We start from the raw sequence: 247,300 nt of genomic DNA on the forward strand, positions 1-247,300 counted from the left end.
AAGCAAATGTTAGCTTGGAGCCCATGCAGGTACTCTTCCAAAGTGTCATGGGACTGCCTCAGTCTGTGCAAGTCTGTCTTTTTCCAAGCCTCCCAGTGAGGCCTTATTACTGCAGTGCAGCACTGTCACATTGCACATCCCCGGCCCTATGTCCATCTGCTTTGATCTTACTAAGCTGAACATGCCCATGGGCCAAAAGCAACCTCTTTTTTGCCTTGGTGCACTTTTCAAATCCTCCAAAAGAACACTTATAGCTTGATAAACTGAATCAAAGTGTTCAGAAAAATATCAGTAATTCCTGTGTGGTCTGCTTTCCTTTTGCATAAGAGCAATGACTTAGGAGTCTGTGCTCTTTTCTCTCATAGTGTGGAGTACCATGGGGCGCATCTTACTGGTCTGTGATGAGTGAGGCAGGTCTGGAGAGGGGGAGCTTTTTGGGCAATGGAGGCTAGCACCAGTGTGCAGACCTGTGTGCATTTCTATTCCCATGTTGTTGTGTCTCTTGGCAGCAGTGCTGCCAGGTGGCTGCTCTGGTGCATCATTAGATGTTGTTCCAAATAGCATAGGCAGGAATGGTTCAGCACTCAGAGGAAAACAAGCTGGTGATGGATAGCTCTGGTGATGCCAAAGCTATTAAAGTATGAACCTCTGAAGTGCAGCCAGGGTACCAGCACAGCAAGGGACAGTGACTTTCTTCCTCTCTATGCTCAGCTGCTAGAGATGGCGAGTGGGGTCAGTGCTGGTCTATGTCCCTTCCCTATTCTGGTTTGGTCTGACACAGGGTGTTTACTCTGAATAATGTCAAGTCCCTAACTCATGGCAGCCCAGAATCCCTGCCTGGAGAATGGAAAATGAATGATGATCAAAGGCTAGACAGACACTCCCCCATGAACACACACATTGCTGTCTGAGGCTTTGTTATTCCTGATACTGCCAGCACTGTAAAGGGACTAAGGATCCATGGCATTCTTGGAGCTGTTCGACATCTATGCTCTCCCCAGCAAGGACTGTTGCAAATAGTTTGTTTCCTTGTTTGTTGTCTCTCTTCATACTCTGTTCGCTCTGGAGTCTTGGATGTAGCCAATAATAATGTTGCTTTCTTCATCCCCTCTGCCAAGGACTGCAGAGTGGGGATGGGAGAGTTATTCACAAGTCAATTTTGTGAGTCGGTCTTCTTTATCTGTAATTTCTATGGCCAGATAACAATGTGGGTCAGAAAGAACGCCTGTTCTAATGGCCTGTTCTTGCCCTGCATTGCCTCCTGCCAAACATGGAGGAAGACTGAAAGACCTGCTGCCTGCTAAGGTCCTGATACTTGCATATGGAGCTGCAGCCAGGGACTGTTCTGAGCCCCAGTAGCTGGCTCACCGTGCCCCTGGTGCTGAGAAGCTTGGGGCAGGGCAGAGTGCTCCTCTGTGACCTGAGGGGCAGGAATGGAAGTAGAGTGAAAAAGATATTCCCATGTACTCAATAGGCTTTGGAGAGTTACCTAGTGGTATCCTATATGGTCTCTGGGTGGGAGGAAGAGGATGCTTCCATGTGGCCCCATGAAGGGTGTGGGGCTGGAGAAGAGGATGACATGGGCAGAGTGGCCCCATGAGGAATGGCTGCTGCAGGCCACACGCCGTTTTCCCATTAGCGAGTGTTTAGTTCAGCGTTTTAAATAATTGTGTCCTCGGAATGATATTTAAAATCCATTTGGGAGGCAATGAGGCGGGAAAGTGCCTATGCCATTGTGATGACGCTGCGCAGGCCGTGCCACACATGCATATTACAAACTCGTTACAGGCTCGTTTACACGCACGCTGCTCGCTCCCCACACAACCTCTTTCTGATGCTCCTAATGTTTCTTCCCCACCATGGCTGCTTCTGCTTGGCACTAGGGAGAAATTTACTTGATAAGGCAGGCCTGGTGTCATCTGCAGCAAGAGTAGCAAGGGACATGGCCAGCACAGTGGAGTACTGGCCTTTGGAATGGGGATGTGTGCGGCCTGCCTGGTGATGGGACTGTCTCCCAGGTGTCCTTCACCTGTGCTCCATGATCAATACAGAGCTGTGCCTGCTCTCCAGCAAGCTCTTGCGCTTGTGTTTTTGCAGGCTTCAGACCCTGCAACCCCAAGGCTTTCAGCTGCTCTGCTGTGGGTGCAGCTGGGGAAAGAGTTGCAGCACCTGCACTGGGCTGACTATGAAGCTGAGTACCAGCATGTGCTATTGAATGTCCATGGGAAGCTGCATGAGTTGGACACACTAGGCATGAGGGAGCAGACGGAGCAGCAGCTCCAGCAGTGGTTCCCTGAGTGCTGAGTGAGTGGCTGAATGGGAGGGTGGCATCACCAATATCCTTCTGTTGCCGTTCCTCTCTGCTGGATGGGTGCCCTCCAGCTATCCTCCTGACCTGTGCAAAACAGAAATCCTGTGTTGGACTACAAGGTTCCTGGTACCACTTTGTCCTCCTCCCGTACACAAAGTATCCAAGTAAGGGAGCTCAACTCAACTTTATTCTCCTTGCTTTGTCCTTAATTACTGCCTCTTGTGGGGAAGTTGTGACAGCTGGAGATGTACCAAGAGCAAGTGGTCCCTGCTTCTGGCAGGGGTTGGGTTCTCGTGCGCTCTTTAGGGAGTGCCTTCCCAGTGATGGTTGGCTGCTGACCCCCTGCAAACCTGCAGCCAGAACTTGATCCTCTGAACTCCTACAGTGTCTGAGCACCTGATATTTCAAAATGTCTCACATGCTCTGTTATACCATACAAGAAATATGCTGTAAAGTTTCTGATTTCAATCTGTTCATCTTGGCCCAAACACAAGGCGTGCTTAATGATGAAACAAATAAATGATTTAGTAAGAGCTAAAACAAATCTCTTGTGATAACAGCAACAATGTTTAGAAGATAACTGAACACAACTGCAATATGTAGTTTTCAAGCATGTACATCCTCTTTCCTTGGATGTATGAGGAAACATCCTTGTACATGTCTGTGATCAGCTGTGAGTCATCGGATTGCACGTGATCCCATTTACTCTGATCCTTTGAGGACCCTTTTCTTCCTCACAGACAGATACAAAGCATCTGAGGAAGGACTTGCTAAAGGCCCTGAATTAACTGGAAATGGAGGACTGGGTGCTGCTGATCTCTACATCAGACAGCTCCTGTGGAGCTGATATGAAAGTAATATACAAAACCAGTGAGGAGGAGATTACTTTTTTTCCCCACACAGGCTATGCAACCCGCTCTGATGCATGCAGTGGGCTCAGTGAACTGGATTTGAAGCTAAAGCCTGGTGCCAGTAGCTGGACAACTCCTGCCAGATGACAGTGCTGAGGGAACATATGGTCCTGACTTCCCTCCTGTCGCATGTCAGGCAGAGTGAGCAAGGGGCCTCTTCTGCTGTGGGACCAGGGCAGGTATCAGAGTCCTGCTAAACATGAAGAACATGCTCTGCTGGGAGGAAGTCAGTGGGTTTTTTGGGGAGGGGGAGGGTGTGTGTGGTTGTGTTTTGTGGGACTATTTTTTTTGTTGTTGTTAGTCATGGGGGTGAGAAGAAATTCCGTAGCAGTAGCTATTGCAAAGAAACATGCACCTTCTCATCTCAAGGTCTGTGAAACTTCCTGAGTAGAAAAGCACTGCCTGCCTTCTCCCAGTGTGCTCAATGTGATGGTTAGGGACCTGGCCTCAACCCAGCAGCCAGTGTTCCTCAGGACCCCTTTCCTGGATGGCTGCAGACAGCATGAATGGGTGAAAGACTAGGTTTGGATTTTGTGCCCAGGGCCATGCTAAGCATGACCCCATTGCTTCCAGTTGCAGGAGCAGCAGGAGTTGGAAAGACAGGCTGGAAAGGAACTAAGACTTCTCCTTAGTTTGTCCTTTTCCTCATCTCTATAGGAATTCAGCCTTTTCTGTAATCTAAGTGCCCTGAGGCTGGAGTACATCTCCTCAGGGGCTCCTGTGAGTTAGGGCTGTTGCACTGAGTCCCTCATCTTGACAGAGGAGCCTCTCTGTTCTCTGTCATGCTTTCTCTACCCATTCTTGCCATGCTGTCCTCTCACAGGCTGTCTCCTTTGTTCAGAGACCTGGCAGTGGCTGATCCAAATGCAAGAGATGGTTTGGAAGGTCAAACCCATTCAGTGCATAAGGAATTGGCTTGAAGGTCGAACTCAGAGAGTGGTGGTCAATGGCTCTATGTCCAGATGGAGGCTGGTGGTGAGTGGTGTCCCTCAGTGGGCTGTCTTGGGAACAGTACTTTTTAATATCTTTATCAACCACATGGGCAGTGGGATGGAGTGCACCCTCAGCAAGTTTGCAGATGACACCAAGCTGAGTGGTGCAGTCTGCACAACAGAAGGAAGGGATGCCATCTGAAGAGACCTGCACAAGCTTGAGAATGGGCCCATGTGAACCTAATGAGGTTCAACAAGTCCAAGGGCAGGGTGCTGCACCTGGTTTGGGGCAATCCCAGACATGAGTACAGACTGGCAGAAGAACTCATTGAGAGCAGCCCTGCAGAGAAGGACTTGGGCGGTTCTGGTGGACAAAAAGCTTGACATGAGCCAGCAGTGCATGCCTGCAGCCCATAAGGCCAACTGCATCCTGAGCTGCATCAACAGAGGAGTGGCCAGGAGTGGGGGGGAGGTGATTGTCCCCCTCTGCTCTGCCCTTGTGAGGTCCCACTTGGAGTGCTGTGTTCTCGTCTGGGGCCCCCAGCTGAAGAATGTGGATCTGTTAGAAAGGGTCCAGAGGAGGGCCATGAAGATGATCGGAGGGCTGGAGCACTTCTCCTATGAAGAAAAGCTGAGAGAGCTGGGGATGTTCAGCCTAAAGAAGAGAAGACTGTGGGGTGACCTCATTGTGGCTTTTCAATACTTAAAGGACGCTTATAAAAAAGATGGAGAGTAACTTTTTCCTTGGGCAGATAGTGATAGGACAAGAGGGAATGGTTTTTAACTAAAAAAGGGGAGATTTAGATTAGAGGTTAGAAGGAAATTCTTCACTCAGGGGGTGGTGAGGCACTGGAACAGGTTGCCCAGAGAGGTTGTGGATGCCCCATCCCTGGAGGTGTTCAAGGCCAGGTTGGATGAGGCCCTGGGCAACCTGATCTAGTGGGAGGTGTTCTTGCCCTTGGCAGGGGTTTTGGAACTGTATGTCTGCTGCCTCTGACCTGTGCCTCGTCTGTGCTGGTGATTGCATCCAGCAGCTGAAAATAAACTGCTGGAAGGCAGGGAGGTGCTGTAGGGGAGCTGCCAAGCAAGACTATTTATACTGGGTGAGTCAGGCCTGCGCCTGAATCCAGCCAGGCGCTGGGGATCTGGAACCTGGGAGCAACCCATAAAGGACACAGCCTTGGACAAGAAGCTCTTGGCTGCAGCTTATTTATTGTAGGGTTTGGGCTTGTCCTGTGCATTCCATGTGATGGACTGCACCTTTCCCTTCACCTCTGCCGCACAACGCTCAGTGCAAATGGATGAGGAGCAATTGGATCAGTGGAAGTACTCTCGACAAGTAAGACCCCGGTACCACCACCATGAGTGCAGCCGGAGCCCAGCTGGCCAGGGTTATCTGAGAAGCCGCACGGAGCCACTGGAGTGCCGGGACCTCCTCATCCAGAACGCGCTCTTCACTGGGGACCTGGAGAGGGTGCAGAAGTACTTCAGCAGGAACGCAGCCGTTAATCTCATCATTGAGATCAAGGGTGATGAGCTGCGCTGGACTAGTAGGAAATTTGGTGGGTGTGTGGAACTGGGATGTGTCAGCAGTGGTGGGAAATGCTGTGAACGGGGACCAGAGAAAGAGCACAGACACCTGAGAAAACTGTTGAGGGGAACACATGGTGGTGGAAATGGTCGTGGAAGAGGGACTTGGGGGAAAAAAAATGCTTCTGGATGAGGAAGGGGGATTCTAGGGCTATGCAACAATGTGTAGCTAGCTTTCCAAAGGAGGTCAGAGGTATGTCTGCTGGGAAGTGGTGAGAATATGGTGCTTGAAAAGGCTTCAGGAGCAGAAAAACATCAGGACTGTCCTGCTAGAGGTTGCTGGGATAGAAGTGAAATGTGTGTTATGTGATGAGTGTGCTTGGGTGAGAACACATCAGGTGGCATAAGGACTCTTTCTCTGTCTTGTGTCTTAAGTTGGGTCTGTTACTCTTGTTCATTAGGAACTAGAGCCTGTGACATGCTTTGGGAACAGGTTGTAGCAGTGTCCTTCATGCACAGCTCAGCCTGTATCCTGACTAATGAGTATAGCTGCGCTTTAGCCTTGTGGGCATCTGCTTGGGCACCACGTCACAATTCTGCTGTGGTGACTTCAAGGTGTGAAGCAGAGCCATTGCGATTCCTACTTCAAACACTGACTTTAGGAAGCTGCAGGGGGGCTTGATGTAGGAGGGTTAACACCACTTTTGCTCCAGAACAGAAGCATTCACACCAAGCTTAGTTTTGCTTTTTTCCACATGTAGAATTTGCACCCCTCAAGCTGTCAAGCTGTTCTATTCTGTGAGATGGACTGGAGAAGGTGAGCAGAAATCTCATCTATCTCAGAGATGGTAGAAGCAAGTCTGTCCTGAGTGACAGGAGGTAGAAGCTGGTCATCCTTGGTGTTTCCTCCTATCTATGCACCTCATTGTACCTTGCCCATATGCATCTTGCAGCTACCACACATGCTTCTACGCTCTTTGATACCTTTTGCTTACATGCTCATCGGTGTCATCTACGAAATTTTCAATAAGCAACATAACTTACAACAGTTATGTCAAACAGGCTCTGTCAAAGTTAGCAGTTTGGAAGTGTGCATGTCCTTGCTGCTGCGTGATAGTAGCGTGTTGCAGGCAGACACACAGAATTTAAGACAGTGTCAAGTGTTGAGGGGCCATAATTGCATCGCTGTTTTCTACAGAGGGCTGATGGTGAAAGCCCCAGTGTGCCAGAACGGAAGAGCTGTTGATGAAGGTCACTTGCCAGAGGTGTGGGCTCTTTTCAAGTGTCCTGACACAAGGCTATTGAGCACATTGATAAAGCTTGATCATGACTAAGTTTTGTGGGAATTCATCCTAGCAAGAGACAAAGAGATAGGGTGGGCTTGCAGATGCAAATGCTGATACTTCTTAGGTGGTGAAGATTATTTGCTGAGTTCCAAGATTTTTACGTGTCTTTTGAATTGTTACAGTCTACTTAGGAAGAAAATACAAAAGTTATTACCCTTGGTGTAACTGAGACCACTTGTCAGAAAACTATTAATTACACATCTTAACACATACCTGGTGTTGGGCTGACAAACACTTTAACAGCAAGTCAATATGCTTGTAAAAATTTGTGCCCCAAAGAAAACTGGACAGTTTATGTAAAATAACTTCACCCAGAAATTGCTTTTATCACCAAATATTCAAGGTGTGAAAAACCCAAGCAAGCAAGTTTGTTCATCAAGCACAGACCAAAAACGTAGTGCAAAATGTATCAGACAAGATACCTAAGACTTTGGTTACACTTTACTCTGACCTGTAGGGACAATTTCCTAAAACATACCAAGACAGTGACTTTAAAAATGGATTCTAGTGACCTGGTATTTCTTGAGTCATCCCTAATGATATTTTAAGGAGCCCAGAGGAGCTGTAAATTGTACAGTGTTACTGACATTAACTCATACAGTCTTTTGACTCCCTGGCTATACTTTTATGATTGGGAAACCCAGTCTCTTGTTGTATACCTGTTTATATCTTCGGGGAAATTGAGGATCCCATGAGGTGAGGAAATCTGCCAAGGGCTTCCCTCTTTTTACTCTCTCATGCACTACATTATACCTAGACTACTAGTACTGAAGTCTGCACAGACAAAGGATGCTGGAGAATGTCAGTACAGAGTGTGGTCATTTATTTTTAAGGAAGTTTACTGCATGTGGAAAAAGGGACAGGCCACTTTGGAGGCATATAGGGACACTGTCAGAGTATGCAGGGATGTGACAAGGAAGGCAGGGGCCCATTTGGAATTAGATCTGGCAAGGAATGTCAAGGACAACAAGAAGGATTTCTTCATATACATCAGTAGAAAAAGGAAGACTGGGAAAAATGTTGGCCCGCTGCTGAATGGGGTGGATGCCCTGGTGACAAAGGATATGGAGAAGGCAGAGTTGCTGAATGCCTTTTTTGCTTCAGTCTTTACTGCTAAGACCAGCCCTCAGGAATCTCAGACCCTGGAGACAAGAGAGGAAGTCCAGAGAAAGGTGGACTTTCCCTTGGTCAAAGAGGATTGGGTCAGAGAGCATCTAAGCAAACTTGACACCCACAGATCCATGGGCCCCGATGGAATGTACCCACGGGTGCTGAATGAGCTGGCCAATGTTATTGCTAGGCCACTCTCCATCATCTTTGAAAGGTTGTGGAGAACAGGAGAGGTGCCTGAGGACTGGAATAAAGCCAATGTCACGCCATCTTCAAAAAGGCAAGAAGGAGGACCCAGGCAACTACAGTCCAGTCCCTCTCTACTCAGCCCTGGTGAGGCCCTACCTGGAGCATCATGTCCAGTTCTGGGCTCCCCAGTACAAGAGAGACACAGAGCTACCAGAGTGGGTGCAGAGGAGGGCTATGGAGATGATTAGAGGACTGGAGCACCTGTCATAAAAGGACAGGCAGAGAGAGCTGGGCCTGGTTAGCCTGGAAAAGAAAAGACTCAGGGGAGACCTCATCAATGTGTATAAATATCTGAGGGGAGGGTGTTGAGAGGATGGAGCCAGTCTCTTTTCAGTTGTGCCCAGCAAAAGGACGAGAGGCAACGGGTACAAACTGAAGCACAGGAGGTTCCAGCTCAATATGAGGGGGCACTTCTTTACTGTGAGGGTGACAGAGCACTGCAACAGGTTGCCCAGTGAGGTTGTGCAGTCTCCTTCTCTGGAGATATTCAAAACCCGCCTGGATGCCATCCTGTGCAAGGTGCTCTAGGTGATTCTGCCCGGCAGGAGGGTTGGACTAGATGATCTTCAGAGGTCCCTTCCAACCTCAGCCATTCTGTGATTCTGTGATTCTCATTACTGAGAAGGGTAAAGTTCCCAATTTTATACTCTTCTCTGGTCTCCAATGTAATTGTGATTCTGTGATTCTCATTACTGAGAAGGGTAAAGTTCCCAATTTTATACTCTTCTCTGGTCTCCAATGTAATTGTTGCTTGGTGGTTTGCTGGGGCCAGTTAACGTGTTTTAGCTGCAAGATCTGAATAATTCTATGACAAAAATTTAAACACAACTGGTCTTCTAAGCAGTTTGGTGTGTTTGTTAGAACATGTGGTCTGAAACAAATATGGTGACAAGAACTGTGAGCAAAGTGTGCTGTTCTGTAACCAAAGTAGGGGCAGGATGGGTTTCTACCACTAAGTGGGGACAGGAACAATGCTGCTTAGGCTGAAAGGAAAACAGTGAAGGAAGTGTCAGAGGATGGAAAAAAAAAACAGTACTAGAACTGTGCAGGAGCTCTCTGCAAGGCTGAATTTCAAAGAAAAGTAGGTAGAAGTCTAAAGGGTAATTACCTTCTGTTTTCACTTCTCTTGTAATGACCTTCCCACCCTTGTATTATTTCTAACAGTCATTTGGCTTTAAGCTTTGATCAAAAAGAACTCTCCTGTGACTTGTTTAAAAACCTGTCTAGTGCCATGGGCTTGGGTGGAACTAGCAAATGAGGGCGCAGTGCTGGAGGGAGATGAGGGCTGGGTGGATGGATGCTGCAGGTGCATGGAAGCAGCTGAGTTGTGCTGTTGTGGTCTGTGCAGCAACCAGGTGACGATGCAGACTACTCCCTTTCTGTCCTTTTAGTGGTGTTCTGTATCATCCTCTACCCTACAAGCTACACTGCTGCCCTGCCCTGCCCTGTATGGGGGCTTCTCCTGCACAGCCAGCGGCTGCAGAGGCACTGCTGCCTGTTAGGAGTGTCCTGCCCTGCTTCTTGGCCCAGCCACTTGGTCACAAGTTTTCCCAGAATAGAGTGGCTGAGACCCGAGCTGTTTCCAGCCTGGGCCAAGCAGCGATGTGACACATCCTCACTCCCAGGCAGGCAGCCCTTCGGCACGGAGCACAGGGCACTGGTGTGGCTGTGCCCACAGGCTCAGAGCCTGGCTGTGGAGGTAGCAACAAGGCCAGCCCTGGCTTCTGCTGAGGGGCTAGGTGCTGCATCATGGGTAGCCTCACAGGCAGAAGGGATGAGCATCAGGAGCCCATCTGCACGCGGAAAGCAACGGGTCCTGCACAGGCTTATTGGCACGCCCTGCTGGCTGGGGACCAGGGGACTGTGGCTGAGGTCCTCAACAGCCCTCAGCACCAGCTGAGTCCCAGTGTGGTGTTTGACACCAGCAACCTGGAAGAGTGGAAGAACTACCGCTTCAACTTCCGCCGGCTGAGTATGCAGGGGCAGCGGGGCCTACTGAGCAGGGGCTCAGAGCCATTTGCTTATGCTACAGGGCATTACTGCTGCTGGGATTGTGTGTTATGGATGTTGTTTTGGCTGTGAAGGAGTGGGAATGGGAGTTGGAGTACTGGGATGTAGCTGGGTCCTCCTGTGTGCATGTGTTTGGGAGTGTGAGGTGTGCCCTGCATACCCACCCCTTCTAACAGGGGCTTATGCAAGTTTTGGAGAAACTCAGGGTTTCCTCACCAAATGCAGGACATTCAGGCTCCAGGTTGTGCTCCTTCTGTGACCAGACCTGTAGCCTGGCACTAAGTGCCTGGTCTGTGTGCAGCCTGTGCTGGCTACAGGGGCTTCTGATTCTCACTGTGGGTTGTGCTGAGCAAGGAATTGTCAAAGCTTTGTGTTGCGTCCTTGAGATGGTTCAGTCTGAACCTAGCTCTACAAAAACCACTGGGTGCATACTGCTTCTGCAAAAAAGAGATGAGAGCAAAGCAGTGTCAAATGATCCTGCAGTCTAGGTCCTCCAGCCCAGCCTGGAGAGGCAGCAAGAAGCATGATTTAAGGAGCCCTTTTTCTGTAGCAGCTGAAGACCATTGCCAGCAAACTGCACCAGCGCAGCAGTGGTTCCAGCTGGGTCAGCATCTTTGAGAGTTGGCAGGTTTCAGACCCTTGTTCTGTTGTAGGCCCTAGATGACCATCTCTGCTGAGGCTTGCGTGCCTGTGTCACACTCAGGGCTTGTCTTTGCCTCCTGGGTATGTGGCAGCCTGCTCTGGAATCCTTTTGTTTTACTGCTTGTTTCTTCTATTTGTGGTGCTTCGTGCATGCTGCTTTCAGCCCTGCCTTGCTGCTTTCAGCCCTGCTTGTGACCCTGGGCCCTTCATCCACTGCTCTCCTGCCAACAGAAGCCCTTTGCTGCCTAAATGAGCTGCAGGTGAAAAGTCCAACCCCTGAGAAGGGCCTTGTCTCTGAGGCTCTTGCTCCTGAAAGGCCACGCAGCGTCAGGGCCAGACACCAGCAGTCCCGTGCCTTTGACATGCTGGTCCCAAGGCAGGGACCTTGGTGACTAGCAGGAAGAGGCAGGCAGTCCCTTGAGGGGAAACCCCAGATTCTCAAGAGAGGATGTACATTGGGTACCCTGGGCAAAAGGACAGCTCTGGGCCTAGTGCTGGATGTGACTCCCTGACCTCTCTTTCTCTGCAGGACTGTGGTCTCTGAGCTATGAGCAGGAGCTCACCACGCCACTGCACATCACAGCCAGCCGGGGCTACACAGATTGCCTGCGGCTCCTACTGCTCAGGGGCGCTGCCGTCAACTTTGCACCAGGGGGTAAGACTGCCCTGCATGAGGCTTGCGCAGCAGCCAGTACTGACTGCGTGAGCCTGCTGCTCAGCTTTGGTGCTGACCCTGAGGCTGTCTCTGAGGATGGCTACAAGCCCATGCATCTCTGCAAGAGCCCAGAATCCATCGAGTGAGTTCTGCTCAGGGGGTGCAGGGGGCCTCCCCTCCTTGAGCCTCATCCTGTGTAGAAAGGGTCACTACTCATCCCTGCAGGTGTGCTGGTGGTTGCAGCGATGGCTGCTGCATGGGGTGGCCTCACTGCATGCTCCTGGACCAGGACCACCTCTGATGTCCGACAGATGATGTCAAGCTCCAATCCTCAGAGCTGATGCAGCTGAACTTGGTGCTGCCTCCTTGCTACCCATCAGCAGTGCAGAGCTGATGGTTCACACTGCAAAACTTTGGGAATGCATGTGCAGATGGATGTGGGTGCAGACTCTGGGTGTGCTGGCACTTACTAAACACCTGTGGAAAGTTAGGTAGAATTAGGGTGACAGTGTCTCTGCTAACCAGTCATACTGGCTTAAAACCACTGCTCCAGGGCATGAGGAGCAGGGATTTGGGGACTCTTGGGAAATGTGAAAGCCATGGGATGGTACAGAGAAGGGGAAATGGGGAGGTGGCAGGTAGGATAGAAGAGGTAGGATAGGAGTCTGTCACTGAGTCCTCTTGGCCCACACAGGTGCGTCCAGCAGCTGCTGCAGCATGGTGCCAGTGTGAACAGTCGGACAGAAGAGGAATGTGATACAGCACTGCATGTGGCAGCACGGCATGGCCTAACAGACCACGTCCGTCTGCTGCTGTGCCATGGGGCAGAGCTGGAGGCAAAGAATGAGGAGGGGCAGACGCCACTGAATGCTGCCTGTGCTCAGCCCCATCAGCCCCAGGACATGGAGCGCTACTACAAGGTCTGCCAGCTGCTGGTGGAAAGTGGTGCTAGCATCAACGCTGCAGACAGGGACCGTCAGCACCCACTTCACTTGGCCTGCAAGAATGCCAATGCTCAAGTAGCAGAGTTACTGCTGGCCCGGGGTGCAAACGTCAACATCATGAACTACAGTGGGAACACGGCACTGCACAATATCCTGCAAGCAACTGCCTACAAGCTAGATCACCATCCAGAGCTTGTGGTGCAAGCCCTGCTCAACTATGGTGCCATCCGCATCTGGCCTGGCTCCCTGCTCAAGGTGCAGGGCTCACAGCTGTACTGGGCATGTGGTGGGAAGGGAAAGCTATGAACGTTGGGGCCTCAGTGAGAAGAAGGATGTGCCTGTCACAGCAGTGCTTGTTCTGCACCAGTTTGCTTGCTGTCCTTCCTGACTCTTCCAAGGACTGGGGGAGAGGGAATGGGTGTTACTGGTAAAGGATTCCCTGAAGTTTTCTCCAAGAGTGTGTTCTCCTGTAGGGCACTCCTGCACCTGTCTGCCAAGCTCTATGGGCAGTCCCTATACAGTTTCCATAATCACTTGCCCCAGAAAGTGCTAGCCCCCTTACTCTCAGGTGGTGTTTCTCCTCTCTGGGGCATACCCTCCAGCTCATGCTGCCTCTGCAAGACATAGCAAACAAAGGGTTAATTTCTTGTCTTAATTCCTGAGCAGTGCAATAATTACCCAGCCCGGAGATCAGCAGATTGCTCTCCCCTTTGGGAAAATACAGGAAAATCAACAATTAACACTAATTAATCTCCTATTAACGCCAGATAATGAGGATCACTCGTACAGCTGGAATAGACTCTGACAGCTACTGCTGGCCTGGGCCGTAGGGAGTGGGAACCAAGACCCATGGGGACTCTGCTGGGTGCAGCTATGCATGGGTGGGGTGTGCTCCCAAGACTGTGCTGGTGGCATAAGAGACACCAACACAGTGTGTTCCTTGCACCTATGTCTGTTGTGAAAACGTGGACATGGTACGCAACAGAGATTTGTATCGCATGAAATATTTATGGTTTCTTTCTGGGGCTCAGTGTAGTAGGTGATGAGCACAGTACTGGGACCACCATTGTGCACAGCACAGGCACAGGATGTCTGTAGCCTCACGCAGAACAGGCACAACACAGCCCTGAGACCCTTGTGTAGCCCTCATGAGAGGCGTGGTATGTTGTAGCAGGAGCTGCACACAAAATGGAGGGTCTGTCCTTGCCCCAAACAGCTCTTGTTCTGACCAAATGCGAGGAAAGGAGCTTGGCATAGAGCAGAGGGGTGGTTGCTTGTGAGCTGCTTTTAGTGGTAGGGCAGGTGAAGGGCTCTGCATCCCAGCCCCATGCGTCAGCCCCTGCAGCCAAGCAGAGGCTGCAGGGCCCAGCCGTGCTGCGTGTGCGGGCAGTTGGATGGTCGCCCTGTCTGCAGGAGCAGTGCTCTGGTGCTTCCCACCATCAGTGGCTTTGATCTCCCAGGGCAGTGTAAAGGAAGGATGTTCATTCTCCAGATTTACCAAGGTTGTTTTTGAGTATGTGCAGCTTTTTCGAAGGCAAAAGTGTGTCCTGCAGGACTGGGTTCATCCGCTGTCTCCCTGGCGCAGGTGCTGCGGTACTGCCACGCCTGCCCGCGTGTCATCGAGGTCCTGATGAACAGCTATGACCATGTGCGTGTCTCCGCAGACTGGGTGGAGGCGGTTCCAGTGGAGGTTGTGCAGGTGAGAGAAGGCACGCTGCTGGCTGGAGGCCATCGTGGGATGTGCTGGGGGAATTAGGACAGGGCCAGGCTAGGCCAAGTGCCTTGCAGGGCAGAGGGCAGTGCTGTTGGGGGTAGGAAGGGTGCACCTGGGTAGCTGAGGCAATGGGCTGCCCGGCTCTGCCTCTGCTCCCAGAGTAGGATCTTCAGCTTTGTCTGCATCTCATCCTCTCTTCTCTCCCTGTAGAAATACCCAAGTTTCTACCAGTCGCTTTTCTCGCTGGAGCAAAGACCTCGCTCCTTGCAGCACCTGGCTCGCTGTGCACTCAGGACCTTCCTGGAGGGCCGTTTGCTTCCAGTCCTGTCCCAGCTGCACCTGCCAAGCACCTTGCACCGGTTCCTGCTGCTCAGCTTTGAGGATGTTCTCTACTAAGGGCTGGGTCTTGAGTCCCACTGTCTTTCTGTGCAGACGTTCCACCCCTACCAGCACAGCCTGTGCCTTTCCAAATAACCCCTTCCCTCCTGCCATATCATGTCAGCCCCCCTCTGCCAAACCTGCTGCTGTCCCTGCCAGCCTTCTGCTCTGCCTCCTGCACCCATTTTGGAGCATTCTATTCACCCAGCCTAATGAAGACAAGCTCCGGACTCACTGAGAAAAGCAAGAGATGAGGATTAGGGCATTTTGTGGGACCAGGAGCAAATGTGCTGGATTGATCTCAGTTTTTCTCAGATCTCCAAATTCTAACTGAACCAGGAGGCTCTGCTGCCCTGGGCATTTGTTGGGATCTTGTCTTTTGTCAAGTAGTTTACAGTTTGTACGCAAGGGAGTTTGGAATAAACCCTAGTCTTTATGCCTACCAGAGTACAACTTCTGCCTTGCCTTGAAGACTGCCTGATAGGGCTTATCCACGTGACTAGCCATGCGTAGCAGCAGGTGCACTCAGACCTATGCATTCACCTGCTCCTCAAAGGACCAGAAACAAGGTATGATGGGTGTAGGACCGAGGCCTCCAAAACAAACACTTCCCATGCAGTTGCAATGTCTGAGGTTGTCCTGCTTAGGGCGGGACAACAGTGCTCATGACAGTACCGGGGACTTGGGTGTGGGGCGAGGAGGACGTGCACCTTGAGAGCACCAGTCCCCTGGGCACAGAGCAGATGGCCCCTGTGACAGCCCAGCCAGCATCTGCCAGAGCCTGATGCAAGGCCACATGCTGGTGCCTGGGCTGTGCTGCACTGTGAACAACGTAAAGGGTAACATTTGCTTCTGCAATTTAAATTCGAGTTTATAAAGAGAGCAGAGCACTAACCAGCCTTTAACAATTTCCTGGAAGCTAATCCTGTTTCTGCTTCTGCCTCGGGGAATGCCTGAACTGCTGCTGGCTGGCAGAAGATGCACTAGGACAGCACTACAATGTGTTCCTCTTTGTGCAGTGGTCTTCTGAGGCCTCTTAATGTCTACATCAACACCAGGGCACTGGAACACACATATCTGAAGGCTAAGCAGTTTGACATACCCAGAGCTTCTGTCTTTTTCTGCTTCTGTGTGGATACAGGGCGTAGTTCTACTCCCCTAATTATCACCACCTTACACAGCTAGTCCATGCTGCTCTGAACTAGCAAGCTTGAAATAACTATGTGAGTTTCCTTGTGCCATTCCTAGTGCATGCACACCAGCGATGCACCACAGCATGAATGCTAATGGGATACAATAGGAATGTGTGGTCCTATGCTCACAAAGTGTCAAGAAGCTAGTGTTGACAGTCTGTGTGTCCTGGTAATACACTCACACTGTAAGGATGGTATAACTCAGAAAGGATTAACAACCTGCTTTATGACATCTATGGGCAGGGATGTGAGATATTGGCTTGAAGTGATGTACTAAGACTGTCTGCAAAACAGGGATGAGGGGAGCAGGGAGTGAAAGCTTTTGAATACCCTGGATAACAACCATTACTCATACAATGCATCAGGAACGCATTTGCCTTGAACCAGAGCAGGAATCCAGCCTGAAGTCACCACCTCCCAGCTGTCCATAATCACATGGCTGCTCAGGGTGATCTGTTTATGGGAGCAGGTCCCATAGCCTTGGTATGAAAGCAGCCTGCAGACCAGTGCACGGGGGGGCTGGTTTACTGTCCTTTCCAGCACTGTTCTGCAGTAGTGTTTGTTCAATAATGTGTACTCAGCCACTAAGATAGTATCATCTTCGTAAGGACGGGATAGGACTGAATGTAAGGGTCACTGGGAATGTCTCTTGGGTATGTGCTGTTGTTTCTGCTTCAGCATTCACCTGGGGTTTTGGGCAGAGCAGTCAGCAAGAGACACCCTCGTGACTGGCTGAAGTAACATGAGCCCACAGCCATGAGCCATGTCCTCTGTGCAAGCTATGCCCAGGAGAAAAAAAAAAAAAAAGAAAAGCATCCAGTTTCTAGACAGAAGTTTCCATCCTAGCTGAAGCCACTGGGTCTCATGCTGCCCCTCTCTGTTGCAGTCAAAGCATTGCACATTCCTACTATTCCCTTCATACAATCATAGAGTCATTAAGGTTGGAAAAGACCGCCAAGATCATCTGGCCCAACCATCCCCCTACCACCAATGTCACCACTAAACCACGTCCCTAAGCACCATGTCCAACCTTTCCTTAAACACCCCAGGAACGATGAGGCCACCACCTCCCTGGGCAACCTGTCCCAATGCCTGACTGCTCTTTCTGAGAAGAAATGGCTCCTCATTTCCACCCTGAACCTCCCCTGGTGCAACTTGAGACCATTCCCTCTAGTCCTATCGCTAGTTATCTGTAAGAAGGGGCCGACCCCCCAGCTCTCCACAACTTCCTTTCAGGTAGTTGTAGAGAGCAATGAGGTCTCCCCTGAGCCTCCTCTTCTCCAGACTAAACAACCCCAGTGCCTTCAGCCACTCCTCACAGGACTTGTGTTTCAGGCCCTTCACCAGCTTCGTGGCCCTTCTCTGAACATGTTCCAGGGCCTCGGTGTCCTTCTTGTACTGAGGGCCCAAAGCTGAACACAGCACTCCAGGTGCAGCCTCACCAGAATAGAGTACAGGGGGACGATCACCTCCCTGGCCCTGCTGGCTGCACTATTCCTGACACAAGCCAGGATGCTGTTGGCCTTCTTGGCCACCTGGGCACACTGCTGGCTCATGATCAGGTGAGCATCAGTCAGCACCCCCAGATCTGAAAGATCAGTCTCCACCAAATATCTCCCTATAGGCTTCCTGGCCTCAAATATCTGTTTGACTCTAACCTCATTTTTCCTGTTCCTCAGTAAAAAGCATGACACGACACACCGGATGGACTAAATAACCCATTCTGGTATTTATATAAGGGTACGAGGACAAAGCAAGCATGGAAAAGCCCTTTCCTAGGATGCTGACCCTCAAGTCACATGCTTCATAATTTGCATTCCAGGTACTTTTGAGTCAGGAAGGACATATTTAGTAGCCCTAGATTTTTTTTTTATTTTTTTCCCCTTCCATAAATTTAACCAGTAGCTTTTTGGACCCATGTAAGTTTGAGAATTATGATATCCTTGTAGCAAAAAGTTCATATCTTATTTGCACATTGTGTTGATCCCCTCCTTTAATTTGTCTTCATGCTGTCACTTTGTTTCATTGGATGCTTTTTAACTTACATTCAAAGAACGTAAGTTAAATATCACAAAGTCACAATAGTCTATGACCTTCTTCGTACTAGTCAAGACTTTACAGATCACTGTCATGTCTCTCCTTACTCAGGCTGGAATTCTGTTTGACTGTAGAAGCTGTCACCCACCCCTTAACCACAAGCACAGAACTTCCCTGTCCCTTCACTGACCTTAGTGCATCATCACTTTGAGATGAGGGGACTAGAACTGTGCCCAACATTCAAAATGGGATTGCACTATGGTTTTGTGAGAGTTATTCTTAGCAGTGCGGATACAATATCTACACAATAGCCTCAGGAACCTTAGATTCGTATTTGACATTTCTTGATTTATAAGGGCCACAAAGATGATCAAGGGGCTGGAGCACCTCTCCTATGAAGATAGGCTGAGAGAGCTGGGGATGTTCAGCCTAAAGAAGAGAAGGCTTCAGGGTGACCTCATTGTGGCTTTTCAATACTTAAAGGAGGCTTATAAAAAGGATGAAGAACTCTTTACTCAGGTAGATAATGATAGGACAAGAGGGAATGGTTTTAAACTAAAAAAGGGGAGATTTAGATTAGAGGTTAGAAGGAAATTCTTCACTCAGGGGGTGATGAGGCACTGGAACAGGTTGCCCAGAGAGGTTGTGGATGCCCCATCCCTGGAGGTGTTCAAGGCCAGGTTGGATGAGGCCTTGGGCAACCTGATCTAGTGGGTGGCGTCCCTGCCTATGTCAGGGGGGTTGGAACTAGATGATCCTTGAGGTCCCTTCCAACCCAGTCCATTTTATGATTCTATGATACGTAGTACAGGAGGGGGTGCTTTGGCAGTGAAGCTCTCCCATTCAGCACCTCATGTGTTCAGATGACATGTGTCACAACCTCTAAATGTTTCTCAGACTTATTGCTGTCCAGGATGCGGTCTCTTGTTTTAAATGAAGCCTACATTCTTCTTGCTTATATGGTACACCTATTACTTAGATACAATGAAGAAGTTTTTTTGTGACCCTGATGTTTCAACTAATGCAGTTAAGTTGTCTTGGGCAAGTGCCACCTAATACTTTTGCCATCCCAACATTTCATTTTTACCACTTCAATAATTCTACCTGAAACTGTTTTTTATTTTCTCCCTGATTGCTAATACTGTATAGCATTGATGTGAATAGAATGCAACTAGGAATATACCTGTCAAAGAATTATATAGAATAACTCTTCTCAGTTACTCAGTTCTTTCAAGTCCATTAATACTGATCACATGGACTGTAGCAGACAGATAATTTTTCTTAGTAGAATATCATGCAGAGCTAAGTCAAATGACTTGCAGGAGTCCAAGCATGTCATATCTATGTAGTTAGCTCTATCAAACTTGTAGATTTATCAAAAACAAATAAACAAACAAAAAAACAGCACCAAAAAACTACCACCACCAAAACAACAACAAAACATCAACAACAAGAAACATTTGTAAATACCTCTTTTACTTAAAAATGATAAATAATATTCATTGGGGCTCTAGCTTTTACTACTTTAACCAGAACATCCCTTGGCTGTTTATGTATGATTGCTTGGAATCTATGTTGAACTAACTGCTCTACAGTTTCTTGGATATCCATGTGATAACATTTAAATACTGGTAAGACATTGGGTTTTCTTTTTCACGGTTATCTTAAGTTCCTCAGTGTGCCATAATTTGTCATAAAGAAAAAAAAACAACAATGGATCAGTGAACTGATTAGCCAATTAAAACTCTTGGATGCAGGTTATCCTCCCGCAGATTATAAAAATTGTTACTTAGTTTCATCTTCCTTAATTACTGATGGAACAGACAGTGTATCATTACCACTGTAAAATATGAATATTAGCTATCGTTTTTATTTCAAATACAGAACAGAAATATATATTGGATTCTTGTTTTTATACACAGGAACCTGGGGCAGGTGCTCAGACACTGTGATTCTTTGGAATCTCTGCCGCAGGTGAATCCTGCTCTGGGGTCCACATTTAAACAAACAAACAAACAACAACAACAACAACAAAAACCAACTGGGGAGGGTTCAAGGAAGAGCCATGAGTGAGAGAATGATGGATTGTCAGTGATGCATGGCAGTAGAAAGCTGGGCGATGTGGTGGGCGGACACACTGTGGCTGATCCTTGGAGTCCGGCATGCAGTTCTAGGTGCTTGTTCTGTGGTCCCCGGCAGGAACGGCTGACAACACTCTGCCAGGAAATCCTCATGGTCCTCAGCTGTGCATTACCAAACTTTCTGATGAGAGGGGTAAGGTGTGCAGCAGGTGCAGAATTTATTCATCATTGCCAGTTCTTCTGACTGGCACTCAGATTTAAAACTAGGTCCAGTGGCTGGAAATTGAAGCTGGGAAAACACAGATTAGAAATACATTTTTAATAGCAAAGGTAATTAATCTACTAGTTAATTGCCTCTTAGGATAGCTTATCATGTTGGATTTAGATTTCTCATCTTTGTCTTTTTTAAAAATCATCCTCAATCCTGCCCTAGTCCAGACCAGAATTCATCCTGCATGGTGCTTAGCCCAATCCCAGGGAGATCAGACTACTTAATTACAGCTCTGTAATCCATAGCCACTCTCCCACACTGGTCTACCACTGGCCTCTGTCACTGCTGGGACTGTGTTTGGCCCCAGGGTAATTAAACAGTTTCACATTTCTCTTAACAGCTTTGTTCACAGATACTTCATTGATGTCTCTGAAATCCCCTTAGTTTCCTGCATTTTCTAACTTCTTTTTTGTGCTGGCTTTATCCGCTTCCTTGCTCTGAATTTGCTGCCTATGCTGGTTTCTGAAAAAATATATTCTGGAAAAAAAAGGGTGATGGTAGCTTATAATTTTATTTAAATATTTGCTGTTATTCAATTTCACTCACAAGCTTTGTGTTTGAGACATCAGCCATTTTGAAGCACTGTGCATGCGTCACCCTGTGGGATTGGGCACTGTTTGTGGAGTGCCAAAGGACCTCAGGACTGGATGTGACACACAGTCAGTTTTCTCACCAGACTGCTGAGGTGAGGTCCTTATGGGGACCCCACCTGAGGAGGTTATCCGTGACATTCATATACTGCCAGGGTCTTTGCCTCATGACAGTAGAAGCCTCAGCATTTGCACCAAGCTGCAGCCCCACACAGCAATGCAGCCCATGCAGAGCTCTTTGCTGGACTCACTCTGGTGATTGGTTTGGCGCTACAGCTGCTCTCCTGGTGCCGAGTGCTTGCGGTATTTCACCATTAGCAGTGCGGCTCTGAATGCTTCCCAGAGTTCTGCTCCCACACAGCTGCTGATGCTCCTGAGGTATCACAGGTACCTCACAGGTGCTCTTCAGGACCTGGCAGCCCATGCTACATGCCTCTGGCTCATCACCAGCCACCAGCAATGCTGCTCACATCTGTGCCTTCCCACCTACCTCCAAGAACTGAGCTCCCGGCTGCAGGGCTGCTGCTCAGGCTCCTTGGCTGCATGGGCTTGGACCAAATGCAAGCATGTTTCTGGTAGTAGCCTGTGATTTCCTAAATTTTGTCCTATGCCTGGTCAGCCTCACTTTTATTCCTGGAAAATATTACAACAAGAAACTAAACAATTTGGAAGTGCCTGGAAAATAACAGGGAGATCAGCTAATATGCAGAGTTGGTCAGACCAACCTGGTTTCCTTCTGCATCAGGCTAGAGAGCATGTGGGAAAGGGACAGAGGGAGCAAATGTCATGTGCCTTGATTTCTTTAATTCCTCACTTTTTCACATAAAGATCTCATAACAGAATTAAGAAAAAAATAGTGTAGAATGAAGTACTGCTAGGGGAAAGCATAACTTGTCAGAAAACCCTATTCAGAGTCAGATATCTGTACTGAAACTGCAGTGATACTTAGGGGGTTTATCTGGAGGGCCATCCTGCATCTGGCACTATTCCAGAGTTGTTAAAGACTCACAGCAATAGCCATCATGCTTTTTTAATCTGCAGAAGACACTGTGCTGGTTGGGGCTGCAGCCCCAGCTGCAGCTCCAGCAAAACAAAAAACAAGTTCTCCCCTAGAGGCAGCAAAGCCCAGCTCTAAAAGCCATAGCAAGGCCCGACCTGCCAGAGATGGTGCAGGCTGAGATCTGAGGGAACGCCTGTACCACATGCTGTGCAGAAAAGGTGCAGCTGTCATGGCATGCACAGATCAGGGTCTGGTATGGAGCAAACTACTGCTTTTTCTTCTTTTCTTTTGGAAGTGTGGTGACCACAGCGTAGTGGGCAGGCTGTGGAGGGAGCAGAGGACATCAAGAATGATGAGAAGTCTAGGAAATGGCCAACAAAAAGAGCCTCAAGGACAGGAGCTTTATATTCTGAAGAAGGAATAAAAAAACGTGACAAAATAACAATATCTAAACATGGAAAAATAGTGTGAGCATCTCTGCTATGAGGAGAGGATGGGAGAGCTGGGACTGCTCAGCCTGGAGAAGAGGAGGCTCAGGGGGATCCCATTCATGTCCATCAATACCTGTAGGGAGAGCGAAAAGAGGACAGAATGAAGCCCTTTTCAATAGTGCCCAGTGCCAGGACAAGAGTCAACGGGAATAAACTGGGACACAGGAGGTTCTCCCTGAAGTTCAGGAAGCACTTCTTTATTGTGAGGGTGAGAGAACACTGGACCAGGTTTCTCATAGAGCTTGTGGAGTCTCCCTCCTTGTTGATCCTCAGAAGCCACCTGGATGTGATGCTGGGCAACCTGCTCTGGGTGGTTCTGCTGGAGGGGGGGGAGGGAGGGGGTTGGACAAGATGACCTCCAGAGGTCCTTTCCAACCTCAACCGTTCTGTGGTTCAGTGATACTGTGACTGAATGAAGAGAGCCCTACACTTGATCATGCAGAGCCCGTGACTAGCAGGACTGTTCTTGTACACTAAGCATCCACACAAGATGCTGGTGGTATAGAATTTAGGGCCACTGCATATTGTGATAAGCCAGTGCCATATTCTGATCTGAAGAGAGTGATATCAGTGTTATTCAGGTAGCAGCCTGGATTGTGTTGCATAACAAATTTTACTCTGAATCCTGCATCCTGCACCCCAAGAATATGATCTTTTATAGTCTCTTTGCTACTGAGGGATAGCTGTGAAACATATGTTCATATAGTGACTTGTAGTTCATGGATGTCATGCAGCCAGCTAAAATAAAAGCATCCAGAGCCATGCTCATGTCTGCTAGAGCAGAGCAATGCACTTAGCTTCTTTTAGGCTAAAAGTACAAGAGGTATCAGGCTTAGCTCCTAGGAGAGACCATCTGTTCATGAGCTAGACACATGCATGTTGCCTTACGGCAACATGCACCACCCTAGTACTTGGGAGTGCATGCCCTCTGGCATTTTGGACTCGATGATCCTTATGGGTACCTTCCCACTTGGGATATTCTATGGTTCTATTCTATGGTTCTATGATTTGCAAAAGTCTCCTTGGTAACCTCTAAAGGGCACCTTATGCAGTGATATCCCTGCCCCCTGCTCCCCTCCTTGAAGTCAGGAGTGGACAATGTGTCAGGTATGCCATCTTAAAAACTGGGCCCCATCTCACCTGTTGAGAACCCTGGACTGCTGTGAGCAATTTTCTTTTCATGAACCTGGTGATTTTCAGGTGACGGTTTTCCTCTGGAGATCTCATCCTTGCTTTGCTCATTCTTTCTGTCTTCCTCTTCTCTCCTTTCTGTCTGATGCCAGTTATACTGCCTGAACAATGTCTCTGATCTCCACGGGGAACAGTCATGATGCAACTGAGGAGCTGTCCTAGATGGAGCGGGTGTGTCGATGCCCCTAGGAGAGCTTATCCAGGTAGTAAATGAAGGCAACTTTGCAGCCCAGGTGTGGGCATTGCTTTGGGAATGTTGCCAGGAATGCCCAGTCTTGGTCTGCTGTACAAACACAAGCCGTAAGAAAGTAATAACTTTCAGCTGCACCTGGTGTCAGAATAACAATAAGGCAGTATCACAGCAGTGCCAATATAAGCCAGCCCTGTGCCTTAGGATCCTGAGAAATTATCTGAAGTGTCTGGCTAGCATTGCTCTCTCAGAGCAGGAGGAGTCAAAACCCAGGATGAGGGAAGTGTTATCTCTCCCGAACAGAACAATCATCAAAGAGATGTGTGAAGGCTCTTACCTTATCCAGGAGTGAAGAAATCAAAATAAGAGACCATTTGCAGGTGCAGACAAGTCAGGCAACAGTGCTGTCTTCCAATTTGAATTCATGTGTGTTGTGAGTGGTTTGAAGTGCTAACCCCAGTTTCCTGCTGAAGTGGCCAGTCCCGGCAGGCTGTCCCCCTGTTCTTACTGTTTTGTGCATTGCTGCCCCTCAGTCAGGCTGGAGAAGGAGAAGCGCAACTTGCTACCTGGGATCTGTAATCACCATAGTCTCTGCTAGCTGCTTGCCTGCAGACCCCACTACTGTGGCAATTGGCCAATATCCCCATGCTCATAGGTCTGTGTCCACTGAGCAGCCTATTCCTGTAGGGCACAGGCAGCCAGGTGGGGAAGGAGGCACACAAAGGATCCCAGGGAACTCACAGTCACAAAGCCATGGAGGCTGAGTTAGCTCTGTCAAGTCAGAGCAGTTGCTAATGAACTCTAAGACCATTTTAAAGTGCTCTGCACAGGAAATCTGCCCACAGTGTGGGTCCAGTGCTGGGTGCAGGAGTCAGGAGGGGTGCCAAGAAAGATTGAAGTCCCACAGACAGGAATGTGCTCCACTCAGTGGCATAGGGCATGGTTTGATTCTTGCTTGGTAGACCTGACGCCTGGTGAGGATGAGGGTGCTTCACATGTACATTGCCTGTGTTTTTTTGCTTCACCTGTGGACCCTCGGGCAGAAGGGCAAGGAGAGGTCATGCAGATGTGCCTGGCTTGACTGATGTCACCCTGGCTGCTGAAACAGGTGGTTGGCACCTTAGGTGGCCTGTGTGCTCCTAGTAAACCCGGCAGCCTTCACTCACCATCTCTTAGAAAGTATTCCTTTGTGAAAACCTCGCAAGAGTTGTTCTTCTTTGCCATGTGTTGGGCCACTGCAGGTCCTGGTGGGAGGTCTTCCTGCCTGGGAAAATGAGAAGTCAAATCAGGAAAACCCAGCTTAAGGGCTGCTTCTAGGCACTCTGCTGAACCACAGAGGTCACAGAGGTTGGTGCACAAGACTGGCCTTCTGCCCTTATATCATAGAATATCATATCATAGAACAGCTCAGGTTGGAAGGGATCAGAAAGATCATCTAGTTCCAAAACCCCTGACATAGGCAGGGATGCCACCCACTAGATCAGGTTGCCCAGGGCCTCATCCAACCTGGCCTTGAACACCTCCAGGGATGGGGCATCCACAACCTCTCTGGGCAACCTGTTCCAGTGCCTCACCACCCCCTGAGTGAAGAATTTCCTTCTAACCTCTAATCTAAATCTCCCCTTTTTTAGTTAAAAACCATTCCCTCTTGTCCTATCACTATCTGCCCAAGGAAAAAGTTACTCTCCATCTTTTTTTATAAGCTTCTTTTAAGTATTAAAAAGCTGCAATGAGGTCACCCTGAAGTCTTCTCTTCTTTAGGCTGAACATCCCCAGCTCTCTCAGCCTGTCTTCATAGGAGAGGAGCTCCAGCCCTCTGGTCATCTTTGTGGCCCTCCTCTGGACCCATTCTAACAGATCCACATCCTTCTTGGGCTGGGGGCCTCTGCCATCAACTAAGATGGCTAACAAAGCACAAGACAAAATACTCTTAAATGAATGCTCAGGAAGCGATGCACTAGACAATCTAATCTCATAATCTAAAGAGAAGTAACACCTCCATACCATCAAATGCCTTTTATACACTTTAAGAAAAAAAGAACATGTATGCTAGGATTGGATCAGTCTATACTGGGAGGTTTTCACTCAAAAAGACTCTATGTAAAACATGAGCAACCGAGGCAGAAGTCATCCTATTATTCTGCACTGTATTACCATTAGTGAAAAAGTAGTAGTTTCCATGTAAGCTACTACCTGGGAACATAAAAAATGAGAGCAACCAGGACAACCAAATAACTTCAGACCTTGCATTCCACCTACTATGACACTTGGAAGTGTGGAGATGCTTTTGCTCATGTGTAAGCTCATCACCAGCCTCCACCTGGACATAGAGCCATTGACCACCACTCTCTGGGTTCGACCTTCAAGCCAATTCCTTATGCACTGAATGGTCCACCTTTCCAATCCATCTTTCTCCAATTTGGAGATCAGGATGTCATGTGGGACTGTGTCACAGGCCTTACAGAAATCCAGGTAGATGACATCGGTCGGTCTTTCCTTGTCAACTGATGCAGTCACTCTATGGTAGAAGACCACCAGATTGGTCAGGCATGACTTGCCCTTGGTGAAGCCATGCTGGCTGTCTCAGATCACCTCTTTGTCTTGCATGTGCCTTGACATTGCTTCCAGAAGGATCTGTTCCATGATCTTCCCAGGCACAGAAGTGAGGCTCACTGGTCTGTAGTTCCCTGGATCTTCCTTTCTGCCCTTTTTAAAAATGGGAGAGATGTTTCCCTTTTTACTGTCACCGGGGACTTCACTTGACTGCCAGGACTTTTCAAATATGGTGGAGAGAGACTTGGCATCTACATCAGCCAGTTCCCTCAGGACCCTGGGATGCATGTCATCAGGACCTCTTGTGCAGAAAGGTATGTTATGGCATGCTAGTTCTGGCCCCAAATCCTAAAACGGACCACTCTGAGTTTTCTTCTCTTTAAGTTATACTCTCTCCCTATTTCAGAAACTCTGGCTTGGGCCAAGACCTTAGAAGTAGTCTTTTAATGCCCTTAAGGTCTCTTCAGCAACAAAATTATGCACCTAGAAATGCTTCTACTATTAATGAGGATCCTGGGTTCTTATTCCAGCTATGGCGCTGCCAGACCAAGATCCCAAGGCATAAGAGGGTGGCTCCACAGCTGCTACAGACAGGTTTTATGGCACGAAGCTGAAGACAGAATCACATGGGGCAACTCGGCAATGAGGTGGAAGCCTGTAAGACTGCACTTGCAGAAGCCACCTGCGTGCTCCTTGCATCCAGACTGCACACTAGGGCAGGACTGTCATGTTGGCTATTACCCACCAGACTGAGTGTGCTGACAGAGCCTGCTCAAGGGTTGTTTTGTATTGGGCCACTTCATGGATACAGTCGAACAGCAGAGTCCGTGCCTAAAACGAGCCTAGCTTCTGTTAACACAACAGCACAGCCACAGCTAGCCCATTCTCTAGATTTTTCCAAACTCTGAGTGACTCATTTTGCAACATTACCTTTGCTTTTAATATGTTTACTAGCTATACTGCAGGAATGCCTAGAGGCCATGACCAGATTCAGTCCTGTTGTGCTAGATTCTGTGTACAGATTGTAAGTGGAGCAGGTAGAGGCATAAAGTTAAGGTTGCATAGCAGTTTCCATTAGAAAGACCTGTTTTCATTTGAGAGTCAGTTATTAAACTTTAACTGTTGCAGTCGTGGTTTGCCATGCTGTGTGTCTGTCTGACTGAATTTTTCCCTTCACAGTTACAGCAAAAAATAATTCAAATAATCCCCAGGGTGAGATTAAGGCACGTAGGGACCCTTGGCCTCTATTTAGCGAACAGCCTATGTTCCAGGAGGACACTCTCGACACCACACCCCGGAGCAGCAGTTAGCAGTACAGGAAGGAGGGCTGACCTGGATGATTCTGCCCAGTAGCATGTGACCAACTTTTCCTAAACTGCAAGGCTTTGAGGATCCCATTTTGCATGTGCCCAGCAAGGACATATTCAAGGCTGATAGTTTTCTCCCAGGAAGCCTGTGCTTGAGCAGTTGAAGCCATGCCAGATCCCCTGTGCTGACCAGACAGGTCATGTACCGTCCTCAGCATAGACACTGTGTCCAAATCGTCAAGGGCTCAGCAGCAGGACACTGTCCAGTCTTGCTTACTGACTCCAGAAATGCAGGTATACTGACTTGTCTATTCTCATGTGCCTGCAGCAAGGAACAGAGAAGAGAAGGAAGGCGCCTCAGAGGTTCTAATGCTGAAAGCAGACAGGAAGAGGGATGGAAGCAAAGGCAGACTGAGGAAAGAGGGCCAACTCAGGCAGTGACAAGCTGTAGGGGATGGGGCAGGCAGGTCTGCAATTGCTAAAGGGCATTGCCTGCAGAGACTGGACTTGAATTCAGTACTCACGGCCCAGCATAGTGAGACCAAGAGCCAAGTGCTGAGGCAGATAAACACAGAGGTGTGACCCAATGATTTCCAGACATAAGGGAGAGATCAGGCTTCCTCCTGAAACTCTGTTTCAGTGCCTGATAACGTAACCAGCAAGGTCCTAAGAGCTGTCAATTGCTGAGGGTGCAGTGAAACCAGGGGCTTTACAAAGTGCACTTGCAATTAATATTTCTCATGTACCTGGTGTGTTGGGCAGTGTATCTCGAGGGATGTTAAAGGAACATACCAGATACCTGCAAAGTGGGGGATGGAGCCCGATAAAATGGAATAGAGTGGCTCCCTGCAGAGAAAGCATGTTGGGAGGGAGAAACGTGCAGGGAGAGTACTGAACAGTGGAGGTCTGAGCCTCAAGTGGAAGCCATGGAAACTGCATCTGCACTAGACTGAAAAACTGTGGAAGGTTATACATAGGATGCAGAAAGAGGGGAAGCCCCTGGAGGTCTAAGGGGCAGTAGAATTATCACATGCAGCTTGGACCCTTACCCTTCCAGTCTGGCTCACCCTGCAAGGGTGGCAGCTGTGAGAACTCTCAAACTGTATCTTGTTCAATGTGTGCAGTAGCATAAAATATTTGCTTTATTTTGCTTGCAAACCTTGTTTCCAGTCTTTCAGCCTTCTCTGTTTCTTTGCTTTATGATTTGGTAAATGAACTTCTACCTTACTTTACTGCAAATCTCGTGAGACAAAGTAAACCTGAGTGGAGTAAGCTGTCAGAGCCATGTGAAGTTGCCATTTCTCTCCTCCTGGTGGTTTGGCCCTCTGGAGTCAGAGCCAACTTAGGCAATGCAGCTGTCTGTCCTTAGGGGACCTCAGCAAGGGCCTACCCCTCTTTGGCTAAGGATCTGCTTCTAAGCACGAGCTCTCACCTTTAGCCTCTGCCTAGCCCAAGCTGGAGGTACAGCTTGTGTCTGACCCTGTACCTCCCTGATGCTGACATCAATCCTGACCCACTGACTTGACTTTCTGGCTTGATCTGGGACTTCCTTGCCACTTGGAAGCTGGGACTGGCTGGGGGATCATTTGACTATTGGTGACTCTGGTTACTGTCAGCAGATTTGCTCTGATCACCTTCTTTGAGTTTTGTGGGACTTCGTCCTTCTCAGTGAGACCACTGCCCCACCTGCCTTACTGCAATTCTTGCTTCCTGGCTTCCCTTCCCTATCAGATCATCCTTTCCTTGCTGTTCCTGGCATTGGCAAACTGAGAGTCAGTGTCTGGAGAGGGACAAGTGCTGCAGGTAACACAAGTGTGTGATCAGGTAAGCAGAATCTTCTACTTGGGGACATATTTAGGGACTTGCAGCATGCACGCTACTGATTTGCAGAGGTCAGTGTGGCAACTTGTGTTACTGGCTTCAGGAAGGACCTGCCATTTTGGGCATAGGCAGTCATTCTTCTGAGAGCTGTAGTTCATTCCCCAGCTCTCCGGGTTTCCCCAGCAAGGTCACATAAGATAGCAGTTCCCTATTGCTCTCAAATACCTTGCTAACTTACATGGTAGTGTGAGGTGTGAGTTGAAGGTCACACATAAAAGGTTAATAGACCAAGTGGTCAAATTGCAGTTGCTAAGGAGTTAAGAAGTTGCTTGCATAGCCTTGATGCACAGCCTGTGCACTTCTGAGCACAGGTCTTCAGATCCAGTGACTTACACATGGCTATGCTTTCATTTCCTCTATGGTCTAATGTGCCTTGTTAGCAGTAGAATGAACCCAAATTCTGCACATGAAGATGACTTCAATGTGGAGGTTCCTTTCCCACAGAGACATACGGTGGATGAGACAGGAGAGTTGGGCCAAGGACAGATAAAGCGTGGATGCTGACTTGCAGATTTTGAGTGTATTCCTTTTGGTGCCACAGCTGTTCTCTAAGGTGGGATTCATCCAAATGCCCTTCACTGGCAGCCTCCTTCTCAGCCTGAAACCTGGGCCCTTGTCCTAGAGAAGGGGCTAGGTGGCCTGTGCCCTACAAGCACTTACTTCTCTTTCTCGGTGATCCAAGGGCCATCAGTCACTGGGAGGTGTCTGCATGGGAGTGGCAAGAGGGATCCTTCTTGCCAGGCCTCATCTTTATGACTCATTCTTTGAGCCTGTATGATTATTTTAGCGTTGGTTTTTCCACACCTCTGTCTCTGGGGACAGTGCAGCTCTTGCCACAGAGGGGTGTTTCCTTGAGACTAGAAGGATGTACCACAGAGAAAGGTATAAAAACATGCAGAAAGGAAAGGCTCTGTGCAGGAATATAGATTGTGCCTGTTTAGTGGAGGAAAGTTGAGGACCATGCTGTCAGCCTGATGGGCCTATTTGCCTTCATTTACATGCTCCACATAGGATTCAAGTGTCCACGTACATGGTTGGACCATCATATCCCACACAGAAACACATAATTGAAGGCTGCAGCAAAGTGGTGCCCCAGACCCCCTTGGAAACAGAGTAGGAGAGGTTATATGAAGCTGGAAATCTGTGCATTTACACAGATGTAACCAGGGATCCCGGGGAGCCAAGCAGCCAGTACTGCACCCCCAGTCAGAGGGTAAGTGCAAGCAGACACAGCAGTCCTGAGAGAAGGACTACCTTGGGTGATTGCTGGAGGTCTGGTACGTACCTGTGCCACTGCAGATACCGTCAGAGTGAGTTTAGACTTGACTTCAGCTCCAGCATTCCCCGGCTTCTAAGTGCTTAAGGTGGCAATACTGATGCTGACGTTCTTTTGAAGCAGGGCTGTGGTTTGCTCGATGTTTGGTGGGTTACATGCCCAGCGACTAACCTCTTCTGACAGTGTTGGTGACTGGTCTGAAGGTGCTTCATCTGACCAGTAGACAAAAGCACAGTGAAAGTGCCAAGTGGGGTCAAAAATACTCCACTTTAGCATGAGGACTCCCTGCAGGAGCCAGGCCATGCTCCCCACGACACACAGCGAGGCAGAGAAGAGCTGTGGAGCTCTCACAGCAGTCCAGGAGCTTGTGCTGGTCTCACTTGCTCTGTAGATTGCGCACAGAAGGGCCCATCAGCAGCCAGTCCATAGGTGCACCTGCATCACACTCCGTGAGCTGCCAGGAGAGGCAGACCCCAGGGGCTTTGTGCAGTTACAGGGCAGCGCGGGCAGGCTGGCAGACCCCAGCCACGGCTGGCCTCGGGAAGTCCGTGCGCTCGCTGCCGCCCGCCCGGTTCTGCCCCAACGGAGCCGGGTACCGGGAACTCTCCCCCGGGGCAGGACGCCCCGTCCGGGGCTGGAGCGCGGCCGAGCTCGCAGAGCGCGTCCTCGGGCCGCCCTCCGGCCCCGCGGCGCCCTCGCCCGCGGCTGCTCGCCCCGCGGAGCCCCGCTCCGAGCCCGCCGCGGGGGCTCGGGGGCCGGCAGCGGGCAGGCCGAGCCCCACCGCGCCCGGGGCGGAGGCGGGCGCTGCTCCCAGCGCTGCGCGGCGGGAGCCCGCGGATCGGCGGGGCCCGGCCGGTGCCTGGCGAGGACTTGGTCCTTCGGGGCTCTCCATCCCGCCCGCCCGGAGCCAGCGGCCGGGAGCCGTCGGGAGCGTCGGCCTGGGCCGGCTTCGGGGGACGGCAGGGCCGGAGCGGGGCGGGGCGGGGCGGAGCAGGGCTGGCTCGCCCCGTCCGTTGTCCCGGGCCCGGGGGCGGCCCGAGGAAAGATGTGCCGCGCAGCGCAGCCCCGTCCCGTCCCCCACAAAAGCGCCCTTGTGCTGGCCCCGTAATTGCTAATCATCAATCACCATTAATAACAGCTGATGAGGCGGGAGGGGGAGGCGCCTTCCCAGGGGCCGGCTGCGCCGGGGGGAGCGGGGAGCCCTGCCCCGGCGGAGCGGGCGCTGAAGGAGGAACTCGACCGTGATGTGCGGAAGATGGATGAGAGCAGAGGGCGACACCCCCGCCCGCCTCCCCTCCCCACCCCTCCCCTCCGCGGCCCGGCCCGGCCCCCCCGCGGCGGGGCGGGCGGGCGGGCGGCTCCGAGCGCGCCTCCACTCCGCCGCGCCGAGCCAGCGAGCGGGCGGGCGGGCGACAGCTCTCGCCGGCCGCCGGAGCCCACGGGAGGCGGCGGGCGCGGGCCGGGGCCGCGGCGGGGCCCGGCGGCGGCGGCGGCAGCGGCAGCGCGGCGAGTTGGCGGCGGCCCGAGCTCGCCGGAAAGTTGGTGCCGGCTGAGCCGGCGGCGCCCGCTCGCCATGCAGAGACCCAGCGGCCAGGGGACCGCCTTCTCCATCGACTCGCTCATCGGGACGCCGCCGCCGCGCTCCGGGCACCTGCTCTACACCGGCTACCCCATGTTCATGCCGTACCGGCCGCTGGTGCTGCCGCAGGCGCTGTCCCACGCGCCCCTGCAGTCGGGGCTGCCGCCGCTGGCGCCGCTGGCCTCCTTCGCCGGCCGCCTCACCAACACCTTCTGCGCCAGTCTGGGCCAGGCCGTGCCCTCCATGGTGGCGCTCACCACGGCCCTACCCAGCTTCTCTGAGCCCCCCGACGGCTTCTACCCGCCGCAGGAGCTGCCCCCGCCGCGCGCCAACCCCGACGCCGGCTGCCGGCGGGGCGCCGAGGGCCTGGAGGCGGAGGAGCTGCCCCCGGGGCGCGATAAGGGGCCGCCCGAGCCGCCGCTGCACTTCCCGGACCCCTTCCCCGGCCTGGCAGGTAAGAGCGGCGCGGGCCGGGCCCGGCCGGGGGTTGCAAGTCGCCTGCTGCGATCGCCGTCCGGTCTCGCCCGGGAGTTCCGCAGCCCCGAGGGGCCCCCGCGGGGGGCAGCACCGCCCGCCCGGCCCATCTTCGGGCTCTGCCCGCTTCCCCAGCGATGGTTGCGGGCGGGCGGTACTGCCGGCCTCCGAGCTCCCCGGGGTAGGGTCCCCGGAGCCGAGTTCGCTGGGACCGGGGTGCGGCGGACGGGACGCCGGGTTCGATGGGCCGTGACGGCGGGCAGGAGGGACCTGCCCCCGGTCTGTCCCGTCGGGCCGAGCCGGGAGGACCGTGTCCGTTCCGCTCCGAACCGCCTCCGCCGCTCTGCAGAGAGCGCAACTTTCGCGGGTCGGAGGCAAACTCCACCCGCCGCGTCCGGCCCGCAGGGAGGGCGAGACGCGAAAGCCGCACTCGGGGCTCTGGCGCAGGGCGGCCCGGCGGGACGGGGCGGAGCGGGCTCCCGGAGCCGATCCCGGCCCGGCGGCGCGGAGCTCTCCGAGGTGCTGGCACCCGGCCCGGGGCGAGCGAGGCGGAGGGGCCGCCGGGCGGCCGCGGCGGGTCCTGGTCCCGCTCAGTGTCAGCCGCGGGGCTGCGCGGTGTCCCCGGCACGGCGCCGCGTCCCGGGCGGACCGCGGGGCAAGGATCTCCGGGCACGGGCGGCACCGTGTGCGGGCGAGCCCGCAAGCCCACCCCGGGCCGGGTCCCGCTGCGGCCGCGGAGTCCCGGCGCTCCCAGCCCCTCCCGAGCCCGCGACGAGCGGGGCAGCTCCCGTGGCCCGGCGGCGGCGCCGCCCGGAGCCCCTCTGCCCTTCCTGCCGGCCTGCCGCCCCGCGCCGCTGTGCCCGCAGCCTCGGTACCGGCTTTGCCCGACGGCGCGGGCAGGCGGCGGCTTCGCTCCTGGGATCGCGCTCGGCGCCGGCCGCGGGCTGCTCCCGCTGCCGTGGGGTAGCCGCGGGGCTCTCTCCTTTGTGAGCTGTGCCGCTCCCGAACGTGCGGACACCAGCCTCGGTGACTTGTTGCTCCGTATTTCTCAGCCAGCTCCAACTCTTGCTCTCTTCCACCTCTGCTCCTTCGGCACAGGGATTGAGGCTTCTCTTCTGCGGGAAGATTGAGACAAACCAACCCCTGGCTTTCTCTGGCATGGCCTGTCTGTCCTGAGAGCTGCCTCCTCTGGTCAGCCCCGAGATCCACCTTTGTCTCACAGGCTTCCCGGTATGGATGCGTGCTGAGCAGTCTTTGGTGCTTTTTGCAGTGCTCGGCTACTTGTTCTTCATCCTCCCTTTAGCCTCTCCTGGGTAAGCCAGTGTCTTGCCCTGCCTTCTTCTTCGGTCAGAATACCCCATTCGGGTACCCCTGGAACCTAGTCCCCAGTTTAGGACAACTGGAGCATTTTGCCTCCCTGCTGCCTTTATGGGTTACAGAGGCTTTGGTGCTCCCAGGCCTCTGTGCTGAGTTGAAAACCCAGTGCAGACTCACATCTGTTTGGAAATGCTCCTCAGGGGGCAGAACTGCCCAGGCCACCCGCTGTCTGTATGACCACAACCTCTTGGTCTGTAGGGAAATGAACTGTACTGTGCTTGATCTCCCTCCATGGCTCCTCTGTACAAAAGCCCAACATGTTCTCTCCTCCTGAGGGACTCAGATGAGCTGTTCTGAAAATTGGACATTTCTGAAATTGAGAAATTGTATCTCTAAGGCTCACCCTGTTGTGACTGCTTCATGTGACGGGAGGAAATATGTCTTGTTACTGCTGTTTGCTCACTGCTGCAGATTGGCTGTCTCTCAGCACTGTGCTTGCTCTGGAGCCATGAAGGATGCTTGTCCTTCTACCCATGTGGAGCTGTGTGGGCTCCTCTGCCCAGGCCCAAGAGGATGTGTTGGATCAAATGTGCCTTTTTCTTTACCTAATGTTTCTCCTGACTCTACCTGTCCCTTGCAGATGGACAATAGGGTTTGTTTTATCAACCAGGTCAGATGTAAACCAGGACAGTAGCTGTGTTTTTTTTTTTCACTGTCAAGAAAGTCAGAGAAAGATGATTCATATAGGTGGTTTTAGGAATCTCCTGATAATGCAGTTTGCTCTAGCATCTTGTCCATGACCCTGATGAAGAGCAATTGTCCAGAGAAAAGTAAGAGAGCACGAGCCCATGCAATACTTTCAAAAAATGACACTTCCCCAGCATCCAGCCACCTGCACTTCAGTGGCTTCCTAAGCCAGCTTTTGTTTCTCTGTATTGAGTAACCTTTGACCAATTCTTCTTCTTTGACCTTGTCTAGTCTCCCTTGGAGTACACCAGAAAGGAGAGACAAACTTGGAATCATCCACTTCCTGGGGCAAGGTGTTCCACAGATCTCTCATCTGTAGAAGAACCATGTGAAGTAGCTCCTTTTGTCTGTCTTGCTGACATCAATTATACCCTCTTTAGGGTATAATTCTGTCCCTGGACTCCATTGGCACCTCCACCACACACATGCCTGCAGAGGCAAAGTCAGTTGCTTGCCAGATCAGTCAAATGAGTCAATGCTCTATTTTAGGACCTCTCTTTGCATCTACTGTGTTTCAAACTTGCTACCAGTTCTTGTCCTGCTTCTTGGGAGGGGAGTGGCATGTAGGGGAAACTGATAGTAAGAAGCAGAAAAGCCTAGAGGCTGCTTTGTAACTACAGCTGCAACAGAGTGTGACCCCCAGGTAGTCAATGGTAGTCAATGCCCTCAGTCCTCCACGCCACCTCTGAGAGCACATTTGTGCCTGAGCTGCAGAGGTCTCCACCAACATCCAAACTCTCCTCAGTTGATGTAGTAAATCCATGTTCAGTTAGGATCAGAAGCTTTAAGTTTTCCTATGAGCATGACAAAGAGCTCTTCAGTGTTTATCAACACAGTGCTCGTCTGGCTGTCACAACACCCATTCTTGATCTGGGTTCCCCTGATCCTGCTTGAATAACGTTGCCACCTGTAATACTCACCAGTTTCTCAACACTGTGCTTATCAAGTCCATAATAAGATCAATGAACAGCTGGGACTTTGTGAAGAGCAAAGAGATGGATCAATCTTATTCTTGGTCTACTGCTTTCTTGTCGATTTTTCAAAGGCACAATACTTTGCTTCATGACAGCTTCTCAACCTGCTCAAAGGCCTTTGAAAATCTCAGTATACCTTCCCACTTAATGGGTGGGTTCTGCTGCCTCCACTACTTCCCTGATGAGGACATGCCAGGTGATTAGCAGACCAACATACCAATTTTCTTTGTAAAAATCCTGGTTTAGACTTCATCATGTGGTTCTTAGTTCCTTACTGCAAACTCAACCCTTCTATAAGATACAAACTAGTCAGAGACTTTAAAATCTGGGGTCTGGCTAAGACAAGTGTATCCAGAGATAGTACGTGTTTTACAAGGTGACACATTACAGTTGCTAGCTCAGACTTTCTCCAGTCCCTTGGTGCAGTCTGGACCTACAGGAGCAAACTCCCAGATCAGTACTGTCTGATAGTGTCGCTGCTGATCCCATCCTCCATCAGCAGGGAACAGCAGAGTCAGGGCAGGACTTATGAATACTCTTGGTGAAGACAATGATGTCCTCAGAAGAGCTTTCTTATCTTGTCAGTCCTTGTGCTCCAGTGGGTAGAAGGGGTACACAGAAATGAAAGCTCTCCTTTTCTTGGGCAGAGTTAGTGCTTGCATGAGACCATGCACTGGCAGCCAAAGTGCTTCATGCCACCTGCTGCTGCTCCTCAGTCCCCCAAGCACAAATTTTCTAGGTCTTTACTACACCCCCGTGCATATGGAAGATCTCTCCCTACCCTTAGGCCCTCATGAAGAAAGGTCTGTCTATTCTTCTGCGGCAAAATAGAGAGGAAGGTGTTTCTTTCCTTCTGTGTAATACAGGAGGAGCAGAGACAAAATTCTAGACCTCCAAAGTCACTCACCCACTCTCAGGAAAGCACAGACTTGCTGCAGGACTGACAAGGGCTGTAGGTGCTCCTCAACATCTAGGCTCACAAGAAGGTCTCCTGGGCTCAGGCAGTTTCTTACAGCTGCTGCTGGTGTGCTCGCAGCCCTGCACCTTCAGGCATCTGAGGGCTGTCCTATCTTCCCCACTGAGAATGAAGTGAGCTTTCTGGAGCTCCAGTAGCCCAGGGTGCATGTGCCAGTCCCTGGAGACTGCTTAGAGGTTTGGAGAGCTGCTGCTGCTCCTTCTGTGTGTAGGATTATATTGACTGGTAGTGCTTCAGGACTAGCTCCTTCCAGCAGCAGCTCCTGCCTTTGGGTTTGGCTTGGAGAGTTTGCTGGTCTCTTCTACTCTCAGCATGATGGCAAAACTTTTTCATCTCCTTGTGGGTGACCATGGATCCTCTCCCTTCATGACCCCTGGCTATGGACAGGACCATCTTCTCTCTGTCTTCTGTCAGGTCCTTGCTGGAGCCTTTCTATCAAGGAAGTGACTGGCTTCCAGGCTTCTTTCTTCCCCATTGTTCCCACCAACGTTCTCCTTTGCTCCATGGAGCAGTTTAACCATTCAGGAGGCACCGGCTTGGATCACAAGAAAGCAGCAAGAAGGTGGCTCATCCCCCCCCTATACTCTACTAGTATTTTTGCAGGCAACATAACACAGGTGTCTCCTGTGGTCCCAATTCTTCCTCCTGTGTGGGTGGCCCGGGATGAGGTCCTGTCTGTTGGGAGATGCTAGCACCTCCCAACCTCCTCCCCTGCACAGAATGGCAGGGGAAGCTAAGCCTTGATCATCAGCTGCCTAAGCCTGCTGTTCCTTGGCTGCACACCTCTGCTGTGGTGCAGGGCTAGGAGGGGGGAGATGGCAGCAGGATGCTCCATGTGCTATAGAGCCCTGCAGAAAGGTTTGCTGCCTGGAACCGGCTCAGGCTGCTGTCTCCAGGAAGGTTCGTCTCCTCCTGGCTGGCCCTGTTCTGGATGAACAAGAATAGATGCAGTGGGATGGGGCAGAGGGAGGGCTGAGCTCAGGGACCAAGTACAGATTTTGTCCGGATGCAGAGCTCTGGCAGGCCTGTGTTGTGCTCTGCTGGGATGAGGCATTGGTGCTGCTCCAGCTGGGTTGCGGGTGGCGGCAGGTGCCGGTGGTGCCTCGCTCCCTGCGACGCCTGCACACGCGACGGGTCTGGGCTGCGGGCGGCGCGGGGCTGACCGTGCGGGGCTCTGGGGCAGCAGCACCCCGCGACGCCGCCTGCTGCTGGGGAAGCCGCGTCTCGGCGGGAGGCAGCGCGGGCGGCCCCGGGGCTGCGGGGACGGCGCGGGGCTCGCGGGGTGCGGCTGCCGGGGGGGCGGAGGGGCCGGGAGCCCCCGCACCGGGGCCGCGGCTCCGGGGAGCGCGGGGGCGGGCGCTGACGCTGTGTGCCCCGCAGACGGGAAGGCGTACAGCTCGGACGAGGAGAAGCTGGAGGTGAAGTCGGCGGCCACGCCGTGCAGCGAGCGGGAGGAGGAGAGCTCGGCGGGCGACAGCGAGGAGGAGCCCTTCCTGGACGGGTCGGCCGCCGCCGCGCTGGGCGGCAAGGGCAAGGGCAAGGGCGGCCCCGCGGCGGAGCAGACCCCGCCGGGCTCCGGGGCCGGCAAGAGCCGCCGGCGGCGCACGGCCTTCACGAGCGAGCAGCTGCTGGAGCTGGAGAAGGAGTTTCACTGCAAGAAGTACCTGAGCCTGACGGAGCGCTCGCAGATCGCGCACGCCCTGAAGCTCAGCGAGGTGCAGGTGAAGATCTGGTTCCAGAACCGCCGCGCCAAGTGGAAACGCATCAAGGCGGGCAACGTGAGCAACCGCTCGGGCGAGCCCGTCCGCAACCCCAAGATCGTGGTGCCCATCCCGGTGCACGTCAACCGCTTCGCCGTGCGCAGCCAGCACCAGCAGATCGAGCAGGGCGCCCGGCCCTGAGCACCGTCGGGGCTCTCGGACCCTGGGGCGAGCGGGCCGCCGGCAGCGGGGGGGGCCGGGGCAGCGGGGGCGCGGCCCGGCCGTCCGCTCGCATTCCTCTGTACATGTCCCTTATTTATTCCGTGTAAACTCTGTACATACGGCAGCGAGTCCGTCTGTCCGAGCCGCGGGGAGCGCGGGCCCCCGCGGGTCCTGGCCCTGCCTCCGGCCGCGCCGCGCCGGGCCGGGGCCGCGCTGTGCAGGAGCGCCCGCCCATGTATAGCTGTGATTTCAATAAATTATTTTCTATGGAGCCACGCGAGGGTCTTCCGCGGCGCTGCCCTCCCGGCCGCGCTGCGGGGACGGGGCGGCCGCTGGCAGCAGCGGACGGCGGCGCCGAGCCCGAGGTGCGGCCGGGGCCGGGGCCCGTGGGCACGGCGGGGAGCAGCGGCGGAGTCGCGGGCGCCGTCGGGCCCGGTCCGACGCCGGTGCAGAGGCACGGGAGGGGGCCGGGGCCGGGGCCGTCCGTCGCCCCCCCGGAGGCCCCGCTGGCTACAGCCTGCCCGAGCCGAGCCTGCCCCCGGACTCCCGAGGCAGCCGGTGTCTTGTGTCTCCCGGGCCCCTGCGCAGGAGCAACCCCCCAGGTCAGAACGGCACGAAGTCAGATCGCCACCCTCCAGCAGGCAAAGCCCTCTCCTGCAGGCCTGGTGCCAGTCCCTGGCCCTGGTCTGAGCAGAGGTCCATGCTTGCATCCCCATGCAGCCCCTGTCCCTGCCTGCTCTCCCCAGGACTGCCGCGGAGCCCTGCACCGGCTCTTGTGCACGTTTCTGCTGCCGGCACCTCCAAGGCGCAATGATGCAATGCCCTCCTGCTCTTTGGAGCCACACTGCCTGCTGCAAGAGACGTGCCCTGGAGCCTTTCCTCCTCCCTCAACCCTAAGGAGCCCCTCCCCGCCCCCCACCCTCCCCCCCGCCCCCCACCCTCCCCCCCGCCCCAGCCGACTGCAGCATGGGGAATAAATGGAGAAATCCTCTTGCAGCTCAGATGCCTTATTGTCACTGATCCCTGGGGCACTGCTGGGTGCCAGGGCTGCCTGCCCCACAGCTGCGTGGAGGGGAAGGTAAGGGTCTTGCCTTTCCTTGAAAATCTCAGGCTGTCTCACCACTGTCAGCTGCTGCTTCTCTTGACATGCAGCAGCAAGCACAGAGCCAGGGTGGACCAGCGAGTGCTGGCACTGGCACTGTGTCTTCTGCTCCAACCTGCAGCAGGCGCTGGGTTTCACAGTGCCGATGCAGGAGAGGCGTTTCAGACTGCCTGAGCTCTTACATCTAGGCTAGCTAGACTAGAGTAGTTCTGTTCATGAGAGCCGCTGCATGAGATACTGCTTCTGAAGCCAGGAGGTGTCTCATATCTGAACCCAACCCCAATGCCTGATGAAGAGCCAGTTTTGTGCAGGGTACAGCTGCACACTGACTGCAGAGCAGGCAGCCATGTGTGTCCACTGCCAGCTGGGTGTCCAGCCATAAAGGCCTTTGTTGCTGGTTTGAAGAACATCAGCCAGGGAGCTTGTGTAGTAGCAACACCCATTGCAATCCCATCAGAGGTTCCTGGACAGGGAGAAGGCTCTCTCCAAGTGTGTAGGATGTTGCTGCTGGGATGCCAATTTCTCTGAGTTTTGACGTGGAGTTTGGGTTACATGGGATCCAGTCGGTCATTGGCACCTCTTCCTTGGAGACACAGTTTTAAGAGTGGGAGACACCCCTGACAGCCAGAAGCTGACTTCACAGAATTACAGAATCACAGAATTACAGAATGGCTGACGTTGGAGACACCTCTAGGTCCATCTGGCCCAACCCTTGGTCTAGCAGGGCCACCCAGAGCATGGTACCCAGCATCATGTCGAGGTGGCTTTTGGACATCTCTAAGGAGGAAGACTCCCCAGCTTCTGTGAGAAACCTGTGCCAGTGCTCTGTCATGTGCACAGCACAGAAGTGCTTCCTGATGTTTAGATTCACCCTCCTAGGTGCCTGCCTCTTCCCTAGCCTTTTCCTCTTTAGCAGGAGTCTTCTCTTAATTGGTGGCACGGCTCCATGCTCAGCCTGCACAGCTGAGTTCTCCTGTAGCTGCAGAGAACTGCTGAGTGGCTCTGCCTGTCCTGTGGCTCCTGGCTCTGGCTAGCCTGTGTGGGGACAGCCGCAGCTCAGAGCAGAGCAACTGCTACAACAAAGCTGTGCTCCTGGATGTCCCAGGTGGGTGCCTGTTTCCAGGGAGATGTCTGTGGCAGGTCCTGAGACAGTTCTGCAGGATCCTTTCATGACATGAATTTCTCAGCACCTGCTGGGGCAGCAGAGCACAGCTGGCTTCTTGCAGCCATGGCTGGACAAATTCTGCCTCAGTCCCCTGTGCCACTGAGCTGCAGAGGAGAAGCAGTGTTCCCACGGTGGGCTTGGCCTGCTCAGGTAGCACATCTGTTGGCATTCGCTCTGGATCAGGGGAGGTGGATGTCCTCTGGAAGCTGCTCCCAGCTGCGCTGCCCCAGAGGGAGCTGGCAGTGGCCCCCGAACACACTGCGGCAGAGCTGCCTGCACCCGAGGACCACGGTTCAGGTATTCCTTGCTTCTCCCTTCCCGGGTCTGGGTTGGGCTGAGCTAGAGAGCATTAACTTACCTACCCTACATGGCTACCAAATGGGACAAAATGTCATTTGCAGCAATTGCATCAGCTCCTGCACATGAACTGATACATGTACAACTGGGCCAGACTGGAGAAGGGGGGAGAATGAAGAATAAAACAATTATGCAGCAATAAGCAGTGCTCTGTTACTGTAAATGGGTCCACATGAGGGGGTCTGTGCCACTGCAACCTAGCATGGCACAGCAGTACAATATTAAATACAGTGCTCTGAAAATTTCCCACAGCTCCAGGGCTGGGGACAGTGTCATTGAAAGGACTTAAAGCTTATTTTAAGGTCCAAGAACTCCCTTTTCTCACTTTGTATTTCTAGCTGATGCTGTGGTTTGATATGTCCTGCCCCAATGACAGTGTCAGTTTGTTGTGTTCTTAGCCCATCTCCCCCACTCTGCACCACACCATCACCATCATGAACTCTGAGTGCAAAGCCCCCTGCTGTGGCTGCACACTTCACACTTGTTCATGGACTGCCTGTAGACTAGATCGGCAAAACAGAGCTTTCAGCTGCTTAGAATTTTATTTTATTTTTTTTTTGTTCTTGACAGTCCAAGAGCCACTACACAATGCAACCCTACAAACACTGGTGTTAATATAACTGAAAGTGCTGCGGAGAGCTGAAGCTCAGTCTGGTGCTGCTGGAAGTGACAGATTCACTGCTGTCACCAGGAGTGCTGGAGAGAGCTGCAGAACAGCACAGTGCTCCTTGCACTGTGCAGAACGGAGCTCGCCGTGAACCTTGTGCATTGCAGTGAGTCTGCTGCCTCTTGCAGAGCCCAGAGCACAGCACTGTAACACTCCAGTGAATGGTGCTGCATGAGATGGCTCCAGCACCTCCCCAACAGAAGAGATGCTGGGGTAGAGGGTGTTCCCCAAGCTGGAGCTATAGGTGCTGCACCATTTAGACAAGGGGGAAGTGGGGGTGAGAGGTGGGGGGGGGAGGGGCTGGTGCTGCACCATTTAGACAAGGGGGAAGTGGGGGGTGAGAGGTGAGGGGGGGGCTGGAGGAGAGCAACAAAGAAAACCTGGGCAGTAAAGACAGACCCTTGAGTGACAGGGCCATGCAGATAGGAAGGGAGCTGTGGAGGTCTCTGTTCCAACACCTGCTCAAAGCTAGCCTGGTTGGCTAAGTATGCTGGGGAACTTGTCCAGCTGACTTCAAGGACCTCCAAGGATGGCAATCCCACAACATCTTAGGGCCCCTGTTCCGGTGTCTGACCACCTTCCTGGTACTGTTTTTCCTTGTACCTAGTTGGAATTTCCCACGTATCAGCTTGTGTCTGCTGACGTGTGTCCTGGAGTAAAATCTCTTATGTGGTACCCAAATGTGGATGTAAGTACACACACACGCACACATGCACACACATTAAAAGGAAGATACAGATGTAACTATACAGAGGTTGTATATATATGGACATACATTTATTTCTACATATATGTTTCTACATATATACATATATATACAAGACTTTTTTTTTTCCTCATGAGGACAATTTCATCCTTTACAAGAGAATAATTTTGACACAGACCTGCTCACTCACCTGCCTAGAAAATGGTTCTTAAAGAACTAGGAAAGACGTAGCGATTGTGTCCCATGAGATATCTATCGACTCAGTGGTCCCCTCTCAGGACAAGGTTTACCATACAACAAAGACGGTTCACAGCATTTGCTAACAGTGAGACTGTATGAAGATTTGATAGGCCACAACACAGTGCTGGTGATGCTGTTTGTTAATTTGCCTGTCCAGGACTTGCTCAGATGCTTAGCGGAGCTGCCAGTGGCTCACAGAGAAGTTTCCCAGGAGGTCATGCCATGCTTTTATTTTCAGAGCTGGTGTGCAGCAGCGGCTGTTGTGGGCCCTGTGACCCCAGAACAAGCAGACAGGGGCAGGGCAGAGGAATGCTGCGCTGTGCTCTTTTCTGCTGCCCTGCAAGGGAGTCTGTGCCATGGGGATGTGGGGTAGTGCCCCTAGGGAGCTGCTCACCACGTTCCTGGACTCTCAGGAGTGCCTGGCCAAGGTCTGGGGAAATGGCTGGCACTGCACGTGCCCACCCTGCAGCAAGGGTGCACAGCCTGTGGGAGGTGGGAGGGTCGATGCACCCAGCTGCTTGGGACACACCCTTTGAGGCAAATTACACCATGCGATATGGGTGTCATCACTGCAAGACTCCTGCAATGCAGAGAACCTGTACTCCCATGGGGAGAAATTCTCTCTGACTGCACACGGGCAGGAGAGGAACAACCTCCCTTCCCACTGGCCTGGCACCAAGGAAGGGTCAGGAGCTCTCTGACCGTCTGCAATGCCTCTACAGCCAGCCCTGCAGCACCTGCAGAGCTCAGGGTGCAGCTACAGAGGGGATTCAGTAGCAAACTCCTGGTGGGTGTGCCTTCAGCACCAAAGGGAAATAACCCAAGACCTGCAAGAAGTTGTGAAGGGCATGCTGGAACTGGGGCTTGGGAGGTGAGAGGGACTAGAGCCACACTCTGCTTTGCTGTGGCGCATTCAGGCGCTGGGTGAGGTACGAAGCACTTCACGTGACTGCAGTGCCCAGCCAGGACTGCCAAATCCACCTGGGGTGGGGGGGGTGGAGGGGAGGGGGGGGTTATGGCAGGGGTTGCAGGTGTGGTAGTGGGGCATATTGGTGGCAGACCTTGGTAAGCACAGACCAAGGGAGCTAGGACACTGTGTCATACCTCAGCTCTCGGAGGCAGGGCTGACTGGAAACACAGAAGTGCAGAGCAGCAGTAAGATCTCTGCTCTGGCCATCTGTTGTAAAATCACCTCTGCACACAGCCAGTGCTGCCCACAGTCCCCGCACCCACCTACAGGGAGCTGCCCAGAGCTCCCCCATCCGCCAGCTCCCAGCGCTGTCCCTCTGCACCCACAAACACATGGCTGCTCCCCTGCAGCTCTGTGCAGACCCTATGCTGCACGGCTGAGCTGGGCTTTCACACATGCTGGGATGTTTGCTTCAACCACTCTGTCTTCCCTCTGCCAACTTGCACATCCTCTGTTCTCCAGTTCTTTCAGGTGCTGCTGAGAGAAGGAGGGTGCAGTGCCCTGAAGGAGCTGCTCAGGCCCCCCAAGCCCCATGTCTGAGCAAGCACTGGTACACGCTGGGCTGTGCTGAGTGCTGCTCAGTCCTTCCAAACCTCTTGCACACTGGGCCTGTCCCTGCAGTCTGCACCTGCACAAGGCAGCTCACCAACATCTTCTGCAGAAGAGCCCTTTGGGACAAGCATCTTTCTGGAAAAGGGCTGGGATGGGTTTGCCCTGGCACTGCAAATGTCCATCTTCTGCACAGCTCCTGCGCCTTGCACAGGACAGACCAGTGGGGCGCTCCGCAACCCAGACTGCCCATGTCTGCCTGCCTGGCCTCAGAGCTGCCTTGGCAGGGAGCACCCTGCTGCCATAGCTAACCATGGCCATGCTGGGGAGGCTGGGAAATGCCCAGCGGTGGGCCTGGAAATGTGCCTCTAGGTAGTCAGTGCAGCGCAGGTGCTCCGTAGGTATCCAGTGTTAATACGTGGCACATAAGGCTGGGGTAAAAAGCCTGGTTTGTAGTTCCCGTTGCAATTAACAAGCAACTGGCCCAGCCGTTGATCCCTCACCCCTGCTATCCTGTTTCTCACATGCTTTCAGCCCTGGCCTCTGTGCTGCTTCCCATCTCCAGCCCCTATGCACCCTGAAATACCTACAAGCTGCTGGGCTGTATCCTGCTGGGTGCCTGCTGCAGCCATGGAGCAGAGCCTCTGCTGGCACAACCTTACCCCCGTGACTTCTCAAGGTACCACGTCGGCAGCTTCGATAACGCTGCTGCACTGTAGGGAGCCATACTGAGCAGCTGGGCACACAGGGTGCTGGGGAGCTCTGTGGTGCTGGGTGCACAGGGACAGCCCAGCAAGGACCCTGCTGAGGGTGGGGATAGCACTACTGGGGCAATATCAGGCAGATGGCCTGGGGGACATCTGCATTGTGGAGGGGCTGTGCCATGCAGCACCAAACCACTGCTGCCCCAGTCGATGTCTAAGTCCAATGGTGTCTGGTGCACAGAATCACAGAACGGCCGAGGTTGGAAGGGACCTCTGAAGATCATCTAGTCCAACCCTCCTGCCGGGCAGAATCACCTAGAGCACCTTGCACAGGATGGCATCCAGGCGGGTTTTGAATATCTCCAGAGAAGGAGACTGCACAACCTCACTGGGCAACCTGTCCCAGTGCTCTGTCACAGTAAAGTACCCTGTACCCTCTCACGGTGCAGCTTCTTCAGCTCTGCCCTGCAGAAGCACACGAGGTCCCACCTTTGTTCATGGCAAAGAGGGTGATGCATCGGCAGCCCTGGGCAAGGCTCAGTAGCAGCCGTCCCCTTGTCCTGTGGTGGTGCATGGCCGCAGCTGCCCTGAGGCTGAACAGCGCTGCCCCACGCCACAGCTGCTCCTGGCCCACATTCACCAGGGAATGCCCCAGCTCAGATGGGGCTGGGACAGGGCCTGTGGGGCTTTGCAGGGCAGCCATGCCCCATGGGGCCGGTCCTGGCAGTGCCTGCTGCGCCATCGCAGAAGCATGGCGGGACTCCAGCCTGGGGCTGCACGCCATGGACATGTTGATGGCATGAACTGCATCCCCTGCTCCTGCCCTGCAGCACCTGCACCCCTCCGCAGCCACTGCTGCAGCTCCACGGTGCAGGCCGGCTGTGGCAGTGTCTGTATGCGGCTGCCAAGGAGCTGCTGTGGTCCCTGCAGGCAAGAAAAGCCCTTAGCCGTGCAGGGCTGTACCAGGCAGAGCAGAGGGTGGCCTGTGCCCTGCCTGGCACCCGCCCGAGCTGCTCCTGTCTCAGCCCAGCCCGGGACCACATGAACCCATACTGGGGCTGAGATGTGCTCGCGCAGTGGGATAATACTGCGCTGGGGCCCAGTGCCGCTGCCATGCATGGGGGAGCTGCTGGCACAAGCAGAGGGGTAGCCCCTGGTTCTCCAGGGATCATTTGTAGGATGCGGGCAGCAGCAGGGCACTGGGTTGGTGGTGCCATCATCAGCAGAACCTGAACGGGGCTGCGGGGGCCCCTGGGGGTGGCTGCACACCTTCATGGAAACTGTGTGGACAGGGGGTGGGGGGCTGCTCATGTCCATGTGGCCCCAGGATCGTCTTTGCATGGCCCCCATCAGCACAGCCGCAGTGCCCAGAACTGACCTCAGGGCAGACCCTGACGGCGAAGTGTGAGGACAGGTGAGGGGCTGGGCTGAGGACCTCAGCCCGGGGACAAAGCTGGGTGCAGGACGTGCCCGGGCCGGGGGCACCCCCGCAGCTGGGGCAGGGCTGGGATGGGAAGGGAGGTGCCGGGGCTGGGCCGGGCGGGATCCCGCGCGGGAGATGATGTATGGGCAGATGTATCAGATCGCACAAGATAAACAAGCAGTGAATTTCATCAGGGCCCATCATGGCTTTAATTTGGCTGCCTAATGAGTCAGATCCAGCCGCGCAGATAAAAGTTGTCAGAGCCGCAGCCCTAATGAATTTCTTGCCACTTGTAATCAAGGCAGCTTGTCTGAGGGGGATGATTAATGGGCCCCAGAGGAGCTGCCGTCCCTCGGCTTCCATTCCCGCTAATGCAGTCGCCAGGAAATTAACCAAACCCAGCACCGGGCTGGGGCCGGGGCCAGGGCATGCGTGCGCCTGTGTGGAGGCACCGGTGTGCACCAGGCAGCGGGGGGCCGGGGATGAGGGGCAGACGTGGGCTTGGGGTCAACCCGGCCTGGCTCTGCACGCTGCTGAGAAAGGTTGGTACCTGCGCCAGGACTGGGATGGGGACTGGCACCAGGACGCTGGCACACATGGAGATGAGTTATGGGCCCGGTGGAAGGGCCAGGGCCATCACCAGCAGGTACCAGTGGGGCAGCCCCTGCCATGGAGGAGAAGCAGGGCTGGAAATGGATTGCAGTGGAGCACTTGTGGCAGGGGGGTCTGGGGGGGGGGGGGGGGGGGGTGTCCTGATGTGTCCTTTCCTCCCAGCACCACCAGCCCTAGCCCAGTGCCCAGTCCACAGCCCACAGCATGGCACAGTGCATAGCCTGGATGCAGGTATGGCAAGGGGGGGTCAATGGATCCCCGTGGAGCCCCACACCACCTGTTTAAACTCACCGTACCGCGTTGAGGGACCAACTGGTCCCAGCGCTTTTGATCTGGAGTGTCCCCAGCCCAGCGCACGCCCCTGATGTGCCCATCCCCAATCCCACTGCACATCCCTCTGGGAACACATCCCTGTGGTATCCCACAGCACCAGGGGATGCCATGACACGGCCACCGGGGGGGCCCAGCTCAGCCCAGTGTGGTTACCAGCTCTGGAGCTGGAGAAGGAAGGGCTGATCATTTGCCAGTCTGGGCTGAAAAAACACCAGACCTCTTCAAAGCAGGAAAGAAACATGCTGGAGGCTGCACTGTAGGCCCAAAAAGTAGCACACAGAAAAGGCAGGCTGGCAGGAGGTGGGTTGCTTTATTGGCCTTTATCTCCTTTGCTGCAGGTAACACACACAGGGCAATTCATGGCAAAGAAACAGTATATACAGAGTGTCCATATAAATATTTCCAATGTACATTTTATACACAAGTGATGGAGACGTTCCACAGCAGCGTCCAAAGCCTTGGAAATTCCAGCACTCAGCTGCAGGCTTGGCCCAAAAACAAGGGAGATGCTCATCTCCTCTCTCCTCTTGCTCAGCCGGAGTCCAGCCCCGCCTGGGCAGCAGCGGGAGCCAGTGGGGATGTGCTGTTGGAGACACTGTGTATGGCTTTGGGGCTTGAACCTGGAAGGACAGTGACTCATAGACAGACAGACACTGCTGGGGAGCCCAGGGTGACAATCCTCTTGCCCTTCCGGGTCACCAGGGAGGCTGGAAAGGTCTATGTCCATGGGATTGCATGAGAGAGACGCTCCCTGTACATCTGCACACAGGGGAGCGGTACCAGCGAGGGGATCCCTCCTCTACTGGCCAGAAGCATAGAGGAACAAATGGGTGTGGTGGAAAAACGTGCACCTACCACTGCCCCACACCTGCCCCACTGCACTGGGGTGCACAGCAAGGCCAACACAGGAGGGCAGGAGGGACATGTCCGAGCCGCCCTACTGCCCAGGAGAGCAGGTGCAGCGATCGCCACCCCCAGTACCGGCTGTGCAGGAGAGGGCAACATACCTGAACCGCCTGCAGCCCCTGCACTATCTACAAGTGAGTGTGGTGGTGGGGAGGCACACAGAAACCGCCTCTCCTCCCCCTGTACCGGTCATGAGAACAGGGTGTACTGAAACCCCCATCCTGGTGACTCTGTGGGGGCGCCTCCGCAGGCATACAGCTCTGGGTCTGCACAGCTCCCCCTTTCCAGCTGCGCAGGCAGAATACACAGGACCCAGGCAAAGAGCAGTGTGCTGCTGGCTGCCCTAGCCAGAACAGGGGGCCTGGTGTAGGATGAGCACGGCGGGTGCGGTGAGTGGCCCCTCAGACGTGCTCTGGTGGCCTTGGACGCCAGCAGGGCTGGAAGGAGCCGCACGGTGAGTGGAGGGCCTGTGGGGAGCTAGACGGCGCTGGGGCTGGAGCCGAGCTCAGCCAGCAACGTGGTGCAGGCGTTGTTGTTGGCGTTGGTGTTGCGGCGGGGCAGGCTGGGGGTCAGCGTGGTGACGGCGCTGTCGCTGGGACATCCGTGCTGCAGCAGGATGTCGATGCACTCCTGGCTGCCAGCTCGCCGGGCATAGGCCAGTGGGGTCAGGCCCCGAGCGTCCCGGCTCTTCACGTCCACCCCGTACTGTGCAGGAGAGAAAGCAGCTGTCAGCAGTACCATGAGGCCCGTGGGCACGGGCTGGTGCAGCAAGAGCACTGGCACCGGCAGAGGGGCTCCATGGCACTAGGGTGGGCAGATAGGGAAAGATGAAGGGTGGCCAGGGCAGCGCCCTGCAGGAACACACAGGAAGAGGATGACAAGGGGTATCCCCAAGACCTTGGGGCAGGGAGGTGCTGCAGCAGGGAAGCACCGGGGCAGGGCCAGAAGGGCTGCGGTGGAGGCTGCGGGGCCCTGCCTTACCCAGATGAGCAGCTGTGTGAAGACTACGTTGGCCATGGCGCAGGAGAGATGCAGTGCTGTGCGCCCATCTCCATCCCCGTAGGTCTCATTCACCTCCTCCTTGGTGCCATGTGCCAGCAGCGTCACCACGAGGCGCAGGTCATCCTCCACTACTGCCCGCAGCAGCTGCTGCCCCAGCGGGATGTCCGACTGGGGCAGTGGAGCCAGGAAGAGCTTCTGCTCATACTTGGCCCGGATCCAGCGCTCCTTCTCCTCCCTGCCAGATGGGACACCGTCACTGTCACCAGTGGGTGCTGTGTGCACAGGGGAACGTGCACCAGCACCACTACCCCAAACACACCGTGTGTTAGCAGCGTGCATGTGTCACACGCAGGCATCCTTGCACGGTCCCTGCTGTGTCCCATCATACCCATGTCTGTCACTGGGGCTCTGTGCATGTCACGCTCCTCCAGGCACAGGCCTGACACACGCAGGTCCCACTGCACCTTCTTAGGGCTCCTTGTGCACTTACGGCCCTGCACACACAGCGGCCACATCCCACACTCCGACCCCACCACTGTCATTCCACAAAGGGACACCCGCACCTCCATGCCGGTGCCCCGCACGCTTTCCTGCCTGTCCATTAGGTGCCAGCCTGGGGACTCCGTCCTGTGCCTGTGTGCGGGCCTTGGCCAGCGGCAAGAAAAGGTTAGCTGCTGCACACAGCAGCCCAGTGCCACGGGAGGCGCGTTATCGCTGCTGCCGTCTCGCCTGCTGCAAACAAAGGCTGCAGCAGCGTCCATCCCGCCTGGGGCTGCGGGGCCGGGCGGATCGATGTGTGCCGTGCCGCCGCTATCTGCTGCCATTCTATCCATCTGCATCTGGCGGGCGGCCATCAATGCCCCGCGCGGAGCATGCTCACTCCCGCCGCCCCCTGACCCGCTCTTATCCGTTGATAAGCCTCAGAATGGGCTCTTGTTGGGATGAGTGACAGGAGAGTCGCTCCGATAGGGACAGACAAGGGCTGAAAGGGACGCACCCTTGGGACCCACACAACTCTGCCAAGCCGTCTCTGTTAACCCTTTCTGCTTTGCAGCCAGCCGTGGCTCCAGCAGCCATCGCGTGGCAATGGCTGGCCATGGAGCCCTGCTGGCCCACTGGGGAAGCAGGAGAGGGCTTCTGGTGTCGCGAGAGCAGGCAGGACCCTACTCACTGGAGCACCTTGTGGGTTCCTGCCCACCTCTGCTGGGCTGGCTGGCTGCTCCCAACCTCCTTGGTGTCCTCAAGCCTCCCGGTGTGGTTGCCTGAGAAGCATCTCTGCAGTCCCCCATCTCCCTTACCGGCTGCTCTCAGGGGTGGGTTTGGGGTAGCCTTCCACAGCTCCTTCCCAGACAGCGTTGGCCAGGGCATTGCCGATGGCTGTCATGACCATGAGAAGCTCGCTGGGCCAGTCGTCCAGGTCCAAGGAGCGCACACGGGACAGGTGGGTGCCCAGGTTGCGATGGATCCCAGAGCACTCGATGCACATGAGGGAGCCCAGGTTCAGACTCGCCCAGTCTGGATCTGCAGGTGGCAAGATCGGGATCAGTGGGGCAGAGTTAACGTCAGCATGGACTCACTGGCCTGTCTCCTCCTATGACCCTGGGGACCCGTTATGTGCTGGGACCTGCCCACCAACTCCCTTCCAGACACAGTACCCCCCAGCAGCACACGGAGCAAGGACCCCAGGCTGGTCAGAAAGGAGCCACAGACCAGCATGGCAGGTGGATGAGTGCTACAGGGGACCTTGCAAGAGAGGACAGAACAGCTCCACAGAGCAAGGGACCCTCAGGTCCCTCTGGGGTAAGGGAGGTGGTGGTGGAGTTGACTCTCCCTTCCCTTCCCTTCCCTTCCCTTCCCTTCCCTTCCCTTCCCTTCCCTTCCCTTCCCTTCCCTTCCCTTCCCTTCCCTTCCCTTCCCTTCCCTTCCCTTCCCTTCCCTTCCCTTCCCTTCCCTTCCCTTCCCTTCCCTTCCCTTCCCTTCCCTTCCCTTCCCTTCCCCTCCCTTCCCCTCCCTTCCCCTCCCTTCCCCTCCCTTCCCTTCCCTTCCCTTCCCTTCCCTTCCCTTCCCTTCCCTTCCCTTCCCTTCCCCTCCCTTCCCCTCCCTTCCCCTCCCTTCCCTTCCCTTCCCTTCCCTTCCCTTCCCTTCCCTTCCCTTCCCTTCCCTTCCCTTCCCTTCCCTTCCCTTCCCTTCCCTTCCCTTCCCCTCCCTTCCCCTCCCTTCCCCTCCCTTCCCCTCCCTTCCCCTCCCTTCCCCTCCCTTCCCTCCCTTCCCTTCCCTTCCCTTCCCTTCCCTTCCCTTCCCTTCCCTTCCCTTCCCTTCCCTTCCCTTCCCTTCCCCTCCCTTCCCCTCCCTTCCCTTCCCCTCCCTTCCCCTCCCTTCCCCTCCCTTCCCTTCCCTTCCCTTCCCTTCCCTTCCCTTCCCTTCCCTTCCCTTCCCTTCCCTTCCCTTCCCTTCCCTTCCCTTCCCTTCCCTTCCCTTCCCTTCCCTTCCCTTCCCTTCCCCTCCCTTCCCCTCCCTTCCCCTCCCTTCCCCTCCCTTCCCTTCCCTTCCCTTCCCTTCCCTTCCCTTCCCTTCCCTTCCCTTCCCTTCCCTTCCCTTCCCTTCCCTTCCCTTCCCTTCCCTTCCCTTCCCTTCCCTTCCCTTCCCTTCCCTTCCCTTCCCCTCCCTTCCCCTCCCTTCCCCTCCCTTCCCCTCCCTTCCCTTCCCTCCAGCAGTCCACCTCCCCTGCAGCATCTCTTACTGGGTGCATCGCAGTCCACGCAGAAGCTGTTTCCACGCGCGGTGCGGACGGCCTGCATGGCCTGTGCGTCACCCTGGCTGCCCAGCCGAGCCTGCAAGGAGACCCCCGGGAAGCCCTTCAGGCCAGGCTGCCCCCGCCCTGTGCGCTCTCATCGCCACCCCGGAGGCTGTCAGGAAGCACCAGCGCCGTGCTCCGACAGGCACCCAGCAGCACGGCTGCGGGGGGGTCACCAGGGCGGGTGCTCACGGACAGCCTGGAGGGATCCCCACGTGCGGCTGGGGGGAGCCGGAGGAGCAAGGGCTGGCGGGCCAGGACAGGGAGCGAGCACCAGAGCTGTCGAGGCGGGAGCAATGCAGGACACAAGGAGCTCCGCGGGGCCACAGCCAGGATGGGGAGGGGAGAGGGAAGTCGGAGAAGTGACAGAAACCCAAAGAGGGAGCAGCACAGTCCCAGGGGTGGGATCCAACTCTGACTGGGAGCAGAGGGATCAGGACAGGATCCAGCTTGGACAGGCAAGCCTGGAACAGGCATGGATCCAGCAAAGTGGATGACAGAGATGTGGAACCCAAGAAGAACTTGGCCGAGGCCTCTTACCTTGTTTTTGCTGCTCTCGCAGCCCTGCAGGCTGGCCAGGATCTGGCTCTCAATGGCCTGGACCCAAAGCTCTCGCTCCTCAGATGTTGAGGCCTCAAAGAGCCACGTCTGGCCCGTCAGGGACACGATAATGAACTCAAATGGCTCATCTGGTTCTGGAAGAGAAAGGCATGCCGTGGCACAGGTCAGGGAAGGAGGGGGCTGCAGCGTTTGTGGGGTGCCAGCACATGGGCAGTCCCTGGGGGCACAGCAGTGACCACAGGCAGGCAGGTCATGGCCAGCAGTGTCCCCAGGGGTGGGACAAGCAGAGCCTGCAGGGAGGACCCAGAGTTCTGCCCAGCCCAGCCCAGCTGCTGCTTGCACAGCTCTGCCAGTGCGGGCTCGCTCCTCTGCACATGAGCAGCCGTGGCCCCATTCCCCACCATCCTGGACTGGGAAACATGGGAACGCTGTGGGTCTGGACTCCTGGGAGCTGCTTGTGCCCTGCTCTCCATGCCCTGCACGTCCCACCCTCCGGAGAAAGCTGCTGGCCTCCTGGGCAGTGGGACCAGCCCCTCTGCCGAGTTGCTGCCCCCAACAGCCCCGTTGCTCCCGAGGGCAACCTGCTCTGATGACTCCTCAGCCACTGCTCTGCACAGCACCAGGCTCTGTGCCCCACCAGCAGCCCCAGAAGATGCAGTCCCAGAAGATGTGCAGTCCCCTAGCTGTGAAACACGTGGAACCAAACTTCTGACTTCTCATCTTCGGGGAGAACATTATTGCTGAGCCCCACAGGTTGCTTGGACTGCCAGGCACTCAGAGGTCAGGTATGAGCACCCCTGCAGACGCAGGCTGCCTGCTGGGTGCTCAGGGTGGGGTCAGAGCGCAGGCACCGGGTGGCAGAGCTGGCAGCACGGGCAGCAGACAGTGAGTTCCTGGTTAAGTACCTTAGGCCCCCTGGAGCTAAGGAAATAGCCCCAAAACAACCAAGAAGGATGAAGAGCCAGGCTTAAAATATGGTCTTCTCTGGCTACTGCTCTGACTGCTGTAACTACTTCCCAGCCTGGGCTGCCAGAGCTGGGCTCAGCCCTGGCCATCCCACCCCACAGGCGGTGTGGAGCAGGTAACAACGCCATACTCAGGGCGCGCTGTCTCCTCCTTACACCCAGGCACCAGCATTTACCTTTTATTGCCAACTTCAGTAGTTAGTGCAGTAAATGACTTAACTAAGCGGGGCCTGAATGGAATGACTAATAAACGTTATGTCACAGCACACGCTTCAGCTCATAGCAAAATGATTTGTAATTACCTAATTAGCGTTATGCAAATAACACCCTCATCTCCATAATGTGCCTTCCCAGCTCTCTATTAAAAGCAGGGAGTCAACTGCACGGCTCCAGAGGCAGCGCAGAGGCCGAGGGGCGCAGCCCGGTCCGCGGCAAGGCAGGGCGGTGCGGGTCCCGCGGGGCAGCCCTGGGGGGTGCGGAGGGGCCTCCCCCGGCCCCCTGTGGCCAGGAGGGGCTCCAGCTGCGAGGGGGAGCAGCAAAAGGGCAGCGAGGAGGAACCTGCAGTGCCCAGGCAGGAGGCGGCTGCCAGCCGGGTCCCGTCTGCCCCACCACAGGCATGGCACGCCTCAGCCGCCGCTGGGCAGCCTGGCAGGGGCTGGACCCGGCTGTGTCCACAAACACCCCCTCAGAAAATACATGCAGCCCCGGAAAGGCTCCTTGAGGAAGGACAGCTTTGGCAGGGGTGGGAGGAGGGCACAGCCCTTCCTCCCTTGCTAGGCTCTTGCTTCCTTTGGAGGCACCACCACCGGCATTAGCAAGTAGCAGGCACAGCACCCACCTCTCTTTCTCTTTCCACCCATGTATAACTGCTCACTCCAGAACAACCTGAAGGTAGAACACTGCTCCTGCTGCTGTGCCATGGTGGAGAGTGCCATGCTCCTCACAGCAGGCGCAGGATCTTGCATTTCTTGGGGGTTTAAAACTTGAGCGAAACCTTGCTGGGAAGATGCCTGCCCCATGCCACTGCTGAGAGCACTCCGTGCTGTGTCCTGCACAGAGCCCAGCAGCACCTGTGGGGGCCTGGAGACCATCAGTGCTGATGGAATCGACTGGTGCAGGAATGCAAGGCCTGGTCTCCAAGCCCTCAGGAGGACCAAATGACTCCAGGTGAAGTGCCAACTGGCTTGCCTTTACCAGACAGGAAGGGGAAGCTGTTTCATGCACGTCATCCTGGACTCAGCTTGGGACTTCTGGGGAAACGTGGCTACAATTGCCTTTCTCCTGCTGGGAGAGATCTGGGTCAGCAGGAGGGGATAAGACAGGAGGGTGCTGGCCGTCACACGGCCGGACTTGTTCCCCCTCCGCGATGCAGTTGCCTAACTGGGAAATGAAGCTTGCCCAGCAATTTGCCCCTCCCTCCAGCTCCCACCACTGAACAGACACCACAAAATCACTGCTCTGGGGAGCTCCCTGCAGGCAATACGCCTCCTACCCTAAGGATGTTTGCTGTGCAGGCTCCAAGGACAGCAAATGCCAGCTCAAAAACAAGATTCTAGGAAAATATACATCCAGTAACTTCTAAACAGAGGGAGAAGAAATAAGCGGTGACAGCCAAGTCACTGCCCCTGCCTCCTTGGCCAGACAGCGCTGTCCTGTCTGTGAGCATTGCCACACCCTGGGCAAGGGCCGGGAGCACCCGACCGCTGATGGCAGCGGCAGTCCGGCGACTCAGGATCCTGCCGCCGCTGCACTCAGCTGGGTCTCCAGGCCCCTGCTTGGCTCCAGCCCACTCACAAGCCAGCAGCTGCACCCACCTCTTGCACTGTCACAACCTGTCACCAGGACCTGCAGACCAGGGGCGCGAGCGCTCCAGCTCCCTTAGAGGCAGTGCCATCTGCCCCTGTGCCCACCTGGGCGGCTACAAGAGCACAGATCCCGGCCCCGAAAGCTGCAGGATCAATTGCTGCAATCACATGCTGCCTGGGGCTAGGCATGAATAGCCAAGGAGGAAAGGGTGGCACCTCTCCCTGGGGGGCAGCGGTTGCCCAGGTGCCTAAGAGAGCATTTGCAGTTCCAAAATCTTGGATTGGGCCACCCTGTTGGAGCAGTGATCAGCAAAGCCGCTAGCAGGGCACCCGGATTTATTGGGCCTTATTCTCATTACACCTCTCCCATTACCGTCTGAGCTATCTGTGGCTGGTGTCAGTGTGTTGCAGAGCCCAGGCCAGCAGGGACCCGGACCTAGGAGGTGCTGTCTGGTGCTCTTCAGGTGCTGCTGGGCTGCTTCTGCTGCCAACGGGATCGCAGCAAGCAGGCTGGCAGGCTCCAGGACATGCTCATGGTTCCTGCCATGAGCTCATGCGACTCCATCAGCCTTGTTCCTCTCTCTCGCTTGCTCAGTAGCTCTCCACTGAGCACAAACCTCAGCCCAAGCCTTCCTGCACCAGCAGGCTCCCTGGTAGAGCTGAGGCAAATGAATGCTCGCTCTGCAGTGCCCGCCCTGCAGTGCCCGCCTGCCCAGGCAGAGGCTGCTCTGCTGGGATGCTGCACCGGGCTGGGGCACCACGTGTCTCGTGGTCCTATGTCTGGGATGTTCATGAGGTGGGGCAGGCGCTGCCCTCCTGCTGGGCTGCCCGTGCCTGACAGTGGGATAACAGTGACATTTTGGGGGCTTTGGCCCCACTTGGAAAGACATTCCCACCGCTGCAGCTGGGGGAATCGTGAAGCTCTGGAGTTCCCTGGTCCTAGCCCCCGGCAGTGGTCCAAGCCCAAAGCCCCAGTGCTGGCATCACAAACTGCAAGACCTCTGTTCCCCCTCCTCCTTTGTGCCTCGTGGATTCCAGCTTTCCTCTGAACAAAGGGCCTGTTGCTCTCAGCAGAGCCCTGGAAGAACTAACAAAGGACAACAGCTTTTCTTCCATACCAAGGGTCCTTTTCACAAGAGAAAACATTCCTTTTCTTTCCTTGCAGCAAGTCAGGACAGCACTGCAGGACCAGAGCTCTCTGGAGGCTTGGGAGCGGCTCGGCTCCAGGAGGAGAGCAGGGAGCTGTGGGATGACAGTGGCAGAGCCACAGACAGGGTTCGGCAGAGCTGGAAAGTGCAGTGAGGACTCAGCGGCTCCAGTGGTGTGCGGACCCGGCTTCTCAGGTGGTCTGGGACAGGTTCCCGAGCAACCTGGAGGGGCTGCGCAAGTTGGATCAGGTGAGACATCAGCTTTTGGGAAAGCATGGGGCTTCTTCAGGTTCTTCTGGGGAGCGGCACAGATCTCTGATGCGGCAGGGGCATTTTTGGCCAGGTGAAAGGGTAGCACAAAGCAGATGAGGCAGACAGGAGGAGTTGCGCTACCTCTGTTGGTACAGATCTGGCAGCGAGCCCTGTGCCACGTGCAGGGCACAGGGCGGACAGCAGCGCCGCAGCACTTGCCAGCGCCAGCAGCAGGGTAAGGTCCCGGGGCGGCCGGTCCTGCTGGCACGGGGAGCCCTTCCCCGCTGCCCTGGGGCAGAGGCAGGGCTGTCCCTGGGCTGAAGGCAGAGCCCCTCTCCCTGGCCGGAGGCTGCCTGCAGGCGTGCTGGTGGGAGTCCATTATGCCAGCTCCATTAGAATTAGTGGGCAGTGGAAATGAACGAGCTTGTCTCTCTCCCTCTTGATGATTTTTTGATGATGTTTTAAAGACTGAGCTCCGTGAAGAGTTGCTGAGCAGAGTATGGTGCGAGCCGGCTCTGCTAATGGGTGTTAACCCCCTGACCCAGCTCCAACGCTGCCCTGCAATGAGTGCTCCAAATGAGAGCAAAATTAACGAGGGCACTTCACAGCAGCCAGGACGGGCCAGGGCCCAGCAGCATGCAGACACAACCAGTAACCGAGTCACCAAGCTGAGAGGGCTGGAGGACTTCTGCAGCAACCTTGAGGACTGCTGTGGCAGAGCAGGGAAGCCAGCAGCCCCCGCCGCCACTAAGCCAGCCTTGGGAGGAAGCATCCCCTCCTGGCCAGCAGAAGAGCACCGTGGGCTGGGGAAGAAACAGGAGAACCAAGATATCCTGCGCGCACCGCCAGGCACCAGCACAAGGTGAAAGGAAGAGGGTAAGGGAAAAGCCACGCCGAGGAGCCAGGTCAGGACAGAGCTCAGCTGCCCAAAGGTGCCTTAGAGCTGAGATGACCAGCAGACTGGTGGACCTGTCACCGCCATCTGCCGAAGCAGCACAGGATGCTGGAGAGTGGAAGCAGCATGGGCAGAAGGAGACGCAGTGGCATCCCAGGAGTGTTGTGCTTACAGCTCGTGCCAAGATCCTTTGCTCTACGCTCAGCGGGAGGAAGCACAGCTTTGAGCAGAAATGGTACTTCAGGGTGGCTGAAAACACTCTAGCTTTGGTACTCAGCTGAGTGCAGGGATCTGTCCTGCTCTGCAAAGGGCTTGCACCGCACGCCGCGGGGATGCGGAACGGCCCAGCCCGGCCATCCCCCTGCAGGGACCTCGACATGGTGTCGAGCGCTTCCCATCTCCTTCCCCACGGACACGCTGCTTCTCCTGGGGTGCTGGGTGGCACCTCAGGCCAGTGTGCCTCCCCGGCCACCGCACCGGGACCGTCTGGCCACATCCCTTACAGGTACCCAAGGTCCCCAGCTCTGCACCCAGGGCTGGGGCAGCACCCTCAGAGCAGAAGCAACCATCTGGAGCATGCTGCTTCCTCTCCCTCAGCAGCAGGACACAAAGCAGCTGCCTGGGGAGGACAGAGGAGATGGAGCGATGTTGCTCCAGTCGCTGTGGGAGATGCAGGGACGTACCTCACACAGCGCAGCAGGACCGTGCTTCCCCAGGCACTCCAGACACAGGGTTGCACTGCGCTCCCCACACAAGGCCCCGGTCAGGGCTTCCCCCCCCAGCCCACACGACATAGGGCAGCACTTCCCACGCCAGCAGGCTGGCAGCAGGGAGCTCTTGCCAGCCAGCACTCCAGGCACGGACAGCCTGCCCTGGCAGCCAGCTCCCCTGCTGGTTCCTGCCCCCCTCAGAGGAGACGCAGCCCTGTCCATGCTAGATGGTGCAGGATGGTGTGGGACAGTGCGAGACGGCACAGGACACCTCCCCGTGCACCCCAGCCAGAGCAGGTCCAGGAAGGAGGTGGAGGATCCCCCTCACCATCAGCGAAACAAGGCATGGCCGTACTGAGCCATGCCCTGCTTCCAGGGCAGCAATCTCCTCTTCCTCCTCCGCTCTCCCCTTGTGCCGGCCACTTCCAGTCTCTCCTCCACGCCGCCCTCTCCTCACCCCATCCATTCTCCCTTTGAGCTGGTGCAGCAGAGGCGCTTCCAGATGCCCTGGGGAGTGGGGTGGTCACCCAGGGAGGAGGCAGGGGACACTTTCAGAGTGTGGGGCAAGTGGCAAGGAACCAAGGGCTGCTCCTGCCGTCAGTGGCCCGGCTTTGCTCTCTTGCTGCTAAGTCCGTGAGGTGTCCAGAAGGCCCCCCAGCCTCGGGATGCTTGTTTGCAAGCTGCCACTGTACCACATCATTATGAGGTGTTTGGGATATCAACAAATTAGCAGGCGTCTGGGAAGAGAAGGATGCAGCACCATTCGTAAATGTCAGCTCGCTGCCTCCTCATTTTGCAGATCATTAAACCCAATATTCCTAACCTGTATTAGTGCAACGGGGACAGGCCCCCTCCACAGCGACAAGCCGCCAGGAGAGCCGCAGCAAGAACATTGCTATGGAGACCCCACAGCGCTTCTGTCCCAGTGCCCCGAGACCCAAGCTGAGCTGGCGCCTTCCCACCGCCCCCGGGCTGCCTGCCCTGCCCACGGGGCTCAGCGCGCTGGGGGCAGCAGGGCTGGGAGGGCTCTGTGCAGTGACACCCGCGCAGACGCACCAACTCAGCCGGGCAACACAGAACGCCTTCTTGGGCACCAGACGTGTGTGTGCACGTGTGCATGTGTGCAGAGCGGGGAAGGACAGCGAAGGCAGTCAAGCCAACGTAGCCAGGAAGGGACGACGCTCCTGAGGGATGCAGGGTACATTGAGGGGTCACCCCAGGGACCAGGAGCGTCATTTCTGGGTACATGCTGCAGGGTGTGCAGGCAGCACCGTGGGGCTGAGGCACCAGCAGGGCGACGCAGCATGCGTGCGTGCTGGGGACGCCAGGAGGGAGGGCACTGACGGCATGGCTTCATGGCGCGTGTGGAGGCTTACAGCAACAGACACTGGAGTGTTACGGGTGTGCGTACAAGGGTCTCCTGGAGGGCAACACGGAGCCGTACAGGGCCCCAGGGTGCCCAGAAGGAGAGGGGCAATGGAGGCAGGGGATCGGCCATGGCCTGGCGATGCCCAGGCACAGGCTGTCTTCCTCCTGCCAGGCTGGAGCAGGGGCTGTAACGAGCAGGAGTGACTTGTTAGCACTGAATTAAGAGGCTTGGCGGAAGGGAGCGCGCGGGTGACACAAGCTGTGTGGGGCAGGCGGGAGCTGAGCAATAGCAGCTGGAATCCCCAGCAATCTGCTAAGCGCAGCTCAGCCCCGCACTCCCAGCTCGCTGAGATCGGCCTCCGACAGCCCCTGACAGTTGGTATTAATCACGCACATCGCCCCAACACAACTCTTTACTGGCCATCAATTTCCCGTGGGTTTTAAAACTAAAAAACAAAGACAAAACCGCGTCGTTTGGCCGCCACTGAGAAGCACATTAAGGGGCTGTCAGCTTCTCGCCATGCACCCTGCATCACTCTTTAAGCACATGAGAAGTTCATTATCCCCGGAGCTCTGGCAGCCATGGGGATGCTGGCGTAGGGAGCGTCGCGAAGGTGCTCCTGCCGTCAGACATGCTCGGTGGCTCCTGGGCCCCCCGCCCACAAAAAGGGGCCAAAGGTGCGGGGCACAGAGGGGGCACAGCTGCAGCAGGGACCCTGGGCTTGGCTGAGCCGGGATGGGGCTCTGCTGGGGCAGCGCTGGGCTGGGCTGTGACTGCGAGCGGACCTTCCCAATGGTCCCTGCAGCCCGACGCTGCAACCCCACCGCCGGTGACGGTGACGAGCTCTTCCCTGGGGCTGCAACGTTCCCGACAGCCTGACACCACATTTGCCAGCCTGTGGGTGCTTCCTGACAGCCTGAGCCGCACTCTCGGGTTTGGTGACATCCCCGGCAGCCCAATACCACGCTTGCCATAGTTTGCTGATGCTCCCTAGCAACCTGACACTGCGCTCTCTTTAACATGCGACCATGTAAAAAAGCAACAGCTCGTTTGATTTATGATACTTCAGAACAACTAAGATTCAATTGCTCCGCACGTCCCTGGCTCTGATTACCTCCTAAATGAGATAAACTGATGGCAATTTATCCCCAGACCTCACCAAGTTTCCCAGGATGCTAACCTGAGTTGCTCATGCCCTGCACACGCAGGTTTGGGCTGGGCCCACCTGAAGGCAGCCTGGCTGCAGCCCGAGCCGCCTGCTCCTCAGCTCTTGTGCCTGGTACAGCACCACCAACCGGGCTGCGACGGCGAGCTGAGCCTGGCACCTGCGTGGCCGCGAGGTCTCCTGGCAGGAGTTTTGGTCAGCTCCTGGAGGCAGTGATCCCTGCACTGGCACGGTGCTGGGGCAGGCTCCTGGGGAGTCCAGCCGTCCCCCGGGCTGTTCCCCATGTCCCCCCCAGGGTGGCGTGCCTACCAGCACCGTCCCTGCCACAGCGTGATGAGCACCGGAGGGATGCCCGCTTGTGCCAGCCTGACCAGAGAGCACGGCAGCCCTGCTCTTTGCACAGCAGTTCTTACACCTTCACCGTGTTGACAATGTGAAAGCAAAAAGCTCAGATGATCCTGCTGTGAAAAAACTGCTGGTAAATGTTCAAAAGCAGCTAAAAAAGATCCAGTGAAGAATCTGACGTACTTATGGACACCAGCCCATGATGTAAGCCATCGGTCATGCTCGTGATGTGGGCATGCCTCTGCCGTGCCCTGGTGATTCCTCACAGCCACGTCCTCACCGCTCCCTTCCCATCGCCATGCTGGAGCAGGCTCAGCAGCCCCTGCCACGTGTCCCAGCTCAGAGGCGCTGCAGGTCACTGGGCAGGTCTCCTTCCTGCTCCCCATTCTGGTGCCAGAGGCTTCTGGCAGGAGCAGTGGTTGTGTGCAAGGCCTGTGCAGTGACAAATGAGGCTAGGTAGCTGACACTTCACTGGCAAATGACGTTCCGTGTTGATAAATGTGAAGTAGTGCACATTGTAGGAAAAAAGTACATTACTCCAACACATGGCAGGGTTCTAAATTATCAACCCAGGACAGGGCCTGGGTATCACTGCCCAGCATGACACTGTGGTCAAGGACCGGGACAGGGAGTAACAGAAGATATTCCGATGCCCTCAGACACATTATGTGGCATGGCATCGTCACTACGTGCAGTCTCAGTCACTCCACGACCCAAGGATACTGCCAAACAGGGAAGGAAAGCACAAGTGAGCATGTGTCTGAAGTAAAACTTCCGGTGGAATGACAGAAAAATGGGGAAGGCTGGACTGGGCAGCCAAGGCAGAGGGCAACAATCAGCTGTCCTGATTACAGGGTCTGCATCACCGCCTTATAAAAGTGTACCCGTTTGTAATTACTTTCTCCACTAAGAAACTGTATTTAATTTTGTGTAACTTCAGATCTCAGTCTCTGCACCTTCTTATGCCACCATCAGCTGCGCCAAATGGACCCTCAGTACCAGACTTCTCTCTGGTAACACCAGTCCTTCACTTCTCAATCTTCTTCCCAGTAAGCTGAATACTTTAATGTCCATATCGTAAATACATCGATCACCCCCAACTCCATTTTGGGACTTTTTTTACAACTCTTTCCAGTATTTCCAAGCTCTCTTGTAGTACAAATTACGGGGTGAATCACAGCACTTTGGCACACTTCCTTAGTCTCATGTGCAGGTATAAAATCATTGCACACTCTGATATCCCACTTTTCAGATATATAAAGAATATATGTCTCTCTTTTGGTCAAAGTACTGGACTGAGAACTGCTAACTGAGGACAGACTTGGGGAAGGGCAGTGAAACATTTCAAGAGTCAACATCTATCCACACTTTAAAAAGTATCAGTTTAACAACATGTAAGTACAAATCCTACTTGCTCTCCATGAGATGCTCAAGATGTCTGAATCAACCACCACGAAGGGAAAGTCTTTTCTAAAATCAGCGGTTTTCAGGTGAAGCTCAACTACAACAGAAAATACTGAACAACAGAACTGCTGAACTCCCCTGCAGATCAACACCACGATATTTCTAGGAGGGAGAACTGATGGAGAGTTGTTCTAGCACAGGAAACCTGGGCCACTGTTTACAGGCTGACCTGTGATTTGGAGCAAGATGCCAGGACAGCTGCAGCATGCTTTGTTAGATATAGGCTAGCCTCCGCTTTCTGTTTTGTTTTACAGTGGCCATTTGTTTCAAAAGCTTGTACTTAATCCCTCTCCCCATCTTTAGCCATCCCAATTAAATCCTTATTTTGGTTTACTACAAAAGCATATTGACTGCTGTGGGACACAGTGACTGAGGGTAAAATCAAATCTTAAAGCCTGAGGACCGCATTTTCCACAGAGGCTAACCATAGATGTAGGCTTTGGAGAACGTAGTTGCCAAGTTCTTCTCTACCTGGACAAATATGGATGACTTTCACAAAGCTCCCTGCCAAGCTTCAAGTCCCTCTTCAGAAACCACAGAGATACCAACATTTCTCATCAAAAAAAAAGCATCGGTAATTCTAGCATAGGCAAAGCAACATATACTTCTTCAGCTGGTTTCCTGAAGCAGATGAACTTTTCCAAAAAAACCTCAGCTTGGGGCAGGTGGGCAGCATAGGCCTTTTAAATGATGCAAGCGTGGCAAATTTACAGGCAAACAGTAACAGGCTTTTATAGCAGAAACTGTCTGTACACCTTCAGCATAGTTAAGCACACTTGAACTATGTGGTGTGCTCCCAGCTCTCCTAATACAGTTAGTAATTACTGCTACCACTAATAGTCTGTGCAGTCACAGGCACAATGGCAGTCCTGCAGGCACTGCAGGTGAGCAGCCATAGGCAGATCAAGCAGGGCTGCTTGCTTCTTCCTGCCAAAGCACGAGCCAGCTCGGACTCGGAGTGCCCCGAGCCCCACGCCCGGCAGGAGGTCTTGGTGCCCAACGCACTGAGCCGCAGAGCTGCCCGTGGGGAGCAGAGACTGCCTACCTTCTGCTGCTGTGCTGGGGCCATCGGGCCGAGTCGTCCCTGTGCTCTTTTTCCTGCGATGCTTCTTCCTGTTCGCATGCGGTGATGGAGGCGGCTCCAGCTTCGGGCTGGCAGCGTTGGAAATGTTCGGGCTGGAGCTGAGAGAATCGGCGGTGCCGTTAGCTGGGGACAAAGACAAAGAAAGTCATGTACAGCAAGACAGGGGCAGCCCGCTCCTTCCAGAGACAATCAAGTGTCCTGGAGACAGTGCCAGTGCTCTGCTGGGCTCAAAACCACACAGCCCCATGAGGCAGGGCAGGAGCCACACACAGCCCTACTGCAGGAGCAGCTCCAGCAGCCGGCCCAGCTCGGGGCCAGCAGGGTCCCTGTGCAGGGTCGGCCTGGAGATGCTCTGCACAGGGACTCATCTGGGATGGTCAAGACGGGGACAGCGCTGGCACCTATGTGGCCGGGGCAGGCCCCACAGGGGCAGCCTGACAGGGCATGCCAGCCAGCGCATCCCCCCGCGTGCACGGCGCAGCGGCAGCATCCTCGCTGGGCGATGCCTGCGTTCTGGGAAGGGACAGTCCGGGAGGTGCTCTCGGCCCTTCCAGGTGCAGACCGCAGTCCCGGGACCCACGCCACCGCTGTGGGAGCACCGGTCCCCCCAGCACCGCTCCGCCAGACGGGGTGACTGGGGTTGCCACACTCAGGAACCTAAGCATGATGGTCTCAATAGGCTTCCGATACGGAGCTGAAGAAGCTGCATCCCCAGCAGCAACGCACCAAATTTATCCTCAATCATACTGTTCCTTACAATTAATAGCAGAATTAGAAACAATCAGGGAGCTGCCTAATTACTGTCAATTAGAGCGCGCTAATCAAGCTCCGATCACACACACACACGCTGCCGCTGCACTCACCATTAAATGTCAAATTTCATTAGAGACCAGCAACAAAATCAAAAGCCTGACATTCAATTTCAGCAGCACACACAGCGCAGGCTTCCAATCAGCATAAAAATGCAGACTCCGGGGAAGGCAACGAGGCGCAGGAGCCCTTGCTGCACTGTTAACCCTCTCCGAAATACACTCCTGTCTCTCCAGCATCCACCCACCCCCAGGGCATGTCTGGACACCCTGCTCCCATCCCGCCTCTGTCCTGGGCAGCTCTCTACAATAACCTGGCATCTCCCATCAAGTCCCAACCTCCCATCTCCACTTTTGATGGCACCTGAAAGGAAGAAAGCAATCACGGTGGCTAACAAGGGCAGCACCCTCCAGCAGCGGGGACTGCCTGTGACTTGGCAAGCCCTTTTGCCACTCCAGCCTTGCCTCCGTTCTCTGTTTTGAGCCCAGTTCAGCCAGGCTGGCTCCCAGGGACTTGGTTCATCTCGCTACAGTGAGATGAAAGCCCAGCAGTGGGGCAGAGAGGGCTACAGACAGCAGCCAGGAGCTGCCCCATGCACAGGTCTGGTGTGCAGCCGCTGTCCCCCTCACATGGCTGGGAGAGGATGTGGTATCAGAGCTTTTCCATCTCTGGTTTGTACTGGATTTGACACACACTATCAGGGTGCTTCTGTTATTTATCCACAGGGAAATAGCTCACCCTTGACAATTAAGAGAGAGAAATCTAATAAAATCAGACTTCATTTTATAAATATGTATTACTGATGCTGTTCAGCAGGACTATGTGTAGAGCAGGTGTGAGGCACCTTCATCTCCCAGCCTGGATGTCAAAGGGGACCTGATCTTTCTTGTCTGAGGCTACCCGTGGTGCATCCAGCCTGACTCTGCTGCCCACCTGCTCATAACACCCCTGGGCCAAATTGTACACCACTGGCACCCTGCCCCCCCTCCAGGCTTCACATGAAGGTCCTTCTGCAGCTTCCACTAATGCGCCTGCAGGCTGCAACGAGCCTGACATCTCCCACGTCCCTGCTCTTCTTACAGCCCAGCAGCTGAAGCCAAAATGCTGGGGGCTGGGGGTTTCTGGGGCCCGCTGCAGAGGAAGGGGCAGAAGGTGAAACATGCACCCTCCAGATCAGAAATGGATCTCTCCCCAGCAGGACGGCAGTGAGCTCCGCCAACCCACCCAAGGGTTTCCAGGCACCCATCTCACCATGGGAACCCCTCTGTGTGCACAAGCGGCACCCTTCTGGTTCCTCTCTCCGAACCAACTGGCCTTATGGGCAGCCCTGGGTCCCCCCAGGTGGGCTGCAGAGGCTGCCCGATAAAGGACAAACAAGGACTGCGCCAGGGCACGTCTGCGCTGACCTGTACAGCCATCTTCCATCAGCTTGCCAAGGTGCGAGAGGAGGAGGCAGCACATCTCTAGGAGCAGGCAGCCCTCACCCTCTGCATGCACCCAAGGGTCTCAGAAACCTCTTTGACTCTGAGCAGAAAAGCGTTCCACAGCCTGCCCTGCTGCTGGGAGCTGGAAATCCAGTGGAGAGGTTGGGCTTGGGCTGTGCAGACCCTGCGACACATGGGTGCAAGGGGCACGAGGTGGCTCAGCGGCGTGTGCCAGGCACGCTGCTCAGCTCGGCCCAACGCTGCACACAGGACACGCCACCTGCCCCCCAAAATGCTCCACCCCTCACAGCCAGCAGAGCCAGCAGCCTGCTGGGCGCGCAGCCCAGGGCAGGGCAAGAGCCCAGGGACCACTCACTGCTCTCCGTGCCCTGGGGTCGGGGCTCGCTGCAGGGCTCTGCCGGGCCCCAGCCGCTCCTTGACGCCCCCCGAGTTCTGCAGAGAGGAGGCTGGCGCTGAGATGGAGGCTTTCCCTGCCGGTGTGCCAGAGACAGAGTCACGAGCTGTGAGCAGATGCCAACGCTGCCCCAGGAGGTTCCCAGGACAGCTGGGCACGTCGCTCCTCATACCTGTGGCCCCTTCAGCACAGCTCACCCAGTGACATCCCCGGATGGCTAACACAGAGCAGGGCAGGGCGAGACTGGCTCTGGGGCGCAGCGGGACCCAAGGAGAGCGGTCAAGCGGCCACCAGAGCTCAAGACACAATTAGCACGAGTTGACATTTCACCCCTCTGCATCATGGGAAGAGGTGGCAGCATCTCAGCTCCGTGTGTGCCCGTCAGTGGCTGCTTTGCATGAAATAGGCAGGTTGCTCTGGGGACGGGGAGCAGAGGCTGGCTCGCTATTCTCTGACACCCCAGAGGGAGCCAGGGCGAGCAGAACGCAGAGCGCAGCCCTGCCGGGGCCCTGCCGCGGGGCTGCGGGGGGGAGCACAAGGGCTGCCAGGAGGAGCAGCCCTGCAGCCCTGGCCTGGGGCCATCCGGGCGGAGGCTTGGCTGTCCGGAAGGGCCGCGCCACAGAATTCACCTGTGCAAAGGCAGCGTGTGCGCCGACAGCAGCACTGCCCGTCCGCTCCTGTGCAGCACGGCTGACCTGCGGCGGCGGCTCAGGGGCACTCCCGGCAGCCCTCACGAGAGGCGGCTGCCGCCTGCGTGCACGGCTCCCGCAGCGGGGCGTGGGGCTCAGGCCGTGGGGTGCCCCGTGCCCCTCGCCCGGGGGGGACCGCCCGGGGGGGATGTACCCGTTCCCAGAGCAGCGCACGGAGCAGCACCTCCCGTGCCCCACTCCTCTGGCGCGGGAGGAGCGGCGGCTGCCCGGCTGCGCCCTGTGTCCGAGGCGAGGGGCGGGGGGGCTGCCGGCACATTAATGCTCAGAGCTGCGCCCTTCCGCTCCCGTCGCCTGCGCTGCCCCATCAGCAGTAACAGTCTGATTAATTCGCTTCCAGCAGGGAGCTGATGGGGCCAATGATGGAGCCGCTGCATCAGGCGCGCTGAAATTGATAGTTTTTCACAGTTACAAATGAGGAGCCTCCTCAGCTGCAAATGGCGCCCGCACAGTCGGACTCCGGTAATGATCATAAAGAGGCTCTCTTTAAACTGCGAAAGCCCCTGGGACCGAGCGGGGGGGCGGCTGCCGCGCTAATGAGAACTACAAGGGGCGAGCAGGCATGGAAATGGCTCCTCCACTCTTGATGTGCATTTAACTGCTTTTTTAGTGCGGCGGCAGAGCCAGGAACGAAGGAGTGATGAATGCAGCACAAAAGCATTTATTTTCCAATTCGGCAAAGTGGCTACGTTGGGAAATGTATGAATTATTTTAATTCACTCAACTGTCCTGAAACATCACAGAGAGCGAGTGAGCGTGGGGGGAGGGGGCGGGACGCGCTCAGTGTGTGCACAAGAGACAGGAATTACTCCTATTCGTTCAACTGCCCCAAAACCTGGCAGAGGGGGATGCTGACGAGGAGCAGAGATAGGGGAAAGCAATGGTTTCTCCTTGCACTGTGAGTCAAGAGGGGGGCAGGCAAAGGAAAGTAGTCAGAGCAGTCCTGCCATGAAGGAGAGGTCCTTGCTTCACCATGCCCTGCAGGAGAGCTTCTCCTTCCAGCCTGGACACTGCCAGCTGACCCTCATGATGGTGGGACCGTCCCAGCAAGCACCCAAAGGCTGCATCTGACACCCCTGCACAACTCCTGGGCTCAGGACTGCCCCCTGTCACCAAAACAACCCTCCCCACCTGCTGCAGCTGAGGGGAACGGGGCCAGAAGTGCTACTTACAGGGGTTGGGGCAGCTGCCGGGGATAGCCACGGCCTCGTTCCACTGGTCCGCGCTGGAGACGGAGTACGAGCGCTGGTGCATGCCGTCAGGCTTTGAGCTGAAGCCCACCAGGTTGATGCCGCTGATGGAGCGCTCCGAGTGCAGGGAGGTGCTGCTGGTGGAGTGGGGAGCACCTGCAAGAGAGCCACGAGGTTAGCACAGACCAGCTGCTGTTCTGAAGCACGATGGAAGAAGGCATAGCTGTCCTGTACCTGATGTGACACGACCCCAGGTGGCCCTGCGTGACGATAGGCTCTGTCTGGCTCATCTCCACCAAGTGGTGCCAGTGCATCACCCCCAGAGGCGACAAGGGCACTGCCCAGCACACAGCACTCCTCAGAGGGACACCCAAACCAGCGGTTCCCACCTCAGCACGCTGGGACGCGCAGCCAGGCATCCTGGCGCGTAGCATCCCCCTCCAGCCAGGTTTTGCAGTTGGAGTTCACGGTGTGCTTGCAATCTCCACCATAGCCTCAGGCACCTGGACAAACACAAGCCCACCCCACAGCCCACGTGCCCATCCTCTCTCAACTTCACTGCCTGCATGTCCCTAGAAAAAACACTGCCTTGCTGGAGGCATCAGGAGTGAATGGAAAATCTCACGGAGGACATCAAAGGGACAAGCAGGGGAGCAGACATCTGTAGGGATCGTACATGGGAGCACCTCTTCCCACTGGCTAGAAACCCCGTGAGCTGCAGCTCAGGAGCTTGAACCCCCAGGAAAGGAATGTTTTGGGGACTACAGGCAGCCACGGAAGACAAGATCACTCATAGATTCAAAATGGGTCAAATGTTTCAGGACTACAACATCCACAATTTCCAAGGTATTATACAGTTACTCCTGCTGTTGAGGCTGCAGGCAATCTGTCTGGGAGGAAGACTCTGCCCCAGGGGGATTAATCCAAACCTGCCAACTGCAAGCACTTTCCTACACCTTCACCCCCCCTTCCACATTCAGCTCCAGCCACTGCCAGAACAAGCGCTCTGGGAGCTTGGGGCAAGCAAACCATCCCTTTCCCTGTGCTGACGCTACCTGTCCTCCTCCCACACCTCCCACCCCAGCCCTTGTGGCTACGGGTGAGGCCAGGAGCCCAGCGGGTGAGGAGAGCCCGCAGCCCGCCTGCTGCCACCAGACCGGTATTTAAATGGGGAGGAGCCATGGGGAGTCACAGGAGCAGGCTGGAGAGCAGCAGATGAGTCCTTGCGTGAGCAGATCCCTAGCTGGATCTGCTACAGCCAGGGTAGCTCATTCTACCAAGCCTTTGTCATGTAAAGTCAGCTTCGTTTTGTCCTCCAGCACCTCAGGGCAGGACCTTCCAAAAAGAGCAGAGCACTGTAAATTCCCCATGTGCTGCCCTAGGTTTTGTACAAGAAGTTATGTTTCTGTTATGTTACGCTATTGTACAAGAAGTTATGTTTTCTGCCAATTCCACGAAAACCTAAAAAACGTGACAGTCATCAGTGCTAGAGCGCTGCCTGAGGCTGCAGAGCACCTGGAACTTCAGCTCGAGAGGCCCAGATCTCCCTTCACGGCGGGCACTGGCTGCGCTGGGTGGCCAGGGCACAGGCTGAAGGCGGGGTGACCCGGGACCGCAGCGCTGCTGCCACGCGCGCCCTTCGGTCACCGCACGCAGGGCAGGGCAGGTGCTCCTGCCCTCCTCTCCAGCACTCCCCGCTGCACGGCGCGGGGGCTGCCCGCCCGCCGGGGCTCCCACTGCCCTGCCGGGGGTCCCACCGCCCCGCCAGGGGTCCCACAGCCCTGTCGGGGGTCCCACTGCCCCGCCAGGGGTCCCACCGCCCCGTGGCGCTGGCGCGAGGCCGTGGGGCTGGGTGCCCGCAGCCCCGAGCCACCCAAGTGCGGTGCTGCCGGCCTGCCCGCCTCCAGCCCCGCTGCTGCACGCTCCCCCTCCCTCCCTTGTTCAGCGCCACAGAAACACGTGTAAAACCATGACACTGACTTTGCCTCTAATTAGCCCTTAATTTACAAGACACACTCGGAAGGGTAATTAGCTGGCGCTCTGCTCCTGACTGCCGCATCCATCTCCTCTTGCCTCCTCGTGGGAGGGAGCCTGCTGCCACTGGAGCAGGGACAAGGCTGCTCTCCTGGGACCAGGAGGAGCTGGGTCCTGGGAACCAGGCTGCTGGGACGGGCTGGGCTGGGCTGGGACAGGAAGAGGAAGAAGGGAGGGGAGGGGAGGGGAGGGGAGGGGAGGGGAGGGGAGGGACAGGCTGCCCCATATTTCAGACAGTGCTGGCCACCCCTGTGCCAGGCTGCACGCAGCACAATGTGTGCATTGCACAACCAGGGAGGGGAGGGAGGCAAGCATCAGGGATGCAGCAGAGGGAAGAACCCTGCAGAGCCCTGGTGTGCCCAGATTTGCTCCTTGAGCACCGGGAGCGCTCCCCACCTGCAGGCACATGCCCTTCCACGCAGCACTGGGCTCACAGTGCCCCTGTCCTGACCACAGCCAGGGACATGTCACCCACTGCCATGGCCAAGCCACCCTCCAAACACATCCCATGGTGGGTGAGGACAGGCATAGAAAAGAGCGCTGACAGTGGGGAGTGCGCAGCTTGCCAGCGGCCACCCCTGAGCAAACCATGTTGCTGGGGCAAGCAGCCACAGCTGCGGTGCCAAGCCCGCAGGACACAAAGCGCGTGCAGATGAAGACACGTGGGAAACCCAACGATGCGCCCAGAGCCTGCACCGCGCAGGCACCCAGCGTCAGACTCCCAGATCCGCTGCCTGCCTTGCCAGCAGCATGTGTCACGAAGGCGCAAAGCTAATTTGAAAATTTAATTTTGTGATGACACGGTGCTGCTATGACTTCCAGGTACAGCATCCATCAAGCTCTGCAGTCTCTGCAGGAGATTCCTGAGCTTTTCACCAGGTGCCTGGACTCACCCAGCTGCAGAGGGCTGTCCTCACAGCTCGGCTGCTCGCTCAGTTTGCTGACCACTCAGCTGCCAAACTCCAGCTTGTCTCAAGGATCTGCAAGTAGGTCCCAGCAAGCCTAGAGCTCTCCAAAATCACACTCTTTGAAAGTGACACCACCAGCAGTTGCATGACAAGCTCCTTTTAAATCAGTCAAGCAAAGTGAAAGGTAAATAAAAGGGCTACATGTAAAATACTAACCACCTCTCTGAGCCAAAGTCCCGGGAACTGAACTCTCCATGACCCTGCCTACAGTTCCTCAAGCAAAGCTCTTCCAATCGCTGTTTCCTCAAAATTCAAAAAAAAAAAAAAAAAAAAAAGCCTAATTGATGACATAGCAGTAAATGGAAAATGACCTAAAAACTGAACATCATTTTTCACAGTGTGGAGCATGGCAGATGGGCAGCCTCAGTAAAACATTAATTCAGTACAAACTGGAAATTCTTCATTAAGGTGCAGATGCACGGAGAACTGAGGGAAGGTGAGTTAGCACAAATGGGTGCTGTCAGTTGCGAAGGAGATATTTGCAGAGTCACTCGAGGACCTTTGGACAAATCTCATTTCATTTTTTCAACAGTGATTTGGCAAAATAATACACAAGTTCTGGTGAAATTTGCTGGTGACATTATGTTGGAAGCACTCCCAGGACCAAGGAGATGAGGATATAATGCAGGATTTTGAAAAGCGAGCTAACAAAAACACAACAAAATTTATTTAGTACAAAGTGCAGAGATATGCACCCCAGAACTAACGGGCCTGATTCATAAAAGCCTAGGGAAATATGTACTGGTTTCCATGGGATTTGTATCACAACTCGGTGGCAAGAACATCTGCGCTGGTCTGTGGCTCCTGACTGACACCACTAGAGCAGGAAGAATTCTGCGAGCACCACCTACACCTCACCTAGACCCTCATGTACAACCTACCACCTTGGGAAAAAAATAATTCAAGCTGCAACAGGTACAAACAGCAAATGTGACTTCCCATTCCTTCTAACTCTTGTAGCCTACCTGCCCACATCCTACATCCTGCTGTCCTGAACTGCTACAGACCTCCAGCAGTAACAGCACAAAATGGACGGACACGCTAAGTCACTTATTTTTTAATAGGAGTAACACTGAAATACCTACAATCTTGATAGCCTCATTCAGGAAAGGACGACGTACTTATCTTCCTTGAAATACAACATGAGCAGCACTCAAGAAACCAAGCCGTGACATACCAGCTCCACCTCCACCACTGTCCAACACCTACTTCTGAGCAAGCTCACAGCGAGGCCAGATCACAGCATCACAGAACTGTTGAGGTTGTCAGGGCCCTCTGGGTCCCTCTGGTCCCAGCCGTGCTCCAGCAGCCCCCAGAGCTGGTGCCCAGCCCCACGGGCAGGCGCTGCTGGAGCTGTGCAGGGAGCAGCCCCCAGCCCCTCTCGGGGCAGCCCGGGCCAGGGCTCCGGCACCCGCCCAGCACGGACGTGCTGCTGGGGGGCAGGGGGAGCCTCCCGGGCTCCAGGCTGGGCCCGGGGCCGCTGGGCCTGGCCCTGGGCACCGCTGGGCAGAGCCCGGCTCCGGCCTCTCGGCACCTCCCTGCGGGTGCTGCCGGCCACGGCCGGGATCCCCCGGAGCCTCCTCTGCTCCAGGCTGAGCAGCCCCAGCTCTCCCGGCCTCTCCTCACAGCAGAGGGGCTCCGGGCCCTGCGGCATCTTCCTGGCCCCGCACCGGGCTCTCTCCAGCGCGTCCAGCTCCCTCCTGGACCGCGGGCCCAGCACCGGACCCTGCACCCCAGGGGCGTCTCACCAGCACGGGCAGAGGGGCAGGGTCCCTCCCTCCACCTGCTGGCAGTGCTCGGCCCCAGGCAGCCTGGGGCTCCCTCAGCCTTCCTTGCCCAAAGGCCCGTCGCTGGCTCATGTCAGCATGTACCATGAAATCTGAAGGCACAGACCTCTGACCCGGTCACTGCTGTCTGGAGAGAGCTTCACTCTGTTCCTGTGCTGCAGCTATGTTCTGGCCCTGCACAATTAGTCATGGATGGGGTCATCATTTTTGCCTAAGCAGGAGACTAGGCCTCATCCTGTGGATATAGCTTGGCCTCAGTTCTGTGCACGTTCATCATGTCTCAGCTGGATTATCCCAATGTGCTATTTATCTGTGTGTGAAGTCACCACTAGCACTAGCTGATGCCATGGTGGCAGCTGTTTTTGGCCATTTCTGTAGCGAAGTCAGGAGGCTGGCCAGACACCTCATCTTAGCTCAGACTGCTGGTATGTTCTTCTGTTTCCAGAAACACAAACCCACTGATCCCCCGACACCCCCACCCAGAGACAAGGGCACGGTCGGACAGTTGCCTGTGGTTATGTTTATGGGAGGACCCACAGGCTCTCCCACGTCAGCACTGCTCTCCTGGGCTGACATGATGAATGACGTCTGGCTGCTGCATGCAGGAAACAGGGTTTGTTTGGGGGGCCTGGGTGTGGTACAAAGTTAAAGCGGCACGAGCAGGGCAGCAGTTTGGGAAGTCCACCTTGCTCTACGGCCAAGTACAGCACAGGCCTTGGCCCCGCTCTGGCGCAGGGAGAGGGATGCCTCCTCCACACACGACAAAGAGGCTGCTTTGTGGCAGAGGCTGCAGGCCATAAGGTATGAGATGGTGATGGAGATGTCCCAGGGAGGTCACCCTGACGCTGAGCAAACCTCACTTTCTTTTGTACTGCAATAGGCTAATAGCACTCACAGCACACCACAGCGTAGTGCTAGGAGCTATCTGCCAAACCCTGTCCGAAAGACCCAACCGTTACCACTTCCCATTAAACAAAACTTTGTTGCCAAGTGATCATCATTTATCCTCCCTAAAAGCTAGAATTACTTAAAGTCACACACATGTAATGACTCTCAAGCATTCTGTTGGCGTCCGCAGCCAGAGCACGTCCCAGAGCCTCCCCAAAAGCCACGTGCGTGGTACAGCCGCAGAAGCCCTGGACTCCAGCTCCCAAGCAGCGGGCTGGATGGATACCCACCTCCAGCTGGTGGGAAACTCCTCAGTTCCTAGAGACCAACTGGTTCTTGAGGGGAAGCAAAAGCCAACGAGCCTAGTTAGGCTGCCTGCCTGTGAAATCCCTGCTGGTAAGAACATAATTCACCACTTCCCATCAATGGGCGGTCAGCTGCCACGCGCGCAGGAATGCAGCTATCCTGGGAGCACCCCACGGCTGCCTTTCCCAAAGCTGCCCCCACCCCTCCAGTGCACATCCAGAGCCAGAAGCATCCACATCAGGTTGGTTTTGTGAACCACACACTACATGCTGCTTTGCTGGACATACTCTGTTTCTTCCTCTTGAACTATTCCTACCAGTAACAAGACCAAAATACAGACACATCATTTGAAAGACACAACAGCAAGTTCTTCTTGGGAGGTGGCCACAACGCCAAGCAAGCACCTAGACAGCCCCACAAGCCTGGTGGGATATGATCTGGGATGACAGATGTCCCTCCCAGTTCTGCCAACAGCGAATGTCTGTGAAATCACTGATCCAAACTGCAGGCAACTGAGGTTTCCCAGCCCTGCTTCTTAGCAAGGCCATCAGGATCTGCCAGCTTGCACACAGTGGGAGCCATTGCCTTTCACTGGGCCTCACAGATGCTCTGACACAAGCGGAATCTCCCTCCTTTCTTAGCAAAGTCTTTGGAGAGCACATTTTTGGACATATGCATGTGGTAAGTGGTTATGTAACAGCCAGCTCCGACCAGCGCTGTCCTGTGGTGGGACCAGCCGCCAGGAGAAACAGCTCTGCACAGTCCAGACGCCTCTGTGAGGACCTCACAGGCATGTGAGATCAGCCACGGCACCTCACGCTGACACACAAAACTCATCTTTGGTTCAGATGGTGGCTGACTCCGTGTGCAGTCAGCAGGAACCCAGCAAACTGGAGAAGCCTGCAAGCAGGAATTAGTTGTGGCTGCTCCCCAAGCCCCTCGGACCCCAGGAGCACTCCATCAGCAGGGGAACGGCGGGCAGCTGCGGCAGCTCAGTCCTGCTCCAGCCTGCGCCCTGCCACACCAAGTGCCCAGCCGCAGCACACAGAGCCTGCTGGAGCACGCCCAGGTACACGTGGGCACCCAGTGAACCCAGCCTGGGCAGCAACCGCACAGCACTGGGCAGCGCGGTCAGAAACAGCCGGGGGCAGACCTCAGCTGCCTGATCTCTTCTGCATAGCGTAAAATTGCATCATGAGTCTTCCATTAATTTACTCCTACAACATATCTTTTAGAAAATCTTCTCATCTTGATTATGATATTGTCAGTGACAGAGAAATCACAGTAACTCTTGATAAGTTGTTCCGATGGTTAATTACTCACACTGTTAAAATTTGCACCTTATTTCTAGTCTGAATCGTCTTGCTTCAGCTATCAGTCATCAGATCTTGGTATATTTTTATCTAATAAAGAGCTCTCTATTATCAAATTTTTGTTTCTATATAGGTACTTACAAACAGTGTTGAAATAATCTCTTAACCTTTTCACTGATAAACTAAGCAAATAGAGCTCCTTGTTTTTTTCATTGCAAGGTGCATTTTCCAAGCATTTCATTGTTTTTACTGATATTCTAAGCCTTTTCCAACCTATTGGTTTCAACCTCATACTGTGAACACCCAAAATCCATGAACTTTAGCCCTCTAGAAGCCCTCCCAATCCCCAAATATACAGTCACAATAAACATTTGAGAAAGACCTTGACCAGATTTTCTAAAATTCCTGAATTAAATAATTCACACTTGCTGATTCAAACATGTCTAAATCTCCTACCTGCTGTTTAATTTGCTTCCTAATTACAGTTGGAATATGAAGAATTCATCATTCTGTGATAAGATACATCATCTTGCCTCTTCCCACATACCAAACAGAAGTGTTTACTGAATGTGGTGCTTTTTTCTTTATTACATGTTCTATTATCTCCATATAGTAATGAACCAACACTGGTTTTAGGATTCATTAGTTCCTAATAAACTTGAAAAAAACTTTTCACTGTTTTTAACTCTGCTGGTTACTTTTCTTGTAACCCCTTGTGCAACCACCATAGTGTACGCTCCTGTAATCAGCAAAGAAGAGGGAAGGTGAGCTGAGAGAAGAGTTTCAAACACTAAACCCATCACTTATATTCATACGTTATTTAAGGTCTCCATGGAACATGGAAAAGATGAAGATTAAGAAGCTGGTAAGGCATGAACAGCAACTATTCTCATGATGCATGAGCTAAAAAATACCATAGCAGCCATCGCAATATTGAGGACAGGGCAGCCACTTCAGCAGAGGCCCACCAAGCACAGAGAAGCGTCAAGTCCAAACACATCTGGCAGGGGAGAAAGAGGCTCTGCTGCATTTCCACTCTGCACCTCTGAGATCAGAACAGGACAAAGCACACGGAGGACACAGGAGCTGCTTCGAGCTCAACATTTGGGTCTGTGCTGGAGGTGGAACCAAAATGCAAGGTTTATCTTTTTGCAACTAAAATGGCTATGGGAGAGAAGGAAAGCAAGCTTTCCCTCTAGGAGAAAAGCAGCAAAGATAACAAACTCAGGCAAAAGTCCCCACTCCAAGAAGCTCTTAGATGTGGTATGCAGTGTCAGCTTTCCCATCAGCTGAGGCACTGATACCCCCGTGGAGAAACAGGGTGGAGAGCTGCACACAACTGTGGGTTTACTGGTATTCTTATCTCATTGGTGACTTTGTTTCTGTGTTCTTAATGAAGAGTCCGATTTGCCAAATGTATCTAACCTCTTCCTAAATCCAACTGCTACTAAACGTAGTCTGGGAAGCTGGCCGGCACAAGGTGCACAACTTCTCTGCAAGCAATGAACCCAAATAAAATGGTGAAACAAACCTTTTGTGTGTCTGTAACCAGAGCAAGTCTGGGAACGTCAGGAGCTGGAATGCTTCCCACAAAGCCAAAAGGGTCACTTTGAGGGCTGCTCATAATTAATCACTTGTGGCGGATGTTAGTCTGCAGAGCTCTGGCAAAGGGCTAAATGGCAGGAAAGCCTCTACCCGTGGTTCCAGCTGGCCATGCAGGACCACACTTGTGTTATCAATTATCTACCTACTGCAGCTTCCAACTTCTACTCAATGCCTATTGATTACTTTATCATACTGTTACTTTTATTGCTTTTTATATACATGCATATACAGATACACAGATGTATGAAATATTTTAGCACAACACAGTTTGTTCCCTTCCACTTGCTTTTGTTCCTGTGCATTCTGTCACTATCTGGACAGAGGAAGAGTGAATAGTTCACATCTCCTCTTAACCTAGATTAATATGTTTTTAAGCAGTGCAGCCTTTCTTTAAACTTTTTGGTAAATGTAAAATGTTCTTTTAAAACTCCTAATTATGCTCCACATTTTTTCTCTTTAAGTTCTTTCTCCCAAATGATCTGGCTCATAATTGCTTTCAGGGTTGTGAAATTGGCTCAGATATATATATTTTTGCGTGCATGCATGTATCTCTGTGTGTGTCTGCGTGTTCAATGCTCTTTATTTCTGATTTGAATTCTACTTTGCCTGAACACAGTACAACAAAGTCAAGGGTTACATGTACCTAAGCCACTACGGATTTTTAGTTTTGTGATTTGTTCTCCCTGCCTGCTTAGGTAAGGGTAACTACAGCATTTTCCACAGGGGCTGCACTGTTTCTTTGAATCTGCGGGACTCAGAAAAGCTGAGGAGCCTCTAATGTTGCTTGCCCAAGTCCTCCAGTGAGTATCACCATGATAATGTAATTTACTCTCCAACATGTTTTAGGGAAATTCTTCAGAAACTGTTTCTGAGACAAACAAACCAAAGAGCTGGGAATGAGAAACGGGGAGTGGATGATGAAAAAATCTTGCTTGTTTTGGTTCTCTCTTCTGGTCTGTTAATATGACCAGAGGTGTCACTCATTCTCTGTGGAAACCTGAAATCATAAGCTACAGAGAACGTATGTACAAGTAACACTGCTTAAAATACAAAACAGAAGAAATACTGTGCAGCTGAAAAGCCCAAAAGAGATCACCATGGCTGGGGTGGGAGGCTGACATTAATGACAAGTTGCAATGCTACAAATCACCATTTGCATTTACAGTCATCAGCAGCAAGCTGAGTCTGAAATAAAACTCAAGTAAGGAAGGAAGCAAACCCCAAACTCTCTGGGTTTGCTGCAGAAGCGTGGACCTCGACAAGTGTTGCTGTGAACGATGAAAAACCATCCCGAAGCATTTGCACACAGCTCATGAATGCCAGCAGCTGAAAAGGCCGTTTCAGCTTAAGCTAGAATTGCATTTTATTTTCTTATATAACTTCCACGTCTGAAGCTATTTGCTCATAACATGTTTCATACACTCCTGCATGTTTTGCCAACTGAGGCTAGCGCACAGTAACATCATGACCTGTCATGGACAGCATCATCAGAGACCATGAAGCCACTTGAAGAGCTGCACATGTCTCCAGGACCTGTGGCTGAAGAATTCTCCCCACTGGACTGCGTAGAGCAAAGAGCATGGATACACCTTGTGGCTCCAGGCAGAGCCTCAACAACAGGATTCATTCATATGAAAAACTCTACTTCGAGCAAGCCCAGGATGACAGCCCCTCTCCTGCTAGCAATGGGTTTTTGCACTGCCCTCCGGGGCACCTCCCTGCCCAGCACCAGAACAAAGACCCCAGACACCAACGCTGCCGTGTGCCTGCGGTGTGGGGCAGAGGAGGAGAGGTCTGGAAGGGGGTCAAGCAGGAGGGCGACCTGTCCTCAAGAAGGACCCTCTTCTTTGCAGCACAAGTGGGGCCTGTGTGGAAAAAAAAGAACTCTGGAAGAGGAAAAGGTCCTCAGTCCTCTTTGGAACAATACCAGCTACCCTGTTACCCCAGCCTTCCTTGGCAACACTGGGCAAGTTATTTATACTGAGATTTTCACAGGTGGCTACTAATTATACTCTCTTCATTTTTCCAGGTGCCCTGTGCAAGACACCCACAGCCAGATGTTCAGAAATGCAGAATGCTCATTGCTACAACTGCAGCCGATGGGTCTGGCTCGCTTCCCCTGTGCGACGAAGCCGTGTGCCCATCTGGCTTCCCTCGGCACTTCCACTGTCCCTGGGCAGGGCTCTGATCATCAGTGTTTTGTTTGCCCTCTTCTTTTCTCTTCCCTGTTCCTCTCCTCCTCACTTTCTCTGAGGCCTTCTTCCCTGCTCAGCCCTGCAATGCACGGCTCCTTTAGTGTTCTAGCAAGTAATAAGTGTATCAAGTCCCAGTAATTATCTCTAATTAGGGTTAGTGATTATACTGTTGGGCTGGAGAAAATCAATCTCTGGTTTCCCATCAGGGAGGGCAGAGCCGAGGTGGGGGAGCAGGCACTGGCAGCTCCCCCCGCGCTCCCATTCCCCCAGCTGCTCCCTGCCCGGGCTGCTGGGCCCTGCTTGTGCCCCCAGGGGAGGCAGCTGGGCGCAGTCTCGCTCCTCTGCTGGCTGGGACAAGGGGCGAACAGCCCCCCCGGCCCCCCGACGTGCTGCAGAGCTGTGGTGGTGTCGTGGGGCTGGATGCTCTCAGCACCAGTGGCCACCTCTGCAGCACAGGGCTGCTCTTGCGGGTCCTTCCGGGGGGGACGGTGGAGCTTGTGCGCTGCCAGTGCCACTGGCACGATGCAGCGCGGGGTGCTGCCACTGCAGAGGCTGCCCCCCAGGAGGGCAGCACGGAGCACAGATCTAGAAGGTGCTACACCCCCTCTGAGCAAGGGTGATGGATGGCAGCCCACCGAGCGATGCTCTGCGGTCTGAGCACGCCTGCCCTGCGTGCTCCTGGGGGACATGGCTGCTGACTGCATGAGTCAGGGCCAGGGTCTAAAGCTCGTTTGTGGTGAGCGATGGACCCGACTGGTGCTGCAATACACCGTTCGGTGACTGAGAAGACTGGCCTTGCTGCAGGGCCTCCTGCAGCTGCTGAGGGGCCCATGTGAGTGTCTGAGAAATGGGTGAGTAGTAACCTAGGGCTGACGAGGCAGGTGGCTGTGCACATGGGCTTGACCACCCATCCCTGTACAGATGCTGAGAGGTGGGTTGTTGTATTGGAGAATGAAAAAGTAGAAAGGTTGGGTATGCTAGGAGACAGCTGTGGATGAGAGTGAAAACTGGCAGAAGACTACCCAGAGGAGTCTGTCACACATCAAAGAAGTGGCCTTTTGAGAAAGCTCACAGCGAGGAGTGTCCGTGATGCCCAGCCCGAGTGCAGTGAGCTGAGTGTTGTAACCTCCCGAGCAGCAGGGCTCCGGGTGTGCACACAGAACAGAGGGACACAGGAGCAGCTTGCTAGAAGACGGGCAAAGATGTAAGGGGTTCTGGACAGAAACCTCTGCAACTGGCAGGTCAAAATTGAGAACAGCAGCCAGATTTCTGGAAAATAAAGCCCAAAGCAAGAAGGTGCTGCCCTTCTCCCCATGCATGTCCAGAACCCTGGGCATGCACCAAGCAGGAGCTGAAATCTCATTTTCATGATAAGGCGACAGCTTTTATGGCGCTGAGAAATGGTGGGAGTGGGCAGCTCTGCTCCCAGGCACAATGCCAGGCTCACTGGCTCCATAGACAAGCCATGCTCTGAGGAAAGGGGCATGATGTCCTTATGGAAACCGAGTGAGAGCTGAAGCTACTTAACACGCCGAAGACAGTTGGGTAATCGGCTCTCTGAGAATGGTAACATCTTTGCAAACATCTGCAGACTCCAGAAAGGCTAGAAAATGGTACAGCAGCAATAATTTTTCTGTATAATTTTTCTGTATGACTGAATATGCTACCAGTATTTTCACCTAACAGTTCAAGTGCAGATAAAATGGTCTTCGCATGTGATGAGGATGGACCCTGGAGAACACAGGTTGGCAGGCAAGGAGCTGCTGTGGACTGTATACAAACTGGGTTTTCGAAACGGATTTCATCTGAGCGGCTCCTTGCTGCTCTACCTCAGATACACCCCCACCTCTCCTCTCCTGGCTGGTGCAAGAACAATCCAATTTGCACAACTCGGTAACAACTTTGCATATTCATGCAGAGTCCAGGATAACTCAGCTGAGAAGCTCAGTGTGCCTTTCCACTTTACAACCAACAGATCAGCAGTCTCAGCTGATGTACCACAGCATGCCCCAATTCAGACCTGCAGTGCTGGTATACACCTTCAGATAAACCTCAAACACCTTTGCTTATCTGACTTCATCACTAGCAGAAAGCATTTCCTTCCTCCCACCAGGACAGAGTTAGTCTGGAAAAATGATCCAGCTGCCTACATACAGGCTAGAATGAGTCAGCTGACTGTCTAAAGGGAGACAAAACCATGCTAAAACCTAAGGATGCAGTATGTTGCAGTACCATAAATACTACTGCCACCATGACGTGGCACATCTTGGTAACACCCTGTGGCAGCGGCCTTGCTCAGCAATTTCAGAAGCACAGCAACGCACCATCCTTCACCACTGGGATGCAGGGCAGGGCACAGGAGCACGCTGCAGTGACAGTGCTGCAATGCCCCTCCGGGAAGCAGCAACGCCCTGCGCAACCATCCCTGTTCTGCAGATGGAAGAACTGAGAGACAGAAGCAGTCTGCCAGTCACTGGGGAATCCCTAACCAAACCGAAGAGACAACCTGGGTCGCTGCTGCAAGGGGGCCGTGAAGCCTGGCAGCCGGCGAGGTGGCCGACAAACGGCCAGCCTCCAGAGACAGGGCTGGCAGCAGCTGGCTCCTCTGCCCAGCATCTACCTGCACGTCCAGGGCACGTGCCGCTGGGTGAGAGCTGGGGACAGACCGGAGTTCGTGGTCTCTGTAAAACACACAGAAAATTAACACTTTTATGACGTATGGAATACTGTCAGCCACCACGGACGTTACAGGTAATGGTGAATCCTTTCAGCAGGAAGGGGCCCCTCGTCCAGAAATCACCAGTTTCCCGCTGGTGGCTGTGCATGGACAGACAGCAACAGCACCTCACCCATGGCCACAGCTCAGCTCCTGCAGCAGCGAGGCTGACCCCGCGGCAGGCAGCTGGCACCCTGCAGTGGGAGGCGCTGGGAGACACCCTGCGTTCCCAGCACGCCCAGGTGAGCGTTTGCAGAGGGCAGGAAGGGGGCACTGGATCAGGGCCACTCTGCCATTCCTGCTCCGCCAGGAGCTCTGGTCCTGCTCTGGGAGTGATGGTCTCCGAGCCGTGTCGGCATCTAGCCCAGGCCAGGGCAGTTCCCATGGTGCAGGTGGCTGAGCAGTCTCTGAGCACATGACACGGATGCCTTCCAGATGAAACAAAACGAGAATACATGCTGTGGGACACACGCTGCCCCGTGCACGCTCCAGCCACTGCGGGGTGCCCATTCCCCCAGCCCCACCGGGTGGGAGGGCAGCAGCACGCCGCACCCGCAGCAACGGGTGCAGTGCAGCCAGCACGTCTTCACCCACCGCCGCTCTGCAGACCCTGTCCCGCTGGTCCACAGCGCCGTGCGGCGGTGCGACCAACTGCTCTGCTCAGGGACCTCCTTGCCCAGGCCCCACTGCAACCGCTGCACAGGCACTGCGGTGCCCACACGTCTGGAGAGGAGCCGGGGCCAGCATGCACCTGAGGGTGACAGTGCCGTGCAGTACCGTCCTGTCTGCAGGACCTCTGAAAAACATCTTCCAGGATCAAGGTGCCCAGAAGAACAATGCAGAAGGCAGCAGGGAAAGTGGGGGCAACCCAAGGTTAAGGAGCTGAATGTTTCCTTTGGGGACCTGGAATCTAATCCATACACCGCTGCAAAATTCCCAGTGCTACTGTTCAAGTCACTTATACCAACACTTGTCGAAAACAGCCACTAATAATGTGTTCCTCCTGTTCTGAGTGCCCAGGTGGGGACTCTGATAAACAGGAGCTCAGTGCTCAAAGCTACACTCTGAAGGGCTGAAAAAAGACTAAGTTCCTGGGGATAGAACAGCAGCTCTTAGGCTCTAAACTTGGGGCACACAGCGGATGCTTTTGAGAATTTTGGATTTGTCTTCTCTTTGCCTCAGTTCCCTTTCGTCAGGAAAAAATAACAACAGCTGAGAGATCAGAGTTACAACATTTGGAAACACGAAATCCATCGTTAACTCTAGCGTATGCTTAGAAAATACAACCTCGAGCTGATCCAGCCTATCTCAGTCCTCTGGTCTTCCACCAGCTGCAAGAACCGGGCATCAAGGTTCGTAGGACCTGTCCTGCCTCACGTAATCCCTTCGAGTTCCTGCTGGATTCCTCCTCTCCCTGTGGAGTCCAGGCAATTTCTAGCTTCTATTCAATGCATAGCATTGAATGCAATGGCTCCAACTTCACATTTTGGATGCATCCTCCTACTTCAGACAGCCAGATAAACATTCGTAAGGCGTTACCATCTGAATGCTATAGTGAATTTATAATATTTATAATATAAATATGAATTTGTAGTATTTTATACATGATTCATAATGAAATGTATTAATTACAGATAAATTCTACTAAATCTCTGATCTGTGCTTCATCCTCAGACTACAAACAACCCTTTAGCCCATTACTGGGAGGAACAAAGGTCCCACAGAGAAGTGCAGAGACAAGGAGAGGTAGGCATACACTGTAAGAAAAAGTCTGTGGAATGTTTTCAAGGGCCCCACAAAACAAATTCCTGTGTACCATGCAGGGAACAGACCAGCTACAGGATCTTGCGCTGTAAGCTCTTTCTGGAGACACCAGATCTTGACTTGGCTTTCCCTGCCAGTCTGTGAGCAGGTGTATACACTGAGGATGTTCTCCGTGCTCCCCAGAACCTGCCATGTCAGGGCCTGATGAGCTGTGCCTATATCCACAGACTATTTGTGGGGTGGACAGGGTAAATTTGTTCAGGAAGCGAGAGCTGAGATTCTCCTAGGTAATACCCAAGTGCCCTTTCTTTTGTATGAGATTATCAACCCTGCTCTGATCTGGAAGAATGCGTTGTGCAGCCACAAGCAGGAGAAAGGCACAAGACAATCCCACCAGCCTCCTGTCTGCCATGACCTGAGCCACCCTGCTCTCTGCTGCCTCTTCTTCCCTCAATGTCATTGTCCCCCACGGCGAGCAGCGGTATGCCAGGGAAACAGGTTTTCCCTTTTCTTTGTTAATTCTTCCCTCATTACATTTGAAATTCCACAATCAGTGTGCACTGTAATTGTCGAATTTGATGCTAATGATTAATGAATTAAACATGGATCCATCAATTAGTCCTCAGAGAATAATTCTGCATAAAGCAGCGGATAATGTAATTACAGTAACAAAGATAATGAGATGTTAACATCGACGGAGCCCGACGTGACATGATCACAGCAGGCTCAGCAACCCCGGCCTGGGGGAGCCAATCCCTCACTCTGCAGAGGCAGAGCATCAGGGGGCCCCGTGCCGCGATGCTCCCCCGCTCCCGCGGCCAGCCGGGCGCTGGCGAGGCACTCTCCTCCTGCTCGCCCCGTGCCAGCGCGCTCCCCGGCTCTTGGCTCTGGAAGGGACAAGGACACGTGCTGCTGGCCACCAGCACAAGCCCAGCAGAAGTCCTGCAGCTGTGTGGAAGCCCGGCTCTGGCTCTTGCCCCAGCCCAGCTCCCACACACTCCTGCGCAAGCTCCCCTTGCCCGGCCGGCCCCCAAGGGACAGGCACGTGCTCACGGTGGGCTCACGGTGGGCTCGGCTGCATGTGCCTGAGGAGCCCGGCTGGCTCTGGCATGGGGAGCTGAGAGCTGATGGAGGTACTCGTAACTCAGCCAGAGGACAGATGGGTCCTTGTCACTGCAGGGCAAACGAGGACATGGGGCATGAACATGCACCCCAAGCAGTGCCTCCACCACCACAGACAAGCTTAAAATGCTTTCCCTCAGCTACAGAACCAATACTACAGGAGGAGGGGGAGGAGGAGGGGGAGGAGGAGGAGGAGGAGGAGGAGGAGGAGGAGGAAAATGAAAAGGAGGAGGAAAAGGAGGAGGAGGTCTCTCGCAGCCTGCCCTGAGGTACTCGACAAATCACGTGGGCTGCTCTTCAGAGCGAAGAGCACTAAGTGGCATCAGCCCCTTCCAGCTCTCCCCCCACACAGAAGACTCGTGCCCCTGCACTGAGGCAGGCTTGGCACAGTTCAGCTTTCTGCTGGCCCTCCCCGAGGCACAGGCGTGATCCCTGCTCTCCCACGCTGGCAGCAAACCCCGTGGGAGGCTCCCGGGGAGCCCGGCACACAGCCACCGCAGCGCAGGACCAGGCAGAGCCGTCCCGTCCACCCTCTTCCCCAACACCCTGCTCTGGCTCGCGCACGCTTTCTTCGGTCTCATCTCCAAGCCACCTAGGCCAGAACATCTCACTTGGGACTGCTGCATGAGCTCAGCATTTCTGGCTGAGGCAGAGCATCTGCACTGCTTCTGCCTGCGAGATCAGGCAGCCTTTTGCTGTCAGAAACTGCCTCCACGTAGCTGCTCACAATGACCTCAGCAATCTGCTGGTTTTTCCCTACACTTCAACTGCTAATTTGGAAGCAGGTTTTCCAGCGTCCAGCTGATCGGCATCCTTTTACATCACCCAGCTCCAGTGAGGTGCCAAGGAATAGGCTCACATGCTCTGGTGCCTATGTTAAATGTGTACGTAAGCCTGTGCACCAGCACTGCACACACCACATTTTCAAGCAATAGCCTTCATGTGTTTTCCCTCTGTGTTGACTAGGTTTGGAGTAGATCCCTACAAACCTCTGCAAAGCAACAGCTCAGGGCTGCAGCTGTGCTGGGACCAGCCTCTCGTGATGATTGACGTTGTCTCCATATTTTTCTTGTGGTACCATCTGTCCTTCCCCACTGAAAAATACTTTTTCATCTAGTCTAAATAAAAGCTGCCTTCATTCTTCAAGCCAGAAACACGTAGTGAATAAGATACAGATAAGGTAAAAATACAGAAAGGGTGAGCTTCCTGAACTACAGAGAAGATACATCTGGGGATCCCTGAGGAAGAGTGGAAGAGAAGCAATGTTGCACTGCGAAGAGGATCTGCAAGGCTCTGAAGGAGACACCTGAACCTGCACTGCCACATGTACTACAAACAGGCTCCACGCTCTCAGTCAATTTATACCCAGAAAGCAGCATTCCCAGGCTCTGTCGGTGAGATCTGTGCACCCCGCTCGTACCCTCTCCAACCCAGACACCGCCAGGTTTGCACAGTGCAGGAGGCGCTTCAAGTGCTGCTCGTGCAGGGGCCCCCGTGTCCACGCGAGGCTGCGTGTCAGGAGCCCACGGGGGGAGCACGGCTGAGCACCAGCTGTGGTCAGGGGGAGCTGCCCCTGCTTGGCGCATCCAATGCCTACCCCAGTCCAGCAACCCAGAATAAAACAGGAGTTTAAATCCCTGGAGCACAGCCAGCACTACTTCAGCTGACCGAGGGTGTACAATACTGAGCAGCAATTGCCAAGAACCCCTTCTCAACTTTCTCCGAAGACCAGCACCCACTTGTGCCTTTTCTTTGAGACTTCAGGAGTCTCCACAGTTCTCACCACTTGTGAAGAACTTCTACGAGCAGTTCAAAGAAAGTCTTTTTAGGACACATCCGACCCAGAAACCCAGACGCAGGGATGCTCTAACTAACCTAGGTGCTTCTGGCGGTCTCATTTCTATTTGTAGAAATTGAGATAAGTAGGTGGATTCTTCAAAGTCTCTGTGAGGCTTTGACACGAACAGGATAAATATATGTGCCTTTTTTCATGCCGCTTGATTTGCAGCATGAGCAGGACTACTGCTGCCATTGCTTCTCCTGGCACCCAGCGCTGTAGCACTAGGTGTGGGGAATGAGAGCACCGCAACGCCTCTTTTGTGCTCGGGGTGCCCATCGCCAGCTGCCAAACAACACTGCGAAAGAGGGAAAATGAGCAGGAGATAGAGTCACCAGTAGGAGAGGGAGGCAGGAAGGAATGGCTGGGAGCTGGAAAAGCACACACAGGAGGACAGCACAGGCAGAAGAGAGGTCAGGAAAAAAGGAGCAATATCCACTGGCTTTGTAACAAATGCCTCGTTCCTACATCCCATGCCCTACCTGTTCAGGAAACAGCCAAGCATCCTGCTGGCAGTGACGCCCACCTTCTGACAGGGTCACAGCATTCAGCTGACCCAGACCTGCACTGGATCAAGTGGCATAAATCCACTGGTGAGACATGTTAAGCCCATAAGGTCTGCTTTTCAGAAAAAGATCTGTCTTTTAACTGTATCACAAAACGTATGAAAGGAAAAAAAAAAAAAAGATCTTTTAATATGAAGTTAAGACACGGAAAGTTGGACAATGCAGAGGAGGAGTTTTGGCATGAGCCATGCGATGTACATTCCAATGCACCCTAAGGAAGCGACTTGTTCCACGGGACTTGTTCCTGCCCCGCTCGTCGGCTGGCAGACAAGCAGAGCCAGCACGGCAAAGCAAAAGCAGCGCCTGCTCCTGCGTCCCCTCCCCAGAGCTGCCTGCCTGGTGGGCAGGGGGCAGAGCAGGGGGGCCAGCAGCTCCCCCCACGGCTGGGCTGGGACTGTGCAGGATCAGCCTCAGCCCATGGCACGGACACAGAGCAGGGACAGAAGCAGAGCTGTACAGAGCAGCGTGGGCAGAGCCACGTAAGATGGGACCATGGCAAGGCTCGTGCTGCTGAACCCCATCGGCATCTAACAGCATGGCCAACCTCTTTAGATGCGTCTGGAAGGGTGCCGAGTGGTGCCTGCTAGAGGGACGCCAGTACTGGCCACCTTCACACAGAGCCATCAGACCTCACCAGGAACCAGCCTGGCCCTCCGCACGTCTCACACCCACAGGTCTCCCCCAGGTGCCAGTGCTCCCCGCTCCGTTTTGACTCGCCACCTCCAGACATGCAACACAGCCAGTTTTCCAACCTAGACCATCTTGCCCCAACAATAAGGAATGCTTAACTGTAAAGTAAGAAGATTCACTAAGCGATACTAAAACATCTGACTTTTCACTCCAAGTCCGGAAAGAAATTGCCACAAAGGGTAAAAGCATGTCACACAGTCAGCATCAATGAGCAAGATCACTTTGTGTCTGAACCCCTGTCCAGCTCCACACAACCTCTCCCTCCACCAGGGAGCTAACTGATCCAAATCCTACCGCCAACACAGAAGCTGACAACCAGCCTCATCTCCCCTGTGGTGTGCTTCTCCATGTAACCTCAGGCTGCCCATGGTGTCATTCTCCTACCAAGGCCTGACTATGCTCCCATTTCATGCCTGTGCAACCCTAATGGTGTATTGAGGAACTGGTACCTTTGCTACTCAAAGCGCTTACTGGACTGTTTTTGTATTAAGAGTAACATTTTACAAATCATAAACATTTACTCTATCTGCTTATCACTGATACCGTTAGCATATTCTTAGCCTTCATGCACATCAGTCACAATATATTCTCATCTCAGTGACGAGATGTTTTGCTCAGAGACATGCCTGAAGGGAAGTCCTCCCCCTCTTCCTCCCTCCCTCCCACTCTCTCTCTCCCTCTCCCTGTGGACTTGCAGCTTTTGAGGAACCCAGTGCCATGTGCCCTTTCTTCCCCACGTGTCTCCTAGGATAAGGCCACCGGGCTTCCTGGAGGAGGGAGGATGGTGTATGACACTTGACCAAATGAGTCTTGTGATGATGACTACTGGAAGGCAAAGCACGTACATACAACACCCTCCCATCCCGAGCACAGGAGGGGTGGCTCTAAGGCACAAATGATTCTGTCCCTGTCCCCAACACATCTGTGCCACTGAAGGGATTCCTTCACAGTGGGACTCAGGAGCCGCTAAGGCCTTAGTTTCAAATCCCGCGCCAGCCTGGGTGCTGAGTGACAGCAGCGCGCACGGGTTGATCGCTCCTCCGGGCTTGCCCGGCACAGACCCTGCCTGTGCCAGCCCTCCCCAGGGCACTGCCCCGCCACGGCAAGCCCCAGACAGGTCCCCGGTGACACGAACAACACCAAGCACCAAATGCTGGTCCTGAGGCCCAGTGGCACTTCGGAGCTGTTGTCCACACGTTGACTCTCCCTCCCCCGGGGCTGCGCCCAAGCTGCACGCTGGAAGGTCCCGACCTGCACTGCACTCCGGGTGCTCTCCAGGAGACTCCTTGCCACAGCCAGAACCATGCCAGGAGCACCCAACAGCTCGACAGCCGGCTTGGGCACACCCTGATTTCAGAGGATCACGCAGGTCAGTGTAGTCTGCAACAAGGCTCCAAAGAAAACCGACAGGACAGGAAGGTGGCAGAAAGGTGCCGCTGAAACAACTGGACATAGGAGAGAGGCTTCTGGGAGGCAGATCCAAAACGTTCTCGGGGAAGTCCCCTTGTCTGGCACTTCCCAGATGTCCTCTTGGTCTTCTAGCAGCGAGCGCAGTACACAAACAGCAGATCCTGTGTTGAGACGAGCGTGAGGAGCATGCCTCCTGAGCCCAGCGCAGGTCCGGGCGCTGGGCTTCCCCTCCTTGGCCCAGGCGCCTGTCAGACTCACGCTGCACGCTGTGCTGCCTGCAATGCCTGCATCAGGCACGGAGCGCAAGCTGCAGAGGTCGGACGGCAGCCATCCACGCTGCAGGACTTCCTGACGTGGAGGGGCTCGCTTGCTCAACCTTACATGTGGTACTACTGCTGGTTACCTGCTCTTAGTTAGCTAGGAACCTATTAACAGGTCCTATGCTGGATCTCAGCTACTCTCCTGCCTCTGGTTTGTCTCTTTACCAATAAAATTTCATACAGGAATTAAGGCTAAGAGGACATTCTAGTTGGAAATTGAAGGGGAAAAAAGCTCAGAAAACCAGAGGCCATTCTGCCAGGACAGCCCAAGAGTCCCCAGAGTTTTCAGTAAGCAACTTCCAAAACTTTGATCAAATCCACCAATATTCCAGGGCACTGGCAGAAAACTGGAAATTTTGAGCTGCTCCAGCTGACCAAAACATGTATTAGAAGAGAGATGCTCAGTCGACCCCAGTAATAGTCCCGCTCCTAGTCCCACAGGCAGCAAAGGGGCACAGTTCCTGCCAGTTTGAGGCAGGGCAGATTCTTTACTGATCCCAAATCCAGCACTCTGCATTACACAGGCATATGAGCAAGTCACCTCAAAGAAGTTTTCTATCATGTCAGAGCACATACCACGGTGACTGAATTGTGAGCTGCAATAAGTCTTGGAGGCATGAGAGTAAGTTGAAAAATATTATCAGAAAACATCTTACCATTTGTGTACCAGGAGAAAAAAAACACACAAAAACCTTTCTGACCACTGCCCAAAGCCAAGACACAAAAAAATCTGATTAAGGTTGCTGTCTTAATGCTGAGTCCATGCTGATGCATGTAGTGATGTTCTGCTCGGGGCCCAGAGAAGGCAGTGAACAGGGCATCTCTAATTCATAGATTTTACGTGAGGGAAGACCATCGTATCTATCCAGTGTGATCCCCTGCATGCAAGCATGCATGCAGCTATACACACAAGTTGGATTAAAGCATATCTTGTAGAAAGATAACTAATCTCATTTTAAAGGCTTCAAGCAGTGCTAAGTCCACCAGCTCTCCAGATAAACCATTCCCATGTTTAACTACCCTCCCTGTAAGGGAACTACATCTCCTCTCAAGTTTAAATTGCTCTAACGTCAGCCTCCAGACATTACATCTCCTCAAGCTTTGTCAACTAGGCTTTTCCAACTTTGTCAACTAGGTTTTCCAAGCAGCAGGATCAGTAATCAAGTCACATCTCAATCTGCTCTTGTGAGCCCAACAGGGCTGAGATGACTGCTGAAAGCAGGATACAGGGTTACACGGACATTGGGTTTGACATCACCAGAAGCTTCTCTGTGTTCTGTCTTTGAATTCTTCCTACAGCTCTGATAACCTCCTGTAAGTACAAGCATCAGACAAAGCACCCTAGAAATACGTCTGAGAAGTGCTATGTGCAATTGTTACTGAACTCGTGCATGCTGAGGGTGTACAGTGGTGGTGGTGAAGGAATGGCAATGAACAGTGGAGAGCAGTGGCAGGAAAACAGGCAGAATTTTCAGCTGCATATCCTTGGTCAAAAAATACAGTAACTGCAGTCATTCACCGGCAGTTTATCTGATCTGCAGGCCAAGCCTGGCTCTACAGAACCAGCAGTATGGGTTCAGAGAGGTTTACTGCTTCACAGCTGGCACCACCTGAACGCAGCGATATTAGCACGTGCCACTGCCTGTGCTGAGCGTGATGCTGTGGACCACTGCCAGCTCCCCGCGCCCCCTCCAGCTGCACCCAAGCCCACGAGGCCCCAGCCCCAGAGCTGGGAGCACCGTGCCCACAAGGCCCAACCGCAGGACGCAACCAGGGTGCGGAGCATGACTGAGCAGAAACCAGGATGGGGTCACCCAACCTCCCTCTCCGTGGCACAGTGCACAGCACCAGATTATCACGAATTTCCATTATCAGCAGCGTTATCAGCACCCCCCCGTTATCCTGCAGCGTGGAGAGATACTCATGTTCTGCCCTATTAGACTACTGCCAGCAGTCCTCTGGGAAGAAGAAAGCATGTGGAAACCATCTGTCCTGGGCCAGGGTACCCCAAGGACAAAGTAGAGGCTCGTCGATGCCCTGGAAGTTCAGGAAGGACATCTCTAAGTTCGACATCTCCCCGGGGCAGGGCGTGATACCTCGTGGGGTAAGAGGGGCAGAAGCAGTGTGGCACAAGCTCCAGGAGAAAGATGGAGCCCCCGGCCTGCCCCCTCCCTCTCCCCACGCTTGGTGGCAGTTGTGCCTCTTAAATGTGCACCCAGAAAGACGGAAGTCACAAAACAACCCCCTCACATCACTACGTCCCCAGGGAAAAGCGAGAAGGAAAAAGGGACCACAAGAGGAAGAGAACAGAACTTTCCAGTGATCAGGAGACATCCCTGGCAGAGGTTTCCTTTGTTTTAGGGAACAACAGCTCCCTCCACGCACAGCAGCTCATGAGACTGGCTGTTTCCTCTCAGGGCGCTCATGCTGGTAGTTAAAGCTCTTTTACTCCTTCCTGTCCTGTACGCTAACCAGCACAGCCCCAGCAGGCAGCTTACCTGAGGTCTGCACAGAAATGCCAACACCCCTCGAAGGCACTCACAAAGAGCGGTGACAGCAAGAAACTCCAGAACAGCTTTTGCTTCTGGCTCAGCAAAGCCAGGCGCTGCCAGTGGCGCGGGGTGACGCCAGCTCTGCACCCACACCAGCTCTTACCTGTGCCTCCCGTGAGCTGCGTGCTGCTCCGCTCCTTTGCCAGCCCGTTGGCCTTGGGGCTCGCGCTGGGTGCTGCCGCCGTAGTTGCCCTGGGCAGCCGCTTGCCCGGTACCTTCACTGTAGTTCTCAGCAGATCGATTTCCTTCCCATGGACGTTCTGCATGTAGTCCTACAGCAGAGAGGCAGAATGATTCAAGATCAGCCCTGCCCTGGCCAGTTGCTCTCAGCTCCCCTCTCACTCACTCAATCAAAACCAAAACCTGGATCCAACTATCAACGTGGCGACTGGTTAACAGCCAGCAACCTGGAGGTGATCTGGGAGCTCAGCACGTGCTGGTTTCCCCTGCACTACCCTGAAGCACCAAGCCAGGTGGGTCAGAAGCAGCAGACCCTATGACTCTTTGCCAGCGTCCGCAGCCAGACGTTTTCTGACAAAACGGAGGCAAAGCCTGGGCACTGATCTGCCTTCTTCCCATGATGAGCTAGCTAGGGAGCTAGGACTGGCCCCAGGGAAGTGCCAGCCATCACCTCCAGCACCCAGACCCAGTCAGCTCTCACCGAACGAGGTTGGGATGTTGCCAGGGGCACTCAGAGGCCATGACAAGCCCATTTGTGAAAACCTGGCTGGGGAGCAGAGACTAGATGGTGCAAAAGAGCACATAGGTGGCAGGCAGTTCTTCCTTCCTGTCATTCGCTGTCTTTTTAATCACAACACTCAGATGCAGCAGCTAATAATATAACACACTATAGTGTAGGTAATGTGATAACCGGAAATTCCCTCTCAGGTCCCAGCTTGTGAAATTCAAGCCCAGAAAAAACAACTCAGCACAACTCTCTCATACATTCACCTACATGGCTTCAAGCTACCCCAGACTTGGTGCTTTCACCCCTCCTTCTGGAAGACTATTACACAGCCAAGAACTCCACGTGCAGACTGTGGATGGTGTTCTGCCCCGTCTCCTAAAAGTACCTCACCTTTTAGTCAAAACCAGGCTGTAGACCCGTGGCCAGTCCTGAGAGCCATGTCCTGTCCCATTTCTTCCACCCCTTCCCCTGCTCCGCAGCATGCTGCAGCCCTCCCCTAGCATCCCCCACGCGCCTGGACAGGAAAGAAGACCAGGGCACTGTGACCTCTGCAGAGAGCCCCAGAGAGGCCCTGCCTGGCTCTCGGGCAGACCTCTGGGAGGGGCAGCCCAGCCCCATGGGCTCTGCAGGGAGCTCCCTGGCCACACGGTGCAGGCGCACACCAGCGCGGGGTCCGGGCGCCCTGGCTCCCTGCTCCGGGGGCGCACGCCGTGATGTGGAGATGAGAGGCAGCAACCATCTGGGGTGAGGCCGCAGCTGCCGCAGAGAGCATTGGGCTTGCTCCAGTTCACAAGGAGGTCACCAAGAGGATTAAATTGGAGCTGGTGCCTGTGTAAATTGTCTGCTTCCAAACTCGAGATAAAGGCATGAAGAAGATCGGTTTAAGAGCAACCGTTCTCCCAGTCCTGGACTCCAAGAAGCGGGTGAAAGAAGGCTGTGCAGGCAATGCTCTGCGGTCTCAGGTGACTGTCTGCATGGGTTACCGCCGCTCAGCAGCACCTCAGAGTCTTGTTTTGAACTCTTCTCTTCCTGCAGACCCCTGTAAAGGCACTCAGTTCTCAATGCAGGTCCAAGAGACGTGGCAGCACTGCAGCACACCCTTCTGTGCTTCCCACTTCTGGGTGACTTGACCTTAACAGACAGTCAAGACACGCACGTGCCCTTTGGTGCCCCGGGCAGTTCCTAGGAAACCATCCCAGCCAAACGTTACTCCAAGCTGTTCCTGGCTGGGTGGGAGCCCAGTGTCACCCCTGGGCAGGGAATCTCGGAGGGGCTGGAGGATTTTCCCTAACTCAGCACAATTGCTGCGCTAGCCGGCTGCCTGCCGGAGAGAGCGGTCACCAGCGCACTGCTTTTATTACATGCTATAAAACAGCAATTTCTTCCCAAGCCTCCTCGCTAATTACCCAGCCAGTTCTCTCATTTCATTTTATTACTGGAATTAACAACGAGTTCAAAGCGTGGAAAGCTATTAAGATGTGTGATTAAGCCACATTCAATTAGTTTCTACAAACAATTTAATTGATGTTGCAGATAGAATTAACAGAAGGTGATTGTGTGAATGGCTCCACTGGCTGCAAAATGGGAGATGCTTTCTCTCCAGCTCTGTGCAGCACAGCACAGCCTGGCCAGTGAAGCTGGGCTGAACCACATACGCCTTCCTCACGAGCAGAAGCACTTACTCTCCAAGGCTTTGGGGAAGTGATACGAAACTGCACCAGTCTTCTCATAAAACTTGTTCTTTTCCTGTCGCTTAACACACACGCAGAAAGGTAAGAGAAATAGAGATGCAATGAGGAAATCTGTGCTGAATCCAGCCAACAGGCCCCCAGCCACTTCTACTTTCAGCCAGAGCTGCTGCCCACAGCTCCAGCTCCAGACGTCCTGCTTGCAAAGTCTCTAAAGCTGCTGCCTGTTCCAGAAAGGAGGCAGCACCAGGGAGCAGGGATGGATGCACAACTCCCTAAGACCCGAGCACAGGTCTGAGCCTCTAGCTGAGGCTGACACGCTTCCATTGCGAAGTCGCAGAGCACTTGGTTCAGGGCTGGACACAGCTCCCTAAGCACTCCCCATCAACCTGTCCCTGCAAACCCACAGCCTAAGACTGACTCCCAGTGAGGACATGTCAAAGTGGGACTGGAGGTGCCGAGATACAGATCCTGAAGCAAGTACAGTGATGAACACTCAAAAGCAGATGAATAGCCCTGTCAGAAAACTTTTGGGTGGCGAAATCAGAAGTATGACCCAGCCAGAGCCAAGCAGTAATTTTCACCCGATGGGGCACAGACACATGTGGAGCGGGTATCTCCACTGAAATAAAAAAAAAAAGGTTGCTAACCCCTGTGGTACTTCCTCCCATCCCAAGTGGAGCAGGGACAGGACAGAAACAAGATGGAAGAGGAGATATGCCTGAATCCTGCCAAGAAAAAGCCACTGGGAACGCAAAAGCAGCACAGAAATGCTCTGGGGCTTGAACATCCTGAGAGGGGCTGGGAAAGACCCTCTTCCCCTTGTACTCAGCCATGACCTTGTGGCCCCCTCTGCTGCCCCCTGAATTCTGCCACCTCCAGGCACGTGGCAGTACATGCGCACTCTGAGCAAGGCAGAGGAAAAGGGGGATGACAGGGCTCAGGGACCTTCAGGACGCTGTGTGCCTCCTCCACTGAGGATCCCGTATACCTGTTCTTGCCAGCAGCTTGCCTTAGCAGCTGCCTGCTGGACCAACAGCTGCTGCCACAAGTGGGAGTGCCAAAGCAGCACACACCCTTCCTTGGGAGCAGAGGTTTTGCTACTGCCCCAGGCTGTTCAACCTTAACGCGCTCTGCTTGTGACATCTTGTCAAAGGGCATGGAAACCTGCTTCATGCCACCAGAGACAAAAAAGCACCACAGCATCTCTTAACTCACTCTAGAAAATGGGACATCTTCTGAAGCACCTCTCCCTCCAGGCGGCCTTCCTGCATCTGAGCCCTCCAAGCAGGTCACATACTGGACACCCAGAGGGAAAGCGAGGCAAGGCAAGGCAGAGCAGCCTTTGCTCATCAGAGCCCCACACTGCTCACCAAAGCCTGAGCTCGTCCGCATCACCAAAAAAATGCAACACAACTGTGGGTGTCATCAGTCTTTTCCCCAGTTCTCAGGGAGGCAATGCCAAGGAGGGAGCATGCAGATCTCCTGTCCTCGCAGGAGTCAGAGCTGGGCAGCAAGCAGCACAAATAAGTAGTCCCTGATATAGGGAAACATACAGGGCATTACTTACTTTGGTGCAAGGTTCAAAGCTTTCAGTGAAATCTAGGGGAGGAGAGGCCCGTCTTGTACCTTTCTTAGCAATGGGTTGTGGATCACCAGTTGCACCAAGTAGAAGCAAAACAGATTTTTGCTTGCGGCAACGCAGTAATGAAATGAAACACTGAAGAAGCAAACTAAGGAAAGCAAGTGACATCAAACTAGATTACCCTCTGGGGAACAAATGGTGTAAAGAGCAGACAAACCTAGTGTGCAGCGGCATCAGCTGAGAGCAGTAAAACAACATCCCAGAAATTACTCTGCCTCTACAGCTGATTTAAACAATGGCCTACGATGTCTCTGATGGAAACCCAATAAACCATACATGTGTGTGAGCACACACAGAGAGCGGACAGCAGCAGCAGTCATTCCCTCCCAGTTTGAGTCTATAAAGACCAAAAAATGGGGTTGCAAAGTTAGGGAACTGCAGAACCACACAGTATGGTAAAAGGAACAAAGACTAAAAGGAAAAAAAAAAAAAAAACAAGCAAACAAACAAAACCCAAACAACTGTTTTCAAAGCTTTCCTGAATTAAGGAAAGGAAATGCAATAACTGTTTTTTCCAGCATGCAGATAGTAGGGTTGGAAGGCTCAGTGTCACAAGCCCATGAACCAGAGATGCAGGAGGAAGCCTGTGAGGCTCAGGGCACTCAAACACCTATGTGTCTGAGGAGATCGCGGAGAAACAAGGAGCCCGGGGCACTGAAGAAGCACAGGAGCTGCAACTCCCAGCTCTCTGTCCTTGAGCCCCTGTGAGCGCTGCACACCCTGCTCAGCCGCTCGGTGAGCGAGCCCTGCCTCGTGCCTCCCGCGCAGCCCGGCTGCCCCGCTGCAGCGCGGCCTCTGCAGAGGGTGCTGTGGTCTCGGTGTCACAGGTGTGTCTGTCCGCGGCTCACTGTCTCAGCAGCAAACTGTGCTCAAGAGGGAATGGGGAAGAAGTCATTAGCCCCACAGTGGGGAGGCGACAGAGATGGATGGGGAGGCAGCTGTGTGCCTGAGCCAAGCAGTGAAGAGGATCAGAGATGCATCGAGTGACAGCTCAGCTCGGCAGGCTCTGCACAGGCACCTCATCTCCATTACCCAATACCTAGCAGCCAGGAAAATTATTCCACACCCAAATGGCACCATCAGATGTGGCTGCAAGGAGTTGTCTGCCTGTTCCTCACCCCGGATGCAGGGAGGCAGCAGCCTCTGCTTTAATGGACTGAGCAGGGGAAACACAGAAAAGAAAGATGCATTTACTGAGCATAATTCTGTGCAGAGCATGTTCCTATCAGCTTTTCCCACCCAGCCTGGCACAGCAGAGACAGCCTTCATGAAAGGGAAGGTTTTTTTCTCCAGACTGATAAAAAACAACTCTGCTGTATAAGCCTGCCCTATTGAGGGCTCGTGTTGAACCTCCTGCTCAGGGTCAGCAGCTTTCATCGGCTGCCAAACCCTTTCTAAGCAACTCTGCAACTGTGGCATCTGCGAGAGGACCTGCAGCAGCAGCCATAGCACAAAGGAGAGCCTGCTCTGTCCCACCCTGCTTCTCAAACAGCTCCAGTGCAGTACTTACGTGCAGGCTGGGGTGGTAGGTGAGGACTCCGTTGTCACACAATGTCACATACTTCTTCTTCCACTCTTTGTTGAGTGACTTGCCACTGCGTTTGAGGAGAATGCCCTAAAAGAGAAGTGTCAAGAGTCTTAGACCTTGTTTCATCTGGGTATCTCCCACTCAGCTCCAGAATCACCCCTTGTAGGAGACTATCTTTGAAAAGATACAAAGATCAGGACTCAAGAAACATCTAGGTTGGCCTCCCAACAGCATTTTCCCTGGGACTGGTAGGAAAGGGCTACAGCCGTTCCCTCACCAACCCCAGCATGTATCCCTGCCGTTCTGAGATGAGGGTCTCCACGTGCCAGTTCTGAACTCCAGGTCCTCCGAGGGATCTATCACACACCCTCATGTCCCATATCACTCCCTCTGGGCACCTCTTCTGATGCTGAAGAACAGTGACAAAACAAGGCAGAAGCTAACCTCACCACCAGCTGATAATCCTTGATCTGTTACCACAGTGCTCCCAGACCACCTTTTGTCATAAAAAGCACAGACAGATGGATGGACAATGAAAGAATAATTTAGGACAGGCAAGGGAACAACACTCTAATACATGGGTCTCACAAGGGATAAATATTCCCCTGCCTGCTTGCAATTCTTCCTTAGAGGTGTCAAACAAATGGAGCTAGGGACACACTTCAGAGGCAGAGCAGGTCCTGGGCAGCTGAGGTGTCTGTTCACCCCACTTCACCATCAGGAGGTTACACGAGACCAATCCTGTGGTCTTCAGGCACAGCACACTCCTAGAGTCTGGACATGGTCATGCTGAAATGACAAAAGCTCCCTCTTCCTACCAGCCCAACCCAAAACGACTATCTGTGGATCTGAACCATCATTCAAAGTTGCAACCTCTTAACCTTTCCCCAGGGAAGTGGTCATGGCACCGAGCCTGCCGGAGTTGAAGAGGCATTTGGACAATGCTCTCAGGAATGATCTGGTTTTTTATTTTTTTATTTTTTGGGGTGGTCCTTTGGGGACCCAGGAGTTGGACTCAGTGACCCTCGTGGGTCCCTTCCAACTTCGATATTCTATGATTCCATGATTCTGTAACCTCCTCCCCATCACAGTTCTGCCTCCCCAGGACATCTGCCTCTAGCAGGACCTGACACTGTACCAGGTAAGACTGGAGGTGGGGAGGGAGACTGAAGACAGAGCAACAAGCCAGGCACAAGGGTGCTGGAGCATGGATCAAGGGGAGAACATCAAGTATTCTGCTGGCAGGGAGGAAAGGACAGCATGGGGACAAAATGGATGAATAACAAGAGTCTGGGAAAAAAACTGCATCTACCGACTGCCGGGCCTGGGCTCTCCGAAAGCACTGTCTGAGCAGACGTCGAGACTGGCTGTTCCTAACGTGGCAAAAATCTGGGCCCCAGGCCAGCACCTCCTCAAAAACCTGGACAGACTGTCTCTGTCCTGCCAGCCTCGGCATATTTGGGGGCCTCATCCCACTGCCTAGAGACTGAGGCTGCTGCGCCTGCCCAATGGAAAAACACAACAAAAACAATGTAGGGTTTGGCACATGCTGGGGTAACAATGCTGCACAGACATGACCATGAAATCGGCGATAAATGATGCAGAAAAGGCAGAAGTGCTCTATGACCACTTATGCTCAGTACTTGGGAAGCAATCAGTGTGAAAAGGAAAAGCCTCCTACTCATACAAGGGGAAGCTGAAGCAGAGTGGTGAGAGCTGAACTGTTTTGGTGGCAGGATCTGATCCCTTGCCTTCAAGAGCTCTGAGAATTAGCTGAAGAGCTTGCTCAGCAGTGTTTAAAAGGTGCTGATTTTAACATGCCTTAAAACATAGAAGCAGTCCAAAAGCTCATGCCTTGCCAAGATCTGCAAGGGGAAAAGCAATGACCCTTATAATTATGGCCAGCCAGCCAGACGCTTACACTGGGCAAAGCGGTCAAAAAGCCACCACAAGAAGTGATCAGCAAAGAATGAGGGGACAGCAGTGTAACTAATGCCGATCAACGTGGAAATAGGTCATCAGAGAGGTGTGGCACTACTTTCGGTAAGATCACAATATCTGATGGCAACGGTAGCTGTGTTGACACAGCATTATTTAGGATATTAACTGAGCAGCACATACATTAAAATCCAACTGTACAAAATCCATACAGCCATTAATGTACGGAGTAAAAACATTTTGGTCAAGTGAAAGGTCTCCAAATATAATCACAAATGAGAACACAAATAATCAGAAATGGCAAATCCATGTCCAGCATAAGTATTTGTATAGAGGTCCCACCAATCTGTGTTTGATTCATGCTATTTAGTCAATGTCTTCCCTAAAAGAGCCCAAGGAAAGCACAAAAACAGAAAACTTAAAGGCAACACAGAAACTGCACAGAGTAAATCACCGGAGGTGACTGGTCATTAACACAAATTGTTTTGTATCACTTGGCAAACTGGGCTCCTGAGGAGAGTGTGGATTCTAGCAGAACTCATGCAAGGTCCTGCACCTAGGAACAGGCTGCCAGACCCCCTTGCAGGGTGGGCTCTCTTGGCTGGAAGTGCCATCACGGAGCAGTTCCTGAGCTCCCAGTGTAACACTGCTGTTGACAAAGCAACTGAACTGGCGGAGCAGCAGAATATCAGGTCAGATGGGGCAGACGACATTACCTCCAGCTGTGGTATTGTCATAGTGAAACAGAGCTGAAGAGCACTTGGAGGTCACCTGCCCCCACCACCCCTCAAGGCAGGCTCAGGTGCACCCACGTTACTCCAACCTTTTCACAAAAAACGCCGGGGATGCGGCGATGCAGACTGCACTCCTGCAGGAGATCTGAGCCCGGAGCTTTCCTGCACCTCCCCAGCGAAATGGCAGCACAGCACCTGTCCTGCCGCTGCAAACACAAGGAGCAGCCCCTTGTTCTCTGCAGCAGCCTTTAACGTATTTGAAGACTGCCATTAGGTCTCCCTCCCTCCTCCCTTCTCTGGACTCGCAGTCACAAATCTGTCCCTCCTGCATTGCAGACATCCTTCTGAGAGGTTAGCCCGCTTGCCCCAGGGAGTCTCCAGTTGTGCCAGATCCCGAAGCGCAGCGCCCAGACCTGGACACAGCGGCCTACGTGAGGCCTGACCGGGCCCAGAGGCGAGACCAAGGCCTCCCGTGCCTGGCAGGCCTTGGTCTCACACAGCATGCAGCACTTGCACTGCTCCTCGCCAGCACACTGCTGCTCTGCTCTGGTTCTGGCCTACCACGGACACAAAGCATCTTCTCTGGCACCACTGCTGGGCTGTACATTTCCCACACAGGGTGCTTAAATGTTTATTCCTCTCGCTTATAAAGTCTCACGTATAAAGACAGTTCAATATTATATCATCTAATCTAGATAAATGGTAGATTCTCTGTATCTAAGAACATTTGTTTGGTATCTTTCAAACAAATCTGCTCTAGACCAGATTGAAGGCACAAATTTGGCTCAAAGTCACTGGGTGCAACTCCCTGACTCATGGGCACAATGATCCCTTCTGGCTTTAAAATTGCTTCAGTTCTAGAGTCTGACCTGCCAACATGTACTACAAACCAAGAACTCCAGCTGCCTCTCTTCTCCTTCAGGTGTCTTCAACTCGATACACCTTGGTGCCACAAAACTACCTACTTCAACGTCTTCAGGCTGCTGCAATCGCTATCAAGCCCCCACAATGTGCTGTCTGCAGAGAAGAGTTCAGCGGCAGTTAGTTCAGCTACAAATCTGGAACTTCGCAAATTGAAAACACAAGCAAAACCAGACCTGGAAACAGAGAATCAAGCACTGGCAGCCCATTTTTTTCAAGCCAGAAGGCACAAGAATCCAAAATTGGGAGCAACTACACAGTCTAAGTAAACATCTAATAAAATGGGGGGAGGGGAAGGGGCCCTTAAGGCCAAACATTTGCAAGAAACAGCTGAATCAAGGGATAGAGCTGTTAGACTTGTTCTTTGCTGCTGTATTAGAGATTAAGAGGCAGGGGACAGCAGCCAGGAGGATTCCAGTTTTTAATGGTGTTGCCATGCTGGCTGCATCAAGGTCACCCACTCCACCACCCATCTTCTCAAGTCCAAATGCTTCTTAAGAAGCATTCGGACTGTGCGCTTAGTCACATGGTCTAAAATTTTGGGTAGACCTGTGTGGTGCCAGAAGTTGGACTCGATGATCCTTATGGGTCCCTTCCAACTTGGGATATTCTATGATTCTCTTTTCTGATGGCAGAATGCGGAGGTTTGGCCCAGCAGCACGGCAGAACTGTTTCTTCATGGAGGAAAACCCCCGTGACAGCTCGAAGAGGAGGACAAAGCCTGGTGAAACGCAGGAGGATGTGCTGCAGGAGGGCACAACCCTGCGGCAGACCTCATCCCCTCCACACAGGTGCCCCGTGTGCCCTGGTGCACTTCCTGGCCATGTCTGCAGGCAGCCGGGACCCCCGCAGGGACCCCCCACCGTGGCCACGTGCAGATGGCACACGCTGCTGCTCCGCAAGCTCCCCCTGCTTCTCACAGGGAGGTGCACAAGATGCAACCCTTCCACAGGTTTCCTCCCAAGCGTGGAAGTCATATGGGAAGGAAAGAAGCTGCCGGAGATGAAAAGCGAGAGAGCCCACCTCTCTCCCTCTCCTCACTTTTCCTTCCTTCCCCTGCATTTTGTCGGCCAGTACGACTGTCTCTCTGTTGTGTTTGGATTGTGGTGGAGCACAGTAAAAGCAGCAGCAGCAATATGCAGCGTAATGAAGCAGGGAGCAGCGATGGCCCCCAAAGGACTCGTTTACTCCACAAATCTCCCTTCCACTCACTTTTTGCTAAGAATTTTAACACCAAACTTAATTGTAAAGTCGCGTATTGATTGGAAAATGCAAATGGCAATTTAAATGTAATCTAAGCTCCCAGCATGATCCCAGCTCCCAAGGAGGAGGAGCCACCCGCCTTGGGCCCTGCTGGAGTGTGTGGCCCAAACTGAGCCGGGCCAGGGACCTGGGGCCCCCCGGGCTGCCTGTGCACTCAGTACAGCATTCCCAGAAAGAATCTGGTGCATGTGCAATTAGGAGCTCACTCCTAGTAACAAACAGCTGGGGAAGCTTAGTCTCCCGGCCTAATTAACCCAATTCTCAAAGACAAGCGTCCAGCTACAGAAAAGCTCTTCCAATCCTGCAAGACCTCCTGAACGTAGAACCAAAAGGACATCACCAGCCAAGGGGTCCTGAGCACAGTGCAGAGCTGCACACCAGCAAAGGCACTGGCTGACTCTGCCGCCTCAGGGGAAGGAGGTGCTATCGTAGGTGTAGAGGGGCCTCAACATGACGTGCCTCACCCGTCCCATCGCGCATTTCCACCTTTCGTAGATGTGAGTGGGGTGTAAGTGAGACAGAGCAGGCCACCCAGCGAGCTGTTCTCAGCTGTGCTGAAGGAGGTGGAGACAAGCGACAGCCAGCCACCACACCTCCATGGCAGCATATGTCCTCCTAGAGCCCTTCCTCAGTCAAGCAAAGTCTCCATCCTGCACCACCTAGCTTGGCCTCTCACTTTGTGGTCAGCCTTCCCAGCCATCAGCCTGGGCACTGGGCAGAAACCCAAAGCTCTGACCACCAAACACGGTTGCTCGCAGTCCCTTGCACTGCAGTCCTCTTCCCGCAGAGCTCAGGAAGAGATCACTGGTCATAGTGACGCGGCCTCAGGGAAGCCACAGGACACCTACCCCTTCTACTGCTCCACATCATCCATCAACTTCAACTATCTTTCAGTAATTTAAGCATGCACCAGGCTTGTTCTTCCAAGCAGAGGAATTAAATCACTCCCTAGGTTATCTACTGGTGGCTGCAGCACCCCAAGCACAGTATTTGTTGCCATTAGCCATGCAGTGCACATAGAATCATAGAATGGTTTAGGTTGGAAGGGACCTTAGAGATCACCTAATTCCAATCCCCTGCCATGGGCAGGGACACCTCCCACTAGATCAGGCTACTCAAAGCCTCATCCAGCCTGGCCTTCAACACTTCCAGGAATGGGGCATCCACAGCTTCTCTGGGCAAGCTGTTCCAGTGCCTCACCATCCACATAGTAAAGAATTTCTTCCTTATATCTAATCTAAACTACCCTCTTTTAGTTTAAAGCCATTACTCATCGTCCTATCCCTACACCCCCTGACCAAGAGTCCCCCCCCAGCTTTCCTGCAGCCCTCTGTAGGTACTGGAAGGCCGCTACAACGTCTCCCCGCAGCCTTCTCTTCTCCAGGCTGAACAACCCCAACTCCCTCAGCCTGTCTGTGAAGGAGAGGTGCTCCAGCCCCTTGATCATCTTTGTGGCCCTCCTCTGGACTCATTCTAATATGTCCATGTCCTTCTGGTGCTGGGGGCTCCACAGCTGAACGCATGGATCCAGATAGCGTCTCACGAGAGAAGAATAGAGGGGGAACAATCCCCTTCCTTGCCCTGCTGGCCATGCAGCCCAGGATACTGTTGGCTTTCTAGGCTGCAAGCACACATTGCTGGTGGTGCACTCAGTTGCACCGTCCATGTCACTGACAAAGATGTTAAACAGTGCCGGTCCCACTGTTTAACATCTCTGTCAGTGACACGGACAGTGAAACTGAGTGCATCCACGTGCTGAGGAATGTGAGGCAGTCTGAAAGTGGCCAAGCACCCAGGCAGAAGATTCTGCATGTTTGTCACTCTGCAGCATAACTGGCTCTCTGCTCTTTTATGGCATGGCAGGACTGCCACAACATGTAAAATTTACCAAAGTCCCCGATCTTTTCACTGCCCTTCAAAGAGATGGCAAGCAATGAGATCTCCACAAGCTTCCAGAAAGGGCAGCTCCGTATCGGAGAGCAGAGCAATCGTCACCTGCCCTGAATCTCTGTGGTATGGAGCTGTGTCTCCCAAGTCTGCTCCTGTTCACATTGATGATACTAAGTCACCTCTCTCTCGGGGGGGTTACTGGGAGGGGGCTGATGGCACAGCAGGGATGGTGAAGACCTGCAGCACTCTGACATTACTCTGTATCTAGTGCGCTTTGTGTTCACACCAACCTCATCCCCCCACAGCCTGCATAAGGATATCGGCCTGTTTTCTCCTTCAGGAACAAAGTTCTGTACCTTCCTGAGGTATTGCGGAACAACCATTTAATTCAAGCAGCGGGAGGCAGCAATTTCCGAGTGCCAAGGTATCTCAAGAGACAGGTCACAGCCGTGCTCTGTGGCCTTAGCACTGCCCCAGGGGCAACAACTCCAGCATGGTGCAACACAATCCGCCAGAGCCCTGGGAGGGAGAACCATTCACATAAACCAGAGCCCACCATTTGACAGCCAAAACATTGCTTCCCCCAGCATCAGTGAAAGCTCCTGTAAAAAGACTGCCTGGATCTCCTCTGCAAAACCAGCTCCCGCAGCTCTGGCTACCTGAGGTACTGCTCCTGACCCTGGGCAGGGACCAAGCTCTGACAAGGCGGCACTTGGCTCTGCCAGCGAGGTGCTGCTGTACACACCGGCCACTTCACATAGGTCCTGAACCAGATGGGTTGTTTGGCACCTACTTCTTGCAAAGCACAGGAGTGAAGCCCATGCTTGTTTTCGCAGACCTAGGCTTTTGCCTGTCTCCACTTGTTCAACACAGTAATATCACTGCTCTGCCTACAGCATGAAACGACTCCACAATGACTCGGAAACACTGCAAACTCCAGCAGAACAGACAAGGCCAGGCCCAGTCAGCAACACACAGAGACATAGGAGCAGGTAAAGAAAGCATCTTGCCCTGCTGATTGAAAGGAAACCCTGGAAAAGGCAACCCAAAGGCCCAGAAACCGAAGGACATGGAAATACTTCCAGGATCAGACTGGACCTCCTGCAGTCATCCAATTTTCCAGTCAGCAGTGTGATTTGAGGGAGCCAAGTCAGGTCTCAACTCAAGGCTTCAGCTGCTGTACTCAGCCTCCCCATCCTTGCTGCACAACTTCTGCCACTGCTTCCCCCGCTGTCACGCTGGGCTGACTCAAAATCAGAGCACAGAGGCGCTGCCACCACGAACCAGCTTGCGCCACGCTGACGCACAGCCAGAAGGCGTAACACCCAGCACGGAGACAGGGCTTGGACTGTGCTCCTCGTAACCCGCCAGCTCGGTGGTGCCGGAGCAGGCACGCTCATCGCCTCCAGCGCATGGCCCCTCCTGCAGGGCGAGCAGGGGCAGCCAGCCCTGCTGGGACCGGAGGAGAGCAGCGTGGCCAGAGGGGCAAGCTCCCTGCCCATGGAAGCAGTGGAAGGAACAGGTAAGGGAGCTGTGATCTCTGCTCCAGCCAGGAGATTAGAAAAAGGACGCATACCCCAGAGAGAGGAGGGGCATGACCCAGCACACACTAATATGCCCATGTTCCAGCTGTCGCACCATTGGCACACTGGAAGCAGAGCTTCCCATGCGAGGCCCTGCAGCCCCTGCCCAGAGCCCGGCACTGCTTGCCTGCCCCTGCTCCCCTCCTGCCCCTGGCCACCCTTCAGCATGCTCCCCCTCCAACACAGCTCCCTTCCAGTGCTGTTGCCCTGTCTAGAGCGCTGTCCCAATGGCTCTGACCCAATCCTGCCTTGCACAAACCTGCTGCAGTATCACTACGTGGCAACACTTTGCTGGACTGGAAAAAGACAGCAAGATGGAGGAGCTCCAGTGGTGGCAAAGTGTCCCGTCTGTGTACCTACTACCCCATTCCTCGGTCACCCTGACCTTGCCAGGTCACAGAATCATGGAGCAGTTTGGGTGGGAAGGGACCACAAAGCCCCCTCTGCCCCCAGCCCAGGCTGCCCCCAGCCCCATCCAGCCTGGCCTTGGGCACTGCCAGGGATGGGGCACCCACAGCTCCTGGGGGCAGCCTGCGCCAGGCCTCACCATCCGCAGAGGGAAGGATTTCTTTGTAATTTCTAATCTAAACCTAGCCGCTTAGGTTAAAACCATTACCCTTTGTCCTGCTTGGGTGCTTCCCGAGGTCTCTTTCCCCAGGGTACGTGCAGCACAAGGTGGTACCCACTCAGGACGTGGAATCTGCATCCTCCCACCCCACTGTTCCTGCGACACAGAGACAGGACCGGTCCCACGCATACAGCAGGTCAGCTCGGGCAGCATGTGGGCAGGCAGGGCAGAGAGAGGCCAGCTGGGGCCATGGGAAGAAAAATGGAACCGCAACAGCAGGCACAGAGTGCATGGCAGAGGCATGGCCAGGTGCTGCAAAGCGGTGTGCGGATCAGCCTTGCCAGCAGTGCAAGAACACCATCCAGCCACCCCACCCCGCTTGGCTCCCTCGCTCGCCCAGGTATTACCGATTGCTGCTTTCTGGCTGACAGACAGGGGCAGGCAATACTCTGGGGCCGTTCCAGGTGGCTTGAGCTTTCCCAACAGCCAGGAGCCGAACGTGCTGCTGCTGGGACGAGCAGCTGCCTCCCTCTGACACACACGAGCTCACGGGCACCGCTCGCTGCTTTTTGCCGTTGCCCACAAGGAGGAGAGCCCCCTGTCTCCTGCCAGAGGGCACCTGGGCAGAGCGGAGCAGGAGCAGAGCACAGAGGCTGTGGGGGCTGCGCGGGGGCCAGGGAGCGGGCGCGGGGCACGGATGCCCTCTGCTGGAGCTGCTCTGCAGGCCGCAGCAGCCCCCTCCCCGCACCCAGCGCCTGCGCCCCAGCACGGGTGCTCTCGGGTCCAGGCAGGCGCGTGGTCCCCGGGCGCCCACTCAGGTTGCCCCACGCACCCCCGTGTCCTGTGCTGAGCGAAGGCACCCCTGGCCTCGCGGCCCCGACCCAGGGAGCCTGCCCTGACATGGGGATGAGGGGAGGGGGATCGAACCTGCTTCATGGGAATGGCCCGCCCGCTGCCGATACTGTCCGCTTTACACTCCGGCACCTTCTTCTCCCGCTCTGGGTCCGCGCCCTTTCGAGACTGGAAGAGAAGAGACACAGGTCCATTAGAGATGGGAGACGGGAGGGAAACGCACGGCCCCGCCATCCCCCGTGGGCTGCCAGCGCAGACCCGAGCCGACCTCTCTCCCCCAGGCCAGGTCTCCCCGCACATGGAGCAGCCAGCACCTTGCCCATCCCCTCTGGGGACTCTCCAGCCCCGGCCTCCCCGCAGCCTGTCCTGTCCCCCCACAAGTGCAGGCAGAGCTGTCCTAGCAGAACGGGGCTACCTCTGACCCCCCTCCCGCGGGGCACACAGGACATGGCGACAGACAGAGATGGCATGGGATGCAGGTGGAGCATGGATGGAAGCAGGAGAGGCTAAGGCAGTGAAAGGAAGTCACACCTCTACTAATCCAACAGATTTATTCTGTTAACACACTTGCACCATACAAAGTAGCACAGGTCACCGGGCAGAGATACCAGCCCCTTACAAAAGAGCATGGACAATAAATATCTATCACACGTCTAGAGAGTCGAGAGCAAAACCCGCCAGCCCCCGGAGGCGGCTGCGGTAAGAGCAAACTCCAATAAATACAATATGAAATATACAGTCTGTTGAGCAGAACTCATTCAAAGTGCTTAAGACAGAGGAAAATATCAAGTCATACACGGCATGGAGCACAATCAATACATTCAGAATCACAACAATGGCAGAAGGGCAGCGGCAGCGTCTCTCTGGAGCGTCCTACACACCCCCTCAGTCCGGGAGCGCCCCATGTGCTTTGGATCAGAAAGGGACACGAGCCCCACGCGCCTGGGACACCAATTCACTGGCTTTTGGGCCCAGAACAAAACAAAGAGATTGAAAGAGAAGAAAACTAAAGAGACATAGATGGCTGCTCGGCTGCGAGGAGGAAGAGGAGGAGGAGCAGGAGTCCATGCAGGCTGCAGGAGGTGCAGTAGGGAGGAAGGAGCTGAGTGCTAGCGCAGGCGCTAACAGCAGCTCCCGCAGGCAGCAGCAAAGCGTCTTTTGGCCCATCCAGCTCCACTCGCTGCTGTCGCCCGGTCCCGGCGGGTCTGCAGGTCTTCCCATCCCATGAGGGTCGTCCGCCTGGCATCCCCGAGCATGGAAAGTGCCTAGACAGCATCCAGCAGGCCCAGAAATGTCCCAGCTTAAAGTGCAGGCGCAGGCCGTCTCAGCGCTTCCTAGACTTTACATTGGGGGGATTTAAAAGGCTCCTGCGTGTCTCCGAGGGGGGGACCCATGCTGGCTGGAGGGCGGGCGAGCCTCTAATCTTAGATCAATCCCAGTGCCCATCCCTTATCCGGCCCTGGAGAGGCAATGAAAAGTGAGAGAATTTGTACAGAGGTGCCGTGTGTAACCACCTGGATCTTCTAATTTGGAAGGAGTTGGAAAGGCCTTTTTGTTGATGAAAAGTTGGAAACAGTGGCACATATCTGCAAATATCGAAAGAATAAAGAGTTTGGCAAGTTATACTCAGAACACGGACACGAGTCTGTCAGAGATGGGGCGCCAGCGGACAGGCAGACAGACAGGCCACGGAGCAGGAGCCGGCGGCAGCAGCAGTCGGGGCGGGGGCTCGGGCGGGCGGCTGTCTCCACCTGGTGGTCCCCGGCACGCAGACCCCCGTGCCGGGAGCAGGGGCGCGGAGAGCGGGAGAGGAGAGGAGGAGGACAGGAGGAGGAGGAGGAGGACCGGAGAGGAAGGAGACAGGCACTGCTCGGGGCTGGGAGCGCGGCCACAGGGGCTGCGGCTGCTCCTGGAGCGGAGCACGGCCCTGCCCCACGCCGAGCCCCGTGCCCAGCAGGGGGGACCCACGGGGCAGCCCCCGGGAGCGCAGGGACGGGGGCTGCAGGCTGCACCTATGCTGCCCGCCTGGGAAAAGCTAGTGGCAGAAAAAGCCTTCCCTTCCCTTCCCTTCCCTGCTCTTCCTGGCCCTGTCCCACTGCGGAAGGAGGTGTCAGGAGCTGCTGCTGCTGCCACAACCAAATGGGGTGAAGACTTCAATGTGAGCCATGTGTGTGCACCAGCACAAGAGCAAGCGGGTGAGCGTGACCCCCAGCACCACGGCAGGTGAGCACGAGCCCAGGATGAGCACAGGTGAGCCCCACAGCGAGAGTGAGCAAGCTTGAGCCCAGAATGAGTGAGCAAGTGAGAGCCCTAGACGGATGATGACGTCCACAGCAAATAAGCATAAGCCCCGCAGCAAGCCCTCCTCCCCCCCATGAGCGTGTGCCCACACCAGTGAGCTAAGCATGGCACTGACAGGCTCCAGGAGGAGCAAGAGAGCGTGAACATGAGCTGACGGCGAGTCCAGAACCCGTCGGCGCGCAGGCGAGCAGGATGGGTGGCAGCGGTGCATGAGCGCCCGTGTGCACTGGTGCACAGCAGCAAGCATGAGCAAGAGAAACGGCGGGGAGGGAGGAGAAGCATCCATCAGCGCTGAAGTGCAACAGTAAGCGTGACCACCGACAACAGGAGACCGGCAGGGCACTGCCAGGGAGGCGTGAGCACACAGAGGAGGGGAGGAGTAGTGAGGGAACAACCGTGCGTGCGGAGCCATGGGGCCGCTGCAAAGGGCGGCGTGAGCTGTGGGGAGGAGGCTGGGGGCAGCCCGCCCGCCAGGCAGCGCAGGGACCTGGGCGAGCACGTGCGGTGGGGGGCTGGGAACACGTGCACACAAACGGGATGCGGGGGGAGAGGCGAATGGGGAGCGCACTGAGCATTCAGGACATCGGAGCAGAAGCTTCCAGGATGTCAGAAGCTGTGGGAGATGCGTACACTCCCAGCACAAGGAGTTGAGAGAATTTGGGATGCCAATAGTGCAGGGAGAGGGATGGGGCGTGTGAATTAGTGTGATCTGGGAGTGGAGCAACGGCAGCTGTTCACACAGGATAGCGTGGTGCAACACGTACAATGACTTTCTGGTGGCCAGTTCCACAGACAGCAGACACAGGTGTACTGAGCAATGGTGGCTGGAAAGCACACTGAGATGGGGCGGAGAGAGGGCCTCAGCCCAGCACATTTAGGCGGGTACCAGGGGGAGAGGAGCACGTTTATGTGGGGAGCAGGGGACAGCTAACCTAGATACGGGGGCTGAGAGTACGTGTGTGCTGACAGCAAGGGGAAACTCACGGGCTGTGCTAACAGCAAGGGTAAGTTTGTGGGCAGGACTCTGTGCACGAGTGTGTGCGCAGTGTGAGAGCATGCCAAGAGGCAGGCTGCGGTTCAACCAGCAGGTAACAGCTGCAAACATCCCTGCACCCTGGGGCTCCACGGCCTCGCTGGCTCCCTAACGCCTCCGCTCCCCGCTGCCCTCCCTGCCTGCCCCCTGGCAGTTCCCAGGCGCACTGCTCAAGTCACAGGACGTGGGGCTCGGGTACCAGAGCAAGGGGCCCAGCGCCGCGTGCCGGGCTCTGCACAGCACCGTCTGGCACAGCCCAGCACCAGGGGCTTCATGCCACACTCTGGGGACGCAGTCCCAAGGAGAGGAAGTGCAGAGGTCGCTGGTGCTGTGCACACGCAGGGTGCAGCTCTGCCCAGCGACGATCAGAGCTCTGCTCACGCACACACTGCACACACACCAGCGTGCCCCGTGTGCACTCCTACGTGTGCGAGGAGTGGCTCGCTCTCAGGCGCTCACCCACGCACGCATGCACACACCAGAAACGGTGCTCGCTATCGCGGTCCCTACACATGCGGAAGGCTCCTTCCCTCCTGCACCCACTGCGCCTCCGGCCCTCCCTGGCCAGCAGAGAGAGGTTCACCTACAGCCTAGTGCACGAAGGCCTGCGGGGCGAGACTGCTGTGGACCTGCTCCCTTCCCCGCTCCCGGCCTCCGAAACCGCACCCCAAAGCTCCGTGGCCCCGCGTCGCTTACCGTGAATATGTTGGAGCGCCGCTTGGACTGCTTGCGGATGGGGGTGGGCGTGTTGGAGGCAGCAATGGTCTCAATCCGCAGCTCTCGCTGGCTGATGCTAGGGGTGGAGGGCACAGAGGAGGAGTAGTCACTGAAGGCTCCTCCGCCGTTGGTGGCCTAGGGCGAAACGAGACGGGGACACTCAACAAGAGGCAGGGCCGCCGGGGGCACGGCTGCAGGGACACCTTCCGCCCGCGCAGCCTCGCGCACCGGGGCAAGGAGCTGCGGCACGGGACTGGGACGTGGGAGACACCCTGCTCCGTGCGCGGCTCCTGCCCAGCGGGGGACCTTGGAAAAGCTGCTTCCCTTCTCTCTGCTCTAGTTTTTCCACTGGTGAAGCAATAAAATCCTGAAATTGACAGGAAAAGCAGCGAACAGTCCCGGGGACACCAACTGCCGGCTGCGGTGCAGCACGCCGGAGAAGCCTGTCCTGACGGAGCCTGGTGCGAGGGCACGGAGGCGGCATGAACCACGCAGCCCTTCACAGCGTGGCCGCCTCTGTTCTCAGAGCGGTACGGCTGGCGGGACTGCGGCGTGTTCCCTGCCCAGAGCACAGGGCCAGCACAGCCAAGCCTCGCGCTGCCTGCTGGTGAGAACCCGCCTCTCGCCGGAGGCCCCTAAACACAAAGCTGCGAGGAAGCCTGGAGCCACCTGGCTCCCCAGCCCCGTTGGTCCCCCTCCAGTCTCAGCTACGATCCCAAGGGGGACGTGCAACCCTGTGATTCAGGCCCTGGCCCCTCCAACACCCTGAAGCGTAGGGTGCTGCGAGTCAAGCTCACGCTCTAGGTGAAGCACATCTCTGCCGCTGGGTTTGAGGTTTATCCAAGGAGACCTCAAGGGTGGCACAGGCCTCTCGTGCTTGTGGGCCTCTGTGGCCTCGGCTGCAGTGGCCATGTCTGGGAACACGTGGGACAACACGCTGCATCTTCACTAGCTAGCTTAACTACTGGGAGAGGGGCAGGTCCAGCCACACAGCCTGTGCGCTCATCTGAGATGTGTTCCTTTCAGACAAGTGCTGCTCACTCCCGCTCTGCTCGCACAAGCTCCACAGACAAGGCCCAGAAATGAACTCCCAGGAGCAACACGTGCAAAAAAGCATTTCAGATCTGCCCAGGACACTGTGTTGTGGCACGGCACGTGGCATCCTGGGCTCTTTTTGGCAGTTCTGATCTTTGAACTGTATTTTTAAAATATGTTGAAGAAACTGCCCCTGCAGCCTAGGAGAGCTCTGGAGCCCTTGCGGGGCGCAGCCAGCCCTCAGCCCACTTGCTGCAGTCAGCGGTGGCCGGGGTCTCTCCTGGTGCGCAGAGCAGAAAGCTGGAGCACAGCACGCGTGGAACATGGATCTACCAAGGATGCTCAGTGAGAAAACACCGCCTGCACACTGTGCCTGGTGGGATCTGAGCCCTACTCCATGACAAGCAATTAAGAAACATTAGAAATGTGAAAGAGGCTGTACAGGCACAGCAGCCGCTGCAAACCACAACCTAGTCTCCTAAAAACGGGTGCAGCTTTCACTCAGGCTACGGCCTGTCTCATCTTTTACGAGCAGAAGAGGAGAAGGCACACAAAAGAGAACTTGAGAGGAAAGAGCCACCCAGGAACCAGCCCTCCTTCCTCCCTGAAGCGGAGCAGGGACCACCGCTGCTGGCGGCACTGAGGTGTGCTGCAGGGAAGCCCAGCGTAGAGGCGCTCCGAAATGGACGTCCTTCACGGCCGCACACGGCTCCCTGCAAGGCGTTACGGTGTCTGTCCCCCTTGCCAGGACCACCGGGGCGCTGGAGCAGCTCCAGGCCGGGCCCGCAGCAGGGAGGTAAAGCCCGCGGGGAGGCGCGCTGCCTTGGCAGCACGTCCCTGGTGAAGGCCACCACCTCCAGCTGGGCGCTGAGGGCCCTAACACCATGCTGGAGGCAGGGCAGCACAAGCAAAAGGTCCTCTGCAGCCTGCCCACCTCTGCCGACTGCCCAGCGGGGAAGGGAGCCTCACGCCAAGGGGACTCGTGGGGCTGAGCTGCTCCCTCCACCGGCCTGCCAGCACGGGCAGCTCAAAGCAAGGAGCAGGAGGCCACGCAGCTGCTCCGTGGCTTTCAGGAAAGCCTTGCTGCAAGGTGGCGTCCCTGCAGGTATGGAGCTCAGGGCGTCTCAAGTCTGTCCAGAGACAGGAAAGCTTCTAGCGCACTGGTACCGAGAGGGACCTGGTCTGCTTGTACTTCTCTGGGCAGAGGAGAGGCCAGGCTCTCTGTGTGGAGGAGCGCACATCGCCAAGAAGGTTCTCTGGAGGCCATCCAGCCGACAAACCCTGTGCTGAACAAGGGATTTCTGCTGTCAGGTCCCACAGGAGCCGGGACCAGAAGGGGCACGGAGAAGCAAAGCAACACGCCATCCTGCCAGTGACTTCTGATGAAGACAGCCCCAGCCCCTGCACACCACAGATTCTGCAAACGTGGTGATGACTGAAAAGACGCAGAAAGCGAGGGCTAGCGAGTGGAAGAGAATTTGCTGACAGCCCAACTTTACGATCAGGCATAACAACACCTGCACAATCAGTATTTAATTGATGCATAACGTGCAAACTATGTCAAAAAATAAAATTAAAGATGTATGAGGGAAGAGATGGTCGATGCTGCAACACAGAGAAGCTGCTACCCAAGAAGGGGAGGCAGGCAAGGCTGCCAGTAGCCCAGTGACTGCTCTGAGGTGCTCTCCTGGCTGGCTCTGAGGACTTCAGTTGCCTTGTCAGCACGTTTATGAAGTTATGACTGAGGGAAGGATTCAGTTCAAAAGAGGCTGTAGAGTTTGAGCTCCTGCCATAGCAGCTGGGGCAAATCCTGTTTACCTTAGGTGACAGACATTAAAGCTCCTGACAAGAAACTTTGCTAAATTGCATTTTGTATTTTACATACTTCCTGTAACATTGTTTTAATTTTCTGCCTAGCCAGAAGAACTTTCTTTACCCCATAAGTTTGTCTAGTGTTGGGGACAAGTAAAGGACACTGTCTTGCTTGAGAGATGATGGACACAAGCACTTGAGCCTGCTGGAGTCCCATAGACACCCAAACCTCAGGAAAGGCACAAGGACTGGAGGATGCCTCACACAAGCTTCGGACGCTGATGTGTGGGCTGGCACCACCCCATGAGCAGTGTGCAGAGGAGAAATCCCCCAGCAGTGCAGCCTCTGGTCACCCAGGCAATCCTGAACCACTTGACTGCTCAGCTGAAGCAGGCTGCCCAAAGGCTTCAGCAGAGATCCAGGGATCCGAAACAAACCACGAGTAAGTGGGAGAACCCTGACAAGACGACAGGTCTGGGCAAACACCTCATTTTCGCTCCTGGCAGTTGTTTTGCTTGATCTACCTAAACAACCACCTGTGGTCGCTGCTGCAACCTAAAAACACAGTGGAAGCTGAAGGCTTAGTAAAACACATGTAAGAGAGATCCTTCCTACTAGTGTGTAATGGGTGCACGCTGTGAACTTCAAAGAACACCGACAGTGCTATAGGGTGCTGGAGCAGGGAAGAATTCAGCCGAAGTGAAAACGTAGTAACTCTTGGTGTACAAAGACATGAGGTGGGACAAGGAGTGAAATCTGGGAAGGGCTTTGAGTGGAAGAGTGCAAACAAACAGCAGCCACTGACTCAGCATCTACACAGGCACAGGGAAGGAGCCAGAAGCGTACAGACCACGAAACCACAGTGGAGGGCATCACAAGCTGAGCGGGCTGCTGGATGCAGGCTTCCACAAATGTCTGCTGCTCGAGCTGCTGAAACACATGCACCAACCGAACTCTGGTGAGACATGCTGCAACAGGCAGGGAGGTTCTTGTTACCAAGCACAGGTGAACTGCAGTTCGTGTTTCATTTCACTTGCAAAGTTTAGGTTTCCAGTCCTTTTGTCTGCCCTTATTAACTACAGGCTCGATAAACACTTTCTTTTTTCAGTCCAGAGGCTGTGCAGGACTGCAGACCAAGGCTGGTCTGTGAAACTGGGGTGCACTGACCCAGGAAGGCAGATCAGTGGGGCTGGGCACGCAGACAGTGCAGAGGGACACGAAGCCCAGGGGACTGAGCAGCCTGCAAAGCTCAGTGTGGGGTGCCTGTGTTACCTCCTGCCAGCTTCTGGGAATGAGTTCCCTGGCAGAAAGACAAACTTCCATCCCACAGCAAACAGGCAACGATGACTCATCCCACAGCCTGGGGTACTCCTAAGGGCATCTCAGAGTCCCTGAAGAAAGATGGAGAAAGGGGTAGGAACAGTAAGGAAATCAGGGGGAATAATTCTCTGCGAGCACCGCAAGCCCCTGCTGGCCCACAGAGCTCCCACCCACGCCCTGCAGGCAGGGGACAGGCAGCTGCCAGAGGGGAGCGGGGTGGCAGAGGCCGAGCAGAGGAACTCGAGCAGAGGAACTCAGCTCCCCAGACCATCAAACCTGCTGGCCCAGCCGCAGCGTGGGCGGGACACCTGAGAGGGGAGCCCGAGCCAGCAGGTAGAGAGCTTTCCCTGGGGACTGCTGGGCCTGAGGGGATCCGAGGGTGTTTAAACGGGTGCCAGAAGCGGACCCGCTTCCCATGAGCCAGGCGCTGGTCCCGGCCCCTGCCACGCAGGGCGATGCTGGGCACGGCGGTCAGGGTCACGGCTCTGGTGCACCAGCTGTGCCCTCGTAGGTGCCGGTGGAAAACCTTGTCAGAGCTGACCTGCTACTACAGCTGGCTTCTCTGCCTGGATGGGAGCACTGTCCTCTGTGGCACCATGCGCTGCTGCGGAATAAAAGCAAAATAACCCACAGCTCCCAAAGACAAATGAAACCAGGGCAACTGGCTTGTTCAAGAACTGCTTCGTAAATAGGATCACCCATCCTGCAAGGACAGCACCACACTTCCTGCAGCATCGCTGCCACACAGCCCTGCCCATTCGGGCAGCTGGCACAGCCACAAAGGTGTGGAAACCGGCCATCACCTCTCAGCAGGTGGAGAAAGTTCTCTGACAGCTGGGTGATGAAATCTCCAGGGTCCTCTGGGGCCTCTCCGCTCCCAGTAACTGCAATGGACTGGCCAGACTGCCAGGACACAAGCGGTGTCCGTTTCCTAAAAACTTAGTTTGGCCTCGAATATCAAACTACTTCCAGAAAAGATGTCCCTAGGACTAGGAAAAGAAGCAAGACCAGAGCCATCTCCACCAACAGCTCCAGAAGACAGAGCTGCCCCCGCTTTGCGGCACCAGGCACTGAGCAGAACGTCCTTCTCCTCTCAGAGGGCACCACCATCTCTGGGCACACAGCTACAAAGGGAAACGGGCCCTGGCCGTAGCTGCTGGCAGAGGGGAAGAGGGACAATCCAGGGGAAAGGGCAGGCAACACCCAGCTGCAGTACAAGACAAAACGAAGCTCCTAATTTGTATTCTTTGTCTGGCTTCTTTCCATCTCATCTCTATGCTAAATCCTGCGCTCCCAAATCCTTCCTTGAGGTCCTTGTCCCTGCCCCGGCACCTGCCCTCAGGTGCTAGCTCTCAGGGCTAGCACAGACAAGTAAGAAGCCCTGGAGAGATCCCCATACCCTTAAATAGCAAAAGACAGAACACAGCACTGCTCTGCAGAGACCCTGTCACTCTCTCATTCATCCTTGCTGGTGGCACAGCGTCTGCCCATCTCCTCCCAGAGCTCCTCCTCCAGGTAGGGACAGCTGCTCTGGCTCATGCTGGAGACCATGCCCTCCACATGTCACCACCACCACGGTGCGCTCCCGAGCAGCGATTCTAGGCTCTTTTGCACCCTGGCTGCAATAACTGCTGTGACTTCGGCAGCTGCTTGTTCGCTGTGCTCAGTACTGGATGTGTTTCCTGCATGGGCAGCACGACATATGCACCAGAGTACGTGGGCTGCTCGGCCCAGGCATGTGACAAGCATCAGGAATCAGTGAACTTGTGTTTCTCAAAGACAGTTGGATTTTCTCTGGGGACACTGGGAAGCAGTTCCAGAATCTGACTGCTGAGCCCAAGTGAGAATGCAGAAATGCTTCACAGTATTTCACGATCACTCACCAGTTCCACTACTTCACACTCTATTTTTAGGAGAAGTACTTTCTATAATGGAAAAGAAATGTGTAAACACCAAGGCACAGATTACTGCAGCAGGTCACTGGGAACCAAAAGGGTTTGTGGTGAAGCCACAGAAGACCCAAGGAACCGAAATTAACTTTGATCCTCACTGTGGCATCCAGGTTTGCCAAGCAAAGGGACAGGCAAAGCTTTAGACAGGTGCAGAGCATGGATGGGGAAGGGAAGACAGAGACAGCATAAGCTCCTGAAGGACATGGCCTGTCATTATTGCTGACACTGCTACAATCCAGGCAATCAATAACTATTTCTTGTTTAGAAAGGCCTCACAATTAGCTGCAATTTCCTTTTAGCTGCATGCTGCATTACTTCCCTTTAACGGCTCTGGTTTCTCACCAGAACTACCTAGGTCCCTCCAGCAAAGCCACTGGAGCACAGCAAGGTACTGAGAGGAAAGGTCCTGTCTCAGAGCCAAGGAGACAGCATTCACCTCTACACAGAAGTCGTCTGCAAACCGGGCTGAAAGGGATTCTGCAGGAAGGAAAGGAAAGTGGGGATGTTTCTGAGCAAAAATCTCTAACAAAGCTCCTGCCACACTGTTTGAAACCTCTTCTGATGCCCGAACCTTGCTTTCCCATGGCCACTCTCAAATCCACCCCTTTTGTACTAGCACCATCTTTTCTTAAAAAGTTGTTTTCTTTCACAGTTGTGTATTTCTCAGGTTGGGTTTGGTCCCTTTTCAGCCTTTGCTTTTCTAAACTAAACAAGCCAAGTGTTTGACATCCTCTTGTATTAGGGTCTCTTCCCTCCCACGAGCTTTTTCTGTTCCTATGCCAGGTTTAATATATACTTACATGAGCGACTGGAATCAGACTGAGTCCGGTATCACCACACCCCATACACGGGGAACACATTTTTGTCCTCACTACAAACATTTTTAGGCATAGCGAGTGCCATTAGCACACATTTATTAGGACTCTTTTTTCATACTTTCAACATAGAAGAAAATATTAAACAAGTATTCAGCTACTCCCTGAAGAACACTGCCTGTGGCCATCTTCCACCCTGCTCCAATTCCCATACAGACTGCCTCTCACTCCCAAAAGTATTTGACTGTTTACAATTTGTCTGCTAAGAAAATCCTCTAAGTACTATACACACTTAAATCTACATTTTTCTGGACTTTGCTCTTCACCTTGGATGCTTCCTACTAAGATTCTCAAGAAGCCCCCATAATGGGGCATACTGCAGGGCACAGCACTGCTGCGTGTGTTTAGAAAGCAGCTCCGCTCTCTCTGCTACCATCCTGAGCTCACCGGACACAAGCAAGCCCTGATCAGAACGTCGGGCAGTTCTGGCTGCCAGTCAGAGCTCAGCATATTCACTTACACACAGAGACACTTCATCTGAGCTGGCTTGTGCCCAGGTGCCCTGGAGCACCAGAAGCTGGCACAGGTCTCTGCAAAAATCTGTACAGACCTACTCACAGTCCAGCACTAGAAACCTATACAGGCAGGCACAACCTTTACGTGGGTATTTCAAAATTGTTTATGTAAGGGTCAAAACCGTGGCTGCAGACATTACTCAGGCTTGTATAAGGACAACCTCCCCTGTGGTGCTACCAGAAGCCATCCTGGGGCTTCACGGGTTTATACAACCTTGGGGTCAAAGACAATCCCCTCATGAAAAAGCGTCAGTCTAGCAGAGTTTGTTTTGCTAAACTTGCTTTGCATTTTTCTTCAGTTTTACATGCTCCTCTGAGTCCTTAGCTACTACCTTCCTCAAAAGCCATTTCATGTGTTGCTCATTGACGAGGTGTCCACGGGGCTCACAGCTGCTCTTGCTACACCGCCTGGCATCTTTAAAAAACCCAGCTGTTGTATTTGCTGTTCCCCAGTCTGACAGCACGGGGCCAGTCAGACAGACTTGGTGAAGTCCTTGCTACAGATCCTGTGATTTCAATACGACAGTTACTTTGGAGATTTAATCTACTGGCTTGACTGCCCGAGAAGCAGTGGAGCTCAGTTTCTCACCTTCTTCACCAGAGAGTCAGCTCAGCATGTCTGCACGCGCTGGAAGCTGCAGCAGAGCCCTAATGCAACAAGGGTCTCCTTCAACAGCCACCCACTATGCCAGCCTGGTCTCTGACTTGCCTCTTCTGCCACAGTTCTGCTTCTCCAGGGTCACAGAACAAACACCTCCAGCTTCACCATCGCCCCAGCACCTTCGGCAGTCCCTGCTGGCCTGCAGAGCAGCACAGTGCCCTTTCTCTGGTACAGAGAGCTTCCAGAGCACTCCCTCCTCCTCTGTGCCTCCCTCTGAATTCACCACTGACCACCCCCTCCACAGATACATCCCAAAGAAGCCCACTAGCTGTGTGTGTATGCAAGACCACCAGGCTTCTGGCTCCAAGGGGAGCAGGACCATGAGCCCACCTGGGCTTGCCTGCATGGCCGAGACAGACAGCCCAAGGCCTGGTTCATAGACCTCCTGCTTGGCCCAGGAGATTCCCTGTAGGTGCTCACAGCTCTGCAGAGCTGCTCCAGGAGCACTCCACAATCATTGGAGACCGTGAGCTAGATCCAGAGGTTTGTACAGGAAGCCTGACCACAGGGTAAGCAGCGAGCTCCTGGACTGTGGAGAGAAGCTCCAGGTGACCGCTCTGCTCTTCCAAAAGCTACTTCATGGCTGTAGTGAGTCTAAAGCTAGGCTAAACAGGCTGTGTACTGACTGACCTCAGGGGTGGGAAGCATGGGGACACCCTGGCTTTTCTTGTTCCCGTTTCCCACCTGATTGATGTGAACAGAAGGAATGGAGGCCGCAGAGACAGACGAATGGCTGGGTGAGTTGGGCAGGGACTTGCAGGGACCGATGGAAAGCTGCTGCTTCTTCCGTAGAGCCACCACCTTCTGAGCCACTAGAAGAAAGAAAGGGACAGGGTCAGAGTCCAGAATACAGCTTCCCCACCCACCCCACCCCCAAATTTCTGGACTGCTTCACTGAGACCCAAACCCTTCCTCTGACCAATGCCAACACCTGGGGCTCAGGCTGCGCCTCCCTTTACCAGCAAGAATGATTTCTGCAGAACACCCAACCTCGCGATCCCGCTGCTGCCACTGCCACACAACGCAGCTGTAGGTGATGCTGTGTGCCCGCCGCTCCTCCAGCAGGCAGCAGGGCAGGCCTCCCATGCTGAGTCCCCAAAGGCCACCCCGCTCTATCTGGGTACTGCACAGAGCAGTGACTTCATGTCGACACCAAGGAGCCACCCAGAGCCCCGGGCTGCTGCCAGAGCATCCCTGGGCAGTCACTGCCCAGTCACCCCCTCACAGCGCTTACAGGAGCCAGACCGAATAGTTTGGGCAATGCCACCCCCATCAACCTGGGCTTGTGCGACACTCGTGGTCTCCAGATGGTCTAAAAACTAGCTTCAGAAACAACTCTCCCAGGTCCTTCAAGCTCACTGCATGATGTCAAAAGCCCCAAATTCCATTTCAACCTTCCCAGTCTCCTACCATTTCAGGAAACACACAGCTTGACCAAAGAGGATGGCAGCCAACTAGCTAGGCTGTTGGGGAATTCAGGAGACACACTGCATTTCCTTGCTGTACGTTCCTCTTGCATGCTGGCAGCATACCCCCATAACCACAAGGAAGGTTACGACTCAAGGTGCTGGGAACATCACAGGCACTAACCAGCATCACAGCTCCAACCCAACGTGCCTCCTGTCGGGCACCCTGGCAGCAAAGGAGCTGTGAAGTTTCCTTTCCAGAAGAATGGAAGATGCTGCACCGTACACATGGTGGGACTAAACCCATTTGGAAAAGTCAGATGCTGATAACAAATGCAAAATCCTGCCAGCTCCTAGCAGCAGCGCCATGTCCTCATCGCAGTCTACAACTTCCTCGCGAGAGGGAGTGGAGAGGCAGATGACCTATTCTCTGTTACCACCAGTGACAGGACCCGTGGGAACGGTGTGAAGCTGAGGCAGGGGAAGTTTAGGCTGGACATCAGGAAGAGGCTCTTCACCGAGAGGGTGGTCGCACACTGGAACAGGCTCCCCAGTGAAGAAGTCACTGCACCAACCCTGTCTGAATTTAAGAAGAGATTGGACTGTGCACTTCGTCACATGGTCTAAACTTTTGGGCAGACCTGTGCGGTGCCAGGAGTTGGACTTGATGATCCTTATGGGTCCCTTCCAACTCGGGATATTCTATGATTCTATGATTCTATGTCCTGCACAGAGGCGTATGAAGGCCTGTTGGGCCACTGCTGCTACCTGCTTGTCTGATAAAGCTGGAAGCCTGTCCAGACTCCCAGGCTAAGTATCAGTCCCATAAGTAGCAGGAACCCCTCCTACACCCACCAAACATACCCTACTCATCTGCTGTTTTCTTCCTACTCTCCTCCCCTCCACCCCCTCCTCTTGCCAGCTTCATCCACTGTTTGCTGTGTACGCATTTTCTCTCTAACGCCGACCAGGCACACCATGCAGAGCCTGCTGCTGTCATCAAGCCCCTGGGCTCTCTGATGGCTGCCTGGGAAAGGCAGGATGCAGGACTGGCGATGCCACAGGGATGAGACAACCCCAGCTAAGACAATGTGGCCCTCAGAACTGGAACTTCATGGCCACAGCCCATAGTTTTTAAGCCTTCTAAGAGGAGCTGATCTCCAGGGTGCAGCAGCAGCAGACCTGGGGCAACAAATACCAAGCTCGAGAATACCTCTGCTTGCCTCCCTGAAACTGAAAGGAAAATGGCAGAAACTGCTGATTTAGCAGTGAATTTCCACCTGCTGCAAGTAAACCAAGGCTTTCAATGCAGTGCAGAGTGAGGTCTGCAAGACACAGACCCCAATCACAGTCAGAAATGCAGACTGGCCAGCAGGTTCACTGGTGACACCACCACCGCTTCCAGGTGGTGCCCCACGCAGGCTGCCTGTCAGAAAAGTCCTGCTCACGCTCAGCCCAGTGACAGGGAACGAGGGTGGCTCGCTGAGCTGGCACTAGCAGTTGCTGCTTTTTTCAGTCTCTCCTTGCTCTGCATGGAGTCTACGTGTGTCTTCACTACCACTTATTTGCTTGGCGACGTGACATTTGCTTGGTGAAGAACTCCGTGGACCAGAGAAGGGGGGAGCACTGATGGAGCAGCAGTAGTGGAGCAGGGGAACCCATTCAGTACTGGCTGTGGCTGGTGGAGGCCACAAGGAGTGCATGTTAGTGGGACTTTTCTTGTCCTACTGACACCAAAATGCAGGGTGCTGAGCAAAGACTTTTTTCAGCCATACATTGCTATTGTGTGTGCACAAATTCATTGAACAGTTGTAGGATCAAACTTTCCCAGCAGAATTCCCATGGCAGGACATGTAGGACTGTATCTAAGAAGACCTCTCAGGAACGCTGTGGCAGCCACAAAGCCCCTTCACACTAAGACAACATCTGAGCACCCACAGCAGAAGTCAAAGACTGTTCCAGACATCTCAAGCAGAGCAGAGTCCAAACTAGATGAGACACGACAAGAGAAGATAAGGTCCTGCACGGCCCACAGAGAAAACCTTTTTGCCTTCCAGGACAGAGGACTTTATGCAATTCACGACAACTTCCCGGAGCTTCATGGAAAAGGCATATTCAAGTCAGGAACTTTCCCAGTATCCAAGATACAAGCAGGTCCTATTTTAGAGGAAGAGGCAAGGTGAGAGTGGTCTCTTGGAACAGGCAGACTGAGAACATCACCAGTGGGAGAAAGCTAGGAATGCAGAAAAGATTCAGAAAAACTCATCAGCAATTGCTGCCTCAGGCCAACAGCCTGGCACAGGCTCTGCCTTGCCGCTAACCCTGGACCACGAGTGGTAACAGTGGGACTAATCATGAGGCCAGCAGACCACACAGCTGTCTTAGAACCTCGCCAACCTTATCTGAGGCATCTTGAGGTCGGCTTTCAAGTTTCTGTTTGGTGGGCAGAGCTACCTCCAGTTCTTGAACATCATCAGGACTTTTTCAAGGATAAGTTCTGCCATCCCATAACACTCTGTCTGGGATCATTTGCTCATAAAGATTTCTTTGCTCACTACGCACAGCTCTTCGGTGTATAACCAATGAGCCCCATCCCAGCAACTGAACCTCTGTCCGGATTCTTTGCTTGATATTTGTTTGCCAAATGTCATGTACGGTGCTGCTCTATGTATTAGCACTTGAGCATCACACACGGTATTTTTAAGCATATCATTTGCACTCTGTCCTTGACATTCTGCAGAAATCTCCCTACAGATGCCACTCAGTGGTGTGACAGCACCTATGAAATCAAAGGGTTTTGCACAACCCCTGTGCAAAAACTCTTGGCCTCTCTATGAAATGCTCCTGCCAAACGGTCCCTGAGAAGAGCCACACACTGCCCTGGAAGATGTGCGATGCTGTCCATCCCTCTGTGGTCCTGGAGCAAACCAGTTCACAGCCGAGCAGATGGAGTGACACCCCCTGTCACGGAGCCCACTCAGGGTACAGAAACCCACACAGCCCCACGGAGAGAGCCAGAACCACCCTTGGGCTTTCAAGCTGAAGTCCAAATCTGCACCTTACTGCTGAGAGGGGAGACAAACAGCAGCAACACTGCCAGTGCTTCAGCAGCAGGGGCCCGGTACGCAATGAGTAAGGCCACCAAGCTCTGCTGTGCTCTGCCAGCTCTGCTCTCCTCTCTGGTGCTCGGAGCCCTGCGAGGAGAGGACTCGCTCTCCCTGGACTTGCTGCTGAGGTGAAGCTCGGGAAGCCAGCCCCAGCAGCGGGCAGCACAGCGGCTGCCCTCCCCGTACACGTCCGGGATTGAGCCTGGGTCGTTTTTCAAGAACACCACCAAGATAATCGCTGACAAAGGGCTCTTGACAGTTTGCTCTCTAACCTTTGCTTGATATAGAAATTTTCTTAAGATGAAGCCTGAGAGCTGAGGCACCCTCACACCGATGGCTTCTTGCTATTGTCCTGGCATCCCCTAAACTCTAGGAGATTTCTGCACACAGGAGTCTGTGAAGGCAATCTCGACAATAAAACTCTTCGACCCTACAACTCCAAAGCCAAGAAATCAGAAGAAAAGTTTCTCCCACCTCACTGTGAGCTCTGGTACGTGTAAGGGGACCACACTACTCTACCCCTTAGAGCAAACTCACACCCTTGACCCTGGTGAAGTTCTGAAACTAAAGCTAGTGTCCACAGGGCAGTGGGCACTACAGCACACAGCCCAGCCCACATCCCTCCTCCTGCTGGTGCCGGGATCACCCACAAGCTGTATCTGAAGACACAGGCAGACCACCCCATCTTGTCACAGAAGCAATAACTGTGACAGCATCTGATGCTGGAAGCAATGTGGAAAGAATGAGAAGTGCACTTCCCATAGCAAATAACAAACAGCATTTCCAGGGGGGCTTTTGCCAGGCTGCACAAGAGAAATCATCCTTGGAAGCAGAAAAAGGTTAACTTCCACATCACGCACCCTTTTTTAGAGTGACTATCAGTAGCCTGACTGCTCACAGAAAGCCTCTGTCACTCCAGAAGATACAACACGATTACAGTGGCACGCACTAACAAGCACAGTCTAGATCCCTGCACAACACAACAACAAGCTTAGCTTGAGAACAAATAGCCAGAAACTGCTCTAGGTGTAGAGGAACAGTCTCTGCTGCACCTGAGCAGAACTGAGGCCACCACTATAGCTGGTGTCAGACAGTTCTTGATGAGCCTCTGACCAGTTCTCAGCGCTTCCCCACACTGAGCAGCACCGTTTGCAGACTGGGGGGCACCTTGTGAAGGAAGAGTGCTAGCCTCAGCCTTCAACCAAATACCCACAGCTGTCATGCTAGACCATCAGACATTAACTTGCTGTCCAAAAAGGTCAGTGACTGCTTATTGTTAGCCGAGAAAGTGGCATGGAGGTGTGCAAGACCAGGTTAGATGAGGCCAGCAACCTGCTCTGGTGGGTGGCGTCCTTGCCTATGGCAGGGGGTTGGAACTGGATGATCTTTAAGGTCCTTTCCAGCCGAACCATTCTACGATCCTATGGTTCTGTCTGGCCATCCAGCTCTGCATAGACCCTTCCCAACAAGATTTCTTACTCATGGCGTTGAGCACAGCTTCCCAGCTGCACTCCAGAAGACAACGTAGAGAAAGGGAAGAGGAGAATACGCGGTCCCATTACAGGTCAGGGTCTAGGTTTATTTGAGCAGATTGCAAAATCCTAGGACGTGCTATAGGATCCCTGTTCCACCTACAACATCCCTGTCATGTAGACCCAAGTCTAAGCAGAAATGCCTTTCCACACACTGTTCCCACAAGGAAAAGTTGCTCTACCTGGATGCTCTTTGCTGCTCCCCTACCCCCAGCACTCAGGGGTCCTGCTGCGCCTCCCCCTCTCCTCCACAAAATGCCATCAACCCCCTTTCTGCAGCCACATAAGTCCTCTGGCTCGTACAGACTGCTGAGCGGCACAGCCCACCACGGGGATGCAGCATCCCCTGCAGCTCTGCTCATGCAAGAAGCAGGTCCCCAGGGGACAACCCCTGCAAGAAAGGGAGGAGAAAGGGGCCACCGGCCCTGCTATACGGTCCCTTTTGCAACGCATACAGGAGTCCTACACACACGCTACAAGTTGCACTCCTAGGACATGGTCTGTGCGAGTAAAGCAACTGCACTGCATATGAGTGTGTGCCTAACTTGTTCTGCTTCATTGCAGCACTCCCTTCTAACTGGGAGCCTGGGTATGGACATTGTAAGCCTACGTGTTGGGGCAGCACTGCTGCCCGCCTGGCCCAGACACCCTCCGCCCGCTGCAGTTACCATCCTGGAAGACTCTCTCCACGTTCAGTCCGTAGGTGGCACAGGTCTCGTAGTACGTGCAGCGCTTCAAATCGTTGGAAAGCTTCCGTGCCCGAGAGTCATCGATGACCCGGGGATTTGTGGCGCTGATGGCATCTGGAAACCAAGGAGAGAGGAGGTTGAAAGCACACACCTGCGTCCCACCTACCCGAGTCCCAGGGCACACCCCTCGCCTCCCTCCACTCCTCACACTGATACCCACCTCCAGAGTACACCCCACGCCATATAAATGCGTAAGATAACAAAGTCCCACATTTGTAGAAATATGGATTGGTTAACGGTTTTTTTAAATGAACCTCATTCAACTCTTTAACCATCCAGTCACTGATACCTTTGAAGACAATGGCAGAAACGAGCAGGAGATGTGGCTGGCCAGACAAGGCAGCCTGGATGTCGGGAACAGGACACACTACCAAGAATTCACACAATGTGAACAGCGTGGCTGTTGAAGACAACTGAAGGACACCCAGAGACACCAGACAAAGAGCTTGGGGCAAAGATGTAAGCAGTGTGACCTTAGGGCCTCGTCTGCACAAGGCTGCATGGTGCTGACATGCCTTAGAAGTGACTAACATTGCGTCTGTCAGTGTGCCCCTGGTCACGGCAGCTGTAACTACCAAGTGTGCTCATCTGCAAGTCTGCCTCATTTGCAGAGTAAAATGGATTTGTCAGTCTTGATCATTTTAGCTCGTATGGCCACACTCTACAGATTAAAGAATCAAAAGGGAGAAATCATCTTCAGTTAATTGGGAAGGATGGCTCTGCTAGGATGCACTCACGGGTAGGGTCTTCGTGGACAACACTAAAAAATAAGCTTAATTTCTATCCCAGTTAGCTACTCCTTGCTCACACATTTTGGAAAACCTACCTTCCCAGGAGGAATCTGATTTGAATTCCTTGGAGTCATGCCAAGGACAAGCCAGAGCTGTAAATGAACCCTCAAGAGGAGCTGAGGGAATACTGGGACTTGCATTATACAGAAGTCCTCTCTGAGCTGCCTAGCGGGCTGCTTTGTACAACTGCACCACGGCTGTGAACTCAGGCTGGCTTTGAACCTGGGACAACCACCATCACGGCCCCCTCTGCCTTATCCTGAGCCTCCACTCCCAGCATGTGCCTGCACCCCCAGCCCAGCCCCAAAACAGGATCCCTTGGTCCTAAACTAATTACACAATCTTGGAATACGAGAAGTTTAACAAGTTTTTTCTACACTTAATTTGGGGTTCAGAGTAGGCTCCCTGAGACTCCTTTCCTGGTGGCACTGCCTGCTCACAGCCTAAGAGGTTCTTTGCAAGGAACTGGCTGCATTGCTCAGGAACTGGGTCCTGCCAAGACTTTTTTCCTGTGTCCTCCGTCCCCTGCTCCCTCTCTCTCTGTTGTCACCATTGCATCCAGAGAACTTGTGCAGGCTCCCTCCTGCCTGTGCTTTACATCTACAGACAAGAAAGACACTCAGTTCGGAGGCACGGAGCTCAGAGGCCGGCAGCGATGCCCTCATCCATGCCTCCTGGGCTCTGCAGTTCGGCTTTCAGAGGCCGGGCTGCCCCAACACGCTGCAGGATGCGGGGATCCAGCTCAAGGGCTGCTTCTCTCCCAGCAGCTCCCCTGCCCAGGAGCCTATTGCGTGCCGGGGGCTCCAGGCGCCTGCGCCTTCCCCACACCCTCGCTCCTGCCCAAACCTGCCTCCAGCCCCACGCTGCCACGGCACGGCAGCTCCCGCGCTGCCTGACCCCAGCCCAGTGCAGGGGAGGAGGAGGAAGGCAGCGCTGGGCTGCTGCTGCTCTCCACATCCACAGGTGGGCTGGCAGCACCTCAGGGGAGATGGCGCTCAGGCCTCTCTTTGGGAGCTGGAAGCAAGCCGTCATCCCTCAAACCCTTCCTGCTGCAGCTCACCCCAGAGGGATGAAGAGCAGTGCATCAGCATGAAATCCTTCAACTGCCAGGCCCCGACTCCTGCCCTCGGCTCAGCCACTGCAGACAGGAGCCAAGGGAGGCAGGCAGAGCCGGGAGGTTCAAGCATTTCCAAGAGAAAAGGGCTCAGTGGTGAAGTGAAGCAGCTCTCTGCAGGAAAGCTGGGATGTTCTGAGAAGGCACGATCCAGCTCCTCCAGGGCCCTGAACCAGGGGCCTCTGAGTGACCCTGTCCCGATGCAGTTTATCAGCACCAGGCAGTGAGACCAGGACTCCCCAGGCCCTCGCAAGGCCCACACCCCTGCTCCTTTGGCACATTTACACACCACAGGGGTAGGGGGCTGTGGGGAGGACGCCCAGCCGTCCCGCGCTCACCCTGCGTGCCCACCAGCACCATCGGCACCTCCGCTGTGTTCCGGTAGCTGCACAGCCGCAGGTAGTAGTTGTACACCGTCTGAAAGCTGATCTCATCCTCCAGGCTGAAGACGAACACCACGGCATCGACCCAGGCAGCAAACTGAGGGCAGGAGACACAGCGCCCGTTAGCATCCAGCCCCGCGCCCCGTGCTCAGGGCCGGCAGTACCCAGCAGGTACGGGACGCTGAGCCTGGGCTCGGACACACACAGCCCAGGCCCCACGCTCCCCGGCGCCATGGGGAGACCTGGGGCCAGCAGTCACCATACAGGCAGCCTCCACTCGGGCCTCGCAGTCCGTACGTTCTCCCACGAATGGGCTCCCCAGGGTGGCAGCCAGGCTGGGTCTTCCCCAGAGACCTGCTAATCCTTCTAGTGCACCAGAGTGGGAAGGGACAGAGGGAGGCACAGATCTCCTACCTGCAGCTCAGGGGGGCCCCCTTCATCTCGAATCAGCAGCAAGTAACTCTGACCATCCACTACGATCTCCTTCTTAAATCGGCCACCTTGAGAAGAGAGCAAAGCGGCAGCTCGAGTGAGAGGGGGAGCGCACGCAGCGAGACCCGCGGTGGGAGCCGGGGAGGCTGCAGAGCCCAGCGGCAGGGGCAGAAGATGTGCGAGATGGGGGTCGCTGCTGAAGCCAAGAGGGGAGCGAGGACCCCAGCCACCCACCCCCGAAACCAGACCTTACCCTCTGGAGACTCCTCCTGCACGTAGGTGCCGGTCAGGTAGCGGTGCACGAGGGCGGACTTGCCGCTGGACAGGTTCCCCACGATGCCCTGAAAGAAAGGCAGGCGTGACCCCACCGCCCGCTCGCCTCCCGCTGCGCAGGGCAGCCCGGCCATTCCCCGCGAGGTGACAGCGTCAGTGCCACCCACGCCTGCACAGACCGAGGGTGGCAAGGCCGCTGGTCCCGCCCGGAGCAGGCACAGCCCCAGACCCCCTGCCTGCAGCCCCCTGCTCCTCTGTCCCCCGAGTGGCAGTCAGCTCACAAGGGAGCAGAGCTCTTCTCCCAGCCCACGCACCCCACGCTTTCAAGCATTACAGCTCTTGACAAGGCCCGACACAGAACACGGGGAGAGCCTGGCCGTGTGTCTGGGCACAGCCGCTGCCCCCGACACCAGCAGCAAGGTGCGGCGCTGGCTCCTTGCTGTGGCAGTGACACTGCTGCAGCAGCGTGCGTTTCCCAGTGGAGCTGGCTGTGCTGCCTACGAAGAAAGACACCCAGCGCTCATTTATCATTGAGCTGGAAAATAAAGATACCTGGCACCAACTTTTTACTGGGTTGAGACACACCAGGCTAAGGGTCTAAGTCTGGATCACCCCGAGATTTGCTTCAAAAGGAACACAGCTGTCCCAGGATGGGCCAGCCAGACACCCAGCTTTCTTCCTAACATCAGCATTTTCCCAGTGGTTTGAAAAACTTCCAGTGCTTCAGGGTTTGCAAGTGGACTTGCCTGCTGACGGGACAGCAGTCGCGGGGTAAGGAGGCATCTGCTGCCACCCCTGCAAGCAATGCAGCTCAGGCTGCTCAGTTTACATCCCAGAGCGCAATGCAGGCAAGGGCACAGTGCGGCTCATGGAGTGGCTCCCGCGGCACGGAGCATCCCACCTCGCACCCCTCTCGCCTCAGCGGCAGCGCTGCTCTGATGCAGCTGGAGCAGGAATGCCGGGGAGATGCAGAGCCACACGCAGCACGCTCCTCTCTGCCTGCTGCCAGCGCCCCAGGCCCGTGGAGAGGCTCTTGGCCAGGAGCTGGACAAGCTGCTCCTAGCTTGTTCCTTAAGGGGGCCTGTGCATCAAAACCCCTGCAGGTGAAGAAGGCAGGCAGGCACCTGCAAGACGCTTATTGTGCAGCCGTCCTGGAAGCCAGGGCCATGGCTCACCCTACCTGGGCAAAGGAGGCTCCTGCTCCTCTTCCACACAGCGCCCCCAAAGCATCCAACTTACCTTTGGCTTTGGCAGCCTGACTTCACCATGGGGCTGCTCGTGCACAAACAGCCCCTGCTGCAGGCACTGCACCTCCCTGTGTCTAAGCGACACTCCCAGTTCTCCCACAAAGACATCCCTGGGGTGCGTGTCCAAAACACCAACTCTGCCATCTGAGCACCGACCCGCGCTGCCCAGCACAACCGAGAGCTTGGGAGCTCCTCCATTACTGAAGGCTTCCTCTTGGCTCCACCAAATATATGACTCCAACAGACTTTTTGTGTTATTCACCACACTATCCACCCAAATGCTTTGCAGGCATCCTCCTTCCCCACCCCCAAAATCAGTTACAAGGGATTGTGAGGACTTGCTGTTTCACCAGGACTAGGTTCCCTCGTGGATGCACCAGAAGGAAGCCACCACAGACATCCCCATGAAGATGCCCCAATAGGGATGCTGTGTTTCTAGAAAACCTAACATCCCCTACACATCCAGAGCTGCTTCACAGCAAACACACAGTGATGCTAAAGCATTTGGGTTGCTGCCCCCAGGCCTATGAAGTGCGCAACTGACCTTTCGCCCTTCTTACACCTGCAATTGGACCAGACCATGAGATTCCCTGAGCACGTGGAAGGTATCAACATTTGCTGGAAATACAAGGGTCTCTGCAGAGGCGCAGGAAGGCCCAGGTGGACATACAGAACCTTTATGATGAATAAATTCTTTACTGTGAGGGTGCTGAGGCACTGGAACAGCTTGCCCAGAGGAGCTGTGGATGCCCCATTCCTAGAAGTGCCAGGCTGGATGAGGCTTTGAGCTGCCTGATCTAGTGGGAGGTGTCCCTGCCCATGGCAGGGGGTTGGAATTAGGTGATCTCTGAGGTCCCTTCCAACCCAAACCATTCCATGATTCTACGAATATTTTTAGCGGGTACACAGCACTGAAAAGCTAACAGTCTTCACGAAAGCAGCAAGCACCCATATGCACGGGACACAAAATCAGAAGCCTAAATCCTGTCACTTGGCTGCAAGTGTTGCCTGGGTATCGAAAACGGGCAGAAGGCACGGCAGTGCCAAAGCTCTCCCTGAGCCTCCCCAAAGAGCCCTGAACGCTGCAGTGCGGCCGCCTGCCTTGGGGAGCAGCCCAGTGGCTCCTGGAGCAGGACGCACCCGGCTGCAGGCTCCGTGCTGTCAGCACACAGCGCACTGACAGCCCAGGACACCCAAACTTCCACGGAAACCTCACACCAGCCCAGCAGAGGACGTGGCACCATGTCATGTTGTGCCGCAAGGGGACAAGGGGACCGGAGCCCCACAGCTTCGGGTTGGAGAGCTGCTGTGGTCAGGCTGCGCCTGCTCCTGGCTTGCCAAGGTGAAGCCCACCTCCCCTCCTGGCACAGCCCCCGCCGGCGCCCAGCTGCGGCACCTGCAGAGGCACCCAGCCGCCCGCGGTGGCACGGGGCTCCACAGCCCCCAGCCTCACCCGCTCCTCCGGTGCTGCCCCTCGGGAGCTGTCGGTGTGACCGGGAGCAGGCGGTGCAGCCCGACACGGTGCCCAGCGCTGTGCTCAAAGCCACCCAGCTCCCGGAGCAGCCTGAGTCCAGCACCACACACAGCTGCGCCAGCACCAGAAGCGGGAGGGTGAGGAGAGAGGAGTGGCTGGGAACACGAAAGCTGCCTTGCCACCCTGAGAGTTGTACGGCGTGCCTCTTACAGGCAGGCAGATGAGCTGGAGGCGTGAGTCACCGCCAGGCAGGTTTTCCAGCTTTGCACCAGGCAGCCCGACAGGCGGGAGCTGCCCGCCGCACCGCGGCTCCTGCTGTGACGGCCGGGCCCAGCGGAGCGCCCAGCGCAGGGGGTGCTCGGGGCCAGCCCCCGGCCTGGCCGCGCAGACACGCAGCCCGCTGGCCACACGGGGCCAGCAGGCAGAGGAACGCTCCCAGGGGCGTGCCTGGGCCGGCCACGGTGCTGCCGGTGCCGTCACCCGCAACAGCAGTTGAAGGTCACACAGACAGACGAGGTGTGTGCGGAACTAACCGCAGATAACGTGCACGCTCCTGGAGCCAAACGACCCCCGGAAGCCCATGAACGCTGCTGTGAACAGAGGCCGTGGCCCTCTTCCTGCGGAGCCCTCCCCACCCGCATGCCCTTCGGTGGCAGCAGCAGCCGCCGGGGGCAGGAGGCACAGACAGGAGAAGAGCGCGGCGCTGCTGGCTCGCAGGGCTCAGCCCGGCCCAGGCCGGCTGCTGCTTCAGCCCTGGGGGAAACCTTTGGAAAACAGAGGGTCCCCCAAGGCTCCCTGACAGCCAGGTGCCACACACCATCAGAAATTAGACACTCAAACAGTATTTAGTTTGCTAAAACTTGTATGGAGACTGGTTTTAAGGCAACAAAGTATAATGCAAACTCCTGACCTGTCTTGCTGAAATGAACTCCCGCTTTGTCTCATCCTCAGGCTCACCTGGTGTTACAGGTAAGGAACAACCTGTCAGAGGCAGCGAGCCAAAGTAAAACGTGGTGTTCAGGAACCGTGGAGATCTCTTTATCAAAGCATGCCGGAGGAATCAGGGAACGCACCCGGAATGCAGCAGCCAGCGAATGGCCGGTGCCGTTCGGGAGCCCTGCCAGCAGGCGTCGGTCTGCGCCCTGCCTGCGGGGCCGCGGCTCTCGCCTGCACCGCGCCGCTCAGCGGGCCGAGGGAGCCGCAGGTAGAACCGCAGGGCCTAGCTTAAGTACATCGAGCCCTTAAAAACCTTTGGATAAAGTACAGTGACCACTTGTGGTGCAAATGGGAACAGGACCAAGGACGTTGATGACAACTCTCAACCTCTCCTGTGGGAGAGTTGAAGGAGCTGGTTTGTGCCTGTGGATGGAGAGGGACGCAGGCTGCAGCAGATGCATCGTGTGCTGTAAAAGGGAAGCCCCTGACGAGACTGTGACTTTCCACTCACAGAACTGTGAACCTTGGTTCACTGGCCCAGGTCTCCGTTGAGGATAAGGACTGGCAGATCAGAGACAGAGCGGGTGCTTTGTGCAAGCTTCTCCCATCCCCTGCGGTGTGCTCTGCTGCTCATCAGAAGGCTCCGCGCTGGCCCTGTGCTCGGGTGTCTTGGTTTCAGACGTTTCCATGGGGCTCGCGGTGCACTCGGTGCAGTCTCGGTCACAGGACCGGGGAGCGGGTGCTGTGCTGCAGGAGCCGTCCCCGTGGCACTGCCACAAGGCCCCGCTCCCCGCGCACGCCTGCCTGCACCGAGCGCACCACTGCCAGGGGGGCTGAGGGGAGGGAGAGCTGCTCGGGAGCCAGGAGGCAGAAAAGCCACAGAAAGTTTCTTGCAAAGTTTTGGACGTTTAGCGATGCCTGTATGGACTCCAGGATGGCGACATGTGGAGCACAGTCACGCAAGTTTGCGACAGCTCAGTGCGCTCACTCAAAGACCCATCTGCCTGGAGAGACCTGAAGAGAAGAGCTGGACCTGTGACTGATGAGGACAGCCGCACCGCTGGCGTGGATGAGACAGAAGCAAAAGCCCAGAGAGCTGGGGAAGAGAGGCACAGCAGTGCTGACATACCACGGAGCAGCCACGCCACAGGAGCATGGCGCTGAGCTCGTCCCTTTGGCATCCACCCAGGAGCCCCGGACCTTGCCAAGCCTTCCTTGTCCCTGTGTGCTGTCCAAGGATGCCCCACACCGACTGCCATGCCCAGACAGCAGCAGGAGCAGCTCTGTCGTTAGACGGCTTCCTTCCCTTGGGCAGACCCAGAAACCCTAGAGACGACCGGCCCCCTGCAGTCAGCTGCTGCAGCAGAGCCCCGGGGACACAGCAGAAAGGGGCACAGCCCCGCACCGCCGTGAACCAGCCCTCTGAGCGGCTTCAGCTCTTAGAAGAACCGCATCAGCCGGATGAAACTCCAGAGAAGCAGAGATTCCCAGAGGTCATGGAAAACACAGGAAAAGGTTTCTGTAGATTCAGAACGAGCTGAAGGCTTTAGGTTTGTTTAGCTTGCAGCACTGCTTTGCAGCCTGCACACTGTTAACGTGTCAGAAAGCAATACACAGAATAGCTGCAAGAATATTTTTGAACAGACACTCACTTCACAAGCCAAACTAACAAGTGAATATTCAAAGTTTGTTTCAATTTATACTTAACTGCAGGTGAGAACAACTGTGGCAGCATGCTGCTTGTATGTTTTGCAAAAACGCTTCTTGTTCTTGAGATTAAGATTGAAAAAATTAATCTTGAAAGGGCTCAAGGGAGACATGCCCAACAGGCTTCAAAAGGAGTTAAAGGCTGCTGCAGAGAGCGTAAGAAGAGCAAAACGGTGGAGCAGACTGCTGAGGTGCCTAAGAACAGCCAGGCACACGTGGAAATGCTTGGTGTCCTGCCCACCCAGACGTCCCCTGCACCACTGTCCCCTGGGCTCACTCCTTGGCAGAGCACTGCTCACCAGTCTGAAGCTCACTGCCACCAGAAGGGAGGTCCTGCTTCCTCCCCTGGCCCCAGGCATGGCTTCTGGCTCTTGTGCCCATCAGCCAGCTCGGCTTGAGCAGACACCACCCACATCCTCCAGCACCCGTGGCCCACGTCAGCTCAGACAGCCCCAGCGAGCAGGCACGCGCCACCAGCAGCGACCAGTGGTGGAAATGCCTCCAGTCTCAGAGGCGCTGCACCCTGAGGCCAGGTCCCCATTGCAGGAGGCCCACACGATGAGGGCTGTGCGGGGGGCGAGATGGGCACGGAGGCACCAGACACCGTGTCCCCCTCTGGCGTTCACCCGACAAGCAGGCGAGGACGCCTGGTAACAGAGTGCTGCAGGAAACCCACCCCACGCTGACAAACCGCAGAGTTTGGTGCCTTCTGTCGAGCAGAACAAAGCACCAGAGGTGATGGCTTCATCCTATCAGTATCCCTCCGGGGCAGGAATATCTTGGGGCTCTGGGACTGTTGGGAATTATGGCTCTGTTGTGCCCAGCAGGAAGGGTGAGGTGCTCAAATATTGCCTTTGGACCTCCGCACCCGAGTGCTCTCCCAGACCACCAACCCCTCCTGCACAAGTGCGACCCACTGAGAAACCCTCACCTTCCCCCAGCACAGCGGGAGCCCCAGCTCCTCCCTGTGAGGCTGAAACCCCTACGCAAAGTCACTCAGCCACAGGAAAACGTGGGCTTTTCTTGGGGATTTGGAGAAGCATCAGAGAACCAGGGGTATCTGAGGCACGAGTCGTGAGTACTCACCACCTTCAGCTCAGGCACCGAGCGACTCAGGGTCCATTCCTGGCTGTTCACAAACGAATCTGCAGAACAGAGAGGAGAAATCATCACGACGGGTCACCAGTGTCCCTCGGGATCCCTCCGGAGCCTCTTCCCTCCGCCATGCCCACCCTGCTCACGAGAGCCAGGAGATCTGTGGCTCAGCCCTCCCACCCGCTCGAGCGTCAGCGGAGCCATGCGAGGCCCGACACCGCCTGTGCCTGGTGGCCCTGGAGCCAGAGCTCAGGACAGAAGGAGCGGCCAGCCCAGGGCAGGAGGCAGCGCGGAGCTCACGGCGCACGGGGCAGCTCCCTCCTCCCCCGCAGGAGTGCAGAAAACCTTACAGCACCCCTCCCCGAGGCACACAGGGTGCGGGGAGCTCCAGGGAGCAGCCCCCTGTGGGGACATGGGACACGCACCCCTGCACTGAAGGCACCCAGCGGGGTGCCCCGAGCACTGCGCTCGCGCTGCAGTACCATCGGGCTGTATGCAGTGCAGATAAGGAGCTGGAGGCATGTCATAATACATGTTCTCGATTGAAAGTGGACACAATTAATTACGTGCACGTTATGTAATTTGCAGAACAGCGCAATAGGCTTAAGAAGGTTGTAACAACCAGGAACAGCTCTGAGTGGCACAGGGAGCACCCTCCTCCTGCCACAGAAATCACAAACACTTCTTTTACATCTAAACCATCCCTAGGAGCTGGCCAAACAACAGACTTCCCAAATAAAACCAGACACACCGGAGGAGGAACAGGAGACTGGAGAACACCTCAAGCGTCAGCAGTTGCTAGCAGCCACTCCTAAGAGACTTGGTGTACTTCGTTTGCCTTAGAAGAGGAGAGGCATCCTACACCCAAGGCTGGGATGGCTGCAGGGTGGGGGGTTAAACAAAAGAGCAGCACTTGCTGTCTGTTAATAGCATAAAAATAACAGGGGTTTTAGAAAGCAGAAACCTGCGCACTGCTTCTCTAGGAACACGTAACGAACGTGGTGTAGTCAGACTGTCACGGAAATGAAACCCTCGGACAGGCCCAAAAGGGAAGAGGCGAGTCCGCGAGCTGTTGAACACGCCAGCGCGGTGCCAGCGCGGTGCCAGCGCGGTGCAGCCCTGCGGGTCACCCGGGGCTGCCACCACGAGGGGTGGCCCTGGGCCTGCCCCACTGCCCGTCCCCCGCTCCCTGCACCCCATGCCGTTGGAGCGACGGCTTCCGGGCTTCGCCCCCGGCCGTGGCAGGGCACCGCACGCTGAAACCAGCCGTGGCGCTGGCAGGATCGAGGAGCAGGCCGGGCTCTCCAGCCCTGGCAGGAGCCAGCTGACGGCCATCCCTTGCCGTCACAGCTCCTGGGGGGAGCTGAGCACACGACTCCGACAGCCGCAGCCCTTTCTCCTCTCCAGGCTAATCGATCTCGGACAGGCTGCTCCGGCCAGCCCAGGACAGCGGGGACGCGCAGCCTACAGCCTCTCCAGGGCCGCGGGGCCCTGCCCGCTGTGCCCGCACGCCGTGTGCCGCTGCCCGCGCGTGCCGGGGAGAAGCGCCAAGCGCCACGGCGCCTCCAGCACAGCGCTCACGCAGCCACCGGCACCACAGGCCGCAGCACTTTTCCCATCGTGTCAAAAACGGGAAGAACGCGGTGCTCGTACCTAGAAGTTACCATCCATACGCTCATTTATCAGCGCTAACTTTTCAGAAACTACAGACAAATAAAACGCAAGTCTGATGCAGGAACATAAGGGTGCTCATCACCATCGTGAAGGTTTATAAGAGGAGTTGTTTCTTTGTGGTCTCTCTTGCCCACCTGTTCTTTCTTTCTGTTATAGGAAAAGTTTTAAGGCTGGAGTAAAACCTTTATAAAAGTAACTATTAAAGAGAAAGAGGAAAATGACAAGTTCTGGAGCCCTTTCAAAAAGGCGACAGACAACACACCTGGGTTTCCAAACACATTACGTAGTCTAAAAAAAGGTATCACCTCCTCCCGTAACTTTTGCTCTGCTTAGTTCCTTTGTTGGTTAACCACGGTGGTTAAAGCAGCATTGCAGCATTACTACTTTCTTCTTTACTGGCATCCCCTCCCTCCATACCAGACAAAGGCAGCACGCTTGCACTGTTTGACTACACATAATATTTCCTTAAACTGTGAAAAACTGGCAAAAATCAGGCATAATTTTCCAGAGATTTTGAATGGAGCATAAGTAAAACCCACTTGTTGACTTGGCTTTAAAACAGAGAGAGGCAGAGAGAGAGACATGGAGAGGGCAGGCTGTTCTCTTGCCTCCTCCTGTTCTTGGATGCTCAGGAGAGAGAAAACAAGTGAATTTTTGCTAGTTGCCTCCTTGCTAACTATTCTAACATGTCTTTTTTTAAGCAAGGTTCAGGAGTTCATTGACGACAGATTTTTAACTTGCTGTGAAGGCCTCTGAGTAAATCCCAACACAAATAAACTGTGACGCAGTGCCAGTTTAGCTATATTGAGCCATGTAACACATTCAATTAACAAACACTATTAGCGCGCTTAACCCAAGGCGCCGACGTTCGACCCGTGCTCCCTGCTTGCCACCAGCTGCCAGCACGGGCAGCGTCTGCACCACAGCCCGGGGCAGACGTGTGTGCGTGGTGATGCCAGCCGTGGTCCCGCAGCAGTGCAGCACGCCGGCTCTGCCCAGCCCCGCTCCCTGGGTGCCGGCACCTCACCGCCTGCACGCCGCAGCACAGGTCGATGCCGAGCTACGCAGGGCAAATCCCTTCCCGTGCCGCCCCTCTGGTCGCAGGCAGTAGCACGGTGAGGGCGCACGGTACCACCCTCCGCTGTCTGCAGCCCTGATCTCTGCAGCTCAGGCATCTCCTGAGCCCTGTCTGGTGTGGCTGTTCAGTACGCTTGTTCCGGCCCCTTTTAAAACCACATCAAATTTCACTTCCGTATTGCTCTTTAACGAGGAGTTTCAGGAGTGTAAATACACATTCCTTGAAAACCCTATTTCTTGTTTGTTTTGGGCTTGACTTCACTGATCTGCCCTGCCCTTGTACCAGAGAGCAAACTAGCTTCTCCAGCCACCCTGATCATCACCGCCCCCGGTTTCACCACTGACTCCTCTTTTCTGCGTGGCAGGCTCCCAGCCTGCCCGCCCTCTGCTGTCCTCCGCTTCCCCCCTGCCCCAGCACACCTCGTTCAGACGAAGCAGACGAGCCCGCTGCCCGTGCTGAGCACCTCAGCATCGCACCTGCAGCAGGAGAACAGACGGCTGTTCCGGGAAGTCTCACTGTGCGACCAACCCTGCCCAGACCACCCCGCCGCTCCCCTACCGATCAGCCAGCTGGAGCAGTACGGCACGCTGCCTGCACACTGCGGGCTAGATACCTCCGCTGCATGTGCTCACGACAGTACAGGTGACCCCACTCGTATTCCAATGCCCAGAAAGGTAAAAGCAAGTGCTTACTGACTACATGACAGAAGGAACAAAGACTAGAGTGGAAGTGGCCTTGAACTGAAGACAGGCACAGCATCGCTTCAAAATCAGCTGGAAATATTTCTGACACAAATCTTAGAGGGGCCAATTCCAGCTGTGGTTCACCTCCAAAGCCAGAGGCTCAGATGTCAGGAACAGAAGGCCCTTGTGTCCATCTGCCATCACAAGCTGTACATGTACACATGAACCTTTCCACTAAAATTCCCTTCTTTCAGGAAGACATCCTATCCTCATTTCCAACTGCCTACAATGGAGAAGCCACCAGGGCACAGCAGATAGCTCTTTCTGCTCAGTGGGAATCTGTGGTGCTCCCGGAGCTGGCTGGGCACCTCCTGCCTCGCGGAGTGACCCCGGTGGGCTTTCCCCATGGCTACCTGCACTGACCCACTCACCCTCTGACCTTCCTGATCAGCTGAAGGATGCAGTGCCGGCGGGGTCTTCTGCCACCAGGACTGGTGACAAAGCACGGCAGTGCCTGGACACAGCAGCGAAGTGATGCGAGAAGGCTGGGCGTCCTGGCACAACTGGGTTTGCCCGTCTGGGACCAGATGTCTTTGGTACTGTCCTCTGCCTTCACCTCATGGCATGCCTGGGAAACTTTCCAGCTCCTGCAAGAGGCGGGAGTGCGGAACCAGCGTCACGGTGTCCTGCAGCAAGCCCTCCAACACACCTCTGCCCAACACACCAGTGCCAAGTGAGTCGGTCTTGTGCAGAAGAAAGGAGGCTATGCTGGAAGAGCATTCCAACCGAGTTTCACCTTCACTCTGAACTACTGCCGCTGACTGGTTGTTCTTCAGTTTTGGCTTCACATGGCCTTCAAGCTGAGTTTGGGGGCTTTCTTAAACCACGCCCTGAAAGCTGAAACTTCTTGTAACCAGGAGGCATTAGTGTCAGGTTCCCCAAATTACTTAGTTAACAGAGCAACATTCTCACACATACACTTCTAGTACTCCTTACAGACCACAGGGAGAAGCTTGGCTCTGGCCCTCAAAAAGAGGAAAAAAATGCCTTCGTCTGCATCGACCAGCAGCCCATAGCACTACACCTCCTCCTGCCTCAAGCAAGATGCGGCATTTCCTGCAGCACCTGAAGAATCGCCCTTTCCTACACTGTTCCCACCTACCGCCTGAGACAAGGTCCTCAAGACCACCCGCTCGCCCAGAAGCCCGAGGACCTGGAGCACGACCCAATTCCACGCTGCCAGCCGCGGTGCGTGCCCCAGCTGAGCCTTACAAACCCGCCACCGCAGCCGGCCGCCCAGTCACCCTTACGCCCCACCATTCTGCTCCCCGCACGCACCGGTCGCCTCTCCCAGTGCACGGACACACGCAGCCCGGCACGACGTGCCGACATCCGCACGGCCCGCCCTGTAGTCCTGCCCCAAACAGGCGCTGCAGCCACGTCGCCCTGCACCGCCCCGCGCCCCACGGGCCCCCCAGACAGGCAGCCCCCGTGCCCAGCTGTGGGGAGCTGCCCTGCTCGCTCCGTTTCCGTGCGCTGCTTTCCCCATCCACCTGCTCCTCCTCACAGCAAGTGAAAGCAGCCGCCGTGTGCGGGAGGGGTGGATGAAATCCGTGAAGCTGTCAGAAAGGCACCTCAAGAGCAGTTTCTCAACCACCCAAAACAGCCATAGGCCAAGTAACCTGACTGTTGAAAGAAGCTGACACAGCTCGCTGATGTCAGCTCCGTCCATCCCCAGCGTTCCTTGTTCACTACTAAACCGCAGCCCATGGAGGCTCCCCGCCTCTCACCTGCCTGAGCTCTGTACCACCGCATGCTCCGTCCCCGTCAGTTACGTGTTCAAAGTAACGTAAGGAGATCCTTCGGGGTGTGGGGGTCTCCCTGCTGGTGACACTATTCCCCTCCCGCCTGCGTCCCGCACTGAGCGGGGCAGGGTGTGATGCCAGCCACTCGGGCACCGTCCCTGCTGGAAGAAGTGACCGCAGCCTTCTCCAGGGGAGAGGCAGCGACCACGTGGAAGCACACACAAAGCCAGCAGACGTGACCTGATCTGCCCAACGCATGAACATCCACTACCCAAAACCCAGGCGGGCAGTTCCGCATTAGCACCTTCCCCGCAGTGCCAGCGCCTTGGCACGAGCTCGTTCAGCACAGATTGTCTCCAGCTGGGCTAACACCCTCGTGAACCATCCTCCCCCTCATCGCTGGGGCTCGTGTAGACACAGGGGAGTAGTGATTCACTCGATTAGCTGCACTGCTGGACTACCTGTATTGTTTAGTATTTCACATTAAAACACACCCAGTCACTCTTCCTCCCTCTTCTTTGTTATTTAATAATACAGAAGAGACCAGACTGTCAGCCCTGTGGCTGAATACCTTCCCCAGGCGCATCTGACCTCAAAAGCAGAAGCAGTGGACTCACGGCACCACTTGGATGCTGAGTGCCTTTGCACAGCCAAATGGTGGTCTTGGTCTGAGGCACAAGACACAGCCACGCCAGAGAGGCGACCGACCTGACCTCTCCCTGGAAAAGGAGATTCAGGCCCACAGCCTCCTCTCGGCGAGGTCTCCCGGCACAGGCAGCTCTACGCTCCAGAAGGCGACACGCATACTGAAGGACGGGCACACACAAGGTCCCTGCCGCGAGCAGGAGCAGACGTGAGGCAGGCACTCTGGCAGCTGACGCCTCTCTGTCAGTTAGGCCGGACATCATCAGTGGCCGGCAGACAGACCGCTGCTGTGGGCCCCAACAGCGTCGCACGCTAGGAAGGAAGAGCTGAACCCTCCAGCACAGAGGGTGCTCACAACAGCTCCACCTGCCTTCACAGGACACCCAGTGGGAACGCAACCATGGCAGTGCCGACCCTCTGCTGCTTACATCCATTGCTGCAAAGCTGGGAGGACAAAGGGCCCTGCCTCCTTGCAGACGGATCTCTTCATAGGATGAAGCGTAGCAGGTTCACCTACCTTGTGCTTCAGGAGAGTGAGTGCCAGACACATCTGGCCTCCGCACACAACAACTAATAATTAACCACCTCATTAACCAAGCCACTGTGGAACTAACTTGGACACTGAAACCCTGGACGTTAAAACCAGCTTTGAAAGCAGGTCAGAGGCCGAACAAACACAGAAGTGCCCCCACAAACCAAGTTCCAAAGTACCCATCTGCCCACACAAGCAGATAAAAGGGCAGCAGAGCGCTACAAGCCTGGGCAGAGCCACCTCTTCCAGGCTGGGCTTGATAAAGCCTCAACCCTGGCAATGCTGGCAGGGAGAGAGATTTCTCCAGGTCAAGGGCCTACACACGCACGGCTGGTGTTCCTGTCAGAGAGCTCAGCTGGTGTAGAGACCGTGTGTGGGATGTGTTCTTCACAAGGATTATCTCACCAGAGCTTTAAATATTTAGCAGCAGTGAAGGGAGAGAATCTTGAGTACCTCTGGAAAAGAAGTGTGCGATTATCAACTTCCACCCTCGTTTCTTAGCGATACTGCGGGCAGCAGCAGCTCGGGCACCTGCCCTGCCATCACCCAACGTGTACTGGGCAGCGCACGTGCTGTGGAAGGTCATATGTCCCAGGCCTCCTGGACCCTACTACCTTCCAGTCCACGTCCAAATACTCGCAGACCAAGGAACGTCACCGAACCCTGTGGGCTCTGACAGCTGGAGCCTGCTGAAGGAGACAGCCCTCCCCGTCAGTGACCTGCAGTCACAGATAACCCACCTCCTTCCCAACGCGAGCGCTGTGCCGGGGACTCACTTCGCCAGTAAAAACCTGTTCCAAATATGTCTGACTTCAGCTCTAGCTGTTTAAACCCACAAGCCAAGGCAGGTTAAGATTAAAAAGGCACTGTTTTTTGAAGTTCCCCCTTCCTATGGATATCTGAAGACTGCAATCAAACACCTCTGCACCTACTGCATACATCTCCTGCGATCCTGCCCTGAGAATTAGGCGTTTCTGTGTCGCCACAACTCCTTCCTTGGTACCTTCCGGATTTCCAAGTTTTTCTGAAGCGTGGACACCAGGCTGGGCTCAGCGTCCGAGGCACAGCCTCCAAACTCATCATGCCATCTTTGCTCCTCACCAAACTCTCCCCGCTAAGCTCAGGCAGGTACTAACAAGAGATGATACATATCATTATCTACTCAACTCGCTATGCAAACTTCACCTTATTAATAAAAAAACACCTTCCCCTTCTCCCGGTAGTCTTCTCTCACACAATGGCCTACACGTTAGTCCTCTCTGCATGGTCAAACACCGAACAGAGTAGAGGGAGTTACCTCAAAACCTTAAGGCACCTTAAAAAAGCAGACCATCTTCCTGAAAGATGGGAATATGGTTGCAAGGAACACTTCCTGAACTGCGGAGTCCAGATGCCACTGCCAGAGATGCTGTACCCTTTATGCGATCCCTCCATGAGCAGGGAAAACTTCAACCCCAAGCCTGCCCAGCCTTTCCAAGCCTGTGTCAGAGCACTCCTTCAGAAATGCACCAGCTGAGACCTGGAAACGTTCCTCTGAACCGCCGACCGCTGTTATTTGTGGTCAGTCCAAAGTGGCTGGACTTTGTGCTGACTTTGTTCCAGCTCCAAGGGCTCTCATCCTTCCTTGCTGTATTTACAGAAAATTGCATCCCCTGCCAGCCTTCATTCTGATGCACCAAGAAAAGCTCTTCAACTCTTTCAGGCAACAAATTCTGCCTTGCCCTGATCGTCCCTCCCTGTGCTTGGTCCAGGCTGGACCCCTGCATCAGCAGGGAGCCAACGCTACGCACGGAGCCCAGAGGAGGTCTCAGCAAGGCTTGCAGAAGAGCACTGGGACCGTCCTCCGGAGTCCGATGGGCCTTTGGGAATGCCTACACAGCAGAGCACTGCGCTGGGCCGGTATCTGAGCTTGCTATAAACAAAATTCTCCCAGTACTGGGAACAGGGTAGCAAAGTTGGCTTGGATCCCTGCCTGGACTAATATACCCAACTTTTCCAAAGAGCTGATAACCGCAACTGCAGCTGCACCCCCTTGGGAGGGCATGTTGGGACTACGTTAGCAACTTTCCTAGGGCTAAGGTAGGCAGCGCTAGCGTAAAGCATCAAAGTTTTTGAAGTGCTGAGCATGTGTTACAAACACTATTGGCCTACAAGTCTGAAACAGGAGCAGGGCAGAGATCTCCAGTACGGCCACGCTGGAGCAGTACTGAGACGGTCCGTGTCCGACCTACAGCTTCCCGGCTCGGAGGCTCACAGCTCCCCCTGAGCCAGAGCCCACAGACCAACACGCTTCATGGAGAGATGGGACATATAAAACAGGACAAACAGCAGCTTTAGCCTGCAGATGTCATGGCTGCTTCTTCACATCTCATTGACACAGGAGAGCGTATCTTGACCGAGTTAAAACCAGGCAGCTAATAACAAAACTGGTGTTCTGAGCAAGGAGCAAACAAAAGCGTCAACTCTGCAGCTCCGGCAAGTGGTGCTTGCTCTGCCACAGTGAGTGACAGCCCCTCAGCCAGCCTGGAAAGGTTATCCCCAGGCTCCAGCACAGGCCACAGGGGGAAATGCTCAGCCCTGGCCAGCAGTGGTCTCTCATCAGCCAGCTGATCGCCGCCAGAGAGGGCTCCAGGCCCTCTCCAGTGCCCCTGCTAAAGCACCACCAGGATCTCCAGCAGATGGACCCAAAGGGAGCCCCTACCTGTCCCAGCCCAGTAGCCAGGTGAGGAGCGAGGACACCGGCACAAGCAAGCAACCTCAGCTGCTCCCCTGGGAATGCAGCAGAAGGGCTGGCGGCTGCTGGCGCAGCTCCTGCTGGAAGCCGCCGGCAAGCAGGAACAGGCCCCCTGCCGCACGGGCAGGGCCTGGCCCTCCCTGCCCGGATACACCCACATTCCCCAGCCATGAGCGCAGCCTCCCCTTGCCTGGGAACCTCCCGCCACCCAGCCCGAGCACCGCACCCGGCCCCGGGCACCCCTGCCAGCCAGCAGGGGCCCTGCAGGAGGAGGGCTCCGCACGGGAGCACAGCCAGGCACCCTACGGCACGCAAAGGCAGTCCCGGCCACTCGGCCGGAGCCTACACACCGGACCTTCACCTGGAAGGCACAGTGAGCCCCGAGGACAAAGGGACCGGCAGGAACGAGCTCCTTGAGCTCCCCAGCCAGCACCCGTGTGGCAGCGAAGCTCAGGCTGCAGCAGAGCTGCTCCTGCGCTCAGCCCCCAAGGCCGGCCCTGCTGGGGAGCGCCTGGGCACGGCGCTGCCCTGGGTGCCCGCAGCTCCTCAGGGAGCCCCCCAGCCCAAATCCACCCCTCTGGCACACGAGCCAAGCCGGGGTGTTGCTTCCACGATGCCGGGACTCGGGAATCCCGCAATGGAAACCCAGAGCAGCTCGCGGGCGCCAGGAAGCGCTGCCCTGCCTGCCTGGAGAGCGGCAGGGCCCAAGCCCAGCCCCCCCGCTGTGTTCACTCAGCGCTCAATGCCTTAAAAAGCCTGTGGGAGCTGCGCACCTCCGGGCCCCTGCGCAGCTCCGCTTGCCCCGCGTGCTTGTGCCAGGGAACGGGGAACAGGACCGGGCAGGGAGGCGCAGGCAGCGCTGCCCCCAAGGAGCCTCTGCCAGCCCCGCAGCCCCAGCACAACCCACTGCAGCACGGCCCAGGGGTCGGTTAGCCAAGCAAGCAACGGCAGCTTCAGCTACCAGTCCATGGCAGGCACAGTCCCCACAGGGGTCCTGCTCTCCGTCCCCCTGCCATGTCACTCGGGAGCCACCGCAGCATTTCGCAGGCTGCCCTGCGCCCCGCAAGCGCCCCCTGTCCCCGCTCACCCCAAGGCAAGACCCCTGCAGTCAGCACCCAGACAGACTCCAGCACCAGGGAAGTGCTTATAGGACGGGAACAGCACCTTTCTGTGCTCCCTAGCTCCTCATGCTGCTCCTTGCCTCTGCTCTGGTGGCCTCCCAAATCACTCAGCCCCTGCCCAGGAACAGGACCCCTCTCCCCCTCTTGCAGGCAGGACATGAGTTTCAGTTCCCCCTGCTGCCCAGACCCCACTGCACAAGGCTCAGCTATCCCTGCCCTCGCTGGGACACCAACACGGCAAGGAGGACGTGGGACCCACGAGGCTAGGCAAGGGAAGGAACCCCTCACAGCATCTCCTCCAAGCCGGCCACGCTGCTGCTCCTTCAGCGCCCGTGACGGTGGCACCAGCATGCTGGGGCACCAGACGGCCCCACAGACGCCCACGCTTCCTCGCTGCAGCCGAGCTTTCCTGAGCGCGCACCCCACGCAGCACCGAGACACAGCCAGGTGCCCGTGGCAGCCCAGGGACCCCAGCAGGGCCAGGCCACCGCCGCCCGCCCCGCCGGCACAGGGGGCTCCGCTCTCTCCGGGCCAGCGCCGCTCCTGCGCTCACTTACCCAGCGCTCGCAGCGGGCCGCTGCCCAGGAGGACGGGGTCGGCGCCGCCGTGGGGCTCCTTGGGGGAGGCGCCGCCGGTGCCGCCGCGCTCTCGCCTTCGGAAGCGGCTCGTGAGGAGTCTCCAGAGTCCCCCCGGCTGCCCGGGGTCCGCGTGCAGCCTGCCCCCGACCCTGGCCAGCTCCGGGTACAGCAGGTCCCGCTTGCTGGGGCAGGTGTGCAGGGAGCTGGTGTCCCCCTCGCTCTTGGTGCGGAGGCGCGCGGGGCGCAGGAGGCCCCCCGACTCCGAGCGCCGCAGCTCGTGGCCCCGCCGCAGGCGGAAGCTGAAGCTCTTGCGCAGGGCGCTGAAGTTCTTCCTGGGGCTCGGGCTGCTCCGGCCGCTGCCCCCGAAGAGGTTCCAGCGGCGGCTGCCCCACAGGGAGCCGCCCCGGAGGAAGCCGGGGCTCTCCGCGGCGTGCTGCGGCCGGGCCGAGGGCAGGAAGGTCATGCTGCTGGGGCGCGGGCGCTGCGCCCCCCCGGCCCCGGGGCCGGCCCCCGAGGCGAGCGGCGACCCCGCGCCCTCGCCGCCGTCCGCCTCCCGCCTGCGGGGCGAGCGCAGCCTGAAGAAGTCCAGCAAGCTGCCGCGGGCCCCGCCGGGGGGCGCGGGGGGCAGCAGGGCGCCGGCCGCCAGCCCGTTCCCCGCCGCGCAGAAGCTCTTGGGCCGGCGCCGCTGCTGCTGGGCGGCCTTGAGGGCGGCCTGGACGGCGGGGACGCCCCGCAGGTCCAGCGACTCGCAGACGCTGACGGCGCGGCGGGGGCTCGGCCGCGGGGGGCCCCGGCCCGCCTCGCTCCAGCGCCAGCCCTCCGCCATCGTCACCTGCGGGGCTGCCCCATGGCCCCGGGCCGCCCGCCGCTCTCGGCCGCCCGGCCCCGGGGACGCGGCGCAGCGGGGCCCCCCCCCGCGCCGCCCGCCGCCCGCCGGCTCCCACGCCGCGCCGGCATGCCCGGGCCGCGCTCCCGAGCGCCGCGGGCGGCGGGGCTGGGCCCGCCCCGGAACAGCAGCCGGGGCCGGCGACGGGGCCGGCGACGGGGCCGGGGCCGCCCCGCGCGGCCGCGCCCTCCCCGGGGCCGCCGGGCAGCGGGCACCGGGCGGGCGCTGCCCCACGGCCCGGCCCCGGCCCCGCGGAGCCCTCCCGGGCCGGCCCCGCCGCCCGCCCGGCCCCGAGAGCGGTGCGGCCCCGGGAGCCCCGCGGCCCCCCGGAGCGGCGCAGGGCCGGACCCCCCCGCCCGGCCGCCCCCGCTGCTCGGGCCGCGGGCACGGCGGCGCTGCCCCCCCCCCCCCCCCCAGCGCGCCGCCGGGAGCCCCCGCCGGTGGCAGCGCGGGGCCGGCAGGGGGCGGCAGCGCCCTCCCCGCCGCGGCCCCGGCGGCGCCACCCGGGCCCCGACACCGGGCACCGCGGCCGAGGCCCCGCTGCGGGCGGCGCCTGGGTGCGAGCCGCGGGGCCGGGCCGCGGCCGGCAGGGGCAGCTCCGCGCTGGGGCAGCTCCGCGCCGGCCACCCGCGGCGGAGGAGCCGGAGCCTGTGCGGGGGCTCGGGCCCACGGCCGTTACCGTACCGCCGTCGCCTTCCTCCCCTGTGCGAGCCGGCCGTGGCTGCCCCCCGACCCCCCCGGCGCTCCCCCGGGTGCAGCACCGCCGCCGCCTGCCCGCCTTTCCCTGTCTCAGCAGCACGCAGGAGCAGCAGGGGCTGCGCGGCTCCCTCTGAGGGCGGTTGGCCACCGGCGGCATCAAAGAGACAAAAAGCGCCTCGACCCTACCCCCAAAGCCCTCCCGACCCCGCTGCGCAGGCCGGAGGGGCCCGGTGCAGTGACTGCTGCAGAGGAGCAAGTGCCACCCCTCAGCCAGCGCTCCGCTCCCATCCTGCCAGGGCAAGGCGTTTTTCCTGGATTGAGCACAGCGCCACTCGGCCCCGTCCGTCTCCCCAGTCCAGCTCCTCCGGAGCCCCCCAGCAAAGCGGCTCTTCCACCTCTCCAACACTCCCCACCCTGTCTCTAGCACTGCCCCAGGACCTCCTCCTCCTTTTTTCCTCCCCTTGGCTTTCCTCCCTCTCAGTGCAGGCAACATTTCCTGACCACTGCCAGCTTCAGCCCTCCCCATCCCCACGGCACAGCCGCTGCTTCACGTCGGCCAAGCCCCTTCCTCTCTTTCCCCCATGCTCCCCTATCTCTGGGGTAGCCGGGCCCAAAGAGTCGTGGTGAATGGAGCCAAATCCAGTTGGAGGCCAGTTACTAGTGGAGTCCCCCAGGGCTCAGTGCTGGGGCCAGTTCTCTTTAATATCTTTATCGATGACCTGGATGAGGGGATCGAGTGCACCCTCAGTAAGTTTGCAGATGACACCAAGTTAGGTGCCTGTGTCGATCTGCTCGAGGGAAGGAAGGCTGGATAGGCTGGACCGATGGGCTGAGGTCAACTGTATGAGGTTCAACAAGGCCAAGTGCCGGGTCCTGCACCTGGGGCGCAACAACCCCGAGCAGCGCTACAGGCTGGGAGATGAGTGGTTGGAAAGCTGCCTGGCCGAGAAGGACCTGGGAGTACTGGTTGATAGGCAGCTGAATATGAGCCAGCAGTGTGCTCTGGTGGCCAAGAAGGCCAACAGCATCCTGGCTTGTATAAGAAGCAGCGTGGCCAGCAGGTCTAGGGAGGTGATTGTCCCCCTGTACTCGGCTCTGGTGAGGCCGCACCTCGAGTACTGTGTTCAGTTCTGGGCCCCTCGCTACAAGAAGGACATGGAGGTGCTCGAGAGAGTCCAGAGAAGGGCAATGAAGCTGGTGAGGGGTCTGGAGAACGTGTCTTACGAGGAGCGGCTGAGGGGGCTGGGGTTGTTTAGCCTGGAGAAGAGGAGGCTCAGGGGCGACCTTATCGCTCTCTATAGGTACCATAAAGGAGGCTGTAGCGAGGTGGGGTTGGTCTGTTCTCCCACGTGCCCGGTGACAGGACGAGGGGGAACGGGCTAAAGTTGCGCCAGGGGAGGTTTAGGTTGGATATTGTGAAGAACTTCTTTACTGAAAGGGTTGTTGGGCATTGGAATGGGCTGCCCAGGGAAGTGGTTGAGTCGCCATCCCTGGAGGTCTTTAAAAGACGTTTAGATGTAGTCCTTAGTGATATGGTTTAGTGGGGGACTTGTTAGTGTTAGGTCAGAGGTTGGACTGGGTGATCTTGGAGGTCTCTTCCAACCTAGATGGTTCTCCCAGCCCCCCAGGAGCGAGGCCACCATCACCACAGGGCAGAAGCAAAACTGCACCCAGCAGCCCCCTCCTTAGTCCCAGGGCCTTTTCTTCCCTTTGCTTCTTTTCCCCCCTTACTTCTCTGCATCTTTCAGACACTAACATCTCCCATTCTGCGGTGTATTCTCCCCGCTGCTCCGTGCTGCCAGGGGGAGCAGCTCTCTAGACCGAGGGTCATCTAGCAGACGCCTCTCCCCGCAGCGTGCCAGCGCTCAGGACGACAGGACGCATCCAGCTCCCCTTCTGCCCAGCCAGCGGGCACCGGTGTGCCTGGAGCTGAGCAGAAGGCGCCTGGTAACCCGCCAGACATGGCTCTGCCATCTGTGCCAAGGTCACAGGAGCACACAGGCTGCCAGGCTGGATCCGACCCTCACCCCATCATCTGGTGCCCTGCCTGCAGGAGCACGGGGCTCGGCCGCACTGCAGGCAGCAATTACAAGGGAATGTCTTCTGACAGGAGCTGAGCGCCAGACGAGGCTGTCTGTGGAGATCACGGCGTCTCCGTCACCGGAGAGGTCAGAATCGATCGGACAGACATCTGTCAGGAATAATTCAGACCCAGGTAATCAGCCTTTGGGCAGGAAACGAGACTAATAACCTCTCGAGGTCCTTGCCGACAGCCGTCTGCACAGCCCCACTCCCAGCCATCAGGAGCTGCTCATGTAACGAAGCAGGCCATCTCTATTCATCCCCTCCCAAAATCTTGGGCTTGTTTAACTTTTACTCTAACGACGCCAGATGGTGCACCTTCTGCATAACTCTGATCACTTTAAAAAATTCTGGTAAGTTCTGGGCACGGAGGTATCACTGAGCCACAAAAATACGCACTGGGAAGGGCTTCAGGGCACGGAGCCTGACCCGTCTCTAAGAGCCTCCCCGAGCCCGCTGCTGCCTTCATCACCCTGCACCCTCCTCCTCTTCCCGGTGCCTGCTCCAGATCCCCCTTCCTGCACGTAAAGCCGACTTCTCCTGCCATAGCCATGTCAGACACGAAGAACAGCAGGTTGCGTTCTCCTCTACGGCTACAAATGCGCTCAGAAACAGCAAGTTCCCCGTAACCTGACACCGTCTCCTTCACTATTCCACTCAGATCATATTTTTACAGCTACTTATGTTTTAAATGCCCTCCTTTCAATTCTCTAGTTTGTCTACCACCTCTTTTTTTTTTTTTTTTTTAGCTGCAGTGCCAGAACCTTGGCACAATATTCACTTGAGGCCTCCTGCAGCACTGGGAAGACATAAAAAATGAGCGTGCTTCTCACATACATTTGCGCTGCTGTATCCCAAGAAGGTATTTGCCTTTACAACAGTAACATCATAAAGATATTTTTACCTAATTAGCCTGTTATGAGGCAAAGGTTCTATATGCTACAGCACTGATACAAAACCCCTTGGCACTATTCCTGCGGAAAGAACAAGAGACATCTAAAAATAAACCAGAATAAAACTGAGCCTGAGACGCAACCTCTGGCGGCAGAGGGCTGCAGCCAAGCACCGGCACCCCAGGGGCTGGCACGAGGGCGGCCAGCACACGGCAGCGCACAGCTCCGGCTAGCTCAGCTGCAACAGAGACCGACAGGGAACGGCACCGTGAAAGAAGCCACTGGTGCTTCGAGACAGCCATCGCTGAAACATGCCCGACGCACCACTCCTCGTCTGCGAGCGTCTTTTCTCAGGCAGTCTGCTCAGCTGATTACACCGCTCTGATTGGCACCGTGTGCGTCTCTACTGCGTGGGGAAGGGGACACTATCCAAGCTCACCAGCAGGGATCACCACCCTCCTGGAAAGGCGGCTGCTCCTCCAGTCCCCTGTGCCATGCGAGTCTCCAGAGGAGCTCTGGCACGCGGGATGTAACAGGGACATCGTGCCTTTGTAGTCCTGACCCGGGGCAGGTGCCTGGGGACAGAAGCAAGTCAGTCTCTTAGCAGGACTTTTATGAGTCACGCCCTTGTTACAAATATTATGGCAATGAACATCTGGCTTAAATTAACAAAAGACACGAGAGGCTAAACAACAGCTGCACTGGAAGTCAGTCTGAAAACGAGGGAACTTTCCACTGCTGGCTGCTCCCCAGTATGAAGTCCAGGGTGGGGCCCCTGGAAAAAAGTCTGAACCGTGACTGCTCAGCTGTTCCGCTTCGCCCCCCAGGACTAACCAGCACCGGTATTTCTGCTCCAGCTGCATGCAGATGCAGACGTTTTGTTACAAGCGGACAATTCACCTGGGACAGCTGCTGTCACCGCTCGATTCAAGGTGCTGCTGCTCTGCAGAGGGGCCCAAGTCTGGAGGCACCCTTGCAGCAAGCCCTGCATTAAGCACGGACCTGGGGCTGGAAGAGCAGCAAGAACGCCTCAGCAGCTGGGGACAGAGGGGTGAGGTTCCCAGCACTGACAGAGCCGTAAGGCACCAGCCCCTGGCAGACGCTGGCAGCAGATCAGGACAGACCAGACCCTGCCAAGCCCAGGGGGACGAGCCCGCGGGGCTGCAGCAAGTGCCCGAGGCCGGCAGCCCCCAGGCAGCCCACGCCAGCGGTGGGACCCTGGGCAGGCACCCACGCAGCGCTGCCGGGACACGGGCACCGGACAGGGCACGGTGACAAAGCCGCGCACACGACAGGCTGCAGGGTGCCCAGGAACTGCAGCACGCGGTCTCCAGCCCATCCCAGGCCAAGGCTGCGGAGCAGAGGGCTGGGGGCAGCACTGCGGGATGGCGGCTGAGCCCGCCTGCGCTGCGGGAGCACCCGGCGCCGTGCCAGGAGCTGCCGGGCTCTGCAGCTACGCATCAGGAATACTGATGAGGCTGAGCCCGCATCGGAGCGCCCGGGGGCGGGCAGCCCCCGTGGGCCGGCTGCTGGGGCGTGCGGCACCACGGCCCCCGCAGCCCCACGTCACAGCCCGCCCTGCCGCACGCAGCCCCACGCACGTCACAGCAGCCGGCAGCCAGCACACGGGGCTGGGGGGGCCGGGCCCTGCCTGCTCACCCTGCAGGGCCGGGGCAGATCCGTCCTCTGCCCCATGGGTGGGGAGCGGAAAGCGGCCGTCACGTTTCTCCCCAAAGCCTGGAGACATCCACAGCTCCGACCCGGCCACAGCAGGGGCTCTGGGGGACCGGCTCGTGCACCCAGCACAGCCAGAGCCAGCAGATCACACCAGCCTGGACAGCCCTGCCCGGCCACCGCCGCCTATCCAGAGACAACCCTCCTCCATCTGCAGAGCATCCACCCCGCAGGTTCCCAGGGTCTCAGACCTGGAGAAACCGCTCATTCCTCCAAGCCTGAGCTCCTGCTCTGTGTCACAAAGCCCCCGCTCGCTGCCCTCGCTGCTGGCTGAAGCACAAGCGCAGGGGAGCCCCCCTCGCCCCGACCACCCGCGCTGCACCGCCACAGCCCCACACCGCTGGTCTGGCCCCGCGGGGCTGGCTGCTGACAGCCTCTCCGAGGGAGCAACCGCTCAGACCAGCCTCTCGGCCACAGCTTCCGTGGGACAGGAGGAAGGAGAGAAGCGCTGCACCCCGGCCACCGAGCGGTTAACAGCAGCCAGGAAGGAAGCAGAGCACGGAGCTGGAGCCGACTGCAGCTCCCTGCCTCCTCCCACACGCGCCCGCCCGCACGCCCGCGGCCGTCCTGCTGCAAACCTCCGCGGCTGACGAGGAAATTGCCACTCTCTCCCCCAGGGATGTGCGGTGCTGAGGCGAGCCACCTCCGTCCGCACGCCGCGAGGCTGTGCCAGCGTCGCCCGCCGCCCTCGGAGAGAAACCCCCGGCCCCACGCAGCCCCTGCCCACTCAGGGGCACTGAGCCTCGGTGCCGAGGCCGAGCTTCCCAGGGCGGCCTGGCTGAGCTCACCCGGAGATGGCACCTCCGGGCACAGCGGGGGAGCGAGCCGCCATCGCTTCTGCTCCTTGATGCCCTGCCCCGGCCCTGCTGGTGCGGGCCGGTAGCGGCAGTGCCCGGCCGGCCGGCACCACGCCAAGGGCCGCACGCCGGGCAGCTCCCCAGGCGGTGGGCACAGCCCGACACGCTCCTCGCCCGCCCCGCAGGAGATGCTCCAGCGATGGCTGCAGGCAAGAGCAGACGCGATGCGATGAGGCCAGACGTTGTGAAATCTCCTCGGCGTTTTGGAATCCAAAGAGAGAAGCCGATGTGACGATCTGTAATAGGACTAAAGGAGACCTCTTCGGATCTAGAGCCCAGTCCTTGCCACGGCGGTAAAACCCCTCCCATAATCACCACTAATAGCAGCAAAAATCCTCTAGATCAATCCAGAAGCAACAGAGAAAATGAGAAATGAAAAGAAAAACATTAAAGGGGCAAACCTAAGAGACAGTGCAGAAATAAGCCAGAGGACGGGTTAAAAAAAAGCTGGTGGTCACAAGGAGACAAAGCCTCCCATCCAGGAGGCTCAAAAATAGCCCGGGAAACACGGAGATCCTGCAGCAGCCCACGAAGGACGGCCTGCAGAGCATCAGGAGGGCAGAGGAGAGGTCCAGACCTCCTCCAGCTCCAGACCAGCCATGACCTCCTGTTCCTCGCAGACGGCCAGCGAGCTTATTCAGAGGAGCGACACCAGGAAGCCTGCCAAGGAGGGCACTGCAAGGGGGAGCAGCCCCTCTCGCCCCTTCACCATCACGGCGGCCCACTTAGGGCGCCGTCCCTGGCCTTGCTGGCTGGGCTGGTGAGCAAGGCCACCAACACCAGGCGCTCCGTGCAGCAGGGAGGAAAAAAGCATTCACAGAGGAAAGGAAGCAAAACTGTTAGCAGGTATAGAGAACCCTCAAAACCAAAGCCATTCTGACCCGCCATCGGGAGAAAACAGCTGCACTTAAAACCAGTGCTGAAAGAAGCCCCTAAGACGTCTGCGTGCGCACTTACAACACCACAGCATCCTTGTCGCGTGCCCACGATGCAGGGCAGTGCTCGTCCCACCACGTACCGACCTGGGCTGAGACGCTGAGGCCACGTGTAGACGGGGCCGCTGCACAGTAACGCACACTTCTTCCAGCTGAGGCATCCTCTACGCGCTGACACGGTAAGGGACATCGTTACGAACTGCACTCCCCATCCCAGCAGAGTGGGGCACGGATCCCCAAGGCTGAGCCCCCTTCCCTGAAGGTCCCTCTTGTCCCGTTGTACGTGGTGTCACACAGATACCAAAGAAACGCGCAGGAAGAGCAGACACCAGCAGAAGGTACGACTGGAAGGGTATTCAGCTATGCAGAGAGGAGCCCAGAACCCCAAGTGGGATCTTCCAAACAGAGCTCTCCCAAGCTGTGTGAGACCAGTCTTTCCCAGGAAACAGGCAAAACAACGGCACTGTAAGAAAGCATGTCCTTACAGGCACGGGGCCTTCCCTGTTCCCTCCAGGTCCCTGCTTAAGAAAAAGAAAATGAGAGGAGGTAAAGGAAGTATTTCAAGAAAACACAAGCTAAAAAGCCATGGAGACTAGATAACAACATGAGATGACGAAATTAAACTAAACACCCCAACAACTGCCTTCAAATATCAACTCACCTAATGCCTCCATCTAGTCATCCTCCCGAGGAACAGCTCAGTGACGAACACCACCGGCACACAAAGGCAGAGATTGTTTTGCCATAAACAACACCAGAGTTAGTAGTGAGAGCAGCATTACTAAACCCTTCTGTATCACCTCTGGTGCTGAGTAATTACAGCACTGCACCCAGCAACCAAGTTTTCTAGAAGTGCCAAACCTGCTTCCTTCCTGCAAAACAGACCACAGACCCCACATTTTATCTTCAGCTCTCATTAGCAATCGTTTTAGAAAAGGAAATACAGCTCTGAGGATGCTAAGTAACCTATTTGCCATAGAGCATACGAAACTAACATCACACCAAAACGGTGTTGGTGAGAACAGGCATCGCACTGAACACGGACAGACCTTCAGGAGGCCAGAACCAGCCTCCCGCCTGTAACGCGGCGCCGTCCCGCAGCCGGTCCCTGAGCCAGAGCCCCCCCGTTCCCGGCTGCACACAGCAAATGCCGCCTCCTGCTCTTGCTGCTGCCTAGATCAAACGGTCCCAGGACGCGGTATCTGAGCTTGGTGCCCGCAGACAGCCCAGGGAAGCGGCCGAGGGGCGCTGCACACGCGGAGGCACCTGGTGCAGATCGGCCGGGCGGGCTGCAGCGAGGCACTGCCGGCTCTCCGACCGCGGGAGCCCCGAGGGAGCGGTGCCAGCGGCGGAGCTCCTGCCCGGGCAGCTCTGCCCCGCGCCGTCACCGGCCCACCCGCACCCCCTCGCGCTGGGGAGGCACGGGCAGGCTGCCTTTCAGGATCCGTCTGTGCCAACTGCTGAGTTTGGTTTTACTTTCATTTACCAACTGCTTATTAGGCAAGGTAACTTCAAGTGGCAATCCAAACACCTGCAAAGCCTCAGGCCACTAGCCTCAGAGGGCTGGTGACCGCATTTCCGGAACCTGAACTTCAACAACACGTTTCATACGGTGAAAAGGGAAAAAATGTTAAGGTGAGAAAGTGGAAATCAGTGCAACAACTGTGAGTTGGGTTAGTTGACGCATTAAAAAGCCCAAGCACTTTCAAGGCACGGGCCTGCCAACGCTGTGAACTTCCCGTTTTTACCCCCAGTACCTCCAGTACTGTGTTCTGGCCCAGACTCACAAGAGACACAGACAGCTTTTGCAGGGGGAATGGCCGGGGACAGAGAAGGAATTGTCACTCTGAGAAAGAGGCAGCCATGGGGGCCGAGGTGAGTCTGCTTTGACCTCCAGAGCACGGCACAGGTGAGCGATAACACCATACTCTTCATCTCCCAGCAGAGGAACTGGGGTAAGACACATGAAACCGGTGAGTTTCAGGACAGAGGGAGGCACTTCCTGACAGCGCACGCTGCCCTGCTGGGGGTTCCTTGCCCCAGCAAGTTCTCGATCCTCAAGGTCACCCCAGTTCAAAAGCAATGAAACGAGATCAGAGTAAAATCTACCCAGCACCACCGCATGCAAAGATGCTAGCGCTGCACAGGAGTCCCTCGGCCGCACGCCACCAGGCGCTGTGCAAGCTGGGAAGCACCAATACGTGCTCCTCTGGGCTTCACCCAGTCCCGAGGCATTTGCTTTCAGATCTTTTTCGAAGAGCTAAACAGAACTGCTCCAAATTGCCACAGCCTTCCTCAAACAGACCCCTTGATCCTTTGCCCACCCTCCCAACCCATTTCTGCTCCTGCTCCCCTCAGAGGCACTCGCGGAAAAGCCTCCAGGACGCGGTCCTGGCAATGCCGCGCGCATCTCCGCTACTGCGCAGCCCCACGGGAGCGCGCCCCGCAGGGACCTGCTGGCCTCCGCACACACGCGTCCCTGGAAATGCACCGCCCTAAAAGTCCATCGCTCCGACAAACGATGGCACAAACCGTGCCGGCCTGTGACCTGACAGCACACAGTGCAGCACGACTTGAAGGGAAAATAATACCGGATCAGCCAGAACTCCCACTGCAATTTATTAGCTGGCGGCTGTAAGCGTGCGTTCCCTGCAAGCTGGGAACCTCAGGCCCAGCGGCCCGCAGATACCAAGCTGCTCTGATCGGCCACCTGCGGGACCAGCCTGCCCCAGGGATCCAGCAGGGACGGAGCAGAGAGGTGACCGTGCCAGGGAGATGCAGGCCGGCCGCGAGCAGGGGCAGGCTGTGCCACATGCCACCCCCGCCCAGCCGCACCAGTGTCCCCAGGCCCGGCTGGCACGGCCGCCCAGCACAAGGACCCCCAGCACACGGGGCCTGGAGCCGTGCTGACACCGCTCCACCTGCCCCCAAATCCCAGCTTCATGCACCAGTACCCCTGGGACGTGGAAATCGGGGAGACCCGGAACCCAGCGGCACCCCGAGGTGAGGGGTGGCTGCCGGGGGCCCTGCCCGCCCGGGGCAGAGGCCAAGCTGCCCAAAGCTGGGGCTGGGAGGGCAGAAAGGCCACGGCGCGGCCCCGCAGCATGGTGCTGCTCTCCTGCAGACACCAGGCCGGCGGCACCCGTCCAAAAAGACTCCAGGACCCCAAAAGCAGCGCCCTGCCTGCCTCCGAACAAACCCCGCGGTGCCCTTCAAAGCGACCGCCCTGCACCCTGCCACTGGTCGGCGGCTGGCAGAGGGAGGAGGCGGCAAGCGCAGGGATAAGCATTTAGCTGTGGTGATAAGCACAGGGATAAGCATTTAACTGTGCTTCATTTTTAATTCCGCTTTTATGTCATCACGATCAGTGTTTTTAATTAAAATGTTTACAATGTCAGCTTGTGAGCAGACACTGACAGCAGTCAAGAGCTAACAATTACTTTGCAAATCAGTTCCTGAAGTCTTCGGAATGACCAGTAATGCCTCAAACTGTTCTGGATCCTGTGCCACTGCTCCAAGAATAGGAAGACTAACCACGCTCTCTGGCCAAAGTCTAGCTTGTTAACTAAGCCGCCTTCTCTAAAGGCAACTAGCCCAGCCTTCCCCATCTCCCTCACCGTTCGACTCCTTCCAGCCCTGAAGCAGCTCGCTCTCAAGCCAGCTAAACAAATGTAGCAAAAACGAGACCAGGGACCCAAAGCAAGGAAACACCCTCCCGAGTCTCATCCCGCGGGCACAAGCCACGCTTCGATAGCCACCAGGAGCCGGGACAGTGCCAGAGACCCGGGCAGAGCTGCCGCAGGCTCAGAGCCCTGGCCCCACGGTTCGGCGGGACACACTCCACGTGTCTCGTGGCCACCCGCGGGGACAGGACTGCCGCCCACAGGACAGGCAGGGCAGGCTGGAAACAGCCAGGAACTGAGAGGAGAGCTGGGCACATACGGAGTATCGTTCTATGCCACCTGCCCGGTTACTAGCTAACCTTTAAATCCACTCTAACCCGTGACACCAAGTGCTCCTGTCCCCAAAGGTGGCTGTGCCCCCGTCCGCATCGCCAGCTCCCGTCGGCGCTGCAGGAGGGGCGCAGCCCCCGCCCAGCCCCAGAGGCAGCCGAGTGGAGTGGGAGAAGGGCCCGGGGCAGTGAGGCCCGTCCTCTGCAGCAGCTCCGGAGCGCACCGCCAGCTCCCAAGGCAGGGGAGCCTCTCGGCACGCCCGGCTCTGGAGGAGCTCGCCCTGTCTGCACCCGCAGGGCCCCGGCTTCTGCTCTTCAGTGCGGAGCAGCCCCCGCTGCCCTCCCGCCCCGTTCCCCGCGCTGCCGGGTGGCACCTCCTTGACACCGCTTCCCAGATGCTCGGACAGGGGCTGCCAAGGCGCGCCGTGTCCAGCTCCCAGAGGAGAGGTCTGACAACCCCAAGCAGGCAGCCGGGGGGAGAGGGAAGGGGCTCAGCGCAGAGCCCTGCCCCTCCCCGGGCACAGCACAGCACCAGCACCACTGACTGCCGTGCCAGGACTGGCCCCGCGGGGCCGGGCAGGAGGGGGCCCTGCAGACAGTACCCCCGGTGCTCCGAGCGGGGCCGTGCAAGGATTTCTGTGGCAGTCCTTCAGCACAGCTGGACCGTTACACAGCAGCATCAGAGAAGAGCTCGGTATCGTTATGCTGACATAGGAGCTCGGGAGCCTAACGCCACCGCCAGCAGACTAATGAGGAGCTCTGCAATGCAGCCCTCGGGAGAAGGGGCTTAAGAGAACAGGTCGAGCACCAAATCCTCTGCTGCTGCCTGCGAGAGTCAAAAGAGGTGAGGAGAAGTGCCCTGATCCACCTCCTTCCCCAAAGACCACAAGGGTGCCGAAGGCCCCTCCACTCCACCAAGGGAATAATATCCCTTCGCACCAGCTCATCCCTACAAGTTTCAAACCAGCGCATCGGAAGATGATTCACATCCAACGGCAGGCACTCAAAAGCAAGGAGTACCAGATCTGCAGTTGCCCACACAACGTTACTTCGGGCCTGCGTGCATGTGTTTTGCATTCTGAGTAAGGCAAAGCTCTGTGGAAAATATGTGAGCATGTAATTAAAGGCTGCATCAACTGTACGCAAAATAGCTCACATTAGGATGTAAAGGAGAATGTAAATTGATTTTCAGGAGGTTGGCTTTTGGAACTAAAATCATGTTTGTTTGTTTGCTTTTTTAGCAGTACTTTCTTGTGAGCAAATTCACGACTTTTCAAGTAAAAAATAAAAAAATAATACGGTTAGGTATAACTGAACCAACCCGTGCCACATAATCAAGAGAGCTCGAACCACGAACCCACGGTGCTGCGGCACGGCCAGCACCATGCCTGGGCCGCCGGCGCTGGGCTCGGCGCTGCCGCCCGCTGTGCGGGTTCCTCCCTCCCCTGCTCCCGCACCAGGCGCACAGCGCTGTGCCCACGCGCACGGCTGCAGTTACCGCCTCACAGAGCTGCTGCTGGCGACAAGGCTGCTGCACCTCGGTGCAAGCTTACGCACCGATAGGACTTGGGTCAAGAGAAACTTGCTGCTGCCCTTATCTTGACATGGGATTTCTGCCTTTTGCTGGTTCCAGAGGGAGGAGGCCAGGACAGCACGCACCCACAGGGTGATCGGTCAGCACAGGAGCCCAGGAAGAAGAGGGGCGATGTCTCCACGGGGCACAGCGAGCCAGCTCACAGCTCCTCCACCGCTTTCTTGCCAGCTCAGGCAGCAGCTGTCACTCAGGAGACTCAGTACAGCAGGAGGATGAATAAAATGCAGACAGTATGGTGCTTCAGGTCCCTGATAACGCTCAGCACCGCAGCACCCTACAGCCCATCTCCATACTGCAAATAACCCCGGAACGTGGTTTTGCATGCACCCCTACCTGAGCATGCTCTTGCTTTACTCCTCTGCACCACCTCAGGGTGCGAGGCTGTTGGGGATGAATCCTGCCCGAACCCTGCTATTGCACAGCCTGCACCCCTGCTGCGTGGCGCCGCAGTGCGGCGTAGCATGGCACAGCACAGCATGGCACGGCACGGCACGGCACGGCATGGCATGGCACGGCACGGCATGGCACGGCACGGCACAAAGCACTGCCGGACCAGAGCAGCTCTGCAGCACAGGACGTGGCAGGTTCCTCGAGCAGCCTGACGGCGCGGTCCGTCAGCGCCCCTTTGCACACAGGCACCCAGGTGAGAAGAGCTCTGTCAACCACACAGCCTCTCCAGGTTTCTTCCCAAGGCCTCTGCACAAAGACAAAACCACCAACCGCAGACTTCAACAAAACAAATAAATAAATAACAGTGCTGGCTTCCCGTCTGCGTTCTCACGGTCCCCCAGAGGCTCCTGCTGCAACCACAGACACCTCCGAGCCTGCGCGTCGCTCACCCTCCCGAAGGGCAGCGCGTGGTGCTGTCCCCCACCTCGCCCCGTCGCCCCCCGCCTTCCCCCGTGCCGTGCCCCACACCTCCACCTGCCTGGCCTCAGCGCCTCCGCTGCCGAGCGAGGTCCCCGTGGGGGCGGCGGTGCCCCTGCTGCCTGCCCCCGCTGCCCGGCCGCAGGGAAGCGCGGCGGAAGCGTGCGACCGCGAGCACCGATGAGAGCTTCCTGTGCGGTTGGGGCAGGAGGTGACGGCTTTGGCACCAGAGAAACCCTCGCTGCTCCGAAAACCTGCTGCTCTCCAGCTAGGAGAAAGCGGATGCTATCAGAGCCGGCCTGCAGAGGGACGATGGGAAGCACGGCCATACCAAACCACCCTTGGGGCAGCGAGGGAACCCTTGATAAAAGCGGCTGACCCCAGCCTGTCCCCCAGAAGAGAGATGGGACGCATGGGACGTTTCCTTCATCCGCTGCAGCTCGTGGCTGGCGGGCCACGTGCTGACTCAGGACAGAGGGACGCCCACCCCTCCTGCACGGCACAGTCCAAGGCCTGCTTCCCGCGGGCGCAGAACAGGGTCGGGACAGGCAGGGGGGCAAGAAGAGGACTTCTCCCCTCCTCCTCGCCCAGCCTCCAGTTGAGAGAGCTCGCAGAAACTTCGCCTGGTGCAAACCCGTCACCCGGGCACGGCGAAGGCCCCGCCTGCAGCGCAGCCGGGGGACGGGGACAGGGTTGGCACTGCCAGCCCCCTGGCACCCCAGGCACCCGGAGCGGGGAGCGGGCAGCAGGCGGCCGCTTCCCCCCGGCAGCGCGGCGCTGAGCTGCTCAGGAGCGCTGGGCCCCCACGAGCAGTCCCGGCTGTGCCAGATGCTCCCCGCTCCTCCGCTCCCAGCCGCCAGCAGCTCCCTCTCCTTCGGCCGGGCCGAGCACAGCGCGGAGCCGCGCGACGTCGCAGCGGAGGAGTGACAGAGGCGGCTTAGTCACGGGCTGCCATCCCGCGCACCACGCTCGGAGCGCTCATTTACGCCTTCCCCAGCCGCAGTCTCTCAGGCTCCCAGCGACACCCACGCCTCCTGAGACACCTTCGTGCCGAGCCCGCTCCCCTGGACAGGTGCCAGCCCTGAGACCAGGGGCCCCCAGCCGAATCCTGCTGGCTCGTACAAAAAGCCCCCTCCGAGACCCCCCTCGACCACTGGGAGCTGCTGGTGCACAGCCAGACCCCCGCGGGCCCCCAGCACCCGTTCCATGAGGGGCCAGAGCCATGTCCAGAGCCACGTCCTCCTCCCGCTGCCCTGTTCCAGCGTCCCCGCGCGTCCCCCCGGCTCCCGAACGGCTTTCACGGCCCGGGCTGCACGTACAGACGCCGCTTCTCAGCTTCAGCCTCGGATCCACCCCTCGGTCTGCACAAGGAAGGACCTCTAACTAAATTCTGCTCCGTGACAGCAGTCAGTGCGTCCGACCAAACAGCCTCTTAACGCTCTCGTTGGTAACCTGAGAGGCAGGGGTGCGCAAGGCCTGCTCTGTGGGTGCGTTCTGCTCTCTGGTGACTCTTTGAAAAGCCTTTCTGAAGCCCCTCCAGTTTCCTTTCGGTACAGACACCAGAACCAGGCATGGTACCCAGCAGTGATCATCCGGGTGCCAAACCTCTTTTCTCTCCTCCACGGCCCCTATATAAATCACACAGAGCCCACACTGCCCTTCTGTCCTCAGCATTGCACTGGAAATTCATTTTCCTCTGACAAAAAGCGCAACTCCTCCAGTCTTCTCGGTGCCTGGCACTCAGGACAAAGCGCCCTACTGCACGAGCACCACCAGCAGCGACCCGCCTGCCTCGCTGCTTAGGTTCCTCCAGTCCTTGGCACTTTAGGTACTCTTTATTAATTCCATCGCGATTCTTCTTTTTTTTTTCGCCCAGCAATTGATACCGATGCTCAGGGTGAACAACAGATCCCTGCAAAATCCAGTGGAAACCCAGCTGCTTTTTTATTTCTAATTTTTATTTACAACTATATATTGAGGTCCTACTTCTTAATCCATCTTACGCATTTCATATTGACCTTAACTCGTTCTAATCTCTTTATCAGAAGGCCACTCCTAAATCAAACATCGTAAAGAAGTATAAACATGTTATTTAAACATTAGCACCTGTACCTAATCACTCTGCTCGAGAGTTGTTATCAGTGTTATGGAAAACAGATCCCATCAAAGCACGTTACTTGGCACTCATTTCCCTCCTTTAATTCTTCATTAATTCAGATCTACGTCAGCCCCCCCGCTGCTCTCAGGGATCAATACCAGGCTAACTGTGTTACAGACACCTGAGTCATCCCGTTCATCCCTTCAGAGGCCGGCACAGCGCTGGCCTGCTCCAGTCTCAGCCACGCTCTCGCTCGGGAGCCACCAGAAGGCGAGCGATCGCGCTGCTCCTCAGAAACTCTTCCAAGACTCGCGGGTGCAAGTTAGCTGAAGCTGGCAATTTTAAGGTACCTGATTTTGGCAGCTGCTGCTTGACACTGACCGCCCGTTTGAGGGACAGTATTTCATCTCCCCAGGCACAGTGCGGAAATGCTTCTGCCGCATCGCTACTGACGGCCCTTTCACTGCTATCCAGCCGTGGAACAGTCCCGTAGCTGAAACATGTCCGTGCTCCTAATAGAGCTACTAACTCCTTGTTGCCATTAACCAAGCTGGACGCAGACTGCTACTTCTGTACCTTCCTCCTTCAGCTAGCTCATTTTTAGTCTTGGCTTACATTCAGTAATATCAGCTTTTTCTCTATTAGTGATTAATTATATATAACAAATCTTCTTGTTCTGTTGTGCCCCCTCTTTCGTATGCCAGGCTGAATTTTGAAACAGCGCATCCTTCTTCATTAATCGTGGGGTTTGGGAGTCTTGGGCACAAACAAGACATTCTTCAGAAACGTGTAATTATCGCTTCCATTTTCTATTTATATTTTTTCTCCTAAATACTTTGGCCCATTCAACTTTGTGACAACAACCCTACTAAAACAAACAGTGAGGGCTGAGCATCACACAAATACAGTCACCAGAAAAAGCAGCACGTCATTGCTCAGCCCCTCTGGGAGAAGAAGTCTGGGGGCTGCGGAGGGCTGCCAGGGCACGGGAGCATCCTGCCCCTCTCCGACCCTCAGGCAATCTGGTACTGAGGCAGGGGCTGCGACGGGTCCCGAGGGAACGCTCTGGTGCAAGAAGCACTGCTGGGAGCCCCCAGGGTCCCCCGGGAGCCCGGAGCAGCAATCACACAGCTGGATGCTGGACCAGTGCCACTGGCAACACCACGGCGCCAGCCCTCACAGAACCACAAAATGGTTTGGGTTGGAAGGGACCCCAAAGCCCAGCTGGTTCCAACCCCCCTGCCATGGCCAGGGCCCCCTGCCCCCAGCCCAGGCTGCCCCCAGCCCCATCCAGCCTGGCTTTGGGCACTGCCAGGGATGGGGCACCCACAGCTCCTGGGGGCAGCCTGCGCCAGGCCTCACCGCCCTCACTGTGACAGATTTTGAGTATCTAACCTAAATCTGTCTTCTTTTAGCTTAAAACCACCACCCCGTGTCCTATCCCTACACCCCCTGCCCAAGAGTCCCTCCCCAGCCCTCCTGCAGCCCCTGCAGGCACTGAAGGCCGCTGTGAGGTCTCCCCGCAGCCTTCTCTTCTCCAGGCTGAACAACCCCAACTCCCTCGGCCTCTCCTCACAGCTGAGCTGCTCCAGCCTCCGAGCATCCTCGTGCCCTCCCCTGGGCTCGCTCCAGCAGCTCCACGTCCCGGTGCTGGGGGCCCCACCACGAAGGCAGCGCCCAGGTGGGGTCTCACGAGAGCGGAGCACAGGGGGACAATCCCCTCCCTCGCCCTGCTGGCCGTGCTGCTGCTGCTGCGGCCCAGGGCACGGCTGGTTTCTGGGCTGCAAGCACCCAGCGCTGCCTCGTGTCGAGCTTCTCGTCCACCGGCACCCCAGGTCCTTCTCCTCAGGGCTGCTCTCCATCCATTCCCCACCCAGACGGGATCTGGGCTTGGGATTGCCCCAGCCCAGCTGCAGGACCTTGCCCTTGGCCTTGTTGAGCCCCACGAGGTTGGCCCAGGCCCACCTCTCAGCCTGCCCGGGTCCCTCTGGGTGGCATCCCGTCCCTCCGGGGTGTCAGCTGCACCACCCAGCTCGGTGTCATCGGCAAACTTGCTGAGGGTGCCTCAGTTTCGCTGTCCGTGTCACTGATAAAGATGTTAAATAGTACCAGTCCCACTACTGACCCCTGAGGAACACCACTGGTCACTGATCTCCACCTGGACGTCGAGGCATTGACCACAACTCTTTGAGTGTGACAACCCAGCCAATTCCTTACCCACCGAGTGCCCCATCCATCAAATACAAGTCTCTCCAATTTTGAGGATATCCTAACTTGGGCGTTTGCTGCCTGACATTGCTCAAGGACACATCACAGTACGATCAGAGCATCAGGATGCCATCTCTCAAGAGCACCGGGCAGATACAGTGATGGTTCACGCTTCCACCCGATCTCTTCATATATCTTCTGGTGTACCTTGTTTCCTTTCTGTGCTGGGGACAAGGTGGGAACGAGCAGCACTGAGTCACTGAGGATGGAGATACTGGGGAGCGAGCGCAGCCACAGCCCCACGAGCAAAACACCTCCGCCGGCACGGGGCAGGTCTCAGAGGGCACAAGGATGCTCAGGGCAGGGGTGCTCGCCCTGGAGGAGAAGCTGAGGGAACACGGCTCAGCCCAAACGAGAGCTGGGTTCTGGGGAGCTGAACGCAGCCCCCAGCACCCGCTGTGGGTCATCAGGGTGGATGGAGCCCCGAGCAATCACGTCTGGCCTCGCAACCAGCCCTGCTCTGAGCAGGCAGCTGGACAGGCACCACACCAAACCACAGGGGGCTGCCCGACGGCCACAGCGAGCAGTGCTTCGAGGGCTGCATCCCCTCCACTCCCTGCCTCTGCCCGTGGCCACCCCACAGCTTCCCAGCACTACACACAACGCAAGTGTGCACACTGGCCCTGTGCTGCCTGGAAAGCTTCCTACAGAACTCAGGAGCTACATAAATTGGTGCTGAAGCACTCAGGAAAGGTAAGACTGGATCCTCAGGCTCGTAACCTCCCTTCCCCTGTACCGAAGTAGTCAGAGCAAGCACACGCAATTGCAACATTTGCTCCATCTTTAAATGTCTTTTACGTCCAAGATCTCCCCGGCCAAACCACAAATCCTCGCTGAGCCAGCGAGCTGCACTGCGGGCCCCGGTGCCGGCAGGGCAACGCCTAGAGCAGGGAGCGGTTTGTGCAGGCGCCGCGTGCCAGCCCCGCTCAGCCCCCGTGCGCTTCGTGCCGCCAGGCGCCGGGCAGCGGCTGCGCAGCAGGCACAGCAGGGCACAGCAGGGCACAGCGTGCCAGCTCAGGCAGCTGTATGGGGCCCGGCCGCCCTCCTGGGGAAAAGGAGGCAGCTGCGCAGCTCTTCACAAGGGGAAAATCCCAGGCCTCGGAAAGGAGCCACGGCGGCACCTCCCCGGCTGTGCTCCGGCCCGCAGCAGGAGCGGCCGCACGTCCCGCGGCACGCTGCAGCGAAGAGCAGCAAACAGGAAACACCGGCCCCGGACCCGCGGGGAACAACCAGCTGGCTGAAAGCTTCGGATGCAGAATGCATTAAATCAGGCTCAGATAAAGGACGGCGGCGCACAGAGCAGCCGCTGCCCGGCTGGGGGGGCAGAGGAGCACACCCTGGCTCTGCGGCAGCACCAGAGCACGCTACCCGCAGCTCGGGGAGAGGAAAGCACTAGAACAACTACCGGGCAGGCAGGCGAGCACTAAAAGAAGGAAAAAAAAAATAAAAAATCAGAGCGGCTCCAAGGCATTAGTCAGGATAGTGAAAACAAAGACAGAGCATTGTGAAAGGACCTTAAAACGCTGAGCAACCAGGTGACAGAACGGTAGGTGAAATCCGGCAAAGATCAGCGTAAAGTGGCGTACCTGGAGAAAAATAATTCTCATTTCTCATACACAAGAACAAGCTCCAACCTCTTGTTAGCACTTAGGAATGAAATCTTGAGGTCATCCTACGTAACTATGAAAGCATCAGTTTGCTGTTCAGCAGCGATCAAAAAGCAAACAGAGTATTAGCAATTACTAAGAAAAGAATAGAGAACAAAACAGGGAACATTGTGAAGCTCCCATACAGATCCAGGGTGTGCCTGCAGCTTGAATACTGTGTACCACCCTCATGTCAGCCCTCACCTTCCCTGTCTGTTTTGACCCAGATCTCAAAAAAAGATATGAGAGAACTAGAAAAGGTACCGAGAAGGGCAGGAGATGATCAAAAGGATGGCACAGCTTCTGCGCAAGGAGCTTGAACAAGAAGATGATGGGGGGGCGAACGAAGTCTATGATGCCGGGAGAAGAAAGCAGAAGGCCAAAAGGGAACAATTTGTTCACTGTTTCTTCCAAACACAATCTAGGGGACATCAAATCCATCAGGAGGCAGCTTCCAAACAGAACGGGACCTCTTTGTATAAGGCATCGCTAAACCGCGAAATGGCTTGTCGAGGGACGAGCCGACATGCAGCCGACACGCATTCAAACCCGAGGAGGCCGATTCAAGGCAGGGAGCCCGGTTCAAGGCCTCCGAAATCCTGGGGAGCTGCTTTGGGCCAGGAAGGCCGTGCCTAACCGACGGCTCCCCCCGGGTGCCCACAGCCCCGGGGCTTCACGCCTGCCTCTTGGAGCGCCCGGCAGAGAGCGGCGGCGGGACGGGGCGCGCCTCGCCCTGCACGGAGCTGCTGGCAGGACCCGCGTGTTGGGCTGTCAGATACTCGTCACTTGGGCTGTCAGATACTCGTCACAGCAACCGACCATCAGGGCCTCAGCACTTCGCCAAACTAACTATTCAAGCTGAATTTTTCCATGCTTGCTCTCTGCACCAGGCCGGTATTTTTAGAAGTTTCAGCAAAAGCAGTTCAGACGTTTCCAAAAATGAGGTTAGGAAAGAATCAGGTAGCTTTGCCAAAGTTGTACATTTTTCCATCTTTTACTCAGTAATTTGAAGAGCAAATCGACCTCTGCAGCGCAGAGCTGGAACCAAGCGGTTGGCACGGGGTCATCCTCGGTTCAGAGACGACGTCTGCTGTCCGTGTGCGCACCCAAGGCTGGAGGGGACTCGGCCCCTTTGCAGGGTGCTGCTCACACTTCTCGGTTCCTGCTGCTGGGATGCAGAAAAGACCCCTGCTCTCACGTCCAACTGGAGAGGCAACACAGCTCTCAGCCTTCCTGCGTTCACAGCTCCAGCCGCAGCAGCACCGCCTGCTCAGCCTCCGGCTGGGGGGCGCCGAGACACAGGCTACAGAGCAGCTTCAATCTCTATCTGCTAAATGGCTTCCTCGCTGACAGCTTCAAAAAAATAATTAAACAGAAATACAAAAGCACTTTTGATTTTAGCACTTCTTGATTTTTGAGTGCCTGATTTATAACTTTATCGCTGCTGCCTACGTTTATTTTAATGCAATCAGTTGCTACGTACGCAGTAAAGCTTTTCAGCTGAAATCGAGGACTTCTATTGAATCCTGTGTATTGTCACTGACAACAGACTATAAAGACAGCAGAAATCGTCTCTCTGCCACTTAATTGCACTTCCTGCACAGCACAGGTTAGAAAAACCCAGTCAATAAATTCAGTATCAAAATTATCTCTTGTAACAGAGCTAGAGCAGGTACTTTTTCTGCAAAGAAACACCAGGCTTTGGTTTGAGGCCTTGCAAGTATTTGCTACCTCTCTAGCAAAGTTGCTCCAACGGTTAGATACTCTCCCTGAGAAAAATACAATTTTAAAGCTGAATCCATGTAGCTATGAGCTCTGCCCACAAGGTCACACTCTGCCTTCAGCTTCTAAATTCAACGGATTTGTTTAGATAAGATTTGTGCTATATTACTACTGGTTTCCCCAGGCTTTAAATTTTTCTGTGGTTCTTTTTGTAACCGTTCACATTTTAAAATAACGTCAAAATAATTACAGACATTAAAACTACACAGAGTACCTGGTGATGGTCTTGTCAAACCCATAAAAGAAGTTTACTCTCCCTTCCCCACTTGTGCGATAAGCTCCAGCTCATTTAAAAGCCTGTTTAGCAGGGTCCCACAGGGTTTCTCCCAGACTAACGACTGGGATCTTGCACAATCCACACACGGCCAAACTCAAATGCAGCTGCTGTTTGACTATAAGTGATCTATCATTTTACGCAATGCCCAGGATGAGCTGGAAGCTAGAAGTATTCGTTTAGCAGCTTTCTTACATCGCATGATGCATATAACATTGTGCAGCTTTAAAAATGCTGTGGCTTACAAGAAAGCCAGTAAAGGTACAAATACGCACAAACTACTTGGGGCACAGAGTTTACACAGAAGCTGCACTTCCTACGTCCGTGTGTGATGTCTCGGTGCCCGAGAGGAGCAAGCCCCAGGAAGGGACCCCTCGCCCTGACCTCCCACCAAGGCGTGGTTTTCCAACGTCAGCAGGATGCTGTGGCTTCGGCTGCAGCCCCGGCAGCGGAGCTCTCTCCAGAGAGCAAACAGCCCAGCAGACTCCCTGCGACCTGCGTTCCATGGGGCCGAATCCAACTTCACCTTTGGGAGAGCAAACCAGCTGCGAGATCTCCTCCACACCAGCCCAAGGCATTACCCGAGACACGGGAGGAGAAGCGTCGAGGCCCGAGGCCGAAGGCGCCAGCCCTGCAAGCCACCCGAGAGCGCATCGCTCCGGGGCTGCCAGCCTCGGGGGGCAGCCTCGCGGGGAGCTGCGCTGCTCAGAGCCACCAGCCCACAGCAGCGCCCTGCTCGGGGGCGGTCATGCACGGAGCGGGTCCCACCACACCTCTCCTCCTCCTCCTTTCCAGCTGAACTCAAAGCCATCTGCGTTTAGGTATCTACGGCTGATCTAGTCACCCTCTGCTCTCCTGCAGCCGATGGGGACGAGTAAGCGCTTTTAGCGCACATCCAGCCTACTTTGCCCTCCTACTTCAGGCCGAGGCTGAGTGCGGAGGCAGCCTGGGGAAGCAGCTCGGCAGTGCCGCCCCCAGCGCCGCCCCGACCCCGCTCTGCCCATGGGGTGCGAGCTCCGCACCGCTCCGGGCACCTGGCGGAGTCCTTCTGGACGCGGCAGGGCTCCCCGACCACCCTTCCCACCCGAGGTACCCGTACCGCTGCCTAAGGGCTGGCCTGTGCCTCCCCTCGCGGTCCAAGCAAGCAGGACACGCTGCACCTCAGAGGAGCAGTCGTGGAAACGAGGTGCAGGCGGGGGCCTGCGGTTCCAGAGGACTGAATGAAGCGCTCCCATCCCCAGGCTCACGTCTTAATCACAAGATCGTTCCATTTCCATGGAAACAGCAGAATTAGAGACTTCGGTTTAATGACAATTACCAACGTCGGGCACGTAACTGCTAAACCTGACAGCGCTCCCGCCCGGAGCACGGGGCCGGAGGGCAGCAGCACCGCGGTGCCGCAGGCCTGGACAGCACGGACAGCCCGTCGGCAGCTGTGCTGCTCAGCCACGCCAGTCCGCCTGCCAGGAGCTTACCCTGCTCCTTCATACACGAAGATGGAAGTTCCTGACTGACGGTGGCTGAATCCGGTGTTTGCTTGTAAACCAGTAGCCAATCTTGGATGATTTATAGAAATTGTGCTGAGCAAGGCTTCGCTGCTGCTTCGGCTTCGGCTGTAGGAAAAGGCCTCCTGTACTTGTGAGTCACTCAGCAAGTTACCGGATGGCTTCAGGCGCTAATATAAATATCAGCCAGCACAAAAATGTCTTTCACCTGACACAGCAAAGCGCTGCGATTGTTATGGTCAACAGAAAGAACAACGAGTGGTTTAGAGCCAAGGCACTAATTACTATCGCTACCAGAGGGTTACCCTGTCCAACCCTATTGTCGTCACTCCATCTTGCAGCCACATGTCCTTCTTGAAAACAAAGCTGAGAACAACCCAGGCGGTAACACAAGCCTTCTAAGGCAAATACCTTGGGTTTGCAAAACACTTGCAACGTAAGCTGTGGGGCTGGCAGCATCGCAGAGGCTATTGCGCTGGACTAGGGCGCTCTCAGAAGAGCTACCTGTCCCCTGGAAGCACTCATAACACAGCGCTTGGCTCAGGCATCTCCCACGACAGAGGAGAAGAGCTGTGCCTCTGCCTCCCGCCCAGCCAGGGGCCCAAGGAGAGGGGTCACCGCACAGAAAGCCCCTCTTGGTGTTCCGACGCCTTGGCACTGCGGTGGCCAGCACGGAGACATGCTCGCAGGCACAGCGAGGTGGCAGAAGGCTTGCACTGCGGCACTTTCCCTCCCCTTGGCCGCTACGCCCTAGCCCCAGGGCCGAAATTGCAGTCAGCCGAGCTCTGATTACATGTCACCACAAAGAGCAGGCAGACAGTGGGTAACAAATGCTAATGGTGAGCACCATTTGCCACTAGGACTAAATTTAGCATGCTATCTGCTGCCCTGCCCATGCCTGGAAGGCACAGGGAACCTGGCTAGGAGCCAGACTCCTGCCGTTATAACCACATTCCTTAAGCCCTTCCTGCTGGGCCAGGACAGCAATACCCCGATCTCGAGCAGAGCGGCTTCTCACCCTGCCCTGCGACAGAGCACGGAGCCGGAGAACACAGAAGGCATTTTCTACAGCAGCGCCTGTGGGACGCCGCGAAGCCAGCCGGCGAGAGCCCGCGTGGAGCCCCCTCTGCCCTCGTGCTGAGAAAGCGCCGTGGCTAAAAAACAGCATTTACAGCTGACCTACCCCAAAAGCCGGGCATGCCTGCGGCCAGACCCTCCTTCAGCATTCTGTAGGCACCTCCCCAGGGCACAGGTACGCATGCCTTCGGCGCGAGGCTACCCGCAGAGATGGGTACGGGCAGGGGAGAGCCCTTCAGACGCCAGGCCTGTGCCTGCTGCTCCACACGCCGAGCCTCGAGCACCCCGAACGCTGTGGCCAGGCGCGCTCCTCATGCTGTGCAGGAGGCCTGCCCTGCTTCGCGGAGCTGTGGCACTGACGTGGGGCAGACACGCCACCGGGGCGCTCACCCGGACCAGACCCACCCCACGGGTTCCCTCCACGCCCACGCTGCCTCCCTCACCCCACGGACCGAGCAGCTCCTCACGCCCTCCCGTCCCCACGGGGCTGTCGCGCAGCCCGGCCGGGGCTGCCCCGCTCGCAGGGCCGGCAGCGGGAGCTGCCGTGGTTCATCCCGGCAGCCGTGAGTCAGGCTCAGGCAGCGAGGCTGTGGGAGGCTGCGGGCTGAGTCACCGAGCCCGGCGGTGAGTCACAGCAGGCAACGGAGCCCCCGGGGATGGACGGTGCTGCCGGAGCAGCCCCACTGCTGGCGGCTCCCCGGGGACCTGGGCAGCCAAGCGGACCCAGGGGGGACGTGGCAGGAGGTCCCCACGCCGCCGCCGGCACTTTGGGGACAGCCAACGGCAGGCGCCAGGCCGGCCTCCGCGCCAGGCGCCTCCTACCTAAGGATTAAAATAAACCGAAATCTCATTAACCACACGTTTATTTTAGTGTGCCACCTAAATCCAGCACCCTCCACTGGGGTTTGGGACTGGCAGAATGAGCTCAAGGAGAAGAGGGGGACACGGGGCTGCGGTGAGCACTGCGGGGTCGGTGCTCCAGCCGGGCCCCTGGGATGCACTGGGCACAGGGCACCCGAGACAACCGGGAGAGGAGCGAAATGGGCCCGTGGTTTCGTAAGGGAAGAGATGGCAGCAGTGGGAAGGACTTCAGCCATTGACGTGGCCCGTTACTGCAGTCTCCGCCGAAACACAGAGGAGAAAGCAGGGTGGTCACAGCCCGTTCCTGCACCTCAACACCGGCTGTGGACAGCACAGCAGGTCCTTTCCCATTTAACCCAGCACCAAGAGACCAGAAGAAGGCAACTTGTACGACAGCTTTCTAACGCCTGGTAGGCACTTCCCAGTTGTCAGGCTGTAACTCAGAACGGACACAGACACCAAAACCAGCCCACAAGCAGGAGCTCCAGCTGGCACAAAGGAGGCTCCCCCTGCCCCCCAGCAGCACGTCCGTGCTGGGCGGGTGCCGGAGCCCTGGCCCGGGCTGCCCCGAGAGGGGCTGGGGGCTGCTCCCTGCACAGCTCCAGCAGCGCCTGCCCGTGGGGCTGGGCACCAGCTCTGGGGGCTGCTGGAGCACGGCTGGGACCACAGCGACCCAGGGGGGGCCTCCAGCCCCAACCATGCTGGGATTCTGCAGCTCGAATGGTAATTCACAGCAGCAAACTCCGAACCCACGTGGATCTTTGCCTGCGCTGCCAAGTCCCAGCAAACCCAGCTGGGCTCTCTTCAAACCATGCGGCCAAACAGGAGGAGCAGGAGCTGCTGCACGGCTCCGCAGGCACCCTGCCCTGGGGAACACACTCGACCGGACACAGAATAAACATCAACCGACTCTGCCTGCTAGCCTGAGGTATGGCAACACCCGTGTGGAGTGCACTGTGATGGATGAAGACGAAAAGGCCACTGGACTGGAAATCAGTGGATGCTTACAGATCCGTGCTCACGCTGCTGCAGCCTCAATCAATAACAGCTCAGCAGCGACGTGTGCACCTACTGCAGCATGCAAGCTCACATGCCTCCCTGTTCATCGCTGGAAAATGAAAATGCTTGTGTGAGGGGAAAAAAAAAAACTTACATAAAGAAAATAGGGTTTTCCATTCTGGGTTTGGGGGGTGGCGTGCTTGTTTGTTTGCTTGTTTTTAATTGTCATGATAATGCATCATGGTAAAGACCAATAGTCTACAGAAAAAAATAAAGAAAACAATTTGGCTGAAGACCTAACCTAGCTTAGAGGCTAGTAACACACAAATACAAAAAAAAAAAAAGGTAAGAAAGGAGAAAAGAAGAGGAGGAAACAGATGGCAATATGATCTTGAGTACAGGAAGTATAAAAATTGGTATAGGAAGCTGAAAACTTTGGTGAAAAAAAAGTCTTTGACAATGCTAAGTACAACAGGAAGCAGCTTTGCAAACTATAGTACCACTGCGCAGATCCTACAGGACGGATACAGTAAAAAATAACTGCAGCAGATACCAGAGAGCAGATCTGGTCCGCAAGTACTTGCACTGGTATCATTAAAAAGCAGAATGACATATTCATAACATACAAAGACAAATGCAAAAGTTCAAAGCCATTAGCAAAATATACACACATATATATATAAAGAACAACGTTTAAACAACAGAACTTTAAAAGACGTGAACAACTTGTAATGGTTTTAGAAGAGAGAGTTCACAGAAGAGAACTCTTTCCTGCTCATGCTGATTTTTAATAAATTTGGAAATTTTAATAAATTTGGAAATATATGAAATAAATTTTAATAAATTTGGAAATACTGAAGATATTCAGGACTGGCTGAAACAGAATGAAGTTACCTTAGTATACAGAAAAGAATGCACAGACTTCCCCAAGTAACTATATGCTATTTGGCTTGAAATCGACCTCCTATAAAGCAAGGGGGAGGATTACACGGAACTGACACTTTTAAACAAAAATTCAAGTTATAGATATGATTTCACTCTCAAAGGTGTCGAATGTAGCTGATAAGGCAACTCTGTCTAAATTTTCATGAAGGCATGACTTACAGCCATATGATATTCCTATTACAAATCATCACTCAAAGTCATTGATGTTAAACGCAGTAAGAACTGGCTAACCAACCGACCCCAGAACACGCACATACAGAGCCTTCCCGCTAACAGGTAAGAGGATATCTCAGGAGGCTCTGGAGGAATCCCAGTGACCAGGGGAAGCTCCAGACAACTGGGAAAAACCAACACCATGGCCATCTCGAGGGCGCACGAGCTGGCAAAGGGAAGAAGCGTCAGGACAGCCTGCTTCAGGGGTCCCCGCAAGGACACCGGAGCACATCCTCTTGGAAGCCACCCCCAAGGACACAGGGACCAAACGGGAAATCGGGAGCAGCCCGCAGGGATTTGCCAGAGGCAAACCACCCACGGTCAGCACGACCGCCTCGTGCAGGGGCTGCGCTGAGGAACCGCGGGCGGGACAGCCAGCTGCGGGGAGCGATCAGCGCCCAGCACCCAGCCCACGCTCAGCACCGGGCTGTCACCGTCCCACACCTCCATCGGCCACCCAGGCGCTGACAGGGAGCCCCCGCAGACCTGCGAGCCGCGCTCACGCCGGAGGGTGCAGGGGGCTCTAACACCAGTACCTGGAGCAACGCGAGGCCTGGCAATGCCAAACCTGATCGAGCTCAACACGGAGGCGCTCCCAGGTCCGCGTTTGGGGCAGAGCGACCCCCGCTTGGGCCGGGAAGCCGCCGGCTGCGAGCCTCCTCCCTCAGGGGGCCGGGATGGCCGAACGCGAGCAGCACGCGCTGCTAACAGGCAGGCTGCGCCCTAGGCCGCGTTGGGAGCACGGCCGCTGGGCCGAGGGAGTGTAACACTTCTCCACTCAACACCAGTGAGGCTGCGCCAGCGTGGGTCTCCCCAGTTCAATGGGAATGCTGAAATACTGGCAAGGGTCCCACAGATGGCTACCAGCGGTTCCACAAGGCCAGAGAGGAGAGGGGCTCCTGCAGCCCAGCAAGGGGCCGATCTAACAGCTGCCCTCAGCTGCCTGAAGGATCATCGGAAGGATGCAGTCAAAGCCTTCGCAGCAAGAGCAGACAGCGTGACAAGGAACAAGAGCCCCACACCACAGCTTTGGACCGTAGAGACAAGGTATTGGAAAAGAAAACCTCACCACTGTGGGAACAGCACCTGCCAGAGACGTGCTGCAGGTAATTTCCCTCCTGCAACGTCCTCCAGATGCAGCCACGGGCAGCCTGGTGATAGCTCGGCTTTGAGTGAGTTGCAGCAACACGTCTATGATACTGTGAACGAACTGAAACCAGACCCAATACTATTCAAGCCTTTCCCTATGCGATGCAATAACCGCAAGTAAGACCATGGTTGAAAAACACCTGGTTGATGCCGTAACTCAGAGAACCATAAGTGCAGAGGACTAGGATGTGGGTGAGTGACCCGAGTTACTCTGCAAGCAGAGTCCACTCAGCTAAAGCACCTTTCTGTACAGCCAGCGCAAGGTATTGTGACCAAGGAGAACCAGCCATCCCATCCCTGTGGGAGGGTTGCTTAAATCCTAGGAGAGGTTCCAAGGCCAGAGCAGATGAGCAGTTCATCATTAGTCCTCAACAGAGTGCTAAAGCTAAAGAGCTAAACGATCCTCAGATAGGACAGTCAATAGAGAAAAGACCTGGATTCACAGTAAGTGTAACCGCAGTTGAGTCAAATAACTGTATTGCCTACAGTCTCATTTTTGTACTTCAAGGACACTGGGTAAGGGAAAAGCCATAAAAATTATCCAAAGGCCACAATAAATGAACTCACAAAGAGACGTTTAAAGAGCATTATGTGATCAACTTTCCAAAAAGAACATAGAGAGAATTGATTATAATGTAAAAGTAAACTTTTCAGGGAAGTATTTTCAGGTAACAAAGTTTTACTCAGTCCCACCTAAAGAAAGAAGTAGTAAATAGAACTTTAAACCAGACAAAGGCAAATTAGAAATTAAATGCTAGCTAACGAATGCTAGGGGAACTAACAGCTGGAACAACCAACCCAAGGACACAGTGGATTAGGTGGCGTTGCAGCGTGAGGATGCGGAACTACTTGGAGGTTTTTCAAGACCAACTAGACAAAGCTCTCATCAGGCTGCTCCAATGGCAATGCTCACCCAGCTTTGCTCAGATGTTGCACTAGAGACCTCCCAAGGTCACTCCCAGCACGAGAGGCTCTGTGGCTCTCCACCTCTACATGTTTCTGAGACCAAGCTGCGTGCGTGTCTGGGGAACGCTTCACCTAAACCACTGCAGCTAAGCAGCAGGGTAATAGTGCAAACGTTACTAGTTCACAGTGCACAGTAATTTCCACAGGACAGACACACCAGTCTCAAACTCTGTGTTTAAAAAACAAACAAACAAACCCCTGACTGAGCTCCACTTTTAGGTATTTTCTCCTCACAAGAAAAATACTCTTCGGCCTCCCCCCTTAGCCTCTCACAACCACGACTTCCTCGTGCCCTTCAATCCCGCTCACCCACTGTCTCGCCGCCACGCCACTCTGCACAATCCTCTCTCCAACAGCCCACCTCGAAGCAAGGACTACTGAGAGCAGAAGGGGGTTGGACGAGTTCTTCCACGCCTGTTTCTGGTGTGCACCAGGCCACGTGCCATTTTTGTGCTCTAATTTTACCCTAGACTTCATTTCCATGTCATGTAGGCTACCAAAACATCCTTCACCAAATCCTCCAAAGAGACCTGTCAGGAGGAGGCAGTGCAGGAAAAGGACTGCCCAGCAAGTTCTTATGGCGTGCTGGAGGAAGGACAGCAACAAACCGGACTCCACCGAGGCAGATGTTACTGAACTCCACAGGCAAGATCTTGATGGAAGCAAATCTTCAAGGAAAAAAAAAAAAAAGATTACAGAAAGCTGGCAGGTCCTCAACGCAATGACGCTAATGGAACAAACAGAAATCATCCCAGTGCAAAGGAATGTAAGTGTGGTAAGAGACCAATTTGGCTAGCTCACATGAGCTCCTTATTGGTCTCAGACACAGGGAAGCGTGCATGAGGAAAGTGGAAATTAGGTCAGATTAATAAGGATAAAGCAGAAAAGAGTGGCATCAGCACCACTGACTGAACTCAAAATAGCTATGCAAAGAGACAACCAGAAACAAACAGGAAAGACAAGGTTCAATTCTTAGGTACATGAGTAAAAAACTGTAGAAGTGTGAAAAAGATTGACTGGCTTCTTGGTAGACAGGAAAAACAACAGAGATGTCACTGGCACTGAGAACATAGTGTTTTATGCCTCTTCGTGTGAATCTTCACTATAAACAGCAGTGTCCAGCAACAAACAGCCAAAGTAATGACTAAGCTATCAAAAAAAAAAAAAAAGCAATGTCAGATTTTGATTAACTTGACCCTGAAATGCTTAATTGTCTGAAGCAACCTCAGATCTGCTCAAGCTGAGAGCTCAAAGCTAATGGGGAAGCAGCTACGCTGAAAACACTAAGTAATAGTGCCTGCCTATAAAAATGAGCAAATCGAGAAGCCAAGATCTCACAAAAAAAATAAAAAATAACAACCTGTAAGTCCCTAGAAGACAAGGCAAGCAATAGTACACGTGGATTTATTAGGAACAAATTGTGTCTACCCAACGTCAGTTCCTTCTGCAGCAGGGCAGCAGACCTCCAGCACAGCAGAGAAGCAGATGTTCAGTACCACACATTAAGTGATGTTTCTGACTGTTTCACGTGGTACTTTCAAAATTAATTTAAGGAAGGATAAACCTATTACAGGCTGAGAACGATACTGATTAGATAACCACACAGAGAATATTTATCAGGATAACCATACAAATTGAAATGAGCATCAACCTGGACTGGCAAGGTTTCTCCTAGGCTCAGCTCTTTTCAATGCTCTTATTAACAAACAAGATCATGAAGAAAGCATGCTTATTAAAATTGCAGGTGACATGAAACTAAGAGGGACTGCAAGGACTGGAATCCTAACTGGCTTTGTCAAATTGGAGAAATTGTCTAAATAGGATTAAACCCCAAAGGGATGCTTGCAAGGGCCTACACTTACGCAGGATTAACCAAGAACGGGAGAGAGCTGCCGGCAGCAGCCTTCCGAAAGGGATCTGGGGCCACACTTGATCGCAGCTCAGCAGGAGCCAGCACAGCCGCACGTGTTCCGGAGAGGACAGCCGCCGGGCGGGCAGCAGCAGCCCTGCCTCGTGCTGTCCGAGCGCTGCCTCCAACCCTGGGTACCCCTGAGGGGACGGGGTCCTGCGGGGAGAGCCCGGGGGGCACGGAGACGAACAGGGGACCGGGAACGGCCACGCGCAAGGACCCGAAGTTATCCAGCCTGGAGAAGAAGGTTCCGCTGCGGTTTTCAGGTACAGAAGATGCTGCTGCAAAGAGGACGGGGACGGTCTGCTCCTCTTGTGCTCGGCAAATGGAAAAGGTTCACTTCAAATGTGCTACGGAAAACGACAGTTAAACACTGGAAGAGATTCCCAGGGAAGGCTTTAGGTACACTGCCACTGACTACCTTTTAAAGGCCAGTTAGACAAACCTTCGTCAGGAAGGACGTACCTTCCCTGTGACCGAAGGAGGCCGTTCCCCACCCACGGGCAGGCGCCGGGCTCCTCCGGACCCTGCCGGCCCCACCTGGAGCACAGCCGGCCTCGACGTCGTGTCCTCTCCGGTCCACAACTTCCACGCTCTTGGTCCTGCTGCGAGCTCTCTGCTGCTTCTTAACAGCCTCAGAACATTGTCCTCACCCTCAGTTTTGCCGTTTCTCCAGTGTCTCGCACAGATCTGCCCTTAGCACCTTCTCTTCTCCCTCTGCACTTCCGGACAGCTTTGTGTGCTCATTTAATATCTCTCAGCTCTGTGTCGATGATTCATAGTTCTGCCTTTCTATTCCTGGACCATCTCCTGTCCAAAATGAAGTCTCAGCTTATTCCCCCCTCCAGCATTTCAAGAGTGCACCCCCCAGGTGAAGTTCCACATGATTAAAGAGAGCTCTAACGAACCCCAGCTTTGCTCCCTCTTCCCCCAAGCCCTCAGGCTCGATGAGCGTGGGCATCACCCCAATCCTGCCTGCCAGGGAAGGACACAACTCAGACACTGTGACGGGGAGCAGAGGCCGTGGACCCAGCTCCTGCTCTCCCGTGTCCTTGTCCCTAAAACCCATCTGGGCTACGCAGGCTGCAGTTCGAGACGCAGCCTCTGCTACCTGGCCTTGCAGCCAAAGACCCCAGGCTTCCATGCTGCATCAATTACAATGGCACCCGTCCCCCCAGAATTGTTTATAACAAATTTGTCGCTCAGCCGCGTTCAGTCGGAAGCTGCTGCTGAGCTGCTTTCCTCACCCCTCTCGCCAGCAGGCCAAGCCTCCCTCCGAACCCCTCCTCCGGGCCCTCCTCTTCTGTCGCATCAGACGCGAGCTGCTCGCCTTCACTCCCGAACTACTCACACGCTACAGCTCCTTCCTTCGCTGCTGCAGAGCTGCCTCTGCTCCCCCCCAAACCAGGACAGCAATCTCCATTTCCCAGTTGCTAAGTTTCAGGCAAACACCTCTCTATTTCCTCCCATTTGTACTTCACGTTTGAAAAGAGGTCTCCGTAAACAAGCTGAAATCTGCTTTATTATCCTCTTTCGAATTGCTCCTTAAAGCTCTCCTGTGCCTCTGTACCCTCCAGAATCATCAAAACCAGCCCAGCTTAGCCACCCGCCACGTTAAGCCCCGCCACGACGCAGCCCGCAGCCGTCCCGCTGTCTGCAGGCCCCCCTCGCTCAGCGGCACCCGTCTCCCATCTCCGAAACCTCCAGAGCTCCGTGCAAGGCTCTCTTTGTTCTGCATTTTCACTGCCTCTACCGCAGGAGGAACCAGATTCAGATTAGGCTCCAAGGTGTGATTGTAATGGGGGAAAATGAAGTAGCAAAGCAGCAGAATCCCACCTGATCGCTGCCAAACAGAAGTGGCACGGTGCCCCCAGCCCCGCAGCACGCCGCCGTGCCAGGACAGCACCACAACCGGCCAGCAGCACCTGGGGGCCGAGGAAGGGGCAAGCACGCGCTAGAGGCTTATCAGAGCAGTTAAAAACCCCTTAATTAGGGACAGGAGTCACCACTGGGCGAACTATCCGAGTGGTCTGAAAAACCACAGCAGGATGCAGGCGAGCAGTAACCACGCTGCAGGGCTCACGTTTCAGGAGCTGACAGCCTGTGCTCTCCGCCGCAGCAAGGCAAGACACCAGCTGAAACACCTGAAGCCAGCGGCTCCCAGCCCTCCAGGGCCACAGCACCGGTGTTAGACCAGGATTCTGGACACGGCAGCCTGCATCCGGTTAGCTAGCAACGGAGCCGCGGTGCTCCTGATGACTGAGTGGATTTCATCACCACACAGATGACAGGGGAAGAGCGAGATATCACACGTAACCTCGGGCAAGAGCTTCCAGAGCGGCTCACGCCCGCCAGAGGCTGCGGCGCTGCGATGCTGCCCCACGGCAGCACGCCTCCAAGGATGGGGGTGAGCGTCCCGGCGAGGCCCCCCCGCGCAGGACCCCTCGGACCCCCATTCTCTTCTCCTTCCTGGCCCGTCCGTCACACCCAGCCTGGGGCGTCCAACACGGGGAGCCAGGCAGCCCCCGCCGCCCACCTCCCACCTCCCAGCGTCACGCAGCAGAACGGGAGCCTGCTGTGGTGAGCAGGAAACCAAAGCTCATCCTCGGTTTCTGGAAACATCAGGTTTTCATTCTGCGGGCAATCTGGTGAGCTCCAGGACTAACGTGTCCCGCGTCCAGCCTGCGTGATGCCACAGCCCTTCCCTCCGTGCGGCATGAGCTGCTCGCTCTGCTCTGTCCTGGGATCTACCTATTGGTAGGAACCTGGAAACAGCAGGGCTCCGTCAGCTTTGGTCGAAACTGGACAACGGGTCTGAAAGGTACTGGGGCAGGAGGAGCAAACAGACACAGAACCCGGCTTAACCATGCCAACCTCCTCCTAGCAGTACAACAGGTTAAAATTCTGGTGATTTTTTAGCCTTCCCGCCTTGGAAGGCTCCTTGCTGAGTGCTCCTCCACCACACTCAGAAATCCACCTGGATACACGCCCCCACACTGCTAGCGAACACCCAGAGCATCGCAAGAGGATGAAGAGAAGAAGGAAGGAAAAAGACACTTTCCATTTTCTTGCAGGGCACTGTAGGCAGAAATAAGCCAGGTGTGATTCGTCCCCTCCACGCAGCTGCTACATGGGAGGCTCTGACCCACAAAGTCCTGGAGGTTGATTTAAAAAAAAAATCAGATGCCAAGTAGGAGGGTGGGATCGTGAAAAGGAAAAGGAATTCTTCCCAGCAAGGGATGCGACAGGAAGCATGATGGTGCTAGCCAAGGCTAAAAGCTCCATCCGTGGGCAAGCTGCTAGTGCAGCTCCTGCACCCCTCCATTTCCAGCAGCTAGGCTCGCGTGTCGGCCTTTCAGCAGAACACTTCTTCCTTCGGAACTCACGGCCACCGCCCCCAGCCTCCTTCACCCACCGCTAACTACGGTTAGGCAGATTAGTCCCCATTAGACACCACGGCAATCTGGTTTGGCTGCCCAGAGAAGCCAGCGGTGCTACCACCAGCCGGGACTCGCCAACGCCTTTACTCCTCACCCCAGCGGAACTCCAGAGGCGCTGAGAGCCCGGGCACTGCCCAAGGCTCGCCGGCCTGCGGACAAGCGCTGCCAGGAGCCCCATCACCCTCCCGGGAAGGGCTGCGAGGTGGCTGCTCGCAGGCCAGTCCGCGAGAACTAACCCCGCCTGAATTTCTCCTGCTGGGGCCTCACCAGGCAGAGCCCGGCCGCCCCAGCTGAGCACAGGAGAAATGCAGAAGCAGCACGGCCAGAAAATGAGCTCTGCTCAGGCACAGATGTGAAGGCGGCTCTTGGGATGGGACCGGCACAGCCATCGCACCCCGAGAGCAGCCCCGGCTGGGGCGCAGAACCGCCTCTGAACAGGGAAAATACTGGGTGAAACCAACTGGAGACAGCCCTTGCTGGCAGAAATGACAGCTATTGGTTCAAGGACAACTGAATGACCCAGGGGAAGAGGGACCCTACAAGGACTAAGAGCCACACAGAAACCCTACCTAGCTCAGGAAGACCCGGTGAGGTCTGTCAAAACACGAAGACAAAGCAGCCTGTAGGCAGGCGCTGGTTCTTACGCTCTTCACTGCGTATTTGATTTGTGCTGCCGTCACGATCAGTACATTTCATCAACAGACCTTCGCTGCAAGCCGCCTGTCTCTCACCAGCTCAAAAATCAGCAGAACTCAGCAAAGTCAGGTCCATTCCTACCCACCCCTGACTACGCTTTGCCACCTCCTCATCCGTGCCCACGCTGGTGCTCCCGCAGTCACACCGTGAGCCCAGGAGGAACTGAAACCTGACCCAGGCAAAGCAAAACGAGAGCGTGGTTTCCAGCAGGGCAGCTCCCTGACCCGGCAGCGTGGACGCGAGTGCCAGCAGAAGGAAGGGAGTCGAGGCTGGGTAAGAGGAGCCACATCACCCCTTACAGCAACCACCACGCGCTGTTGGATTGAAGGAATTGCGAAACTGCAGCCACAGAAGTCTGCTCTGATGCTCCCACATCCAAACCTGGCTCTTCTCCTGCGGCACACCTCCACGTCCGCATCATTTCGTCCAGCCACAGCACCAGAGCTCCTGACCCCTCGGCACCAGAGACCTTCTCTTCCTTCCCCGTGACATCTGCAACTCCATCCTGCTCAGACTTCAGCTACTGAGACCACCCGCCCGTCTTGCTGCTGCTCCCTCATCTCCCTCAGCATCAGGCAAGTTCTTCTTCTGTTCTTCCGCCTCTCCCGCCCGTCCCTGTTTCGGAGCTGTCACTGAGGTGAGAGCAGTCGCACTGCCCATCCGCGCGCAGCACCTGCCAAGCGTCCTCGCAGATGGCTGTGGCCAGGGCACAAAGCCCCATTCAGCGGGCGGGCGCCTCCGTCCAAGCGTGCCAGAGCCGTGCCCGGCTGCTCCCCAGCCCCCAGGGCTCTCCTGCCCCCGGCTCCGGGGCCAGGCCACCACCGGCTCTGCTGGGCGAGGGCGCGCGCTGCGTGCGGTCCCTCTGAAGCTCCCACACGCCCCGTCCAAGCACCCGACACGACGTGCCATCGCAGCGGTCGCCCAGTCTCTCCTCCTTGCACTCCTTCAGCTACCTCTGCTCCAAATGCCCCCCAGAGCACAAGGCCAGGGTGGCCGAAGAGCCCTGGCCCGGTCTGCTGGGGGACTCGGACCTGCTCTGAGCTCCCAGCTCCTGCCCTGCACCCGCCGCCCCAGCAGGACCTGAGCAAGCTCCGTCCCTCCACCGCCACCATTCCTTGTGGTTTCCAAAGCTTTGGGAATTCACAGGCACACACAAACAGGACAATTCTGCAGAGGTCATGGAATTGGCAGGAAAGAGCCGGCTCAGCAGAACACTCTCCTTCCCCAAGGGTGTAATTTACTCCAGGCTGATTCAGCGGCGCGCGGCCACGCCGGTGCGTGGCCCGGCAGCTCGGGGCTCGGAGGAGCGGCAGGGCTCCGGCCAGCTCCAGGAGGCAGCTCCCGCCTCCGTCCTGCGCGCTGCAGATCGGAGCATCAGGAAGCCGCTCCGAAAGACGTTGGAGAAGGATTCTGAACAGAGCTGTAAAACTTCTGCAGGACTGACTAAATGACTAAGTTCAGACAGTTAAATTCATCGGGAAAAAAAGGGACAGGAAAGTGTCTTCATCAACTGGTACCAGTGGCTTTCAGCACACACACACACACAAAAAAATAGTACAAAAGGACTACTTCCTCTCAGAAAAACACACAGAAACCCAGGGTCTCGGAGATGCCCATTGAACAGTAGCTGCTAATTATTCACAGCAAGGTGGCTAATAATGCAGAAAAAACCCTACAGGAACAGGCCCTTACGCTGTAACCTATCCCAAAGACGCACCTTAACCAGGTGCCTTATGTTTATCTGACTGGGAAAAAGCTGAGCCCCGGGTACGAGGGGGTTGGCACGAAGCGACCAGCAGTCCGTTCCGGTTTTCAGCGCGGTGAAACAGCTGGGAACTGGAGCAGCCAACCCCAAAAGTACTTTCTGCCCAGCCAAAGCCAAACGCAGAGCACAGCTAACCCAGCCACTCTGCTACCAGCCCAAGGGCTTTTTTCATCGTGTAACTCTTCCAGAGGGGTAACAGCAGAAAAACGTAGCGGAGAGCTTTCCAAATTATTTCCTCAATTGACGTTGGAGACGGAGAGCTTCTTGCCCCCGCCTCCTGGCCACCAAGCCCTCTCACCACGGCTGACAACCTCCCCCAAGCTTTTCCTGAAGAGCTGAGCCTCCAGAAGGCTGCAAGACGTATACATGGAAGCTAACGCTGGGAAAAAAAGTCCTCGTGGTTTGACAGAAGCTCTCTCCAAGCATCTCAGCTACTTCTCCTCTACTGTCTCCTCCCCCCTCAGCTTCGTAACTTCACGCACGCCGACCACCGCTGCGCAGCCGTCCTGGCGCCCCACCACCGACCTCCTTGCTCCCTGATCCTCGCCGCCTCCTCCCACCTTCCTGCCCCGGCCGGACCCCGCTGCCTCCTGCTGCCAGCTCTCTCACTACAGGCCTGGCTATATTCTGTTCAGAGTAGCACAGTTAGAGGTCACATTTACTGCAAGCAGGGGTTGTACCAACCTCTCTACCAAAGCTGCATATCATTTTGCTTTAAGCATACACAGAAATCTTTTACAGAGCTCCACAGCTTGCAGCGGTCTCCAAAATTTGGCAAAGAAGCCTGGGACGAGGGAGGGAGATGCTTTTTGCTAGCCCCCTGAAAATCTGTCCAAACTTGGCGGTTGGAAAGTACCGAGCACCACCGGGTCTCGCCTGTGATTCAGCCGGCGTTGGGAACGTGCCAGAGCCCGTCGCGCTCCCCAGCCCCGCGCACCCAACAGCCTCCGCTCATACCGCAGCCTCTGCGCCGAAGCTCGAGCTACGAAGAGGAGACGAAAATAAAGCACGATTCCCCCTTCCTCCCACAGCGACGGTCTTAACAACATCTCAGTTTTCGTCCCAGGAGACGCTGCACCAGCAAGCAGCCACCAGCTCCTCCCGCGCTCAATTTTCGCCACTGTCACAAGCTCCAAACTCCCCTCGTTCCTCCTCGGGAAAAGCCTCGCTCCCCCCCGACCAGCAGGGCTACCGGCACTCCCGGCTCCACAGCCGCCTACCGACACGTTCCCGCTACCTCCCTTTGGCAGCGCTGTCTGCAGAAGGAGCCGCAAAGCCACAGTGGTTCTGCACGACATCTCCCGCTAACGCGCTTCCCCCTCCTGCCAGCCGGCATTGCTCGGAAGAGCAGAAGCTGCACCGAAGCCTGCCCAGCCACCCGGGCTGCAGCGCGGGGCGAAACGCACGGGCACGCTGCTGCAGCTGCCGAGTGGGAACTGGCCTACGTCCTTTTCATTTTTAAAAATGAAGGAACTGCCTACAGGAAAGGATCTGTTAAGAGAATACAGACAAGTTTTGCTGCATCCAGCACTCGACACGGGAAGTCGGATTTCAGATTTCACTTGCAACTTAAATAGCACAAGAACAACGGCAGCAACTGCTACGACCACAGAATCTCAACAAGAAAAATAAACACAGACCCCTCCTGCAGCCATGTCTGTATCAAGCCCAGAGCACACGGTTTAGAACGATATCTCATCCCAGGCTGCCAAGATGCTTCGAGAAACGATAACTTATCTGTAGCAAAACCCTTCCAGTGCCTAATTACCCCCACCGTCACCTCGGTCTCTCACATTCAGTAACGTATCGCATTTAACTGCCCAATCGCAGCGTGTGTTCACCGGGATCGCTCTTTAATCCGGTGCCTAACAGGAAAACACAGATGCAGCACGGATAAGGAAACGGCCTGCGGGATTCCTGCTCTGCCAAAACAGAAGCTGGAAAGCAAGGAGCGATGGGGCCGGGAGGGACCAGGAGGCACAGGGTGGTTCCGGGCGCGGGGCAGGCACAGCGCCAGGGGAAGCCCGGCTCTCCCCAGCGCAGCCCTGCGCGATGCGAGCGGCACCGCCACCGCCTGCAGCCCCTTACCCCTCGTTGTGGGGTTAAACACGCCAGCCGCCAGCCGCCTCGGGAAGCACCGGCCCTTCACAGCTGCACGTGAAAGAATTCCGTTTTCACACCTCCCTGCGAGCAGCAGCAGAACGCATGCAAAATGAGTGAAGTTGCTAAGAGACGCACCTAAACGGCAGTGTGCTCACCGCCAGCCTACAACTGTTTACATCCTGAAGGACACGGCTCAGGTAGGCAGCAGCAGGTAAGAGCAGAAAGCTGCGAGGGAAGCAGTGAGGTGCTGCAGCACAGAGAGGCCGGGCGGGGGGACACGAGGAGCCCCCGGGGCCGTGCAGAGGGGCCCTCTGCGCAACGCCCGAGCAGCGGCCGGTTTTCACACAGCCACCTTTAGCGTGGGTCGGTGCTGTCCCACGGCACGGGGAACGCAAGCAGCATCAGGCACCGTAATCACGGCCACCGCTCCCACAGGTCTGCCACCGCGACAGGCGCTGGGGGCGGCTGAGAGCCTGCAGGAAGGCAGCAGGAAGGCGGCACGACGGCTCCGGGGCAATGGCCCCGAGGCAGGGCCATCCCGGCCCCCCCAGCTGGGGGCGGCTGCAGCCCCGCACCCTCCCCCTGGGCCCCTGAGCTAATCCCATCCCTCTTCATCTCATTGAATTCCATTAATTCAACGACTTTCTGTGGCAGGAAATCTCACGGAGCAGCCTCAGAAGTGAAGAAGCCCCCTCCTTTTTATTGGTTTTACATTTCCTCCATTCTGATCTCGTGGAACGTCCTTTGTTCTTGCACCACGAGACAGACGAGGCAAATTCTCAGATTTACGTTCCCCCGACCGTTCAATCCTTCAGGCCTCTGCCGCAGTCTGTCTCGCCTTTCTTCCTGCCGAAGCGGCCGCCCGAGGCCTGACGCAGGACGCGGTGGCCTGGCTGAGCGCGGCCCAGGCCCCGCGGCAGCTCCCTGCCCGAACCGACCCCGGGGGCCGCGGCTCTCCGGGACCGTCCGTCCCCGCGTGCCTCCCGCAGCCACGTTTCGAGGTGGGCCGGGGGCAGCGGGCCCGAGCGCAGACAACGAGAAGCACAGCGGGAAGCCAGCAGTGCCAGCCGGGAAAGCAGCCACCATTCCTCGCAGGGACCCAACGGCACACGCAGCACCGGCGCTGCCCTGTTTCTGCCCAGGGGCGAAGCCCTGCCGCAGAGCCGGGAGGTTTCGGGTCACCCTTCGGGTCGGACCGCGACCCCCAGCCTACGGCCAGCCCCGGGCCCCCAGGACACGGCCACGAGCTCCCCTCCGTCCCCTCGCCCCCCGCCCCGGCTCGGTCCCGCCGCCGCAGAGCCCGGGCCCGGCCCGCAGCTGCCTGCGTTTTTAACGGCCCCGGGCTCGGGCCCGGCCGGCCGCGATCGCCGCCCGACGCCGGCAGCCGGGGGCTCCCCCCCGCCCGGAGCGGGGCACCGGGGCCGCCCCCGCCCCGCTCCCCGCCGCCCCCGGCGGAGGCCGCGGCCCCGGGCCGGGGATGGGCGGCGAGGCCCCTCCGCGCCCCGCAGGCCCCGCGCCCGCCCTCCGCCGCAGGCCGCGGCCCCCGCCGCTCCGCCGCCCCCGCGGGCCCGCAGTGCCGGGGGCGGCCGCCGCTGCCGCTGCCTCTGCCGCTGCGGCGGGGCCCGCGGGCGGCCCGGCCCGGCCCGGCGGGCGGCGCGGGGCGGCGGGCAGGGCTCCAGCGGCACGGGGGCGGGCAGCGGGCGAGGCCGCCGCCCCCGGCGGGCACCGGGAGCAGGTGCAGCGGGCGGCGGGGACAAAGGGCGGCGCGGTGCGGGGCGGTTCGGTTCGGTTCGGCCCGGCCCGGCCCGGCCCGGCCCGGCGCCGCCGCTCACCCTCGATGGAGATGACGTGCTCGCGGATCTGGCTCTGCAGCGCCAGGTCCTCCACGCGCTCGATGAGGTCGTAGATGGCGTAGATGTTGGGGTGCACCGACTCGAAGCGCCCGATCTCCGCGCGGATCGCCGCCGAGTTGGACAGCCCGAACTGCGGCGGCGGCGGCCCGCCGGGCTGCGGGCCCGAGGGGCCGGGCACCGGCACCGGCACCGGCCCGCCCGGCGCCGCCAGGCTCTGCTGCTGCGGGCTCTGCCCGGGCCCGCCCTGGAAGTTCATGGCGGCGGCGGCGGCGGCGGCGGCGGCGGCGGGGGGGGGGGGCCGGCGGTCAGCGGCGCGGGGCCGCCGGGAGCCGCTGCATGGCCGCGCTGGGCGGGCGGTGCCGGCGCTGCGGCTCGGCCGCCCCCGCCGCTCGCTGCGCTCCGCGCCCGCCGCTCCCCGCCGCCGCCGGCCGCGTCACGCCCCGCCCCCGCCCCGCGTCACCGCGCGCCCGGCCGGCCCCGGGGCGGGACGGGGCGGGGGGGGGGGGGGGCGCCGCGAGGGGGGGGCGCGGTGCTGCGGGGCCCGCCCCGCCCCCGCCGCCCCCCGCCGGGCCCCCCCCGCGCAGCCCCCGCGGCCCCCCGCCGGGCGGTGTCCGGTCCCCGCTCGGTGCCGCCCCCCCGCCCCGCGCCTCCCCCGCTTCCACCCGCGCCGGTCTCGGCCCCCGAGGCCCGGACCGGGATCGCTCCGCACGCTCCCCCACCCCTGCTTCACCTCCCCGCTTCGTTCGGGGCAGCGTCGCCGCGCCTCGCCCCGCCAAGGTCACCCCTCGCGGTACCGGGGGGTCGGTGCCCGGCAGTCCCCGGCAGTGCCCCGGTGGCCGCGGGTCCCTCGCGGGTGCCACTCGGTGCCACTCGGTGCCACTCTCCGGTCCGTGCCTGGCCACCGCGCCGGTGGATGCCCCGCGGCACCGGCACGGGGGTGTGGGGCTCGCAGGGCAGGAGCCTGGTACCGGGCTGGGGGCTGCTGTGAGCCGGGCCCAGCCGCTGCCCGGTGCCAGAGCAGCGCCAGCTCCGGCTGCCCCAAAGGGCCACGGCTGGGCCGTGAGTGCTGCTGGCTGTGCTGCTGGGGGAGCAGAGTTAAGGAAGGGGGGAAAAAAACCGCTGCACAACAGCAGCTGGGAGAGGGGAGAGAGAAATGTGAGAGACCCTGCAGCCCCCGGTGAGTGCAGCAGGAGGCAGGAGGTGCTCCGGGCACGCAGCAGCAGTTCCCCTGCGGCCGGTGGAGAGGCCCCTGGTGGAGCAGGCTGTCCCCCTGCACCCACGGGTCCCACACGGAGCAGATCTCCACGCTGCAGCCCGTGGAGGAGCCCCCGGTGGAGCAGGTGGATGTGGCCTGGAGGAGGCTGCGGCCCATGGAGAGCCCCCGCAGGAGCAGGCCCCGGGCCGGAGCTGCAGCCCGTGGAGAGGAGCCCCCGCAGCAGGAGCAGGGGGTCTGGGGGGAGCTGCCGCCCACCCGTGGGGGACCCGTGCTGGAGCAGTTTGCTCCTGGGGGATGGATGGACCCCGTGGTACGGAGCCATGTGGGAGCGGTTCTTGAAGAGCTGCTGCCTGTGGGCAGCCCCCGCAGGCTCAGTTCGGGTGAGTCTGTTTTGCCCGTGACGGTAATTGTGGAGTGATCTCCCTGTCCTTATCTCATTATCTCAGCCTCTGAGCCCTTTTTCATCATAGTTTCTCCCCTTCCTTTTTTTTTGGGGGGGGGGGGTGAGAGTGTGGCGTGCCGGGGCTGAGGTGCCACAAGTGTGAAGCCATGGTGGGGGCACTGGCAGGTGGGGGTGGGCACCATTGGGTCCCCTGTCGAAGGCATATGCGGGGTGTGCCGACACAGGGCCTGGAGATGGGGCGGGAGGGAGCACAGCCTGCGCCCGGCCGAGCGGGGCTCAGCAGAGTGAGAGCGCCTGTCAAAACGTTGAGAAACAAAGAAATTGGGATCATAAGCCCTGGCTGGTGAAGTGTGATTCGGGAGGCAAAGCGCCAAGGAAGGACTGTCCGAGAGAACCCAGCCCAGAGCGGTTCCTTCTCACATCGCGTCAGGAGCCACGGCCCCCAGGGGCCACCCGGAGCCCACCCGGGGGTATCGGGGCAGGGGCTGGGGCACAGAGGACAGGCAGGGGGCTCAGGGGGGCTCTGGGGACCGGGGGCAGGCTGGGCACAGGCATGGGCGCAGCCATGGGGGGGTCACTTGTGCAGCCCCAGGCAGGCTGGGGCATCCCTGAGCCCATTACGGGGCAGGGGGGCAGGGTAGGGTGGGTGGCACCCAGTCGTGGGCTGGGGAGGAAGGGATGGCAAAGCCAAACGAGCCGGGCACTCGGATGATGCTCCTGGGGCGGTCAGAGCAGAGAAACGGGGGGGCCCATGGACGGTGGGAGGTGGCTGGGAGGGCTGCGGGGGCACCCGGCTGACGTGGTCTGCAGGAAGCCCTGCAGAGGAGGAGGAGGACGATGGCCATGACAGCGTCAGTGACTAGAAAAACTTCCCCGGGCTCAGGAAATCTTGTGGGATGCGAATAGCTGGGTGCTGGGTGAGTGTCTGCGGGACAGCCACCTCTCTGCCCTCTCTGTCTCCCTCTTTTGGCCTGTAAGGGTTCCTCCGGAGCTCGCCCACGGAACCGAGCACTGGCTGGGGCTGGAGGCACCTCCGGGCGCCTCTGGTCCCAGCCCTGCTCCAGCAGCACCCGGAGCAGGTCCATGTCCAGGCTCCTCCTGGGATGGAGCCCCCGGCACCTCTCTGCACAGCCTGTCCCAAGGCTCCGGACCCACACGGGACAGGAGTGCATCCTTTCCACCCCCACAACCAACACCATGAGCAGTTATTTAAAAAAAAAAAAACCACAAAGCACTTTTATGAGCGTCTTGTTGAAAGCTTTCAGAAAATCCACGTTCGTTGTACTGATTGGATCAGCCTCACCTCCACGCTTGTTTACACTTCCAAAGACCTCTTTGTGGATCTGAGTCACCAGTTCTCTCTACAAAAGCCAGGCTGACTCTTCCCTAATTTGTCATATTTAAACACATCTACTCCTATTCTTTGTTATATTTGCTATTGAATTGTTTGGTACAGAAGTTAGCCATAGTGGTTTGCAGTTCCCAGGCCGTGCCCAGAGCCCTTTTGAAGATGTATTTTTTTTTTTAATTTTAATTTTAATTTTAATTTTAATTTTAATTTTTATTTTTATTTTTATTTTTATTATTTGTGTCTTCCTATTCCTGTTCGCAGCAGGTAACGTAAATGCCCGGCTGCAGAGGCACCGAGCAGCTGCCTCCCACGTCTGAGTGCCTCCAGAGGGCTGCAGGGTGCCACGGCCCCCACCAGCCCCACACAGAGAAACGATTTTCTGCAGGTCCCTGGGAGCACTGACCATATGAAATGGCCTTATGCCCAGTATCACCATCGTGGCTTCATGAAACTCTGGTACCACGTGCTGAGGCTTCCACAGTACATGTGCCTAAGAAAAGACCGATCAGGCAGGGTTGCCCTGTGGGCATCTCCCAGTTCCTCCGCAGTTAGGAACCTTCATTTCATCACCTCCAAATAAGAAGGACAACAATGTCCAAAGCTGCTCTCTGGGGACCCTCCCCAGGCATCCCACCTCCCGCAGCAGCACCAACAGCAGGCTGCAGCTCCCGGGCGCTGCTGAGCCGCGTGCGCGGTCCTGCACTGCAAGGCTCCGGGGCGAGCAGCAACTTTGTCATCTCTTCGGCAGAGCCATTGCACCCTGGGGAGCTCCTGGAGGTCCATGCGGAGATTCTGGTGTTTCCGTGAGGCCTGTGGGGCCGAGGCAGCAGGTTCGGTCTTTGTTTATAAATACGTACGGACATGTATGCACACATGCGTCTGTTTCAATGTTTTCCCTTTCTTTCCTGGAGAAGGGACAAGAGAAAAAGAGAACAAAATTCATTACTTTCTTCTTTTCTCCTTATATTTATGCACTGGAAGAGCACTGACAATGAACCCTACCACAGCTGGATGAAAAGCATTAAAGGATGAACCTAAGCACCCACTCTCATCCTGCAACCCACAGAAACCCACGGGTCTGCTTAAGGAACAGGCACCTTGGCAAGCCTGCGGGGAGCCTCTTAGCCTGAAACTGTTGGCTTCAGATCTGGGTCAGAGCACGGATCGATATGCGGTGTGGATCTCAGCACTGCCCTTCCGTCGGCGTTTGACTCCCAGGTCAGGGTCCTGAGTGAGACCTGTCATTCAGTGCTCTGTAAGGGATGGATGGTGGTGTAAGGTATAATCCGTGAGCAGTTGTCCTACAATTAGTGTTCATAAAGGGTCTGCATCAATCTGGACAAAGAAGTGATAATCCTGGCCAGTAACATGTTTATGTTCAGAAGGCTTAATTTCCTTGAACAGAGGAAGGTCAAGGAAAATCACTGAAAAGGAAAGATTAGACTGAAAAACATGAATTTAAATGCAAACCCCAAGCAGAATTTCTTAGATGACCAAGAAAAAGGGACAGATTTGAAAATCCGCCTTGAAAGGACTGGCATCACATGTCTAATTTTGGGCTGTCTGGAGCAATGTGCTGCTTTCAGGCAGCGTTTCCCTGTGCTGATCGCAGGGGAGATTTGGGCTGCTCTGTGATAACTGGGTCCTTGAGGTTAGCAGCATGGCTCCTGTTGAGACACGGTGTCAAAGCGTATTTATTTTCTTCCAGATTTGCTCCATCATTTCCCCAATTGATAACACCACAGGCTCTTTCCGAGCACCGTGTCAGCCGGCTGTGCCTTTTCCCCCACACGATCAGCCTCAGCTTCCCGAGCCGCAGGACACGCGGACTCGAGCACCAGGAGGAGCATTGCAGGGGCTCGGCCGGGCCACCCGGATGCTGGATCTCGCCCACTGACCCCTCGTGGGACCACGGAGGTTCTTTTGCCCGCAGCGCAACATTTGGCTCAGATGAATTGCGCAGAGGTTTGCTGAGACCTACAGGCACCTGCGAGCAGAGGACCGACGTCCACCCCGCTGCCAAAACGTGCGCTCTGCTTGTGCACCCCGCGGCCGGGCTGCATCTTCATTGCGCTGAGGACAGCGGGGGCGAGCCAGCGTCCCCTTGTCCCCACCGCCCCGCCACCGGCCCGGCAGCTGCCCGCGCTCCCTGCCCACCCTGCCTGCTGCTGCGTGCCCGCAGGACCAGAGCCATTCCCCCTGGAAACGACCTCGGCACGCCAGCCAGCGAGCACGGATGGCCAAGTGAATGTAAGCTGATGCTAATAAATCTCCTGTGGATACATCCCTACATTGAGGTTTGTTGTTTGCATAAACGGCATAATTAACCGCATGTATCTGTGCCCCCCTGCTGCCAATCTGGACCTTTGATACAGCTGCTGTGCCCCCGACCCCGCGCCGCTCCTTGCCCTGTGCCTGCGCACCCCTCGCCTGTTGGTGCCGCACGCGTCGCCAGCGGGATGCCACGGGGCCGGAATGTCCCCTGAGCCTCACCAGGAGCATCGCCACCCCTCGCCGGGCAGCAGCTGATGGGTTACATTGGGAAGGTGATCGGCCAGCTTTGCACCTCCCTCACGCTGCATGTACCTGAGCCACATTTTCTCCCTAGCAGGGTATTTGGGCACCGTCACAAATCACCGCTCAGCCCCGGCTGTGACGAGATTGTAAGACTTAGGAGGATCAAAGTAAGGCATTTTCTCCAAACCTCAGCTAACTTTCATGTTTCTTTCCTGAATCCTGTCAGGTGTTTTAATAACTGCTTAAAATGCACACTTCTGGTGCCATTTTCCAGCACTGCTCTCACCTCTGCTGAATGCAGCAACACAGCCCCACAGCTGCTGCCCCATCACCAAAACCGCCGCCTTGCACACCCATGGGGGGGTCCCCCACACCACTGCCTTGCACATGCGCCTGGGGATTCCTTGTCCATCTGTGCCCCCCAGTCTGTGATTTTAACTGTGTCTCCCACAAATATTCAGCACCTGTGGTTTTGTGCTGGCTCTAAGACCACCAAGGGAGCTGCTAAATGCCACCAGCACTGCAGAGGTCTTTCAGGAAGGCTTTCAGGAAAAAAAAAAAAAAAACTGTTGACAAACGCATTTTGAATTCATCAGTTAGCTTTTGGAGTCAATTAGTAGTTCTTTATTAGCACTGTACAGTGCTAAGTTTTCAAGTCAAAAAGTCCCACGGCACTGAGTCAATTTTCTTACTGAAGCAAATGGTGTTAAATCCGCACTTTCTTCAAAAATGAAGACGGGGTTGTTTGAAAAGGCTGCTCCCACCAGGTGAGCTCTCAGGCGAGGCACAGGAAATTGTTCCTGCAAAGCAAAATGTTAAATTCTTGACTGGCAGTTGGAAACAGGTTTTACCAGAGGAGAAGAACAGACCACCGGCCGCGTCCCCAGCCCAACCGTGTGGCACCCGGGGCACTGCTCGGGCATGGGAGGTGGCCCAGCAGCAGCCGAGGTTCCCGCGGTGGTGCGGCACGGTGGGGCCGGGCTGAGAGCCCCCAGCCCTGCCGGGGAGTTGGGTCCCCCCCGGGTTTCACCCTTAGACCGAGCGGCGCCGTCGTCCCACACGTGTAGCACATGGGGTCTCCTGTCCCGGGTGCCCCTCTTGTGCCGCAGACCGAGGCGCTCCTCCCGCCCTCAGCAGCTTCCCCACCGGCCGCTGCGATTGCACACCCACCGCAATGCTTGTAAATCAACGAGGCTGCCAACTGCACGGCTCTGCTCCTTGCATCGGCCGCAGCTCTCCTCGGAAGCCGCAGCCATTAACGGCCGGTAGCAGCCTCGGCATCCCGCGGCTCGATCTGACCGCTCCCTGCCCCGGCCCCGGGCGCTTTGAGCCTCCAGCAGCCCCCACCGGCACCGCGCGGCCCCCGGGAGGGCAGGGGCTGTCCCACGCGAGGTGGCTGCACCTGGGGAAGCCACGGGCATGGGTGGGCGCTTGCCCACCGCGGCTCCTGTGCCGCTCGCTCCCGTGCGGGTGCCGCCTCCGTCCCCAAAGGCTGCGGCATCAGCAAGCGCGTCGTCCGCCGTGTGACAACGAGCCCACCGCCCTGCTTCCTTCCAGTGCCGGGGAGAAATACCAAACTCTCCGCTTTCACAGCATCGTACACAGCGTCAGCGTTAACCTCCATGTAGCAGCACACAGTACAGCACCGCTGACACTTCTTCTATCCCTAATGGATTTTTAATCTCCTCCTCCTGTCCTTGGCATGACCTGGCACTTACTTCTTCCTCATGTCTTTAACTTCCCTTATCATTTTTCCATGTACCATAAATTCTGATTTACAGTGATTTCGGTTTCCAACTGGCACCGTTCACTACGCGTGGCTTTGTGTCCTGAGTTCCTAAGGAACCAGTCAGAGATGCCATCCAGCTGGGGGTTATTCAAGCGGCTGCCTCCGAGGAGGCTCCGGTGCGCTCCGGCAGGGGCTGGGCTCCGCAGGACGACTTCCCCCGGGGGCAGCCCCGCAGCGCCCGGGCCGCCTGCGCCCCCCCGCAGCCACCCAACGGCCCCGCTCTGAGGCTTTGCTGAGGCCGTGCGTCAAAAATCGCTGCTGCTGGAGCAAAGCCTGGGCTTCGCTGAAGAACAAGGTCCTACCGTGGCTGAAAATGTCAGATTGCTTCAGAAACCTTTCTACAGCCTGGCGGGAGAGCAGAAGTCCTTCTGCAGGAAGATGTGAACCCAGACTACCCCACGAAACCAACCTAAGTGGGACACCTGCCTTTTTGTCGTGGTTTTCTTTTATTACAGGAACAAGCATGGCACTTCCACTGACGGCGCAGAGGAGCCCACGCCTGGACGGACCCCAGGGCGCGGATCCCTGCTGCGCTCCAGTTGCTCTGCTCCTTCCAGGCCCCTCCAGCCCGTGGCCGCTGCGCGCTGCCAGCCCTGTGGGGAGGGCAGCTCCCGGGGGCCCTGTCCCCAGCACCTCCGCTGCGGGCGGCCGGTCCTGCGCTGAGGGACTTGTCCAAAGTCACGGGGACAGCAGCAGCTTGGCTCTTGTGGCTCAGAGGCACTGGAAGCCCTGCTGTCCGTGCTGCCTGGCCTGCACCCAGCATGCCTTGTCCTGGCTGGAAACCTTCTTGGTAAAAGACAATTGGTAACAAGATAAATCAGGGGAAATGTATAAATGAGCTTTTCTGACCACAGAATTAGACACAACAAAAGAAAACATGAGCTCAGGAGGAAAAAGTCTTGCATTTTCATGGGCCCCTACAAGAAATGGACTGCAATAATCCCCAGATGCAGAGCACAGAGGTGGAGGAAGAGGAGAGTGAGGACGAGGACAAGGAGGAAGATGAGGAGAACACCATCCTGGTGGTGATGCAGGGTGCCCGTGGCCGTGGCAGAGCTGCCCCCATGTCACCGTGGGGGGGGTCTGGAGGTCCGGGTCTCAGCGTCCATGTGGCCCTGGAGCAACCGCTGACAGAAAAGCCCCGAGACCACCAGTGCCTGCCCCGGAAAAGAGTTGAGCTGAGAAGATGTCAGGGAGAAACGGAGCTGCACTCCTCCATCGCTTGTGCTGCTGTGGGTTACTCAAGGAGACTGAGAATGGGAAAAACTGGACCAGGCAGAATTATGTTAGCATGGGGACTCTTGCCCTAAGGAGGCATTTCATCAGTCAGACGGCAGACATCCCAAGGCTGTCAGCAGGGAAGCCCAAGGAGCGCGGGCAGCATCTCCGTGATCTCCTCTGCTCCGGTGGCCGTGAGGACGCCCAGCTGCGGAGCACAGCACGGTGCCAGCTGAAATCCCGAGGGCAAGGGAGCTCAGGCCTCGCTGAGACCTGGGGCAGAAATCCCCCTCCAGCATCTCGCTGAGCGTTTCCTGTAGCTTGATGCTCAAACTTGCAGCCTAAATGAGGAGAACATTTTCCAGGCGGCACCACGGCTGAGTGCCGGTCCTGGTCCCCTGCCTCCTCCCGTCACGCCACCGCCAGTCCGACACGGCCACAGCACCAGCCCCGCGGGCCTGCAGGGCCCAACCGAGCGGGACAGGCAGGGCCCTGCAGGCAGCACGGCACCGGGGGTCCTCTGGTGCTGCTGAGCACCCGAGGGTCCCGCACCGGAGCCGGGCAGTGAGGAGGGGACGGTCCCTGCGGGCGCTCGTGTGGCCCTCGGCCGGCTGGGTGGAGGCGCGGGGTGCGGGGCAGCCACCCCACGCCACGTCGGCCCAGTGTGGGCAGATCTCCACGGGGCCACGGAGGGAGGCGTTGCCGGCCCCTGGTGCACCGCAGCCCTGGGCACCCAGCGCGGCGGCAGGGCTGGGGCAGAGCCCACGGCCCGGCAGCGCCGGTGCTGCTGCAGCGCGGACGTGCGCGCAGGCAGGTGCCGGCACAGCGCTGCCACCGCCACCCCTCCGCGGGCCTGATCCAGCCAGCAGCGGCATCCTGTGCTTGTGCAACTGCTCATTAGCACGCACTTCCCAGACCTTGTAATTTACGTTATCAGCACTTGGGAGCAGCAGTGGCAGCCTCAGCACGATGCCTCCATCCTGCTGCTATCTGATGGAGCCCTCCTCGGAGGGTCACAAGCAGCCGGTGCCATTCTAGCCGTGGAAATCACCCGTTCTGCTGGCAGCAGTCACATCACGTCACCAAACTGTGACCCTGCACAGACAACCCCTCCTCCTCGCTGCCCGCACCCCGCTGCCCACCCTGAGCCGCCCGCCTGTACGCACACGGTGAGCTCCATTTCCTCATGCTGCCTGCACAAAGCCCACCAGTGACATCAAGAAACTTTCTGTGTCATCAGTATCGGAGCTCTTTTATTTATAATGTCTTGCAACAGCCTTGGAAACAAGGGGATTGGCAAAAAGAGCGTTCAGCCGGGAGGAGTGCCTGCACTGAAGCTGGCACTACTCAGCCTGGCGGGACCGGGCTCAGCAGTGTCGGGGGGCAGAGGCAGCGCGGGGTGGCTGCAACCCTGCCTCGGCAAAGAGGGGCGAGAGGAACTGCAGCACTGCAGGCACGAGTGGTGAAAATCCCCGTGCCACAAAAAGCACAGTGCCAGGGAGGTGTCACCCCCTGCGTGTGCAGATGAGATTTGTCATCTGCCGGCCCCGCACTCGGCACCCCACAGGCAGCGGCCCCGGTGCTGACGGCAGCTGCGGTGCCGGGGAGCCTGAGTCACCCCGCGCCCTTCACGCGGCAAAGGTGCCGCTGCTATTTTGAGGCCGTGACTGCAACTTAGGAAAACAGCTAACTCCAAACGTCCCTTCAGCGCTCTCTGTTTGTGTTGAACAAAGCAGCAGAGGAGGCAGCACATGGCCTGCCCAGACAGGAGCTGTGTGCGCCCGCTGCGTGCCCCTGGGGCCAGCCGTGGCCTGGCGGACGGGGCGGGCACGGGGGCACGACCGCAGCCGGCACCCCCCCGGCACAGCCCTGCAGCCGGTGCTAGCAGCGGGCAGCGAAACCCCGAATGCTGAAGGCAAAGGTGGAGGCACTGGAAGCTGAGCCCGGGGGAGGTGAGGTGAGGACCGGGAGCAGGGCGTGCGGTGCGCTCGCCCCAGGAGCGCCCCATCGCCTCCTGAGCAGCCGCCAAGGCGCGGGGCAGCGCCTGGACCAGGCAGCGCGGCACCAGGTGGCCGCCCAAGGGGCTCCGAGCGGAGGAGCGGGCGCTGAGCCCCGCGGCTGTGACCGGAGGGGAGAGGCGGCTGCGGCGCCACCGGGGCATGCCGAGGGCCGGCTCTGTCCCCGGGCCCTCCTCACGCCCTGGGGGAGCCTGCGCAAAGCGCGCCGAAAGAGAGGCGCACACCTGTCGGTACGGATGTGCAAAGCAGGATGTCCTCCTGGTCTGGTAAATACTTTCCGCCATCATTTTATAATAAGGTGGCAAACAGGAAAAGACAAGGCCTTGTAAGGCTGGGCCAGGAGGGGCAGACGGAACGATGCAGAGGCGGAGCGGGGTCAGTGAGGGCGGGGGACAGCGACGAGGCCGCGCTGGGGCCGTGGGGCTGGGGCTGGCTGGGGCCGGGCACTCGCCCCGGGGGTCCCCAGGTGCCGGTGGGGCCGGGGCTCAGGGGCCAGGGCAGGTGGCAGCGCCCATCAGCGCCCCCGGCCCCGCGGCTCCGCTCCCCGTTGTCTCGCCCCCTGCGCCTCCATCTCCATCACCACAGTGTGGGCTCTCACCATGCCGCAGGAGGTTGGAGCTGATTCCCATTCATCTTCTAAAGCTTGTCTGGTAAGACATTATCTGGGAGCGGTTATGAAATTGCTGCTGATGAAATTAGTGGATTTCACAAAAAAGGAGTGGAATGATAAACAGCAATTATAGAGCAGACACAGAGAGAACCAGATATCTTGGCAAGCCAGTCCCATTCAAATAACATATATTTAAATAGTCAAATGCATTCATCTCCCTGGTAATGAAAACTGCAGCCCCAAGCTGAAGAAATGTGGTCTTTGCTCTAGGAAGCAAAGAATCCAAGAAGGACTTAGGGGTTGTGTGTTAAGCTAATTCGATGCAGAACTGTCCTGAGAGCGGCCAGTGCAGTTGCTGGGAGTTTCACCGAGGGAGGGACGAGCGGGTTCAGGAGCAGGGGGGCCTCGTCCAGCCGCGGCACCAGCGAGAGCTGCGCCAACACAACGCCCCCGCCTCCAGCGGAGCCGCGTTCAAAAGATGGAGAGGCTGCACGGAAAGGGAGAGCTGCACCACGGAGCTGGAGAACGACGTTCAGCTAGCGACTGAAAAAATCTGCGCCTGTTGAGCTTGTCAGGAAGGTTCAAGAAGTGGCAATTATGGCAGACAAGTACATTTCAGGGAGAAAATACCGAGCTCTGAAGGCTCCTCGTTTCAGAAGAACAACGAGAACTCCTGGCTGCTGTGGAAACGACACAAACACCGATAAGAAGCACGATGTATTCTCAGCATGTTTTAGGTTTGCTATCAGAACGGGTCTCAGTGCGCATCAGTCCAAGGGAGAGCCCTTCTGGAAGGCAGGACTTGGCTGAGCACCGATGAGAGATCTCGTTCGGTGCCAGCAGTGCCCGGGGCCGGCCCCGCTCCTCCCGCAGCAGCCCTGGGGCTCTGCCCCCTCCCCGTGCCCGAGCAGCCCCCTCGCACCACCACCGCCTGTCCCAGCTCTCCGGATCCGTCCCCTGGGGCGCCCAGAACGAGGGCACGGGCACGGCCCCTGCCCCTGGTGCCAGCGGCACTGCCCAGGGCCCCCAGATGGAGAAGAGCGTCAGGGACCGTCTCGTCCAGAGGGAGAACTGCTCAGCCCCCAGCAGCCGTGCCTGGCGCTGATCCCCACGCACAGGAGGGCTGCGAGGGCCACGGCTCAGCCCTGGGGTGCTGCCGAGCTCGGCCCTGCGTCTCCCACCTTCCCTGTCCTGCCTGGGCCAAGATATGCAGATTTGCATACAGACAGTAAGTTTAAAAATAAACCAGTGAAGTATTTTTACATTTTGTAAAAGGATGAAAAAGAACGAGGAATATACCAGCAGTGCTGGAGAGGACTGCAAGAGCTCGTTTTTATTCATCCCCTCATCCCAAGCCAGGCTGCTTTCTGACCAGGTTCCTGAGAAATATTTAGCATGCCCTTAAAAACCTCCAGTGACGGAGATCTGACAACTTTTGCTCTATTCTGGTGTTCGGTTATTCTTAGAAAATTATCAAACTTTGAGTTCCCCTTCTGGAGGTTCAGCAGATGATTCCTTTTCCTTTCTAAATGATTCCCTCCCTCTGTTAATCAGCTTTCCCCACATTTCAATACATTGCAAAGTCATCGCCATCGTCTCCTCTCCCAGCTGAAGCCAACCCACGCTTTCGAGCCTTTCTCACAAGCAAGGAGCTCATGGCCTCCGCTCGCTCTGCTGCTCTTGCTCGGGGTCTCTCCAGTTCCTCCCGGCCTCCCCCGCCCCAGGGACCCCCTCTCCCACTGCAGCCTTCCTCCGGCCCTCGCCTGCCCCCGGCGGAGCCCCCGCGTCCTGCTGCGGCCGCCCCAGCAGCGGCTCACCCAGAAATGTTCAGAAATTCGCCCGTTTCAGACCCTTTCCGAACCCAGCAGCGCAGCCCCCCTCGGCTCTGTCCCCACGGTTGGGGGCTGTGCATCCCCTGCACCCCCTGCACCCTCTGCATCTCCTGCACCCCTGCACCCCCTGCACCCCCACAGCCCCTGCACCCCCTGCAACCCCTGCACCCCCTGCAACCCCCGCAGCCCCAGCTGGCTCTGACCCAGGGTGCCCTGGCCCCACACACCCCCTGCGGCCCCTTCTCCTGCACGGCTTCTGGGGCAGCAGAGGCCTTGCATCCCCCTGTCCTCCTTCCTGTGGTTCTTGAGGGCATTCCCCAGAAACGAGGGCAGCCTGGCCCGCGAGGCCGCTCACCCTGTTTCGGGGTGCAATGCCTTCCTCCCCCACGGCCCGGCCCCATGTGGGGCTCAGCACCACCACCCTGGAGCAGGGGGTGCCGGGGGGCAGCGGCTGCACCGGCCCCACGGCGCCGCGGGTGCTGGGAACCAGAGCTTGAAGTCGGTGCAGAGGCAGCGCGGGAGCTGCGAGAGGAGGAGCCCGCGGTAACGGCAGGCGAACAGATGGAGACGGCGCTCGGTGCTCGGCGCAGGCAAGGAAGAAAATAACCCCGGGAGCTTGAACGTGCCGAGGGGCTGCGGAGCGGGGAAGTGGGGGAGAGGGAAGGGGGCGGGGGGCAGCGCTCACGGGGGGGCTGGAGCCTCTCCTAACGGGAATTTCATGCCCAGCCCCATTCCCCCAGCACCTCCTCACACCTCGCTGGGAACGGGAGGGGCGGGAAGCCTCGGCTCCCCCGGCGGCTGCCGAGCACGCGGTGGGGCTGGCGTCGAGATGCTCCTTGGGCAGGCTGCTCCGCATGGTGGGGGGGCAGCGGCTGGGAGGGGAGGGGGCTCACAGCGGGATGTCACCCCCACCACAGCAGCTGCCCCTAGTCTGCGTCAGGGTGCGGGTCAGGGTCAGGGTCGGGGTCGGGGTCGGGGTCGGGGTCGGTGGGCTTTCTCCCTGCAGCACCTGCAGCTCCTCGGCTTTCCTCTGAGCTGGCCCCAGCCGCACGCACGCCTTAGAGGCGCCGGCACCGAGCACGGCTGGCCGGCAGCAAGCACAAAGTGCAGGGAACTGCTTCACGGCGAGACCTGCGCGCTGCACCCACTGCCTGCACCGGCACCGGGGGGCACACCGGGGAGCAGGGGCTGTGGGGGAGGCCAGAGGCACTGGCAGAGACCTCGAGACCTCACAGCAGCGGCTCCCTGGGTGCCGGTGGCAGAGGGGCCTGGGCGCTGCTGCTTGTAAAGGACCCGAGGAGCACTGAGGAAATCCCAGCCCGCGAGGGCAGCAGCTGCAGCGGGCGAAGCGGGGGCAGCCCGCTTCTGGCACCAGGCACAGGGCGGAGCGGCAGGGAAGGCACACGGCAGCCTTGGGGCGCAGCCGGTCCTGCGCCCGCCGCAGCGCTGCCCACGCCTGCGTGGCAAGGGGCAGCGGTGGCTCTGGGCCGAGCCCCTCGCGGTGCAGCACCTGCGGCAGCACCGGGCACCGGTGCCGCAGGGAGCGGGGGCAGCCGGGCACAGCTCGGCAGGGGTTTGGGGCCATTTCCCTCTCCGGTGCTCAGGGCAGGATGCGAGGGGCGGGTGCGGAGCGGGACCGGCCGGTCCCGGGGCATGCGGAGCCCCGCAGCTTTGCCTCTCCACCCCGACAGAGCAGCGATGCTGTGAAACTGGGCACGGCTTCGTGCTAACAGCGCTTTAAAGGAATATTGAAAAATCAAAGAGATTTTGAAGAGACCCACGCAGAGCGATTTGAGGGCTAGAGCGAGTGCCTTACAGTAGAAGATTTAAAGAGCACAATCTGTTCGGCTTATCCAAAAGAAGATTCAGGGGTGACTTGATTACACTGTAGAAGCACTTTCACAGGGAAATATTAAATGGCTCTTTAATTGAGCCAGGAAAGATATAAAAAGACTCAATCGCCAGAAGCTGAAGCCAGACAAATCCACATTGAAAATTAGGCAAAATGTAATCGGTGAGGGTGATTAACCGCTAGATAAAGCACATGGAATTTGAGCAGTCACAACCACTCCAATGATCTTTTTCAGACATGGCTTATTTCCTACATCCTCAAAGTTATAAATCCTCTTTCTGCTTCGTGTGCAATATATGCATTCTTCTAAAATCTGCTGCTTCTTTTGCATCCTGCCGTCCAGCCCCCTCCCAGCCCTGTGATCCCCTTTCCTCTTTGCAGCAGCCTCTCCTCCAGTCCCGGGCGCTTGCTCTGCCTTCCTCCCGGGGGCCGAAAGCTGCACCCTAGAGCTGCGCCTGTAGCTGAATCATCATTGCTAAAGCCCTCCCTTTCTCTCTCCCTGGTGCATGCATCAAGCTCCCGTGATTTCTCCCCCTCCGTGCCCCAGAGGCTCTTCCACACCCCGCGTGCCGGGTTCGACTCCTCCTGCGCCCCGCGCCCTCCCCACACCTCCCACGGCTCCTGCTCGACACTGCCTCTTCCCGGGTGACCCGCGAACACAATCTGCTCTGCAGACGGCTTGCCAGCTGTCCTTCTGTCTAAAAACTTTGCTCTAAAACCTGTGCCAAGGAATCCCGAAGTAATGCACGTAACTTTTTAAAGTACTCAATAGAAAGGCGAAGGTTGTGAGATTTTCATCAGGCTCCCGTGGTCCCTGGGGCCAGCAGCTGGTCTGGGGCTGGGCTCCCTCTTCCATCCCCACTACTGCTTATTTAAATAATTTACCAGCAACTAATAATAAATTTTGAATAAATAATAATAAAATAAATTTTTTCACCATATCTTTTCTTGTTCTCTTCCATCAATGCTCTGCTGCCCTCAAAACTTTGCCTTTTCTTTACTCATTTATTCGGCCCAAAATCGGTGGGGCTGCCCCTGGGCACGGTGGAGCCGGTGCTGGTCCACCCCAGTACAAAAGAGACCTGGACACACTGGAGTCCAATGTAGGGCCAGGAAGATGCCGCAGGGCCCAGAGCCCCTCTGCTGTGAGGAGAGGCCGGGAGAGCTGGGGCTGCTCAGCCTGGAGCAGAGGAGGCTCCGGGGGATCCCGGCCGTGGCCGGCAGCACCCGCAGGGAGGTGCCGAGAGGCCGGAGCCGGGCTCTGCCCAGCGGTGCCCAGGGCCAGGCCCAGCGGCCCCGGGCCCAGCCTGGAGCCCGGGAGGCTCCCCCTGCCCCCCAGCAGCACGTCCGTGCTGGGCGGGTGCCGGAGCCCTGGCCCGGGCTGCCCCGAGAGGGGCTGGGGGCTGCTCCCTGCACAGCTCCAGCAGCGCCTGCCCGTGGGGCTGGGCACCAGCTCTGGGGGCTGCTGGAGCACGGCTGGGACCAGAGGGACCGGGGGGGGCCTCCAGCCCCAGCCAGGCTGGGATTCTGTGAAAATAACGTGGGTGCTACTTCTCCCTGGTGCGTGTCCCCATCCTTGTCCTCCCTGAGGTCCACACGAGGTTCTCTCTGCCCCTTTTCAGCCACCAGACCAGTGACACCAGCTGCTGGCAGCGGTCACCAGTAGAGTTGGACGCACTGGTGCTGTGCCTGGACGATGGCAGGGGCTGTGCCAACGGCTGGGTGCCGTGTGGAGGCCGCTGTGGGTGGCAGCTCTGAAATAATCGGGCACTGGAAAGCCAGGGCCTGGTTCTTCACGCTTTGGGCAGCGATGCCCACAGCATCCTCCCTCTCCAGCCATCTCCCTGCCCTGCTCTCCCCATCCAGGCCGGTCTCTGCCCCGCACCGACCCCCCTCCCGTGCGCCCCCACTTTCTCCTGGCTCTCCCCAGGACCCCACTGCAGACCCAGGCTGTGCCCGCACCATCGGCACCCTGAGGCTGCCCGGAGAGGGAGCAGCTCCCGCTGCCAGCTCCCCCCGCACCCTCTGCACCACGCTCAGTGCTGGGTGCCGGGGGGGGAGGGCAGCGCTTCCCAGGAGGAGCATTTTCAGGGGCATTTAGAAGGTACTGGGTGGCCCTGGTATACGTGTGGAGGATCTAGAGTGCAGCGGAGGACCCTGGGAGGCGTCCAGCCTGCCTGAGAGTGCACCAGAGAACCCTGCGAGTATTCTAGAGGCCAGAAGATAGAAGGAAGAGCCCCTCTGTGGACTCTAGGTGCAAAAGTAGGTTCTTAGGGCACCCTAGATTGCACTGGGGGACCGTGAGAGGCCTCTGGGACATCCTAGAGGACACAGGGTGTCACTGGGACGCTTTCAGGGGGACCTAGAGTAGACCTGGTAGAATTGCTGAGTATCTCAAGCGCAGTGAAAAAATATGGGAGGCCTACAGATTGCCTGGAAGTACACCAGAGAGTAACGCGTCCCGTGCTCCTGCCCTCGAGCTCTGCTTTCTGCCCAAGCGCCCTCCCCACGGCACATTCCCACGGCTTGCGCTGGGGCGGGCGCCTGGCTGCTGGTGGGAGCTTCTGGAACACAGCTACATTGGTGAAGGTTTCACCTCTGCCGCACCTCCATGCCCACGGGCACTGTGCTGGCCAACGATGCTCAGCCTCAGGGACTCAGCCCCGCGGGCAGCCAGCACCCATCGCGAACCCGGAGCTGGGGAGGATGCAGGCCGTGGCTGGGGGCGCTCCCACATCCACCGACTGAACCCGCAGCTTCCCCCCGCGGTGCAGGCACCAAGGCGCGTTACGTCGGGGGCCGCATCTCCCCTCAGCTTGGAGAGCCGTCCCCCCGCGGGCATCCTGGCGCTGTGGGTACATGACAGTGTGGGCAGGAGCCTGTTTTTGGGTTCTGCTGTGCACACCGGAGCTCTGCCCTGGCAGCCCCGCTTTCAGCTCCGCCGGTGCCGGTCGCAGGCCGTGAGGGACCTCGCTCCCTGCGACCGCAGGACGTCTCCTCGTGAACCCCGCGAGGCGGCTCTTCTGCTCGGGAGGAACAGCCAGGCGTGGGGACGGTGGCGCAGGGGGGCGGTGGCGTCGCCGTCCCTGGGGGTGTTCAGGGAGAGGTTGGGCGTGGGGCTTGGGGACAGGGTTTGGTGGTGACGCGGGGGGTAGGGGGTGGTTGGGCCAGGTGTTGGAGGGCTTTCCAGCCCTAACGGCTCTGCGGTTCTCTGACTGCCGCGGTGCGGTGGCAGTGCCCCCGGTAACGGCAGTGCCACGGGTACGTTCCCGGAGCCTGCAGCCCCCGCGCTGCCCCTCATCGGGCTGCGGGGCGCCAACGAGCGGCGGCGGTGACGGGACCGGGCTGGTGGAGGCGGCCGAGCCAACACCGCCTCGTCCCTGCGGCCCCGCTCCGGGGCTCCCGGTGCCCGCCCGGTGCGGGAGGGAGCCGCAACGGGGGGTCCGTCCCCCCTCCCCCCCGCGGTGAACTACAACTCCCGGCATGCCCCGCGGGGGAGCGGCGCCGCGCACGCGCCGCCCGGCTCCACCCCGCCGGACCTCCCCGCCCCGCCCCCCCGGGGGCGGCACCGCAGGACTACAGCTCCCGGCGTGCCCCGCGCGGCCGCCCCGGCCGGGCGCTCCCGGCGTGCCCCGCGCGGGCGGAAGCGGAGCGCGGCGCGATGGCGGCCGGTGAGGGGGGCGGGCGGCGGGCGGGGGCCGCGGCTCCGGGCCCGGCGGGCTGACGGCGCCGCTCTGTGCCCGCAGGTCGGTAGCCGCCGCCGCCGCCGCCGCCATGGCGCTGATCGAGGGCGTGGGCGACGAGGTGACCGTGCTGTTCGCGCTGCTGCTGGCCGCCCTGGTGCTGGGCCTCGCCTGGGCCTCCACGCGCGCCCCCGAGCCCGCCGCGCCGCCCCGCGCCGCCCCGCCGCTGCCCGAGCAGGGCCCGAGCGCCGCCCCGCCCGCCGCCCAGCACAAGGCCCCGGGCCCGGCCCCGGCCCCGGCGGGCGGAGCGGCCCCCGATGGGCCGGGCGGGCTGGCGGCGGGGCTGCGGCCCCGGGCGGGCCCCGCGGCCGCGCGGCAGGGCCCCGGCGGCGAGGAGGAGGCCGGCCCCGGGGAGACCGGCATGGTGCTGCGCCTCAAGTTCCTCAACGACACCGAGCGCCTGGCCCGGGTGCGCCCCGGAGACACCGTGGGGGCCCTCAAGAGGTGAGCGCGGGGCAGGCGCCGCCCCGGGGAGGCCCCGGCCCCGCCGCCGGTGGTGCCCTCGCTGCTGGGGACGCGGCGGGGCCGGACGGGGGGCGGGCGTGGGGACCGCGCTGGCGGGAGCGTGACCCCCCGTTGCGCCCCCCCGTTGTGCCCCCCAGGGCCTACTTCCCGGGGCAGGAGCAGCAAGTGCGGCTGATCTACCAGGGCCAGCTGCTGCGCGACGACGCCCAGAGCCTGGCCGCCCTGCACCTCACCCACAACAGCGTCCTGCACTGCCACATCTCCCAGCACAGCCCGGCCCCCGCGCCCGCCGGCCCCCACGCCTCCGCCGACCCCGTGCACGCCGCCCTCAACGTGGGCAGCCTGATGCTGCCGCTCTTCGTGCTGATGCTGGCCGTGCTCTGGTACTTCCAGCTGCAGTACCGCCACGTCTTCACCGCCACCGCCACCACCTTCCTGGCCGGCCTCACCCTGCTCTTCAGCTTCATGGCCTTCACCATGTACCGCAGATAGCGCTGCCCCGTGGGGCCCTCCCGCCCGGATAACCGCGGTGCCGGGGGCAGTTCGCCCGCCGCTCCCGAACTCGAGGGGAGCTGGGCGATCGACCGCGGCCCTGGCGTTCCCGGGGGCTGTGAGACTCGGCGGGCCCGGAGGAGCCGGGGCAGCCCCGTGCTGAGGCGGGCGCCCGGCCCTCTGCCCGCCGAAGGGGCGCACGGACACGCAGCCCGGCACTGCCGGCACCGGACTCTTGCCTGGCGCGGGGCGAAGCGCGCCGCCGGGGCGGGTGGCGCTGCCGGGGGGGGGCGGGTGGGACGGGTGGGGGGGGGCCTGGGTGCCGCCCCGGTGCCGCCGCGAGCCCCGCGCCCTTCGTGCCGCGGGCCGGGCTCCGTGAGGGGCCGGGCACCAAGGGGCGGCGGGGCCGGGGGTGTCCGCGTGCCGGGGGCACGTGCTGCCCCGCGCTGCTTTTAAGATTAAAAAGGAGAAAAACGGAGAGTGCTGCGAGACGCTGCGGGGGGCGGGGGCGGGGGAGGCCACGCCCCTCCGCGCGAGACCACGCCTCTGTGTGAGGCCACGCCTCCACGCGAGGCCACGCCCCCGTCGCGGGCCGTCCCCGGCAGCCGGCGGGGCGGGGCCCTCTCGGTCCACGCGTTCCGCAGGCCCGCGGCGCGCCTGCGCCGTCAGAGCCGGCCCCGCCCCTCCCCGGCACCCTCGCTGATTGGCGGGGCCCCCGCGCTGCGCGCGTACCCCGCCCGGCCCCGCCCCGCCCCGCCCCGGAAGTGCGTCCCGCGCGGGGGGGCGGTGCCCCGGCGCCGCGGGGGCCGTCGGGAAGATGGCGGGCTCGGCGGCCGGGCGGCGCTGAGCGCGGGGCGCGGCGGGTCCCGGGCGGCCGCGAGCGCCATGTAGGGGGGGCGGGGCTGCCGCGGGGCCGGGCGCTGGGGCGGGGCGGGGCCGGGGGCCGGGAGCCGGGAGCCGGGCCGGGGGCCGGGGAGGCGCGGGGCCGGGGGGGCGCGGGGCCGGGGGACCGGGGGCCGGGCCGGGCCGGGCCGGGCCGGGCCGTTCCCGTTCCGCTCCCGTTCCGCGGGCGGGGCCCGTTGCGGCCCCGCTGAGCGCCGCCTCCTCTCCCCGCAGGCTGCCCCGGCCGGTCGGAGCCCCCCGCGCCGCCCCGGCCGCGCCATGCTGCGCCTGCCGCCATGGCTCCGCGCCCTGAGCCGCCCCGGTGCGCGGCCCGGCGGCCCGCGGGGGCCGGCGGCCGGTGAGGGCGGCGGGGCCGGGATGTTCCCCGCCTGCTACTGCGCCGGCAGGGCCAAGCCCCGCGCCGTGCTGCTGCCGCTGGACGCCTACGGCCATGGGCTGCTGCACGCCGTGCCCCCCGCCGCGCCCCCCCCCGCCCCGGACGGCGGCAGGCCGCGGGGCCCCGGCAAGAGGCGGAGCTGGGGCTTCGTGCAGGAGAAGATGAGCTACGACACCTTCTTCACCATGAAGCGCCTCATCGAGCGCTCGCGCAGCGTCGGCGAGGTGCTGCGCTGGGTGACGCAGAACCCCGGCAAGGTGTCCGCCAGCCACTACCCCATCGCCCTGCACAAGCTGGGCCAGCTCCTGCAGCAGCAGCAGGGCCCGGCCGCCGTCAACGGGGAGAGCCGCGGGCCCGGCCAGGTGCTGGAGCAGCCCGAGTTCCAGACGCTCTGCCAGGCCATCATCAGCGGCTGCCCCAAGTTCGACAACTTCAGCATCGTCAACTGCCTCTACGCCGCCGCGGCGCTGGGTGAGTGTCCCGCGGGGGTCCCGCGCCCAGGGCAGGGCCGTGGGGGGCGGCGGGCGCTCCGAGGTCACGCGGGGAAAAGGGAGCTCGCCGGTCCCCGCGCGCCGGGACGGGAGCTGCCGAGCACGAATCCCGCTGCCCGTGCTGGCTGCGTGCAGGCGGAGCTGAGCCCTCTGCAGGCGGAGGCTCCGCCTGGGGCACGCGGCGGGATGGAAGCCACGGGGGCTGCTCCTGCGGGAGCTGGGGGCCTCGCGTCACCGGGCGTCTCGTAGGAAGGGGCCTTCCGGCAGCTCCGGATCCTCATCCGCGGCAGCGGCCCCTCGCGTCGCGGAGCCTCTCCGGCCTTGCTGCCCCCTTTCTGGCCTGCAGGCAGCGTCCCGAGAGACCCCTCGTTAGCCTGATTAAGGGCCTCCGAGGGCTCCCTGCGTCCTCCTCCCGCCTGTTGCGGAGGGATTACGTTCGGTGGCTGCCTGTGGCAGCAGGTGCCTGCCCTCCCCGCCCCGCGCTCTTCCTTCCAGCCCCGTGCTCCTGCGTCCCACGCTGCCGTTCCCAGCCACTCTGTTTGGTTCTTGTCGCTGCGCCGAGCCGCCCGCTCCCTGGCGGGGGCGGTGCAAGAATCGAGGTCCTGCCAAAGGCAGGGGGAGGTCTCTGCCCCCCTTGGCCTCGGGGTGCTTCGTGTTCGTTGGCACTGAGCTGCCTCCGGGCTGTCGGCCGCCTCTCCCCGGAGCTGGGCTCCCCCGGCCTGCTCTGGTTTTGACCCACGCTTTGTTCCCTGAGCCGCCCCTCCCTGCTCACCGGCTCGTTAATGACAGTGCTAACCCGCCCTTCCCAGGGCTGTTCGGGGAACAAAGCAACTGCTCAGACCAATTCTTCGCTTCCCACCTTCTGACTGATTCCTGATTAACGGTAACGCGCAGCGACCTACCCCCTGCTGCCCTGCTTTCTTTAAAGCCCTTTTAAAAACTGAAATCCTGTCAGCCGGCGTGGGAGATCAGTGGGCTCCGGGAGCCTCATACGGCGCGCAGAACGCTTCGTGCGCCCGCTGGAAATATCTCTCCTGACACGCCAGGCATGGCCTTTGCCATTTTTCGTAACCGCGCTGTGCCCGTGGCCTCTCGTCCTTCTGTGGCTGAATAACGAGCCCGGAGTTAGGAGGAGGGCCTCCCCTGGGAGCTGAGTGCGAAGGACTGCGTCGAAGCTACAAAATCTGGGAGGAGAAGGTTAGAAACGTGCAAAGATAAGCTCCTATGGCACGGGCAGGTTTTGTTTTGGTAGCGTGCCGACGCCTTGGTTGGTTTCTAAGCAAAGCTCTAAGCGCCCCGAGAGGCGTTATTCATCCTGGGGAAGTCCGAGGCCCACAAAATCAGCCTTACTTCTGCAGATAAGTCAAAGCACTTCTGCGTTGGTGGGGTGGCTGGGGACGGGCCGAGGGCGCCGAAGGGTTTGCTCCGCAGTGCCGAGGCGCTGGCGGTCCGGCCCGAGCTCTGCTCTTCCCCCTTCTCCTCCCTGGCCCGACGCAGCCGCGACCATCCCGCTCCCCTCTGGCCGCGGGCTCGCGCCTGAGCTGGCGAGCACGGGGGTGGAGCTGGCGCGGGGGTCCCTGACGCCGCCCCTCCTGCAGGCCTGCCCGGGGAGTCGCCGCTGGTGCGGGTGCTGGAGGACGAGTCCCGCAGCCGCCTGGGCCGCTTCAACCAGAAGGACGTCTCCATGGTGTTCAGCAGCGTGATGAGGCTCCACCCGTCCAGCCCGCACCCCCTGGTCGAGTCGTGCCTCAGCAGCCTGGAGCGGCACCTGGAGAAGGAGCGCCACCCCCAGACCCTCTTCCTGCTCCTCTCCTACTACCGGCTGCGCGCGCAGGCGCTGCAGGGCCACCCGGCCTCCGACCAGCAGCTCATCAACAACCGCAAGATCCTGCGCCTCGTCAGGCACACGCTGGGGCAGGTCAGCGCCATGCGCGAGCACGAGCTGGCCCTGCTGGACGAGATGCTGGCCCTGTGCGCCCAGGAGGCCAACAACAAGGCCCTGGAGGCCATCTTCAGCTCCCAGCTCTTCTACGAGAACCGCCAGGAGCGATTCATCCGCAGCATGGCAGGTAGGCGCGGGGGCCCAGCCTGCCGTCAGCCTCGCCCCGGGGCTCTCTCTGTGCACTCCGCGGCCTCAGAGCCTCTTCTCTGGCCCCAGAGCACGTCTGGGGCCGTGCCAGCGCCAGCTGGGGCCGTGCGGAGCTCCAGGCCTGCGCTGCTGGCAGCTGGAGCGGGAGGCGCTTCTGCACCGCCCCGCCCGCCCCTTCGTGCTGTGCGCCAGGGGCAGCAGGCTGCTTCCTGGGGGGTCCTGCAGAACGGCCCCTGCCCCCCGCACGGGGCAAAGAGAGCCCCGCGCTCTTTGCCTGGGCTTCCTGGGTACGTGGGGCGGGGATCCCTCGGCCCGCCGGGAGCCCGATAACTTCGCGTCTGCCTGGGAGCTGCTCGGATCTCGGACCCGTCGCCGGGCTCCTGTCGCCTCCCCCCGACCCTCGCTTCCGCGGTCGCTTCTGGGGAGCGGCGGCCCGGGGCCGGCACCTGCGTGACGCCCCGCCGCGGCTTGCCCCGCAGAGTGGCTTCCCAGGAAGGCGGAGAACCTGACCCCCTACACCATGGCGCTCATTGCCAAGTACGTGGCCCGGCACCGCCTGCGCGAGCCGCGGCTGCTCGATACCATCGCCAACTTCCTTCTGAAGCGCGGGGAGCAGCTGGACAGCAAGGTGAGCGTCCTGCCCGCTCCGCGGGGCGGCCCGGGGCTGCCTGCGGGGCCCGGCCCGACTCCGTCTCCCTCCGGCCGCAGGTGATCCAGAAGCTGGTGTTTCCCTTCAGCCGCATGAACTACCGCCCGTCCAACCACGGCGAGCTCTTCCCCAAGCTGGAGGCCATCCTGGAGCAGAAGGCGGGCAGCTCGCCCCTGGCGACCGTCAACATCCTCATGTCCATGTTCCAGCTCAGCCACTTCCCCCAGACCGTCCTGCACCAAGTCTTCTCTCCGGCCTTCGTCACCAACGTTATGAGTACGTCGCGCCCCCCCCGGGGTAAACCCGGCCCTTAAGGCCCGGCGGTGGGGTGGAGGTGGGTCTGGGACGCCCCGGGGAGCTCGGGGTGGCCGCGGCGGGGCGCGGGGAGCCGCGGGGCCGCCTCCAGCCGCCCGTCCCCCCGCAGGCAGCCCCTACGCGCTCATCGTGCGCCGCTACCTCTCGCTGCTGGACGCGGCGGTGGAGCTGGAGTTCCGCGACTACAGCGGCCCCCGCCTCGACCCGCGCTACCGCGTCCTGATGTTCGAGCACGCGCTGACCGCCGACGAGGCCAACAGGAAGTACAGGTGAGAGGGGGCGCGCGGGAGAGCAGGGCCCCACGGGCACCCGCTGCCCGTCCCCTGCAGCGCGGCGGCGTTCGGGGCGCGGGCGTGCCCTGCAGGAGCGAGGGGGCGGGCCGGGGGCCTCGCGAGCCTGTCCCGACCCTTCTGTCCCTGCTCAGTTACAAGGGGCTCGTGGCCGAGGCGCTGCGGCAGCTGGTGGGAGAGGAGTGCTACCGGCAGGACGAGGTGCTGCCCCCCGGATACTGCACAGGTACCGGCCGTCTGCGGCGGGCCCTCGGCAGCCCTGTGCCTGCCGGGCTTCGCTCGGGGCAGGGCCAGCCCCGGCTGTCGGGCGCCGCCCTCCCCAGCTCAGCCCGGGCAGCGCGGGGCTCCCGGGTGCCGTGGAGCCAGCCCAGGCGCGCTCCTGCCCTGGGGCGCTCGGGGTCCCCAGGCCCGTCGCTCGTCGCGGCGGGCTCGCGGGCCCGGTGCTGACCCCGCGCTCTCCCCGCAGACTTCCTGCTGTGGATTAACCGCTCGGGCACGGTGCTGCCCCTCTCCCGCGTCCCCGCAGCCTCCAAGGCTCCCCCTGCCCACGCCGCGGCGTCCCCCGCCGCCATCTCCTTGCGCTCCAGCGTCCTGGCCCTCACCTCGGACTTGCAGGACTTTGCCCCGTTCGCTCCGGAGACGCCAGGCAGCCCCCCGGCCCCCCGGGAGACCAACCTGGCGGGGCGCTTCCTCTCCACGCTGTGCCCGGCCCCGGGGGGGCCCTGCTACCAGCCCCCCTCGGACTATTACCGCGGCCTGAGCAAAGAGTCTTCCCTGGAGAGCCAGGGCAGCTCCACCCTGAGCAGCCCCTCCGAGTGCCTCTCCGCGCAGCCCGCCGGCACCCCCGACTGCTCCCCGCGGGGCTCCTCCGCGGCCACCCTCTTCCAGTTCCCCATCGGCAAGATCCTGGAGGAGGAGGCGGCGGCGGCGGCCGGCTGCCCCCAGCGCGAGCACGGCCGCTTCCAGGGGGAGCAGGCCCAGGAGGAAGCGGAGGGACGGAGCCCCCCGCCCGCCGAGGAAGCCTGCCCTCCGCCCTCCCCGTGCCGGCCCAGCCCCGCCAGGGGGCCCGGCGAGGCGCCGCCGGCAGCTGACGAGATTCAGAGGTACCGAGCGGAGCCCCCCGCGCCCCCCCGACCCCTGCAGCACGGCCGCCCCGGCCCCCCCGCGCCCTGCGGGGTCAGGTGCGGGGGCGCAGCGTGTCCCGCGCAGGGCACGGCCGCTCCCCCCGCCGCCGGGAGCGGGGTGCCCCTCCCCCGCTTCCCTCCTGCACGGTCCCGGGGAGGCGGGCGCGGCGCCCTCGGGTGCAGCCCGCGGTGCTGCCCTCCTGCCGCCGCTCTGTCCCTGCAGGGTGGTGCTGTCAGTCAACGACAAGTGGCATTACTGCCAGAACTCCGACATCCTGGTGGGCTCGCGAGCCATGCGGGACAGACACCTGCGGCTGCTGGGCTACTGTCTGGTGCAGGTGAGTGCCTGGGCTGCCCCCGGCCCCTCTTCTCCTCGGGCGGAACCGGCCCTGCCTCGCGGCGCGGGGCCAGCCCCAACGCGGCGGGGGCCGGCCCGGAGCTGGTGTCGCTGCCGGGGGGCTGCCCCCGAGCAGCCGTCCCCGTGCTCCCTGCGCCTTTCTGCCCCGGCCCGCCCCAGGGCTCTCGCCCGGCCGCGTTGGCAGGAGGAGCCCTGGCACCCTGGGGGAGGCACGTGCCTGGTCCCCACGCGAGCGGGGCTCGGCCCGTCCCCTGCCACCGCCGGGGCCGCGGGGCCCCCATCCCGCTGCTCCGTCCTCGGCGCTGCGCGGGGCTGGGCAGGGTGAGGCAGCTCCTCCTGCCGGCGCGGGGGGAGCCGTGGGGCGAGCCCCCCTCTGTGGCTCTGGCTTCGGAGCCCGGGCGGCTTCGGGTGGCGGCTGGGGGCGGCGAGCCCTCGGCGAGCGCCCTGGTGTCCGCGTGCGCTTGGGGTGTTACTGCGGCGTGTGCGGCTGGCGCCTGGCTGTCCCGAGGTGGTAGCCGGAGCGGAGATGCTCCCGAGGAAAGCAGCTGAGAAGCGCGGGGCTCTCGCCCTGTTTACTTCTCCGGGGAGGCCACCTGAGCCGCGCTCGGGCACCCGGCAGTGCGATAGGGCTGGAGGGCTGCCTCCCCTGCCTCCCCTGCCGCCAGCCCCGCGCCCCGCGGCTCCCGGTCCCGGCGCTGGCAGCGCGGGGCCCAGAATCCCGTGTTTGTGGTGGCTTCTGGGCGCCCCGCGACGGCGGTGCTGCTGCTGGGTTCCCGTGGGGAGCGCGCTGCGGGAGGCCCGGCTCCTCGCTGGGGGGGCCGGGGCGTGGGGCTGCCCCCGCGGCCGTGCCGGGGCGCTTCCCGCGTGCCACGAGGAGCACGCTGCCCCCGCCCCGCGTGCCCCCTCCCACAGGCAGCGGCAGGCAGGTAGGAGAGGAGTCGCGCACGGGCCACGCGTGGCACCAACAGTTCGTGGCCCCTGTCCTGCAGCTCCGTCCCTCGGCGCTGAGGCCCCCGCGTGCGGCACGGAGCCGCGCGGGGCGAGCCAGCTCGTCCTGGCCCCCGGCCGAACCCCGGCGGCTCCCCCCCCCGAGCCCCGTGTGGGGACGGCTCCAACCCGTCGCCACCCAAGGACCTCTTCCCGCGAGCGCTCGGTTCCTTTCTGAGCGGGTCCTTTCTCCCCCACCCGCAGCGCCCCGTGCCGGCGGCTCCCTGCAGCCCCGCGTGCAGGGGCTTGTGTTGGTTGTAAGCCCCGCTGCCTGCTGGCCGTGGTGCTGCCGGGCCTGGCACCGCACCAGTGGCACCCGGCTCTGCGGTTACCTTCTCCCTGCGCTTGTGGTTCCAGAGGTCTCTCCCGTTCCCTTCGGTCAGCCCTTTACAAAAAGCAGGACCCCAGGCAGTTTAATTTCTTCCCGAGCCGAGGCCCCGTCACAGCTCGGCCGTTCTTCTTGCTCGTCTCGTTTGAGGTTTGCTTCCTCCCGGCGCCTTCTCGGGATCCGTGGGGAGCTGCGCTTGGCAGGGCCCCGCGGAAGGTGGAGCCCGGCCCCTGCTGGAAGCGGGGCGCGCTGGGGCAGGTTGCTCAGTGCCACGACCGAGTCCCGGAGGCCTCCAGCGCCGGAGGTCGGTTGTTTTCTGGGTAAGCTGTTCCAGTGTCCAGTCGTGCTCACAGACAAAGCCTCTTCTTACATTTCAGAAGACGAGCCGCTGAAGTTTAAATAGGGTTTCCTGTATTTTAGGTGTGCCCGTTGCCTCAGTCCCGTTTGCTGGGCACCGCTGGGAGTCTGGCTCTGTCCTCCGTTACAGTCTCCTCTCGGGCACCTGTAGACAAGGTGCCCCCAGTCCTCCTCTTCTCCAGGCTGAGCAGGCGCAGTTCTGCCAGCACCACGCGTGTGCCCCGGCCCTGCACTGACACCCCCGTGCCCCCGCCTCGTGCCGGGCTGCCCAGCGCTGGGCACGCTCCAGACCCTGCGGCAGCGAAGGATCGGCTCCCTCGTCCCTCGCTGCGCTGCCCTAGCGCAGGGACCGCCGGCCTCCCCCAGCCCTCGTCGGTCCGGGCCCCGCGTCCCTTTCCCGCGAGCCCACCTCCCGTGGGGCGGCCCGGGGCTGCTCCTCGGCCCGCGGGGGCCCTGCCCAAGGGCAGCGCGGGGACCCGCTGCGCCCGCGCTCCTCGGCCCTGTGCTGCCTGCCCCGCCGAGGGGCGCTCGGTGTCGCCCAGCTCCTTAGCGGGGCCGTTAAATGGTTCTGGCCCCGGCGCCGAGTCCCGCGCTGTGCTGCCGGAGCCGGGGCTGCAGCCGGACGCGGCGCTCCGCTCGCAGCCCTCGGCCTGGCAGCTCGGCCCTCCTCGCGCTTAATTTACGTCCCGCTGCCGACGGCGGCGCTGCCACCTGCCCGCTGGGCCGGCCTGCGCTGCCTGGCACGGCTGGCACCCCCCGGCCCCGGCCGCGTCCCCGCGACGCCCGCCGGCTCCCTGCCGCGGGGCCCAGCGGCCGTGGGGTCGTGGCTGGCTCCCAACGGGGCTTTGCCGCGGGGGGCCGGCTCCTTCTGTGCGGCGGCGCCTGGGGGCTGCCCGCGGTACCTGTGGGGTGCGTTGCTGGTCTCGCACCCGATCCCTTCCCGTCCTCCGCTGGGCTCCGTGGGCTGGGCCTGGAGCCGCTGCCCCTTGGTGCAGAGTTCTGTTTTCCGCCCGCGGTCCTGACCCCTGCCAGCCCCCTTCCCTCCCGGGATCCTGTCTGGAATAACGGCCCCCCACCTGCCCTCCCCAGCCCGTCCTGGCCGTGGCACCGCTCGCTTCCAGCCCCTTTGGTCCCAGGAGCTTTCTCTGCCCCCGGTGCTCCGTTAGGGCAGCCCCGGGGCGCTGGGCGCGCGGAGCCGAGCGTGGGAGGAGGCGGCGCCGGGGCCGAACGGCCAGAAACGCGGCTCACGGCCAGAAACGCGGCTCACGGCCAGAAACGCGGCTCGGAGCCGCCGCAGCCGGGGGCCTGGGTTCCTTCTGCCCGTGCCGTGTCGGTGGCTGCCCTCCCCCGGCCTGCGCCCCGCGTGTCTGCTGTGACGGCAGCAGACGGGTCCCGGGCCCCGCGCAGCGCCGTGTCGGGATCCAGCCTTGAGCCCCCCAGGAGCGTTTCTGGCTCTGCCCGTTCTGCTGTGTGTCCCTCCCTGATCCCTGCAGCTGGGGATGCTGGGGGGGGGCCGTGGGGGCTGGCCACAAGGACGGAAATCCCCCCGGGCTGCTCTTCTGGGCCTAAAGCTCTCCTCTCAGCCCCTGCACCTGCGCCAGGCTCCCACGCCCCGGCCCTGCAGGGCGCTCTCCGTTGGCCCCGTTTCTCCAGGAGCTGGTGCAAAAAAGCCGCCTCCTGGGCAGGCTGCTGTGCGGGGTGCCCTGCAGCTCCCGAGGGGGGGGAGGCCCCCGAGCAGCGCCGGGTGCCTGTGGTGTAACGGGACCCCCCCAGGGACCCCCCCGGCCGCGCGTGGGGCACTTCCCCCTACGGCTCCTTCCGGGCTCGCGTCCGGCCCCGTCGCCGCCTCTTCGCGGGGCCGAGCCTGCGGTTTCCTTGCGTTTCCTTTGTCCCTGAGGGGAGGGGAAGGTTTCCTCCCGAGCGTGAGACCGCTCAGGGTGACAGCGCCCGTCCTGCGGGGTGGCGTGTCGGGTTAGCCCTCTGCTGCTCCCCGGCACGGGGCTGAAGCAGGCACGAGCAGCGCGGCTCCTCCGGCCCCTGGTGTGGCTGCGGGCGCTCAGGTGCCAGCTGGAGCCTCCCCCTGTCCCCAGGCAGCCCTGGGCTGGCGCCGCCAACGTGGAAATGGGGCACTTCGGGTTTTTCCCCACAGTCCACAGGCAGTGGCTGGGTGTGGGCAACGGGACTGGGCCCCCGCAGTGCCCGTGCTCGCCCTGGGGGTGTCCGCCCTCACGCACCGGGGTCTGGGGGCGCAGGGCAGGGGGAGCGTTTAGGGCTCCCTGGTGGGCTGCGGGACAGCGCTGGGGGGGGGAAATGGTGACCGGGGCTCGGCTCGTGGCTTTCCGCTGCCGGAGGCTGCATGTGGGGGGCTGATGGACGCCGTCCCCTGCCCCGCGCCCCCCCTGGCCGCACTCTGCCTCCCGTCTGCGGGGCAGGGACCCGAGGGCCGTCCCCTTCCCTCTCCCAGCGGCCTTGCACGGTTTGTGGAGAACGGAGGAGGAACCACCAGTCCTACACCCTGTGCCTGGTGCGGGGGCTCCAGGGGGAGGCTGGGGGTGCAGCCGGACCTCCGGAGCCGCGCGGGCTCCGGCTCTGCCCGACGTGGGGCTGGCCAGAGGGCGGGGAGCCGCGGCCGCCCGAGGGCACCGGCAGTGGAAGGGCGCTCCCCGCCCGGCTGTGCCGGCCGCGGGGCAGCTGCTGATCCCCTGGGGACAGAGCAGCGCTGACCCCACACGCACCACGGAGAAGGGTCCTGAGTCCCGTTTCTCCCCCAGCCCCTGCCCAGGTGGGGTCTGCCCGTGTCGGGGGGGGGGGCAGAGGCAGCCCGTGGGGCAGCTCGTGGGGCTGCACTGACGCTCCTGTCCCGTTTCAGCTGCCCTACACGGAGCTGGAGAAGGTGAGTGGCATCGAGGAGGCCAAGCACTACCTGCGGCAGAAGCTGAGGGAGCTGCGCTTCTGAGGGGGCTCAGCCCTCGCCGGGTGGGCGCTGGGGCGGGCGCGGAGCCCCTGGCCGGGGCTGGGGGGGGGACGGAGCTGCCCCCTTCCCGTGGGGAGCGGGGCTCAGCCGCGGGCACCTGCTCTGCGACGTGGGGCCGGGGTGGTGCGAGCTATTTATTGCCGTGAGCGTGGGGAAGGGGCGCGACGTGACCGCTGCGTGGCGGGAGCCGTGGGCTGCGTGACGCCGGGGGGCGCGGGCCCCTGACGGCCACCCCCGGCCCCGCCAGCCGCAGGGTCGCTGAAGGGCTCTGGCGGTCCTGGGTGCTGGGTGGGGGGTCCGGGGCCCCCAACACACCGCGGAGGGGGGGGAGGCTCTGCCTGGCCCCCCTCGTAGGGGCTGTGGCAGCCCCACGCCGGGGCAGGAGGGGGTCGGGCAGGGCCGCGGCCACTTGCACAGGGGCTGCTCCCGGGGCCCTGGGTGGGAGGAGGGGGGTGCTTGGGACGCAGGGGTTAACTTTACAATAAAACTGGTGAAAAGTGTGCAAAGTCCATTCTCTTTATTAGTACGAGGCAGCGGGCTGCCCCCAGCCCCAGGGCTGCCCGGGAGGTGGCGGGGGGCGGCCGTGGTCCCCAGGGCCAGCGCCCCGCCGCCGCGTGCGGTGCACGGATGCTGCCGGCAGCCCTGCCCTGGTGCGGGCGGCCGTGGGGCAGGGCAGGACGGGCTGCCCCCCGCACCTCCACACCGGGCTGCCTCGGCACTCCTCATCCCGCCACGCTCGCTATAAAGCTGTTTATTGCCATTTAAGTTAAATAAAACACGGTGGTATTCAGTTAACACCTGATTGTCGGGCGGGAGCCCAGGGCCAGGCCAGGGTGGCAGAGGAGCTGGGGCAGGGCACGGACCTGCAGCACTGCAGGGGAATGGTGGGAGGGCTCTGCCCCACGGCGTGGTCAGGACGTGTCCGGGGGGGGGGGACCAAAGGCACGGGCCCCCTGCGCTGCAGCAGTGGCGAGCGGGGTGCCCTGGGGGGGGGGTCCCCGTGGGGTGAGGCCACGGGACGGCTTCTCTTTGGCGGGGGGCCCCCGGCCGGCAGAGCGGAGCCCCAGGGGCGCGGGGTGCCCGTCCCCGGCCGGGCACGGCTGCGCAGCCGCTGCCCCCAGCCCCATGCAGGGTGGCAGCACGGGGGCCTGGCCGTGCCCGGCCCCGCGGGCGGCTCGCTGGCTGGCACAGGCTCACACTGGCATCGGCATCTCGTTGTACTCGTCCACACCTTCCCGCTCGTCGAGGATGGGCTCGGCCTCGTCCGCGTCCAGCTGGAGGAGCGGGGGGCTGAGCGTGCAGCGGGGGGCTCCCCTGCCGTCCCCCTGCCACCCCCGTCCCTCCCCGAGGAGGGCACGGCTGCGGCGCACCCCGGCACCGCGGGGCTGGTACTTACACACTTCATCTCGCGGTCGGTGAAGATGCGGCTGAGCAGGCACATGCGGAGTGGCACCGTGAGGATGAGGATGAAGGGGAAGGCCAGGGAGGCCACCGTGGACATGACGGCCCACAGCACGGCCAGGCACGCCAGCTGCAGCCCGGTGAAGAGGTGCATGCGCAGCGTGCGCACCTGCGCGGGGATGGGCGTCAGGGATGGGGTGCACGGGACCCTGCGTCCCCCACACCTCACCCTGCTGTGCCCCCACCCTGGAACCTGGCTCCCGCAGCCCTGTCTGTGGCTCTCCCCCGCCCCCCAAGCCCCAAGGCAAGGGTCCCACAGGTGCCCTGGTGCCCCTGACCCCGGTACAGCCAAGGGTGCCTCAGGGGAGGGTCCTGCACCCCACCGGGCAGGGCACGGCCTCGCCCACCCGTGGCACCTCCCGCCAACCCCCCTCCCCCCCCCCCCCCCCCCAACCTTTTTGACGTAGGGGACATCAGGGTGGTGCTTGGGGGGCATCAGCAGCAGCTGCAGGCGCTCGTAGAACTGGATGCCATTGAGGGAGGTGACGCCCATGTAGAGAAAGATCCCGAAGAGCACGGCCAGCGGGATCTGCTGCAGCAGCTTCCCGATGACGATGGACAGCCCTGTGCAGAGGGGGGTGTCTGTGCAGTGCCCACTGACCCCCGCACCCCTGCAGCCCTCCCTGCCCCCCCCTCCCCCAGGGCTGCCCAGGCCCTGTGGCCACGTGGGACCCCGGCGGGGAGGCCTGGACCTACCGACGAGCACGGCCACCAGCAGCCCGGTGACCCGCTGCTCCTTCACCTCCTGGATCTTGGGCTTGTCCCCGGGCGCCACGGCCTTACTCATGACGGTGAGCGCGTTGGCGTGCGTGACGGAGCGCACCGTGGCCGCGGCGAGCCACGGCAGCCCGAAGAGCGCGAAGAAGCCGCCCATGGCCACGATGAGCAGGAGGTCGAGGTGGAACCCAGAGCCCTTCTGCAGCATCCGCTCCTTCTTGCTGATGATCAGCCTGGGCACAAGGGCGGACTGTTGGCATGGCTCAGCACAGCTTGGCATGGCTCGGTACAGCACAGCGAGGCTCAGCACTACACAGGATGCTACGGTTCAGCATGGCATGGCACAGTTTGGCAAGGCTCAGCATGGCATGGCACAGCTTAGCATGGCACAGTTTGGCATGGCATGGCTCAGCACAGATGGTCACAACTCAGCAAAGCATGGCACAGTTTGGCATGGCACAGCTCGGCATGGCTCAGCATGGCACAGCACGGCACGGCACAGCATAGCAAGGCATGGCACAGCATGGCACGGCGCAGCACGGCACAGCACGGCGCCCCCTGCCCCGCTCATGCCCCGCACGGTGCTGCTGGGCCCCCAGCCCGGCCCCGCTGCGCTCACGTGGTGATCTGCGTCTCCATGAAGATGAGGATGAAGACGAGGATGGCGGGGAGGCCGCTGGCCACCATCATCCACACGGGGAAGTCGCTCTTCTCGCCCAGGGGGTTGATCACCCAGCCCCGCTTTTCCGGGGCCGTCACCGAGAACCCGCTGGGCACGCTCAGCTTCTGCGGGGGGGTGCAAAATGCTGGGGGGGCACCGCAGGCTCTGGCCCCAGCCCCCGGCTCCCTGGGAGCGAGGAGGCCCCCGCCCCACGCTAGGGCACAGAGGCACCCTATGGGGCTGGACCCCCCCGGGGCTTGAGGCAGGGGGATGCCAGGAGCCCGAGGTGGCCGAGTGCCGTGGAGCCCGGTGCCTGCGCCCGTCACCCCCAGACCCAGGAGGGAACGGGGCCGGGGGGGGTGTCCCGCCATGGCGGCGGCTTGGTGCTGACCTGCGTGAAGGTGTCGTGGATGCTGTAGTCCACCAGCACCATCACCAGGATGGCAATGGGCACCCCGAAGTCCCCGATGAGCCGCCGAATCTGGAGGCAGAGCAGCGTCAGCCCGGCCCCAGCCCCTGCCCGCCCCCCCCCCAGTTCAGCCCTGCCCCCCAAAGCCGGGCTCACCCCAGGGCCCCGCGCAGCGCCCGCGCCGCCGTCCCGCCTGCCCCACGCACCCGTCCGGGGAAGAACCGGCTGTTCTTGAACTTGCGCAGGAAGAAGGCGATGAAGAAGGTGCCGGCCATGAGCACCAGCGAGAGCAGCGCCGTGTTGGGCTGCCCCGTCACCTTGGCGGCGGCGCGGCCCCCCGTGCTGTTGGCCGGGGCCGTGCTGCCGTCCCTCCAGGCCTCCGCCTCCGTGCCGTTGGCCCTCGTGCAGTTGTGCAGGGGGTGCTCCTGGAAGATCTGCAGCAGCCGGGGGGGGGGGGGTCAGGCCCGTCCTGGCCCCCGCACTGCCCCACAGGCATCCCGGACCCCTCGCTCACCTTGGCCAGCTTGGAGAAGGTCTCATAGATGAAGATGAGGGAGATGAGGAAGGCGAAGATCTCCTGCGTGAAGCGGGAGACGAAGCGCACCAGGAAGCTGCCCTCGAAGGCCACCATGACCAGCACGATGAGGATGAGCCAGAAGCCGATCCAGACGCGTCCCACCAGGTACTCCAGGCCATTGGACGTGCAGAACTGCGGGCAGACGGACGGGCAGGTGTCAGTGGCAGGGACAGCCCCAGGGCCGGGCAGATCACCCAGCCGTGGGCTCTGCCCCCCAGCACCCAGGAATGTCCTCCCTGTTCTCACCGTGAAGAAAGCCTCCTCAAAGACGAGCAGGGGCCCCGAGAAGCCAATGACGAGCAGGGGCTGGGCGCCCAGCAGGCAGAAGAGCACGCCCTGCAGCGACGTGGAGATGATCAGCTCCGACACCCCGATCAGGTCCTGCGTCTTCTCCCCTGCGGGCGGGACAGGGTCAGGCACAGCAGGCGGGACAGGTCTGCGCACTGCTGTCCCCAGGCAGCGCGCTGCTCCATCTCCCCGAGCACTGCATGCCCCGTCCCCACGCAGCACGGCACACCCCAGAGCTCACCCAGCAGCCCTCCAAAGGTGATGGCTGGGGACAGCGCAGCGAAGTAGATGAAGATGACGGCTGCGATGCACTGGGGGTTCAGCGCGTCCCTGAAGTCGCTCAGGTACTTGGGGTAGCGCCGCCGCACGTCCCGGATCAGCCCCCCGAAGGGCCGGCCCGTGCGCCGCAGGGGATCGTCCTCATCCTCGCCCTCGCCCTCCACCACCTTCAGCTTCAGCAGTGCTGCACCCCGGGACAGACGGACGGGTGGTGAGACCCCGCCACACCACGAAGACCCTGCCCTGCCCCGGCCCCGCCAGCACCTTTCTCCTCGGGGGACTTGGGCTCCAGCAGCAGCCTCCGCTCCTGTTCTTCCCTCTTCTTCAGCATCTCGCGCTGGAAGTGGGCAACGCTGCGCAGCAGCTCCTCGCCCTGCACCTCCGAGGGCGGCAGCACCACGCTGCAGTCCAGGAACTCGTTGATGGCGTTGAGGAGGTCGTGGCGGTCGTCGGCCAGGTAGGCGGCCTCGTGGAATTGCTGCGGGACGGCGGGGTCAGAGCCCCCGGCCAGGGGACTCGAGCCAGGCGGGGACATGGGCAGGGGATGCGTCCAGGACACATTCCCAAAGACGGGACGCGGCCCAGGAGACAGCGCTCACCTTGTCGGACATGAGGGTGGAGATGGAGCGCCCGATCTCGTGGTAGTCCATGTGGGTGCTGCTGGGCCCCAGCAGCACGAAGAGGAACCGCACGGGGACGGGCACCTCCAGCACCGAGTCCAGCTCCACGGCCTCCTGCAGCCGCACGAAGGCCATGGTGGGCTGGTCCAGGAACTCCACGCAGCCTGCGGGTGTCCAAGGGATGCAGGGGGTCACCTTGGGGCGCCTGGTGTGTGGAGCCCCCCCACCCCCCCCTTGCCGCCCCTCCATACCCACAAGCACCACCGTGGCCTCGGCGTTGTCTGGGATCTTCTCCAGCAGCTTCAGCTCATGCTTGGACTTGGAGCGAGTGATGCCAGCTGGGGGCGTTGGGGCCAGGACCTCCCTCTGGGGGGGGCAGAGTGTGCGGCGGAGCTCAGGCCAGGGCCCGGCCCGAGGATGAGGAGCCGCAGCAGGACAGAGGAAGGCATGGGGGGGGCTGGGGACACAGCGCAGTGGTGGGGCCGGGCTCACCTCCCGCTCCACATCGATCCGCGTGTCGTGCTCCACGGCATGGCCGGCTATGAGGGGCTCGGTGACGGCCGGCTCGCTGCCCTCGCCCACGTGGTTGGTGCTGTGGTGGTGCACGAGCAGCGAGCCCAGGCTGCCGGCCGAGATGTTGCGGGGGAAGGAGAAGTCCTTCTCGTCGCTCGGGTGGCTGCGGGACAAACCCAGGGCTGTCTGCGGCGGCCCGACAGCTCCGCGTGCCCGAGGGGCTGCTGGTACTGACCGCCCCGGGAGAGTTCCCAGCGTCCCCGTATGGACCGGTGGCACCAGGGACAGTGCTGTCCCCGTGGCCGTGGGGAGCAGAGCCCAGAGGAGTGGGACGCTGTTGGGTCGCTGTCCCCTGCTCACCTGTGCTTGAGCAGCAGTGCCCGCAGCACGTTGGCGCGGTCCTCGGCCCGGATCTGGTCGGTGATGACCATCTGCTCCACCACCTGATGAGCCACCCCCGGCAGAGTCTTCTGGTCCAGGTCGAGGAGCACGGCGCCTGGGGCAAGGGAGCGGGGGCTGAGGCGAGCGGGGCCAGGGGTACGCCTGCCTGTGCCCTGAGGGGCTGCCCCCCTGCCCTACCGTGGGACAGGGTCTTGCGCAGCTCCAGGAGGCTGCGGAAGGACAGCGAGGCCACGTGAGGCTTGCCCCAGCGGTCCGTCTCCTCCTCCACGTCCTCCTCAAACTTGATCCAGCGCGCTGTCTCCTTCCACTGCAGCTCCTGGTTCTTGTCCACCACCAGCTCGTTCAGCTCCACAAACACCTGCGGGCACACACGGGTCACTGGGGACACCCCACGGCAACGGGGGGGCCATGCGCTGGCAGCCCCTGTTCACCGGGCCCTGAGCAAGATGGCCCCGTGGGGATGCTCCCGCGTGGAGCTGCCACTCGCTCGGCTCCTCCGCGGCACCCCCGCGAGCAGTGGGACCCCCGCCGTGCCCCAGCCCCCCCGGGCGCAGACCCCACCTCGTGGGGCTGCCGGTCCTGCTTGCGGTGCCGCGTGCTCGGCTCCTTGTGGTCCTTGCTGACGTGGACAACCTGCGCCTTGGCGCTCTTCCGCACGAGGTGCCGGCGCACCCCGGGCACGTCCTCGAAGCGGTGACCTGCCAGAAACGGGGACGGACAGCGGTGGAGGCAGGTGGGTAACCCGTGGGGGGCACAGCCCTGAGAGCCCCCCGCACCACGCAGCCATGGGGAGCCCTTCCTCAGCAGTAGCCCCCCGGCAAGCTCAGAGACCGCAGCTGGGGCAGGGCAACGACCACCACGGGGCCAGGGGCCACGGGAGCAGGGGGTGGGACTCGGCCCGGGAGGATGGGGGCCGTGTGCTGGCAAGCAGCTGTGCAGTGGGGGGGCCAGCAGCGAGGAGCAGCCGCCCTGCACCCCTTGCCAACGGGCTGCGGGTGCGCTGAGGGCAGAGAGGTCCCCAGGGAGCTGTTACGGCGAAAGCAGCCCTGGAAGTCCCGGAGCTGCAAGCCGGAGAGCCCTCGGGGGAGGCATCGCCGCCGCCTCCTGCTCCAGCCGCCCTGGGTGCCAGCCCCTGGCTGAGCGCCACTGGCGCTGCTCCTGCCCGTCCTCGGCGCCCGACACCCCCTGCGCCCAGAGCCTGCGCCCAGCCCTGCTCGGCCGGCCCCAGCCCCGCTTGCCCCGTGCACGGCTCCGGCTTTGCAGCGGCCAGCACAGCTCCGTGCTCCCCGGACCCCCTCGCCCGCCAGTCCGAGACCCCACTCACTCTTCATGTAGTCCAGGTCGGCCGAGGCCAGCGTCTGGGCCTCCGACTCGTCTGTGGGCATCTTCTGGTACTGCGCCTGCTCCACGCCCGTCATGCTGCCGATCCGCCGCCTCTCGTGGAGGTTGTAGCTCCGGTGCCCCGGCTGGGACTTGGCCGTGGGGCGGCCGGGGGAACCGGCTTCCTCGGCGGCCGGGCCCTCAGCTGAGCGTCCCTCCTCGGCATTGGGGCTGCAACGCAGGCACCACCCCGGGGCTGAGCACCACCCCTGCTGAGCCCCACAGGACGGGGTGCCCGGACCCCCAGACCCATTTCTCACCTGGCTGCCCTGGCTGCCTTGGGGGACGCAGCCGCGCAGGGCTCTGCCGGGGGGGCTGGCAGTGCCGGGGGTGCTGCTGGCTCTTCTGCGCGGCGGTCGGCCACCTCGTCCTCCTGCAGGAAGAACTGTGGCGAAGGGCGGGGGGAGAAATTTGCTGCTGCGGCCCCACGGGCACCAGCAGCCCCCCGGCTCTTGCGCTCCCTGCCCCGGCCGGCCCCCACCTGCACCGCCTCCGGCGGGGCGCCCTGCAGCAGCTCCTCCGCAGAGCGCTCTGTCTCCGTGTCGCCCGCCTCATCCTCATCCTCTTCGGCCTCCTCGATGGTGGGGGTCTCGCCGGGGGCAGAGGCGCGGGGGCGCTTCTTCTTGCCCTTTCTGGGTGCTCCCTTCTTGCGGCGGGCATCGGGGGGCAGGTGCGTGGAGAGCGGGTGGTGGATGTGGTGGGACGACTGGCGGTGATCTGGGGGAACGGGGCGGGGTGGGCGCGCTGCCGCCCCGCTCGCCCTGCCCGGGGCCCCGCCCGCGCCCCCCGGCCCCACTCACACTCGAAGTCCTCCTCGCCGTAGCTGCGCCCGGCCTCCTCCGCGTTGCGGGGGTACGAGTCGCTCAGGATCTCCTCGAAGCGCTCCACGCCCAGCGCCTTGTTCAGGTCCTTCTCCTCCTCCTCCTCCCCGAACTTGGGCGAGCTGGGGCCCAGCGCATCCTGCTCGGGCTGCGGGACGGCCGCGGGGCTGAGCGGGCACCGGGGCCCGCCGCCCCCCCCGGTCCCCCCAGCTCCGCCGCGCCCCGACCGCGCGTCCCCGCGCCCCGCAGCCCCCGGTGTCGCCCCCCGGTGCCGCCCCCCCGCCGCCCGGTGCCGTGCCCGCTCCCCGCCCCCGCCGTGCCCCGGCCCCGGGTGCGGGTGCGGTGCTGGGGGGGCCGGGTGCGGGCTCTGGGTGCGGGCGCTGGGTGCGGGCGCGGCGCGCCCCGGCCGGTGCCGTCCCCACCTGAGTCATGGCGGCGCGGCGCGGTGCGGGGCGGTGCGGGGCGGTGCGGTGCTTCCCCCGGGTGCTTCCCCCGCAGCGGCGGCGGCGGCGCTTTATGGGGGCGGCGGGCGGCGCGGCCGGGAAGGTCACGGCGGCGGCTCCGTCCCCCCCCCGCCTCGCCAAATATTGACGGAGCCGCCCCGCGCCCGCCTCAAGGTGACAGCGGCCCGCAGAGGGCACCGCGCCGCGCCCGCAGCATCCCGGTACCGCGCGCCCCCCCCCCGGTACCGCGCGGCCCCCCCCGGCGTGTGCACGGCGCCCCCCGCGCCGCGCGGAGCCTGCTCGGGGCTGCCCGGCCCCCCCCGCCCCCGCCCCCGCCCCGCACCGTCATCCCGCGGGCACGCACGGCCCCCCCCGCCCCGCTCCCCCCCCCCCCCCCGTTTCCCCCCCCCGGCCGTGCCCGGGTCCCGCTCGGGGCCGCGCCGCCGCCGCCGCCCCCCCGCACCCGCCCGGGCTGAGGGGCGGGGGCGCTGCCAGCCCCCCCCCCATGGCCAGCCCCCCCCGCCACCCCCCGCCCCACAGCGACCCGGGGCGACCCCAAAGGGCCCCGTCCCGGCGGGGCGACGGAAGCCGGGCGGAGCCCCCCCGGAGCCGCCCCCCCGAGGGCTCCCCCAGTCCCCAGCCTGCGCACGCCGCCCCCGCTCCCCAACCGCCAGCGCCCTGCTGCCCCCCCCGGGACCCCCCACCGCGGCCTGTGCTGTGAGCGCAGCCCCCAGCCCCGGCCCCCAGCCCCGTGCCCCCGCGCTGAACCCTGGCCGCGGTCACGCCGAGGACCCCCCCCCCGTGCCAAACCCGCCCCCGTTCCTGGCCAGGCGTGACCGGGCACTGGCGGCCCCCTCTGTGGGTCCCTGGGGCTGAGCCCTCCCCATCCGAGCAGCGGCTCTGGCGGGCGATGCCCCATGTCCCTGGCACGCTGGTGGCACTGCCACCGGCCTGGCCCAGCCTCGGGCCCCAGGACGGATGGGGACAGGAGCCCGTGGCCGGGCAGTGCGGGATGCGAGGCCACGGCTTACCCGGGGGTGCAGGAGGAAATCCATGGGTGGCGGAGCGGTGAGGAAGGGGCTGGGGCCACAGCGCCTGTGCCACCCGCAGGTCCCATCCCCGATCACGTGCCGCGGCGATGGGGACTTGCCCAATGGCATGGGGCAGCCATCCCGCGTGCCACAAGGGGTTAATCATTAACCCCGCTCCCGGCAGCCCCATAAACCCCAGCAGAGCCGAGCCGCGCGCTGGCACCGGGCACGGCACCGGCAGAGCCTGCCCTCGAGGGCACCCCCAGCCCCGCACCTTGGCTCAGCCCCACAGCCCTGCCCCGTGGCAGAGCACCGGGCTGGGCGCCCTGCGGCCCCGCTGGCAGCCCCTCGGTCCAGCAGGGCCGTGCCATGCCGCGCCGTGCCGTGCTGTACCATCCTGCTCCATGCTGTGCCCCAGGACGCTGCGGCTCCCCTCGCCTGGCAGACCACTGCCCGCAGCCCCCCGGCCCCCCGGCAGCACTTACGCTCTCGAAGGCCGACGAGACGATGTGGTGAATCTCGGAGGACACCTGGGAGTGGCTCATGGCGCTGGCCGCGGGGCCCGCTTAGCCCTTCTCCTTCTCACGGGGACTCAGAGGGCGGTGTTGGGGCAGCATAACCTGGGGGAGCAGAGCGGGGGGCTCGGTGGGGGCTCCCCAGGAGCCCTGTGGGGCCGTGCGGCTGCCCAGCCATGCCCCCGACCCCGGCACTGGGTGCCACCTCCAGCCCCGCGGCTGCCCCGCAGGGTGCCGCAGGGAGGGCGGCCGCGCTTGGCGTCCCCTCCGGCTGACCCGGGGGCCGGGGAGAGAAAGAAAACAGCGGAGCAGGCTGCGCCCCGGGGCCGGCTCCAGCCGGGTTTGTCTTGGCCGCTGGGTCCGAGTGGGAGAGCGGGCGCCAAGACAAACGCCGGAGGAGAGCGGGGCCCAGGGCTGGGCTTGGACGGGGCCCGGCCCCTCGGCGTGACCCTGAGCGTGCGCTGAACCCAGCCCCGCGCGGCAGGGACCCCCAGACGGGCACCCCCATGGGTCCCACCGCTGCCCTCGTTCGCCCCAAACCCCGCCACGCGCCCTCCTCCAGCCCCTCGCCCCCCGCAGCCCCCCACGCCCCCCACTTGCCCTCGGCAGCTCCCCGGGACCCGGCTGAGCCCTCGGTCCCGGCGTGTCGGGTTTATTGCTGCGGGAGGCGGCCCCACGTGACGGTGGGGACCGCGGAGGGTGGTGATGGATGACTGCGCCTCACATGGGTGCCTCGCCGCCCGGCATGGGCACCCCTCCCGCCCTGCCGCCCCACACGTGCAACCCCTCCGTGCGCCCCGCGCCGCCGCCACCCCGCACGTGGGGTCCGGCTGCCGCGGGCTGCTGGGCCCCCCAGGCCTTAGGGGGGCTGCTTCCCCCCGTCCCCCCGATGGCGGTGCCCCCAGGAGCGGGCGGGAGCTGCCCTGAGCCACAATTTCCACACCGCGGGGTTTTCCAGGAGCCGTCCCCGCAGCCCCGTGCCCTTGCCAAGGTGGCTGCTGCCCATCAGCAAGGGGAGGCGAGGCCGGGGCAGGCACGCCGCAGATAAGGACGGCGTTTGTGCGCCGCCCCCGGGCCGGGGTGCCTGGCCGTACCCTGCCAGCACAAACACCGCCACGGGTGGCACGGGGCCACGCTCCCCCCCCCTCCATCCCGTGCCCAGAGCAGGGGCTGCGGCCGGGCTCAAGGAGCTGCGGCCTCGGCGTCCACTGAGACTGCGGCTCCTAGGGCCCGGCTCAGCCCCAGCGCGGTGCCGCTCGGCTGACACGGGGCCAAGCCCGGCACGGCGCTCTGCCCGCGTCTGCTTGCTCTGGGCTCGGCGCTGCCCGGCTCCGGCTGCTCCCTAATCCCGGGGCCGGAGCCAGAACATCCACATTCCAGCCGAGCGAGCGCAGATTAGCGACCTGCCGGGGCGCCCGCCAAACCGCCGCTGCCACTCCCCCGCCGCCGGCCGGGGCGCGGGACGGGGAGCCCCGGTGTGTGCCCCGCAGCCCCGGGGAGGGACACGTCCTGCGGCCCCTGCGGCCACCGCACCCTGCAGGGCATGAGGACGGCCGGGAGGCCCCAGTTCCCATCATCTCTGCGAGGAATTGCGTGGCTCTGGTCTCGCCAGTGTGCCCAGTGGGGCTGGAACTGGGGGGGGGATCACAAGCTGGTGCCTGCCCCCGGCAGAGCCGGGACCCCCAAAATGCCCTTCCTGGGTGCAGGGGGACTCAAGGGTGGTGCAGAAGGATCCGCACCCCACGTGGACACGGGGGTGCTGTGCTCCCTGCACGGGGACACGCAGCGCAATGCGCCCGTGGGCTGCACCCTGCCTGGGGGCCCCGTGCCGCTGCGCCCCCCCAGCCCCAAGGGCTGCAGCGGTGGGGAAGGGCGGGGGGGCGCATGTGCTCTGCTGTGCCAGGCAGCACCCGGGCACGGGGATGGGGAGGATGAGCCACCGGACAGCGGCAGCATGTGCTGAGCACGCAGCGGGGGCAGAGGCACCCAGAAGAGCCTGGCTGGGTGCAGCCGGAGCCTCCACGCGGCTCCAGCCCCGCTGCGGGGTCAGGGCCGCGTCGCCCCATGGGGGCAGCCCCGCTGCGGTGCCCCCGTCCCAGCCGCACCGGGCAGGCGGTGCCGGGCCCCCACCCAGGGGTGCCAGGTCCGGTGCGGGAGCGCGCTCGCCGCTGCCCTGAGAGGCTTTGCTGCGTTTAATCCTGGCTGCAGCTCGCAGGGATTAGAGCCTCGTAAACGCCTTTGGGACCGCTCTGGGGAGAGCGGAGCTGGGAAGCAGTCCTGAGCCGTGTTCTCATGGGCACCGGGGAGCCGGGAGCCGCGCGCTAACCCGCGTCCAACCCCTGCACCGCCTGCCCCTTGCCCAAAAGTGGGGCTCCGAGCACTGCCCCGCTCCCCCTGCCTTTGGTGGTGCCACAGCGGGGACCCAGCAGGACCGCGGGGATGGCAGAGCCGCAGCGCCGGCCACAAGGGCTGCGGGCGCCCTTGGCTGACCCCGCTGGAAAGGGTGACGGGTGCCAGGGCCTCTGCTGTCCCGGTGGCGGCTGAGTCACCGCGAGCGCGGCCGGGCGGAAACGGCTCAGCAGCTCGTGCCGCGGCCGGGAGCGGAGCCACGAGGAGCCCTGAGTCAGGCGCTCCCGCACCCGCACCGGGCGCCGCGCTGGCTCCCGCACCCGCTCCCTGCAGCCCCGCGGGGACGGGAGGGCGCCCTGGTCCCTGCACTCCCTGGCCCCGCAGGAGCCCCCCGGGGGCCGGTGCCCCCCGCGCCCCGCAGCACCGCCCCGCACCAGAGCCGCTCCCGCAGCGCTCCGTGTGCTGCGTTTCCCAGGACCCGGCGCAGCACAATGGGCTCTTGTTTGCTGGGAACAATCCCGCTCAGATAAGCAGGGCAGGTCTCAGATAGGGAGATAGGGCTGCCAACACCGCTCTGCTCCATTAATTACCGCCTGGCTCCGATCGGTGCCTGTGCGTGAGCCGGCTCTGCTGCTCCCGCCCCGGTGCTGCCGCCGCATTCCTGGGGCCAGCCTCGACCTGCCCGCCTGATCCCGCCTAAGACGATTACAGGGCATCGTCCCGGCCCCGCGGCACCACGCCTGGAGCTCCCGGGGCTGCTCCCTGACCCGGGCCCGCTCTGCCCCGCCACGGGCCGGCAGCACCCAGCAGCTGCTCCTTGGATGCAGGACCGACGCCACTCGTGCCCGTGCCGCTGGCCACCCATGATGAGCCCACGTGCCCCCCACGCAGCACCCCCGTGTCTCTCCAGAGGCGGATGCCCCAGGCACACATCCGCGTGCTGCACGTCTGTGCCCGCAGGCCAGGGAGAAGCCTTTGGTGGCCACTGCTCCAGGCATTGGAGCCTCATCCACAGCCTGGCCACGGGACCCAGCCCAGCCACCGCCGCCCGAGCTGGGCCCGGTCCATGAGGACCGCCCCTGCCATGCTCCGGGTGCGCTGCCACAGGCACAGTGCGGTGCTGGTCAGGCTGTGCCCTGCGCCGGGTGGACGTGCCCCGGCCCCGGCCCCAGCCCTGCCCCGGCCAGCGGAGCGAGGAGCCCCGGTGCCACGGCCGGCAGCCCGGCCCCACGCGGGGACCCGCCGGGTGCTGTGTGGTGATGGGCACCACTGACCCCGCGGGGCTCTGCTCCCCGCAGCTTTGTGCCCCCCGTACACCCGCTGTGAGCTGCCGGAGGTGACGCTGCACCAGGTCACCAGCAGCCGTGGGCCCCCCACCCCCGGGGCTTTTTTCGGGGGGGAATGTCCCCTTTTCCCATGCTCCATGCACGGGCCCCCACCTGTCTCTCTGTGCACTGTGTCCCAGAGCACCCGAGGGGGACCAGGCACGGCCACGTCCCACAGAGCTGCATGCACTGCCCCGGCCCGGTGGGACGGGGTCCCCGCGCCCCCGCGGAGCGCTGGCTGGGGGTGCTGCCTGGGGCCGGCACCGGGAGGAGCCCCCGCAGCCCCCGCGCTGCCTCCAGCCCCACGCCGTGCAGGTCGCGGGACAGCCCCCTCCCTCTGTGGCGGGTGGGCTGCCCTGTCCCTGTCCTGTCCCCACCGCGGCACCGGGAGCTTGGTGGGCACTGCGGTGACGAGGAGCCCCCGGGAGAGCAGGGCTGCAGCTTTGAGCACAGCTCAGCCCAGGGCACCCGGCTGCCCACCCCATCCCACGGCGGCGGGAGGACGAGGAGGAATTTGGTGGCTGCAAGCACTAATCCCCCTGCTCCTGTCCAGGACATTCCTCAGCGCTCTCGTGCTCCGGGCGCAGCAGCCAGCCGGGGCAGCGCAGCCCCAGCCCGGCACTGCCGTGCCAGCGGCACCAGCCCGTGACCAGCGCCCCAAGGCAGGGCTGCCTCCGCGCCCCGGGGTGCCGGGCTCACCGTGCTCCCCACGGGTCACCGCGCGTCACCGACACCTGCAGTGGCCTTGCGCGTGTGGCCACCCCTGTACCCCCGCCCCGGTCCCGCCGCACCCCCGCTCACCTGGCGGCTCCGTGTGGCTCCGTGAGCCCCCGGCAGAGCCGGGCCTGCAGCGCAGAGGGTCAGGGAGCCCGCGCCCGCTCCCACGGCCATGGCAGGCAGCAAGGGATGGAGCGGGGCCCGCTGCCACCACCACGCCGCAGCCACCCTCGGCACGGCTCCCGTGCCCGCCAAGGTTTTCTAGACACTGCAACTTTAGAAGCCGCCACCAAAAATATCCTCCTCCCCCCCGCTCGGTGACCTCAAAACAACCGGATCCAGGGGATGAATCACGGAGCTGCTCTGCGCGCACGCCCACACGCGGTGCCACCGCCATGGCCCCAGGGGACCGGCCCCCCCCCCGCAGCACGGGGACACGGGGCTGGGCACAGGGCCGGCCCCGGGAGCTGCCGGCCAGACCCCGCGGAGCCCCGGCCCAGGGGCTCCATCCCACGGCAGCCGCCAGCCCCTGCCCCAGCCCGAGGGCTGCGGCCGCCCCAGGGTGCGCCCAGGGAAGGATCAGGCACAGCCACGCCGTGGGCTCGGCAGGACGCCCGGGAACAGGCGCCGGCACCGGCCTCTGGTCCCCGGCTGGGCTGGGGGCTGCGTGCCCGCCCTGCCCCTGCCCGGCCCCACTCACCCCATCGCCCGGCACCGCCGCGCTCCCACCGCTCCTCGCTCCCGTGCTGCAGGGCCCGCGGGTGCCCCCGGGCCAGGAGCGCGTCCCGGTGGGGCCGGGGCCCTTGGCACAGCCTCTGCCGCGGGCTGAGCTGGCCGCTGGCCGTCTGTCTGTCTGTCTGCCTGTCCGCCCGCTCTGCGCTCCGAGCTGCCAAGTGCCCGGACAACGCCGGGAGCTTTTATACCGGTGCACGAGAAAAAAAAGCAGCAGCAGCAGCAGCAGCGAGAGTCTTTGTTTCGCCAAGCCTGTAACAGGCCACTTTATCCAAACACAGCTCGAGTGCCAAGTCCCAGTAACTGTTACCGAGGCAGCCACACCTCTGCGCGCAGCGAGGCTCCCGCTGGGCACGGGGGCCGGCGAGAGGCGAGCGTGGCTGGGCTGGCGGCGGCCGTGCCAAGGGAGAGGCCCCGCTCCTGCGGGGGGCGCGGGGAGGGTCGGGCGGCAGCGGGGCACTCGGGCGCTGCGGGGAGCAGGACGCGCACCGGCGGCTTCACAGCGCCGGGAGCCAGCATCCTACACGGGGACGGGCACCGGGACGAGGGCCACGGGGGGACGCAGCCCTGGGGTGGCAGCAGCAGGAGCTGGGGGGGCCGGGGGGGGGCAGACCCGCGCCCTGCGCCGCCCTCAGCGCCCGCTCGCCGGCTCCATCGCGGTGGGGTCGGGCAGCGAGCCCGGGCTGCGCGGGGATCCGCTCCCCTCTAATGACAGGGCTGCGCCGGGGCCCGGGGCCAGGCTCGGTCCCGCGGCTCCCGGGGGCGCTCCCTTCCGCCCGGCCCCGCGCCCCGGGGTCACCGCCGTGCCCCTGCGCCCGTCCTGGCTCCGTGCGGGGCGGGGGGGGGGGCGGGATGGGCGCCGCGCCCGCCACCCCCGGCCACGTCTCCGCCAGCCCCCGGGGAGCTCACCGGGCCGGGCCGGGCCGGGCCAGAGCGTTTCTCGGGGTCCCGTGCCCGGGGGGGGAGCGGAGCAAAGCGGGGCAGGGGAGAGGCGGCGCCGCTCGGCGGGCAGCCCGGGGCCGCGGGGTTACCGGGGGTTACCGGGGGTTACCGGGGGTTACCGGAGGCAACACGCAGGGTCCCCGCCGAGCCCCCCGGCCGTGCGCCGCCAGCTACGGGTGCAGGCAGCAGGTGCGGGCGGCCGGGGGGGTGGGGGGGCTGCACACCGACCGGTGCTGCCGGGAGCACGGCCGGGGGGGGCGGCCGACGGGGCTGCCCCGCGGGGGGGGTCGGGCCGCGGACCCCCCGCAGCTGCGGTCCCCCTCGGGGCCGGGCGCCGCGCCACCGGCTGGGCTCGGGGCCGAGCGGCACCGCGGGGCCGGGCCCCCCCCGTGGCTACCGAGCGGGGCCCCCGCCCCCCCCCAGCAGCCCCGGGACCGTCCCCAGCGCCGCCGGGGCTGCCCCGGGGAGGTGGCGGCGCCGAGCCCCCGCCGCTCCCGGGGCCCCGACCCCGCTCCGGAGGCGGCGGCACCGGCAGCGGGACCGAGCGGCGGGGCCTGGGCCCGCGCCGGCGTTACCCAACCCCGGGGCCTTGCGCAAGCACCGGCACCGCGGGCGGGGGGCGCCGAGCCGGGGGGCCGGGAGCGGGGCGCTGCGGCCGGTGCCGTCCCGGAGCCGGGGGCGTCCTGCGGGGCCCGGCGGGGCTCGGGACGGGACGGGACGGGACGGGACCGGACGGGACGGGAAGGGATGGGACGGGACCGGAGGCGCCTCGGGTCCCGCCGGCGGCCGCTGGAAGCGCAGAGGGGCGCTCCGGGGCCCCGCAGAAAGCCGGAGGGAAGGGGCCGGGGGCGGCGGACGCGGGGACCGGCCGGGAGCAGCCCCGGTGCGCGCGGGGACCCCGGAGCCGCCCGCGCCCCCCCCGCCCCGCGGGCGCCCCGTCGGAACGGGGATGGCGGCGGGGCCCCGGCGGGGCGCGGAACGTGGCCGGCAGCCGCTCGCGGGCCCGCGCTGCCTCCCGCCGGGGATGCCCGGCCCGGGCCCCGCCGCGCCCCGGCACTTACCGGAGCTCCCCGCCGCGCCGGGCTGCTCTGCGCGGGGCGGGGCCGGGCGGACCCGGAACCCGGCACGGGAACGGCACCGGGGGGCGGCGGGGCTCGAACCCGCGGCCGCGGGGATGGGGGGGGGCGGGGGGCGGGGGGCGTGGCCACAGAGTGGGCGCGGCCTGAGCGCGGCTGGCGGGGAGCGTGGCGGGTACCGGGGCGGGGCCGGCGCGGGGGCTGCCGGGAGGCGGGGCCGTACCGGGCGGGGCGGGGCCGCGCCGGGGGCGTGGCCATCGCGGGGGCTGCCGGGAGGCGGGGCCGTACCGGGGAGGGCGGGGCCGCTCCGGGGGCGTGGCCATCGCGGGGGCTGCCGGGAGGCGGGGCCGTACCGGGGAGGGCGGGGCCGCGCCGGGGGCGGGGCCATCGCGGGGGCTGCCGGGAGGCGGGGCCGTGCCGGGAGGTGTGGCTGTACCGGAGGGGCGGGGCCGGCGCGGGGGCTGCCGGGAGGCGCGGCGGCGGCCGGTCGGTGCGGCCCGGAGCGGAGCGCGGCGCGATGCAGAAATACGAGAAACTGGAGAAGATCGGGGAAGGTGCGGGGGGAAGGGACCGGGACGGGCACGGGGGCGGGGATAGGGGCTGGTCCCGGTCCCGGTGCCGGTACCGGTGCCCGTGCTGCCCGCAGGCACCTACGGGACCGTGTTCAAGGCCAAGAACCGGGAGACGCACGAGATCGTGGCGCTGAAGCGGGTGCGGCTGGACGACGACGATGAGGTGAGGGCGCCGGGGCCGCGCCGGGACCGATCCGAGCCGTGCCGAGCGGTCCCGGGCCATACCGAGCCGTACCGGGCTGATCCGAGCCGGGCCATACCGAGCCGTGCCGATCTGAGCCATCCTGAACAGTCCCGGGCCATACCGAGCCGGGCCGGGCCGGGCCATACTGACCCGAGCCGTGCTGAGCAGTCCCGTGCCATGCCGGGCCGTGCCGTGCCGTGCCAAGCCATACCGAGCCGTGCCGATCTGAGCCATACTGAACGGTCCCGTGCCATACCGACCAGACTCGTGCTGAGCGGTCCCGTGCCATGCCAGGCTGTGCTGTGCCGTGCCGAGCCATACCGTGCCGTGCCGGGCCGATCTGAGCCGTGCCAAGCGGTCCCATGCCGTACCGAGCCACGCCGTGCCGTGCCGGGCCATACCAATCCGAGCCGTGCCAAGTGGTCCCGTGCCGTGCCAGGCTGGGCCGCGCTGTACCAAGCGGTCCCGTGCCATACTGAGCCGTGCCAAGTGGTCCCGTGCCATGCTGGGCCATACCGAGCGGTCCCGTGCCGTGCCGTGCCGTGCCGACCCGGTGCTTGGTGCCCGCAGGGCGTGCCCAGCTCGGCGCTGCGGGAGATCTGCCTGCTGAAGGAGCTGAAGCACAAGAACATCGTCAGGTGAGGACGGCCCGGCCCCGCGGGGCGCGTGCCCCCCGGGACCCGGTGCGAGGTGCCGCCGTCCCCGCAGGCTGCACGACGTCCTGCACAGCGACAAGAAGCTGACGCTGGTGTTCGAGTTCTGCGACCAGGTGAGCGCCCGGCGCGTGCGGCGCGCGGCCCCCAGCCCCCGCCGCGCCCTGACGCCGCCGCTGCCTCCCTGCCAGGACCTGAAGAAGTACTTCGACAGCTGCAACGGGGACCTGGACCCCGAGATCGTCAAGGTGGGGGTCCCGGGGGGCAGGGGGCGCCCGGCTGCGGCAGTGCCGGGCGGGCACGTCGCGCTCACGGCCGCGCTCTCTCCCGCAGTCCTTCATGTACCAGCTGCTGAAGGGCCTCGCGTTCTGCCACAGCCGCAACGTCCTGCACAGGGACCTCAAGCCCCAGAACCTGCTCATCAACAGGGTGAGCCCGGGGGGGGGGCCGTCTGTCCCCCTGGGGTCCCTCTGGGGTCCCTCTGGGGTCCCTCGGGTCATTTTGGGCAGCAGGGCGCGGAGCAGCGGCTGCCGCCGGGCACGGGGCTCTCTGACCCCGCTGACCCGGAGCTCTCGCCGCAGAACGGGGAGCTCAAGCTGGCGGACTTCGGCTTGGCGCGAGCCTTCGGCATCCCCGTGCGCTGCTACTCAGCCGAGGTGAGCCGGGCGGCCGGCGGGACGCACTCGTGCTGCCGGTGTCTGGGGGGGGCCCGGCCCCGCCTGCCCCGCCGCGAGCGTCCCCCCGCCGCCCCCGCGCAGGTCGTCACGCTGTGGTACCGGCCCCCGGACGTGCTGTTCGGCGCCAAGCTCTACTCCACCTCCATCGACATGTGGTCGGCCGGCTGCATCTTCGCAGGTAGCTGGGGGCGGCCCTGGGGGGGGGGGGCCGGGACCCCGCGGGGCCGCCGGGGCTCATCCCCGCTCCCTGCCTAGAGCTGGCCAACGCGGGGCGGCCGCTCTTCCCGGGGAACGACGTGGACGACCAGCTGAAGAGGATTTTCCGATATCCTTCTGGGGCGCGGGGGGCGGGGGGGGGGGTGCAGGAGGAGAGCTGGGATGGGGCCAGGGGGCGCCCGGGTCCCCGGGCTGGGGTCTCCCGAGCACCCCGGAGCGGTGGCCCTTGACTGCGGCCGCCCCCACGCTGCTGGGCACCCCCACGGAGGAGCAGTGGCCGGCCATGGCCAAGCTGCCCGACTACAAGGTGAGGCGCGGGGGGGCGCGGGGGGGCGGCCGGCGCGGGGCCCGGCTCTCACGGCTCTCCCCAGCCCTACCCCATGTACCCCGCCACCACCTCCCTCGTCAACGTGGTGCCCAAGCTCAACGCCACCGGCCGGGACCTGCTGCAGGTGAGCGCCGCGGGGAGGTGGGGGGGGGGCACCGAGGCCGTGCGGGGAGGGGGGGCTGCTCCGGGAGCCCCCGGCCTCACCCCCCCCCCCACCCGTGCCGCCCGCAGAACCTGCTGAAGTGCAACCCGGTGCAGCGGATATCGGCGGAGGAGGCGCTGCAGCACCCCTACTTCACGGACTTCTGCCCGCCCTAGGTCTGGCCTCGTCCCGCGCGGAGCCGCGGCCGCGGCGGGGGGAGCAGGGGACAAGCGCCCCGCGGCCCCCCCCCCTCCCCGCTATTTATTAGGTTTTTATCCAGCGCCCCCCGCGCCTGCCCCGCGTGCCGGGCGCTGGCTCGGCCGCCTCTGCCCCCCCAGCAGCAGGGCTGGGGCACCGGCGTCCCCCCCGCGGTGCTGGCAGAGCGGCAGGACCTGGGGGGCCAGACCCCCGCGCCCCCCCCCACCTCTCCCCAGCCCTGGCAGCGGATGGGGCCCCCGGTGCTGGCTCCGGGGGGGGCACTGCGTTTCCCACCGCGCTGCACGCGGGTGGCTGTGCGTGTTTGGTACAGACATAAAGAGCTTCCCCCTCCCCGAGCCGCCTCCTTCCTGGTGCAGCTGGGGGCCGCAGGGACAGCCTGAGGCTGCGTGGGGGGGGTGGCGGGTGGGACCCCCCCCCCCAGGGTGGGACCCCCCCCCCCAGCCCCCCCCGAGGCACAGCCACACCACCACTGCGTGGGGCAGGACTTTAATGGCGCGGGGAGGCGCATGTACAGCGGGGACGTGGGGACAAGCAGCACATGCAGGGACACGGGGAGCCCCGCAGCCCCCTGCCGCCTGGGCACCGTGCCGGGCTGGGGGGGTCTGCTCCCCACCAGCCCCCCCCCGGCCGGCCGGGGGTGCGGGGCCGGGCCCCTCAGCAGGCGAACTCCTCCAGGGCGCCTACAGCCGGGTGACGAGGTAGCACGTTCGGGGCGAAGGCGACACCGTCCGCGTGGCTGCGCAGGGGGCGGCAGGCACTCTGGGGGCACGATGGGGGGCAGCAGTTGGGGGGGGGGCTCTGGGGGGGCTGCTTCCACCCCCCCTCAGCTTCCCCACGGGGTCCCAGAGGACTGGAGCTCTTGTCCAAGCTGTGCACGGTGTCATGGCATCCATGTGCGCTGTGGGAGCCAACACACACACACACACACACCCCCACACACACACGCTCCATGGGGCAGGGCCCCCCCCCCTCAACCACAGCCCCCCCATTTTGCCAGAGCACCACCCCGACCCCGGGGCAGGGCACGGCCCTGGCGCTGTCCCTGCTGTGCCTGGGGACGGTGGCACGATGCCGGGGGTGATGCATGAGGATGGGAGCGCAGCCGGCCCCGCGGATGGTGCCGAGAGAAGCCTGGGATGGAGGGGGACGTGGGGGGGCCCTGCCGCCGTCCTCGCCCCGCGCCCCCCCCCCTCCCCCGGTGTCCCCGGGTCCCCGTGGCTGGGCTGGCGGCGCGGTGTCTACCTGGGCCCGGGCGGGAGCGCGGCGGCGGGGCTGCCCGGCACGGCTGGATGCTCCTGGGGCAGGGCGGGCGGACAGAGAGGAGACAATGAGGCGCGGGGGCCGCAGATGGGGTGGGATGAGGCGCCGGGGGGGAAGCGGGGCAGGGGGCTTGCGGGGCGCTGGAGGGGGGTTACCAGGGTGCTGCTGCTGCTCCGCCGCATCCGCTTCTTGTCCTTGTAGAAGCCCAGGAGCTTGTCCCGAAACACCTTTGGGAGGGGAGAGGTCAGCGCCCCCCGCCCGCGGCCCTGCGGGTGCTGGGGCCGAGGGATGGGCCAGGCGAGCGGCCCCGTGGCGCGGGCAGCCTCACCTCGTACAGGTAGTCGAAGATCTCCAGGATGGTGAGGAGGCTGGCGCCGATGAAGAGCCCCATCTGTCCCCCGATGTCACCTGGGGCGCGAGGGCAGCGTTGGTGCGCGGCCACCCCGCAGCCCCAGCCGCAGCCCCAGCCGCAGCCCCAGCCGGGCACTCACCCAGCAGTCCCGCCACCTCGTACGCCTTCTTCTGCTCTATCATCTCGTAGTTCAGGGCCTCGAAGAAGATGTCCAGCACCAGCACGTTGTCCCTGGGGGACAGGCGGGTTTGGGGCAGGCAGACGAGCCATCCGGCGCGGCGACGAGCTGGGGTCTGCGCCGTGCCGCGGGTGGGACGGGGGGGGGTCTGCGTGCACGCTGGGGGCGGCACGGCGGGGCCGTGCCATGCTGTGCCGTGCGGTTTGCCCAGTGCTGGGGCGGGTTTGCATCTGGGAGGCCATGCCGTGCCGTGCTGCTCCATGCAGTGCTGCATGCTGGGGGGTGGTACGTGGCCGTGCCGTGCCGTGCCGTGCACCATGGGCAGCAGCGGGGCCGCGCGGCACTCACGCGATGTACTGCTCGGTCTTGTTGAACTTCTTGGCCAGGTAGCGGGCGGAGGCCTTGCTGGGGATCTTCACCATGGAGAGCTCTTTGCCGTAGCGCACCATGTCGCAGGGCGTGCGGCAGGCGCAGTACTCGCTGTCCTTCTTCACCAGGAAGTCTGGGGGGGGGGGGGGGGGGGGCACGGGCTGGGACGGGGGGCGCAGGCCCGCAGCCTCCCGCCCTGCACGTGTCCCACGAGTGCTGCCGGCGGGACCCCAGACCCGCACATCCCCAGTGGAACTGATCGGGACGGGCTTGGGGACGGCGGGGCTGGGACCGAGGGGCTGCACCTACCCAGCGCAGGGTCGGCGCACTCCTTGTACTGCTCCGGTGTGCAGACGTTGGCATTGCCTGTGGGGGGACGCAGCGGTCGTGGGGTGCTGGGGGGGTCCCAGGGGGGTCCCCGCTCCCCCGCCGCCCCCCCACTCACCCGGCATGTGCACCATGCGGCAGTTGCAGTTCTCGGCCAGGTAGCGCGTCTCGCAGTCGAGGCGGCAGGCGGTGATGCTGTAGTTGGTGAAGAAGTCGGACTCGATGGGGGTGGCCTTGCAGTCCCCCCAGGGCGGGGGCAGGTACACCAGCTGCCGGGCCGGTGCTAAGGAAAACTCGGCAGCGCCGGCAGCCCCGTCCCACGGCCCCGTCCCACGGCCCCAGCCCGCCTCGGTGGCCCCATCCCATGGGTGGGCAACGCAGAGCCATGGTGGGGCCAAGACGGGAGACCCATGTTGGACACTGGAGGATGGGGGCTCCGGACCCCACGGGGACAGGGCCTGGTGTAGCCAGGGGGCCACCAGCACCGCGGGCTTGGTGGTATGTGTGTGGGGGGGGGGCACGCTGGGGGGGGACAGCAGAGAGGGGCAGGGGCAGCGCTGCTGCCCACACCAGCAGCACCGGCACACATGGAGACGCCCACTCGAGGCACCTAAATTTAGGTGTCTGGCTGCGCCAGCTGGCTGCCGCCCCTGCCCGCAGGCTGCTCGGCAGGAGCCGGGGGGAACGGTGGGGGGGCACAGCCCAAGCCTGCGGCAGGGACCGAGCGGCCCTGGCACGGTGCTGCCCCACGCCGCGCTGCCAGAGCCGCTGCACCAGTGCCCGCGAGCTGCGGCACCGCACGGGACGTCCCTGCCCAGGGACTGCCGGAGCCTGGGGCAGCCTCGGTCCCCGCAGCGGGGGCTGCCTGTGCCGGGGAGGGGTCCCGGTGCCCCCCCCGGCATTGGGGTGCACCCGCGTGGTGCGGGAGGCGCCGGATACCCGCTGCTGCTGGCAGGAGACGAAGGTCTGGAAGCCGGGCGCCACCCCGAAGCCCAGCTGGTCGATGAAGGGGGGCTCCTGCTGGCTGTGGATCTGCACCTTCACCCCCGCCTCGTAGGATGTCTCGTCTGCAAGGCAGCGCGGGGCTATGCAGGGCCGGGCCTCCTCTCCCCCCCCCCCAACCCCCAGCACGCGGGGTCCTCACCGGTGTCCCCCCAGACGGGCAGGTATTCCTCCTGCTGGATGTTGAGCATCAGCTCCAGGCCGTTGCCCGCGCCGCCCTGCAGCGTGGTCAGCAGCTCGGTGCCCGGCTGCCCCGAGTTGAAGGTGTAGCACTTGCCCAGGCGGGTGAAGATCTGCGGGGTGGGGGCGGCAGCCTCAGCACCTGCCCTGGGGCAGGGGGACGGGAGCTGGGCCCCACAGGGCCCCGAGTGGGGCTGGAGGGCCGGGGGCTGGGACCCTGCAGGGCCCCGCGGCACAGGGCAGGGCCGGTGCGCTGCTCCCTTCCCCGCTGGCACCAGCACGGGGCCGCAGCCCCTGCCCCAGCGCCGTCCTACAGCGGTGCTGGAGCCCACCCGGCCCCACGGCGGCTGATCCCGTGCTGAGGGGCCGGGAGGCAGCTTGGCACCGCTGGGCTCCCCTGGATGCGCCCTGGTGCTGCAGCCCCCACGTTGCCCTACGTCCCTGGGGGTGGGTGAGAGGAGCTGCCCCTGCCAGCGCTGTGAGGGCTTCACCAAGCACCTGGGGCTGGGGACGGAAAGGGTGGGCAGGTGCCGTGCCCCAAAGACACTGCCCCACATCCTGTGCACCCCACTATCCCGCAGCCTGTGCATCCCATTGCCCAACAACCAGTGCACCCCACTACCTCACAGCCGGTGCATCCCATAGCCTGTGCATCCCATCACCCCACAGCCCGCACATCCCACCGCCCCACAGCCTGTGCACCCCACAGCCCGCAGCCTGCACATCCCATCGTTCCTCAGCCTGCCCTGCCCTGGGTCCTGCCCAAGCCCTGCCCTGGACAGAGCCACCCCGGGGGCAGAGCTGGCCGGGCATAGGGATGGGGAAGGGGATGGGGAAGGGGATGGGGGCTGCTGCGAGTCCTGCCCAGGGCCGAGCTGCCTGCGGCAGAGCCGGCCACGGCCACGGTGGTGGCAGTGGCCACGGCAGTGGCCACGGTGGTGGCAGTGGCACTCACGGCGGTGAAGTTCTCGGGGCCGCAGTCCTGGCCGCGGAAGCGGCAGCTCAGCAGCATGTCGTGGATGGGGTGCCCGGCGCGCTGGTAGAAGGCGGCCAGGTCGTAGCTCTTGCTGGGGAAGAAGCCGGTGAAGTCCGCGGGCTGCCCCAGCGCCCGCAGGTAGCGGGAGAAGTCCTCCCGCTCCACGGCCAGCAGCTCCTTGCCCAGCCAGAACAGGTCGTTGGGGGTGAGCTGGGAGCGCCGGACGCGGTTGTAGTTGCAGAGGGTGACGGCGGGGAAGACGAGGACGCGGCTCTCCGCCTCGTCCAGCATGGTGACGTGGGGGTAGGCGGCGTAGTGCCGGACCCGCTCCCCGGCCTGCAGCAGGAAGGCGCCCAGCGAGGCCAGGAAGGCGCCGGCCCAGAGCAGGCGGCGCGGGGCAGGGGCCCCGGGCACGAAGACGTGCCCCAGCCCGTGCAGGGTGCAGGAGCTGGCGAAGGCGGCCAGGCTGGCGGCCCCGCGCGCCCCGCTGCCCGGCTGCGCGGCCATGGTGGCCCCGTCCTGCGGCGCGGCTCTGCGGAGGGATTGGGTTTCAGCGCCAGCGCCAGCGCGGGGCAGCGCGGGGACGCGGGGGACACGTGAGCGGGCGCGAGGCAGGGCGGCAGCGGAGACCCGGGCGGTGGGGGCACAGCCCATCACCCTGCGGGGACACAGCCCGTCACCCTGCTGGGACCCACCCGCCTGCCCAGTGCCGGGGACCCCAGGGAGCAGGACGCCAGCACCCACAGTGCGAGCCAGAGCCGAGACCCCACGGATCTGTGAGAACCCCTCCCTGCCACCAAAGCCCCCGGGCAGAGCAGCCCCCGCACCCTGCACCCCTCTGCGCCCAGCCCCACGCCCCCTGCACCGAGTCCATCCCATGCAGGCTGCGGGGCCCCACAGAGCCCCCCCAGAGGGGCTGCATCAGGCTCAGGGGAAGGGGGGCGGTGGGCTGCTTGGGCCTGCTGCAGCCTCGAGCCCCCAGCCCCGTCCCACGGCCGCACGTGGCTGTGGGACCCCCCCCCGGCGGCCCCGTCCCGACCCCACCGCGGGGGGGGGGGGGCGGCTGCTGCAGTACCGAGCTCCCAAAGAGGGGAGCCATCGCCATGGCAACGCTGCCCATGGGGGGGGGCTGCCATGGCAACCGGCGGCCCAGCGCTGGGACGTGCTGGCTGGGGGGGACGGGATGGGGACGGGGACGTGGCCCCTGCGCGCGCAGCGCTCGCCCCAACCATCTCCCACCTCCACCCCACGGCGGGGACCGTATGTCCCAGCCCCGGCCCCACTGCCTCGGGGGGGCCCTGGGGGCACAGATGCGGCGTGAGCCCCCCGCCGCTCACGGCCCAGGCTTGGGACCCCCGTCACACGGCCAGGTGTCCGCACGCAGCCACCTCTGTGCCTGCGCCGCAGTGGGAGCCGGTGTCCGGAGCGCGGGGCGGCGGCGGGGGGCAGCGGGACCCTAATCCCCGCTCAGCCCGCGCATTAGCGCTGTATTTTTAGCAGGCAAAGTTGCAGCCGGTGCAGCCAGCGGCGGGGCTGAGCCGTGCTGCTGGGGGGGCACGGCTGGGCTCCGGGCAGGGCACTGCTGCGCACACTCCTGCTGCCAGCACCGGGGCCACACATGCCCGGTGCAGCCCGTGAGCCGGGAACGTGGTGAGCAGCGGCCCCAAGAGCGGCAGGTGGCACGGGCAGAACGGGCGCTGGCCCCAAGACCCCCGGCTCGGCCCCGCGCTCTGCCCCCACCCCACCGGCCCCCCCGCCGCAGCACCTGGTCCGGGGGATTACAGCCCGGGGAGTGGGTGCCGCAGCCCAGGGCTGCCTGGGGGAGTCCTTGGCACAGAGCCGCAGAGATGAATTAATTTCCTGCTCCCAAGTGTCGGGCTGGCGGCGGTCGCTGGCGTGACCGCGCGCCGAGCTCGTGCCGACTGCGGTGGGGACTGGGGAGCAGAATGCGCACACGAGGGTGCTGGCGGACGGACGTTTCCTGATCAACATGCCCCTTCCCCACGGAGCGACCAGGGCACCTGCCCCATGGCCCCACAGCCCCCCACCCCGTGGCCAGGCACTGCCTGCGTGGGTCTCACCTCTGCCACAAGCGGGACCCCGCGGTGCTGAGTGTGCTGGATGGGGGTCCCGGCGCCCATCCCGGCTGCACAGCGTACACGAGGCCCCTCCTCGCTGCTACTGCCCCCCGGAGGCTCAGCTCCCCGGCACCGCGCTGCACTCACTACAGGTGCCTGGGGCTGAGCTCCCTCGTCCCGTGCAGGGCCTGCAGCACGCCGCGGGGCACGGCAGCAGTGGGTGCT

The 247,300-nt window shown here is 59.2% G+C and overlaps 8 protein-coding genes and 2 long non-coding RNA genes across 19 annotated transcripts; 7 read left to right on the top strand and 3 right to left on the bottom strand.

Moving 5' to 3' along the window:
* The first annotated feature begins 5,403 nt into the window (after nucleotides 1-5,403).
* On the top strand, nucleotides 5,404-14,817 carry ASB10 (ankyrin repeat and SOCS box containing 10). The gene is made up of 5 exons (XM_040548515.1): nucleotides 5,404-5,716; nucleotides 11,571-11,838; nucleotides 12,391-12,895; nucleotides 14,226-14,339; nucleotides 14,565-14,817. Exons 1-5 carry the CDS (start codon nucleotides 5,404-5,406, stop codon nucleotides 14,748-14,750), a joined length of 1,386 nt encoding a protein of 461 aa, XP_040404449.1. The 3' UTR covers nucleotides 14,751-14,817.
* A 17,509-nt stretch (nucleotides 14,818-32,326) lies between these two features.
* GBX1 (gastrulation brain homeobox 1) lies at nucleotides 32,327-38,919 on the top strand. Its single transcript, XM_040549794.1, has 2 exons — nucleotides 32,327-32,826; nucleotides 38,241-38,919. Exons 1-2 carry the CDS (start codon nucleotides 32,367-32,369, stop codon nucleotides 38,759-38,761), a joined length of 981 nt encoding a protein of 326 aa, XP_040405728.1. The 5' UTR covers nucleotides 32,327-32,366; the 3' UTR covers nucleotides 38,762-38,919.
* Nucleotides 38,920-47,901: 8,982 nt separating this feature from the next.
* Nucleotides 47,902-189,627, bottom strand: AGAP3 (ArfGAP with GTPase domain, ankyrin repeat and PH domain 3). Of its 3 annotated transcripts, none has more exons than XM_040549285.1 (18): nucleotides 189,337-189,627; nucleotides 136,451-136,509; nucleotides 129,981-130,068; nucleotides 129,710-129,795; nucleotides 129,251-129,392; nucleotides 126,927-127,061; nucleotides 120,898-121,025; nucleotides 112,023-112,178; nucleotides 108,068-108,160; nucleotides 98,226-98,330; nucleotides 92,798-92,966; nucleotides 68,604-68,777; nucleotides 64,037-64,198; nucleotides 52,853-53,007; nucleotides 52,259-52,349; nucleotides 50,817-51,039; nucleotides 49,498-49,753; nucleotides 47,902-49,221 (listed from the first exon to the last, which is right to left on the bottom strand). In XM_040549285.1, the coding sequence occupies exons 1-18, from the start codon at nucleotides 189,611-189,613 to the stop codon at nucleotides 48,994-48,996; spliced, it is 2,727 nt and encodes a 908-aa protein (XP_040405219.1). In that variant the 5' UTR covers nucleotides 189,614-189,627; the 3' UTR covers nucleotides 47,902-48,993. The 3 variants fall into 3 exon arrangements, with proteins under 3 accessions (XP_040405219.1, XP_040405218.1, XP_040405220.1); XM_040549284.1 differs by lacking the exon at nucleotides 189,337-189,627 and adding an exon at nucleotides 147,289-148,150; XM_040549286.1 differs by lacking the exons at nucleotides 47,902-49,221; nucleotides 49,498-49,753; nucleotides 50,817-51,039; ... (5 more) ...; nucleotides 98,226-98,330; nucleotides 108,068-108,160 and adding an exon at nucleotides 108,530-109,578.
* LOC121066028 lies at nucleotides 165,815-174,614 on the top strand. Its single transcript, XR_005817468.1, has 2 exons — nucleotides 165,815-172,633; nucleotides 173,330-174,614. It is a non-coding gene; the product is annotated as an uncharacterized LOC121066028 (long non-coding RNA).
* Nucleotides 189,628-191,514: 1,887 nt separating the features above from the next.
* LOC121066027 lies at nucleotides 191,515-194,684 on the top strand. Its single transcript, XR_005817467.1, has 3 exons — nucleotides 191,515-191,893; nucleotides 192,589-193,545; nucleotides 194,036-194,684. It is a non-coding gene; the product is annotated as an uncharacterized LOC121066027 (long non-coding RNA).
* Nucleotides 194,685-207,852: 13,168 nt separating this feature from the next.
* TMUB1 (transmembrane and ubiquitin like domain containing 1) lies at nucleotides 207,853-209,152 on the top strand. The gene is made up of 2 exons (XM_040550147.1): nucleotides 207,853-208,350; nucleotides 208,509-209,152. The coding sequence occupies exons 1-2, from the start codon at nucleotides 207,938-207,940 to the stop codon at nucleotides 208,861-208,863; spliced, it is 768 nt and encodes a 255-aa protein (XP_040406081.1). The 5' UTR covers nucleotides 207,853-207,937; the 3' UTR covers nucleotides 208,864-209,152.
* Nucleotides 209,153-210,009: 857 nt separating this feature from the next.
* FASTK (Fas activated serine/threonine kinase) lies at nucleotides 210,010-220,604 on the top strand. The gene is made up of 9 exons (XM_040549289.1): nucleotides 210,010-210,613; nucleotides 212,232-212,702; nucleotides 213,202-213,350; nucleotides 213,431-213,647; nucleotides 213,796-213,955; nucleotides 214,111-214,202; nucleotides 214,443-215,079; nucleotides 215,324-215,438; nucleotides 220,000-220,604. The coding sequence occupies exons 1-9, from the start codon at nucleotides 210,025-210,027 to the stop codon at nucleotides 220,084-220,086; spliced, it is 2,517 nt and encodes an 838-aa protein (XP_040405223.1). The 5' UTR covers nucleotides 210,010-210,024; the 3' UTR covers nucleotides 220,087-220,604.
* Nucleotides 220,605-220,606: 2 nt separating this feature from the next.
* Nucleotides 220,607-237,503, bottom strand: SLC4A2 (solute carrier family 4 member 2). 4 transcript variants are annotated; one of them, XM_040549277.1, is made up of 23 exons: nucleotides 237,348-237,503; nucleotides 230,192-230,326; nucleotides 228,212-228,380; nucleotides 227,893-228,128; nucleotides 227,672-227,796; nucleotides 227,356-227,582; nucleotides 226,593-226,729; nucleotides 226,209-226,389; nucleotides 225,990-226,125; nucleotides 225,609-225,792; nucleotides 225,368-225,482; nucleotides 225,096-225,280; nucleotides 224,761-224,974; nucleotides 224,459-224,680; nucleotides 224,176-224,324; nucleotides 223,867-224,061; nucleotides 223,559-223,786; nucleotides 223,335-223,424; nucleotides 222,902-223,068; nucleotides 222,262-222,515; nucleotides 221,960-222,129; nucleotides 221,501-221,674; nucleotides 220,607-221,378 (listed from the first exon to the last, which is right to left on the bottom strand). In XM_040549277.1, the coding sequence occupies exons 2-23, from the start codon at nucleotides 230,249-230,251 to the stop codon at nucleotides 221,298-221,300; spliced, it is 3,699 nt and encodes a 1,232-aa protein (XP_040405211.1). In that variant the 5' UTR covers nucleotides 230,252-230,326; nucleotides 237,348-237,503; the 3' UTR covers nucleotides 220,607-221,297. The 4 variants fall into 4 exon arrangements, with proteins under 4 accessions (XP_040405211.1, XP_040405206.1, XP_040405209.1 ...); XM_040549272.1 differs by having other exon boundaries at nucleotides 227,672-228,128; XM_040549275.1 differs by lacking the exon at nucleotides 237,348-237,503 and adding an exon at nucleotides 235,313-235,541 and having other exon boundaries at nucleotides 227,672-228,128.
* A 297-nt stretch (nucleotides 237,504-237,800) lies between these two features.
* On the top strand, nucleotides 237,801-240,685 carry CDK5 (cyclin dependent kinase 5). Its single transcript, XM_040549331.1, has 12 exons — nucleotides 237,801-237,916; nucleotides 238,009-238,097; nucleotides 238,689-238,756; nucleotides 238,827-238,887; nucleotides 238,963-239,019; nucleotides 239,105-239,200; nucleotides 239,353-239,427; nucleotides 239,530-239,626; nucleotides 239,704-239,773; nucleotides 239,911-239,971; nucleotides 240,036-240,116; nucleotides 240,224-240,685. Exons 1-12 carry the CDS (start codon nucleotides 237,880-237,882, stop codon nucleotides 240,308-240,310), a joined length of 879 nt encoding a protein of 292 aa, XP_040405265.1. The 5' UTR covers nucleotides 237,801-237,879; the 3' UTR covers nucleotides 240,311-240,685.
* ASIC3 (acid sensing ion channel subunit 3) lies at nucleotides 238,278-247,294 on the bottom strand. Of its 5 annotated transcripts, XM_040549297.1 has the most exons (11): nucleotides 244,977-247,294; nucleotides 243,984-244,134; nucleotides 243,779-243,906; nucleotides 242,958-243,108; nucleotides 242,822-242,878; nucleotides 242,492-242,645; nucleotides 242,105-242,196; nucleotides 241,942-242,021; nucleotides 241,769-241,840; nucleotides 241,596-241,648; nucleotides 240,824-241,112 (listed from the first exon to the last, which is right to left on the bottom strand). In XM_040549297.1, the coding sequence occupies exons 1-11, from the start codon at nucleotides 245,874-245,876 to the stop codon at nucleotides 241,034-241,036; spliced, it is 1,917 nt and encodes a 638-aa protein (XP_040405231.1). In that variant the 5' UTR covers nucleotides 245,877-247,294; the 3' UTR covers nucleotides 240,824-241,033. The 5 variants fall into 5 exon arrangements, 3 of the variants coding, with proteins under 3 accessions (XP_040405233.1, XP_040405231.1, XP_040405232.1); XM_040549298.1 differs by lacking the exon at nucleotides 241,596-241,648; XR_005817454.1 differs by lacking the exons at nucleotides 240,824-241,112; nucleotides 241,596-241,648 and having other exon boundaries at nucleotides 241,779-241,840; nucleotides 242,958-243,034.
* Between the last annotated feature and the right edge of the window lie 6 nt (nucleotides 247,295-247,300).

This window comes from Cygnus olor, chromosome 2 (genome assembly GCF_009769625.2).
Source record: "Cygnus olor isolate bCygOlo1 chromosome 2, bCygOlo1.pri.v2, whole genome shotgun sequence".
In the NCBI taxonomy this organism is placed as follows: domain Eukaryota; kingdom Metazoa; phylum Chordata; class Aves; order Anseriformes; family Anatidae; genus Cygnus; species Cygnus olor.

Coding starts and splice junctions, on each gene's coding strand:
- ASB10 (XM_040548515.1), top strand. CDS start 5,404: ATGGACTGCACCTTTCCCTTCACCTCTGCCGCACAACGCTCAGTGCAA. Junction 11,839..12,390: donor AAGAGCCCAGAATCCATCGA/GTGAGTTCTGCT, acceptor TGGCCCACACAG/GTGCGTCCAGCAGCTGCTGC. Junction 12,896..14,225: donor GGCCTGGCTCCCTGCTCAAG/GTGCAGGGCTCA, acceptor TCCCTGGCGCAG/GTGCTGCGGTACTGCCACGC.
- GBX1 (XM_040549794.1), top strand. CDS start 32,367: ATGCAGAGACCCAGCGGCCAGGGGACCGCCTTCTCCATCGACTCGCTC. Junction 32,827..38,240: donor CCCCTTCCCCGGCCTGGCAG/GTAAGAGCGGCG, acceptor TGTGCCCCGCAG/ACGGGAAGGCGTACAGCTCG.
- AGAP3 (XM_040549284.1), bottom strand. CDS start 148,135: ATGGCGGAGGGCTGGCGCTGGAGCGAGGCGGGCCGGGGCCCCCCGCGG. Junction 130,069..136,450: donor CGGTGCCTGAGCTGAAGGTG/GTGAGTACTCAC, acceptor CCTTTCTTTCAG/GGCATCGTGGGGAACCTGTC. Junction 98,331..108,067: donor GGGCCATTCCCATGAAGCAG/GTTCGATCCCCC, acceptor CTTCTCTTTTAG/GGCATTCTCCTCAAACGCAG.
- TMUB1 (XM_040550147.1), top strand. CDS start 207,938: ATGGCGCTGATCGAGGGCGTGGGCGACGAGGTGACCGTGCTGTTCGCG. Junction 208,351..208,508: donor ACCGTGGGGGCCCTCAAGAG/GTGAGCGCGGGG, acceptor TGTGCCCCCCAG/GGCCTACTTCCCGGGGCAGG.
- FASTK (XM_040549289.1), top strand. CDS start 210,025: ATGCTGCGCCTGCCGCCATGGCTCCGCGCCCTGAGCCGCCCCGGTGCG. Junction 212,703..213,201: donor ATTCATCCGCAGCATGGCAG/GTAGGCGCGGGG, acceptor CTTGCCCCGCAG/AGTGGCTTCCCAGGAAGGCG. Junction 215,439..219,999: donor TGGGCTACTGTCTGGTGCAG/GTGAGTGCCTGG, acceptor GTCCCGTTTCAG/CTGCCCTACACGGAGCTGGA.
- SLC4A2 (XM_040549272.1), bottom strand. CDS start 230,251: ATGAGCCACTCCCAGGTGTCCTCCGAGATTCACCACATCGTCTCGTCG. Junction 225,281..225,367: donor GGCCACGGTGGTGCTTGTGG/GTATGGAGGGGC, acceptor GGACACCCGCAG/GCTGCGTGGAGTTCCTGGAC. Junction 224,681..224,760: donor CAAGTCCCCCGAGGAGAAAG/GTGCTGGCGGGG, acceptor CCCGGGGTGCAG/CACTGCTGAAGCTGAAGGTG.
- CDK5 (XM_040549331.1), top strand. CDS start 237,880: ATGCAGAAATACGAGAAACTGGAGAAGATCGGGGAAG. Junction 238,098..238,688: donor GGCTGGACGACGACGATGAG/GTGAGGGCGCCG, acceptor TGGTGCCCGCAG/GGCGTGCCCAGCTCGGCGCT. Junction 239,774..239,910: donor CAGCTGAAGAGGATTTTCCG/ATATCCTTCTGG, acceptor GGCCGCCCCCAC/GCTGCTGGGCACCCCCACGG.
- ASIC3 (XM_040549297.1), bottom strand. CDS start 245,876: ATGGGATGGACTCGGTGCAGGGGGCGTGGGGCTGGGCGCAGAGGGGTG. Junction 243,109..243,778: donor TCTCCTGCCAGCAGCAGCGG/GTATCCGGCGCC, acceptor CCGGCCCGGCAG/CTGGTGTACCTGCCCCCGCC. Junction 241,113..241,595: donor GCGCTCCCGCCCGGGCCCAG/GTAGACACCGCG, acceptor TCGTGCCCCCAG/AGTGCCTGCCGCCCCCTGCG.